We start from the raw sequence: 266,208 nt of genomic DNA, 5'->3' as shown, positions 1-266,208 counted from the left end.
CCTCACTAGGGCAACAATAGCATAGTCCATAAGTAACTAACTCTTTCTCTTAAAGAGAATCTGTACTGTCCGATTTGTACGATAAAAAACATACCATGTTTTTAATCGCCAGTTTTAGGTAGTGTTTACAAATAAAAAACATGGCCGCTAACCAGGAAGTGATGCTTGTGAGCATATATATATATAGATATATATCATGTTACAGTATACTACAAGTTTTTATTACAAAGTGAATTATCTGCACTCCAGTCATGGATTCCCACAGTTTCTCAGCATGGGCAGTTCCCTCCCCCCTCAGACAAGCTGAAATTGAGAGCAGAGACCTGTCTGTGACTAATAAACAAAGCACACAGATAGAGCCTGCAGGGGGCGTGAAGGGGGCATGCATAACTTCTCCCTATCACAGTAGAGGCAGTGCATTCCTCTCTGGGTCGACAAGGCTTGACAAAGAAAAGAAGATTAGATATATTACAGAAACAGTGCAACTAGAAAAGGCTGCAGTAATCCAGATCACATTAGAACAGGTATAGGAACTTATAGGATAGAAGAAATAAGGCTGAAAAGTTTGTTACAGAGTCTCTTTAAGTTTTCTCCTAGGAGATCATTTTTAATCTTCTTTTTAAAATAACTTTTCAGCACTAGGCAACTGATAACGTGACAAAAAGTAGATGAAAAAGTACCATAAAAATATATGAAAATATCACCTAGGAGAAAATTTAGGAGAAAAATGTAATTGCTCGGGATGGTCGGAAATGCCAATTTCCGATTCCGCTGTAAATTCGCATTCCGCCATTGCCAATTACCGATTCCGTTTTCCGGTACCAATTTCCGCATTCCAATGCGGAATTTCCGCCGGAAATCGCGGAAATTCCGCCCGACTTTAACATCGATTTTCTCAAAAACTATAAGGTCTTTTTGAAAACTTTTTTTGCATCTTGTTCACAAGATTCAGTTTAATAAACCCTGAAAATTTGGTGTTTCTAGGACTTACGGGGGCTTTGCTATTAACCTGCTGAGCGGTCTGGACGAGCTCAGCTCGTCCAACACCGCCAGAGGCTGCCGCTCAGGCCCTGCTGGGCCGATTTTAATGAAATAAAAAGCAGCACACGCAGCCGGCACTTTGCCAGCCGCGTGTGCTGCCTGATCGCCGCTGCAGCGCGGCGATCCGCCGCGTGCAGCGGCGAAAGAGGGTCCCCCCAGCCGCCCGAGCCCAGCGTAGCCGGAACAAACAGTTCCGGCCAGCGCTAAGGGCTGGATCGGAGGCGGCTGACGTCAGGACGTCGGCTGACGTCCATGACGTCACTCCGCTCGTCGCCATGGCGACGAGGTAAGCGAAACACGGAAGGCCGCTTATTGCGGCCTTCCGTGTTACTTCTGGCCGCCGGAGGCGATCGGTGGGCTCTCTAGTGGGCTTTCATGCAGCCAACTTTCAGTTGGCTGCATGAAATAGTTTTTTTTTTATTTAAAAAAAACCCTCCCGCAGCCACCCTGGCGATTTAATCAGAACGCCAGGGTGGTTAACTGCTAAAGTCATTGGTTTTTTACTGTAATATAAGTGCAGAAAATAGGCAGATGCAGATTTTCTGCATTTTACTTTACAGTAAAAATCCGCCGACTTTAGCGGTTAATAGCAAAGCCCCCTAAAGTCCTAGAAACACCACATTTTCAGGGGTTATTAAACTGAATCTTGTGAACAAGATGCAAAAAAAGTTTTCAAAAAGCCCTTATAGTTTTTGAGAAAATTGATGTTAAAGTTGGGCAGAATTTCCGCGATTTCCGGCGGAAATTTCCGCGCCTAACACGCTTGCATTACCGATTTCCGCATTCCGATGCGGAAATGCAAATTCCGATCGGAATTTCGGAAATTGCATTTCCGCGGAATCCGAATGAGCATCCCTAGTAATTGCGTATGGGCCCTTGTGTTGTAACGCTGCATTTTATCTCTTTTGTATCATTTGGTCTTCACTTGGGAAATAAATGATTATTCTTGTCAGAGTTCAAACAGTAGTGATGAGCACATATTACGCATAATTGTAATTTTGCATCGTAATTTACAATCAAGATACAAAATCATTATGCAAAATTTCAGAAAAAAACTCAGTTAATTTAGTTCATAACTGTGATCAGGATCCGTAATTTTGCAATTATGCAAAATTTGCACCGAATTTATCGGTTAATGGCAAAGTTTTCATACATACATTAGGGGGAATATTGGGAACAAGGCAAAGAACATTTTTCAAAAAGAACTTCTAGTTTTTTTTGAGAAAATCAATTTTAAAAATTCTAAGGTAAAATATTTTTTAACCAGTTCACCCCCAAGGGTTTTTATCCTAACGGACCAGAGCAATTTTCAGTTGTCAGCGCTCCTCCCTTTTATTCCCTAATAACTTTATTACTACTTATCACAAGAAAATGATCTATACCTCGTTTTTTTCGCCACCAATTAGGCTTTCTGTGGATAGTACATTTTGCTAAGAATTTTTTTATTCTAAATGCATTTTAATGAGAAAAACAGAAAAAAAATAAAAAAAAATCATTATTTCTCAGTGTTCAGCCTTTATAGTTTTAAAATTAAACATTCTCCTGTGGATAAAACAAACACGTTTTATTTTCCCAGTGGTCCCGATAATTAAACCGTTTAGATTATGTCCCTACCACAATGTATGGCGACAGTATATTATTTTGAAATATAAGTGGTTATTTTTCTGTTTGTTCTGGCCAAAATTACAAGCCCCTATGTAATAAATTAAAATTAATTTTCCCCCATAAAATATAGAATAAAAAAAGCTGAGTCCCTAAGGCAACTATTTATTTATTTTTTTTAAGCTGATTTTTTTTTTTTACAAGTGTTTTTTTTTGGGGGGGAGGGTTGGAAGTGTAATTTTATTAATGATGTGTATATACTTGAAAATGTATGTATTTTGTAGGTGTAATATACTTTTTGGCCACAAGATGGCGCTAGTGAACACTCATAGGACGTGTTCATTTTTTTTTTTTTTTTTTTTTTTTTTACACTTTATTAAACTGTTACATTTCCTGTTTATGTGAATGGACGTAGCCGCTGTTCGCGGTCACGTCCATTCACTCCAGGCACTGCGATTGGGTAGAGGACTGTTCGGTCCTCTTCCCCAATCACCCAGCACGGGATCCCGACGGTAATGGCGGCGGTAGCGGCGGACACACGGCGGTAGCAGCGGCGGGAATGCGTGACGTATTAAAACGTCATGTTGCTGTTAATAGCGGTAAGCATGACGTTTTAATACGTTAGGATGGCGGTAAATGGTTAAACTCAGTAAAATGACATTTTGCTATCTATTACAGGCCCCGATTTACATCATAGACACAGATGTCCTGGCACCCTAGACTTCGCCCTCCGTTAACCTACAAACCCCCACTCAATCGCACCGCAAGTGTGCTGTCTGTCCCAGCTGTCACTTCTCCCTTATTTCCCCTGCCCATCATAGGTAGCTAGAGGTGCCGCCAAGTATTAGGCAGCCAGAGGTACCCTCAGTATTAAGTACAGTATATTCTGGCATATAAGACTACTTTTTTACCCATGAAAATCTTGTTAATAGTCGGGGGTCGTCTTATACACCGGGTGTCGTCTTATAGGGCAGGTGCTGAAACTTCCAAGCCGACTGGACAATCTGCAGTTGCCGAATATGGTGGGGGATAACACAGAAACGTCCGTGGACGCATACCCGCAGTATGCAGTGGCAGCAAGGGTGGTGCTGTACAAGTAGTCTTGGAGACAGGGATAGCTGACCAATCCAAGCAGGCTTTGTATACAACAACCAGCCAATCACCGGTAAGGTACATCGCTTGCCGTGATTGGCTGGTTGTTGTATACTGGGTACCACATACAGTACAGCACCAGTATCTCTACCTGTTTATACAGTATAGCACAGTACATACAGTACAGTATACAAATGTCCAACAGTCAAGAGGGGTAGTCTTATATGGCGAGTATATCACAAAATGTACATTTTAACTGGAAAAGTTGGGGGTCGTCTTATACGACCAGTCCTCTTATACGCCGCAATATACGGTAGCTAGAGGTGCCCCCGACTGAAGGGAGATGTGGTCAGTGGAATGCCGAGAGCCGGGTGAGTAACCTCTCATTTAAACTCTGTTCCGGACTCTGCATAGGGAAGGAGGGAGACACTAGATGAGGGGATTGAGCCGCTTTTCCATCATCAGGCGCCTGTAGGCACATGCCTATAGTGCCTTACGGTAAATCCAACCCTGATCTATGGTACACTTTTGGTACACTTTAAATGGTATCTAAAGTGACACTATGGGCCTGAGCCCACTGACGCAGTTGTGTCCGCTTCTGTACACTTTTCAGCATCTGTAACATCGATGTGTAACTGTAAAGGGTTACTGTATGTAGGGTGTTACTGTATGTATGTAGGGTATGTTACCCTACTGTATGTAGGGTCCTGATGGTGTAATGGTTAAGGGCTCTGTCTCTGACACAGGAGACCAGGGTCTTCGAATCTCGGCTTTGCCTGTTCAGTAAGCCAGCACTAATTCAGTAGGAGACCTTTGGCAAGTCTCCCTTACACTGCTACTGCCAATAGAGCGCGCCCTAGTGGCTGCTGCTCTGCTCTGGTGCTTTAAATCCGCAAGGAGAAAAGCGCAATATAAATGTTATTTGTCTTGTCTTGTCTTAAAGCCGGCACAACTGCGTTAGTAGGCTCAGGCCCTAAGGTCTACAGTTTAATTCACCTGGAACTTTTTCCAGCCTCCTGTAGTCGTCCTGTTCCCTTTCTGTCTGATCTTTTCCCTTTAGCTGCTGTGCCCCTTCGAAATCTGGCCAATTCAGCTAGTTACACGCTACTGTGCATGCACAGCCTTGGTTGCACGACTCCTCGATTGTGCTCTCTTCACCAGGAGCATTCAGCACATGCGCCATTGCAATTTTTTTTAAACTGTGCAAGCGCAAAACGCTCCTGGCTGGCATACAGCACAACGATTAAGGCATGTACAGCCAGGGCAGCTCATGCGCGGTAGCCCGTTGTGTACCAGGCTACATGTTTAAAGGGAACCTTAACTGAGAGCGATATGGATGTTTCCTTTTAAACAATGCCAGTTGCTTGGCAGTCCTGCTGGTCTCTTTGGCTGCAGTAGTGGCTGAATCACACACCTGAAACAAGCATGCAGCTAATCCAGTCTGACTTCAGTCAGAGCACCTGATCTGAATGCTTGTTCAGGGGCTGTGGCTGAAAGTATTAGAGACACAGGATCAGCAGGAGAGTCAGGCAACTGGTATTATTTTAAAAGGAAAAATCCATATCCTTCCCAGTTTAGGATCTCTTTAATACGGAGACAATGTTTAATCCAGGACAGATTTCAGCAAAGGTGACAAATGAAAGGCTTGCAAACTAGGACCATGTAGCAGCAATGTTTTTAATAAATCCAGGCCAGGTTAGAGAAATCATTTATGATCTCTGATAGAACCTGAAAAACATTAGGTTTATTGCGTGTAAGTGGTATTTAAGAGTGTTAAAATGTGCTACAAAAGCAATAAACCATTTTATTGAAACATTTCTTCCTGCTACAACAAAGCCACTTTTCAGTCAAATGGTGTTTTGCAAATAAACCTTCTGAAAATACTAAAAGTCATAAAACTTTATTTTTAGAGTTATATAAGCAGTTATGCACCGCCGATGCCTCTTCCTCTAGCTGCATTGAGCACATTCTGAGCAGTGAAGATCACCCACAAGCTGCTGCTATGCTTCATGCAACTACTGCAATGTCCTCTACTATTCCCCATAGTGCAGAGGCATAGCAAAGGAGCTGTGGGCCCTGATGCAAGTTTTACATTGGGGCCCCCCAAGCACTCTATACGTAACAATTGATACGGTGCACCGAAGCCTGCAAATAGCAACTACAGTGTCAGAGGTGCAAGAAGGGGATGGGCAACAGTTTGTTAATGATTACCACTATTCAAAGTATCTATAGAAGTGATTATTATGAGCACAGGACCAATAGAGAGCTAATAATGCAGTTGTGGGAGGGCCCCTCCGTGTCCCGAGCCCCCCGGGCCCCGATTCGGTCGCTCTGCAACCCCTATTGCTACGCCCCTGCCCATAGTGCAGAAGAAAGCAGATAAAAAGAACTACCTTATTTTTCGGACTATAAGACAATCCTGACCATGAGATGCACTTAGGTGTAGAGGACAAAAACCAGGGGAAATAATATATACTAAACCTGGTGCATCCATGGTGAAGGGGAATCTTGTGGCTTATGCCCCCTTTGTGCCCCCCTGTGTTCTCCGTTTTTCCCCCTGTGTCCTCCTCTGCACAGGCACAGTACAGGGAGTTACCGACATTGCGGCAGGTTCGTGGTTTGTATTGGCAGGTCTTCACAAGTCAGGAACTCCCTGCATTTGGACTATAAGTCACAGTGACTTTTTTCACCACTTTTAGGGGAGAAAATGTGAGTCTTATAGTTCAAAAAATACAGTACGTTCTGTCCAGCTGTTCTCCACCGAATTCTTAAAGAGAAACTCCGAACAAGAATTGAACTTTATCCCAATCAGTAGCTGATACCCCCTTTTACATGAGAAATCTATTCCTTTTCACAAACAGACCATCAGGGGGCGCTCTATGACTGATATTGTGGTGAAACCCCTCCCACAAGTAACCCCTCCCACAAAGAAACTCTGAGTATGTACTCTTGGCAGTTTCCTGTCTGTGAACCTTGCTGCATTGTGGGAAATAGCTGTTTACAGCTGTTTCCAACTGCCAAAAAAGCAAGCAGCAGCTACATCACCTGCCAACAGTAAAAATGTCACCATGTAATAAATGTCATAATGTACATCAGGGATTTAAAAGATTTTACAATGGGCAAACACTGACTAAATCATTTATACATAATTATTGTAAAAATGAAGCACTTTTTTTATTACATTATTTTCACTGGAGTTCCTCTTCAAAGCTCACCTGAAGTGAGAGGGATATGGAGGCTGCCATATTTATTTCCTTTTAAACAATACTAATTGTCTGGCAGTCCTACCGATCCTGTGTCTCTAATACAATTACCCATAGGCCCTGCACAAGCATGCAGATCAGGTGCTCTGACTGAAGTGTGACTGGATTAGCTGCATGCTTGTTTCAGGTGTGTGATTCAGACACTACTGCAGCCAAAGAGACCAGCAGGACTGACAGGCAACTGGTATTGTTTAAAGGGAATCTGTTCTGAGTAAAATTATTTAAAATAAACTCATGAGGTAACTTCAAATGAACATTACATAGTTGCCTTGCCCTCAGTTTCTCTCAGAAGCTCACCATTTTCTTCTGACAATGATCCATTCCAGTTCTGACAACATTTTGTCAGAACTGAAATATATCAGTTGCTGTCAGTTATATATCAGTTGCTGTCAGTTACAGCTGAGAGGAGAACTGATGTGTCCATGTTTCCCTATGGCTCAAGTGGGCGATATTACCGTTTAACTGTGAGCTGACCAGGAAGCTGTTATGGGGTAATGGACATTTTCAAAATGGAGGATGGAGAATTCCATTGATCACAGTAGACAAACAGGACGCAGGAGAGAAGGAAGAGATTGAGGAGTAGACTACATGGGAGGTAAGTATGACATGTTTATGCTGACTTTTAATTTTCAGTTCAGGTTTTCTTTAAAGGACTTACGAGGCCAGGAAATTAGAAAAAAAAAAAAGTTAGCTACCTGCTTCAGCTGGTCAGGCACGGAGGACGCCGTCCGCGCCCTCCGTGCCGTTCCGCCGGGTCCCCGCCGCTCACTAGCCCCCCTAACGGTCCCCGACCGCGCGGCCCGGGTCGGGCTCTCCAGCCTGTACAAACATGGTGGCCGGAGCTGGCCGCGGCTATGCGTACTGCTACTGCTATGCATACGCTACTGTTACGTGGATCGGGGGGTTTGGCCTTAGAGCTGCGCAGCCGCACTCGCGGCTATGCGTACTGCGCAGCCGCGGCCAGCACCGGCCGCCATGTTTGTACAGGCTGGAGAGCCCGACCCGGGCCGCGCGGTCGGGGACCGTTAGGGGGGCTAGTGAGCGGCGGGGACCCGGCGGAACGGCACGGAGGGCGCGGACGGCGTCCTCCGTGCCTGACAAGCTGAAGCAGGTAGCTAACTTTTTTTTTTTTTTCCTGAATTCCTGGCCTCGTAAGTCCTTTAATTTCCTTGGCTGTAACCCCGAGTCAGACTCGGGGTGGAAAAAAAAGCCAGGAGTGGTAATCCCAAGCCTGACTTGGGGTTAGCCGCTGGGAGGTATGGGGTGACAGCACAGCGTGGCTGGCAATGCTTCTAACTCTCCTCCCCCCAGGATCCAGAGGTTGGCAGCCGCCAGAGAGATACATAGAGAGCGCACTTCTCTTGCGCATACAGGCCGTGACTGGCCAAAGTTTCTGGACTGGCGATACAGAAGGCTGAGGACAGCGGCGTGGGAGCGATCCGTGCGCATGGGGTTAGAGGAAGCCCCAGGTATGTCTAAAACTTTTATTTTATATTTTATTTATATAAAGTGGTACACTTTAACCACTTCCCCCCAAGGAGGTTTTTACCCTAACGGACAAGAGCGATTTTCACCTTTCCATGCTCAACCCTTTCATTTGCCAATAGCTTAATCACTACTAATCACAATGAAATTATCAATATCTTGTTTTTTTCACCACCAATTGGGCTTTTCGGGGTTGATATTTGTTTTTTAGTAATTACTTTATTTTCTATGCATTTTAAAGGGAAATACAAGGAAAAAATGAAAAAAATACACTATTTCTCCTATTTCATCCCCTATCGTTTTAATATAAACACGCGTGTATCAAAAAAGGGCGCCTGGAAAAAAGGGCGCGGGGTATAGCCGAAATTGTAAGCTTTAATGCAAAACCATATTTTTCGTTTAAGAGGTTGTAAATGAAAATTTAGTGCTAAATAGGTTAAATAAACGGAAATGAAATGGCAAAATACCGTCTATACCAACAAACGAATTCTGAAAAGAAACGTCAAATAGTGTCTATAACAAAAACGATATTTACACTTGTATTAAGCATAGCAATGCAATGGTAGGTTTTACAGATATTTTACTGTAATTATACCTAACTGTAGGCTCACACAGATCTCTCCCTATCCCTATCCCTAACCCCTAGACCCCCTCTTTGTTTAAATATACATAATTTAATAAATTGTATATATTACATATATTGTGCTGTAACTATACTTAACCTTACTCTCACACAGAGCCCTCCCTGTACCTATCCCTAACCCCTAGATCCCCCTGGTGGTGCCTAACCATAAGACCCCCCTGGTGGTGCCTAACCCTAAGACCCCCCTGGTGGTGCCTAACCCTAAGACCCCCTGGTGGTGCCTAACCCTAAGACCCCCCCCCTGGTGGTGCCTAACCCTAAGACCCCCTGGTGGTGCCTAACCCTAAGACTCTCCTGGGGGTGCCTAACCCTAAGACCCCCCTGATGGTGCCTGAACCTAAGCACCCCCCTAGTGGTGCCTAACCTTAACCACCCCCTGGTTGCGTATATTATACTGTAACTATATCTAACCCTCCCTGTACCTATCCCTAACCCCTAGACCCCCCTGGTAATGCCTAAACCTAACCATCCCCACCGCACAAACACATATAAACAATAATATATTTAATCCTTAAAATACTTCTCTACAAATAACATGAATAAAATAATTTATATATTTGTAATAGAATAAATAGCCTTAAAATAGCCTTAAAATCACGTATACATTAATATTATAAATAGAGAAAAGTATATATAAATATATACAATACAATAGATAGATAGCCTTACAATCATGTACGCATTAGAAATAGCGATATTTTAGTAACTATAATCAACGCATTATAAGTGTAAAAACAAAGTTAATACCAAAAGCGATGTGTTTCTAATACAATAAGGTTGAAAACGGTATTTAAGCATCATACATATGAAAACAAATTTTTAAATGATCAAAGAAGTGTAAACGAAAATTTAGTTTTTATACTTTTGTAAGCGAAATTTTAAAACTAAAAAATAAGTAAACATTGATATAAGCGAAATATAAAAACAAAAAAATAAGTATAACACAAACTCAAAACGAACTTGTAAACAATATTTGTTATAAACCTTATTTTGTAAACGAAAACTGTTGTTAACACAATCCCTGTAACCGCTATTTCTCGGGCGCCCTTTTTTCCTGTCGGGCGCCGAATAGCCGATATTTTGCATTGCAGTCTATGGCGGCGCCCTTTTTGTCCACTATCCCTGTGCGCCCTTTTTTACTAGCACCTATAAACACTGCTACTGTACATAAAACCCACACATTTTATCTGCCTGTTTGTCCTGGTTATCGCAAGATTGTATTTATGTCCCTAGTACAAAGTATGGTGACAATATAGTATTTGGAAATAAAGGTGTATTTTTTTGGTGGTTTTTTTCACTATTTTCACATGCACGTGGATGCAGGTGCACGTGTGGGAGCGCACACGTGCACACGTACAGCAGCAGCAGCACTGTCTGACTTATAAAAACATCCTGGAGTCATTAAGAGGCTCTAGCAGGACGTTTTTATAAGTCAGCTTGTCATTAAGTGGTTAAGCCATACCTGGAACAGCTGGGTTTTTCTTTCAGATTCTCTGTCTTTCTTAGCTCACCACAAGCAGGAGGAGAGCCGCAGACAGTGGCGTAGCTACAAGGGGTGCAAAGGTTGCGACCGCATCGGGGCCCTCTCTCAACTGCAGTATTTGCTCTTTACTGGTCCTGTACTGGTATAATCACTTCTATAGATGTGTTGAGTAGTAGTAATCATTAACAAACTGTCCTCCATCCCCTTCTTGCACCTCTGACAGACACTGTAGTTGACAGGTTTTGGTTAGTTATCTATAGAGTGCATGGGGGGGGGGGGGTGTCCAATGCAAAACTTGCACTGGGGCCCCTAGCTCCTTAGCTACGCCATTGTGCACAGACACTGATAGTCTGAGGTTGGCTTTTTTAAGCATTGTTCAGCCGGACAAATCCCCATTGTTGTCTTCCTTTAATTCTATTAGCATTTGGCTGTGATCTCTCTGCTTATACTTTGTTTTCAGATACTGATATTGATCTGATGAATAGGATCGGTTGGAAATGCCCATTTCTGATTCCGCAGATATTTCAATTTCAATGCCAACTTCTGGAAATGAGTAAATAAAATAAAACATTACTGCAGTAATCTCATTTTTTGCTGAAAAAATTCTGCATCCTCTGATTGGTCCAATGCTCCCGAGTTCTGCGATTGAGCTAAAATGACCGAGTCGCAGTAAATCGGATTCATGCAGAATTGTGATTTCCATTGGGAAATGCCATGGAGTCCGAAGGAGTACCTCTACCGATGCCCGCAAAACAATAGATAATCATTTTTTCCTTAAATTATCTGTCATTATTTGAGTTAAGTTCTTACCTTTTAAACTGTTTTTATTTGTTTGTATTTTCTAGGGGAGTTACCCTCTCTCCCCAATGCTGGACGGAATGACCATGAGCAAGCCATGTAAGGGTAGGAACCCACAAGAGCGTTTTGGCAGTGTTAGGGGTCGCCAACAATCGCCGGTGATTCCCAAAAATGCTTTGCCAATGTAAGTGGAGTGGTAACCCATTAGTCCAGGACATGCAGCACTTCGAGTGCGTTTGCGCTCAATGCAAAGTACAGTATATAAGGGCAGCATAAATCGATTATCAAAGTGATTTTGCAGTGCTTTGGGGGGCGAGCAACTACCTTTTAATAAAACTTTATTATACTTACCGGGTCTCTGTATTTCCTTCTTCCATCTGTAGCCCCGCCCCCTAGCAGAAGAGGTCACATGCGCTTCTGATTGCTCATAGAGAAGCACCTATGACCTCTTCCTTTAGGGGGCGGGGCTACGGATGGAAGAAGGACACATGGTAAGTATAATAAAGTTTTAATTAAAAAAAAATGTGAATCACAAATCGGTAGCGCTGTACAGCCAGTGGCGTAGCTAAAGAGCTATGGGCCCCGGTGCAAGTTTTACATTGGGGCCCTGCAACCATTCTATACATAACGATTGATGCGGTGCACTAAAACCTGCCAAGGACAACCACACTGTCAGAGGTGCAAGAAGGGGATGGGGAGCAGCTTGTTAATGATCACTACTATTCAAAGCATCTATAGAAGTGATTATTATGAGCACAGGACCAATAGAGAGCTAATACTGTAGTTGAGGGAGGGCCCCATGGAGCCCCTCTGGCACAAGGACCCCGGTGCAGTCGCAACCTCTGCACCCACTATTGCTACGCCACTGTGTACTTCGCTTCCAACCGTTGGAGAATCGCAAGCCCAATGGCTGCACACAGCGCTGCAGCAAATTTTAAAGTGCTGCAGCGATTTCTAGCGGGTTCCAGGCCTAATAAATGTTTACCATTTCAGCTATTATTTTTAGAATGTCTGTCTTCCTTTCACACTATTTCAGGGCTGGGGCACACCGAGCGGCTTCTTGAGCGTTTTTGCAGCCGCTTGCGGCTGCGGATACGCTTGGTTAATGTATCTCAATGGGGTGGTTCACACCAGAGCGGGAGGCGTTTTGCAGAAACGCATACTCCCGGGGTGAGGCATTTTTTGGATTGCGGATGCGTTTCTGCCTCAATGTTAAGTATAGGAAAAATGCAAACCGCTCTGAAAAATGCCAGTTCAGAGCGGTTTGCCAGGCGTTTTTGTTACAGAAGCTGTTCAGTAGCAGCTTTACTGTAACAATATATGAAATATGCGACACTGAAATCCGCAGCAGCAATCCGCAAAACGCTAGCAAAACGCCTCATAAAAATAAAAAAAAGCGTTTCAAAATCTGCTAGCATTTTGCGGATCTGCTAGCGGGTTTTGGTGTGCACCAGCCTCAGTGATTTTTTTTTTGGGGGGGGGGGACGTTTCCTAAAGCTGTTAATGTGTTACACATCCAATTCACCCACCTGACCATCATGGTAACATTTACACCGCACAATAACACTTCCTTCTCCATAAACATCTTTTAACCGCTCATAACTTTCTTCAACACTCTTTTTAAGTTTAACAAGGACTTTCTTTATGAGATTGCTTCTCTGCAGTAATGAAACTAAACAGTATCTGATTTACATAGCAATGGTCAGCTGACCGGCAGGTGCAGGAGACTGGTATTCATAGAGAAAGAGGAGTAGATTCCAAAGTCCAACCCGCCACCCATTCAACATTTCTTACACACAGTGAGACACAGGAAAAGCATCTCTGTTCTTTTTAGATATTAGACGTGTCTGTGTCGCCTCCTAGAGGCAGAGTCATTAAACAGGAGGAAAGTTTACCTGCACAAACCAGGCAAACCTGGAGCCAAAATAAACTTGCGAGATAATGAATTGTATTTGTAGTACAGCCAGAGCCAGGACAAGGCCCTCCAGCACCCAAGGCTGAGACACCAAAGTGCGCCCCTCCATTCCTCCCACCCCAGCTGTCATTCACTGATTGCTATTAAACTAAGAGGTGCCCCAGGGCCCCCAACGTCTTAATCTCTAGTTATCTTGCTTGCCATGTATCCCTTTTTCTTATTTCTCTTTGCTTCAAACACAATAGGGGAATGATAGCTGCACCCTGAGGCTGGAGCCTCTCTCGCCTCTGCCTCGGCCTGGCCCTGTGTGTGTGCCCCTCCTACACTGCGCCCTGAGGCTAGATCCTCTCTCGCCTCTGCCTCGGCCCCGCCCTGCCCCCTCCTACACTGCGCCCTGAGGCTGGAGTCTCTCTCGCCTCTGCCTCGGCCCCGCCCTGCCCCCTCCTACACTGTGCCCTGAAGCTGTAGCCTCTCTCACCTCTGCCTCAGCCCTGCCCTGCTCCCCCTCCTACACTGCACCCTGAGGCTGGAGCCTCTCTCGTCTCTGCCTCGGCCTGGCCCTTTTGTGCATGCACAGTAGCACCGCAACTGGCTGAATTGACCAGATTTCGGACGGGAACAGCGGCTGAAGAGAAAGGGAACAGGACGACTCTAGGTGACTGGAAAAAGTTCCAGTTGCATTAAACTGTAGACCTTAGCGTCACTTTAGGTTCCATTTAAAGTGTACCATAAATAGCATCCACAGGTACCAAAATTTCCCCTAGGGCCCCCAACCCCTCAACCACCTTAATCTCTAGTTATCTGACTTATGCTAGGTACACACCATAAAGAGTGCCAGGTACACACCACAAGCAATAAAACATTAGTAGCAAAGAAAGGAGTCTTATATTGCGTTTACCAGTACAGGAACAGTTAAAAAAAATCAGTTTTTTTTTAATGTAGGACAGCTTCTCTGTCAGACAAGCAGCACACGATAATTTTACCAGGACTGGTGCAAATTGCAAATGAGTGCTGCTCATGTTATGTAAGGAATATGAAAATTTCTACGACAACACTCATCACGTCATTTGCATAATGTGTGTTACGATGATCACTTGCATACGTACGTGGCACATCGCTCGAGCACATCCTGGTAACATTTTCTGGGGGGGAGGGAACTAAAATGTACCTGGAAGGAAAAAAAGTGCCCATGTAGATCAGAGTAGGATCATGAACAAGACAAGACAAATAACACTTATATTGCACTGTTCTCCTGGTGGACTAGGAGACAAGGAGCTTGTCAGCAGTAAGCAGGGGGAAGAGGCGCCCCTTGTAGGTAAGGATGGTCGGAAATCCTGGTTTCTGACTCCAAGGAAATGACGATTTCTGCCAATGCTTATTACTGATTCTACGGACTTTCTTTTTGCTGATTCACGAGTTCCCATTTTTCCGAGTAGTAATATTTTGTAATTTTTTACATTCTCTGATTGGCCAAATATGTCTGAGTTGACTCTTCATCCTCTGATTGGTCCATTTGCTTCTGAGGTCTGTGATTGACCTAATATGACTGAATTGTGGTAATGCAGAAATGTGGAAATTTCTATTCCGTAAATCCAAATTACCATCTTTACTTGTAGGAGAGGCGCTCTTGCAAAACGCCCACTCTGGTGTTAGAAACCCCCTTTCCCTAGCTCTGATTGAGCAGCATTGCCTCTCCCCCGCCTCATCTACTCTGCTACTCCGCCTCCCTACTCTGTGACACACAGAGCTGCAGCATCATGACCCCAGGGGTCACGGCCATGTTTTAGGGGGTTTTCATTTGGGTGGTAGGGGGGGGGGGGGGGTAATTGTCGCTACCTGGCCCAGCTAGCCCCCCTGAGTGACATGTTTTTTTTTGTTTTTTTTTTAATAAAAAGTCTGTTTTATAAAAGTCTGCCTTGGGTTAGCTTCAAGAAACTTGCAAACTGTCTGGTCATTTTTTTACAGAAAAATAAGTCACTGTGGTGTTTGTGCAATGCGCAAGTCTGTGTGATAGGTGCTGTGTGCGGCAATTGAGAGCTGCAATTCATTGACATGATTGACAAACATCTGTCAATCACTGGTCCAGTTTCATCATTATGGATGAGGGGAGATTAACAGTTGTGCAGATGTCAACTGCTGGGGAAGCACATCACAGAACTGTTAAAACCGTTCCAGTGTCCAGCTGAACAGACCAGGGGTTTCATCAAACAAAGAGTATTGAAATTATCACAGAGCTTCTGGCCATGTCTGTCTGATTTGCTGCCGCCCACCCCCAGTTCGCCAGCCACAGCCTAACTGGTGACCAGGGCTGGATTTACCATAAGGCAGTGTAGGCACATGCCTACAGGCACCTGATGATGGAAAGGCGGCTCAGTCCCCTCCCTGAGCGCCTCCCTCCTTCCCTATGCAGAGTCCTGATGAGAGTGTAAATGAGAGGTTAATCACCCTGCTCTCTGCGTTCCACTGACTAGATCTCCCTTCAGTCAGGGGCACCTCTAGCTACTTAATACTGAGGTTCCTCTAGCTACCTATTACTTGGGGGCACCTCTACCTACTTATTGAGGGTACTTCTGGCTGCCTAATACTAAGGGGCACCTCTAGCTACCTATGACAGGCAAGGGAAGTAAGGGAGAAGTGATAGCTGGGCCTGCCAGCACACTAGTGGTGCGGTTGTAGGGTCATGGAGGGTGAAGTCTAAGGCGCCCGGACATCTGTGCCTATAGGCTCCTGTGAGGTAAATCTGGGCCTGCTGGTAACCAGTGGCGGACACAGCCAGCAGTGGGCCCCTGTGCAAAATTCCAATTGTAGGTCCCCCATGACCCACGGCGCACGGCACAAAATGGGTGTGGTTACAACCTGTGGCACGCAAAACGAGCCGTGACAAAAAATGGGCGTGGCAATGACCAGGTGAGGGCGGAGCTAACTGTAATTTAAAGTGAACCCAGGGTGAGAGTGATATGGAGGCTGCCATATTTATTTCCTTTTAAACAATTCTAGTTGCCTGGCAGCCCTGCTGATCTATTTGGCTGCAGTAATGAACTGAATTATACCAGAAACAAGCATGCAGCTAATCTTCTCAGTTCTGACAATATTGTCAGAAACCCTGACCTGCTGCATGCTTGTTCAGGGTCTATGGTTGAAAGAATAAGAGGCAGAGGACCAGCATGGCAGCCAGGCAACTGGTATTGCTTGAAAGGAGATAAATATGGCAGCCTCAATATTATTCTCACCTCAGGTTCCCTTTAAAAGTGCAATGCAAAGACAGTGGACCCAAGTTTTGGTAACCCTTTCACCAGAACATTCACATAATTGTGCAGGTTTTCTCAAGAAAATACACATAATGTGAGCAGATTTGACCAGAAAATACATTCAATGATGTTAGCAGATATGACCAGAAAACACGTTCAATCATGTCGGCAGATTTGACTAGAAAATACGTGCAATCATGTGGCAGATTTGACTAGAAAATACGTGCAATCATGTCGGCGGATTTGCCCAGAAAATACATCCAATCATGTCGGCAGATTTGCCCAGAAAATACATGCAATCATGTCAGTAGATTTGCCCAGAAAATACGTGCAATCATGTCGGCAGATTTGCCCAGAAAATACTTGCAATCATGTCGGCAGACTTGCCCAGAAAATACGTGCAATCATGTCAGCAGATTTGCCCAGAAAATACGTGCAATCATGTCGGCAGATTTGCCCAGAAAATACATGCAATCATGTAGCAGATTTGCCCAGAAAATACATGCAATCATGTAGGCAGATTTGCCCAGAAAATACATGCAATCATGTGGCAGACCTGCCCAGAACATACACCTGCTAATATACATAAAAAAAAAACATTTACTCACCTGCAGCAGCAGACCTCCTGTCCCAACCCCTGCCTGTCATGCAGCTCCCATGGTTGGGTGGGTAGGTAGCCTGGTGGGTGGTTGGGTGGGTAGTAGCCTGGTAGGTGGGTAGGTAGGTAGGTAGCCTGGTGGGTGGGTAGGTAGGTAGCCGGGTGGGTAGGTAGGTAGGTAGCTGGGTGGGTGGGTAGGTAGGTAGGTAGGTAGCCGGGTGGGTATGTAGGTAGGTAGGTAGTCTGGTGGGTGGGTGGGTAGGTAGGTAGGTAGGTAGCCTGGTGGGTAGGTAGGTAGGTAGCCTGGTGGGTGGGTAGGTAGCCTGGTAGGTGGGTAGGTAGCCTGGTGGGTGGGTAGGTAGGTAGGTAGCCTGGAGGGTGGGTAGGTAGGTTGCCTGGTGGGTAGGTAGGTAGGTAGCCGGGTGGGTAGCCTGGTGGGTGGGTAGGTAGGTAGCCTGGTGGGTGGGTAGGTAGGTAGCCTGGTGGGTGGGTGGGTAGGTAGGTAGCCTGGTGGGAGGGGTGGGTAGGCAGGTAGCCTGGTGGGTAGGTAGGTAGCCTGGTGGGTGGGTAGGTAGGTAGCCAGGTGGGTGGGTACGCAGGTAGGTAGCCGGGTGGGTAGGTAGCTGGGTGGGTAGCTGGTGGACTAATAGGTAGCAAGCCGGGTGGGGGGCCCAACTTCAATCCTCCCTCCCTCACCTCGGGGGGCCCCCCTCCCGGTACACGCAGCGGGAGAACGGCAGATCTAGGAAGTCTCCGGCGTTCCAGCAGGCGCTAGAGGTTCAGCCTCCTGGTCTACACTGTCTCATCTCCTCTGTATATCGCTCGCTACTTCCTGGTTTAGTGCGAGCGACATACAGAGGAGAGGAGACAGTGTAGACCAGGCGGCTGAACCTCTAGCGCCTGCTGGAACTGCTGGAGCCTCCCCATATCTGCTGCTCTTTCGCCGCATGAGGGGGGCCCCGAGGTGAGGGGGGGGGGGATAGGAGTCAGGGCCCCCAAAGGAAAAACATTTAAAAAAAACGTGAAACTTAATGGGCCCCTGAAGGAACGGAACTTCAGGGGCCCTCGTGCGGTGGCACGGCCTGCACGGCCGTATGTCTGCCCTTTGCTGGTGACTATTGAACTGGGGAGAGGAGACGGAAACACAGGCTGAAATTTCTGAAAGCCTCCAGCAGTCTTTAAAAAAGACTGCACTGCCCTTACAGTGTAAGAATGGCTGCAGTTTACATTTTCCCAGTGAAATTTGTATTTGTCTCCACCCACTGATGACCCAGCATTGCCCGGGTATGTATTTGGCTGGTGTTGGCTATGCCCACTTTTTCTAACAGTAACAGACAATTACTTAATTACTCAATAACCAAATTTGTGAGCTTTGCAGCCTTTGGCATCAATAATTTGCATTGTAATGAAACAAATCTGATGGGCTGTTTGTGTCTCCACTCCTTTTCTGAAATTGAACCCTAGTCACCCAATATATAACTGTACCCAGTTTGGGGCTTGTGCCATTAACAGTGCAAGAATGGCAGTAATGAAATATTCCCCTTGAAAATCAATAGGTGAATTTTGATTGGCTTTTGTAGGCTCCATCCACTTTTATGAATAATAGCTGATGAATCGGCGTTGCCCGGGTATGTATTTGGCTGGTGTTAGCTCCGGCCACTTTTTCTAACCCTAACACACACAAATACTCAATGATGAAGTTTGTGAGCTTTGGGGTCTTTGTCATCAATAATTTGTATATTCCCATAGAAATTAAACAAATCAGATTGGCTGTTTGTGGCTCTGCCCCTCTCCGACATTTGAACCCCAGTCACCCAATGACCAACTGTAGCAGGCGAATTTTGATTGGCTATTATAGGCTCCACCCACTTCCCATAATATTAATCTCAGTCACCCAGTGACCATCTGGGCAAAGTTTGAGAACCCTGCCATTAACAGTGTAAGAATGGCTGCAGTTTATATTTTCCTAGTGAAATTTGTTTTTGGCTCCGCCCACTTTTTGTAACCTTGACACACAGTCACTCAATGACCAAGTTTGTGAGCTCTGGTGTCCTTGGCATCAATTTGTAATTTACCAGTGAGATGAAACAAATCGGATTGGCTGTTTGGAGCTCCACCCCTTTTCTGAATTTGAACCCCAGTGACCCAATGATCAACTGTAGCAGGTTTGAGGCTTGTGCCATTAACAGTGCAAGAATGGCAGCAATTTAAATATTCCCTTTGAAAATCAACAGGTGAATTTTGATTTTCTTTTTAGGCTCCATCCGTTTTTCTGAATATTAATTCCAGTCACCCAGTGACCAAGTTTTAAGCTTTTGGGTTTCTGCCATCAAAATTGTGTGAATGGAAGCAGTTTATCCAATAAAGTAATCTGATTGGCTGTTTGTGGCTTCACCCCTTTAGTGGATTTGAACCCCAGCCACTTCATGACCGACTGTAGCCGGTTTGAGGCTTCTGCCATTATTAGTGTAAGAGTGGCAGCAGTTTCAATATTTCCCTTGAAAATCAATAGGTGCATTTTGATTGGCTGTTGTAGTTTTCACCCACTTTCCTGAATATTAATCCCAGTCATCCATTGACCAACTGTGTCACATTTGAGAACCCTGCCAATAACAGAATGGCTGAAATCAATCTAACAAATTGGATTGGCTGTTTGTGGCTCCACCCCCTTTAGTGAATTTGGACCCCAGTCACCTATCAGGCAAGAGGCCTCTGCCATTAACAGTGTAAGAATGGTAGCAATGTAAATATTTTCCTTAAAAATCAATAGGTGAAATTTGATTGGCTGTTGTTGGCTCCAGCCACATTTCTGAATATTAATCCCAGTCACCCAGTGGCCCACTATGCCAAGTTTGGGAACCCCGCCATTAACAGTGTAAGAATGGCTGCAATTTATATTCTCCGATGGAAAAAATGTAGTTGTTGGCTCCGCCCACTTTTGCTAACCTTGACATACAGTCACTCAATGACCATGTTTATGAGCTTTGGGCTTTTGGTATCAATAATTTGTATATTCCCATTGGAATAAAAAAAAATCTGATTGGCTGTTTGTGGCTCCGCCCCCTTTCTGAATTTGAACCCCAGTCAGCCAGTGACTAACAGTACCAGGTTTGAAGCATTTGCTATTAACTGTGTAATGCTGGGTACACACGTTGCGATTTCCCGCTCGATCTGCTTGGATCGATTCGATTATTTCCAACATGTTTGATTGGGTTTCGATGGATACAGCCGTCGATTTTGCATACATCGAAACCCAATCGAACATGTTGGAAATAATCTAATCGATCCAATCGCAATGTAACACAACGTGTACCCAGCATAAGAATGGCAATGTAAATATTCCCTTTGAAAATCAACAGGTGAATTTTAATTGGCTGTTGTAGGCTCCACCCACTCTCTTCAATATCCATCCCATTCACCCAGTGACCAACTGTGCAAAGTTTGAGAACCCTGCCATTAACAGTGTAAGAATGGCTGCAGTTTATATTTTCCTACTATTTTTGGCTCCGCCCACTTTTTGTAACCTTGACACACAGTCACTCAATGACCAAGTTTGTGAGCTTTCAGGTTCCTGGCATCAAAAATGTGTGAATGGAAGCAGTTTATCCACCAAGAAAGTATGATTAGCTGTTTGTAGCTCCGCCCACATGTGCAGGGGGGCCGCAAGACCCCCAGAACATATCATCCCAGGTAGTAAGGGATCTGCATACCAAGTTTCGTTCAAATTGGTCAAGCCGTTTTCACGTGATCGCGGCACATACACACACACACACATACATCCGATTTTATATATATCTACTTTCGGACCGAGCGAGTATAAATCTACGGCGGGCAGGGGGCGCTGCGGTCTTGACCGGACGTAAGCTCGACGTCCTATTGACCGCGCGCCCCCACCCATCCCGTCGCTCGGTCCGCTCTGCCCCCGCCGCAATGTGCTGCCCTGCCGCCTCTATGACGGCAGAGCACTGTGAGCCGGGCAGGAGCCGTTCCCATTGGATTACATGGAGTGACAGGGTCAGGAGCCAATGAAAGCGGCTCCTGACTGGCGCACAGCGCTCTGCTGTCATAGCGACGGCAGAGAGAGCAGCCTGCGGCGGGGTCAGAGCGGCGTGTCCGGCGGGAGCGACGGTAACTTGCGGCGATTCGTCGGGAAGCGGCGGTTTGCTGGACCAGCACCCTCTGGTCCTTAAGGGGGCAGAGGGTGCTGGTCCAGAAAGGGATATAGATGAGATACAAGCAGTCCAAACAGATTTCCTCTAGCTATATGAGGCTCGGCAAGATACACTTCAGTGAGTCACCGCTTAAGCGACAAAACTAGTCAAGTGCACGTGGCCTATACACTAGCAGACATGGGGACAGATGTGGACGCGCAGTGGAAGGCAAGAGGGACAGCGCAGCTAAGCGGCCAACGTCTGTGGTAGAGCCCATAAAAACCCTGTGCCACCAAACCACGGACATGCTTGTGAGTGTGCAATTCTTGTTTAATTAAAGTCTTTTTACAATTTTACACTATGGGAGCTTTGGTTATGTCTTTATGAGGTGATATGATTCTGCAGTGACTTGAAAGCAGTGGGTGAGATATCCTTGTATGGCAGGGGGCGGCCAGATGACCCCATAGGCGCTGAAGACCCATCTAACAAAAGGTCATAACATAATGGTGAGTGGCCGCTGCTTGGGGTGTGGTGGTGGTGACTCCCTGAAGTGTATCTTGCCGAGCCTCATATAGCTAAAGGAAAACTGTTTGGACTGCTTGTATGTCATTTCCCTATAGAGAGGAAATTGGATGGACTGTAGAACCATTCGTGCGCAGCTGATTCTTGCATAGTTTTAAAAAGTCCATTGGTTCATTAACAGGGACCAATTGGACATTTTAATACTACTGGTGATCCTGAAGTGCTTAAACTTTATTTATAAATCACCAACATATTGCACAACACTGTACATAAGTGGAGATTTTACAACATTAACCCCTTCGGGACCGGCTGCCTACTCCCCCTAAACTAAATTAAAGGTAACCTAAACTGAGAAGGATATGGATTTTTCCTTTTAAAATAATACCAGTTGCCTGGCTGTCCTGCTCATCCTGTGTCTCTAATACTCTTAGCCACAGCCCCCGAACAAGCATGCAGATCAGGTGCTCTGACTGAAGTCAGACTGGATTAGCTGCATGTTTGTTTCAGGTGTGTGATTCTGCCACTACTGCAGCTAAAGAGATCAGCAGAACTGCCAGGCAACTAGAATTGTTTAAAAGTAAACATCCATATCCCTCTCAGTTTAGCTTCCCTTTAAGGACCAGACATTTTACATGCAGGGGGGGGGGCGCATTTGGGGGGGGGGGGTCAGGCAGCCGGATCCCTGCTAGGGCTTGCTGGGCAGTGTGTGTCCCCTGCCTCCAGATGTCCCCCCTTTTGCCAGCAGCCTTTACTCACCTCCCAGGCTTCAGCGATGAACAGCTGTAGACACCTCCGCTCTCGCTGGCTTCCCGGCTCGTACTGATGCTAAGTGCCGGGGCCCGGCTTGATGACGTCATCAAGCCGGGATCCAGCACGTAGCGTCAATACAGCAGGGATGCCGGCCAGAGCGGAGTGGATTACCGATCATCGGGGGAACAACAGGGGGGTGAGTGGATCCTCTTCTTCCCCCCCTACCGCCGCAGCTCTGTAAGTAATCGCTATGATCCGCCAGTAATCACGTGATCAGTAGAGATGGCCCAAACCTACGATTTTAGGTTCGCGAACAAACGTTCGCGAGCATGTGAACTTCCACAAACCGCAATAGACTTCAATGGGGAGGCGAACTTTGAAAACTAGAAACAATTATGCTGGACACAAAAGTGATGGAAAAGATGTTTTAAGGGGTCTAACACCTGGAGGGGGGCATGGCGGAGTGGAATACATGCCAAAAGTCCCCGGAATAAATCTGGATTTGACGCAAAGCAGCGTTTTAAGGGCAGAAATCACATTGCATGCTAAATTGGAGCCCTAAAGTGCTTTAAAACGTCTTGCATGTGTATACATCAATCAGGGAGTGTAATTAGTGTACTGCTTCACACTGACAGACCAAACTCACTGTGTAACGCACCGCAAACAGCTGTTTGTGTAGTGACGGCCGTGCTGGACTGGTGCGTACCATGGCCAGAGTGCAGGCGATGGCGGTTTTCAAGCCCATATGGTCGCCAGGCTGTGGTAGCTCAATGACAGAACAACAGTGACTGAGTGTCCAGCTGATTGAATTTGGTCTGTCCCCAATGAAGCAACAACCTTATTATCTATCTTCTTGGGTCAGGTGTGCCCTCCAACCCCAACACACTCATATAGCCGACGGTCATTGCTTCATTGTGATACGCAAGCCCCTTCACTGCGGCAAGGTAACAATTATGAAGGGGAATTGACACATGTACATGCCTTTTGTTTTGTTGTTGCAGCTGCAGTGCAGCCAGCAAAATTAGGCAGGCATGTACACACACCAGAAAAATTATTATAGCGGCCGCTGCTAGCAGCGGCCTTAAAAATTCAGGAATCCGCCTGGAGTCCTGGACCCTGGTAGTGGTGGTGGAAAAGGCAGTCCAGTGGCCTGCAGGCAGAGATGCTGTGTGGGGACCCACTTAGTCTTGGGGCTGTCACACACAGGTACCGTGAACAGGTGCAATGACTGGTGGTATATTACATTGCTTGCGCTCACGTAGGTGCACTCAACAGGTTACAGGTATGCACTGCAGTGATTGGAATTACAGATGTGCACCTGTCACACACAGGTACCGTGAACAGGTGCAATGACTGGTGGTATTAACAATGCGTGCACTCACGTAGGTATAGGTAGGTAGGTGCACTGAACAGTGAACAGGTGAGGTGCAGTGATTGGGATTACAAATGTGCAGCTGCCTGTCACACACACAGGTAGTCACTGAATGTGCTGGGCCTGGCAGTGGCACAGTAGGAATTACCAAGGCTGTCTATGCAACACAAGTGTCTGTGGGACACACACACACACACACACACACACAAAAAGATCACAAGAACAAGATTAGCTCTCAAAAGAGCTGTTGTGGGGTGCTTTTTTTTTAGCAATACGAATCAGCAAGGAGCAAGCTAACAAACCTACAAGAGCCTAACTAAGCTTTCTCTATGAGAGTCTGCAGCAGCTGTCCCTTCTCTAATTACTGCAGGCACACGAGTGAGTCCAATGCCTGACGCTGCCTGCCTTTTATAAGGGGGGAGTGGCTCCAGGAGGGAGTGTAGCCTGATTGGCTACAATGTGCCTGCTGACTGTTGTAGAGGGTCAAAGTTGACACTAATGATGCACTATGGAGAATGATGCACGCGGTGCACCGTAAACTTTTCCAGAGGATTGATTCGCCCAATCAAACTTCCAGAAAAGTTTGCGGTTCTCAGCGATCGCGAACCCCGGAAGTTCGCGGTTCCCGCTCACTAGTGATCAGAAGCCATGCGCGATGATCATATGACAGCTGACATCTTCCCTCTCTCCGATTGCGGTGGGACGCTTAGTTGGTGCGGACATTGAATCAACGTCCAGTCAGGGCGGTAGCACCACCTGCTGGACGTAGATTCAAACTACGTCGGTCCCCAAAAGGTTAAACACAGGAAAAAACATTGAACAATTGTACACAGAATAGGGATGCAATAATAAACAAATCTGCACAGATTGCAATGTAGGGATAAATATAGTAGACAAGTCACTGAGTCTATATGGTGGCAGAAAAGAGCACCAAGGGAGCAGGGACCTGCTAAATAGGCAAATAATCTAAATAATGGAGATGGATACATAATGGGGGTTGGGGTGTAAGTCCAAGGGAGGGAGGGAGCTATGAAGATGGCAGGTAAGTAATGGGGCAAGTCTGATGGGAGGAGGAAGTTCCATAGAGTAGGGGCTACTCTGGAGAAGTTATGGAGCTTCATGAGTGAGCAATTGATGCGAGGGGTGGACGATGGTAGAGTGTCATGTACTATGTGGGTTGGTATGGCTGGCATGGTGGAGTCCCACACAGGTTGACTAACTTATCATAGCTATACCAGCCTGCATGGGAGAGAAGGGGATAAATAGGGGAGGGGCCATGACATTTTTTGTTCATTTCCCAAAGCTTTAATCAAAACCTTCTCACCTATGCAGGCTGGTATAATTATAATGGCTGAGTCAACATGCATGGGGCTCTGACATACTAAGATATGCCAGCCCACATGGTACATGATATGGGGTGCTCTGTAAGGGAGGGGCAACAAAGTTTCCCCCTCTCCTACAAAGCCCTTGTCCATATCATAGACAAGGGGCTCCACCCCACCTTCATTGCACAGGAGGTGGGTGGGGTAACTACCCCAACCCCTGTGAGTATAGGGTGGGGGAGGGGTTCCTGGTGTCATCTGGGGGTCCCCTTCAAGGTGCAGTGATCAAGAAATGTATTTGCCAGATCAAGCATAAAAAGAAACCGATAAAATGAACTTGCGACATGACCGTAGGAGATGGCCACTGCCTGCAGACAAGAGGCCACAGCAGCAGCCCCTTCCACCTGCAGGGGCTGCATACATCCTTGGGGGCTTATTTTAGAATATGGGAGCCCCTATTAGTAATAAGGTGACCCCCAGATGTCCGTATCCTTCTAGGTAAATAGGTATAAAGGGTTGCTTTTCACCCTATACCTATTTATTGTTATTCTATATTCTCCTGTTTTCCATCCCCATCACTTGCCGTTCACCCGATGTCCGATGCAGCATGCACAGCAGTTCTGTGGGACCCTCTGTGACTGCTGCAGATGTCCTCTTTTCTGTCTTCACTAGAGCAGTGGTGCTCATCCGGATTCCGGATATCCGGGTAACCCGAATATCCGAACTTGTTTCAGCTATCCGATTCGGATTCCGGATTTCTGTGGAAATCCGGATAGCAATCCACGGATATTTGATGACACCATTGAGCCCATCAGAGGGCTCCCAGCATAAGCCCTAGCAACCAATCACAGAGTAGAACCCTGGCCAGCCCCACCTGACCTTATTGAGCCAATCAGAGGGCTCCCAGCCTAAACCCTGGCACCTAATCACAGAGTAGAACCCTGGCCAGCCCCACCTGACCTCATTGAGCCAATCAGAGGGCTCCCAGCCTAAACCCTGGCACCCAATCACAGAAAGGAACCCTTGCCAGCCCCCTGTATAATAATGAGGGCTGCCATGATGAGACATACCGTCCTTGCTTTGTGAATGCTCACTGAGAGACATGCTCCAGTGTTGCTGGCCTAGCAAGTGTTTTACACAGTGATAAACCTAAAGCTGTTCAGTGATTAACTCCTTCACTATCACTACACTGTTGTTGTATTGTTAATTAGCTTGATTTCATTGTGTGACAGTCAGAGTGTGTGCTGCAGTGCTGCTGCAGCTGCTATGTGTCTGTGTGTGTGCTGTGCACAGACCAGGCCAGCTGCTGCCTGCTGGCCAGCTATTAGCCTTAGCTAGCTACAGTATAGGTTAGGTTAGGGAATAGGATTACTGTGTTATTGTGTAGTTAGTACTGTAGTACTGCAGTCAGTGCTAGTAGTTGTTAGAGTAGTAGTACTACTGTGTTAGCTTACTACAGAACTGCTGTGCTGCTGAGCAGTGCCAGTGTGACAGTTAGTGTCTTCTGCTCTGCTGTCTGACTGTGGCCCTTGGCACTTGGTTCTTGGAACTTGGCACATGGCCCTTAGCACGTGGCACTTGGCACTTTGCACGTGGCACTTGGCACGTGGTCCTTGGCACTTGGCATGTGGCCCTTAGCACTTGGCACTTTGCAAGTGGTCCTTGGCACGTGGCACTTGGCACGTGACACTTGGCACGTGGCACTTGGCACGTAGCACTTTGCATGTGGCAGGTGGCACTTGGCATGTGCAAAGTGCCACATGCAAAGTGGCACGTGCGAAGTGCCACGTGCCAAATTCCACATGCCAAGTGCAAAGTGCCACGTGCCATGAGCCACTGCCAAGTGCCAGGTCCGGCATGCTCCTGGCAGACGTTACACCTGCTGCTGCTGCATTGCCCTGTTCCTGCTTCCTGTGCTGCTCACACCGCCAGGGTGCCACAGGCCACTGCTGCTGTGCTGATACCACCTATATTTAACCCAAAACACAATTGCTGCGTAATTTTTTGGAGGTGAAAACTGCCATGTCCCAGTTGTGCGGTTGGACTTTGGACACAATGTGGGCTGCACGACCGCTGTCTGGAACCTAGTCCTGATGTTAATTGACAGCCATTTTTTTTTGGGGGGGGGAGGGATTTTAAGTCCCCACATCATCAATTAGTATTTTCCTTTAAAAAATAATGATGCTACTTGCCTCATTTACCCTAAACAACATTTTTAAAGCAATTTAAAGGCCACTTCTGTTTTTTCTATCCGGATATCCGAATCCGGCCGGATACCCCGGATACCGGGGTCAGATATCCGATCTGGGTCGGATACCAAAAAGGGCAAATCCGGATATCCGATCTGGATCCGGATATCTGGGTATCCGGATCTGGATGAATCCAGATTTTGAAAAGGGGTATCCGAGCAGCACTGCACTAGAGCTCTGGCAAAAGTCACTTTTTTTGTAGGTCCAACCTGGGACAGGGAGGGTGGGTGCAGGGGGGGGGGGCGCCGCGGCGAAAAGTGGGGAGGACTGAAGAGTGCACAGCGATGAAGACGGGGGGGGGGGGGGGGGGGCTGCGCCGCGCCAAAAATGGGCGTGGCCATGACATTGTATGGGCGGAGCTAACGTAATGATGTAACACCGAGGCATAAGAAAGCAGTGTTTACGCCATGATGTGGACAAACGAGACTTTGCATCATGGGTGTGCAGAATCTGTGTGATGCTAATAGTATACCGTAACCACAAAGCAGCAAACATAGCCATCTATGACCAATAAATAATAAATGCAGTAACAGTTACCCCGGACACCAGAAACTAAATGCAATGGGCAACATGTCAGCACAAAATAAACGCAATGCGGGCAAACATTTCACCAGAAAATTACTGCAATGCGGGCAAACATTTCACCAGAAAATTACTGCAATGCGGGCAAACATTTCACCAGAAAATTAACGCAATGCGGGCAAACATTTTACCAGAAAAGAAACGCAATGCGGGCAAACATTTCACCAGAAAAGAAACGCAATGCGGGCAAACATTTCACCAGAAAAGAAACGCAATGCGGGCAAACATTTCACCAGAAAAGAAACGCAATGCGGGCAAACATTTCACCAGAAAAGAAACAATGCGGGCAAACATTTCACCAGAAAAAACAATGCGGGCAAACATTTCACCAGAAAAGAAACGCAATGCGGGCAAACATTTCACCAGAAAAGAAACGCAATGCGGGCAAACATTTCACCAGAAAAGAAACGCAATGCGGGCAAACATTTCACCAGAAAAGAAACGCAATGCGGGCAAACATTTCCCCAGAAAAGAAACGCAATGCGGGCAAACATTTCCCCAGAAAAGAAACAATGCGGGCAAACATTTCCCCAGAAAAGAAACAATGCGGGCAAACATTTCCACAGAAAAGAAACAATGCGGGCAAACATTTCCCCAGAAAAGAAACGATGCGGGCAAACATTTCCCCAGAACAGAAACAATGCGGGCAAACATTTCACCTGAAAAAGAAAGCATTTACTCACCTGGCAGAAGTCTCCGGCCTCTGCCGCGCTTCTCCCGGGACCACCTTCCTCCTGAAGTCTCCCGCGCTGACAGGACAGCCTGGCAGAGCAGGGCTATGGCAAGATGGCGCCCGAAGCCTGTACTGGAGACAAATAGTCTCCAGTACAGGGCTTCGGCAGCCATCTTGCCGTAGCTCTGCTCGCCTGCTGGTGTCGGAACAGACACCGGAAGAGGAGGCTGGAGCGGGGCTGCGGACAATGAACTGGCACGGCGTCTATAGACGCCGCTGCCAGTTCATAAGCATAGAGTGGCCAGAGTCCCGAGGCCGGGACGTCCCGCTGCTGAAAGTGGGACGTTTCCCGGGACCTCATGCAGCCTGGGACAGCGGACCCCGAATCCGGGACGCGTCCCGGGCAATCCGGGACGTCTGGTCACTCTACTTTATGGCCCGTGGCAAGGCTCCTCACTCTCACTGTTACACCTAGTGGACGAATGGGGAGCCCTGGCAGGAGCTAGATGCTATTGCTGGCGCTCAAGTAAAGACAGAGAAGAGGACAGTGTCAGCTTTTGAGATAAACTCCAACTTTTGTTGAATTTTGAACCTCATTACTACTTCCATGGCATAGTGCATACCATGTCATTTGCACCCCCTACAAAGAACCGTTTGTGTTTATGGATAGCGTTGTAAATTCACACATCGCCGCAAAGTTTAATTCCAAAGTCATTTTAATAACATTTAAATTGCAAAATTTAGACTATTTTACAGAAACTTTTATAGTTAAAATGGAATTTCAATTTAAGTAGGAAAAGTGAAACTTGTATTAGAAATGTTGTCAGATCATTAGGTTCAGAATTTTTATTAGCTGTAACATATCGCTTATGTTCCATTGGATAGAGTTCCTGAAGCGGAAAAAAAACGTAAAACAAAAATGATATAATGATTTGTATGTGCAGTACACATTATTAATAGAACATTAGTAGCAAAGAAAGGAGCCCCATATTTTTATTCTCAGTTATATAGCTTTATTTATAACATTGCATCATTCTCTCATATTTGCAGTTTACAAACCACACCCTGTATTTTAAACTTTGAAACAGAGCAGAGCTAATTACTCTTTGAACTCCTCTGCAGTAAAACCTTACCTAAATCTGTCTCTGACTGTTTCTTTGATGCATAAGTGCTTCAGAAAATAGCTGCTGTCTCTGTCCAAAGTTTGGTCTGAGAGCTCAGTGAAGCTCTTTTGCGTAGATGACAAGTGATGTTTCTTAACTCTTCCTGTACTGGAAACAATAGGAGGCTCGTTGTTTTACTACTAATGTTCTATTTCTTAAAGGACACCATACACCTAACGATTTTCCCGCCGATATACAGCCGTTTCGATCAGAGTGATCGAAACGGCTGTGAAATTGCCGCGCACACCTGACAGAACGATCGATTTCCGTCCGAAATCGATCGTTCCCGTCGACCCATCCATGCGGAAGATTTTTTTCGCCCGCCGGCAAGTCAGGAGTGCGAAGTTAGCGGCGTTTGAATGCCTGACGACCGACGCAATACAGCGGGTATACATTACCTGTTCCAGCCGGCGCGAGTCCCCTGGTCTTCTTCTCTGCTTCAGGCTTAGGGCTCCAGAGCTACACAGAACTTCCTGTCCTGGCAGGAAGTTTAAACAGTAGAGCGCCCTCTACTGTTTACACTTCCCCTGGACAGGAAGTTCAGTAGCCAGAGCGGAGCTGGAGCGGAGAAGAAAAAGACAGCGGTGACAGGAGACTCACGCCGGCCGGAGCAGGTAATGTTTGCGGGCGGGCGGCTGCAGTGGCAGCAGCTCCACAGATTGTGAACAGTTTCAGGCTGAAATCGATTCACAATCTGTTTGCAGTAAAGGTGGCCATACGATCCCTCTCTGATCAGATTCGATCAGAGAAGGATCTATCTTTTGGTCAGATCTGATGGCAAATCGGCCAGTGTATGGCCACCATTAGCTGTACTACACATACAAAGCATTATCTCATGAGTTTATTTTCACTTCAGATTCCCTTTAACTGTACCTTTTTTAATTAAAATCCTTCAAATCAATAATTTTATTACTAGAAAATAAAACAAAAGAGCTTCAGTTGCAAGTAGCTTGGATGCTCTGGACGGTGGTGAAGTCTGTTGTGGTTGTGTCTCTCTGCTAGTAACAACGGACTCTGTTAGGATACTTGAGTGATTTAAGGTTGTGGTGCTCTGAGAACTTGTGGTTACTGTATCTTTAAAGGAAACACCTGGAAAAAAGAAGAAGATCCTTTTAAAACCCAAAATGTACATTTATCTAGAATGAGGTCCCAATGTATTTTCTTAGTTGAAGCCTAGAAAGGAGGTGATATGCTCACTTTAAGGATACCACATATCACATATCAATATCAGAAACGGGGGGAGCTGGCATGTGAGGTGAGCTGTCCTGATTCTCACCATTCCCCCTGTTTTCCATTCTGCCCCTACGCTGCCTCTAAATGCCCCCCAGCACCCTCTTCCAGAACCCCCTGGTATATAGCCAGACCCCCCCCCCCCCTGGGGCTCATGGACCCCTCTTTAAGAAAGTTTGGATCCCCTGCTGTTTATGCCTCGCATAATTCACACCACACATCATTGTTAAAGGCAGCTAATGTAGTCCAGGAAGCTCCGCCATATACGGGAAGTGATCACTGTTTACTTCCTGTATAGGACGACGCTGTTACTGGACAACATGAGCTCCGTCACCACTGATCTGCGGTGTGAATTATGCAAGGCATAAACAGCTGGGGGGATCCGGACTTTCTTAAGGAGGGAGCCGGGAGCAGAGGGGGTAAAGGTGGCAAGCGAGCAGGCTGGGAGGGGAAGGGAGCAGGTCCCCAGCGCCGGCTGTGTCCCCGTCTTTTACACTGCTGCTAGGGTTTATTTTAGGGGAGGGCTTATATTTTGAGTATACTCGAAAAAATGCTAGGACTTAAGGCCCATACACACGTCGGATTTTTGCGAACGACCCGTCGTTTCAACGTTCCGTCGTTCGCACGTCAAATCCGGCGTGTGTACAGACTATCGTTCGGGTGATAAGACTGGTTTTCAGCGATCCGCCCGGATCGCTGAAAACCAGTCTTATCACCCGAACGATAGTCTGTACACACGCCGGATTTGACGTGCGAACGTCGGAACGTCGGAACGTTCAAACGACGGGTCGTTCGCAAAAATCCGACGTGTGTATTGGCCTTAAGAAGCCAAATGCTGGTTGTAAGTGGGCTGATAATGGAATGATATGCCTGCTAAGTCAATCAAGCCCTCTTTGCCTGGACAGTGATTTCTGCACCCCACTACATACCCAATCTCACCAAAAATCTATCAACAATCAACTGAACCATAAGTGTTGTACGGTACCACTTGTTGCAATGTTTTTGTGTATATCTTTGATTAAAGGAAGTTTTAGTATGTATAGCTATACTATGACATTTATGAGACGTCATTGTGAGTTTTAAAATCCATCTTGTATCTGCATTCTTGTTTAAATATTTCAAAATTAAAACCATTGAAATATTAAAAAAAATGCACTTTAGATTCTTAATTGTTCACTTAGCAAATGAATCAACCGCTATGATAACCTTTTCACTGGCCTTTTTGCTTTAGGAATACTGTGAATATGTCATTGTCAGTTCCTAGTTTAGCATTGACAGAGAGGCCATTTTTTATAATCATGTTTAAAATGTAAAAAAAACTCAAAATAGGTCAAACTTAAGCCATTCAGATGTCATACAAGTCAACTTTTAATACTTTGGTTAAAGGAAACATCTGAGGATTAAAAAAAACAAAAACAAAATCTACTTACTAGAGGCTTCCTCCAGCCCCTGGCAGCCATCCTGAGCGCTCGCTGCAATCCGCTCCCAGTCGGTGGCCCAGGGTCCCCTCCGGTGCAGATGCCGACCTCGCTAGGTCAGCATGTACTGTGCTTGTGCAAGCGCCGCTGATGATCATGCTCACATGGCCTTGAGCATTCTTCGCAGGCACAGTACTCCTGCGCCTGCACAGAACGCTCCAGACCACATGAGCAGGGTCACCAGTGTTGAGTAGGCGCAGTAGATGCCAACCTGGCAAGATCGGCATCTCCAATGGAGGGGATCCCAGGACAATGAAACTGCGGTGAGGGACATATCCAAGGGCTGGAGGAAGCCCCAGGTAAGTAGATTATTTTCTTTTTAATTTCTTCAGACATTCCCTTTAAGTTTGGCACAGACATTAACCACTTCTGAGGTTTTTACCCTGACAATTTTGGCATATCAGATTGATACAGCAATAACTTTTTATCACCTATGCCATCAAAGTAACACATACATTGTTTTTAAGGACAAATTAGGCTTCCTTTCGGTAATATTTTTTCCAAGTATTTTAGTTCACCGGCACTTTATCGAAGACAATAAGGTGTCAACACACAAATTACGCATTTTTTCATATTTCCCCTTCCTAATTTTTACATGACAAGAGCCACAGTTGTAAACCACCTCAAATTACATTACATTGCTTGTTCGGGTTAAAACGATACCATACATGCCATATTTCATCACAAGTTGTGCATGTAGCATGCCATTATCGCTAGCCTGTGCATCTGGAGCCATTGCATGCAAACATTAAGGTGCACAGTTTGGGGATCCCAGTACTATATAGATGCATTGCTAGGCAACAACATTCAAATCCATCTATATAGCGTTGGGTCCCCGAGCTGTCGTCCTAGTGATTGTATCCAATCCCTACGGGCGGCAGCCATTACAGGCGTCCATGATTCTTAAAGGACTCCCGAGGCAAACTCTTATAATTTATTTTTACTCACCTGGGGCTTCTTCCAACCCCTAGCAACTGCCTCAGGCCCTCCCCGCAGCCCCAGTCCTCCTCGGTGTCCCGGCTGGCCGCCCGTAATGATCATGACACACCGGCGGGGTCGGATCTTCTGCGCCTGTGCAGGCACTCATGCCCACGTGTCCACGCCATCTGGTGCGTACTGCGCTTGTGCAGGCCAAATATAGGTGACACAAGGGGCTTATTAGTCTGCTGGGGTAAAAACTTAAAAAAATAAAACCTTTATTATTTAATGGGCTCACTGTGACTTTAATTTATGGGAAATATAACTTTTTTTCCTCTCCTAACTTTATGTGAATCATTAATTATTCACAATTAGAAGAGTGCACGTGCACGCGCGACGGAAGCACGCATGTGCACACGCTGGAGTGCGCGAACAGCAGCATTCTGAACTGGACGTACCTCATCTGCCCAGGAACACAGAGAGGCACAGATCTGGACATATGAGGTACATCTAGAAACAGTAAGAGGTTAAAAAGATTTACTTGTGCCTGCACATTTACCTGTGCCTGCACATAAAGCCTAGGCATCACCAGTAACTGATGGAAAAGTGATGAGCACTCTAGGATAGAAAAATAAACTATTGATGCCTGTTGTTATTAGCAAATACATTTTTAAGAACTCACCAGAAGATGCTTGTTGAGAGGATGTATTTATCAAGGTCCTAGATGTGGCAGATGCATCTTGAGAAGTTACTGTCACTGAGGCTGGGGATGCCGGTCGAGAGGTTGTATTCATTGCAGTGGTAACTGTAGAAGCCATATCTTGAGACGTTACATTCACTGAGACTGGAGATAAATTTTGAGAAATGGTATTCAGTAAGATTGCAGATGTATGTTGAGATGTTAAAGGACACCCGAAGCGAAAATAAACGAATGAAATAAACGATTAATATCTATCTTCCTTCTCCTAAATTAACTTTTTAAGTTTAAGTTTTAACTGTTTTATTGTTTTTGCTCAATGACACATTCATTGAAGTATGCCAGAGCTAAAATATATGAACAATTGACCCTTTTTATCTCTTTTCTGCTCTCAGAAGCCATTTTCGGCTAGGTAAGTATTTTATGGTTGGAATTTCTTATCAGTGAGGGTCACACTGTAGTCACTTCCTGTCTGAGTCAGAACTGAGTCAGCCACTTACATACCTGATATTTAACTCTTTCAGGCAGAGAAAGAAATAAAGGAACGCAGCATAGTTATTTGTGTGCTAGGCACTGTACATACCCATGTCTATCTCATCATGTCACATGTCACCACGGGTATCCTTTAGGCCTCTTGCACACTGCAAGCGATTCCGATTCAGATTCCGCTTTTTAATCTGTTTTTACATCTGATTCAGATTCCGATTTGCAGTGTGCAGGGAGCAAACTGCAAATCGGAATCGGATGTAAAAACAGATTAAAAAGCGGAATCTGAATCTGAATCGCTTGCAGTGTGCAAGAGGCCTTAAAGATACCAGGGCTGAGGATAAATGCTAAAAGTTGTGTTCATCAAAGTAATTGTTAAAGGATACCACAACTGAAATGTGACATAATGAGATAGACATGTTTATGTACAGTGCCTAGCACACTAATAACTATGCTGTGTTCCTTTTTTTCTTTCTCTGCCTGAAAGAGTTAAATATCAGGTATGTAAGTGGCTGACTCAGTCCTGACTCAGACAGGAAGTGACTACAGTGTGACCCTCACTGATAAGAAATTCCAACTATAAAACACTTTCCTAGCAGAAAATGGCTTCTGAGAGCAAAAAAGAGGTAAAAAATGGGAATTTCTTATCAGTGAGGGTCACACTGTAGTCACTTCCTGTCTGAGTCAGGACTGAGTCAGCCACTTACATACCTGATATTTACCTCTTTCAGGCAGAGAAAGAAAAAAAGGAACACAGCATAGTTATCTGTGTGCTAGGCACTGTACATACACATGTCTATCTCATTATGTCACATTTCAGTTGGGGTATCCTTTAAGTTGACCAATAGTGATGTAGCAAACGAACATCAGATTTTTTTTCGGCGAACGTGAATTTACTGCAAATGTTTGCAAAACAGCAGTTTGCGGTGGGCTCCATAGACTTTAATAGGCAGGAGAACTTCAAAACTTTGAGGGCATCTCTGCGGCTAAAATTTATTTTACAGATGTGAATAAAGTGTATCAAAACCCTTTACAGTGGCATGGCGGAGGAGAATTAACTGCAAAATAGTCATCAAAAAGTATGTATTTTGTGCAAACACTTTTTTAATGGTTATTTTTTTTTATTTAATGACCACTGACTTTAACGGTTAATAGCAAAGCCCTCACACATGCTAGAAACACCAAATGTACAGGATATGTTAAGGAGTACAGTGGGAACAAGAGGAAAACAATTCAAAAAGACCTTGTATTTTTTGAGAAAATCGATGTTAAAGTTAAAGGAAAAATGTCTACTCTTAAATGCACTAAAATTACAGATGATGTATCAACCTGTATAGAAATTTATATATTTTTTATATGTTCAGAGTGTGGGAAATGCCCAAAAAATTTGGTGTGGTTCCACCTCTCGAGCCTCCTTAACCCCTAGCCCCCATGCAGGCTGCGATAGCGGAGACCCACAGGGTGCTGCGGATCAGGTTGAGGGTGGCAGCAGCAGCAGAAAGCGTTCCCCCCTGATCAGAGATATCTTCCCTGTGTTGGCACGCAGTAAATTTTGACAGAGCCGCAGGCGAGCAGAGTTGTTGATTATTTTTCAATATCCGGAACCCTGTACCCAGTCTGAGGAACGTGAAGCTCAAGCTAGTTGCAGCAGCACCAGTAGTGGCCAGGCTCCTCATGACCAGAACCCAACCACAGCTGCTTCTCTTGATGAGGTTGCTTCCTCCCAGTACTCTCCTCCAGAATTAAAGCACACCTATATCAATGAGAGAGATGTGGAGAAGAATTGGGAGGAGGCATTGGAGGAGACCATGGGACCAAGCTCCCAAGAAGTGGTGGGTTCTGTGGTGACAAAAATGGCCCCTGTGGTTTCTTCATCCAGTAATCCATCACAACTGGGAACTACAGAGGTGTTTAATGGCCAGTTGGAGGGTCCAGAAGAGTCACTCATTTGTGGGTTCCAGAGCTTTGGTTGAACTGGATGATGTTTTGGATGATGAGGTGGCTGCCATCTGGTGGGTTAGGCACTAGCAGGTGGGAGCAGCATGGAGAAACAGAGCAGACGGTTGGCCAGCAGCCTGCAAGTGCTTTCCCGTCTGTCAGTACCCACCAGTCCAATGCTGAGCATCGACGTGCTAGAACAGGTTGCACCACTGTTCCATGTGAGCAGAGGCAAATCAAGCAGCGGGTTCGGCACTTCAGGGCTGATAAGCCATCTGCGCGTCCACCACAGACGGGCGTTCGAATATGTAAAGAATTACAATATGATGGGTGGAGGAAAAGCAGCAGCAACAGGCCCATCCTCTTCTTTTTCTAGTCATCCTGTCCCGATCCAACCTGCTCAGTCCCATTCTACTTCAAATCCCTCTGCCTGCCAGGCTGGAAGAGGGCTCCAGACCTCGGCAAGCACCTCATCATCACCCTTGTTTGTTTCCTCTGAATCACCAGTGTTCCAGTGTCAGGCCTCTTTGCCAGAAATGTTGCAGAGGAAGCGGATGCTCCCTGCAACTGATCCGTTTGTTGTCAAAAATAATACGCTCCTGGCAAGGCTGTTGGGCCAACAGCGGCCTCTCTATCAGTTTGTGGACTGTGCCCGCTTCCACAGACTGATGAACAGTGTTGCTCCACAATGGCGGATCCCCAGCCGCCATTTTTTTGCCAGGAATGCTATCCCTGCCCTTTACCAGCACATTGTGGAGTGTGTCGGCCAGTCTATGGATCACGCTGTCAGTGGCAAGGTGCACTTCACTATGGATGGTTGGAGCAGCAGGCATGGACAGGGAAAGTATCTAACTTTTACCGCAAGATCTGGGGCATCTCAGCTGGTGGTGCCGCCACATGGGTTGAAGGGGAGGCCTGTTCTACTTCCCTCTGCTATCTGTTCTGTTCAAGGCCAGTCCGCCGTTGCTGAGCCTCCCAGCAAATGGCCCTGCTCCTACACTGGTCTGCAGCATTATCAATGCCAAGTAGTGCTAAAACTTGAATCCATGGACGAGAACAGGAAAACCGGATCTGTAATCCTTTCAGCCTTACAGGATCAGATTCAGCAGTAGCTTTTCCCCCGAAAACTGGAGACAGGTTTAGTAAGGTCTGATAATGGTGCCAACATGCTGGCCGCTATTTCTGAAGGTGGCTACACTCACTTACCTTTCTTGGCCCACGCCTTCTACCTTGTAGTCCAGAAGTTCTTACGCACTTTTGATGGGTTGAAGGACGCAGTGGCCTCAGCACGAAAAGTGTCAGCCCATATCCGTCGCTCCGCAACCGCCACCGAGGCCTTGAAACTGCTGCAGTGCCGCCGTATCCTGCGGCAGCACAGGCTTATTTCTGATTGTCCAACGCGGTAGAAATCCACCCTCCACATGCTGGAGAGGTTGTGGGAGCAGCGAATGGCGGTCAGGCTATACCTGTCTCAGACATCTTCCTCCAGAACAGGGCCACTGGACTACATTACTGGGGACCAGTGGCAGCTGATTGAACAGGTGTGTAAAGTATTGGAGCCATTTGAGCACGCAACAAAATTGGTCAGTGAGGAGCACTGCAGCATATCAGAAGTGCTCCCTTTTGTCTTCATGCTGGACAAGGCTCTTGACAAACTGCTTGGACAGGGGGAGGAAGACCTACTGAACAGTGGTCAGTCAAGTGGGGGAGTGAGTGAGCATGCTCAAGTCCTGGATGAGGAGGCAGAGCTTGTGGAAGCAGAAGAGCCCATTGTCCGGGGGTGTGAAGAAGATTCTGATGTGGAGCTGGAGCAGTTCTGACAGCCAGGAAGAGATGATTCATGGCAGACATCTCTTCCCTATGGCTGCGCATATGCTCCAGTGCCTCTGTGAGGACCCCCAGATTAAAACTTTCAAATCAAGGCTCGACATGTGGGTGGCCAACATCTTAGATCTCCGATGCAAGGGGAAAATGTGTCAGTTCATACCCCCTCCCAGGCAACCAGGATGAGCCACATCCGGGATGCCCTTCTTCATTGGGTAGAAGATACGTTTTCTGAACCTGTATCCCGGGTCCAATCTACCAAGCCTCATCATACTCAGTAAAGGTCTGGTGGTCCCACTCCCAGCAGCAGCACCAATAGCCAATCTGTGAACCTGCTGAGTATGTTGAAGGAATTTTACCAGCCAATGCCAGATTTTCCCAATACTTATTGTAGCAGCAGCACCACCAGCGGGCAAAGTAGTCACCACCAGCGGCTGGCCCGTATGGTGAATGATTACTTGGGGTCAGCCAGTGCTCTAGACTATATGTAGAGCAATGATGACCCCATGGAGTATTGGACAAAACAACTGGATACCTGGCCTGAACTTGCTCAGTATGCACTGGAGGTTCTTGCATGCCCCGCCGCCAGTGTTCTTTCTGAGCGAGTATTTAGTGCTGCAGGTGGGGTGGTCACCGACCAACAGACCCGTCTGTCCACAGACAAGGTGGACATACTAACGTTTATAATAATGAATGAGTCATGGATCAGTGATAATTACAAGGCCCCTCTCACTGATTCATGATGAAGATTAGACAGACTAAATTAAAATGTTGCTGTTTTTCAAGCCTCAAATGGTCTCCCTCTCAAACTCTGCTGCCTATCACTATCATCGCATATTTTTGCATTTTAAGATCATAAAAATGCAGCTTTTGCAGCTGTCCGACATTATATTCTATCCTAACCCTATGCTGTTGGCCAAAAAAGGGCTGCTCCAAAAAAAAAATTGTAATGACTGCCGTGGAACCACCTCTAGGTCTCATGGGCTATGCCAAATCCTGCTGCTCCCCAAAAAATTGTAATGACTGCTGTGAAACCACCTCTAGGTCCCATGGCCTACGACAACTCCTGCTGCTCCAAACAAAAATTGTAATGACTGACGTGGAACCACCTCTTGGTCCCATGGCCTACGACAACTCCTGCTGCTCCAAACAAAAATTGTAATGACTGCCGTGGAACCACCATTAGGTCCCATGGCCTACAACTTCTCCTGCTGCTCCCAAAAAAATATAATGACTGCCGTGGAACCACCTCTAGGTCCCATGGCCTATGACAACTCCCGCTGCTCCAAACAAAAATTGTAATGACTGCCGTGGAACCACCTCTAGGTCCCATAACCTACAACTTCTCCTGCTGCTCCAAAAAAAAAAATGTAATGACTGCTGTGAAACCACCTCTAGGTCCCATGGCCTACAACTTCTCCTGCTGCTCCAAAAAAATATAATGACTGCCGTGGAACCACCTCTAGGTCCCATGGCCTACGACAACTTCTGCTGATCCAAACAAAAATTGTAATGACTGCCGTGGAACCACCTCTAGGTCCCATGGCCTATGACAACTCCCGCTGCTCCAAACAAAAATTGTAATGACTGCTGTGGAACCACCTCTAAGTCCCATCGCCTATGACAACTCCTGCTGCTCCAAACAAAGATTGTAATGACTGACGTGGAACCACCTCTAGGTCCCAGGGCCTATGACAACTCCTGCTGCTCCCCAAAAAATTTGTAATGACTGCCGTGGAACAACCTCTAGGTCCCATGGCCTACGTTGTTTCAAAAACAATGTTTCAAATGAGCCTGTGAGTAATACCTCGGAAATTTACAGAAATCCTTTTAAAGGGAACCTAAACTGAGAAGGATGTGGATTTTTCCTTTTAAAATAATACCAGTTGCCTGACTCTCCTGCTGATTCTGTGTCTCTAATACTTTTTGCCACAGCCCCTCAACAAGCATGCAGATAAGGTGCTCTGACTGACGTCAGACTGGATTAGCTGCATGCTTGTTTCAGGATTGTGATTCAGCCACCACTAAAGCCAACGTTATCAGCAGGACTGCCAGGGAACTGGTATTTGTTTAAAAGGAAACGTCCATTAGGTTCCCTTTAACATTGCGGAAATTGTACCTCCGGAATGTGGAATACCGCGGGAAACCGCCGGAATGTAGAGGTAGCAGAATTTCGTTATTGTAGTAGGCGGAATTACCACGATATCGGAAATCGCCTCTTCCGATCATCCCTATACCAACCACCCTGCATAAATCTCAAAGCAGCCAATCAAATTGGCAAATGTATTCTACAGCATTTTTGCTATAAAGCAAACCAGAAGCAAAAAAAAAGTATGACATAATGAATTGTATGATTTGTATGTGTAGTACAGCTAAGAAATAGAACATTAGTAGCAGAAAAGAGTCTCGTATTGAGATTCCTGTTTTCTTAAAGCGGATCCGAGATGAAAAACTAACTATAAGGGCCCTTTTCCACTAGCAATCGCTAGCGTTCGCAGATGCAGGAAACTTCCCGGTGATTGCGTTCACGATTTTGCTATGCAATGCACTGCATAGCAAAATCGCGGCAAAAATCGCTCCGCGGTGCGATCCCGTTTGAGTCAAAAACGAATCGCGTTAGTGGAAATTACCTATCGCGATTCCTATGTTAAAAAGCAAACCGTAGCGATTTCAAAATCACTAGCGGTTTGCGATTTTGCGATTCAGCATCGCAAACACCGCAAGTGGAAAAGGGCCCTAACAAGTACCTTGTCTATATAACTTATCTAAAGTTTAGATAGTTTACACAGCAAATCTAGCTGCAAAAAGATTCAATAGTTTATGATTATTTATTCCTGTGATACAATGAGGGCAGCCATGTTCTGTTTGTCTCATTGTCACAGGCTGAGGGCTGGAGATGCTATCAGCTTGCCTGTGTGTAATGTGACAAATTAAGTTACTCACCTCTAGAGATGTTGCGAACTGTTCGCTCGGCGAACATCTCTGGGGCTTTTACTACTTTCGGGTCGCTCTGACCCGGAGTAGTACGCCTGCGCTGCCCGGCGAAGCGCGTCCTAGATCGCGCACCTGTTGCCGGGCACTCTCTGCGCATGTGCGTGACGTCATTCATGACGATCGTTCCCTGCCGCTTTTCACGGAACGGAGTTCCGTGATTAGCCTGCTACCCGCCGATCGCGGCTAGCAGACTACTTGTAAACATAAGGGGAAAGAAATCCCCTTTGTTTACAAGCGTACAAAGCTGCCGGGGGCCGCAGCGCTGTACGAGATCGGCGATTACTGGCCTTTGATTGGCCAGGGAGTGCCCTCCTCTCATAGGCTGGTGCCTATGAGAGGCGGAACAGGACGGATCGCCGTCCTGTTCCATTCCACACACTGGAGGGGAGGAGGGAATGGGAGGGAGGGAGGGAGGAAGGGGAGAGAGAACGCCTCGATGAGGCAGGAAAAAAATACAAACGGCCGCAGTGTTTGAGAGAGGTGCCTGGCTCTTCTACTGACCGCATGTGCTTTTGCTCCGTTGTTATTGCCTGATGAAGTGGGATCAAACCTGCGAAACGCGTTGCATATTTGGAGTTCATAAATAAAATATATTGACTGTCTTTACTACAGTCGTTGTGTGTCTACTTGGAGGAGGTAAGTCCACCACTACCTCCTCTATTTACCAAGAATTTGTTTTTTAATCTCATTTAGCTTCCTTTTATCCTCTGTTCTCCTGCATAATATTGAGTCCACCCTGGGTGGAGGGTTGAACCCCCTTTTTCTCATCTGCAGAGAGCAACTTCTTATTCCTGAGTGGGGTCAGGAAAATCTCCCCACCTGCCTTTACAGTGGTTGCCTAATGGTAACCCTGGTTTGTGAGTATTAATATTTACTCTATCTAGTAACCATTTACCAGTACATATTACACTATTGGGGCTCTTGGTGTTCATTGTTTCTAACTCAATGACCAAGTTTGTGAGCTTTCAGGTTCCCGGCATCAAAAATGTGTGATTGGAAGCAGTTTATCCACCAAAGAAATCTGATTGGCTGTTTGTGGCCCCGCCCCTTTAGTGAATTTGAACCTTAGTCACCCAATGACCGACTGTAGCAAGTTTGAAGCCTCTGCCATAAGCAGTGTAAGAATGGCAGCAGTTTAAATATTCCCCTTGAAAATCAATAGGTGAATTTTGATTGGCTGTTGTAGACTCCACCCACTTTCTTGAATCTTAATCACATTCACCCAGTGACCAAGTGTGCCAAGTTTGAGAACCCTGCGATTAACAGTCTAAGAATAGCTGCAGTTTACATTTTCCCATTTAAAATGAATGGCTGAAATTTGATTGGCTGTGTGGCACACTGGGGGGCTCTTAGGGTTAGGCTCCACCAGAGGGGTAAGGGTTAGGCACCACCAGGGGATGGTTCTGTGTGAGAGTAGGGAGAAGTTAGGTCATAGTAATCACTAGGGGGGTCTTAGAGTTAGGCAACACCAGGAGGGTTATAAGGTTAGGCACTACCACGGAGGGGTTAGGTTTAGGCACCACTGGGGGGTTAGGATTAGGCACAAACAGGGGGTCTTAGGGTTAGGTACCACCAGAGGAGGATTCTGTGTGAGAGTAGGCAGAAGTAAGGTCATGGTATTCACTTTTCTCGGCTATATAACTTTTCTAGGCTATATCCAGAGCCCTTTTATAGCCCAACAAATTTGCCTATAACAGCATCCTCTTTATAAAATAAAATGAGCTTTTTAGCTACACCAGGCACCCTTTGTAACCAAATTTGACATTTTGGCTACACCGGGCACCCTTTGTAGCAAAATTTGACATTTTGCCTACACCAGGTGCCCTTTGTAGCTGAATTTGGTATTTTGGCTATACCAGGCGCCTTTGTAGCCGAATCTGGCTTTTTCGTTTATACCAGGCGCCCTTTTTTCCAGTCGTACTTTTCAAATGTACACCTGGATTTTCCACCAGCCCCCTGCAGACATCCTGTGTCCGTGCCTTCACTCACCGTTCAACCAGTCCCCCATCGTGTCTCAGTTACGTTTTCAGCAGTGCGTCTGCGTGGCTCTGGCCATGTACATCCTCAATCACACTCCCATCCCTGTGGCCATCTTGCGCCTGTGCAGTATGCATACGTATGTATGTACGTATTACATGCACTGCGCAGGTGCAAGACGGCCTCAGGGAGAGGAGCATGATTAAGGATGTGCACTGCCAGAGCCACGCAGGCACACTGCTCAATGACTAATCAGTCTCCGAAAATGAAACTGAGCTACGGCTTAGGAACGGATGATCAGTGAGTGATGGCGCAGGTCACAGAACATCTGCAGGGGGTAATCTCCAGGTAAGTGAAACATTTCACTTCAGTGTAAAGTGTAAAAGTGCAGTTAAGGTTCTCTTTAATGATTAATATTACCTGAGGAGATGAGAGGGGCAGCAGTAGTTGTTGTTGTGAATAGGGTGACTGGTGGTGGAACCACCTGAGGATCTTCTGGATTATCTGAGGATTGATATGTGGAAAGAAATGTGAATGAAAGAACATGCACACTACAGTCTACTAGACCATCTTGTCATTCTGCTTTTATTAACGTCATGCTCCACACCTGGGCAACTTGATCACACTCTTAAAACACACCTATTCAGACAAGCTTACAACATTTTATAGCCCCCGTTTACTTATCTGTTCACAATGTAATCAGAGGCAAAGGCTAGTTGCCTCATCCACTCCCCCCCCCCCCACACACACACACACACTACCTAGTGTGTCCTCCACTACCCTTTAGATGGTAAGCTTGCAAGGGCAGGGTCATCCTCCTAATGTTTACTGTTTTTGTTGCAATATTTGTGCTGCTTGAGACTCTGCTGTACATTGTTTTGTTCCCCTTGTCGTCTTATTGTGCTTTGTAAAGTGCTGCAAAATATGTTGGCGCTATATAAATGAAAAATAATAACAATAATATTTAAAAAAGGAAAAAGAGAATAAAGACATGAGCCCATATGTAATTATCTTTTTCTCCTGAGTTTTCGCATAGAAGATAATTTTTCATCTTCTTTTTAAAATAACTTTGCAGTCCTTTGCAACTGAAAAAATAACAAAAAGTAGGTGCAAAAGTACTATCAACATAAATTTGAGTATTTTCCTGTTTGCTTTACAAGGCATTTTATTGACAATTTTGAAAATATCACCTTGAAGAAAACTAAAGAGAAAAAGTTAATTGAATATGGGCAAAGGGGCATCCCCTCTGAGCAACAGTGGTGGGCCGAAATTTCGCATGTGCAACATTTTGCATCGAAATTTGCAGTTACGTATCGTAATGCGAAATTTCAGGGAAAATCATAATTAATTTCGTATGTAATACAATATTTCTTCATTTCACATAAAATTTCATATAATTTTCGAGCAATTTCGCAAAATTCTGTGCTGACTTTAGCGGTTAATAGCAAAGGCCCCATACATGTTATTGCTACCAAAATTGCTACATATGTTTAGGAGAATATTTCAAAAAGACTTTGTAGTTTTTGAGAAAATCATTTTGAAATATCAAAGAAAAATGGTTTTTAAACTCGTTTTTTTAGTTTACATTTTTTTCACATTTTTAAAATCAATTTTCTCAAAAACTACAAGGTCTTTTTGGAAAATATTTTTTTTGACTCGTACCCACTATTCTCCTTAACATATGTAGTAATTTTGGTGTCACTACCAGGTATGGAGGCTTTGCCAAGTCAGCACGAAATTGTGCAAAAATTACGCAAAATTGTAGGCGAAATTACAAATCACTACGAAATCCATTTAATTTACAAATCGTAATTACGTATAAGCGTAAATGTCAAAAATGTACGTGAAATTTGGCATAATCGTAAATTAGCTGATTATGATCATTACTGCTGAGCAATAATTCCATGTATTTTAATGCTGCATTTTATTTTCTTTGCAATATTTGTTCTTCACTTGGGAAATACATTATTATTCTTGTTAGAGTTTAAACAGCAGTGTTACTGGTATCAAGTCTAGCCCAGTCTGTGTACATAGTAAACTTATTTGTTACTAACCTATACCTCCATGAGGATCTTCTGGATGTAGATTACTGGCTTTGAACACCCAGCGTCCAGTGACATTGACATTACTAGTGGATGATATGTTGGCAATGGCAGGAGAGAGGGATTTTGGGATTGTGTAGTACCCAGTATCATTGCCACTGTTCAATCCAGCCTGCACAGTTCAAGAATACACTAAATAAATACTTCATGCTAGAAAATCAATATCAAAGCTTTTAATAGGCTTAAATCACCTAACCACAGTAGAAAACCGAGGAAATAGTCGTTGTAGTAGAGATGGCCCGAATGGTTCACCTGCGACAAACCGCGGACATTTAGCGAGTTCGACCCGCCCCCAATACTACATTGTTGGGCTAAACTTTGACCCTCTACATCACAGTCAGCAGACACACGGCAGCCAATTAGGCTGCACTCCCTCCTGCAGCCCCCCCCCCCCTTATAAAAGGCAACAGCGTCGGCCATGTTCTCACTCTGTCTACTGCCTGTAGTGAGAGAGTAGGGAGAGACATTGCTGGAGAGATAGGGAAAGCTTAGTTACATTCTTGTTAGCTTGCTCCTTGCTGATATTTGTTGCTGAAAAGCACCACAAAACAGCTCTTTTGAGAGCTAGTGTTCTTGTGCCCCACTGACACTGCATATACAGCCCAGACTGTTGCAGCTGGCCCTTGCTTTTTGCTATACTGTGCCAGGCCCAGCACGTTCAGTGCATACCTTTTCACTGCACCTGTGTGACTGCACTTTGTATTATACCACCAGCAGTCACTGCATACCTTTCACTGCACCTGTGTGACTGCACATTGTATTATACCACCACCAGACACTGTGTACCTTTCACTGCACCTGTGTGACTGCACTTTGTATTATACCACCAGCAGTCACTGCCTACCTTTCACTGCACCTGTGTGACTGCACATTGTATTATACCACCACCGGTCACTGCCTACCTTTTACTGCACCTGTGTGCCTGCACTTTGTATTATACCATCAGCAGTCACTGCATACCTTTCACTGCACCTGTGTGACTGCACAATGTATTATACCACCACCAGTCACTGCATACCTTTCACTGCACCTGTGTGACTGCACATTGTATTATACCACCAACAGTCACTGCATACCTTTTCACTGCACCTGTGTGAATGTACATTGTATCATACCACCAGCAGTCACTGCATACCTTTCACTGCACCTGTGTGACTGCACACTGTTTTATATACCAGTCAGTGCATACCTTTTCACTGCACCTGTGTGACTGCACTTTGTATTACACCACCAGTCACTGCATACCTTACACTGCATCTGTGTGGCTGCACATATTATTATAGCAGCAGTCACTGCATACCTTTCACTGCATCGGTGTGACTGCACATTGTATTATACCATCAGTCAGTGTATATCTTTCACTGCATCTGTGTGCCTGCACATTGTATTATACCAACAGTCAGTACCTTTCACTGCATCTGTGTGACTGCACATTGTATTATACCAGCAGTCTGTGCATACCTTTTACTGCATCTTTGTGACTGCACATTGTATTAGTCAAGTCAGTGCATACCTTTCACTTCATCCCCCCCCCCCCCATATGGACAAAACAACAGGCAGAGGCAGAGCCAGAGGCAGGCCACCCGGCAGGTCTGTTCGAGATCATGCTGACATGATTTTGTGTGACCCTCAACCAAAGTACAGTGTTTAGAAGGCACGTGCCATCAACTCCCAAGATTGTCAGGACGTAGTTGACTATTTAACACACAACACCTCATCTTCTTCAGCTTCCGCACGGAACCGTGATATATCTTCCTCCTCCTGCTCTGATTCTGGCCACTTAACTCTCAGCTGGCAGCCATCACTGCTACTACTAGCACCACATCCACTCCATTTGACAGTTCACATGAGCTATTTGGTGGGGAATTAACTAATTCACAGCCATTAGTGTTACAAGATTAAGGTGCTAAGCATGTTAGACCACCACCTCATATGTCTGAGTCAGGCGTCAGTATGGACGTAAGGTGTGAGGATGATGAAGTACATGTTGTTGGTGCAGTTTTGGAAGTGTCCGATACAAGCGAAGCTGTTGAGGATGTCGATGATGATGATGAAGATACTGCCATGGATGTCACATGGGTTCCCAATACAAAAGATGAACAGGGGACAGTTTGGGGGGGGGCTCAGAGAGGAGTAGGATGAGATGAGTTCCTGAACGAAGCAGGGGGAGCTCGTCATCAGAAACAGCTTGTGGCAGTGTCCGGCGGCATGTATCGCCACCTATGGACAGTCAGCCAACATGCCCTTCAAGGTCAGCTGCTGGCGCCACCACAAAAATGCCATCATCCCAGAGCTCAGAGGTGTGGATTTTTTTTGTGTGTCTGCCTCAGATGAGAGCAATGCCATCTGTACCCTCTGCCACCAAAAATTGAGTCGTGGAAAGACCAAGACCTACATAGGGACAACTGCCTTTCAAGGGGCACATGATGAAAAAGCACAAACAGCAATGGGATGACCACCTGAGGAAAAGCAGCACACAAACGCAAAACCACTCTCCTCTTCCTCCAATAGGTGCAGCATCTTCAGCCGCTTCATCCCTTGCACCTTCACATCCACCCTCCTCCACTCTGCCTCTCACCTTGAGGTAGGGAACACACTTGACTGTTTTCGTGCGCGTTTTCTGCACAGAAAAACTGAGAACTCATGGTAATCAATGAGCTAGTACACACTTAATATGTTGTTCGCGCGCAGAAAAAAAACTGACATTCTGTATCCTGATTCTGCACATTTTGTCAGTTTTTTCTATCAACTACATCAGCTGCTGTGAAAAAACGTGCGTGTTTTCCTGCATAGAAACACACTTGGTGTGCAGAAAAAGTATGCAGGAAAACGCGCGCAGAAAACTGAAAGACAAGTGTGTTCCCTGCCTTAGTGGTTCCTGTTCCTCTGCCCACAGCAGCAGCCAGGTGTCCGAGAAGGAAATCTTTAAACGGAAGAAGCCAATGTCTGCCAATCACCCCCTTGCCCAGAATTTGACAGCTGGCTTGGTGGAACTGTTAGCTCACGGGTCAGAGAGGAGTAGGATGAGATGAGTTGCTGAACGAAGCAGGGGGAGCTCATCATCAGAAACAGCTTGTGGCAGTGTCCGGCGGCATGTATCGCCACCTATGGACAGTCAGCCAACATGCCCTTCAAGGTCAGCTGCTGGCGCCACCAAAAAATGCCATCATCCCAGAGCTCAGAGGTGTGGATTTTTTTGTGTGTCTTCCTCAGATGAGAGCAATGCCATCTGTACCCTCTGCCACCAAAAATTGAGTCGTGGAAAGACCAAGACCTACATAGGGACAACTGCCTTTCAAGGGGCACATGATGAAAAAGCACAAACAGCAATGGGATGACCACCTGAGGAAAAGCAGCACACAAACGCAAAACCACTCTCCTCTTCCTCCAATAGGTGCAGCATCTTCAGCCGCTTCATCCCTTGCACCTTCACATCCACCCTCCTCCACTCTGCCTCTCACCTTGAGGCAGGGAACACACTTGACTGTTTTCGGGCGCGTTTTCTGCACAGAAAAACTGAGAACTCATGGTAATCAATGAGCTAGTACACACTTAATATGTTGTTCGCGCGCAGAAAAAAAACTGACATTCTGTATCCTGATTCTGCACATTTTGTCAGTTTTCTCTATCAACTACATCAGCTGCTGTGAAAAAACGCGTGCGTTTTCCTGCATAGAAACACACTTGGTGTGCAGAATAAGTATGCAGCAAAACGCGCGCAGAAAACTGAAAGACAAGTGTGTTCCCTGCCTTAGTGGTTCCTGTTCCTCTGCCCACAGCAGCAGCCAGGTGTCCGAGAAGGAAATCTTTAAACGGAAGAAGCCAATGTCTGCCAGTCACCCCCTTGCCCAGAATTTGACAGCAGGCTTGGTGGAACTGTTAGTTCACCAGCTGTTACCATACCAGCTGGTGGACTCTGAGGCCTTCCGAAAATTTGTGGCGATTGGGACACCACAGTGGAAGATACCAGGCCGCAATTATTTTTTAAAAAAGGTTATTCACAAACTGTTCCTTGAAGTTGAAAGGCAAGTGGTGTCATCTCTGGCACACAGCGTTGGGTCAAGGGTCAATCTGACCATGGATACCTGATCTGCAAAGCATAGTCAGGGCAGATACATTACTTATATGGCACATTGGGTCAACCTGGTGACCGTTGGCAAGCAGGAAGTACATGGCTGTGCAGTGGACCTAGTTTTGACACCTCCACGGATTGCAGGCAGGCCTGCTGCCACCTCCTGTCCTTCTCCTCCTACTCCTCCTGCTCCATCCTCTTCACTGTCATCCTTCTCCTCCTCGGTTGAGTGGCAGTGCCACTCTACTGGTGCTGCGATCTCCTCTCCAACTACACACCCCCAGCTCCCCAGGGCCTATGCTGCATGCCAGGTACGACGGTGTCATGCCATCTTGGACATGTCTTGCCTCAAAGCCGAGAGTCACACTGAAGCAGCTCTCCTGGTTGCTCTGAACAAACAGGTGGATCAGTGGCTGACCCCGCACCAACTGGAGATCGGCAACGTGGTGTGTGACAACAGCAGTAATCTCTTGTCAGCTTTGAGTTTGGGGAAGTTGACACATGTACCCTGCATGGCACATGGGCTGAATCTAATTATCAAAAGATTTGTGTGTAAGTACCCAGGCTTACAGGAGGTCCTGAAGCAGTCCATGGCACGCTTGGCCGATATTCAGCAGAGAAACAACTTCCCGGTGAGGCGCTTGATTTGCGATAGCCTGACTCACTGGAATTCAATGCTCCTCATGTTTGACCACCTGCTACAACAGGAGAGCCTTCAATGAGTATCTGTACAGCTACAGTCAATGGTCATGCTCTGGGGAGCTGGGCATTTTCTTGCCAAAGTGCTGGACACTCATGCGTAATGCCTACAGGCTCATGCATCCCTTTGAGGAGGCGACAAACCTGGTGAGTCGCAGTGAAGGCGCCATCAGCGACTTGATCCCATATGCTTTCTTCCTGGAGTGTGCCATGCGTAGAGTGGTGGTGGATCAAGCTGTAGAGGAGCATGAACAGGAAGAGGAGGAAGAGTTGTTGGAAACATCACCTGCGGCATTATCAACACCTGCGGCATCACAGAGGATAGGAGAGGAGGAGTCGTCTGGGGAAGAGAAGTCAGACGAGGAAGGTGGCTTTAAGGAAGAGGCAGAAGAACAACCGAAGCAGGAGTCGCAGGAGGCTTGTGCTGCTCACCTTTCCCGTGGTATTGTTCGTGGCTGGGGGGAGGAGGAGAACTTACTTGACATCACTGAGGAAGAGCAAGAGGAGATGGCTAGTAGGTTGCATCCAACTTTATGCAGATGGGGGCTATCATGCTGTCCAGTCTGTTGAGGGACACCGGTATAAAAAAACCTCAAGGGGAATGAGCTGTACTGGGTGGCCATGCTACTAGACCCTCGGTATAGGCACAAAGTGGCGGAGATGTTTCCAAATCACCAGAAGGCAGAAAGGATGCAGCTCTTGCAGAACAAGCTGGCAAGTATGCTTTACAGTGCGTTTAAGGGTGATGTCACAGCACAACGGAATAATGGTGCCACTGCCAGTATTCCTCCTCCTCCCATGTCCACGCAGGCAAGGACAGGATGCTCTAGCGATGGTGATGTTGGACATGCAGACATTCTTTACTCCAACGCCTTGCCTTAGCCTTTCCGGATTCACCCTCCACCAACGCCTCGACCGGCAGGTAGCAGACTACCTGGTCTTAAGTGCGGATATAGACACTCTGAGCAGCGATGAACCCCTGGATTACTGGATGCGCAGGCTTGACCTGTGGCCAGAGCTATCACAATTTGCCATCCAACTTCTGGCTTGCCCTGCCTCAAGCGTCCTGTCAGAAAGGACCTTCAGCGCAGCTGGAGGCATTGTCAGTGAGAAGAGAAGTCGCCTAGGTCAAAAAAGTGTTCAGTACCTCACCTTTATCAAAATGAGTCATGGATTCCGGAGGGCTACTGTCTGCCCGAAGACTAAGTCAGTCCCCACACAGCATCTCTGCCTGCCTGCCTGCCTGCCTTCTGGCCACTGCTGCCTGCCCCAAGACTAAGTCAGTCCCCACACAGCATCTCTGCCAGCAGGCTGCTTGACTGCCTTCTCCGCCACCACCAAAAGGGTCCAGGACTCCAGGTGCATTCCTGAATTTTTATGGCCACTGCTAGCAGGGGCTGCTATAATCATTTTTCTGGTGCGTGTACATGCCTGCCTAATTTTTCTGGCTGCACTGCGGCTGCAACAACAAAACAAAGGCATGTACATGTGCCCATTCCCCGTATCAAAATGAAGCAACAATGACCTATATGAAAGTGTTGGGGGGCACACCAAAGATAATAAGGTCATTGCTTTATTGTGGACAGACCAATTTGATCAGTTGGACAGTCACTGTTCTGTCATTGAGCTACCTCAGCCCGGCGACCATATGGGGCTGGAAAGCCGCCATCACCTGCACTCTCGCCATGGTGCGCACCAGTCCAGCACGGCCACCACTACACAAACAGCTGTTTGCGGTGCGTTACACAGTGAGTTTGGTCTGTCAGTGTGAAGCAGTACACTACTTACACTACCTGATCCATGTATACACACGCAAGATGTTTTCAAGCACTTTATGCCTCCAGTTTAGGAATGCAATGTGATTTTTGCCTTTTAGGGATTATAACCCTGCTGTGCGTCAAATCCATAATTTTCCCCGGGACTTTTGGCATGTATGCCACTCCAGCATGCCCCCCTCCAGGTGTTAGACCTCTTGAAACATCCTTTCCATCACTTTTATGGCCAGAAACAGTGTTTGTAGTTTTTCAAGTTCGCCTGCCCATTGAAGTCTATTGTGGTTCGCGAAGTTCACCGATTCGCAAAGTTTTTCGTAAGTTCACGTTCGCCAACCAAAAGTCGGAGGTTCAAGCCATCTCTACTTTTTAGTCCACACATTCATTTTGGCATGTACATTTTTGTAAATGTCTTATGAAAACCAACATTTCTTTTTTGTTCATTCCCTCTACATAATTTCAGTTAACTGCCAATGCTTTTATAATATTTTAAAAATAAGTTGCCATGCCTCCATTAACAATTTACAATGATATTTTTAGCAAGTGGACCAAAGGTACATAAACAAGAAAATTATTCTTATTCCTATTGTTGTTGTTGTTGTTGTTGTTTTTGTTATTATTAATACTATTTTATTGATGTCATTTTTTATTATCTTATTAATGCACTTATTCAATTTTTTGCTTCTCGCCTAAAACTGAAACTTTGGTTTTTTTTCCTATCTTCAAACGAAAAAAAAAATCCTTCATATTTCAAAGTACACAATTTGTTGTTAAAGGTTTCAGACTTTGAGATAACTATTTTTACTAAGGCCACATATTAAACTATTTATGCTAATTTCTGTATAAAGAAAATAAGTGATATCCTCACCAGGGCCACAGGTCCATACACTATGTAGCCATTTGCATCCAAACTTGGCCACTGAATATCTTCATAATTGTACAGGAGAAATGTCTGATTACCGTCGGTGCTCAGCACAACTTGGAATGTGTTCACCTGTAAATACAAACAATGACCAATAAGATAAACCAACTAAATTTCTAGCTTAAGTTCGGACAAGTGTTCAGATCTAAAGATGATTGCATTACGCTATTTACCTTGTCTGTGTTAGAAGCAAAATACCCCACTCTATGCCAGGTGGCTACAAATACCCACTGAGCCAAGAAGTGTGGGTCCCGGAAATACAGTCTGACATCAGATGTGGCCCGGTACAGAAGATCAGGATCAGTGCTCTCACGATAATATATATCACCTTGATAACGATTATCTACATCAGCCCAGAAAATAGCCAGAAATGGGTTTCCAAAAGCAACAGGAAGTGCTTGTGGCACATATTGACCGATTGGTGATTGGAAGGATAGCAAACCATTATTATTCACCTATGAATAAGAAAAAGAAAAATAAGACCCATACCCAATGCCTATACAACAGTTTTTTTTTCTAATTATATGGAAATAGGTGGAATTCACAATCACAGGTCTCAGGCCTCTAAAATGTGTGTATGCCAGGGCACTCTTATCTGATGTCACCACCAGAGGTGCTCGTCACGACCTCGTGATCACGAGTAACTCATGATCACAAGTAACTCGTGATCACAAGTTGTTTTTGCTGATCACAAGCTCATAATTGGCAATCGTGATCAGCTCTCGATCACGAATGCCGATCACGAATGCACTCGTTAATCGACTCGTAATCACGAGTTACTCATGATCACGAGTTCGTGAGTTCGGTAGTTAGTGAAATGACATTGTATGATGTCGCTGGGCCAATCAGAGGGCCCCCAGTTGAGGCCCTAGCAACCAATCAGAGGAGGGGAGCCTGGCCCTCCTCTCCTCTATATAAGGCAGTGGCTATGTTGAGCATTTCGTCCTTGCTTGTGACTTGTGGTACTGAGAGCATCTCCAGTTCTGCTATATGTCTGAGCAATTGCTTTTCTCACTGTTTACCCAATGTTTTTGCAGCCAAACACATTCTGAACCTATTTATAGTATTGCTGTATAGATAGATAGTGATTTGATTGTGTTAGTCAGTCAGTGTAGCTGAGTGTATATACTGTATACAGTGTTAGGCTAGCTTAGTTGAGGTGTGTGCAGGCTAGGTAGCCTAGTAGCAGTGTTGCTCGGATACCTCATTATCCTTTTCGAGTTTGGTCGAATTCGGATAGTAAACTATCCGAATTCACTCGAAGTTCGATATTCGAGTTAATTGAATATCCGATTCGACCTCGGATATGCAACGTCACTATCCGAGTCTGTATTCGAGTAAAATATTCGAGCTGGCCTTAAATAGCTTTTAAAACTTGTATTGGAGGTCAATGATGCATGATACCACCTTTTTTATGAAGAAAAACATCAAGTGATTATGTGGTGATGTAGTAGTTATAAAAAAAGGTATCAAAAAAAGTAATTTAACTTCATGAAAAGTGTTTGCATGAGAAGGTGTGTCCAAAATGGTTGTTGGAAGTCTTCATTTACATCGTCTTCATCTTCTTCTATATCTTCTTCTTCTTCTTCTATATCTTCTTCTTTTTCTTCTTCTTCTATATCTTCTTCTACTCTAATCTTCTTCATCTTCTACTTCTTGTATCTTCTTCAATTATCTTTTTCTTCTTCTATATCTTCTTCTTCTTCCTCTTCTTCTTCTATATCTTCTTCTTCTATATCTTCTTCTTCTTCTATATCTTCTTCTTCTTCTACATCTTCTTCTTCTTCTTCTTCGTCTTCTTCGTCTTCTTCTTCTTCTTCTATATCTTCTTCTTCTATATCTCCTTCTATATCTTCTTCTATATCTTCTTCTTCTTCTATATCTTCTTCTTCTTCTTCTATATCTTCTTCTTCTTCTCCTTCTTCTATATCTTCTTCTTCTATATCTTCTTCTTCTTCTTCTTCTATATCTTCTTCTTCTTCTATATCTTCTTCTTATTATTATTCTTCTATATCTTCTTCTTCTTCTTCTTCTTCTTCTTCTATATCTTCTTCTTCTATATCTTCTTCATCTTCTTCTACTATATCTTCTTCTTCTATATCTTCTTCTCCTATATCTTCTTCATCTTCTTCTTCTTCTATATCTTCTTCTTCTATATCTTCTTCTTCTATATCTTCTTCTTCTTCTTCTTCCTCTTCTTCTCTATCATTATATTATGTGTCTTGGTTTTCCTTTCTTTTGTAATATTTTTTTTTACTTCATTTGTGGAAATATTTTATTTTAATAACAACACCATAGTTATATTTGTGTTGATGGCATAATAGGTAATGGCACATTGCAAGCCACAGCACCTTTTTCTGTGTACCCTGGTGGTGGTAAAACACAGACATCAGCAGGAGGAGGAAGTAGTTGCAAGTTGTAGTGTGGTAAAATTAATAGCTGGTAGGAGAGTGGGTGGAAGCAGAAAAAATAGTTCTTCTTCTGTTCTCCCTGGCAGTGGTAGCAGCACACAGACAGCAAAAGCTCAATGCAGCTACAGGAGGAGGAGTAGTGTGTGTCAGGCAGTGTGATGTGACTGACATAATAGGCCCTGGTTCCGAGCGGTGGTACCAGGGCCGTAAATAAACAGCATGAGGTTCCAGACAGCGGTCGTGAAGCCCACATTGTGTCCAATGCACAATTGGGACTGCACAGTTTTCAACCCGGACACCTCTAAATTAATTACATTTTTTTTTTCTTCAAATTGATGCAGCTATTTTTGAGTGTAATAGCTGGTGGCGCATGGGCAGCAGCACCTTGTAATGTGTTCCCTGGCAGTGGAGACACAGACAGCAGGAGGAAATACAACAGCAGGCAGCGTGAGGAGGTTGAGTGTGTGGCAGACTGGAGGCAGGCAGGAGGGCAGGCAGCGAGACATAAAAGACCCTGGGTCCTAGCGGTGGTTCCAGGGCTGTAAATAAAAAGCATGAGGATCCAGACAGCGGTCGTGAAGCCCACATTGTGTCCAATACACAATTGGGACAGCACAGTTTACAACCCGGACACCTCTAAAATAATTTTAATTTTTTTCTTCAAAATAATGCAGGCAGCTAATTTTGAACGTAATAGCTGGTGGCGCATGGGCAGCAGCACCTTGTAATGTGTTCCCTGGAAGTGGAGACACAGACAGCAGGAGGAAATACAACAGCAGGCAGCATGAGGAGGTTGAGTGTGTGGCAGACTGGCAGCAGGTAGCAGGAGGGCAGGCAGCGAGACATAATAGGCCCTGGTTCCTAGCGGTGGTACCAGGGCCGTAAATAAACAGCATGAGGTTCCAGACAGCGGTCATGAAGCCCAAATTGTGTCTAATGCACAATTGGGACAGCACAGTTTTCAACCCGGACACATCTAAATGAATTGAATGAATTTTTTTTTTTCAAATTGATGCAGCTATTTTTGAGCGTAATAGCTGGTGGCGCATGGGCAGCAGCACCTTGTAATGTGTTCCCTGGCAGTGGAGACACAGACAGCAGGAAGAAATACAGCAGCAGCAGCAGCAGGTGTAATGTGTGTGCGCCACTTCATGTCCCCCTCTCGCCGACAACAGGGGCCAGGAATTCGCCTTCCACCCAAGCCTGGTTCATTTTGAGAAATGTCAGTCTGTCCACAGACTTGTGAGACAGACGAGATCACTTCTCAGTGACGACTCCACCGGCTGCACTGAAGCAACGCTCCGACAGTACGCTGGAAGGGGGGCAGGAGAGCACTTCCAGGGCGTACTGCGCAGCAAGCTCGCTCCAGATCGGCAGGTGCTTGACCCAATACTCCATGGGATCAACAGGGGCAATGCTGTCAAGCCCGCTGAAGGACCCCATGTAGTCAGTCACCATGCGGGTCAAGCGCTGCCTGTGACTGGAGAAGGATGCTGCTGCAGGCACCTCCTCTTCTCTAGTCCTTGGAAGCTGTACACTCATGTAGAGCTCGTTGGTCAGAGACAGCAGGTCTGTGGTGCGCGTGCGCTTGCTGCTAGTGGATGCAGGCATCTGCTGCTGCCTCTGTGCTGGCTGGACAGTGGGGGTGGATGGCTGACCGAAGGCTTCCTCCAAGCGCTCAACAAGGGACAGCTACAAATCCCTCATTTGTTGCGCACGGTCTCCTCCTGCAGGTAGGAACTGGCTGAGCTTCCCCTTCAGAAGTGGGTCCAGCATCATGCAGATCCAGATGTCCTCCCTCTGCTTCATCTGGATGACCCTTGGGTCCAGGCACCTCAGCATGTGCGCTGCCATTGGGAAGAGTCTGGCCACGTCTGCTGGCACATCATCTGCAGCCCCAGAGCCGACAGTGCTGTCCTCCTCTTCCTCTGCCTCCTCCATCTCATCCTCTCTCCACCCCCACACCAGTCCAGCTGCGCTCTGCTGCTCCACCTCATCAGCAGCAAGGTCAGGGACCTCCACCAACTCCAAGCCCACCTCCTCAGAGGTGGCCTGTGAAGCTGCCTGCAGCTCCTGCTGGTCCAAGGCTGCCGCTCCCTCTTCCAGCAGTGCATACAGGGCCCTGTCTAGCACACACACCAAGGGGACCCACTCGCACACCATTGCATGGTTCCTGCTTACCATGTTGGTGGCCTGCTGGAAGGGTGCCAGGACTGAGCACACCTGCTGCATGTGCCCCCAGTCCTCCGTGGAGATGATGGACGGGAGGTTGGTGGCGGCACGCCCAGTTGTAGTGATGGAGGCAACTGTTGCTCGTGCAAGGTACTGGCTGACAGCCTGCCTCTGTTCAACCAGACGCTCCAACATCGCCAGGGTGGAGTTCCAGCGAGTTGGAACATCGATCATGAGCCAGTGCTGTGGCAGGTGCAGCTCCTTCTGCACCTCTTCCAGGCTCGCTACGGCTGCAGGCGAGTGCCGGAAATGACGCACAACCTTCCTTGCCGCCTCAAGGAGTCGGTTCATCCCCTGGTAGGTCTGCAGGAACTTTTGGACTACCAGGTTCAAGACGTGCGCCAGGCAGGGGATGTGGGTCAGGTCTCCCCTGCTGATTGCAACAACCAGGTTTGCCCCATTGTCGGACACCACCTCTCCGACTCTGAGGCCTCTTGGGGTCAGCCAATTCCTCTCCTGCTCTTGGAGTTTGGCCAGGACATGGTTCGCCATCAATTTGGTCTTCCCCAGGCTGACCAATTCCAGCAGCGCTTGGCAGTGGCGGGGAATCACGTCGCTGCTGAGGTGGGGGGTTTAAGCTGGTGTGCCGGAGGATGGAAGTGGATCAGAGGAACCTGCTGCAATTCCGCTGACCCTGCATGGTGGCACCACCCACTGCGTTGTTGCTGCTGCTGCTCTGACAGTGCCCGATGCTGCTCCCCCTTCCTCACCCCCTTCCACCAAGCTGACCCAATGCGCGGTGAAGGAAGGATAGCGGCCTGTCCCAAACCGGCTGCTCCACGAGTCCATGGTGACGTGGACCCGTTGACCCACCGTGTGCTCCAGCCCTCTCCCGACATTGGCCATCACAGAGCGGTGAAGTGCAGGGATGGCCGTGCGTGCAAAATAATGTCGGCTGGGGATTGGCCAATCGGGGGCTGCACACATCAGGAGCGCATGCATGTCGCTCCCCTCCTGCACAAGGGAATAAGGCAGGAGTTGGGAGCACATGGCCCGTGCCAGCAAGCCGTTCAGCTGACGCACGCGACGGCTGCTGGGAGGCAGAACCCTGACCACCCCCTGGAAGGTGTCGCTGAGCAGGGTCTGGTGACGCCTTTTGCTGGCACGGGAATCACTGGAGGGAGCAGAGGAGGCCACTGAGGACTGGCTGCCAGAACAGGCCTCAGTGTCGGCGGCAGGAGTTGCAGAGGGAGGAGGAGCAGTACATTTCTGACGCACTCCTGCTGGTGCTGCTGGAGGAAGTGGAGGAGGGCGGGTGGCTGCTGCCGACGGCTTAGCAGTGGTGGCGGGTCTGCCACTGCCACTGCCAGCTTCCTTCAACTTCATGAACTCCTCATGCTCATGAAAGTGTTTCCCTGCCAGATGGTTGACCAGAGAGGTGGTGCCGTACGCAGAGGGCTCCTTCCCTCTGCTGAGCTGCTGGCGGCACTGGTTGCAGGTGGCATACTTGCACTCCACATATGGCAGGGTGAAATAATTCCAAATTGGTTAGGTGAAGTTGCCCCTTCGGCTGGAAGGTGCTGCTGCCGCTGGTCTCCCTGTGGTGGTTGGAGAGGGGGGGGGGGGGGGGGGGTTCTTGGTGCGGCTGGTGGCACTGGCAGAACTCTCTGCCTCTGGTTCAGCACCCTGTGTGGCCTGCATACCACGCCCACTTCTGATCCTGCCTATGCCTGCGATGCTGATCCTTCTAGCAAGGCCCACAGACGCATCCTCCTCCTCCTCAGAGCTGATGACATCCTCAGGATCTGCCACCCAGTCTCTGTCCTTCACCATGTCCTGCTGGGATGACCCCACAAACTCCCCTTCTGCATGCATGGGCTGAGGGACAGTCACCACTGTCTGACTGTCCAAAGCATCATCCCCCAAAGTGCCCATCAGCATTTCTTCCTCCTCCATTGCCAATTCTGCCGCAACAGCACTCCATAGCCCCGCTGTGCTTGGGGATAAGAAGGTGCTCAGTGACAGGGTGCTGGTGTTGCCCGATGGGGCTGTTGCTCAGCTCTTTGGGAGGGAGCAGAGTGGCGCAGTGCCGAGGCGCATCTGTTTGCGCTGATCTTTGGCCAGGGTCACCGGGCTATTCAGGAGAGGCAGACAGAGTCTGTTGTGGAGCTGATGGCAGAGCAGCAGCCCATCGGTTCCACACAGACCTCCATTGTCACCAGCACTCCTATGAGCAGCAGCAGCAGATGCTTCCTGCTGGAGGTCACGTCAACCCCAATGGCCACATAGCCCTCACTGGATGAAAGTTCACTCCACTTTAGTCCAGCATCGGAGAGCACATTCAGGGTTGTTGTGCAGGAGATGGAGCAGATGGTGGGGACTGTCAGCCAGGAGTCTCAGGAAGTAGAGGAGCCAGAGCTGAAGAGGTGGTTGAGGAGTCAGAGAAGAGGTTTGGGCAGGAGGAGGAGGAGGTGTTGGACCGTCCCTATGGACCACCAGCACAGTTCTCCCACCAAGGCAGCTTGGAGAAGTCTGTGGCAGAGAGGCACAGCACGGCAGCCAGGGGCAGGGCCAGGGCCAGCAGAGGGTGTGGTAGACGGGAGTCACAGCCTGCTGCTTCAGCCACATTGGAGCCACCGTTTCAGGACAGACCGCTACCTGTCCTTCATTGCTCTTTGGGTTAGCTTGGTGGAAGGGGTAAGGTAGCCGCACCAGCAGCAGCATCAGGCAAAGCGCCAGCAGCATCCTAGTGGGAGGTGCCACCCCGTGAGGTCAGGGGAGATGCAGCAGGCTCCTCTGATCCCATTCCCTCCTCTGGCACACCTGCCAAATGCCCCTGTCTCAGCAGCAGCGTCAAGCCCCACCACTGCCAAGCGCTGCTGGAGTTGGTCAGCCTGGGACAAGCTGACGGCAGCCAATGTCCTGGCCACCCTGAGGGAGCAGGAGCAGAGGTAGCTGACCACCAGATTGGTGGTGTCCGACAATGGGGCCAACCTGCTGTCTGCCATCAGCAGGGAACACCTGACCATCATCCCCTCATTGGCCCATGTTCTGAACCTGGTGGTGCAGAGGTTTCTGCACACCTACCTGGGGATGGAGTATCTGCTTAAAGGGGTGTGGAAAATTGTTTGCCATTTCCGTTGCTCCGCCACTGCCTTAGCAATCCTGGCTGACCTGCAGCACCATGAGGGCCTGCCACCACACAGGCTCATCGATGTACCGACTTGCTGGAACTCCACTCAGGCGATGTTGAAACGGCTGTACCAGCAAGGGAGGGCTGTCACCCGCTACATCGTTTATGAACATGTTTTCGACACCACACACCTCCAGGTCATCTCTAACGCAGGTTGGGGGAAGATGCATCAGGTGTGCCTCGTGATGGCTCCCTTCCTGCAGGGAGCCAACATGGGGAGCCGGGAACGGGCATCTCTCTGTGAGTGGGTGCCGATGGTTTGCCTGCTGGACAGGGCAATTTTTGATCTGCTGACACAGCTGGATCAGCAGGCACAGTCCACCCCTGAGGAGGAGGACTTGCAGTTGGTGGAGGACAAGTTGGAGGTCCCTGACCTTGCTGTTGAGGGGGAACAGCAGAGCGCTGCTGCAATGGTGCAAGGGTGGAATGGGCAGGACAAGGCTCGGCGACAGCAGGCCCAACAAGAGGAGGACAGGCGTGTCATCTCAGAGGGGGGTGATGATAATGATGTGTCTGCTGTGGTGCACCTCTTCCGCATGGCTGCACACATGCTGCGATGTCTATGCAGAGACCCCAGGGTGATCCAGATGCGGGAGAGGGAGGACATCTGGATCAGCATGATCCTGGGCCCACAACTGAATGGCAAGCTGGGTCAGTTCATGCAACACGGAGACCCAGAGCATTAAACAAGGGAGTTGCAGGTGGCCTTTGTTCACAGACTGGAGGAAGCCTTCCCCCAGCCTTTCACCCCCCCCCCCCTGCCTCTGTCCAGAAGCCAACACAGCCAGTAGCAGCAGCAGGAGCCCAGGAGATCTGTTGAGTCTCTACACTATAGATCTGCCTAGAGAGGAGGTGCTTGACACCGAGGCCCCTGTGGACCTCATAGAGTACTGGGTTAAGAGGCTGGAGATCTGGAAGGAGCTCGCACACTATGCCCTGGAAGTCCTGTCCTGCCCCCTTCCAGTGTGCTGTCGGAGAGATGCTTCAGTTCAGCAGGTGGCGTGGTCACAGTGAAGTGCTCTCATCTGTTCACACAGTCTGGGGACAGAATCCCCTTCCTCATGATGAACCAGGCTTGGGTTGAAGGTTCCTGACCCCTGCAGTCAGGGAGAGGGGGATGACATGAGGTGGCTAGGAATGGTGCTGTCAGCAGCAGCACAACCTCCTGCAAATTAAATTAGGCCTGGTTCTTCTTCATTTTGCTGTGGTTTCACCATTAGGTGCCATGCTGTAATACTGCTGTAATACTGCTGCTTCCACACGCTACTCCTCCTGCTGCTGCATGTACCTCCTGCTGACTGTGATTCCACTGCCAGGGTCAACAGTCTAATGCGCTGCTGCCACACACCACCAGCTATTTCGGCAACAAAAAAAAGCTATAGAAAAAAACATTTCTTGGGGTGTCTGGGATGAAAACTGTGCTGCCCGAGTTGTAGGGAGGCCCCAACTGCGGCTGTATGACCATTTAAGTATGCTGTGGTACCAACACGTTACTCCTCCTCCTGCTGTGCTTTTACCTCCTGTTCTCTGTGCTCCAGGGTCCACAGAATAAGGCGGTGCTGCCACATAACACCAGCTATTATGCCACTACAATCTATATATATAATAGGCTAAGTACCTCAACCTTCAAGCAAGAATAAGAAGTATTGCCCTGCATTGTCCAAGCAAGAAGAAGGGGCCGGTCCAAGCAAGAAGAAGAAGTAGCACCCTGCCCCCAGGGGCGGTCCTACAATTGCCGCCGAGCTGGAGGGGGCAGCTGGCAGGAAGGGGGTATTGGGCACAGCGGCGGGGACGGGGGTCGGACCCCCCTTCCTCACCTGGGTCCCCCATCTGCTCTTCTCCTCTAGCTTAAGTTCTATGGAAAACAAAAGTTTGCTTTCTTAGAACAGAAAGAATTTGCGATAATTCAGGTTGGAGTGAGCTTGAGATGTCTCCCAGTGCATCACTGCTGAATATATGCAAATTAACCATTGTTGCCCTTAGAAGCTAAACACTGCATTCCAGCGGTTCTGGAGGTGTGTTTAGCTTCTAAGGGCAACAATGGTTAATTTGCATATATTCTTTTATAAGAAAGCAAACTTTTGTTTTCCATAGCATCTTAGTAAGGGGGCTTTTAGGACCATTGTAGACCCTCACACACTCCACTGAGTTCTGGTTCACCATGAGCCTGCTGGTTAGACTGTAGTTTAACTACTTAAAGATCGCCCCACGCCAATGGGCGTGGTCGCGGCGGCAGCCCCAGGACCGCCTAACGCCCATTGGCGTCAAGTCCTGGGGCTGCATTTTGCAGGAGATCGCGCACAGGCTGCACTTGCATCTTCTGCTCAGGGGGCGGAGCTCCACCCCCTCTTCAGTCTCCAAGCGGCTATTGCTGCTCGGGAGACTGTTAGACAGCGTGATCGGCGTCTATTTACATGTACAGCGCTGCGATCGGCAGCAGCGCTGTACTGGGGACAGCCGTGTGACACTGCTGGCCCCTGGGGGACAAGAGAGTGATCGGCTCTCATTGGGTAAAGCCTATGAGAGCTGATCGCTATGATTGGCTGGCTGTCTGGGGGGAGGGAGGGTTTTAAATAAATAAATATATTAAAAAAATAGTAAAAAATAATTAAAAAAACCACATAAATATTTATATTAAAACAAATAAACACCAGGGGGGGGGGGGGGGGCGATCAGACCCCACCAACAGAGAGCTCTGTTTGTGGGGAGAAAGGGGGGGGGGAATCACTTGTGTGCTGTGTTGTGCGGTCCTGCAGCTTACCCTTAAAGCGCAGCCTTGTCTTTAGGGGGGTTTCCCACTGTGGTCCTCAAGTGGTGAAGTTCAGCAGCAGCCCCCTGCTATTAGTAAGAGGCAGTGGGCGGGGATGACTCACCTCTTCCGCGTTCCAGCGTGTGCTCCACTGTTCTCACTTCCTGCAATGCCGTCCACTTACAATACAGTGGGCGGCATTGCAGAAAGTGACGACAGTGGAATGCATGCTGGAACGCGGAAGAGGTGAGTCATCCCCGCCCACTGCCTCTTAATAATAGTGGCATCTGCTGCTGAACTTAAGCTAGGTCCTCCCTGCCACAAATTTAGGCTGGAGGGTGAGCACACATGATGGACCCAGGTGAGGGAGGGGGGGTCCAACCCCCCACCCCACCGTGAACTTAAGCTGGAGGGGGAATGCACATGGGGACCCAGGTGAGGGAGGGAGGTCCAACCCCCCTCCCCGCCGCTGTGCCCAATACTCCCTTCCTGCCCGTTACCCCCTTATGTGACGTATGCTACGCCACGGGCCGGCTAGTGGCTATATATTGTTGTAAAAAAAATTATGAGGTGTCTGGGTTGAAAACTGTGCTGTCAAAGTTGTGTATGGGACACAATGTGGGCTTCATGACCGCTGTCTGGAACCTCCTGCTATATTCTCAGTGTTATATGTACAGAAGTGGTACCACCGCTAGGTGCCATGGCCTATTATATTTCTTGCTGCCACATATTACTCCTCCTTCTCCTGCTGCTGCTGCTTTTACTGCCTGCTCTCTGTGTTCCCACTGCCAGGGTTCACAGAATAAGGCACTGCTGCCACACACCAGCAGCTATTACGCCACTACAATAGATATATATTATTGTAAAGAAAAACATCTGAGGTGTCTGGGTTGAAAACTGTACTGTTCCAGTCAGTCGTGTATTGGACACAATGTGGGCTTTAGACCGCTTCCTGGAAACGCCTGCTGTTTTATCTGTGTTATATGTACAGCCGTGGTACCACTGCTAGGTTATATTGCCTGCTGCCGCACGTTACTCCTCCTCCTGCTGCTGCTGCTGCTTTTGCCACCTGCTCTCTGTGTTCCCACCACCAGGATTCACAGAATAAGGCGCTACCATGCGCCACCAGCTATTATGCCACTACAATAGCTATATATTGTAAAAAAAAATCTGAGGTGTCTAAGTTGAAAACTGTGCTGTCCCAGTTGTGTATTGGACAAAATGTGGGATTCATGACCACTGTCTGGAACCTCCTGCTGTTTTATTGGTGATATATGTACAGCCGTGGTACCACCGCTAGGTGCCATGGCCTATTATATTGCCTGAAGAAGGTGAAGAAAAGACAGTGAAGAAGAAGAAAGTGAAGTAGAACCAGTTGAAAAAAAAAGAAGAAGAAGAACCTGGTAGAGAAGAAAAAGAAGAAGAACAAGATGGAGAAGAAGAAGAACCAGGCGGCAAAGAAGAAGAAGAACCAGGTAGAGAAGAAGAAAAAGAAGAAGAAGACTTACATGGATTACATTACTATCATCACACTCACACACACTAATGCATATAGATGTATACAGTGGTGTGAAAAACTATTTGCCCCCTTCCTGATTTCTTATTTTTTTGCATGTTTGTCACACTTAAATGTTTCTGCTCATCAAAAACCGTTAACTATTAGTCAAAGATAACATAATTGAACACAAAATGCAGTTGTAAATGATGGTTTTTATTATTTAGGGAGAAAAATAACTCAAAACCTACATGGCCCTGTGTGAAAAAGAAATTGCCCCCTGAACCTAATAACTGGTTGGTCCACCCTTAGCAGCAATAACTGCAATCAAGCGTTTGCGATAACTTGCAACGAGTCTTTTACAGCGCTCTGGAGGAATTTTGGCCCACTCATCTTTGCAGAATTGTTGTAATTCAGCTTTATTTGAGGGTTTTCTAGCACGAACCGCCTTTTTAAGGTCATGCCACAACCTCTCAATAGGATTCAGGTCAGGACTTTGACTATGCCACTCCAAAGTCTTCATTTTGTTTTTCTTCAGCCATTCAGAGGTGGATTTGCTGGTGTGTTTTGGGTCATTGTCCTGCTGCAGCACCCAAGATCGCTTCAGCTTGAGTTGACAAACAGATGGCCGGGCATTCTTCTTCAGGATTTTTTGGTAGACAGTAGAATTCATGGTTCCATCTATCACAGCAAGCCTTCCAGGTCCTGAAGCAGCAAAACAACCCCAGACCATCACACTACCACCACCATATTTTACTGTTGGTATGATGTTCTTTTGCTGAAATGCTGTGTTACTTCTTCGCCAGATGTAACGGGACACGCACCTTCCAAAAAGTTCAACTTTTGTCTCGTCGGTCCACAAGGTATTTTCCCAAAAGTCTTGCCAATCATTGAGATGTTTTTTTAGCTAAACTGAGCCTTAATGTTCTTTTTGCTTAAAAGTGGTTTGCGCCTTGGATATCTGCCATGCAGACCGTTTTTGCCCAGTCTCCATCTTATGGTGGAGTCACGAACAATGACCTTAATTGAGGCAAGTGAGGCCTGCAGTTCTTTAGATGTTGTCCTGGGGTCTTTTGTGGCCTCTCGGATGAGTTTTCTCTGCGCTCTTGGGGTAATTTTGGTCGGCCAGCCACTCCTGGGAAGGTTCATCACTGTTCCATGTTTTTGCCATTTGTGGATAATGGCTCTCACTGTGGTTCGTTGGAGTCCCAAAGCTTTAGAAATGGCTTTATAACCTTTACCAGACTGATAGATCTCAATTACAGTACTTTGTTCTCATTTGTTCCTGAATTTCTTTGGATCTTGGCATGATGTCTAGCTTTTGAGGTGCTTTTGGTCTACTACTCTGTGTCAGATAGCTCCTATTTAAGTGATTTCTTGATTGAAACAGGTGTGGCAGTAATCAGGCCTGGGGGTGACTACAGAAATTGAACTCAGGTGTGATAAACCACAGTTAAGTTATTTTTTAACAAGGGGGGCAATCACTTTTTCACACAGGGCCATGTAGATTTGGAGTTTTTTTTTCTCACTAAATAATAAAAACCATCATTTAAAACTGCATTTTGTGTTCAATTATGTTATCTTTGACTAATAGTTAACGGTTTTTGATGAGCAGAAACATTTAAGTGTGACAAACATGCAAAAGAATAAGAAATCAGGAAGGGGGCAAATAGTTTTTCACACCACCGTATATATACAGTACAGACCAAACGTTTGGACACAGCTTCTCATTCAAAGAGTTTTCTTTATTTTCATTACTATGAACATTGTAGATTCACACTGAAGGCATCCAAACTGATTCAGGTGACTACCTCTTGAAGCTCATCAAGAGAATGCCAAGAGTGTGCAAAGCAGTAATCAAAGCAATAGGTGGCTACTTTGAAGAACCTAGAATATGACATATTTTCAGTTGTTTCACACTCTTTGGCAGGGCCGGCCCTAGACTTTTTGCCGCCTGAGGCAAATTTAAAAAAAAAATTGCCACCGCCGCCCCTCCCCCCCCCCCTCGGGGGGGGGGGCCGCTCTGGGGGGCCGCCGAGCTGGAGGGGTAGCTGGCAGGACGGGGGTATTGGGCCAGCGGCGGGGAGGGGGGTCGGACCCCCCCCCTCCCTCGCCTGGGTCCCCCGTCCTCCGCTCCCCTCCAGCCTAAATAGACGCAGCCGTATATGTAAGAGGCACGGGCGGGGAAGACACTCACCTCTTCCCAGCATGCGCTCCACTGACATCACTTCCTGCAGCGTTGCAGGAAGTGATGTCAGTGGAGCGCACGCTGGAGCGAGGAGGAGGTGAGTGTCTCCCCGCCCGTGCCTCTTACATATACTGCTGCGTCTATTTAGGCTGGAGGGGAGCGGAGGACGGGGGACCCAGGCGAGGGAGGGGGGGGTCCGACCCCCCTCCCCGCCGCTGGCCCAATACACCCGTCCTGCCAGCTACCCCTCCAGCTCGGCGGGCCGGCTCCCCGCACCCACGGACGGGCGGGTGCCGCCCCTGGAAATTTGCCGCCTGAGGCAAAAGTTTCACCCCGCCTCATGAGCGGGCCGGCCCTGCTCTTTGGTTATGTACTATACTTCCACATGTGTTAATTCATAGTTTAGATGCCTTCAGTGTGAATCTACAATGTTCATAGTCATGAAAATAAAGAAAACTCTTTGAACGAGAAGCTGTGTCCAAACTTTTGGTCTGTACTGTGTGTGTATATATATATATATATATATAAATATATATATATATATATATATATATATATATATATATATATATATATATATATATATATATATTTATAAAGGAATACCATATTTTTTTTAAACCTTCCCACGCACCTAATTGTTGTTTTTAATTAAAAAAAAAAAAAGCACCATGAATCATTTCATGTGAAACAGGGATTCGTGATTACAACTCGCGATTCGTGATTACAGACGATTATCTGACTCGTATCTGCATTCAAGTCGGATAAGCATTTTATACTCGCGATCACGATTACGAGCAATTTGTAAGTGGGCGGACTCATGATCGTGATCACTCAAATACGTGATTGGAGTTATCCGAGTACCTCTGGTCACCACACATCAATTAGATATATAACTAATTTCAGAGTTACATTTCAATCTGAAGGGTGAATTCTAAAGTAATGTGCTTACATATAAGGAAGAATATTCTGTTCCAAACAGTGGGATGACTCTAGAAAGACGTATTAGCTCTGTTCCTCCATCATCTATCTTAGGACTGAGAGAGTCAATTGATGAGCCATATGGGTAGAGCAAAGCTGAAGAAAGGGGGGAGAAAAGGTTATTGACACAAAGTCACCTCAGCATACAGGTATTACATTGTGGGGATGTTTATGTGTGACACCTTCATAATATAGTTCCAAGGACACTTAGATGTGTTAAACATTTAAAAGTATTAGTTTTCTTTTAAGCTGGATTGTCCGCCATAAAATCAAATTCCATTTACCCATTGTTCTGTGTTTATTATACATTCTACAACCTGACCCTGCATTGTACGCATTCCAATATAATCAGGAATGTTTCTGCTGTAATAAATCTTATCTCAGTCAGTCTGGCTCTGTTTGGTATATTGCTGAGGAAAGGGAAGCTTGTTATCTCTCCTCCCACATTACAGCTCCTTACTGATTGGCTAAGGACAGTTCATTATGAAGCTGCTGTAACGCAATCTATGCTGTGCTCACTTGTGTTTATAAAGCTAGCTAGATATGACAGTGCAGTTTCTACGAGAAAAAAAAAGAGAGGAAATGACATCAGGATTGGCTTCAGTCAGAGGTAATAAAAATGGGAAATGCCTAAAACTGTTTTCTCTTTCTTTACTGTATAACATTCACTGTAATCAAAATGTGGACAGTACAATACACATGTTATATAAGTAGAACAAGTATTTATCTACGTATATACAGTATGTATTTTTTTCCTGGGATGGTACGACTGTCCCTGCTGCTTTAAAAAGGTAAAGGGATTAGAATAGTGTTTTGTGCATGGTACAAAAAAAAAATCTCAAAGCAGCCAATCATATAGGAAAATGTATTCTACTACATCCTTGCTAAATTAATTAGCCCTCAATGCAGTCCATCTAAAGAAGTCTTATGATATGTAAACACTAGCTTCTTTTCTTCACAAGAAATCCAGTAAGGATTGAATATTCTAATGTTTATGTCAAAGGAATGTATCACAACAAGATATAAAAGATCAGTCAGTCTGGAACACATGAATTAGAATGCTTCTGTTTTGTTTATGAATATTAAAGTATATTAAAGGGACTCCGAGCAGTGCCTGTGGGTATGTCTTTTCAGCCCTCAGGCCTGTGACAATGTGACAAACAGAACATGGCTGCCCTCAATGTATCACAGGAATAAATAATCATAAACTTTTGAAAGTTTTGCAGCTAGATATGCTGTGTAAACTTCTAAACTTTAGATAAGCTATATAGACAAGTTACTTGTTATAGTTAGTTTTTCATCCCGGATCCGCTTTAAGGATTACTATTACCTGAGGAGATGAGAGGGGCAGCAGTAGTTGTTGTGAATAGGGTGACTGGTGGTGGAACTGTAGTGTCCTGATTATCTGAGGATTGATCTGTGGAAAGAAATGTGAATGAAAGAACGTGCACACTACAGTCTCCTAGACCATCTCGTCATTCTACTTTTATTTTTAAAAAAATGGAAAACGTGAATAAAGACATGAGCCCATATGTAATTATCTTTTTCTCCTGAGTTTTCTCATAGGAGATAATTTTTCATCTTCTATTTAAAATAACTTTGCAGCACTTTGCAACCGAAATAATACCAAAAAGTAGTTGCAAAATCACTACCAAAATAATAGTGAGTATTTTCTTGCTTGCTGGTGGTTTACAAGGCATTTTATTGACAAGTTTGAAAATGTCACCACCGGTGCTCATCACAAGCTCGTCATCACAAGTAACTCGTGATCATGAGCTGTTTCTTGTGATCTCGAGGTCGTAATCAGCATCTGTGATCTGCTCTTGATCATGAATGCCGATCATGAATGTACTCGTGATTGCACTCGTTACCCGACTCATGATCATGAATTACTCGTGATCAGATGGTATTCGTGATTAGAATCCCACTGACTTTAGCTTTTAATAGCAAAGCCCCCTCACATGCTAGAAACACCAAATTTGCTAGATGTGTTAAGAAGAACAGTGGGAACAAGAGGCAAAAAAAATTCAAAAAGACCTTATAGTTTTTGAGAAAATCGATTTTAAAGTTTCAAAGGAAAAAGTATCTATATATATATATATAATAGGCTAAGTGCCTCAACCTTCAAGCAAGAAGAAGAAGTATCACCCTGCCCCCAGGGCCGGTCCAGGCAAGAAGAAGGGGCCGGGCCAAGCAAGAAGAAAAAGTATCGCCCAGCCCCCAGGGCCGGTGCAAGCAAGAAGAAGCTAAACACTGCATTCCAGCGGTTCTGGAGGTGTGTATAGCTTCTAAGGGCAACAATGGTAATTTGCATATATTCAGCAGTGATGCACTGGGAGACATCTCAAGCTCACTCCAACCTGAATTATCGCAAATTCTTTCTGTTCTAAGAAAGCAAACTTTTGTTTTCCATAGCGTTTTAGTAAGGGGGCTTTTAGGACCATTGTAGCCCCTCACACACTCCAATGAGTTCTGGTTCACCATGAGCTCTCTGGTTAGTCTGTACCTCTCGGTGTTACAAGTACTACTCCATAGAGCCAAATTAAACAATCTGAAACAGTCTGTATGCATGCTGGATTTTTATGGCTCTGTACAAATTAACAAGCTGACACATCATTGCATTCCAGCGGTTCTGGAGGTGTGTTTAGCTTCTAAGGGTAACAATGGTTAATTTGCATATATTCAGCAGTGATGCACTGGGAGACATCTCAAGCTCACTCCAACCTGAATTATTGCAGATCTATCTCATATATATATATATATATATATATATATATATATTTATATATATATATAATAGGCTAAGTGCCTCAACCTTCAAGCAAGAAGAAGTATCGCCCTGCCCCCAGGGGCGGTCATACACTTGCCACTGAGCTGGAGGGGGTAGCGGGCAGGAAGGGGGTATTGGGCACAGCGATGGGGAAGGGGGGTTGGACCCCCCTCCCTCACCTGGGTCCCCCATCTGCGCTCCTCCTCTAGCTTTAGGCCTCCTTTCCATAAACTGTTGAGCTGTGTGCTCAACAAGCAGTTACCAGGCAGAAGTAAGCAGTTATCATGCAGCAACAGCAGTTACTAGGCAGCAGTGAGCAGTTCAGAGAGTTTGAGAGGCATTTCACTGGCTATCAGCGGTCCGTGGAAAGGAGGCCTAAGTTCTATGGAAAACAAAAGTTTGCTTTCTTGGAACAGAAAGAATTTGCGATAATTCAGGTTGGAGTGAGCTTGAGATGTCTCCCAGTGCATCACTGCTGAATATATGCAAATTAACCATTGTTGCCCTTAGAAGCTAAACACTGCATTCCAGCGGTTCTGGAGGTGTGTATAGCTTCTAAGGGCAACAATGGTCATTTGCATATATTCAGCAGTGATGCACTGGGAGACATCTCAAGCTCACTCCAACCTGAATTATCGCAAATTCTTTCTGTTCTAAGAAAGCAAACTTTTGTTTTCCATAGCATTTTAGTAAGGGGGCTTTTAGGAAGATTGTAGCCCCTCACACACTCCAATGAGTTCTGGTTCAGCCTGAGCTTGCTGGTTAGTCTGTAGCTTAAGTTCAGCAGCAGCCGCCACTATTAGTAAGAGGCAGTGGGCGGGGATGACTCATCTCTTGCGCGGTCCAGCGTGCGCTCCACTGTCGTCACTTCCGGCAATGCCTCCCCCTGTATTGTAAGTGGACGGCATTGCAGGAAGTGACGACAGTGGAATGCACGCTGGAACGCGGAAGAGGTGAGTCATCCCCACCCGCTGCCTTTTACTAATAGTGGCGTCTGCTGCTGAACTTAAGCTAAAGGGGGAGCGCAGATGGGGGACCCAGCTGAGGGAGGGGGGGTCCGACCCCCTCCCCACCACAAAATTAAGCTGGAGGGAGAGTGCACATGGGGGACCCAGGTGAGGGAGGGAGGGGGTCCGACCCCCCTCCCCACCGCTGTGCCCAATACCCCCTTCCTGCCTGCTACCCCTTTATGCGGCGCATGTTACGCCGCAGGTCGGCTAGTACATTTAAGTGTGGTAAATACATTAACAGTCATTTACCGCGTTTAAATGTATACTTTTTTCCTTTGAAACTTAAAAAATTGATTTTCTCAAAAACTATGAGGTATTTTTGATTTTTTTTTCCTCTTAACACATCTGGCATATTTGGTGTTACTAGCATGTGAGGGGGCTTTGCTATTAACTGCTAAAGTTGGCCCAGTTTTTAATTGCGAATCACGACTCGTGATTACATGCAGTTATTCAACTCAAAACCGCGCCCGAGTTGGATATCCATTTCTATTCGTGATTGTGATCACAAGTCAATTCTTAAGTGGGCAGAGTTGAATTCGTGATCACTCAAATTCGTGATTGGGGTTATCCGAGCATCACTGAATATCACATTGAAGAAAACTAAAGAGAACAAATTAACTGAATATGGGCAAAGGAGTGTCTCTTCTGAGCAATAATTCCATGTATTGTAATGCTGCAATTGATCTTATTTGCAGTATTTGTTCTTCACTTAGGAAATACATTATTATTCTTGTTAGAGTTTAAACAGCAGTGTTACTGATATCAAGTCTTGCCCAGTCTGTACATAGTAAACTTATTTGTTACTAACCTATACCTCCATGAGGATCTTCTGGATGTAGATTACTGGCTTTGAACGCCCAGCGTCCAGTGACATTGACATTACTGGTGGATGATATGTTGGCAATGGCAGGAGAGAGGGATTCTGGGATTGTGTAGTGCCCAGTAACAAGGCCACTGTTCAATCCAGCCTGCACAGTTCAAGAATACACAAAATAAATACTTCATGCTAGGAAATCAATATCAAAACTTTTAATATGCACAAACCACCTAAGCACAGTAGAAAACTAGGAAATCGTCTTTTTTGTCACAGTCATTTTGGCATGTACATTTTTTTGTTTACTATGAAAAACATTTCTTGTTTTTGTTCCATCTACACAAATACAGTTAGAACAACTATCAGTAAGCAAGTGTTACAAATCTAAAGTAAAAATTATGTAAAGTACCTAAGGTGCAAAAAAGTATTTAACCACTTCACCACTAAGGGGTTTTTCTCCTTTTGGACCAGAGCAATTTTCACCTGTCAGAGCTCCTTCCATTCATTTGCCAATAACTTTATCACTACTTATTACAACAAAATGATCTATAGTTTGGGGTTTTTTGCCACCAATTAGGCTTTCTTTGGGTGGTACACTTTAATAAGAATTATTTTATTCTAAATGTATTTTTAACGGCAAATTTAAGAAGCTTTTCTCAACTTTTGGCCGTTATTGTTTTATAATAAACATGCTACTGTGGAAAAAACCAGCGCATTTTAATTGCACATTTGTCCCAGTTATTTCAACATTAAAAATTGGTCCCTAGTACAATGTAGGGTGACACTATTTTATTTGGAAATAAAGGTGTACTTTTTCAGTTTTGCGTCCATCAAAAACAGTAATGAACAAAAATGCAAATATTATTTTTGCTTTAAACTTTGCAAAAATAATGTAAAATTTGATTTTCAAATGAAAATTCCATCAAACATAGGTTTTGTTTTTTTTGTGAATTTTCACGGTAAAATATTGTTTTCGCATAAAACCATTGTGGTAAGAATATTGTTTTTTCATGACTTTGCTGTAAAAATATAGGTTTTTTTCATGGTTTTGCCATAAAAGTACCACTTTTCAAGCACTTTTTTGCAAAAATGTTCTTGAATGTGAAGATGACGAAGATCTGCAATCAACACTATTCACAAATTACAACCTTATTTGAAAAAAATAACAGTGACATACATATTAAAAAAGTTCAGTCTTTTCTTAATATCATTCTTTTATATATGCAAATGTTTAATTTTGATAACTGTGGTAGAGTGGGGAGGTAATTTATTTATTTTTATTGTATTTAATGTATTAGGGTGCCATTTTACAATTTGGCCACTAGATGTCCACCCAGTTCTTTCCTGTGTACTGTTCATGTTCACAGTACACAGGAAGTTATATGTGTATTCTTTCACGTTCTTTAACTTTACTATTTCAGATTTACTACAATCACATATTAAACAAGTTCTGTTAATTTCTGTATAAAGAAAATAAGTGATATCCTCACCAGGGCGACAGGTCCATACACTATGTAGCCATTTGCATCCAAACTTGGCCACTGAATATCTTCATAATTGTACAGGAGAAATGTCTGATTACCGTCGGTGCTCAGCACAACTTGGAATGTGTTCACCTGTAAATACAAACAATGATGTATAAGATAAACCAACTAAAATTCTAGCTAAAGTTCGGACAAGTGTTCAGTGCTGCTGTGCAGACAAATCAACAACAGGCTTCATCTAAAGATGATTGCATTACGCTATTTACCTTGTCTGTGTAAGAAGCATAATACCCCACTCTATGCCAGGTGGCTACAAATACCCACTGAGCCAAGAAGTGTGGGTCCCGGAAATACAGTCTGACATCAGATGTGGCCCGGTACAGAAGATCAGGATCAGTGCTCTCACGATAATATATATCACCTTGATACCGATTATCTACATCAGCCCAGAAAATAGCCAGAAATGGGTTTCCATAAGCAACAGGAAGTGCTTGTGGCACATATTGACGGATTGGTGATTGGAAGGATAGCAAACCATTATTATTCACCTATTAATAAGAAAGAAGAACAAAACAAGTAGAAACATGACCAATGCCTATAGAACAGTGTTGTTTCTGCAATGAATCTGTTTTTTTTAGTTATTTGGAAATGGGTGGAATTCACATCACAATCACAGTTCTCAGGCCTGTAACACTTGTATATGCCAGAGCACTCTTATTGATTCTGATGTCACCACACATCAATTGAATATATTACTGTTTTCGGAGCTACATTTCAATCTGAAAGGTGAATTCTAAAGTAATGTGCTTACATATAAGGAAGAATATTCTGTTCCAAACAGTGGGATGACTCTAGAAAGACGTATTAGCTCTGTTCCTCCATCATCTATCTTAGGACTGAGAGAGTCAATTGATGAGCCATATGGGTAGAGCAAAGCTGAAGAAAGGGGGAAAAAAGGTTATTGACACAAAGTCACCTCAGTATACAGGTATTACATTGTGGGGATGTTTATGTGTGACACCTTCATAATATACTTCCAAGGACACTTAGATGTGTTAAACCATTAAAAGTATTAGTTTTCTTTTAAGCTGAATTGTCCACCATAAAATCAAATTCTATTTACCCACTAGAGATGGCCCGAACCTCCGATTTTTGGTTTGCGAACCGGGTTCTCGAAGTTCCGCAAAAGTGCGGTTCGCGTGAACTTTCGCGAACCGCAATAGACTTCAATGGGGAGGCGAACTTGGAAAACTAGAAAAGAATTTGCAGGCCACAAAAGTGATGGAAAAGATGTTTCAAGGGGTCTAACACCTGGAGGGGGACATGGTGGAGTGGGATAGATGCCAAAAGTCCTGGGGAAAAATCTAGATTTGATGCAAAGCAGCGTTTTAAGGGCAGAAATCACATTGAATGCTAAATAGCAGGCCTAAAGTGCTTTCACACATCTTGCATGTGTATACATAAATCAGGGAGTGTAATCCCTTCCTTTTCCTACCCTCCTCCCTTCCTCTTATCTTGTCTTGTTTTCCAGGGATTTGTAGGATGTCATAAGCCAGCTTACATACATTGACCAGGGTCAAACCCAGGTCAACTGCTTTGAAGGCAGCTATGCTCACCACTATAACACCAACACTACATGCTGAAGCCAGCCTAGCATGTACCATTGTGATATGCCCAAGAGAAAAATTAGCTTGCTTAGAGATTTGTAGGATGTCAAAAGCAACCTCGCATACATTGGCCAGGAATGGAACCCAGGTCAACTGCTTTGAAGGCAGCTATGCTCACCACTATACCACCAACGCTACATGCTGAAACTTCTTGGAGCAGACTTACTTCCTCCCTCCAAAAGACACTTATACATCCCCATAAAATAATTCAACAGCAACTGCATGCACAGTCTCTATGGCACAATCGGTTAGCGCATTCAGCTATTAAATGAATGGTTGGTGGTTCAAGCCCACCCAGGGACAGCCTTGCCTTTTGCATTCAACAGTTGTCCAAAGAGAACCCCAGATAGCCATGTAGAATCATCTCTTTCTCTCTCTGGGCTTGAACCACCAGCCTTTCGGTTAACAGCCGAATACGCTAACTGATTGCACCACAGAGACTGTGCACACAGTTGTTGCTAAACGATTTTATGTGGATGCATGTGTGTCTTGTGGAGGGAGTAAAAAAGTCTGTTCCAAGAAGTTTAATGCCACTTTAAACAAAACCTGTATATATCAAATTTCTACATATATTTCTATAATCATTTCATGATGACAAAGGCCAGAAAGAAGTAGCCAATGGAGTACCCATTTTATGTACGGCTAAGTGGTCTCACTCACGTTTTCCTACAACGAAGCATCTGCTGTACAGCAGCAGAGTGGTGCAGTGGAAGCGTGCTGAGCCCATAACCCAGAGGTCGATGGATTGAACCCATCCTCTGCTAGGTGTGCTTTGGTTTTTACACCTTGCTTTACCACATGGGCCAATCGGTGGTCATAGCCCCGTAAGAGAAAGTGTCATTAGGGCTTTGCTGTAACATAGATAGTAGTGTAACTATTTCAACTAATGTACCCTTCTTAAACTCGAAGGTTATATACAAACGTAAGCAGAGTGGTGCAGCGGAAGCGTGCTGGGCCCATAACCCAGAGGTCGATGGATTGAAACCATCCTCTGCTAGGCATGATTTCATTTTTGCACCTCGCTTTATCGCATGGGCAAAATGGTTTCCATAGCCCTGTAAGAGAAAGTGTAATAAGGGCCCTGCCATAACATAGATATTAGGGTAGCTAAGACTACTCCTGGGCCTTTCTTGTAGTTGAAGAGATGAGTGAACTGTGACACCGCACTTAAAAAAAAATAAACAGCAAACAGAGAAGCTTTCCCATATTGGAGCATTAAATTTGGTAAAGACTTAAGCCAATGTGTTGTAAGACACAAGTAAGCTTTAGGTTAGCAGGAATGGTTGCATGGCCACCTAGCTTTTCATCCTTCCCACCATTGCCCTGGAATCTTCCAGACTTCAAATTGCTGTCCTTTGCTGTGTGTGTTACACCAGCATCATCCAGGGGGGCACATGATCTTTCTGAAGTCTTGAATTGAAGCCTGTAAGCAGTATCACCATGTGTCCCACTGCTTTCATCTAGCAAATTAGGCAAATAAGCAAGCTCATTTTTCTCTTCGGCATATCACAATGGTACATGCTAGACTGGTTTCAGCATGTAGGGTTGGTGGTATAGTGGTGAGCATAGCTGCCTTCCAAGCAGTTGACCTGGGTTTGATTCCTGGCCAATGTATGTGAGTTTGCTTTTGACATCCTACAAATCCCTAAGCAAGCTCATTTTTCTGTTGGGTATATCACAATGGTACATGCTAGACTGGCTTCAGCATGTAGTGTTGGTGGTATAGTGGTGAGTATAGCTGCCTTCCAAGCAGTTGACCTGGGTTTGATTTCTGGCCAATGTATGTGAGTTTGCTTTTGACATCCTACAAATCCCTAAGCAAGCTCATTTTTCTGTTGGGTATATCACAATGGTACATGCTAGGCTGGATTCAGCATGTAGCGTTGGTGGTATAGTGGTGAGCATAGCTGCCTTCAAAGCAGTTGACCTGGGTTTGATTCCTGGCCAATGTATGTGAGCAGGGATGCTCATCCGGATACCTGGGTATCCGACCATTTTTCCGCTATCCAGTTGGATCCGGATTCCGGATACCTGGGCCAAGATCCGGATAGTTCTATGCGGATATCTGGCCGCATAATCCGGATATCCGATGGATATCCGGATCCGGGTACTGTACTAAGGAAATGATGTCATTGAGCCAATCAGAGGGCTCCCAGCAGAAGCCCTAGCATCCAATCACAGAGGGGAACTCTGGCCAGCGCCCCCCCCCCCAACCTCATTGAGCCAATCAGAGGGCTCCCAGATTAAGCCTTAGCACCCAATCACAGAAGGGAACCCTGGCCAGCCCCCCTGTACAATCAAGGAGGGCTGGCATGATGCCATGATGACAGATTCTTGCTTGTGTGGCTGGCTGCTCACTGACAGACTTGCTCCAGTGCTGTTGGCTTAGCAAGTGCTGTTTACAGTGATAAACCTAAAGCTTTGAGTGCTAAACACCTTCACTACACTATTGTTTTATTGTTTTTTTTAGCTAGCTAGCTTGTAATTGCTTGAGTTTGTTCACTCAGTTAGGTTCTGTCTGTGCAGGCCAGCAGGACAGTATAGGTTAGGGAATATGATTACTTTGTTATTGTATTGTAAATAGTTAGTACTGCAGTTAGTTGTTAGAGATAGAGAGTAGTACTGTGTTAGCTTACTACAGATTACTGCAGTGCTGCTGTGCTGAGCATTGTCAGTGTGACAGTTAGACAGATAGTGTGCACTGTCTGTTCTCTACTCTGCGGGCTGTCACTCCGTGCTGATTTGATTTAAAGTCCAACCCCGATTTTATTAAAGTAAAAGTACCTCACATCATCTGGTGACATCATCACATATAAGCTGGACTATGTCTGCTGGCACCAGCAGCCGGGGGAGGGGCAGCAAGGGCAAGAGGACAGGGAGCAACATTACGGCCACCCTCAGAAGGTTTGCCATGTCAGTGCCGACCCCAGCGGGCAGCCTACCCTCAGTCAGCGAGCTTTTTGCTCCAGGCGCCACGATTGAACTCAGGGCTGTTAGCCGCCCGCAAGGAGTTTGAGGAGGATGTTTTGGGTTTTGAGGAGGGGGGGTATGATGTTGATGATGGGATGAAGGACCGTGACTACCATCCACAGGATGGAGATTTCAGCTCTGACTCTAAGGAGGAGGATGCGTCGGTGGGTTAGGCACGGAGGATCAGCATTGCAGACAGTGGCCGTGGAATGCGGGACCCACATCCTTCTGCCGCTACCACCAGCCACACCACTCAACCCCCAACCGCCACAGGGAGAAAAGTAGCAGCATCCCATTCAGGCCGCAGGGGAATCTTCACCTCCCCACCTGGCCGCCATGGTGCCACAAGCCACTGCTGCTGATACCACCACCTATATTCAACCAAAAACACAATTGCGGTGTAATTTTTTGGAGGTGTCTGGGCTGAAAAATGTCATGTCCCAGTTGTGCGATTGGACTTTGGACACAATGTGGGCTGCACGACCTCTGTCTGGAACCTAGTCCTGATGTTAATTGACAGCTTTTTTTTTTTTTATTTTATGTCCACCAAATAATAAATTAGTGTTTCCCTTTAAAAAACATGATGCTACATGCATCATTTACCCTAAAAAAAACCCTTTTTAAAGCTATTTAAAGGGCACTTCCGGGTTTTCTATTCGGATACCCGAATAGGTCGGGTATCCGCTGGTAATGCGGCCACAAGGTCGAATTCAGATTTCCGAATCGGATCCGGATATCTGGGTACCCGGATCTGAATCCACCCGGGTATTAAAAAGTACTACCCGAGCATCCCTGTATGTGAGGTTGCTTTTGACATCCTACAAATCCCCAAGCAAGCTCATTTTTCTCTTGGGTATATCACAATGCTAGGCTGGCTTCAGCATGTAGTGTTGGTGGTATAGTGGTGAGCATAGCTGCCTTCAAAGCAGTTGACCTGGGTTAGATTCCTGGCCAATGTATGTAAGCTGGCTTTTGACATCCTACAAATCCCTGGAAGACAAGACAAGAGGAGGAGGAGGAAAGGAGACGGGAGGAGGGAAAAAAAAGCACAAGAAAAAGATTAGCTCTCAAAAGAGCTGTTGTGGGGTGCTATTTTAGGAATAACAATCAGCCAGGAGCAAGCTAAGAAGTTTACAAGAGCCTAACTAATCTTTCCCTATGAGAGTCTGCCAGCAGCTTTCCCTTCACTAATTACTACTGGGACACAAACGACTATAATGGCCGGCGCTGCCTGCCTTATATAAGAGGTGAGGTGGCTCCAGGAGATAGTGTAGCCTGATTGGCTACAATGTGCCTGCTGACTGTGATTTAGAGGGTCAAAGTTGACCCTAATGGTGCACTATGGGGGCGAACCGAACTTCCGGGAAAGTTCGCGTTCACATGCAATCGCAAACCACCCAAACTTCGCCTGGAACCGTTCGCCGGCAAACCGTTTGGGCCGTCTCTATTACCCACTGCTCTGTGTTTATCATGCATTCTACAACCTGACCCTGCATTGCACGTATTCCAATATAATCAGGAATGTTTCTGCTGTAATAAATCTTATCTCAGCCAGTCTGGCTCTGTTTGGTATATTGCCGAGGAAAGGGAGGCTTGTTATCTCCCCTCCCACATTACAGCTCCTTACTGATTGGCTGAGGACAGTTCATTATGAAGCTGCTGTAGCACGATCTATGTTGTGCTCACATGTGTTTACAAAGCTAGCTAGATATGACAGTGCAGTTTCTACGAGAAAAAGAGAGGAAATGACATCAGGATTGGCTTCAGTCAGAGGTAATAAAAATGGGAAATGCCTGAAACTGTTTTCTCTTTCTTTAGTATATAATATTCACTGTAATCAAAATGTGGACAGTACAATACATATGTTATGCAAGTAGATCAAGTATTTATCTATGCATATAAAGTATGCATTTTTTTTCCTGGGATGGTATGACTGTCCCTGCTGATTTTAAAGGTAAAGGGATTAGAATAGTTTTTTGTGCATGGATAAAAAAAAATCTCAAAACAGCCAATCATATAGGAAAATGTATTCTACTACATCCTTGCTAAATTAATTAGCCCTCAACTCAGTCCATCTAAACAAGTCTTATGATATGTAAACACTAGCTTCTTTTCTTCACAAGGAATCCAGTAAGGATTGAATACTCTAATGTACAGGATCTTCTCAGAAAATTAGCATATTGTGATAAAGTTCATTATTTTCTGTAATGTACTGATAAACATTAGACTTTCATATATTTTACACACAACTGAAGTAGTTCAAGCCTTTTATTGTTTAATATTGATGATTTTGGCATACAGCTCATGAAAACCCAAAATTCCTATCTCAAAAAATTAGCATATTTCATCCGACCAATAAAAGAAAAGTGTTATTAAAACAACAAAAAAAAAGGCAACCTTCAAATAATTATGTTCAGTTATGCACTCAATACTTGGTCGGGAATCCTTTTGCAGAAATGACTGCTTCAATGCGGCGTGGCATGGAGGCAATCAACCTATGGCACTGATCAGGTGTTATGGAGGCCCAGGATGCTTCAATAGCGGCCTTAAAGAGAACCAGAGATGAAGCACCCTCTTGTATTTTACCTTATAAATCAGTGGGAACATGACAGTAAACACCTAATCTGCCCTTTGTTTCATTGTTCTCTGTGTAATCTGACTGTTATCACGTCTGATAAGAATCCCCGACTGAGAAGTCAGGCTGCTCCGTCTAGCTTTGCTACAGAAAGATTATAGCTAAGTCTGTCTTCTGTGGTGTTATTTCAAGCCCAAGCCTGCCCCCTTGTGGCTTTGCTATAATGACTCAGCAATAATCATTCCCAGCAAAGCCAGATTTAATTGCTCAGTCTGGGATTCTTGTGACTGCTGTTAACAGACACTTTTAGCAGTGAGGACGAAACAGAGAGCATGGTAAGTGTTTTCTCTAATGTTCTTACTGATATACATGGTAAAATACACAAGGGTGCTTCCTCTCTGGTTCCCTTTAAGCTCATCCAGAGTGTTGGGTCTTGCGTCTCTCAACTTTCTCTTCACAATATCCCACAGATTCTCAATGGGGTTCAGGTTAGGAGAGTTGGCAGGCCAATTGAGCACAGTAATACCATGGTCAGTAAACCATTTACCAGTGGTTTTGGCACTGTGAGCAGGTGCCAGGTCATGCTGAAAAATGAAATCTTCATCTCCATAAAGCTTTTCATCAGATGGAAGCATGAAGTGCTCCAAAATCTCTTAATAGCTAGCTGCATTGACCCTGCCCTTGATAAAACACAGTGGACCAACACCAGCAGCTGACATGGCACCCCAGACCATCACTGACTGTGGGTACTTGACCAGGCATTTTGGCCTTTCCCTCTCCCCAGTCTTCCTCCAGACTCTGGCACCTTGATTTCCGAATGACATGTAAAAGTCGCTTTCATCCGAAAAAAGTACTTTGGACCACTGAGCAACAGTCCAGTGCTTCTTCTTTGTAGCCCAGGTCAGGCGCCTCTGCCGCTGTTTCTGGTTCAAAAGTGGGTTTATTCTTCCATCTGCTGAAAAGCTTTATGGAGATGAAGATTTCATTTTTCAGCACAACCTGGCACCTGCTCACAGTGCCAAAACCACTGGTAAATGGTTTACTGACCATGGTATAACTGTGCTCAATTGGCCTGCCAACTCTCCTGACCTGAACCTCATAGAGAATCTGTGGGATATTGTGAAGAAAAAGTTGAGAGACGCAAGACCCAACACTCTGGATGAGCTTAAGGCCACTATCGAAGCATCCTGGGCCTCCATAACACCTGAGCAGTGCCACAGGCTGATTGCCTCCATGCCACGCCGCATTGAAGCAGTCATTTCTGCAAAAGGATTCCCGACCAAGTATTGAGTGCATAACTGAACATAATTATTTGAATGTTGACTTTTTTTTGTTTTAAAAACACTTTTCTTTTATTGGTCGGATGAAATATGCTAATTTTTTGAGATAGGAAATTTGGGTTTTCATGAGCTGTATGCCAAAATCATCAATAAGAAAAACAATAAAAGGCTTGGACTACTTCAGTTGTAGTGTAATGAATCTAAAATATATGAAAGTCTAATGTTTATCAGTACATTACAGAAAATAATGAACTTCATCACAATATGCTAATTTTTTGAGAAGATCCTGTATATGTCAAAGGAATATATCACAACAAGATATAAAAGATCAGTCAGTCTGGAACACATGAATTAGAATGCTTCTGTTTTGTTTATGAATATTAAAGTATATTAAAGGGACTCCGAGCAGTGCCTGTGGGTATGCCTTTAAGCATACCCACAACTAATTAATTATATCCGCACACCTACCAGCATGATGTTTGTAATTATATCCCCCTGGGTTCCTTCTATTTCATTGCATTGCACTGAATGGAGCTGCCGACACTGGGGAAAGTGTCGTCCTGCATAATACAATGCTGAATTAGGAATCCAAGATGGCGGCTGCGATTGCAATCGTGAAAATAACAAAAATGAAAAGGCATATGGTGGTGGTTTATATATCATTGGGAAGAGGAGAAAGAGAGCTTCAAAATGGTATGCATCTTTCCATAGTTACTGCACTGCTCGGAGTCCCTTTAAGAATGTAAAACTGCATCTTAAAGTGGATCCGAGATAAACTTTTACTCATTGCATAATTGTGTTCCTTTCATATAGTTCATAGGGCATTCTTCAAGTCAAATACTTTTTTGTTTTGTTTTAATACTCTAATTCCCTATAAACTAAACAAGCCTCGTCCACAGCTTTTGAGAGTGCTTTGGCATTTTCAGCCAGTAGCAAGGGCTTATGGGAGCTTAGTCTGGGCAGGAGGAGGGGGAGGTGCTACTAGCCATAGATTTCAGAGGGGAGGAGGAGGAAGAGAGGGGGTGAATTTATACACAGGCAAGCTGATAGCATCTCTAGCCCAGTCAGGCCTGTGACAATGTGACAAACAGAACATGGCTGCCCTCAATGTATCACAGGAATAAATAATCATAAACTTTTGAAAGTTTTGCAGCTAGATATGCTGTGTAAACTATCTAAACTTTAGATAAGATATATAGACAAGTTACTTGTTATAGTTCGTTTTTCATCTCAGATCCGCTTTAAGGATTAATATTACCTGAGGAGATGAGAGGGGCAGCAGTAGTTGTTGTGAATAGCGTGATGGGTGGTGGAACTGTCGTGTTCTGAGGACCTTCTGGATTATCTGAGGATTGATCTGTGGAAAGAAATGTGATTGAAACAACATGCACACTACAATCTCCTACCTCATCTCGTCATTCTACTTTTTTTTTTTAAATGGAAAAAGAGAACAAATACATGAGTCCATATGTAAATAACTTTTTCTCTTGAGTTTCCTCATAGGAGATCATTTTTCACCTTCTATTTAAAATACATTTGCAGCACTTGCAACTGAAAAAAATGCCAAAAAGTAGGTGCAAAAGTACTATCAAAATAATTGTGAGTATTTTCTTGCTTGCTGGTGGTTTACAGGCATTTTATTAACAATTTTGAAAATATCACCTTGAAGAAAACTAAAGAGAAAAAATTAACTGAATATGGGCAAAGGAGCATCCCCTCTGAGCAATAATTCCATGTATTGTAATGCTGCATTTTATCTTTGAAATATTTGTTATTCACTTGGGAAATACATTATTATTCTTGTTAGAGTTTAAACAGCAGTGTTACTGATATCAAGTCTTGCCCAGTCTGTACATAGTAAACTTAGTTGTTACTCACCTATATCTCCATGAGGATCTTCTGGATGTAGATTACTGGCTTTGAACACCCAGCGTCCAGTGACATTGACATTACTGGTGGATGATATGTTGGCAATGGCAGGAGAGAGGGATTCTGGGATTGTGTAGTACCCAGTAACAAGGCCACTGTTCAATCCAGCCTGCACAGTTCAAGAATACATTGAATAAATAATTAATGCAAGGAAATCAGTACCAAAACTTTTAATATGCTCAAACCACCTAACCAAGGAAACAGTCTTTTTAGTCTACACACTCATTTTGGCATGTACATTTTTGTAAATGTCCTATGAAAAACAACATTTATTTTTTCATTTTTCTTTTTTTTATTCCCGCTACATAAGTGCAGTTAACTGCCAATACTTTTAAATATATTTTTAAAAAAGGTGCCATATTTCCACTAAAAAATTGCAATAATATTTTTAGCAAGTGGACCAAAGGTACATAAACAAAACAATTCTTCTTATTCCTATTGTTGTTGCCGTTATTATTATTATTATTATTGATAATACTATTATTGTTGTTGTTATTTTTATTATCTTATTAATGCACTTATTCAATTTTTGCTTATCACCTAAAACTTAAACTTTGTTTTTTTTTCCCTATCTTCAAAGTAAAAAAAATAAATTAATAAAAAATCCTTCATATTTCAAAGAACACAATTTGTCATCAAAGGTTTCAGACTTTAAGAGAACTATTTCTTATTTACTAAAGTCACATATTAAACAAGTTCTGTTAATTTCTGTATAAAGAAAATAAGTAATATCCTCACCAGGGCGACAGGTCCATACACTATGTAGCCATTTGCATCCAATGTTGGCCACTGAATATCTTCATAATTGTACAGGAGAAATGTCTGATTACCGTCGGTGCTCAGCACAACTTGGAATGTGTTCACCTGTAAATACAAACAATGACCAATAAGATAAACAAGCTACATTTCTAGCTATAGTTCGGACAAGTGTTCAGCGCTGTGCAGACAAGTCAACAACAGGCTTCATCTAAAGATGATTGCATTACTCTATTTACCTTGTCTGTGTTAGAAGCAAAATACCCCACTCTATGCCAGGTGGCTACAAATACCCACTGAGCCAAGAAGTGTGGGTCCCGGAAATACAGTCTGACATCAGATGTGGCCCGGTACAGAAGATCAGGATCAGTGCTCTCACGATAATATATATCACCTTGATACCGATTATCTACATCAGCCCAGAAAATAGCCAGAAATGGGTTTCCATAAGCAACAGGAAGTGCTTGTGGCACATATTGACTGATTGGTGATTGGAAGGATAGCAAACCATTATTATTCACCTATAAAGAAGAAAGAAGAACAAAAAAGTAGAAACATGACCAATGCCTATAGAACAGTGTTTTTTCTGCAATGAATCTGTTTTTTTTACTTATATGGAAATGGGTGGAATTCACATCACAATCACAGCTCTCAGGCCTGTAAAACTTGTATATACCAGAGCACTCTTATTGATTCTGATGTCACCACACATTAATTGAATATATTACTGTTTTCGGAGTTACATTTCAATCTGAAAGGTGAATTCTAAAGTAATGTACTTACATATAAGGAAGAATATTCTGTTCCAAACAGTGGGATGACTCTAGAAAGACGTATTAGCTCTGTTCCTCCATCATCTATCTTAGGACTGAGAGAGTCAATTGATGAGCCATATGGGTAGAGCAAAGCTGAAGAAAGGGGGAAAAAAAAGGTTATTGACACAAAGTCCCCTCAGTATACAGGTATTACATTGTGGGGATGTTTATGTGTGACACCTTCATAATATAGTTCCAAGGACACTTAGATGTGTTAAACATTTAACCACTTGAGGAACACAGTCTTTTCGCCCCTTAAAGAGACTCTGTAACAAATTTTTCAGCCTTAGTTCTTCTATCCTATAAGTTCCTATGCCTGTTCTAATGTGCTCTGGCTTATTGCAGTCTTTCCTAACTGCACTGTCTCTGTAATAAATCAATGTATCTTTCCTCTGTCCTGTTTGTCGGGCTAAGGCTTGATTGTGTGGAATGTGCAGGGCTGCTTGTGATTGGTAGAAGCGATACACACCCTCTGCAGGCCCCCTGCACACTCTGAATGACTCACACACTATGCTTAGCTGAGCCTATTAGAAGCTGGTTAGTTTGTTTGTAAACACTGCCTAAAACTGTTAATTACAAGCCAGGATTGCAGTAGAGAGTGGCAGAAACAGCACAGAGGGGCACAGGAGAAAATAATGAATAGAATGGTATGCTTTTTATTGTAAGAATATTAGAGTACAGATTTTCTTTAAGGACCAGAGCCTTTTTTTCCATTCAGACCACTGCAGCTTTCACGGTTTATTGCTCGGTCATACAACCTACCACCTAAATAAATTTTACCTCCTTTTCTTGTCACTAATACAGCTTTCTTCTGGTGCTATTTGATTGCTGCTGCAAGTTTTAGTTTTTATTATATTCCTCAAACAAAACATGATTTTGTCAAAAAAACGTTTTTTTTTACTTTCTGTGCTTACATTTTTCAAATAAAGTAAAATTTCTGTATACATTTTTGTCCAAATTTATTGTGCTACATGTCTGATAAAAAAAAATACATTCAGTGTATATTTATTGGTTTGGGTAAAAGTTATAGCGTTTACAAACTATGTTGCCAAAAGTGAATTTTCCCATTTTGAAGCATCTCTGACCTTTCTGACCACCTGTCATGTTTCATGAGGTTCTAAAATTCCAGGATAGTATAAATACCCCCCAAATGACCCCATTTTGGAAAGAAGACATCCCAAAGTATTCACTGAGAGGCATAGTGAGTTTATAGAAGATTTTATTTTTTGTCACAAGTTAGCGGAAAATGACACTTTGTGACAGAAGGAAAAAAAAAAAAAAGTTTCCATTTCTTCTAACTTGCGACAAAGAAAATGAAATCTCCCACGGACTCACTATGCTCCTCTCTGAATACCTTGAAGTGTCTACTTTCCAAAATGGGGTCATTTGTGGGGTGTATTTACTGTCCTGGCATTTTAGGGGGTGCCTAATTGTAAGCACCCCTGTAAAGCCTAAAGGTGCTCATTAGACTTTGGGCCCCTTAGCGCAGTTAGGCTGCAAAAAAGTGCCACACATGTGGTATTGCCGTACTCAGGAGAAGTAGAATGATGTGTTTTGGGGTGTATTTTTACACATACCCATGCTGGGTGGGAGAAATATCTCCGTAAATGACAAATTTTTTATTTTATTTACACACAATTGTCCATTTACAGAGATATTTCTCCCACTCAGCATTGGTATGTGTAAAAATACACCCCAAAACACATTATACTACTTCTCCTGAGTACGGCGATAACACATGTGTGGCACTTTTTTGCACCCTAACTGCGCTAAGGGGCCCAAAGTCCAATGAGTACCTTTAGGATTTCACAGGTCATTTTGCGACATTTGGTTTCAAGACTACTCCTCACGGTTTAGGGCCCCTAAAATGCCAGGGCAGTATAGGAACCCCACAAATGACCCCATTTTAGAAAGAAGACACCCCAAGGTATTCCGTTAGGAGTATGGTGAGTTCATAGAAGATTTTAGTTTTTGGCGAGGTGATCAAGGCCGGGGTCTGACGGCGTTCTGAGGGTGTGGGCGGGTGATTGGGTGCCCTAGGGGCAGATAGGGGTCTAATCTGATGGGTAGCAGTGACAGGTGGTGACAGGGGGTGATTGATGGGTGATTGATGGGTAATTAGTGGGTGTTTAGAGGAAAGAACAGATGTAAACAATGCACTTGGGAGGTGATCTGACGTCGGGTCTGCGGGCGATCTGATGGTGTGGGTGGGTGATCAGATTGCCTGCAAGGGGCAGGTTAGGGGCTGATTGATGGGTGGCAGTGACGGGGGGTGATTGATGGGTGATTGATAGGTGATTGACAGGTGATCAGTGGGTTATTACAGGGGGGATAGAGACATACAGTACACGGGGGGATCTGGGGGGGGGGGGGTCTGGGAGAATCTAAGTGGTGTGGGGTGATCAGGAGGGAGCAGTGGGGAGTTCAGGGCATAAAAAAATAGCGTTGACAGATAGTGACAGGGAGTGATTGATGGGTGATTAGGGGGGTGATTGGGTGCAAACAGTGGTCTGGGGGGTGGGCAGGGGGGGTCTGAGGGGTGCTGTGGGCGATCAGGGGGCAGAAGGGGCAGATCAGTGTGCTTGTGTGCACATTAGGGTGGCTGCAGCCTGCCCTGGTGGTCCATCGATCACTGAGACCACCAGGGCAGGAGGCAGCCTGTATAATATGCTTTGTATACGTTACAAAGCATAATATATGATTCCTATGCAGCGATAGTCGGGTTAACAACCCGCCGGCGCTTCAGATTGGCCGGCGGGTTGACGACGCGAGTGCCTACTACCGGAGCCTATTACAGGGAGGATGCGCGCGCATAACAGCGCGCGATCCCTGGCCAGCAGCCACATGAGGACCCGCCAGCCGATGGGCGTATTGCGGTCGTTTAGGCCCCGCCTTTGCCACCACCCATCGGCTGGGGGCGGTCCTCAAGTGGTTAAAAGTATTAGTTTTCATTTAAGCGGGAATGTCCGCCATAAAATCAAATTCCATTTACCCACTGCTCTGTGTTTATTATACACTCTACAACCTGGCCCTGCATTGCACACATTCCCATATAATCAGGAATGTTTCTGCTGTAATAAATCTTATCTCAGTCAGCCTGGCTCTATTTGGTATATTGCTGAGGAAAGGGAAGCTTGTTATCTCCCCTCCCACATTACAGCTCCTTACTGATTGGCTGAGGGCAGTTCATTATGAAGCTGCTGTAACGTGGTCTATGCTGTGCTCACTTGTGTTTACAAAGCTAGCTAGATATAAGTGCATTTTCTACGAGAAAAAAAGAGAGGAAATGACATCAGGATTGGCTTCAGTCAGAGGTAATAAAAATGGGAAATGCCTGAAACTGTTTTCTCTTTCTTTACTATATAACATTCACTGTAACCAAAATGTGGACAGCACAATACATATGTTATGTAAGTAGAACAAGTATTTATTTTTGTTTTGTTTTAATACTCTAATTCCCTATAAACTAAACAAGCCTCGCCCACAGCTTTTGAGAGTGCCTTTGCATTTTCAGCCAGTAGCAAGGACTTATGGGAGCTTAGTCTGGGCAGGAGGAGGGGGAGGTGTTACTAGCCATAGATTTCAGAGGGGAGGAGGAGGAGGAGGAAGAGAGGGGGTGAAATTTACACACAGGAAAGCTGATAGCATCTCTAGCCCTCAGGTCTGTGACAATGTGACAAACAGAACATGGCTGCTAGTGTTGGGCGAACAGTGTTTGCCACTGTTCGGGTTCTGCAGAACATCACCCTGTTCGGGTGATGTTCGAGTTCGGCCGAACACCTGATGGTGCTCGGCCAAACCGTTCGGCCACATGGCCGAACTAAGAGCGCATGGGCGAACGTTCCCCGAACGTTCGGCTAGCGCTGTGATTGGCCGAACGGGTCACGTGGTTCGGCCCCCGAACGCGCTCTGATTGGCCGAACGGGTCACGTGGTTCGGCCCGAACGCGCTCTGATTGGCCGAACGGTCACGTGGTTCGGGTAAATAAATACCCGAACCACGTCATATCTCCGCCATTTGTCTGTGGGTTTAGCTTTGGGTAGGCAGGCAGGGTAGTTCGCGCTCCAGCCACGCTAGCCAGGGTCCCCCCAGTCATTGTGTGTCGCTGCTGGGAACAGTAGTACACCGCTCGCTCAGCCACACTATATAGCATTGTGTGTACTGCCACTGTGTACCTCGCTCAGCCACGCTATATATAGCATTGTTTACTGCCACTGTGTGTACACGGCTCAGCCAGACTAAATAGCATTGTGTGTACTGCCACTCTGTGTACACCGCTCAGCCAGACTATATAGCATTGTTTACTGCCACTCTGTGTACACCGCTCAGCCAGACTATATAGCATTGTTTACTGCCACTCTGTGTACACCGCTCAGCCAGACTATATAGCATTGTGTGTACTGCCACTCTGTGTACACTGCTCAGCCAGACTATATAGCATTGTGTGTACTGCCACTGTGTGTACACCGCTCACCCAGACTATATAGCATTGTGTGTACTGCCACTGTGTGTACACCGCTCAGCCAGACTATATAGCATTGTTTACTGCCACTGTGTGTACACGGCTCAGCCAGACTATATAGCATTGTGTGTACTGCCACTCTGTGTACACCGCTCAGCCAGACTATATAGCATTGTTTACTGCCACTGTGTGTACACGGCTCAGCCAGACTATATAGCATTGTGTGTACTGCCACTCTGTGTACACCGCTCAGCCAGACTATTTAGCATAGTTTACTGCCACTCTGTGTACACCGCTCAGCCAGACTATATAGCATTGTGTGTACTGCCACTCTGTGTACACCGCTCAGCCAGACTATATAGCATTGTGTGTACTGCCACTGTGTGTACACCGCTCAGCCAGACTATATAGCATTGTGTGTACTGCCACTCTGGGTACACCGCTCAGCCAGACTATATAGCATTGTTTACTGCCACTCTGTGTACACCGCTCAGCCAGACTATATAGCATTGTGTGTACTGCCACTCTGTGTACACCGCTCAGCCAGACTATATAGCATTGTTTACTGCCACTCTGTGTACACCGCTCAGCCAGACTATATAGCATTGTTTACTGCCACTCTGTGTACACCGCTCAGCCAGACTATATAGCATTGTTTACTGCCACTCTGTGTACACCGCTCAGCCAGACTATATAGCATTGTGTGTACTGCCACTCTGTGTACACCGCTCAGCCAGACTATATATAGCATTGTGTTTACTGCCACTCTGTGTACACCGCTCAGCCAGACTATATCGCATTGTTTACTGCCACTCTGTGTACACCGCTCAGCCAGACTATATAGCATTGTGTGTACTGCCACTCTGTGTACACCGCTCAGCCAGACTATATAGCATTGTTTACTGCCACTCTGTGTACACCGCTCAGCCAGACTATATAGCATTGTTTACTGCCACTCTGTGTACACCGCTCAGCCAGACTATATAGCATTGTGTGTACTGCCACTCTGTGTACACCGCTCAGCCAGACTATATAGTATTGTTTACTGCCACTCTGTGTACACCGGTCAGCCAGACTATATAGCATTGTTTACTGCCACTCTGTGTACACCGCTCAGCCAGACTATATAGCATTGTGTGTACTGCCACTCTGTGTAAACCGCTCAGCCAGACTATATAGCATTGTTTACTGCCACTCTGTGTACACCGCTCAGCCAGACTATATAGCATTGTTTACTGCCACTCTGTGTACACCGCTCAGCCAGACTATATAGCATTGTTTACTGCCACTCTGTGTACAACGCTCAGCCAGACTATATAGCATTGTGTGTACTGCCACTCTGTGTACACCGCTCAGCCAGACTATATAGCATTGTGTGTACTGCCACTGTGTGTACACCGCTCAGCCAGACTATATGGCATTGTGTGTACTGCCACTCTGTGTACACCGCTCAGCCAGACTATATAGCATTGTGTGTACTGCCACTCTGTGTACACCGCTCAGCCAGACTATATAGCATTGTTTACTGCCACTCTGTGTACACCGCTCAGCCAGACTATATAGCATTGTGTGTACTGCCACTCTGTTTATACCGCTCAGCCAGACTATATAGCATTGTTTACTGCCACTCTGTGTACACCGTTCAGCCAGACTATATAGCATTGTTTACTGCCACTCTGTGTACACCGCTCAGCCAGACTATATAGCATTGTTTACTGCCACTCTGTGTACACCGCTCAGCCAGACTATATAGCATTGTTTACTGCCACTCTGTGTACACCGCTCAGCCAGACTATATAGCATTGTGTGTACTGCCACTCTGTGTACACTGCTCAGCCAGACTATATAGCATTGTTTACTGCCACTCTGTGTACACCGCTCAGCCAGTGTAACGATTGTGGAACTTTCCCCGTGATCAGCGCACAACGCGTGCGCTGACACGGCGGAAATCCTCCACAAGCGTATAATTTGCAGGAACCCAGCAAAAGGTGCTACGCACCCGTAGAGGGAAAATTCCTGTCGGCAGATGGCGCTGGGGAGTGCAGAGGAACCAATCCTCTGTACCTCCACAAATGCCAGACAGGAATTGTACGAAACGCAGAACGCAATCGCAAGAGAGGCGATTGCGAATGAGAATGAGCAAAGGGACAGGTTGTATGTGTGTGTGCCAATCCAGTCACCACCCCGCAACCGCATACACACAACAGCAGATATGAAATAGGAACGCGATCGCGAGAGGTGCGATCGCCAGACGAGACACAAGGCAGATCAGAACAGAATACGAGGTTAGCAAAGGCACAGCAAATAATACAATGAGGAGATATGGAAAATAACAAATGCTAGCTAACCGCGAACACCGCACTCATTCGCAACAGTGCACGCGGTTATGCGCGGTCTCCACGTGATAAGCACAATAGAGACAAGCACGCCTAACTAACCATTAACAGACAAACATGAAACAGAGGACGCGAGCGCTTGCTTAACGGTTACCTCACCGAGCCTCCAGCAAGCGTAGCAGACAGACACACGAAAACAGGGACAAGCGAGAGATAGGATCCACAGCACTAGCGAAAAGTGGCTAGCGCGATCCAAGTACAGAGTAGCAGAACAGAAGGATCCCCAGCGCTAGCGAAAAGTGGCTAGCGCGATCCCAGAAAACAGAAGGATCCCCAGCGCTAGCAAAAAGTAGCTAGTGCGATCCCAGGAGACAGAACAGAAGAGATAGCTGGTAGCAATCGCTGCACCAGCTATACTCCAAGAACAGAGATCAGAACCATTTCCTGTCAACCACCATAGGGACAGGACAATGGCAAACAGGCAAGACAAGACAGAACAGGCAATACAGATAATACAATCCTAACAGCACTAGGGAAATCTGCCTAGCGCAGACTTAGGAATTACTCTAAGCTGATGTTCAAACAGAGAGCAAGGCTGACACCCCACCAGGAGTGTTACATAGGACGAAATCCTTATGAACAGCGAAGCATTGTGGGAAAGACATAGTACTTAATTACACGCCTCCAATGAATGTGGCCAGGCAATTTGCATGACAACGTATGCAAATTCCTCTGCAAGCACAAGCTGCAAAACTGACAGAAGCTGTTCTTTCCAGAGTCCTGCAGCATGCAAATCAAAACAATGGTCAAAAAGCTGCCTGCCTGCACAGGCAGCTGAGCAAATCATCACAGCCAGACTATATAGCATTGTTTACTGCCACTCTGTGTACACCGCTCAGCCAGACTATATAGCATTGTTTACTGCCACTCTGTGTACACCGCTCAGCCAGACTATATAGCATTGTGTGTACTGCCACTCTGTGTACACCGCTCAGCCAGACTATATAGCATTGTGTGTACTGCCACTGTGTGTACACCGCTCAGCCAGACTATATAGCATTGTTTACTGCCACTGTGTGTACACGGCTCAGCCACACTATATAGCATTGTGTGTACTGCCACTCTGTGTACACCGCTCAGCCAGACTATATAGCATTGTGTGTACTGCCACTCTGTGTACACCGCTCAGCCAGACTATATAGCATTGTGTTTACTGCCACTCTGTGTCTGCTGGGAACAGTAGTACACCGCTCACCCGCCACTGTATAGCATTGTGCTCTGTGTCGCTGCTGGCAATAGTGGTACACCGCTCACCCACCACTGTATAGCATTTCTGTACTTTCACAAAGTTCATCAAACAGCTGCGCACTATGATACTTTTCAGGCGAGTGTCTCTCTCTTTCTTGTAAGACAATCAAACAATGCAATTGAGGTGGAGTTCTTCCTAAATGGCTTTTTTCAAAGTGCAGTGACCACCTCTCACGGGAATTCACCTCCACCACACCCCAAGCAGTGGGAACTCACCGCATACAAATGACCCTCTGTCAGATGGGTCTCCAGCGCCTATGGGGTCATCTGGCTGCCCCCTGCCATACAAGGATTCTCCTCCACTGTTGTCACTCTGCTGCAGTACCAAATCACCTCAAAAAAGCATAACCAAAGCTCCCATAGCGTAAAAATGTAAAAACACTTTAATATAAAATTGTAACGATTGGTGTCAGCAAGAGGCACAAATATCTGATTAAGTGGTGATATACAGAATCACCCCTAATGCAGATATGTTAGAGTGAAATAGTCAGTATCTTCCTGATGGTAAATCAGCGGAAGGCTCACTAACACGGTAAGTGCCTGAAATGATCTACTCAGACCAGTGTCACACCCCGAACCTTGATTATTGGGGATCCGCAGTATCGCCAATAATACAAGGATAGACCCGATTATATAGCAATCTGCGGAATTGCTAATAATGCGGGTAGATGTAAAGCAGTGGACACACGAACAACATGGAAATAAACAAAGCAGTAAATATTCACAAAGTTGTGGAAATATCCACCACACGGCAATTCCTCAGAGGTGTGGTTACCTCTGAATGGGAACCCCGTGTGTGAGATCCCCCAAAGTGGCAGTGGAGGAATCTCGGCCTCTGGCAGTAACGGTCTGCTAGGGCCGGCGTCTCAGGGAGGCAAGCCTCAGATAATAACCCAACAGTGGGAGACGTTCCACTGAAGGGAGCAAGGTCAGACAGAAAGAGGTTCGGCAACAGTACAGGCGGCAACATTACAGAGACGTGAGACGAGAGAATAGTCAGGAACCAAGCCAATAGTCGTTAACGGTACGGGCTGGCAGAGTACAGAATCAGGAAGCAGAAGAGAAGTCAAGACAGGCACAGAATCATACACAGAGAATCAATAACAATAATAATCTCCTAGTCTAGGTGTGAAGTCCTTGGTTTCAACACCTGGGATCTAGTCTAAGGTCTGAGTGCTGACACAGGGTATCGCAAACACAGACGAAGTGTGACTGAAAAGCACTTCCTTATATACTGCCTGGGAGAGAAGTCTCCACCCCAGGCAGCAACCAATCAGAGCAGGCTAAAATGTCAGCTGACCTCCAGGTCAGCTGACACGCTTTCTAAGAGTATAAAGGCGTGTCTGGCGTGCGGCCGCACCCCCTAGAGGCAAGATGGCAGAACCCTGGTGAACAGCATGTTGGTGAGTTTGGAGCAGAGTGCTCGGACGGGTGTGCGCAGCGGATGCGGACGAATTTCCGCATCCCGCGTTGGAAGGTCCGCTTGCCGGACTGGATGCGACCATATTTCCGCAATCCATCCGGCGTTGCAGATTTTTAGTTACAAAAATTAATTGCAAACTTACAAACACGTCCGTTGTTCAAGGCACAGAGTTTTAATGGGCTCTACCCCAAACGTGGGCCACCGGGTCGGCTTTAGTGCGCTGGTCCTTTTGGCCTCCCTCTGGTTCCTCACGCATCCCCTGGTCCTCTTTCCCCGTTTGCTGGCCGCGTGTGCTTGACCGGTTTCGTCGCCTATAGCGACTCCTCAGAAGCATGCGCGGCTCTCAGCAAGCTATCTCTTATACCTGTCCATCCCCTCCCTCCCCCCTAAGGTCTAACCCGGAAGTGTCCTTCCCCGCGCTGTCGCCGCCAATGGGAGCGCGTCTACCCGGAACCTATTCCGGATACGCGTCTCCCTGGCAACTCTGTACCCCTCTGCGCGGTAGTCATGACGTCATCATAAAGCGACTGCTTCGTCGCATAAACATTACTAACTGAGGCAGTAGCCATCTAGTGTCCGTTTTGCTAACTGCCTCTTCCCAAGCGTAAAAATCCCTTTCTATGCGAGTTACTTACTCGCTTTACTCTGAACAGCCTTAGCTTATGCCCCCTGGTGGCCTAAACTTTTACTGCACTCTTTCTTACGAATTTTGCAATACCATTAGGCTTATCGTCTCAGCACACCCTCTGCTTTCCCGGGGACCCCTTGGGGGTATAACCCTCACAGCGAATTAATGGATAGCGATCATTTTACAATATCAGTTTATACGGTATCATATTGTCTCAACTCTCTATCTCCCAGAAGATTTTTCCTGCTTTTGACCAAGCATGTTACATTTTTTCTCATTTTTATTTTAGCTCTCCCTAAAAAATCCTACATTGCCATATAACACACTTCAAACTTTCTAAACATTTTGTGCAAATCAACGTGCAAAAGTGAGTATCACCCTTCTTGAAAAAAACCACTCAGCTTGCGAATATTCATAAAACTAAGTGTCCCACCCCTCCTCCCCCAACCTCCCATTTACTATTCCCCAAAACATCAATAGCATCGTGGATTTTCAAAAGTGGCTTCCACTCACCCTTATTTTTTTCAATCATTACTTATAAAACATACCAAATCTATGTCAGCATTTAACCCCCTTGGTTTCAATGTGTCCAACATATAAATCCATTTTGTTTCTCTTTGTGACACCCCTTTCACCAAATTCCCCCCCCCCCCCCCCTCCATGGTTTAGCTATCTTCTCCACTCCACAAAAGGACAACAACGACGGATTACCACCGTGCTCCTTCTTAAAATGGGCTGATAGCGCATGACTCATTAGACCTTTTTTGATATTCCTCAAGTGTTCACCAATGGGGAATTACCAATGGAACAGGTGGAATTCCTGCTGAAGGTACTGAGATTTGCTCTACAGAAAAACTATTTTTGGCATGGGGGGAAATTTTATAGACAACACAGGGGATGTGCAATGGGGGCGGGATTTGCACCTAGCATGGCAAATTTGTATATGGGAAGATGGGAAGAACAAGTTTTGATGCAACCTATAACAAGGGGAGTTATGAAATGGAAAAGGTATATTGACGATTTGTTGATATTTTGGGAGGGCACTGAAGGGAGTTTGGAAACACTTTTTGAGGGATTGAATCACAATGCACTGAATATAAAACTATCATATGAAAGTAGCACAGAGAGTATCCACTTTTTGGACCTTCAAATAATGGTAGAAAACAATATGATTGAGACCAAGACTTTTTTCAAAACTACAGATAGAAATGGGTACATATCCACCAAAAGTGGTCACCATCCAAAGTGGATAAAAAATGTGCCAAGGGGACAATTCATGAGGGTGAGGAGAAACTGTAGTAAGGTGGAGGATTATGAAGATCAATCAGCAGTTTTAAAGAGGAGATTTATGGAAAAGGGATATGAGGAAAGTTTCCTAGAGGAGGAAATACAAAGGGTGAAAATGGTGGCGGGGAGAGCTAGTGAATAGGGAAAGGAATGAGGAAAGTGGGAATGGAGAACATAATTATGCTTTTATAACAGGGTTTAGTAATCAATATAAAAACTTGGAGAAAATAGTGGAAAAACATTGGGAGATTCTATTGTCAGATACGGATTTGGGTATATTACTACCTATGAGACCGAAGTTTATCTACAGAAAGGCCCCAAACCTCAAAAATCTCCTAGCACCAAGCTGTGTAGAACCAAAAAAACTGCCACCCAAGTTTTTGGGGTGGCAAAAACCCGGTTTCTTTCCATGCAGGGACTGTAAGGGATGTAGAGAGGCCAGACCACAGAGAGGAGCACAGGTTAGAAGCTACTCTAATGGAGAGGTCCTTAAGATCAGGGACTTCATTACGTGTAATGATAAATGTGTAGTATATGTGGCCTGGTGCCCTTGCGGCTACCAATATGTTGGAAGGACGACAAGACCTCTGAAAGAGAGGATTGGTGAACACTTGAGGAATATCAAAAAAGGTCTAATGAGTCATACGCTATCAGCCCATTTTAAGAAGGAGCACGGTGGTAATCCGTCGTTGTTGTCCTTTTGTGGAGTGGAGAAGATAGCTAAACCATGGAGGGGGGGGGGGGGGAATTTGGTGAAAGGGGTGTCACAAAGAGAAACAAAATGGATTTATATGTTGGACACATTGAAACCAAGGGGGTTAAATGCTAACATAGATTTGGTATGTTTTATAAGTAATGATTGAAAAAAATAAGGGTGAGTGGAAGCCACTTTTGAAAATCCACGATGCTATTGATGTTTTGGGGAATAGTAAATGGGAGGTTGGGGGAGGAGGGGTGGGACACTTAGTTTTATGAATATTCACAAGCTGAGTGGTTTTTTTCAAGAAGGGTGATACTCACTTTTGCACGTTGATTTGCACAAAATGTTTAGAAAGTTTGAAGTGTGTTATATGGCAATGTAGGATTTTTTAGGGAGAGCTAACATAAAAATGAGAAAAAATGTAACATGCTTGGTCAAAAGCAGGAAAAATCTTCTGGGAGATAGAGAGTTGAGACAATATGATACCGTATAAACTGATATTGTAAAATGATCGATATCCATTAATTCGCTGTGAGGGTTATACCCCTAAGGGGTCCCCGGGGAAGCAGAGGGTGTGCTGAGACGATAAGCCTAATGGTATTGCAAAATTCGTAAGAAAGAGTGCAGTAAAAGTTTAGGCCACCAAGGGGCATAAGCTAAGGCTGTTCAGAGTAAAGCGAGTAAGTAACTCGCATAGAAAGGGATTTTTACGCTTGGGAAGAGGCAGTTAGGAAAACGGACACTAGATGGCTACTGCCTCAGTTAGTAATGTTTATGCGACGAAGCAGTCGCTTTATGATGACGTCATGACTACCGCACAGAGGGGTACAGAGTTGCCAGGGAGACGCGTATCCGGAATAGGTTCCGGGTAGACGCGCTCCCATTGGCGGCGACAGTGCGGGGAAGGACACTTCCGGGTTAGACCTTAGGGGGGAGGGAGGGGATGGACAGGTATAAGAGATAGCTTGCTGAGAGCCGCGCATGCTTCTGAGGAGTCGCTATAGGCGACGAAACCGGTCAAGCGCACGCGGCCAGCAAACGGGGAAAGAGGACCAGGGGATGCGTGAGGAACCAGAGGGAGGCCAAAAGGACCAGCGCACTAAAGCCGACCCGGTGGCCCACGTTTGGGGTAGAGCCCATTAAAACTCTGTGCCTTGAACAACGGACGTGTTTGTAAGTTTGCAATTCGTTTTATATTAAAGTGTTTTTACATTTTTACGCTATGGGAGCTTTGGTTATGCTTTTTTGAGGTGATTTGGTACTGCAGCAGAGTGACAACAGTGGAGGAGAATCCTTGTATGGCAGGGGGCGGCCAGATGACCCCATAGGCCCTGGAGACCCATCTGACAGAGGGTCATTTGTATGCGGTGAGTTCCCACTGCTTGGGGTGTGGTGGAGGTGAATTCCCGTGAGAGGTGGTCACTGCACTTTGAAAAAAGCCATTTAGGAAGAACTCCACCTCAATTGCATTGTTTGATTGTCTTACAAGAAAGAGAGAGACACTCGCCTGAAAAGTATCATAGTGCGCAGCTGTTTGATGAACTTTGTGATCTTATGTGTGTATTGAGCAGCGCACCACCAGTGAAACCCCGTTTTTAATATATCAGCGCAGTTTTTTGGAAGTTTTAGCATTTCTGTACTGCCACTGTACTGCTGCCAGTCAGCGTGTACTTTAAGGATAAGTGAAATGAGGAAGAAATCCGGTGAAAGAGGGAGGGGCAAGGGAAGAGGTGTTTCCCCTGACGGTTCACGTACAGGCCACAGGGGAGCACCCAAGAAAACCCACTCAATACCGCCCATGTTGTCCAGGACAACAACCCTCACAGATCCAAAAGAACAGGACCAGATAATTACTTGGATGACCTCTCAAGCATCCAGCAGTGGGTTAAGCAGCACCAGCACATCACGCACGAGGTCCGAGTCCTCAGCCAGTTACAAGGAGCCAGTGGGCACAAAGCTGACACAACCGGCAGCGACACCACGCACACAACTGCCAGATAACCAGTCCGATGAATTACCTCAGGACACAATGGGGTATTCGCAGGAGCTATTCCCAGCCCAACAAACTTCCACCTTTCAAAGGTCAATGGAGGAACAGCCAGAAATGTTGTGCCCGGATTCACAACCATTAACTGTGGGAAATGCACCGGGCACTGAAATACAACAAGGCGAGTCCGAGGACTTTGAAACCCAAATCCCAGAGCAAGTTGGGCAGGAGGGGTTGCAATTGCAGGAGGTCGGCCGAGAAGCTCTGGAAGACGACGTTGGAGTGAGCTGCGCAGAGGTTGTTCTGGGGAGCTCTACTCCACGGCAGCGGCCCCCCACAATGACATATGACGAGTTTGAGGAGATGGAAAAGGAGGGTATGGACAATGTGGACAGAGACCCAGATTTTATTTGTGAACGAGAACATCGCCGTCGTAGCAGCAGCACAGATGAGTCTGTTGAAGAACCCACTGCTGCACGAGTTCGCCTTGTGCCACAAGGTAGGCGGCGCGAAATTTCAGGCACCACAAGCGTGGAAGTTCAAGTGAGAGGCAAAAGAGGCGCAAACAGAAATCGCCAGCAAGGCAGGTGCTCCAAAGTCTGGGCTTTCTTTGAAGACTGCACTGAGGATGTTACCATGGCGATTTGCAAGGTGTGCAAGACCCGCCTGAGCAGGGGGAAAAGTATTAACAACCTCTCCACCACCAGCATGAGCCGCCACATGCTATCCAAACATCCCACTCTGTGGGCAAACTCAACAGGACAGGGTACCAGCAACACTGCCTCCCTTGGGTTCACCAGACTCACCACCAGACCCGCCTCAGCAGCAGCAGTAGCCCAGCCATTGCGTGGTTCACAACATTCACAAGCATCAGACGACGCTGACACTGTCACTTTCCGGAGTAGTGCTCTTGAGGTCTCCCAGTCTTCATCAAACACAACAACCAACAGCCCTTCAGTGTGCAGCCCTACGGTTCAGTTGTCTGTCTCGGAGATGTTTGAGCGCAAGAGGAAATTGCCAGCAAATGACCCCCGGGCCGTGGCAGTAACAGCCAGCATAGCCAAGCTTCTGGCCTGCGAAATGCTGCCATATCGAGTGGTGTAGACAAACAGCTTCAAGGGCATGATGTCAGTGGCCATCCCACGTTACGTGGTTCCCAGCCGCTACCACTTTGCGCGCTCTGCAGTGCCTGAGTTGCATGAGCACGTGGTCAGCAAAATAACCCGAAGCTTGAAGAATGCCGTTGCCTGCAGGGTTCACCTCACCACTGACACCTGGACGAGTGCGTTCGGCCAGGGTCGATACATCTCCCTTACCGCGCACTGGGTGGACCTTGTGGAGCCTGGCAGCGATTCCTCACCTGCTACGGCGCGGGTGTTGCCCACGCGGCAAACAGCTGCACCGCCGTCCCTCCCACTGGATAACAACAGCAGCAGCTACCTCTCTGACTCCTTCTCCTCCAACGCATCTCAAAGCTGTACCTCATCCGGAAACGCGAACCCAGCACCAGCAGCAGTAGGATCGTGGAAGCAGTGCAGCACAGCTGTTGGCATGCGTCAGCAAGCGTTGCTGAAGCTGATCTGCCTTGGGGATAAGCAGCACACAGGGGAGGAAATTTGGAGGGAAATAAAGGAACAGACGGGTTTGTGGCTGGCACCGCTGGACCTGAAACCGGGCATGGTTGTGTGTGATAATGGGAGTAATCTCATTCGCGCTTTAAGGTTGGCTAAGCTGACACACATCCGTTGCCTGGCGCACGTGATGAACCTAGTAGTTCAGCGGTTCCTGAAGACATACCCAGGCGTGGCCGATCTTCTGTTGAAGGTGTGACGAGTGGCCAAACATTGTAGAAATTCAAGTACTGCTTCGGGGGCACTCGCCAACATGCAGGAGCGCTTCAATCTCCCCCACCATCGCTTGCTGTGTGATGTCCCTACGCGCTGGAATTCTATGCTGCACATGCTAGCCCGCTTTTGTGAGCAGAAGAGTGCAGTGGTCCAGTACATGACGGCGCAGTACCGAGGCGCATCCGGCCAGCTGCCAAGCTTCTGTGGATCCGATTGGGCCAACATGTTGGACCTCTGCCAAGTCCTCCAAAATTTTGAGCAATCCACGTTGCTTGTGAGCAGTGACAACTCTTCAGTCAGCATTACCATACCACTGCTGTGTTTACTGAAGAGGTCAATGTTGAAAATCAAGGAAACAGCTGTCATGATGCAACTGGGGGAATCTGAAGGAGAAAACGATCAGCGTGATGGTACCAACATCAGGCCATCCGCCTCAGGAAACGCTGGCCCCAGCAGCTATGACGAAGAAGAGGAGGAGGAACAGCTGGAGTTGGAGCAGGAATTTCCTGCCACCACTGACGAGGGCCAGAGCGGTGCACGTTGGACTTCCACAATTCAGTGCGAATGGTGAGCAGAAGCAGACCAGGAAGAAGGTGACGACTATGATGCATCACAACAACTATCACAACGCTCACAAGAGGATGATGAGGATTCTGGCAGGACTCTGGCACACATGGCTCAATTCATTCTAGACTGCATTAAACGCGACCCACGCATTGTGCGCATTCTGGACAACACCAATTACTGGGTTTATACCCTTCTGGAACCACGGTACAAACACAATGTTCCAAAACTGCTTGAAGAAAGAGTCAGACAGGTCAAAATAGAAGAATACCAGCAGGCCCTTGTGGAGACTTTAGAGAGGAGATTGACATCCTCCCCCTCCTCTAGCCAGTTGTACGCCGACAGACTGACTTCCGCAAACCCAGGACGACCAGGAGGGCAGCAAACAACACAAGCCGCAGCTAGTGCCCAAAAGGGAATGGTATCGGCAGTGTCCTTGGAGTGGGAAAATTTTCTGACACCCATGCAGCAGCAGCCCACTGAACAGCAAGCGTGCAGATCCTCCTCCAACACCGATCGCCTGGAGAAGATGGTCAAGGACTACATGTCAGATGGCGTAGCTGTGTCTAACAATCCATCTGCACCCTTCAACTATTGGGTATCAAAGCTAGACACCTGGCACGAACTGGCAATGTACGCAATAGAGGTGCTGGCTTGCCCGGCAGCCAGCGTTATGTCGGAACGTTGTTTCAGTGCTGCCGGAGGCATCGTCACAGATCGGCGTATCCGCCTCTCCACAGAAAATGCAGACCGTCTGACTCAAATTAAAATGAATCAATCCTGGATTGGAAACGACTACGCAACACTCCAGGACCCCAACCAAGTAACATGACCAATGAACATCTGGGATGGTTTAGCGTTTCCGGTCCCTGTTTATTGAACCTCTCATCTGTATTACATTTATGACTGCATGGCGGCAAAAAGCATTGCTGCTATATCCGCACGCTTTTTGTCCTCATGCAAGGCCTGGGTTGTTGTGTCTCAAAAAGCGTGGCCTTCTCCTCCTGCGCCTGCTCCTGTTCCATCACGTGTGCCCCTGCTGCTGAGTTAGCGTTGCCGGTCCCTGTTTATGGAACCTCTTCTCTTTATTTCATTTATGACTGCATGGCGGTAAAAAGCATGCTATCCGCACGCTTCTTGTCCTCATGCAAGGCCTGGGTTGTTGTGTCTCAAAGCGTGGCCTTCTCCTCCTGCGCCTCCTCCTGTTCCATCACGTGTGCTGCTGCTGCTGCTGGGTTAGCGTTACCGGTCCCTGTTTATGGAACCTCTTCTCTTTATTACATTTATGACGGCATGGCTGTAAAAAGCATGCTATCCGCACGCTTCTTGTCTTAATGCAAGGCCTGGGTTGTTGTGTCTCAAAGCGTGGCCTTCTCCTCCTGCGCCTCCTCCTGTTCCATCACGTGTGCTTCTGCTGCTGCTGGGTTAGCGTTACTGGTCCCTGTTTATGGAACCTCTCATCTTTATTACATTTATGACTGCATGGCGGTAAAAAGCATGCTATCCGCACGCTTCTTGTCCTCATGCAAGGCCTGGGTTGTTGTGTCTCAAAACGTGGCCTTCTCCTCCTGCGCCTCCTCCTGTTCCATCACGTGTGCTGCTGCTGCTGGGTTAGCGTTACCGGTCCCTGTTTATGGAACCTCTCATCTTTATTACATTTATGACTGCATGGCGGTAAAAAGCATGCTATCCGCACGCTTCTTGTCCTCATGCAAGGCCTGGGTTGTTGTGTCTCAAAGCGTGGCCTTCTCCTCCTGCGCCTCCTCCTGTTCCATCACGTGTGCTTCTGCTGCTGCTGGGTTAGCGTTACCGGTCCCTGTTTATGGAACCTCTCATCTTTATTACATTTATGACTGCATGGCGGTAAAAAGCATGCTATCCGCACGCTTCTTGTCCTCATGCAAGGCCTGGGTTGTTGTGTGTCAAAGCGTGGCCTTCTCGTTCTGCGCCTCCTCCTGTTCCATCACGTGTGCTGCTGCTGCTGCTGGGTTAGCGTTACCGGTCCCTGTTTATGGAACCTCTCATCTTTATTACATTTATGACTGCATGGCGGTAAAAAGCATGTTACCTGTGCAAAGAAACATGACATTTTCCGCATTTAAAAGACAGTTTTTCCTTTGAAACTTTACAATCAGTTTTCTCAAAAACTATAAGCTCTTTTTCAAATAATTTTTTTCCTCTTGTACCCACTCCCAAGGTGCACATACCCTGCTAATTTGGGGTATGTAGCATGTAAGGAAGCTTTACAAAGCACGAAAGTTCGGGTCCCCATTGACTTCCATTATGTTCGGAGTTCGGCGCGAACACCCGAACATCGCGGCGATGTTCGGCGAACGTTCTCGAACCCGAACATCTAGGTGTTCGCCCAACACTAATGGCTGCCCTCAATGTATCACAGGAATAAATAATCATAAACTTTTGAAAGTTTTGCAGCTAGATATGCTGTGCAAACTATCTAAACTTTAGATAAGCTATATAGACAAGTTACTTGTTATAGTTAGTTTTTCATCTCGGATCCGCTTTAAGGATTACTATTACCTGAGGAGATGAGAGGGGCAGCAGAAGTTGTTGTGAATAGGGTGACTGGTGGTGGAACTGTAGTGTCCTGATTATCTGAAGATTGATCTGTGGAAAGAAATGTGAATGAAATAAAATGCACACTACAGTCTCCTAGACCATTTCAGCATTCTACATTTATTTAAAAAAAAAAAATGGAAAAAGTAAATAAAGACATGAGCCCAAATGTAATTATCTTTTTTTCCTGAGTTTTCTCATAGGAGATAATTTTTCATCTTCTATTTAAAATAACTTTGCAGCCCTTTGCAGCTGAAATAATACCAAAAAGTAGTTGCACAAGTACTATCAAAATAATTGTGAGTATTTTCTTGCTTGCTGGTGGTTTACAAGGCATTTTATTGACAATTTGGAAAATATCACCTTGACGAAAACTAAAGAGAAAAAGTTATTGAAAGGGGCATCCCCTGTGAGCAATAATTCCATGTATTGTAATGCTGCATTTTATCTTCGTTATACTATTTGTTATTCACTTGGGAAATACACTATTATTCTTGTTAGAGTTTAGCCTGTACATATTAAACTTAGTTGTTACTCACCTATATCTCCATGAACATCTTCTGGATGTAGATTACTGGCTTTGAACACCCAGCGTCCAGTGACATTGACATTACTGGTGGATGATATGTTGGCAATGGCAGGAGAGAGGGATTCTGGGATTGCGTAGTACCCAGTATCATTGCCACTGTTTAATCCAGCCTGCACAGATTAAGAATACACTAAATAAATACTTCATGCTAGGAAATCAATATCAAAACTTTTAATATGTTCAAACCACCTAACCACAGTAGAAAACCCAGGAAATAGTCTTTTTAGTCCACACACTCATTTTGGCATGTACATTTTTGTAAATGTCCTACAAAAAACAACATTTCTTTTTTATTTATTATTCCCTCTAAATAATTGCAGTTAACTGCCAATGCTTTTATAATTTTTTTTTTAAAAGGGGCCATACTTTCACTAAAAATTTACAATAATATTTTAGCAAGTGGACCAAAGGTAAACAAACAATAACATTCTTCTTATTCCTATTGTTGTCGTTATAGTTGTTAATACTATTATTGTTGTTGTTATTTGTATTATCTTATTAATGCACTTATTCGATTTTTGCTTATTACCTAAAACTTAAACTTTGTTTTTTTTTCATACCTTCAAAGTTCAAAAAACAAAAAACCTTCATATTTCAAACAACACAATTTGTAGTCGAAGGTTTCAGACTTTCAGGTAACTATTTCTTATTTACTAAAGCCGCATATTCAACTATTTATGTTAATTTCTGTATAAAGAAAATAAGTGATATCCTCACCAGGGCGACAGGTCCATACACTATGTAGCCATTTGCATCCAAACTTGGCCACTGAATATCTTCATAATTGTACAGGAGAAATGTCTGATTACCGTCGGTGCTCAGCACAACTTGGAATGTGTTCAGCTGTAAATACAAACAATGATGTATAAGATAAACCAACTAAAATTCTAGCTTAAGTTCAGACAAGTGTTCAGCGCTGTGCAGACAAATCAACAACAGGCTTCATCTAAAGATGATTGCATTACTCTATTTACCTTGTCTGTGTTAGAAGCATAATACCCCACTCTATGCCAGGTGGCTACAAATACCCACTGAGCCAAGAAGTGTGGGTCCCGGAAATACAGTCTGACATCAGATGTGGCCCGGTACAGAAGATCAGGATCAGTGCTCTCACGATAATATATATCACCTTGATACCGATTATCTACATCAGCCCAGAAAATAGCCAGAAATGGGTTTCCAAAAGCAACAGGAAGTGCTTGTGGCACATATTGACCGATTGGTGATTGGAAGGATAGCAAACCATTATTATTCACCTATAAATAAGAAAAAGAAAAAAAAAAGTAGACACATGCCCAATGCCGATAGAACAGTGTTGTTTCTTTTTTTTTTATTATATGGAAATGGGTGGAATTCCCAATCACAGTTCTCAGGTCTGTAAAACTTGTATATGCCAGGGCACTCTTATTGATGCTGATGTCACCACACCTGACTAGAATATATAACTATTTTCGGAGTTACATTTCAATCTGAAAGGTGAATTGTAAAGTAATGTGCTTACATATAAGGAGGAATATGCTGTTCCAAACAGTGGGATGACTCTAGAAAGACGTATTAGCTCTGTTCCTCCATCATCTATCTTAGGACTGAGAGAGTCAATTGATGAGCCATATGGGTAGAGCAAAGCTGAAGAAAGGGGGAAAAAAGGTTATTGACACAAAGTCACCTCAGTATACAGGTATTACATTGTGGGGATGTTTATGTGTGACACCTTCATAATATAGTCCCAAGGAGACATAGATGTGTTAAACATTTAAAAGTATTAGTTTTCTTTTAAGCTGGATTGTCTGCCATAAAATCAATTCCATTTACCCACTGCTCTGTGTTTATCATACATTCTACAACCTGATCCTGCATTGTACGCATCCTAATATAATCAGGAATGTTTCTGCTGTAATAAATCTTATCTCAGTCAGTCTGGCTCTGTTTGGTATATTGCTGAGGAAAGGGAAGCTTGTTATCTCCCCTCCCACATTACAGCTCCTTACTGATTGGCTGAGGACAGTTCATTATGAAGCTGCTGTAGCACGATCTATGCTGTGCTCACATGTGTTTACAAAGCTAGCTAGACATGACAGGGCAGTTTCTATGAGGAAAAAAAGAGAGGAAATGACATCAGGATTGGCTTCAGTCAGAGGTAATAAAAATGGGAAATGCCTGAAACAGTTTTCTCTTTCTTTACCATATAACATTCACTGAAAGCAAAACATACAATACAATTAGTGTTGCTATCACGGGTGGTCGTGATCACGGGTCCGCGTGATTCATGCCCATTTTTACGCATCATGGGCCATGATCCGGATGCCATGATCCGCATGGATCATGGCTATGCGTAAAATTCGGATCACGGGTTGTGTAAAAATATCCGGATCACGACCCGTAATCACGGCCGTGATGTGGCCGTGATCGGGAAAATGTAGTGATGACATCACTGGGCCAATCAAAGGCCCCTAGCGTAGGCTATAGCAACAAATCACAGGAGGGGAGGCTATGCCCTCCCCTCCTGTATAAAACCCAGCGGCCATCATGAGAAACTCTGTCCTTGCTGACACTGAGTGACTGAGAGCATCTCCAGCCATTGTGTGTCACAAAGCAAGGGCAATTAGTGTTAAAAACACAGCGTTTTAGCTCATTCCTGTGCTGTTATTACTTGTATTTAGCTAGCCAGTGATAATAGTCATTTAGTTAGTCAGCGTAGTTCAGAGTGTACTGTGCTGCCTGCTAGTGTCTGCTGCTGTTGGGTGCTTAGTAGTGTAGGCCAGGCAGGCACTGTGCACAAACTGCACACTGATTTCTATCCTGTACTGTATTTAGCTAGCCAGTAGCCACTGGGCAGTGGTTATGTGTCAGTTTAGTTTAGTTTAGAGTGACCTGTGCTGCTAGTGTCTGCTGTTGGGTGCTTATTACTAGTACTACTAGTGCAGGCCAGGCAGGCACTGCACACAGATTTCTATACTGTACTTGTTTAGCTAGCTAGTGATTATTATGAGCACAGGATCAATAGAGAGCTAACACTGTAGTTGAGGGAGGGCCTTTTGGGGCTCCTCTGGCCCAAGGGCCCTGATGCGGTCGCAACCTCTGCACCCCCTATCGCTATGCCCCTGCCACTCCCAAAGTTAACAGTACCATTACAATATAACTACACCATATATCACTTTCAATAACACTCTGCAATATGCATTTTGTTAATATCGATTACTTACCACAATCATCATTCTTTTTAGCTCAGGGGGGATCTTGGGAGCCATCCTTCTGTCTGTCTGGGGTCTCTGTAAGTCCTGGGGCACCTACTTGCTTCCCTGCTCAAACTTCCAGACAGTTTTACGCATGCCCAGCACGCATACGTACATGTACGTTTTTACGTGTACGAGTCGCAAGTTATGCATGCGCATTCAGTGAGCGATGGTACTGACCTGCCATTACGCATTGAATACTACGACACGTACGTACATGCATAATTTAATATACGTGTGGATTACGGGTACGCTTGCGCAGGCGCAATATGATCTATCAATATGTACATTTTTACGCATGCGAGCATGGTGTTACGCATGGAAAATACGGGTCACGGCCCGTCATTGTGGATTTTTTCATTACTAAACATGGGAAAAATATGGGTTTCGCGTCAAAATATACGGGGCGCGATCACGGGTTGATCCGGATATGGCTCCAATAAAAACTGCCGCATTCGGATCCATGATTGAAGGGAACCAAAGATGAACGTTTCACACAAAATAAACATATCAGTCGATAGCCTGTAAAGAATAAATGCTCTACCTGATAATTTCGCTGCTGTGGTGTGCCTTTTTTAGTGTTTTTATCCATTATTGCTCCAGGAAAAATCAAATATGGCCACCGGCTCATATCCCTTCTGCTTCCGGGTTATGAGTTGTTCTGGATGTGCTGTCTAGGCTATATGAGAAAGGCTGCTGCAGCCTTTCATCTGTGTGCTTTCATTTTGGTATCATAGGTCATAGGAATGAAACTGCAGTCATCATCAGTATGCAGAGTGCACACAGAGCACACAGATCATATTGCAGGCCACACTTGTCTGTTTCAGAGCTTCTCTCTCAGCAGCAGCAGCCCCTCCCATGTCATCACAGCTCTCAGTATGCAAAGCAGGAAATCTGAGCCAGGAGGTGGCAGGCTTGGGCTTGAAAAGACTCCACAGAAGAGTGACTCAGCTATAATGATTCCAGGTCAAACCTAGACTGAGCCAGTCGGGGATTCTTATCACAGCTGCTAATAGACTAATTAAGCAGATAAGAATGAAACTAAAAGCAGGGTAGGTGTTTACTGTAATGTTCCCACTGATAAATGTAATAAAATACATGAGGGTGCTTCGTCTCTGGTTCTCTTTAAGGGGTATCCGAGCAACACTGAATACAATACACATGTTATGTAAGTAGAACAAGTATTTATCTATGTAACAGTATGGATTTTTTTTCACTGAGATTTTATGACTGTCCCTGCTGCTTTAAAAGTCAAAGGGATTAGAATAGTGTTTTGTGCATGGTACAAAAAAAAATCTCAAGCAGCCAATTGTAAGGAATCCTAGGAAAATGTATTCTACTACATTTTTTGCTAAACTAATTAGCCCTCATATCAGTTCATCTAAACAAGTCTTATGATTTGCTAACACTAGCTTCTTTTCTTAACAAGGAATCCAGTAAGGATTGATTATTCTAATGTATATGTCAAAGAAATGTATCACAACAAGATATAAAAGATCAGTCAGTCTGGAAGACATGATTAGAATTCTTCTGTTTTGTTTAGGGATATTAAAGTATATTAGGAATGTAAAATTGCATCTTAAGGATTAATATTACCTGAGGAGATGAGAGGGGCAGCAGTAGTTGTTGTGAATAGGGTGACTGGTGGTGGAACTGTAGTTTCCGGAGGATCTTCTGGATTATCTGAGGATTGATCTGTGGAAAGAAATGTGAATGAAAGAACGTGCACACTACAATCTCCTAGACCATCTCGTCATTCTGCTTTTATTTTAAAAAAAATGGAAAAAGAGCATAAGGACATAAACCCGTATGTAATTAACTTTTTCTCCCAAGTTTTCTCATAGGAGATATTTGTAGGTAGAAAAAAACAAAGTCTTGTAAAAGTAATACCTTTTAATGGCTAACTGATGAAGTTAAATGATGCAAGCTTTCTGGGATCTAGTCCCCTTCTTCAGGCATATTCCCAGATGTTAGCTGTAATTAAACACGGATGCAGGTAAATAGCAAAGACAAAGATGGCAGTTGTGCTGGTTGCTGTTTAGCAGTTAGATGTCAGGTGATCAGCAGGCTGGAGCCAGTGAGCTAATTCAAGCAAACATGAAATCTAGCAGGTTTCTGAAGATCATGAAGCCAAGTCAATCATGTTACATAAGGAGTCATGAATCCTGTTCCACAATTTAACCCTTCTGTTAATGTCTTGAACATTTTCATAAATTTGTACTCAGAAATCTTCCTTGCTTGTTCATTTTTGAAGTTACCCTTAAGAATAAGTACTTTTAGATCTTGCATGCTGTGTCCTGGTTCACAGAAGTGTTGGCTCACTGGTATGTCCATTTTACCCTCATTAATTTTAAAGCGGTGTTGGTTCATTCTTGTGCACAGTTTTTGTCCTGTTTCTCCTATATAGATTCCTCTTGAGGGGCATTTCATGCAGCGTATCATGTAATCAACATTGGATGACTCGCAGGAAAATTGGTCTGATATTTGATGATATTTCTGTGAGTTTGGTATTTGTATTTGGCTTGTGCACAAGATATAAGGGCAGGTCTCACACTTTGCATTATTGCAGGGCAATGTGTCTGGAGTTTCTGGTGTAGATAATGCACTTCTGATAATCATTTGTCTCAAATTGGGAGGTTGTCTGAAAGCAAGCAGTGGTAAATTATCTCATAGGAGATAATTTTTCATGTTCTATTTAAAATACATTTGCAGCACTTGCAACTGAAAAAATACCAAAATGTTGGTGCAAAAGTATTATCAATTTTTTTTTTTTTGTATTTTCTTGCTTGTTGGAGGTTTACAAGGCATTTTATTGACAATTTAGAAAATTTCACCTTGAAGAAAACTAAAGAGAAAAGAATTAATTGAATATGGACAAAGGAGCGTCCCCTCTGAGCAAAAATTCCATGTATTGTAATGCTGCATTTTATCTTCTTTGCAATATTTGTTATTCACTTGGGAAATACATTATTTATTCTTGTTAGAGTTTAAACAGCAGTGTTACTGATATCAAGTCTTGCCCAGTCTGTACATATTAAACTTAACCACTTCACCACTGAGGGGTTTTACCCCCTGACCACCAGAGCAATTTTCACCTTTCAGCGCTCCTTCCATTCATTCGTCTATAACTTTATCATTACTTATCGCAATGAAATGAACTATATCTTGTTTTTTCCGCCACCAATTAGGCTTTCTTTAGGTGGGACATTATGCCAAGAATTATTTTTTTCTAAATGTGTTTTAATGGGAAAATAGGAAAAATGTGGGGAAAAAAAAATATATTTTTCAGTTTTCGGCCATTATAGTTTTTAAATAATGCATGCTACTGTAATTAAAACCAATGAAATTTATGTGCCCTTTTGTCCCGGTTATAAAACCGTTTAAATTATGTCCCTATCACAATGTTTGGCGCCAATATTTCATTTGGAAATAAAGGTGCATTTTTTTCAGTTTTGCGTCCATCCCTAATTACAAGCCCATAGTTTATAAAGTAACAGTGTTATACCCTCTTGACTTAAATATTTAAAAAGTTCAGTCCCTAAGGTAACTAATTATGTATTTTTTTTAATTGTAAATTTTTGAATTTTTTTTTAATTACAAAAAAAAAAAAAATGGGGAGTGTGGGAGGTAATGAGTTAATTTTTTGTGTAAAAGTCATTTATTTGTATGTGAAAAATGTGTAGGGTGTAGTTTACTATTTGGCCACAAGATGGCCACAGTAACTTTTTGCTTTATTGCGACCTCCAAGCCTCCTTCCGGAAGCTTGGAGGAAGAATAAGGAGGCTGGACACGTGAGTTTCTTCTCACAATGATCGCGCTGCCCATAGGAGAGCAGCGGGTCATTGTGGGGCTTAGATCAACGAACGGGAATGGATTTTCCCGTTCATTGATCTCCGGGCGAGCGGGCGGCGGCGTGTTTACTAGCGGCGGGCGGCGTGTTTACGAGCGGGAACAGCGTCGGGAACGCGGAAAGTACGTGTTTCTCCGTCCCTGGTTTTTAAAGGATGGAAAAAGGGGCGGAGAAATACGTACGCGCGGGGGTAAAGTGGTTAAAGGAATACTATCGATTCACATATTTTTTTCAATTGACACAGGAATTGTTTGGGAAGTGCTGCTAAGTACTGGTGTATACATTTTAGTAGCAACTTCTTTGTTTACTGTTATCAAAGTACTTTCAAAGTTTACTGACGCCAAAACTGACGGCTGACTGAGCCATGAGGAGAGGGGAAATTCCCCTCACACTTGATCAGGTAACTCCATGTGTAGCTCTGTGTGTGACAGAGAAGAGAGCTCCCAACTAGTGTTGGGCGAACAGTGTTCGCCACTGTTCGGGTTCTGCAGAACATCACCCTGTTCGGGTGATGTTCGCGTTCGGCCGAACACCTGATGGTGTTCGGCCTTTTAAGTTCGGGTTCGCCCCGAACTTCTAATGGCCGCCGAACAGGGCCGAACAGGGCCCCTGTTCGGCCGAACAGGGCCCTGTTCGGCCGAATACGGCCCCCCTATGGGGTCGCAGGCATAAGGGGGGAGCATGCCCCGATCGCGGGGGGGGTCGGAAATTCCCCCCACCCCCTCCGCTAGCGCTCCCCCCTCTGCCCGCTTCCCCATAACAAAGTTTCAAGAAGTACCTGCTGTGTCCGGTGGTAGTGTGGGTGGCTGGCAGTGGGCGGCACTATGCAGTGACTGAATGAGGAGGAGGAGTCCGGAGAGTGACGCGTTGAGGGAGGCCGGGCAGCGGGCGGAACCGCTGCCCGGCCTCCCTCAACGCGTCACTCTCCGGACTCCTCCTCCTCATTCAGTCACTGCATAGTGCCGCCCACTGCCAGCCACCCACACTACCACCAGACACAGCAGGTACTTCTTGAAACTTTGTTATGGGGAAGCGGGCAGAGGGGGGAGCGCTAGCGGAGGGGGTGGGGGGAATTTCCGACCCCCCCCCGCGATCGGGGCATGCTCCCCCCTTATGCCTGCGACCCCATAGGGCCCCCAAAAGCTGTATGTTCGGAAAGTTCGGGGTTCGGCCCGAACATGCCGAACATCTCGGCCATGTTCGGCGAACTTTCCCGAACCCGAACATCCAGGTGTTCGCCCATCACTACTCCCAACAGCTGCAGCTTCTGTGTCCTGTGTTTCTGACTGAAGTGTCTGAAGAGAGCAGAGGAAATGTAACTAATTGTCACAGCTTTTTCATATTGTTTTTGCTTTCAGAGTTTGATATGTTTGATATTTGCTTTCTGTAGTCTGATATGCAACTCTGGCTGTGCATTGAAGCAGACACCCCTTCTGCAATTGATTTGTCCTAATATAGCTAAATCCTGCCCTCAATAAATTACAGCTTTTGCCTTGGATATTTAACATGAAAAGTAGGAAAATGTTTACACAGCTACTTAGACATTATTTGTACATTGTCATTTTAGAACACTTGGGTATCGATAGTATTCCTTGAATTGTTACTCACCTATATCTCCATGAGGATCTTCTGGATGTAGATTACTGGCTTTGAACACCCAGCGTCCAGTGACATTGACATTACTGGTGGATGATATGTTGGCAATGGCAGGAGAGAGGGATTCTGGGATTGTGTAGTACCCTGTAACAAGGCCACTGTTCAATCCAGCCTGCACAGTTCAAGAATACACTAAATAAATACTTCATGCTAGGAAATCAATATCAAAACTTGTAATATGTTCAAACCACCTAACTACAGTAGAAAACTCAGGAAATAGTCTTTTTAGTGCCCACACTCATTTTGGCATTTACATTTTTGTAAATGTCCTATGAAAAACAACATTTCTTTTTTTTTTTATTATTCCCTCTAAATAATTGCAGTTAACTGCCAATGCTTTTATATATATTTTTTTTAAAAGGGGCCATACTTTCACTAAAAAATTACAATAATATTTTTAGCAAGTGGACCAAAGGTACATAAACAATACAATTCTTCTTATTCTTATTGTTGTCACTATTATTATTAACTAGCTGGATGCCCGGCGTTGCCCGGGTATGTATTTGGCTAGTGTTGGCTCTGCACACTTTTCCTAACCCAATGGCCAACTGTACCAGGTACAGGTGATTAACAGTGCAAGAATAGCAGCAATTAAATATTCCCCTTAAAAATCAATAGGCGGATTTTGACTGGCTTTTATAGGCTCCACCCACTTTTCTGAATATTAATTGCAGTCACCCAGTGACCAACTGTGCAAAGTTTGAGAACCCTACCATTAACAGTGTAAGAATGGCTGCTGTTTACATTTTCCAGTGAAATGTGTATTTGTCTCCACCCACTTATGACCCGGCGTTGCCCGCTTATGTATTTGGCTGGTGTTGGCTGTGCCCACTTTCCTAACCCTAACACACAATTAATCAATTACCAAGTTTGTGAGCTTTGCGGTGTTTGGCATCAATAATTTGCATTGGAATATAACAAATCGAAATGGCTATTTGTGGCTCCACCCCCCTTTCTGAAATTGAACCCCAGTCACCAAATGATCAACTGTACCAGGTTTGAGGCTTGTGCCATTAACAGTGCAAGAATGGCAGCAAATAAATATTCCCCTTGAAAATCAATAGGTTAATTTTGATTGGCTTTTATAGACTCCACCCACCTTTATGTATATTAATCCCAGTCACCCAACGACCAACTGTGCAAAGTATGAGAACCCTGCCATTAACAGTGTAAGAATGGCTGCAGTTTACATTTTCCAGTGAAATGTGTATTTGTCTCCGCCCCCTTTTTGGTTATGGGAATAAAAAGTATCCTATACTTTATTCCAGGTAATGTACTATGTGTGTGCCAAATTTCATTCAAATCCGTTCAGCCATTTTTGCGTGATCGAGTAACAAACATCCAAACATCCGAACTTTCCCATTTATTATATTAGTAGGATTCTATTATTGTTGTTATTTTAATTATCTTACTAGCTGGACGACCGGCGTTGCCCGGGTATGTATTTGGCTTGTGTTGGCTCCGCCCACTTTTCCTAACCCTAACACACAATTACTTAATGACCAAGTATGTGAGCTTTGCGGTCTTTGGCATCAATAATTTGCAATGAAATAAAATTAATCTGATTGGATGTGGCTCCACCCCTTTTCTGAATTTGAACCCCAATCACCCAATGGCCAACTGTACCAGGTACAGGTGATTAACAGTGCAAGAATGGCAGTAATTAAATATTCCCCTTAAAAATCAATAGGTGGATTTTGATTGGCTTTTATAGGCTCCACCCACTTTTCTAAATATTAATCCCAGTCACCCAGTGACCAACTGTGCTAAATTTGAGAACCTTACCATTAACAGTGTAAGAATGGCTGCAGTTTACATTTGCGCAATGAAATTTGTATTTTTCTCCACCCACTTATTTCCTAATATTGTTCAGGTATGTATTTGGCTGGTGCTGGCTCCGCCTACTATTTCTAACCCTAACACACAATTACTCAATAACTAAGTTTGTGAGCTTTGCGGTCTTTGGCATCAATAATTTGCATTAAGATTAAACAAATCTGATTGGCTGTTTGTGGCTCCACCCCTTTGTCTGAATTTGAACCCCAGTCACCCAATGACCAACTGTACCAGGTTTAAGGCTTGTGCCATTAACAGTGCAAGAATGGTAGCAATTAAATATTCCCCTTGAAAATCAATAGGTGAATTTTGATTGCCTTTTGTAGGCTCCACCCACTTTTCTGAATATTAAACCCAGTCACCCAGTAACCAACTGTGCAAGGTTTGAGAACCCTACCATTAACAGTGTAAGAATGGCTGCTAATTACATTTTCCCAGTAAAATTTGTATTTGTCTCCGCCCACTTATGACCCGGCATTGCCCGCTTATGTATTTGGCTGGTGTTGGCTGTGCCTGCTTATCTAACCCTAACACACAATTATTCAATGACTAAGTTTGTGAGCTTTGCTGTGTTTGGCATTAATAATTTCCATTGAAATAAAACAAATCTATTTGGCTTTTTGTGGCTCCATCCCCTTTCAGAATTTGGACCCCAGTCACCCAATGATCAACTGTACCAGGTTTGAGGCTTGTGCCATTAACAGTGCAAGAATGGCAGCAATGTAAATATTCCCCTTGATAATCAATAGGTTAATTTTGATTGGCTTTTATAGACTCCACCCACTTTTCTGAATATTAATGCCAGTCACCCAGTAACCAACTGTGCAAAGTTTGAGAACCCGACCATTAACAGTGTAAGAATGGCTGCTGTTTACATTTTCCCAGTAAAATTTGTATTTGTCTCCACCCACTTATGACCCGGCGTTGCCCGCTTATGTATTTGGCTGGTGTAGGCTGTGCCTACTTTTCTAACCCTAACACACAATGAATCAATTACCAAGTTTGTGATCTTTGCGGTGTTTGGCATCAATAATTTGCATTGAAATGAAACAAATCGAATTGGCTGTTTGTGGCTCCACCCCCTTTCTGAAATTGTACCCTAGTCCCCCAATGATCCCCTGTACCAGGTTTGAGGCTTGTGCCATTAACAATGCAAGAATGGCAGCAATGTAAATATTCCCCTTGAAAATCAATAGGTTAATTTTGATTGGCTTTTATAGACTCCACCCACCTTTATGAATATTAATCCCAGTCACCCAATGACCAACTGTGCAAAGTTGGAGAACCCTGCCATTAACAGTGTAAGAATGGCTGCAGTTTACATTTTCCAGTGAAATTTGTATTTGTCTCCGCCCCTTTTTGGTTATGGGAATAAAAAGTATCCTATACTTTATTCCAGGTAATGTACTATGTGTGTGCCAAATTTCATTCAAATCCGTTCAGCCATTTTTGCGTGATCGAGTAACAAACATCCAAACATCCAAACATCTAAACATCCAAACATCCAAACATCCGAACTTTCCCATTTATTATATTAGTAGGATTAATGCACTTATTCGATTTTTGCTTATTACCTAAAACTTAAACTTCGTTTTTTTTCATATCTTCAAAGTTCAAAAAACAAAAAACCTTCATATTTCAAAGAACACAATTTGTAGTCGAAGGTTTCAGACTTTGAGGTAACTATTTCTCATTTACTAAAGTCGCATATTCAACTATTTATGTTAATTTCTGTATAAAGAAAATAAGTGATATCCTCACCAGGGCGACAGGTCCATACACTATGTAGCCATTCGCATCCAAACTTGGCCACTGAATATCTTCATAATTGTACAGGAGAAATGTCTGATTACCGTCAGTGCTCAGCACAACTTGGAATGTGTTCACCTGTAAATACAAACAATGACCAATAAGATAAATCAACTAAAATTCTAGCTTAAGTTCAGACAAGTGTTCAGTGCTGCTGTGCAGACAAATCAACAACAGGCTTCATCTAAAGATGATTGCATTACTCTATTTACCTTGTCTGTGTTAGAAGCAAAATACCCCACTCTATGCCAGGTGGCTACAAATACCCACTGAGCCAAGAAGTGTGGGTCCCGGAAATACAGTCTGACATCAGATGTGGCCCGGTACAGAAGATCAGGATCAGTGCTCTCACGATAATATATATCACCTTGATACCGATTATCTACATCAGCCCAGAAAATAGCCAGAAATGGGTTTCCATAAGCAACAGGAAGTGCTTGTGGCACATATTGACTGATTGGTGATTGGAAGGATAGCAAACCATTATTATTCACCTATAAATAAGAAAGAAGAACAAACAAAGTAGAAACATGTCCAATGCCTATAGAACAGTGTTTTTTCTGCAATGAATTTTTTTTTTTTTTACTTATATGGAACGGGGTGGAATTCACATCACAATCACAGCTCTCAGGCCTGTAAAACTTGTATATGCCAGAGCACTCTTATTGATTCTGATGTCACCACACATTAATTGAATATATTACTGTTTTCGGAGTTACATTTCAATCTGAAAGGTGAATTGTAAAGTAATGTGCTTACATATAAGGAAGAATATTCTGTTCCAAACAGTGGGATGACTCTAGAAAGACGTATTAACTCTGTTCCTCCATCATCTATCTTAGGACTAAGAGAGTCAATTGATGAGCCATATGGGTAGATCAAAGCTGAAGAAAGGGGGAAAAAAGGTTATTGACACAAAGTCACCTCAGTATACAGGTATTACATTGTGGGGATGTTTATATGTGACACCTTCATAATATAGTCCCAAGGACACTTAGATGTGTTAAACATTTAAAAGTATTAGTTTTCTTTTAAGCTGGATTGTCTGCCATAAAATCAAATTCCATTTACCCACTGCTCTGTGTTTATTATGAATTCTACAACCTGACCCTGCATTGCACGCATTCCAATATAATCAGGAATGTTTCTGCTGTAATAAATCTTATCTCAGTCAGTCTGGCCCTATTTGGTATATTGCCGAGTAAACTTGTTTTGTCCCCTCCCAAATTACAGCTCCTTACTGATTGGCATAAGGGCAGTTCATGATGAAGCTGCTTTAACACAATCTATGCTGTGCTCACATGTGTTTACAAAGCTTGCTAGATATGACAGTGCAGTTTCTACGAGAAAAAAAAAGAGAGGAAATGACATCAGGATTGGCTTCAGTCAGAGGTAATAAAAATGGGAAATGCCTGAAACTGTTTTCTCTTTCTTTACCATATAACATTCACTGAAAGCAAACCATACAATACAATACATATGTTATGTAAGTAGAACAAGTATTTATCTACATATATACAGTATGGATTTTTTCCCCTGAGATGTTATGACTGTCCCTGCTGCTTTAAAAGTCAAAGGGATTAGAATAGTGTTTTGTGTATGGTACAAAACAAAATCTCAACGCAGCCAATTGTAAGGAATCCTAGGAAAATGTATTCTACTACATTTTTTGCTAAACTAATTAGCCCTCATATCAATTCATCTAAACAAGTCTTATGATTTGCAAACACTAGCTTCTTTTCTTCACAAGGAATCCAGTAAGGATTGATTATTCTAATGTATATGTCAAAGAAATGTATCACAACAAGATAGAAAAGATCAGTCAGTCTGGAAGACATGATTAGAGTGCTTCTGTTTTGTTTAGGGATATTAAAGTATTTTAAGAATGTAAAACTGTATCTTAAAGAGACACTGGAGCGAAGAAAATATATGATATAATGAATTGGTTGTGTACTATGAATAATTACTAGAAGATTAGCAGCAAAGAAAATATTCTCATATTTTTATTTTCAGGTATATAGTGTTTTTTTTCTAACATTGCATCATTCTATAATATGTGCAGATAACACAACACTCAGCATTCAAATGATTCTTTCAGAGCAGTCTGTGAACTAATGACCTCTCCTCTGGCAAAGAAAAAGAAAATTATTCACTAACAGTTAAGATAATAAAAGTCAGAAGACAGCCCTCTCCACGACTTTGAAAGTGGTAGAGCTTAAAGGACTTACGAGGCCAACGGAGGAAAAAAAGTTAATTACCTGCATCGTCTTTTTAGGCACGGAGGACGCCGTCCGCGTCCACGTTACGTAGCGTGGATCGGGGGGTTGACCCTAGAGCTGCGCAGCCACACTCGCGGTCAGGCGGACTGCGCAGCCGCGGCCAGAGGAAGCGGCCATCTTTGGAGAGGAAGGGGAGCCCGAACCGGGCCGTGGGGTCGGGAGCTGGCCCGGGGGGATAATGAGCGGGGGGGACCCGGCGGAGCGGCACGGAGGGCGCAGACGGCGTCCTTCGTGCCTGAAACGACGATGCAGGTAATTAACTTTTTTTCCTCCGTTGGCCTCGTAAGTCCTTTAATGGCTTTTTTGCATAGAGATAACAACTGGAGTTTCTTAACTCTTTCTGTACTGGAAACAATTAGACTGATGTATCTGATCTTAATGTTTTATTTCTTAGCTGTACTACACATACAAATCATAATATCATCATTTTTTTTCGCTTCAGTGCCTCTTTAAGGATTAATATTACCTGAGGAGATGAGAGGGGCAGCAGTAGTTGTGAATAGGGTGACTGGTGGTGGAACTGTAGTTTCCTGAGGACCTTCTGGATTATCTGAGGATTGATCTGTGGAAAGAAATGTGAATGAAAGAACGTGCATACTACAGTCTCCTAGACCATCTCGTCATTCTACTTTTATTTAAAAAAAAATATGGAAAAAGAGCATAAGGACATAAACCCATATGTAATTAACTTGTTCTCCTGAGTTTTCTCATACGAGATAATTTATCATCTTCTATTTAAAATACATTTGCAGCACTTGCAACTGAAAAAATACCAAAATGTTGGTGCAAAAGTATTATCAAATGTATCAATATTTTTTTGAGTATTTTCTTGCTTGCTGGTGCTTTACAAGGCATTTTATTGACAATTTAGAAAATATCACCTTGAAGAAAACTAAAGAGAAAAAAATAATTGAATATGGGCAAAAGAGCGTCCCCTCTGAGCAATAATTCCATGTATTGTAATGCTGCATTTTATCTTCATTGCAATATTTGTTATTCACTTGGGAAATACATTATTATTCTTGTTAGAGTTTAATCAGCAGTGTTACTGATATCAAGTCTTGCCCAGTCTGTACATATTAAACTTAGTTGTTACTCACCTATATCTCCATGAGGATCTTCTGGATGTAGATTACTGGCTTTGAACACCCAGCGTCCAGTGACATTGACATTACTGGTGGATGATATGTTGGCAATGGCAGGAGAGAGGGATTTGGGGATTGTGTAGTACCCAGTATCATAGCCACTGTTCAATCCAGCCTGCACAGTTCAAGAATACATTAAATAAATAATTCACGCTAGGAAATCAATATCAAACTTTTAATATGCTCACACCACCTAAACACAGTAGAAAACCCAGGAAATAGTCTTTTTAGTCGACACACTCATTTTGGCATGTACATTTTTGTAAATGTCCTATGAAAAACAACATTTTTTTTTTTATTCCCTCTACAAAATTGCAGTTAACTGCCAATGCTATTATAATTTTTTTTAAAAAGGGGCCATACTTTCACTAAAAATTGACAATAATATTTTTAGCAAGTGGACCAAAGGTACAGAAACAATACAAGTCTTCTTATTCCTATTGTTGTTGTCATTATTATTATTATTAATACTTTTATTGTTGTTGTTATTTTTTATTATCTTATTAATGCACTTATTCAATTTTTGCTTATTACCTAAAACTCAAACTTTGTTGTTTTTTCATATCTTTAAAGTTCAAACAACAAAAACCCTTCATATTTTAACCACTTTACACCCAGCGGTACGAATTTCTCCGCCCCTTTTTTCCCTCCTAAAAAACCAGGGACGGAGAAATCCGTACCTTCCGCGCTACCGCCGCTGTCCGCGCTCCCGCCGCTCGTGCGCGCGCACCCGCCGCTCGTGCACGTCGCCGCCCGCTCGCCCGGAGATCAATGAACGGGAAAATCCATTCCCGTTCGTTGATCTAGCCCCCGCAATGATCTGCTGCTTCTTTCAGAAACAGCGAGATCATTGTGCGTCTCCCAGCCTCCTACTGCTTCCTGTAAGCGTCCTTCCGGACGCTTACAGGTCGCATGTAAACAAACACTCTGTGGCCATCTTGTGGCCAAATAGTAAACTACACCCTAAAAGCATTTTACATATACAAACATTACATTTACACAATAAATTAACTCATTACCTCCCACACTCCCCAATTTTTATTTTTTTTTGTAATTAAAAAAAAAAAAATACAATAAAAAAAAACATAAATAGTTACCTTAGGGACTGAACTTTTTAAATATTTATGTCAAGAGGGTATAACACTGTTACTTTATAAACTGCGGGCTTGTAATTAGGGATGGATGCAAAACTGAAAAAAATGCACCTTTATTTCCAAATAAAATATTGTCGCCAAACATTGTGATAGGGACATAATTTAAATGGTTTTATAACCGGGACATATGGGTTAATACATTTCATGGGTTTTAATTACAGTAGCATGCTTTATTTAAAAACTATAATGGCCGAAAACTGAAAAATAATATTTTTTTCCCACATTTTTTCCTATTTCCCCATTAAAACACATTTAGAATAAAATAATTCTTGGCATAATGTCCCACCTAAAGAAAGCCTAATTGGTGGCAAAAAAAAACAAGATATAGTTCATTTCATTGGGATAAGTAATAATAAAGTTATAGACGAATGAATGGAAGGAGCGCTGAAAGGTGAAAATTGCTCTGGTGTTCAAGGGGTAAAACCCCTCAGTGGTGAAGTGGTTAAAGTACACAATTTGTAGTCGAAGGTTTCAGACTTTGAGGTAACTATTTCTTATTTACTAAAGTCACATATTCAACTATTTATGTTCATTTCTGTATAAAGAAAATAAGTGATATCCTCACCAGGGCGACAGGTCCATACACTATGTAGCCATTCTCATCCAAACTTGGCCACTGAATATCTTCATAATTGTACAGGAGAAATGTCTGATTACCGTCAGTGCTCAGCACAACTTGGAATGTGTTCACCTGTAAATACAAACAATGACCAATAAGATAAACCAACTAAAATTCAAGCTAAAGTTCACACAAGTGTTCAGCGCTGTGCAGACAAATCAGCAACAGGCTTCATCTAAAGATGATTGCATTACTCTATTTACCTTGTCTGTGTTAGAAGCAAAATACCCCACTCTATGCCAGGTGGCTACAAATACCCACTGAGCCAAGAAGTGTGGGTCCCGGAAATACAGTCTGACATCAGATGTGGCCCGGTACAGAAGATCAGGATCAGTGCTCTCACGATAATATATATCACCTTGATACCGATTATCTACATCAGCCCAGAAAATAGCCAGAAATGGGTTTCCATAAGCAACAGGAAGTGCTTGTGGCACATATTGACTGATTGGTGATTGGAAGGATAGCAAACCATTATTATTCACCTATAAATAAGAAAGAAGAACAAAAAAGTAGAAACATGACCAATGCCTATAGAACAGTGTTTTTTTCTGCAATGAATCTGTTTTCTGTACTTATATGGAAATGGGTGGAATTCACATCACAATCACAGCTCTCAGGCCTGTAAAACTTGTATATACCAGAGCACTCTTATTGATGCTGATGTCACCACACATTAATTGAATATATTACTGTTTTCGGAGTTACATTTCAATCTGAAGGGTGAATTCTAAAGTAATGTACTTACATATAAGGAAGAATATTCTGTTCCAAACAGTGGGATGACTCTAGAAAGACGTATTAGCTCTGTTCCTCCATCATCTATCTTAGGACTGAGAGAGTCAATTGATGAGCCATATGGGTAGAGCAAAGCTGAAGAAAGGGGGAAAAAAAAGGTTATTGACACAAAGTCACCTCAGCATACAGGTATTACATTGTGGGGATGTTTATGTGTGACACCTTCATAATATAGTTCCAAGGATACTTAGATGTGTTAAACATTTAAAAGTATTAGTTTTTCGGGGGGCGTGGCTGGCGCGCTAAGGAGATGGCTGCTTCTTAGCTTCGCTCAGCGTGACCGACTGCTCTTGCTAATCTTTTCAGCTACCCTAGCGACTTCTTGGGCTCCCCTTCCTCACCCAAAGCTTCAAGAGACTCTTGTGCCCCGATGAGTCGAACCTCAAAGCCCGGCAGGAAAGGCTCCCCTATCCCTCCGACGTCCTCATCTAGACACCACCGCGGCCAGTCAAGCATGACGTCCTCGGCTTCATCCCACTCAGATGCAACAGTGGCATCCCGCCGTTCCATGCGCTCTAGAAACTCGGAGCGCCGCTCCTCGGATGCAGCCCTCGACTGGACCCCAAAGGGCACACTGATGCTGGACCGCTTCAAAGCCCTTTTACACAAAGAACTGGACGCGGCCGTCGCCAAACTTGCCGGTCAGCTTAAGCGGGAGATCAGAGACCTCACCTCCCGCACCTGTGATATCGAGGACAAACTCGACAAAAACGCCACAATTGTGAATGCCCACGAAAAAGAACTCACAGACATGAGATCTGAACTAGCGGAAGCCAAGTTGCGCTTAGAGGACTCTGAGAACCGCTCACGGAGGGGCAATCTAAGGCTCCGTGGCCTACCGGAATCCATCGACGACCTCACCTCTACTGCCACTGCTCTGTTCCAGGAGCTGACCCCACAGATCCCAGTAGACCGCCTAGAATTTGACAGGATCCACCGAGCTCTGGGCCCAAAGCGAGCAGATGGAGCCCCACGAGATATAGTGATCAAATTCACCTACTACCGTACTAAAGAGATTATACTGCAGGCGGCCAGAGAGAAAGAACCCCTCACCTTCCAGGATCACTCATACCAGGTGTTCGCCGATCTTGCCCCCGTAACCATTCAGAAGCGCAGAGACATGAAATCATTCACAGCAGTCCTGCGAGCCAAGGACATTAAATATAAATGGGGATTCACCTTTAAACTTATTTTCACCCTGTCGGGGAAAACTTTTGCAGTCAAGACCCCGGAAGAGGCCCAGCTTCTCTTCGAGCAACTCCATCTGCTCCAGCCCTCCAACAACATAGAGTCCACCTCTAAAGCGGCTTCACACAGGTCCTCATCTCGACAACACCCCGGGAGTCAAGCATCATCTGCCCGGAAACCTCAGAGCTCCAGTTCCCAGCTTCGTACCGATGCCCCACCGTGAGGATTTCGCTTCCTTCTTTGCTCCTGCACTACAGCCGTGCTCCTGCTTTCAAGCTTGGCCCCGTTTTTCCTCCTATGCTTAGGCCTAGCACGATCTAGCCTGCCGGCTTTATTTTTTTTTTTGTGCAGCTTCCCTGCCTTCATCTGACCCAACCGGTTACCTACCAAACGGGATTGCGTGTTCTGCACTACAGTTGGGTAAGACCATGTTTATCATTTTCGTTACCACCTTTTTATTGTTTATGATGTTTGGAAGATATTGATCAGACACTTTTGCTGCTTCCTACAACTTAAAAAGTTTACTTGTGCCTTTTGTGCGCCTTTTTTATGGCGCGCTCCTCCTCCACTCTAGCGTACTGGTCTGTTTAAATTACAGGTTCCTCCCCATGTTCCCCCTCTAATGCTACCCATTTATCGTTAATGACGTTTGGAAATTGTTAATTGGACACTTTGGCCGCCTCCAACAACTCGCAAAGCATGCATGTGCCTTTTTTTGTGTGCGCCCTTTCTATGGCGTGCTCCATCCTCATCTCAGAGCACTGGACTGTCTAAACTACAGGTTCCTCCCTACGCTCCAGAACTCTGGCAAACCACCTTTTTGGAACCCTTCTCTCGAGGCCGCTTCTGGGAGATCATACAAACTTTATGTTTCTCCACACAGCTTCTCCTTATGATATGATGATATGACGATACCTGTTTATTTAATACTCTTCACTGTGTTTTATGTATAGTGGTCACTGTGTTACCCGGTTATGATTACATTGCTCCTTTAAGACAGACCTTAGCACGAATGTTGTACACAATTAGGCTACTACACTCTAAGGTCAGCCTTTCCCCTCCCCTCCCTCCCCCTCCCCTCCCTCCCCCTATAACCCCCGGCCCACCGTTCACACTACAAGATCGCCTTAAGCAATCGTTCATTACTGGGCACCCCGTCCCTATCTCTTCCCCTCCTTCCTCCTTCCCTCCCACCCCCTCCACTAGCAATGTAATATACATCATTTATTAGGCTGGGCCATTTATATATTTTCCAAAGTTCTTGACCCTGTAACAGGTGAGCGGCCTGTCCTCCAAGGGCACACATGACCCTTTTGGTTTTTCTATTTCTACTTGCCTTACACCGCAGCACTGCTCTTTCACCAATCATTATAGGCTTGTCTATTGTCTATAGTCAGATGGTTACTCGTTGCCTCCACTAGGTGGTAGTAACGGACCATCTTCTTACAGCTGCAGAAATGGAGCTTCTTTATTTTTCCAGCAGAATTAGCTCTTGCAGCACATTTTATTACACCCCTATACAAAAATTGAACCATGCACGGGTCTGGTCCATGACTAGCGCTGCTCCTCGATTTAAAGGCTCTCAAACCCGTTTCCACTGTGCTTGGAGGACAGACTTGCTTTAGCTCCCTTTTTTTTTTTTTTTTTTTCTTTATATATAAGCCTAGGAGATGCTGGATCACTTTGTAAGTTGTATCATACTTACCTTTAAAATCGCTTGTCGGCTCCGGTGGTGCCCACGCACGACACAGTAACAATACACGACTTTTCCCGCTCATTTGATCTAAATGACCAAATTGAATGACAGCTGAAAATATTTCTATCTTTCAACCAAGAAAATTGAATAGCTATCCCGCCTTTTCGGGAGGAATGATCGGAAAATCTCTATATTCGACCCAACGGAACAGTCGAACCACAATATCTAATTGGAAAACGGTGTCATGTGTGGCCACCATGACTGCTGGCGATTGTTGCTTACTCCATGAGCTCACTTCCCTCCCCCTCATTTTTGACGGTTACAACATACTGCGAATAACTAATTGATTTCAGTTACAGTGTTTAATCCCCCTGAATGTATCTCTAGGCACACAGATATATATGTTTATATATATGGATATATGTGTAGCTACACAAAGACACATACACACTATGGCTTAGCTGTATCCACTCCCCTGCCGGCTATTGACTCTCAGATCAGCCCACTCCCAATTTGATACTTGTAACCGTTTAAGAATTACCGCCTACAATAGGACCCTCCACCCCCCAATCCTCTTCCTCTGATTATAATTGCTAGGTATATAGCTACCACTTATGTCACTATTATTTAGCCAGCAGGGCAGTCGGTTAACCCACGTTCCCCTAATGGAATTACAGGAGTTCCCCGCCATTTGGGACTCCATTCCCACTGAGTTCACTCAGTCTCTGACCTACCCTTGGTCGGTCGCCTACACCTTTAGGACCCTCCAACTCCTTACTACATATTTTCTCTTTATCCTCTTGGGTCCTCTCCCTTCTTGGGTTCAGACCTACTCTCTTTACTCTTTTCTTGCTCCCCCTCTCCCCCCTTCTTCTCCTCAATGGGTTTCTCGCCTTGTGGCCTTACATTGGTGCTGTTCATTCTATAACAAACCTCCATGACTCCTCAAACGGTTAAAATTTTTTCACACAATGTCCAGGGATTTGGGTCCCCACATAAACGCTCCAAAGCCTTTTCCTATTACAGAGCCAGCCAAGCGGATGTTGTATGCCTACAGGAAACTAGACTGGATCATTCCTCATGCCCAAGGTATTTGAGTAGGCACTTCCCTTCTGCTTATTTTGCTTGTGCCCGCACTAAAGTCAGAGGGGTCATTATTGCCTTTAGGAAACATTTTCCCTTCATTTGCGCAAAACAGATTCCTGACCCCACGGGCAGGTACCTTATCTTGATTGGCTCAATTTACGACAGGGAAGTTACCTTCGCCTCATACTACGCTCCTAATGCCCACCAATCAAATTTTTATTCCCATTTCCTCCAGGTCCTCACACGACACGGCTTTGGGCAAATCATCATAGCAGGAGACACTAATGTCACCCTCAATCCTAAATTAGACAGACAAAGACATTCCGCTACTAGTTCCACCTCTGAAGTGACAGACCTACACGGCTCTAGAATCAAAACTCTACTGGACAAACATGGGTACATAGACGTTTGGAGGGAACTTCATCCTACCACTAAAGATTTCACTTTCTACTCCAACGCCCACGATAGTTTTAGCCGCATAGATCACATTTTCGTCCAACAGCAATTCTTACATTTAGCTCCAGCGGCTAAGATACACACCACCCCATGGTCAGACCATTCACCGATTTCAATTTGCTTCTCATTATCCTTCCCCAGCTCCAAAGCATTCCATTGGCGTCTCAATGATTCCATGCTCTCCAAAGAAGAGCTAGTCAACCAATTAAAAGATAGAGTTTCTGACTATTTTACCGACAACACTGGATCGGTCTCCTCTTCACTGATCTTATGGGAAGCCCATAAGGCTACTATTAGAGGCTCCCTGATTGGCATGGCCAGTACTCTGAAACGCCAGCGCAATCAGAAAGTCACTGAATTGACAGCAAAATTTGAGGCTGCTGAACAAACCTGGAAGCAATCCCCTACTCGTATCAATAGGATCATTAACCACCCTGGCGTTCTATTAAGATCACCAGGGCGGCTGCGGGAGGGTTTTTTTTAAATAAAAAAAAAACTATTTCATGCAGCCAACTGAAAGTTGGCTGCATGAAAGCCCACTAGATGGCGCTCCGGAGGCGTTCTTCCGATCGCCTCCGGCAGCCAGAAGTAACACGGAAGGCCGCAATGAGCAGCCTTCCGTGTTTGGCTTCTCCTGTCGCCATGGCGACGAGCGGAGTGACGTCATGGACGTCAGCCGACGTCCTGATGTCAGCCGCCTCCGATCCAGCCCTTAGCGCTGGCCGGAACTATTTGTTCCGGCTGCGCAGGGCTCAGGCGGCTGGGGGGACCCTCTTTCGCCGCTGCTCGCGGCGGATCGCCGCAGAGCGGCGGCGATCGGGCAGCACACGCGGCTGGCAAAGTGCCGGCTGCGTGTGCTGCACTTTATTTGAGCAAAATCGGCCCAGCAGGGCCTGAGCGGCAGCCATCGGCGGTGATGGACGAGCTGAGCTCGTCCATACCGCTAAGATGGTTAAGGAAAAACTTAGCATTGAGTTGGACTTGCTTCTCACTGACAAAGTGGAGCAGCAATTACGCTGGAGGAATCACTTTTACTACTATAACGCAAATAAACCTTTGGCTCCCTTAGCTAGACGCCTAAAAAACAAACCCCTCCACTCTACTATCTTGAAAATACGGGATAGCTCTGGCCAGGCCACAGCGAACCCCAATAAAATAGTAAACCTAATTGCCGCCTTTCTTTCTGATTTATATACCAATACTCCCACCGCCTCTGACAGGCAAATCAACGATTTCCTAGACCAGGTACCCCTTCCAAAACTAGACCACACCACAGCAACTGCCCTTAGCATGCCTATCTCTACCCAAGAGGTCTCATCTGCAATAAAAACCCTAAAAATCAACAAAACACCGGGTCCAGACGGTTTCACCGCCCAATATTATAAAAAATTAGCGCCCCTCCTGGCCCCTACTTTAGCTAACTGTTACAACGAATTGCGAGAAGGGAAACTCCCTCCCAACTCTATGCTGTCGGCCCATATCTCCATGATACCCAAGGAACAGGACGATTGTCTTGCGGCACACCAGTTCCGGCCTATCTCACTTATCAACGTCTATCTTAAATTGTTGGGAAAAATATTAGCTTTACGTTTAAACAAAGTCCTCCCTGGCCCAATTTACAGAGACCAGGTGGGCTTTGTCCCAGGCAGACAAGCTGAAGATGGTACTAGGCGTGCAGTCCTTCGGACCCATTATTTACACTCCAGGAACATCCCCAGCGCGGCCCTCTCCCTAGACATTTTTAAGGCTTTTGACACTCTTTCGTGGAGCTACCTGAAGCATGCCTTGGATAGGTGGGGCCTAGACTCCTTTTTCCTGAACTGGATCGGGGGACTGTACTTCTCCCCTACAGCCTCAGTACGGTTCTGGGGCCACAGCTCAGCACCTTTCCCGATACAAAGAGGGACACGCCAAGGCTGCCCACTTTCCCCCTGTTATTTATTCTGGCCCTAGAACCCTTTGCATGCTTCCTTCGAGATAATATCAATATTAGAGGGGTCGAAAGGGCGGGCATTTCACACAAACTCCTAATGTTTGCGGATGACACCTTGCTTTTCCTGACGCAACCTCACATTTCGATCCCTAATGCTCTCCAAGCGTTTAACCTATTCTCCCGTATCTCCGGCCTGACCATTAATGTAACAAAGTCCAAAGCACTAGGCATCTCCCTTTCCCCTCAACTTGCCACGCAACTTCAGGAATTTTGCCCTTTCAAATGGGTCCAATCCCTGCCATACCTGGGTATCACCCTAACCCCTAATTATGCTTCCCTCTTTGCGGCCAATTACCCCCCCCCTTATTAAAATCCCTCTCATCGCTCACCGACACCTGGTCCTCGCTTCCCCTTTCTTGGCTAGGCAGAATCAACTCTATCAAGATGACCTTTCTCCCCAAACTTCTTTACTACTTCCGCACCCTTCCCATCAAAGTACCTAATCATTACCTGCGCATCTTCCAGAGCAGAATACAATCTTTTATTTGGGGCCGCAAACACCCCAGAGTTAACAAAACTACCCTCTTCGCACATAAACTGGATGGTGGCCTTGGGGTCCCACAGATCAGCTCTTACTACCGAGCAGCAACCATCACCCAACTTACTAGAGTATTCCAAACCCGGGACACCCCGCTGTGGGTCTTTCTTGAAATACCCGACAGCGCACCCCAACTCCCAGGCACCCTTCTCTGGCTACCGCACAAATTGAGACCTTCTTCCCTCAGCCCCCCTATGCAGCATAGCCTTCAGGTCTGGGACTCGGTCCGATACTCGGCCAACCTTATGTCCTCCCACCTCCCACTACTGCCGCTCACTAATAATCCCCTGTTCATCCCGGGTTATGAAAATCCAGCAGCCTTTAAGTGGTGGGACGAGAAGGGCCTCAAAACAGTCGCACATTTTCTCACCCCTAGGGGGGTTTATTCCTGGCCCGCCTTGCAGGAGAATTTTCAGGCACCTGCCAGGGAATTCTTCCGCTACATGCAAATTAAACATTGGATACAATCCTTAATCCAACACATAGATTCCCCATACAACGCCACCCCATACGAAAACATTTGCCTCCATCGGCCCGACTCCAAGGGGCTCATCTCTACAATCTATACCTTTCTCACCCGCCCTACCCGCACTATCACTCACGCCTACACCACTAAATGGGAAGCAGATCTCCCAGGTACAAAGGAAAGGGAAAATTGGCTGAACATTTTGAGTAGGGTATCCAGATGTTCTTCCAATTTGCACGCAGTCGAAGCGGCTTACAAAGTGATGACACGGTGGTACTTGGTCCCCGCCAGAGTAGCTAAAGTGTTCCCCTCAGCCAATCCCTTTTGCTTCCGTGGTTGCAGGACCGTGGGAGACATGCTACACACATGGTGGACCTGCCCATGGCTCACTAGATTCTGGTGCCAAGTCTACCGGTTACTTTCGTTTATGTTTCATAAAACCATCCCTAAGGACCCTTGGCAGGCTCTTCTACAGGAGAAAGTGGAATCACTGACCACGCTCCAAAACAAGTTAACCTCTTTTGTCTTTTTGGCAGCCATTATGTCTATTGCTGCTAATTGGAAGAAACCATCGGTTACTATTAGCGAAGTAAGATCTAGACTCAATTTTTTCATGATAAATGAAAAATTAACTAGCATCCTAAAAGATACCCTTAAAAAATTTGAGCGCATCTGGGACCCCTGGATCCAACTGGAACACTCAGCCATGGATAGTTCTATACTGAGGAGGCTATAAGGCGAGATTACCCTCTCTCTACTTCTTGTTCTCTTTTCTTTCTTTCTTCTTCTTTCATCCTCTCTCCTTCCCCTCCCATCCTTCTCCCTGACCTATCTGCAGTGCCATCATCAGCGACCTCTTTTCCCCTAGGTGGCTCGTCTATCGCCGGACGACGAGCCCCAAGAGGTCTCATTGTGTCCCGGCCTACACCGGGTCTCCTTATTTCTACAATATATGACATATCCCAGATAGCTGGGCATTGCCCTCTGGGATACACACTACGCCATCTTAAGCATTCCCTGTTTTATTGGTTTTCATTGTGCTATCGTTTGCCATCACACAATATCACCATGTCCTGTTTATTGCAGCTTATGTGATGTACCATTGTCTTTTCTCCCCTTGTTAAAATGAAAAATTTCAATAAAAACTTTGAAACCAAAAGTATTAGTTTTCTTTTAAGTTGGATTGTCCGCCATAAAATCAAACTCCATTTACCCACTGCTCTGTGTTTATTATACAGTCTACAACCTGACCCTGCATTGTACGCATTCCAATATAATCAGGAATGTTTCTGCTGTAATAAATCTTATCTCAGTCAGTCTGGCTCTGTTATATGGTACAGTATATTGGTGAGGAAAGGGAAGCTTGTTATCTCTTGTCCCACATTACAGCTCATTACTGATTGGCTGAGGACAGTTCATTATGAAGCTACTGTAACACGATCTATGCTGTGCTCACATGTACAAACTTCTGGGGAGCGATCAGACCCCACCAACAGAGAGCTCTGTTGGTGGAGAGAAAAGTGTGTGTGTGTAGGGGGGGGGGGGGGGGATAACTTGTGTGCTGACTGAGTTGTATGGCTCTGCAGTGAGGCCTTAAAGCTGCAGTGGCCTATTTTGTTAAAAAAGGCCTGGTCTTTAGGAGGGGGGGGGGGGGGGAGTGTTAAGCCTATGGTCCTGAAGTGGTTAATGGCTGTAGGCAATTTGTGTCCTATGGTGAGGACCGCCTGGTCACTCTCCTTTTTGAAGCCTTATATGTGCCCTACAGAGCACACAGTCCTCTTGTGATGACCCCTCTCCATGTGGGCTTATAGGCCTATCTGTCTCAGCCTTGGGTGCTGAAGGACCTTGTCCCAGCTCTGGCAGCCACTGAGGGTGTATCAGGAAAATTGCTGACGCTAGATCATGTTTGCAAATGTAATGCGTCATCGTGTCAGCAGAACACAATGAGGACACTGCAAATGACGGTATGGCAGGAATATAGGCTCCATAGCGGCACCTGGATTCCAGAGTATTACTGTTTCTTCTTGTTGTATTTCTTCTCTCTTTTATACACTAAATTGCAGCAGAAACTATGTTAGTGTGTACGGTGGTGGGGATCTTATAATGGAGAGCTATTAATCAAAGGAGACTGGTTCTCTCCCTATTTCAGTGGCCTCACAAACTTCTTTACAACTAATAACAGAGTCTCATTTTCAATGCACTTGTGCAAATGGCCTGACACAGGTCTTGTATGAGCTGCAAATTATGACACTGCATTACGTTACCAATATAGCACTGTTGGGAACTACCAGATGGAAATTTGCAGTTTGTTTAACACTGTAATGTACAGGTATACATATGCCTCCTCAACACATTGGCTATCAAGCAATATTGGTACTGTAATGATCAGTGATGTATCTGATGATCAGTACTAGCTCTATCAGCACAATAGTCAGTATTTTATTCAAAGTGTGATCACACGTGATTGGGTGCACAGTAATATTCAGGAACACCAGAGAGTGATAGCCCTAAAAGACGGGGGCTATCACTAATAAGAGAGTGGTCGTACAGGCAATGTCGGTAACAAATCGGTAAGGCAGAAATACAGAATTGTTAGACAAAATCGGAGTGAGTATTCAGGCAGAAGTCGGCAACAGATCAGAATGGCAAAGGTACAGAATCGTTAGACAGAATCGGAGTGAGTATTCAGGCAGCAGTCGGCAACAGATCAGATTGGCAGAGGTACAGAATCGTAAGGCAGAATCAGAGTCAAGAACAGGCAAGGGGTCAACAACAAGTAATCAACAAAGTATATATATATTTCCTAGTCTAGTGTGAAATCCCCGGGGTCCTGCCGGATCAAAGCACACAAGGAACTGACTAAGGTCTGAGCGCTAGCACCATGAAGTATTCGCAACAACAGACAATGAGCTACTGACATCCCCAAGCTTAAATACAGACAGGCAATTCCAAACAACCGGCCCAGAACAGCCTGACCAATCAGCAGCGAGACCCAGCAGCCTGATGTCAGCTGACCTGCAGATCAGCTGACCCGTCTCCTAAGCCCATAAAGGTCCTGCCGCTCCGTGCGTGAGCGTGCCAACCTAAGCTGATGTGCTACTGAGAGACCTGTCCTGCCAGGGGCTGCGCGAGATGTCTGGGAGGACGCGGCAGCCGGCGTGGTGATGTCAGATGTGGAAGCGGCGGTCGCACTGCTTTCTGCCGCTGAGGTAATACTGCTATACCTGACAGGTACATACCACATCAGATTGGGCTCCCAGTGTCACTGTGTTTTTTTCAGAATCAGAAATATTTATTTCGCCAAGTATAACAGGGGTTGTACCCAGAATTATTTTTGGCTCATACAGGGTTGGTGATGGTACAGCAAATGACATACAGTAAAAATATACATATAGTAGGCAAACAGACAAGCATAACAGAGAAGGACCAGAGGAGATAACCGAATGCTATGTTGAGAGGTGCTCAACTGCTCTGCAGCAATTCGGATGCCCCGCTCTAGCCTTGGAAAGTGCAGAAAGGAGAGTCAGGGTGTAGGACAGAGAGTAGAAGAAAGCAAGAGAGCAAAGAAAGGAAAGAATAGAGGAGAAATAAGAGAGAGGGACAGAAAGTCCTAGAGTCCCCTGGTTTTGCAGTGGAGACTGGCTGTCTGATAGCTTGGATACTGTCCTGGTTGGAAAGACTATCCCCCAGGATCTTGTGCGGCTGTATTCGTAGGCTTAAAACAGTCCAAAAACAGTGGACAGCGGCTGCAGGTGGAGGAGAGCCCTCCTGGTGAAGGGGAGCAGACATTTCTGAATCACTATGGCACCAATAAAATTGGATCGTTCTGTTCCACCTCTAAACACTACAGCACACAGTTTGCAACAAACAAGAAAATATGGGTTTTTATCTGAACAGTTTCTCTATTTATTCTTCAATCACATATAGCTTCAGAGTTGTGGGCAAGACGTATGGGTACAATCTCAGGGTTCCAATTCACATAAAAGCTGCCTGACACGTGTTTCACAGCCTAAAAGCCGCTTCCTCAGAGGCACCCCGTATCCAAAACATCAAATGTGGACCAAACGAGATATATGGCCGCAATCTGTGTTCTATAGAGATTGAGTGTTTAACAACGATTCCTTGAAAGGAGCGCTCCTTTCAATCCATGGATGCATGTATTGCTCATGGAATCGTCGTTGAACACTCACTCTCTATAGAACACAGATTGCGGCTATATATGTCGTTTGGTCCACATTTGATATTTGTATATGGTGTGCTTCTGAGGAAGAATATATACAAATGACTCGCACACCAGCACAGGAATCTATGAAAAGATTATTTATAAGAAGTATAACAGCCCGTACAAAAAATGGTAAAAAATACACAGTGTTCACATAATCTGAATACACCACAGTAAGTGAAATTAGCAGCAAATACATACAGGGGATATCAACTGTAGATACAGGCAATCATATAAGTTAGCATATAAGTTAGCAGCAAGGAGATACACAGAAGAGTGGCCACTGCAATCAATCATAGTGATACCCCCATAATGTCAGATATATACCCTCCACCTCCTCATTCATCCCATTAGGTATCTTGCTATCCAATCTATAGATCCAGTAAAGTTCTCGCTGTAACAGCTTTTGTTCCAAATCCCCTCCCCTATACGACGGGGCCACCTCCTCTATCACCCTGAATCTCAACTGAGTTACGTTGTGGCCCGCCTCCCAAAAGTGGCGTGCAACAGGCGAATCCATCTCACCACAGCGGATGTTGCTGCGGTGCTCACTTATCCTGGTCCTAATCTCCCTAGTGGTCTGCCCGACATATAGTCGGCCACATGGGCACAGCAGGCAATACACCACAAATTTAGAAGAGCAATTAGCAAACCCTCTAAGTACAATACGCTCCCCTGTGTGTGGATGGGGAAAAGAGGGGCCCCTTTGCACATAGCTGCATTGTGCGCAATGTCCGCATGAGAACATACCCTTAGGTTTTGGTAAGCCGCCAAGCCAATTATCTCGACTTGATGTAGGTGTGTTGGTGCTCCTGGCATGGACTAAAGAGTCCCTCAGATTCCTGGAGCGTCGGTAAGCGCATATAGGCTGATCATGGAATGTCTCAGCTAACGCCGGATCACTGCTCAATACATGCCAATGCTTTCTAACTATTTGTTGAGCCTGCAATGAAAAAGGTGAATACGTTAGGACCATAGGAATACGCTTTGATTTTACTTTGGGTTTATTTTTTAAAAGGGAAGTGCGATCCTGCCTAGTAGCTCTCTCCAAAGCCTGATTCAACAAATCCAGGCTGTACCCCCTCTGTCTGAAGTTGTCCAGCATCACCCCTGCCTCCCTAAAGAAGGCCTCATCTGTAGAGGAAATTCTACGGAGTCTCAAAAATTGGCTATAGGGCAGTCCCTTCTTGAGCCTCTGTGGGTGGTAGCTTTTCGCCAACAAGTAAGTGTTTTTATCAGTCGGCTTCCTGTATGGGGCTGTATGCAATGTGTTACCCTCAACAGAGACCAGAACGTCCAGGAAGTGGACCTTTGATGGACTATAGTCCAAACTAAATGTGATCGTGGAAAATGAACGATCCAAGTCCTGTTTGAAATTAAGGAGTGATTCCTCAGTAAAATCAAAGCGTATTCCTATGGTCCTAACGTATTCACCTTTTTCATTGCAGGCTCAACAAATAGTTAGAAAGCATTGGCATGTATTGAGCAGTGATCCGGCGTTAGCTGAGACATTCCATGATCAGCCTATATGCGCTTACCGACGCTCCAGGAATCTGAGGGACTCTTTAGTCCATGCCAGGAGCACCAACACACCTACATCAAGTCGAGATAATTGGCTTGGCGGCTTACCAAAACCTAAGGGTATGTTCTCATGCGGACATTGCGCACAATGCAGCTATGTGCAAAGGGGCCCCTCTTTTCCCCATCCACGCACAGGGGAGCGTATTGTACTTAGAGGGTTTGCTAATTGCTCTTCTAAATTTGTGGTGTATTGCCTGCTGTGCCCATGTGGCCGACTATATGTCGGGCAGACCACTAGGGAGATTAGGACCAGGATAAGTGAGCACCGCAGCAACATCCGCTGTGGTGAGATGGATTCGCCTGTTGCACGCCACTTTTGGGAGGCGGGCCACAACGTAACTCAGTTGAGATTCAGGGTGATAGAGGAGGTGGCCCCGTCGTATAGGGGAGGGGATTTGGAACAAAAGCTGTTACAGCGAGAACTTTACTGGATCTATAGATTGGATAGCAAGATACCTAATGGGATGAATGAGGAGGTGGAGGGTATATATCTGACATTATGGGGGTATCACTATGATTGATTGCAGTGGCCACTCTTCTGTGTATCTCCTTGCTGCTAACTTATATGCTAACTTATATGATTGCCTGTATCTACAGTTGATATCCCCTGTATGTATTTGCTGCTAATTTCACTTACTGTGGTGTATTCAGATTATGTGAACACTGTGTATTTTTTACCATTTTTTGTACGGGCTGTTATACTTCTTATAAATAATCTTTTCATAGATTCCTGTGCTGGTGTGCGAGTCATTTGTATATATTGTGCCAGTGTATGGCCTATTGCAGGCCTGTTTACTGACTCAGCACCCTTTGCTTTATATCTTTAGTGCTATTTTAACAAGGTGTGCATACCTTATTTGTAAATATGTGCTTCTGAGGAAGGCCATGAAACAAGTGTCAGGCAGTTTTTATGAGAATTGGAACACAGGCATTGCTGAATGCCATGCTGGGCTGCAGGGCTCCTGGACAGAGATGAGCTGTGAGGAGATGACCCAGGCCAGGGATGCAGGGTGCACCTTAGGCTGATTGGACTGAGAGAGCTCTAGTGGATTGGCATTGCTGCTTGTATCTAAGGCCAGGGAACTGTGGTGCTGGCTGGTGGCCTGCCTGATGTTATCCATGGGCAGGCTGGGGGGGGGCAGTAGTAACTGGCCTACTATGGCCGCAGCAGCAGTTCGACCTGCATGCAGTGTCCCAGTGTGTGGCAGTGGTATCATCAGCCCCGTGCAGGTGGATCTGACAGCCCGGATGGCACAGGATGCTTGGAGCACCTGCAGGTCCCAGTGGTAAAGTAGCAGCTAATGCAGCAGCAGCAGTCGGATGTTCCCTAGCCGCTTTGATGGATGGCCTGTGTGGCAGTAGCAGTGCAAAGAGGCTTGGCTTGCAGCCAGCATGCGGCTCTCTTGTGTTGCGGCCGGCATGCGGAGCGATGGTGCCCGACCCCCCCACGCGGCGGTGCTAGCTGGTCTGTCCCAAGATAGTGTCCTGTGGCTGGGGAGAGGAGAGACGTGCACAACAAGGGCACTCCTGGCTGGTCTGATGTAATAAAAATCCGGAGGGAGCTCCCGCCCTAGAGGCTCCATACAGCTGTGGGAGCGACGGTGCACAGGCCTAATCGGCCTTCTGCTCATTCTGGCAGCAGCCTGGTCTTCCTGGGCAGCAGTGGTGCAGTAGTCCACGTGATGTGGATAACGTGGGCGCTGAGTTCGGGTCAGCGGCTCTCTCTGCAGCGGCTTGTTTTGTACCCAGTATCCGACACAAGTTGCACATATAGTTGAGGCAAGCCTTTTATACTTACCTTTTATTTATTTTTTTAATATTTTATCTTTTTAGGGGGTGCATCTTTCCTCAGTTAATGCTAATTTGGCTACCTAAACATTCTTAACAAGGCATTTTAACGTGTGGAAGGTAATGTTTTCCGCATTTCAAGTTTTCTGCATTTCAAGTGTCTGAAGTAACCTTGCCTCATTGCATGTGTCAACGGAAACATCTGGGGGAAATAGGGAATGCTGCATTTCATTATTCAGAGGTAATGTTTTGTTCATTGCATGTGTGGGAGGTAAAGTTTGCTGCATTTCATGTGTTGGAGGAGACAGCTGTTGCATTTCCTGTGTTGGAGGTAACAGTTGTTGCATTTCATGCGTCAGAGGTAACAGTTGCTGCATTTTTTGTTGGTCATAGTGGCTGCATTTGCTACTTTGGGGTTATTTTTGCAGCATTTGGCATTGGGGGAGTCCTGGTTACTAAATGGTATGCTAATAAATAGCATCACACAGTTTCTGCACATCCATGAAGTGAATCCACACATCATGGAGGAAACACTGCTTTCTTATATGTTTTGGGGAACATTGTCTAATTAACATTAGGGCGACTTTGTCTAACTGTGTTTTGGGCCCACTGCGTCAGAGTTACACCGCTACATAATATTGATGAAAGAAAAAGCAGACTCCGGCACTCCACAGTTGATCTTTTATTAGAACCACAAAGCACAGCTACAGAAGAAAGACCCTTTGTCTACAGCTGTTTCACATGTATATCACGCCTCTTCAGGACATGTGGGGCCTGACACATTTTCCTCCTACCCCACCTATATACAGGTAACTCCTCCCAACACCTAACCTCTCTCTCACAGGGATGGGGCGGGGAGGGGTGAACATTACTTCACGGGCGGGAATAGGTGACAATGTAGTACATAGTAAATTCCGACCTAAAACTTTTATATAAAAAATGCATTCACCTCATCTCATTAAAACCTAGATTCCCCAGAGCCTCAGTACAAGAAATCATCCAGGCCTCCCTTTTAGAGAGTCTATCGTCTCTCAAATCTCCCCTGACATCCCCTTGAACAATTTCCAAGCCAGCAAAGAAGAGACACTCCACATTACCCGAATGGGTCTCAAAAATATGTTCTATCAAGCGGGTACCACCTACACCACCCCGGATTGATCTTTTGTGTTGGAGGAAACGCTCCTTTAATGGCTGGACCGTTTTGCCACTATAATAGCGACCGCAGGGGCACCACACACAATACACTACTAACTTAGTATGACAATTGATGAATTCTCTGATTCTCCAAGTACTAGGACCAATCTGGTCCACTTTACCCTTTCTGATAAAGCGCCAAGCACTACAATGTCCGCACTCATGATTTCCTTCCCATTTTTTCTTTGCTAACCAATTGGCCTACCTTTCCTCTCTAATCCTAACATCACTGTTGACCAACATCTTCCTAATTGCCTTACCCCTCCTAAAACTGACCCTAGGTGGTAGGGTGGTTATATCCTTCAGGGTGCTATCCAACTTCAAAATCTGCAACTGATTCCTAACGGTCTGTCTAATCTTTTCAGAAAGGGGTGAGTAATCAAACACAAAATTACATTGATTCACCTTAGAGCGTGACCGATTTTTTTCTAGTGAGTAATTGCTCTCTTGGAACCTCACTGGCTCTATCCAGGGTCCTGCTCACCAATTCTGCCTCATAACCTCTATTCCTGAGGCGTTCACATTGCTCCCCCGCCTGAATCTCAAAATCAGCGTCATTTTTATTATTCCTCCTGAGGCGCAAAAAATGGCCATAAGGGATGGCGTCCTTGACATGTCATGGTGACTAGATGTGGATGGTAACTAGCAGAATGGAGCAAGCTATTAGTGGTGGTTTCTTTCCTATAACCTTTGGTAATAATTACCTGATTCTTGATCACCACCTTGAGGTCCAGGTACTCCACTTCCCTATCCCCAAAGTGTGATGTAAAACTCATTTTTATTTGGTTGGAATTAATCCACTCCATAGATTGAACAAACTCCCTGCTGTCACCATCCCAGACCACAAGGACGTCACCATCCCAGACCACAAGGATGTCACCATCCCAGACCACAAGGACGTATCGTCGCCACAATTTAAACTTTTCACAAAAGGAATTAATGGGGGACCAAATGGTCTCCTCCTCACATACTGACAGGAAAAGGTTTGAATAAGTAGGAGCTACCGGGGTCCCCATGGCAGTCCCTGTCACTTGCTTGTACCACCTCCCATTGAACATGAAGGAATTCTGTTTGAGAATGAATTTCATACATTCACATAAATAACCAGATAATTCATCACTTTTACCATATCTGTCCAAAATGTTGTGCAGTGCTAGTAGGCCTGCCATATGTGGAATAAGTATACGTAGAAGTATCACCCAATTGGCGATATGCCCCTCTTAAGTATATCTCCCTGGATAAGATAACAAGGTTGCGTTCCTTCCACTCAAAATGTGCCAGGACATTTAAAATATCAACCGTGTCCTGTACCAGGGACTTGACCATTATGAGGCAGGGTCCCAGTCTATAGTCTAAATATCTCGATAGTACCTCTGTTAGAGAGCCCACCCTGGAGACAATCGGTCTCCCGGGTGGGTTCTCTAACGTTTTGTGCACCTTTAGTAAATAATACCAGAGGGGGAATCTAGGTTTTTCCACAAACAACTCTTCCCTCACCTTTTGACTTAGGAATCCCAGCTCCACCACCTTCTTCAAGAGTGTCCTTAGCCAGGGGCGTCTCTAGCCATTTTGTCACTCCAGGCGAGAAATCCTGTGGCACCCCCCCCCCCCCCCCCCCCGTGATTGCCCCCAGTCCCATACCCCGCACCCCTCATGGTGAACACCACCCCCAAGACCCCCAAAAATCATAATGCAGCAGCGTTTCACCAGAAAATATACTTATTGCGGCATGGGTTCACCAGAAAATAGTTGTTATGCAGCAGAGCGTTTCACCATAAAATATACTTATTGCGGCATGCACTCACACACACCACACACAGTACACACACACACACTATACACACACACACAGTGTACACACACACACACACAGTACACACACTGCACACAACATACACACTATACACAGTACACACACACACTTTAGACACACACACACACACACACACACACACCACACTATACACAGCACACAGTAGACATACACTATACACATACAGAGATAGGAGGAGTGGAGTGAGACTGAGAATAGCCTGAGATGGAGCAGTTTATCTGTATTGCAGTCCCACATTACACAGAGACTAGTTGCTGGTAATAGGACTGCTGTCCCTGCCAGTCTCTTACACAAGTCAGCAAGCAGCCCTCCTGGAGTCTAGGGACTGTCAAAACTTTTCAACCTGTTTAAGACCTTATCTGCACTTAAAGTCATTATAACAATGGGGAGAGACCAGACAGATTTTTTCCCACTGACCCTCCAGACGAGTTCTACATCATGCTGTGTATATTTACCAGCTTGCCTGCCCTCTAATTGCACTTTTATCAGCTAGCCTAGTGTTTTACATTGCCTTACATCAACAAACCTGAATACAGCAGACACAGGACCAACCCTAAATCATTGAATGAAAGGTGGCCTGGGGGGAAGTCAATGCCTGGCTGCTACACAGTCTCTACATCCACGCAGTTACCAGTAGCAGAGAGAGAGGGACTGAATTCTCAGGAGTCGGACTCAGGAGCTGATGATGCTGTACTCCTCGGATCCCTGACTAGGATGAGTGCCTTCTCTCACTGACTCATTCATTACTGTGGTTCTTTGAATCATTGAGCTGAAGTCCAGTCAGCCCTGCTGCTGCTGCTGCTGTGTAAACTGACACCTGAGTCAGCTGAGAGGCATTTCTTCTCTCACTACTCAGTGCAGAAGCGCCCTTGCCTCTTCCTGTCGCCTTCGGCGAAAATTTATAGCTGCCTAATGGCTCAGACGCCTCTGTCCTTAGCTTACCCTTATCCTTCTCGACTGGATTAGATTTTAGTTCCACATAAGTAGAAGTATCACCCAATTGGCGATATGCCTCTCTTAAAGAGACTCCGTAACAAAAATTGCATCCTGTTTTTTATCATCCTACAAGTTCCAAAAGCTATTCTAATGTGTTCTGGCTTACTGCAGCACGTTCTACTATCACCATCTCTGTAATAAATCAACTTATCTCTCTCTTGTCAGACTTGTCAGCCTGTGTCTGGAAGGCTGCCAAGTTCTTCAGTGTTGTGGTTCTGTGATGCATCTCTCCCCCCCAGGCCCCTCTCTGCACACTGCCTGTGTATTATTTAGATTAGGGCAGCTTCTCTCTTATCGTTTACAAGCTGGATAAATCGTCCTCTGAGCTGGCTGGGCTTTCACATACTAAGGGCAAAGCTGTTTGCAGGAAGAAAAGAGCAGCCTGAAACTTCAGTGCATGAGAGATGCAGGGGGAAAGAAACACACAAATGATCTCTTGAGATTCAAAAGGAAGGGTGTATACAGCCTGCTTGTGTATGGATGTATTTTCTATGTGTGGACATACTGTACATCAACCTACTTCCTGTTTTGGTGGCCATTTTGTTTGTTTATAAACAAACTTTTTAAAACTGTTTTTAACCACTTTTAATGCGGCGGGGAGCGGCGAAATTGTGACAGAGGGTAATAGGAGATGTCCCCTAACGCACTGGTATGTTTACTTTTGTGCGATTTTAACAATACAGATTCTCTTTAAGTACATCTCCTGTATAAGATAACAAGGTTGCCTCCCTTATCAGCGGGTTTACAAAAAATGTCAGTCCTAGATCTCAGCCAACCAACTACTCTCTTCTCCCCCTCAGTAATATTCATGGTATCTTTAGAATAAATGCAGGCCTTAACCACTTGCCGACCAGGGGATGTTACACTGATCGGTGCTGCGTGGGCTCTACAGCCCGCAGCACCGATCAGCAGTGCAGCAGGGCGATCAGACTACCCCCCTTTTTTTCCCACTAGGGGGATGTCCTGCTGGGGGGGTCTGATCGCCGCCGGCTGCAGTTGCTTAGCGGGGGGGGCTCTTCAAAGCCCCCCTCCGCAGCGCTTTCAGCCCTCTCGCCAGCTCCCTCCCTCTCCCTTCCCCTGTGTGCTGCGCAGGACGGATTTCCGTCCTGCGCATTGAAGGATAGGCTTCAGCCTATCATATGCCGGCAATCCCCGGCCAATCAGAGGCCGGGGATCGCCGATCTGCCTTACGGCGCTGCTGCGCAGCAGCGCCGTATGATGTAAACAGCGGGGATTTCTTCCCCGCCTGTTTACATTTTGCCGGCGAGCCACCATCGGCGGCTCTCCGGCTGTTCACGGAGACACCCTCCGTGAACTGACTTGGAAAGGCCGCTCGATCGAGCGGCCGTTTCCATGGTAACCCGCAGACGACCAGTTTACGCCAATCGGCGTTAGCTGGTCGTCAAGAGGTTAATTTCATCAAGAATCCCCCTATGAAAAACATCTATAGGGCTTCCCGGGGTAATGGGTGGACTAAAGGTGGACTCACGAAAGGACTTTTGTCCCCTATCTGTAGTTCCCTCATCTTCTTCGCGTTCCCAGCAACAATAGCTCCCTCTATATTGCTATAGCAACATAGAGGGCGCTATTGTGGCTGGGAACACGAAGAATCACTTGCGTTCCCAGCCTGTTGGGTCCTGGCGGCGAAACCGGAAGTGGTCGCCGGCGGGACCAGGAGGATCGGAGAGACACGTCGAGGGCACTGATCAGCTGCAGGGGGCTGAGGAAAGCCCCAGGTGAGTAGAATTCGTTTTTTTTTTCACTTAAGGTTCACTTTAAGCTCTGTACACACGCTAGATAAAACTTGGCCAAGACAGCCAATAACAACCGCCTCATTCTGTCAAGAATCCAACACGTACACAGCAGGCCCAGAAGCCTCTCGACTGCTCGGCCAGTGATCCGACCTGTGGCAGATTCTTTTGGCCAAGCTACAGCTGAAAGCATAGTAAGGCTGTAGACATACTATGATCGCTTTCTGGGTGCTTTTCTGGCCATCAGAGCTTTCTGAGCGCTCCCATTGACTTGCATAAAATCAAAGGAAAATCACTGGAAAATCGCCAAGACTGTGATTTTTTCAAAAGACTGCGATTGCTGCAATTTTACAGCGATTTTACTGTGATTTTAATCCAAGTTGATTGGAGCATTTTTTAAAAAAATCCTCAGAAAGCTATGATGGACAGAAAAGCACTCAGAAAGTGCTCATAGTGTGTCTACAGCCTAAAAGACAGAATACTAGGAGCTTATAGTGCAATATATTGAAACACCGGGATTAATCATGGAAACAGAATCATTCACAAATTTCAGGTTGCAATAGAATTGCAACCACCAGTAAGGCTTACGGAGGAATTCTTGCCCCCATTTAGGCTTGTGAGCAGTGCTATAGTGTGCTCAGACGCTAAGTGATCTGCTGCTACTAGCCACAGTTGTTTCAAACCAAAGGCACTACAGGCGGTCACCTCGAGCGCAGAGCTGTCTAAAAGGGTGCTCTAAATGTTTTTGCAACCCAGGAAAAAAAGTTAATTTTCCCTGTCCTGAGAGACTGACAACCTTCCATACCCATAGTCTGTCATACCAAAATATTATTAGGTATTGATATCGCAATGACACCTTCTGCAGCACTTTACAGAGTACATAGTCATGTCACTGACTGTCCTCAGAGGAGCTCACAATCTAATCCTACCATAGTCATAGCCTAATGTCCCTACCATATTATTATTATGTATTTATATAGCACTGACATCTTCTGCAGCACATTACAGAGTACATAGTCATGTGACTGACTGTCCTCAGAGGAGCTCACAATCTAATTCCCACCATAGTCATAGTCTAATGTCCTAACATATTGTTATTATGTATTTATATAGCCCTGACATCTTCTGCAGCACATTACAGAGTACATAGTCATGTCCCTGGCTGTTCTCAGAGGAGCTCACACTCTAATCTTACCATAATCATAGTCTAATGTCCTAACATATTGTTATTATGTATTTATATAGCACTGACATCTTCTGCAGCACTTTACAGAGTACATAGTCATGTCACTGATTGTCCTCAGAGGAGCTCACACTCTAATCCTACCATAGTCATAGTCTAATGTCCTACCATATTATTATTATGTATTTATATAGTACTGACATCTTCTGCAGCACATTACAGAGTACATAGTCATGTCACTGACTGTCCTCAGAGGAGCTCACACTCTAATCCTACCATAGTCATAGTCTAATGTCCTACCATATTATTATTATTATGTATTTATATAGCACTGACATCTTCTGCAGCACATTACAGAGTACATAGTCATGTCACTGACTGTCCTCAGAGGAGCTCACAATCTAATCCTACCATAGTCATAGCCTAATGTCCCTACCATATTATTATTATGTATTTATATAGCACTGACATCTTCTGCAGCACATTACAGAGTACATAGTCATGTCCCTGACTGTCCTCAGAGGAGCTCACAATCTAATTCCCACCATAGTCATAGTCTAATGTCCTAACATATTGTTATTATGTATTTATATAGCACTGACATCTTCTGCAGCACATTACAGAGTACATAGTCATGTCCCTGGCTGTTCTCAGAGGAGCTCACACTCTAATCTTACCATAATCATAGTCTAATGTCCTAACATATTGTTATTATGTATTTATATAGCACTGACATCTTCTGCAGCACTTTACAGAGTACATAGTCATGTCACTGATTGTCCTCAGAGGAGCTCACACTCTAATCCTACCATAGTCATAGTCTAATGTCCTACCATATTATTATTATGTATTTATATAGTACTGACATCTTCTGCAGCACATTACAGAGTACATAGTCATGTCACTGACTGTCCTCAGAGGAGCTCACACTCTAATCCTACCATAGTCATAGTCTAATGTCCTACCATATTATTATTATTATGTATTTATATAGCACTGACATCTTCTGCAGCACATTACAGAGTACATAGTCATGTCACTGACTGTCCTCAGAGGAGCTCACACTCTAATCCCTACCATAGTCATAGTCTAATGTCCTATCATATTATTATTATGTATTTATATAGCACTGTCATCTTCTGCAGCACATTACAGAGTACATAGTCATGTTACTGACTGTCCTCAGAGGAGCTCACACTGTAATCCTACCATAGTCATAGCCTAATGTCCCACCATATTATTATTATGTATTTATATAGCAGTGACATCTTCTGCAGCACATTACAGAGTACATAGTCATGTCCTTGACTGTCCTCAGAGGAGCTCTCAATCTAATCCTACCATAGTCATAGTGTAATGTCCTACCATATTATTATTATTATGTATTTACATAGCACTGCCACTGACATCTTCTGCAGCACTTTACAAATCACATAGTCATGTCACTGACTGTCCTCAGAGGAGCTCACAATCTAATCCCTACCATAGTTATAGTCTAATATTTTCACTATTGTTTTGTCGGAAACCAGCTGACTTATTGGTATGTTTTTGGGATGTAGAAGAAATATGAAGTGGGGAAGATAGAAACTCCATGCAGATTTCGCTGTGGCCAATTTTCAAACTGAGGACTCAGCACTACAATACAATAGTGCTATCCACTATGCCTCTATTCCTCTCATATCTGCTTATCAATGTCATCATTTCGGACCCTCTACCACCCTTCCTAGCTCCATTCTACTCCTCTTATCTTGTCTCACTTACACTATCAACACACTGTGCTTATCTCTGGAATGGGTTATAAATTGCTAAACATTTGTACCATATGACTATGTCAGCCTGTCAATGTCATGATATACCATCTCCAGTACTATCGTAACAGGCGGTAACATACAGTATTTTCATATCCTAAAATGTTTGTGAAAAAGTATTCTTAAATTAAGACTTGCTTGTAAATCTGATCCTGCAAATGTGACGGTCATAATACCTTAAAGTGGATCCTAGGTGAACTTTTACTCATTGCATAATTGTGTTCCTTTCCTATTGTTTATAGGGCATTCCTCAAGCCAAATACTTTTTTTTTTTGTTTTAATTCTCTAATTCCCTATAAACTAAATAAACCACACCCACAGGTTTTCAGAGAGCCAAGGCACTTTCAGACAGTAGCAAGGGCTCATGGGAGCTCAGTCTGGGCAGGAGGAGGGGGAGGTGTTACTAGGCATTGATTTCAGAGGCAGAGGGGAGGAGGAAAGAGGGGGGATTAGGCTGATGGCTCAAGATACAGATAAGCCTGCCTCTGTGTAATGTTTACAAACAACATGGCTGCTGTCATTGTATCACAGGAAGAAATAATCATATTCTATTAAAACTGTTTGCAGCTAGATTTGCTATGTAAACCATCTAAACTTTAGATAAGATATATAGACAAGTTACTTGTTATAGTTAGTTTTTCATCTCGGATCCGCTTTAAATTGTTCTGTAGGAACATAATGTTGAGATTTGTAAAGTGGGTGCCGTTTTTATTTGAGGTTCATAGTGGCAGCATTTGCTGTATAGTGCATGGTATATATCATATAAGATGTGTTCTATAGCATGTGCAATTTTTATTTTTTTGTCTGTGTGTGTGTTTGTGTTTGTTAGGGGGTTATTCTGCCACCTAGTGGTAGACCATATATTATTGCAGGAAATGCTTAAAGCGGAATATAACCCTGCATTTCAACTTTTCTCTAAAACATTATTTACAGCATATTATATGCAACCAGCATTTTTTTTTTACTAGACCAGCATTGGAAGGGTTACACACAGAGCTTTAAAGTTCCTGGAGAGAACTGCTGCCGCATCCGAAGCTTACATAGATACATTTCAGCAAAACAAAATGTAACAAGTGAGGAATGTGACTCACTCTCTCTGACTGTGCAGGAGCTGGAAGAGTGTGTAACATTCCTCACTTGCTACATTTTGTTTACTGAAATGTATCTATTTAAACTTCAGCTGCTGGGAGCAGTTCTCTCCAGGAACTTTAAAAGCTCTGTGTGTAACCCTTCCAATGCTGGTCTAGTAAAAAAAAATGCTGGTTGCATATAATATGCTGTAAATAATGTTTTAGAGCAAAGTTGAAATGCAGGGTTATATTCCACTTTAATAGATATCAGCACAGGAAGTTATTGTGTTGTTGATAAGGCTAGAAATGGCCCTGCTACAGGCTGCTGGGATAAATGTATTGTTTTGTTAGTGGATGAGTGGATGTAAGAAGAATTATCTGCTCACTAGTATTGTGAGAATGGAAAAGGAATTAAAGACAGCCATACATCTAACAATTCTGATTCAAACAACAAAGCAATTGACTTTATTTAGCAATCGACGTAAGTATGGTTGATGGAAAGTCGCCTAGACTAGTGGCCCACACACTACAGATGATATCCTATGCAATTCGCCTTCACTAATTGATCTGAGTGATGTTGTGCCTCCATGCTCTGAATACAAAAATCGATTCAGAGTCGATCGAAGGGCATGGGAACTGTAGCTGATTTCTGTGCAATTCCCCCATATCTTGCATCCTGCTCGATCGACTAAGCTGCTCAATTCGACAGGATATCAGCCACTTTTCATCGATTGGGCATACTGGAATACACTCAATTCTCTCTCATTCTATTCTATAAAATGAACGAATCGGTCAGTCGTACAGCCAAATCCTTAGATATAAGGCCACCTTCATTTTTCTGAATATCCACTTGTGTTTTATCAGCATTGCTATGAGTAGCTTCCTTATAGCGTCTCCTGGAAGCGTATTTACATAATGTCATTTAAAACCATAAGGTGACCTTGAAAAGTCAATAAAAACTATAATAAAACAAGTGTTATTTAAGTGACATTCTTTAAAACATATAAAGTTTCTCCTTCAGGCTGATCTCCCACTGGGATGTTAGGTTAGTGAGGAACTCCAGTGAAAAGAATGTAATAAAAAAAGTGCATCGTTTTTACAATAATTATGTATAAATGATTTAGTCAGTGTTTGCTCATTGTAAAAGCGTTCCTTTCCCTGATATACATTCTGACATTTATCATGGTGACATTTTTACTGCAGGCAAGTGATGTCAGTGGAAGGAGATGCTGCTTGCTTTTTTGGCAGTTGGAAACAGCTGTAAACTTATTTCCCACAATGCAGCGAGTTTCACAGACAGGAAACTGTCAGGACCATGGTCCTGACATCACACTGTGGGAGGGGTTTCACCACAATATCAGCCATACAGAGCCCCCTGATGATCCGTTTGAGAAAAGGATTATATTTCTTGTGGAAAAGGGGATATCAGCTACTGACTGTGATAAAGTTCAATTCCTGGTTACGGTTTCTCTTTAAAAGGTATGTGTACACAACCGAAAGCAACATTTGCGGTGGTGAGTGATGTGACGTAGGCAAAACAGAAAGGGCCCTTAGAATGAACCTAGGTAAGGGTAGTGCCTGCAATTGCCATTGGAAGCCTTTGTACGCTCCCAAAATAACCAGACCCAGCTGTGCTGCAGGTTAGTGGGAATTATTTGGAGTTTGTCTTTGGCTCTGGATGGTTTGGTGGCATTGCTTTCACTTTTGTCTTCTCTTGCTTAGGCCATGCTCACAGAGGTATGTTGCGTACCGACCGGTTTGTAACTTGTCTCGCCATACTGCAATGTACCACCTTGTGTGACATTCATAGTGTGGCGAGTGTGTATTAATTTAACGGCGTGCGGCAACGTAATGCACTACTGTAAAACTCACACATTAACAGTTACAGTGCCGCATACCTTTCATTGACTGTATGCTTAAGGCTGGTTTCACAGTGGGACGTTACAGGCGCACGTTAGAGCAGCCTGTAACGCACCCCAACGCATAGCAATGAAAAAGCAATGGGCTGTTCACAGTGCCCACGTTGCGTTACATTGTAACGCAGTACGTCTACATAACGTACTGCATGCAGTTGTTAGACTGTTTGCACATGCTCAGTAGGGTTTTTTTTTTTCATTTTATGGGTGGAGAGGAGGCGGGGAGAGGCCGCTACGTAGCCAGGCACATGGCTACTTATTATTCACTGCACTTGCAGTGTTTACATCCTGGAGCGGCCGCTGATTGGCTGGCGGGACCACGTGATGCTGAGAGTTCCGCTCACGTGGTGTCCACAGTGCCTCCGACAGGCGCACTAAGAGCTGCTTGTAACACGGCTCTTGGTAGCGTCCTCCTACAACACCACCAGGCGTTGCGTTAGGGGCACATTTTGCGACCATAACGTCTCCTAAAACGCAACGTCCTGGTGGGAAACCAGCCTTACTCTATATGACATAAGAACGGACAACATGTGGCACTACCAGGCCCTGATTTACCTCACAGGAGCCTATAAACACAGATGTCCTGGCACCCTAGACTCCGCCCTCCATGACTCTGCAAACCCCCCTGAACTGCACCGCAAGTGTGCTGCCTGTGCCAGCTGTCACTTCTCTCTTACTTCCCTTGCCCGTCATAGGTAACTACAGGAGTCCCTCAGGTAGCCAGAAGTATTATCAATATTAAGTAGCTAGAAGTTAGTATTAGGTGGCTAGAGGTACCTTCAGTGTTAAGTGGTGCCCCCAAGTGAAGGGAGATCTCATCAGTAGAATGCCAAGATCTAGCTGAGTAGCCTCTCATTTATGTTTTGCTTGGGACTCTGCATAGGGAAGGAGGGAGATACTTGTACCCTGTATAGTGTACTTGAAACCCTGTACGTGCCAAGCCAAGTTCGGGGCACGAGTCTAGGGATGGTCGGAAATGCCAATTTCCGATTCCGCGGTAATTCCGCATTCCGTCTTTTCCCTGTCTTTAGAGACTGACAACTAAGGGTATGGAGAGAAAAAATCTGCTCGCTACACATTTTTTCTAATGACTGCATCTGCTCAGCAACTGATAAGGAATCATACACAGTTTTGCAGACACAGATTTGCAGACAGTCCCTATTCAGTGTTCAGTAGGGTCAAGGGGGACCCCCATCCAAAGTTTTGCAGGGGGGCCCAATGAGTTCTAGTTACGCCACTGATTAGTAGGCTGCTGTATGGGGAACTGTCCGTATGATGTCAGGAGTAAACAAAGTGAATGTTTGCATCGTTTTGATGTCTGCCTACCAGGACAGCTAAGCCTGACACCTACACAACTACCCATTCAGTTACCCTATTGCTTCAATACACAACTGGACTGTCTAGAGTCTGCTGTGGGGAGGCTCAAAGCAGTACAGGGAACTGATATTTGCATGTAACAGCAAGCTGGAATTTACCAGAGATCTTGACAAACTTATAGAATAGTAGGAAATTAGATTAATTTTAAGTGAGGAGTTTGGATAGCCCCCAGGGCATACTTTGCACTATAAGAAACCGCTTCCAGGATTAAGAGCTCGTAGTCCCCCAGGAGGTAGCAAGAGCTAGGTCTACTCTAATATTTGATCAGCTGCACTTGAAACAAAAAGAAAAACCGAGAGCCCAATATAGTGCAGTAAGTCTAACAATTGTTGGCGAAATAATTAACAGATGTGGATATACTCACAAACACGGGTTACCACATAGGCAACCACTTGAAATGCAGGTGGGGAGCATTAGAACCTGACCCCACTCAGGTTTAAGAAGTCGCTCTCTGTAGATAGAAAGAAGGGGACAGTCCCCTCCACCCAAGGTGGACTATATACTGTGCAAATTTGGACAGAGGCGCCAGGCAGGTTAAAATGATCTAAAAACAACTAAAAAGGAGGAGTACAGGTGGACTTACCTCCTGAAATGATGGACAATCGAGATTGTTCAAATCGCAAATAACAATTTATTTTGGCACTCCGTAACGCGTTTCGCAGGTATAACCCGCTTCATCAGGCAAGGAGTGCAAGCTCAAAAAGGTCCAATAGTGGCAATGATCAGCTGCATCCTTCTCACAAAACCAAGTTCGGACCTTTACGCTGGTAACGTTTATTTTCTGTTTTATCGCCTTTTTTATTTTAATAAGAAAATTGTCTGGCCATCTTCCTTTGTACTTTTTACTTGTTTTTTGTAAATATCTTTGTATAGATTTCTTTCTGCACTGCTCCACTTTTTTTGGAACATTAAATCTTTATTTAATAAGCTAGTCTTCTTAGTACTAAGCATAGCTTTACATCTCCTAGAGAGAGACTGCAGTGTAATTGTATTAAAAGTTCAGTGCCTGATCGTATGCTTGGATTGTTCATTGCAACCGTGTGAGATTGCATGGCGTGTGTGGCATTCTCGTACTCTGGCCTAAAGCCCGTGACTGACCCAAAGTACCCAAGCACCAGCTTGAGTGTGAGCAGCTCGACAGCAGTGTATAAAATACTTGGAGTGTCTAGCAGGATCGTCCCAGACAACTGCTAGTGGTGGCAGAGTGTTGTTGAGAGGCAACAGCTTTGTGTTAGCTTGAAAGGCGGCTCTCCCTCTCGATCTGGTCAAAAACCCCAGTCAGGAACTGTCTCTGCAGGCTTCCCGTGGGGCCGGTTGTTGACAGGAGGAAACCGGAGTGCCCAGTGGAAACTCATGCAGAGATGGGGAGAACATATAAACTTCATGCAGATAGTGCCCTGGATGGGATTTGAACCAGGAATCCAGTGCTGCAAGGCAAGACTGCTAACCACTACACCACTGTGTTGCATAACCTTATGAACAAAATTATAAATTATGTTCCTAGTACAATGTAAGGTGACAATACATTATTTGGAAATATAGGTGTAATTTTTCCTTTTGTGTCTGGTCAATCATTTTTAATATGGCGGCTTGGGATGTGAAAGTTTGGGCAACGTTGTTAATTGTCATGATCTTCCTGTATAAATCGTTGGTTGTTACCATAAAAAATGTCAGTTAAATATATCATATAGGAGACAAACACAGTGATATTTAAGAAGTAAAATGAAGTTTATTGCATTTACAGAAAGTGCGCAATCATTGTTTAAATAAGATTAGGCAGGTGCATAAATGTGGGCACTGTTGTCATTTTATTGATTCCAAAACCTTTAGAACTAATTAATGGCACTCAAATTGGCTTGGAAAGATTTGAAGTTTGAGCTATTTGGGCATAACAAGGGGTGTTATGCATGGAGGAAAAACAACACAGCATTCCAAGAAAAACACCTGCTACCTACAGTAAAATATGGTGGTGGTTCCATCATGCTGTGGGGCTGTGTGGCCAGTGCAGGTACTGGGAATCTTGTCAAAGTTGAGGGATGCATGGATTCCACTCAGTATCAGCAGATTCTGGAGACCAATGTCCAGGAATCAGTGACAAAGCTGAAGCTGCGCCGGGACTGGATCTTTCAACAAGACAAAGACCCTAAACACAGTTCAAAATCCACTAAGGCATTCATGCAGAGAAGCAAGTACAATGTTCTGGAATGGCCATCTCGGTCCCCAGACCTGAATATAATTAAGAATCTGTGGTGTGAGTTAAAGAGAGCTGTCCATGCTCGGAAGCCATCAAACCTGAATGAACTAGAGATGTTTTGTAAAGAAGAATGGTCCAAAATATCTTCAACCAGAATCCAGACTCTTATTGGAACCTACAGGAAGTGTTTAGAGGCTGTAATTTCTGCAAAAGGAGGATCTACTAAATATTGATTTCATTTCTTTTTTGTGGTGCCCAAATGTATGCACCTGCCTAATTTTGTTTAAACAATTATTGCACACTTTCTGTAAATCCAATAAACTTAATTTCACTTCTCAAATATCGCTGTGTGTGTCTCCTATATGATATATTTAACTGATATTTTTTATAGCAACAAATAAAGATTTATACAGGAAAATCATGACGATTAACAACGTTGCCAAAACTTTTGCATCCCACTGTAGTTACACATTCCTTTTTTAGCTGATAGGCAGAAAATAACTGTGGGATTCAAAAAAATTAGGCAGAGGATAGATACATTGTTACATACCATACACACATGCATAAAATAATATTATTTTTTTTTCTCTTGGCACATAATAAAGATGTATATAACACAATTACCTGATGATAACAATACAGGACTGTTTTCGCCATAGTTTGGTCGATCAGTAGTTTGCAGAGGAATTTCTGTACAAATGTCAAAGGGGAAAATATAAGACTAAGGATATGTGCACCACATGGCATTTCAAAGCATTTTCCAGCTAAATAGTACTGCAAATGGACATCCGTATACTTAGTATGATACCTGTAATCAACATTTGTTTGCTTCTCTCCAAATGCATGTTGGCAGAAACCATCATTAAGGTGCCCATCAAAGGCACAATTTAAAGAGGAACTCCAGTGAAAATAATGTAATAAAAAAAGTGCTTCATTTTTACAATAATCATGTATAAATGATTTAGTCAGTGTTTGCTCATTGTAAAATCTTTCCTCTCCCTGATTTACATTCTGACATGTATTACACGGTGACATTGTTACTGTGGGCAGTTATGTAGCTGCTCCTAGCTGTTTTGGCTGTTACAGACAGCTGTAAACAGCTAATTCCTGTCTGTGAACATTGTTACATTGTGGCAGTTTGCCCAGAGTACCGAGGTACTCAGAGCTTCTTGTGGGAGGGGTTTCAGCACAAAATCAGTCATACAGCGCCCCCTGATGGTCTGTTTGTGAAAATCAATATATTTCTCATGTAAAAGGGGGTATCAGCTACTGATTGGGATAAAGTTCAATTCTTGGTTGGAGCTTCTCTTTAATTAAACAAAGTTATTTTCAGTAAGATCACTCAGATCGAAAGAAAAAAATCATATTTAATTGGTTCACAACATATTTAATTGCAATCCAATTTGCGATCATATTTATTAAAAAAATCCACCACACAGGTCGACCATTAGTTTTAGGAAACGATAATTAATTTAACAGGATAATTAATTTAATTTAACCGGATTGATTGGGCCCACCAGCCCCTCTGCTTTCATGCCATATGATCTGAATAATATGATCGAAAATAAGATTGCTAGCTAAAAATTGTGGGCACTTTTAGTATATGAGGGGGCCAGACATTACAGCAGACCTGTGGAGGGTACTTTACTAATAGAAAAATTAGAACTACATAAGACCTGATTTGCTAAGACCTCTCCAGCGATCTGACAAACTTAAGCTGGCCACTAACGGTCCAATTTCTAGCGAAAAATCGTTAGAGCAATCAGAAATTCTGATCGGACAAAAAATCGTTCACTACACCATCAACTAACCAATCATTGCTGCCTATCTATCACGACCACCAAGAAAATCCAAATTTTCGTTCGACGAAAATTCATTCGGGCGACATTTTTTTCACTCGTTCATAATCGATTGTGTCCACCAATGGAGATTATTTACAGCCAATCCGATCAGAATTCCTGATCGCTCGAACGATTTTTCGCTAGAAATTGGACCGTTAGTGGCCAGCTTTAGACTAAAGTAATTTAAAAATACTGGATACCATATTGACTGCTCGTGTTCTCGTAAACCCCCATCACACCCGACAACCGCTTTCACCCTAGTGAAATTATTTGACAGGTAGGTTGAATATGTCTTTGGTCCTTCTCAATCTTAAGCAGGCTTCAGAAGTTCTCATGTCTCAGAGTACTTCTAAAGCCAATCAGATCCATACTGCGCCCATGCGAGTCCGCATTCACACATGCGCACCAGGCAGAGGTGAGAGAGGCTCCACCCTCAGGGCGCAGTGTAGGAGGGGGCGGGCCGAGGCAGAGGTGAGAGAGTCTCCAGCCTCAGGGCGCAGTGTAGGAGGGGGAGCAGGGCGGGGCCGAGGCAGAGGCGAGAGAGGCTCCAGCCTCAGGGCGCAGTGTAGGAGGGGGCACACAACTCACTCAGCTATCATTCCACTATTGTGTTTAAAGCAGAGAGAAATAAGAAAAGGGGATACAAGGCAGTGACTGCAAGCCAGATAACTAGAGATTAAAGTGTTGGGGGCCCTGGGGCACTTCTTAGTCTAATAGCAATCAGTGTGTGACGGCTGGGGTGGGAGGGATAGAGGGGCGCACTTTGTTGTCTCAGCCTTAGGGGCTGGAGGACCTTTTTCCGGCTCTGCATGGATACGCCCATCTTCAGAAGCACTCAGGGACTCCAGTGCTTCTGAAGCTCTCTGTTGAGTCCCAATGGTGCCAATTTTGAACATGGGGCAGCAGTGGAACGAGGTAACAGAGAGAGGAGCAGAAAGGCCTTAAAGTGTACCCAATACACTCAGGTACAAAATTAGATACTTACCTAAAGAAAGGGAAGCCTCAAGATCCTATTGAGGCTTCCCTCCCTGGTCTGATGTCCCTTGTCGCTGAACATGCAACCCCCTCCCCCCCAGATTAGTGCTAATCATATTTGGTTTGCTCAGCTCATATTCCTGTATTGTGGCCATGCAGTAGTTGCTCGAGCCCGCCCTGCCCATGCATGTGCAGTAGGCCAAAGCTGTGGACTCCGTGTTACTGTGCATGCGCAGGCAGGCTTGTGGGGCTACTGTGCGGTCATGATTCAGGAAGACAAGCTGCGTAGCCCCAATGTGAAGGGGGGCGGGCTCAGCAATGGGGAGATTCAGACCACCGAGGGAAGCCTCAATAGGATTCAGAAGCTTCCCTCTATTCAGGGTAAGGTCTGATTTTGAACCCGAGCTTTTGCTCTGGGTTAACTTTAAGTGATTAAGATCTGACACCTTCAACTGGGCCATCAAATCACAATGAGTAGCTGAAAAGCCTGTGTATTTGTGGTCGTGTAACGCATCTGCTTGCAGCATCCCCATCAAAAGTGATTTTACTTTTAAAGGATACCCGAGGTGACACGTGACATGGTGAGATAGACAAGTGTATGTACAGTGCCAAGCGCACTAATAACTATGCTGTGTTCCTTTTTTTCTTCCTCTGCCTGAAAGAGTTAAATATCAGGTATGTAAGTGGCTGACTCAGTCCTGACTCAGACAGGAAGTGACTACAGTGGGACCCTCACTGATAAGAAATTCCAGCTATAAAACACTTTCCTAGCATAAAATGGCTTCTGAGAGAAGGAAAGAGATAAAAAGGGTCAACAGTTCCTAGATTTTAGCTCTGGCATACTTCAATGAATGTGTCATTGAGCAAACACAATAAAACGGTAAAAACTTAAAAAGTAGATTTAAATATAACATAAAATGGTGGAATATCTTAAAAAGTAATTTTTAGGAGAAGGAGGATAGATACAATTGTTTATTTAATTAATTTATTTTCACCTCGGGTGTCCTTTAATAAAACCAGGAAAATCTAAGTTAATAAAAATGGTCCTACTGTGGCCACCTGCATGAAACTTTATTCTGATTATTTACTTTCAACAGGCAACACTACGACTCAACTGAAAACTGCAATCACCTAATAAAGCCCCCCCCCCCCCCCATTCTAAATAATGTGTTACATTCTACCGTTCTACTGTACGTCATTTTGGTGCCTTTTTCATGTCATGCAATATGCTTTACCAAATGTTGCAACAAGGAATCCATCCGCTCCCTTAGAGCCTGGAGCCAACTCCAACAATTAAGGAAAACTTGGTTGAAGAGAGGAATCACCTCGTCCCTGACTTCCAAAATCTCATCTAATTATTTTACCTATAAAAACACTGATGGTTTTCCCTAGAGGAATAAGACAAAATAACCCGTCCTGAAAAATACAAGTAGGATCTCTAGACGCTTCGGCCCATGTGCAATTCACTTTTCCACCTTAGTTTTCTCCAATTTATACTCCTTGTCAATAAAGGGCTTGATTCACAAAGCAGTGCTAACCTACTTAGCACGTCTAAAGTCTTTAGACGTGCTAACCAGGGTGCTAAGTAGGTTAGCACCGGATTTCTCAATCAGATCACGCGCTAAGTTTACGCGCGCAAAGTCCTATGCGCGCGCTAAGTCCCATAGGCTTTAATGGGCACTTTGCGCGGAGCAAAGTTTTACGAGCATAAAGTTTTGCGTGCGAAAAGCTTGTTTAGACGTGCTAAGGGGGTTTTTACAGGCGTGCTAACAGTTAGCACCGCTTTGTCAATCAAGCCCAAAATGTCTTTTAAACCCCCAAAAAGAAAATACACAAAATCAGCTTGATAGTACTTTTATTACTACTTTTGGTATTTTTTTTTTATTGTGTAATGCTGAAAAACAAATTTCAAAGAGAAGATGAAAAATTATCACCTAGGAAAAAAACTTAAGCGAAAAAGTGAATCGCATATGGGCCCTTATTCAATTCCCTTTTTTCTCCTAAGTTTTCTCCTAGGAGATATAAAATAACTTCTCAGCACTGTGCAACTGAAAACGCTAAAGTAGGCGAAAGGGTACTGGAAACAATATTCGGAGTATTTTCTTGCTTGCTGGTGGCTTAAAAAGCATTTTATTGACAAAGCAAGATGGGAGGAGGTGTCCCAATTGTGATATGTAGTAAGTGGAGGTAAGTAATAGCAACAAGCTTAACTCATGATAAGAGGCTAAGATTTTTTTTATTGTTATGCTGGGAATACACGGTTCGTTTTTGCCTTCGTTTAAACCTTCGTTTCGATTGTGCCTTTTGTCCTTTTCGATCCCGAAATAATCGGTCATACGGTTAATATCACCACCCACGGTTTCGTTTTTTTTTTTCGATTCTGATGGTTTCGTTTTTCCAATGATCGAAGGCTGCAAAGAAACGAAACGAAAATCCCTTTTTACAGGGACGGACTAGCATAAACGAATATATAATCGATCTGAACAGCCATCAAGCCTACCAATGGCTCGATTAGATGGATAAAGAGAGATAATATCAAACATGTTCGATCACTAGTCGTTCGTTTTTGGGGTCTATTAATCGAAACTATAATGAGATTATGACTATTTTCACATACGTTTTCAACACTCGATTCGTTTACCGAACGAATCGAAGGTTTAAACGAAGGCAAAAACGAACCGTGTATTCCCAGCATTAGACACAATAAATAGATGTGTTTCATGAGACCTTCCTTCCTCAGATCAAAACGAGACACTGCCCTGGACCTGGGCTTCTAAGCCTGAAGTCCATCTACCAGACATCTCAGAATTTAATTGGCAAGATTTTAAAATATCACATAGAAGAAAACTTAGTAAGAAAAAGTTAATTGAATGGGGAGTGGGAGTCTCGGAACTTCCTGCCATTCACTCTGTTTGTACAGATGTGGAAGACAAGCAACAATTGTTCCTGACCTGTGCAGTTAATTGCTACTGCAGGAAGACTTATTTAAATTGGACTGTCCATTACTGAACACAGAGAGTTCAGATTTCAGTTTAGAAAAGTGAAATTTGAAGTTTCACACTGTAACTGGCCATACACCAAAATAGAATGTTTTTTTTTTTGTTTTTTTTTTTTCTTTGTATAACATTAAATTATACAGGCACACATTTATAGCAAGTGTTTAGCAAGACTGGAATCTCTTCTTAAAGAGATCCTGAGGTTTTTAAAGCACAGAAAAAGCATGCCATCTGATTGGGGGGAGTAGCCTGATCAGGCAGCATTTATTGCGGCTACTCCCCCTCCCCTCCTCACTCCCAGGGATGAGCAGAAACTACGCCAGTGCGAATTTACGAATCATAGTTCGCATCTACGCATCGTAGTTTGTAGGTGAAGTTTCAAAACTAGGCTTACGAATTGTATGTCTGCCACTTCGAGCCTTAACTTGAACTGAGCCTGTGTTCTTCCATTTCCTCAATATGTTCCTAACTGTGGAAACAGATGGCTGAAATCTCTGAGACAGCTTTCTGTATCCTTCCCCTAAACCATGATGGTGAACAATCTTTGTCTTCAGGTCATTTGAGAGTTGTTTTGAGACCACCATGTTGCTACTCTTCAGAGAAAATGAAAAGAGGAGGAAAACTTACAATTGACCCCCTTAAATACTCTTTCTCATAATTGGATTCACCTGTGTATGTAGGTCAGGGGTCACTGAGCTTACCAAATCAATTTGAGTTCCAATAATTAGACAACAGTGCCCAAATTGATGCACCTGCCTTATTTTATTTAAACAATTTTTGCACACTTTCTGTAAGTCCAATTAACGTCATTTCACTTCTCGAATATCACTGTGTATGTTTCCCATATTATATATTTAACTGACATTTTTTATCGTAACAACTAACGATTCATACGGGAAAATCATGATGATTAAAAAGGTTGCCCAAGCTTTCGCATCCCACTGTATATCATGTTACAGTATACTACAAGTTTTTATTACATAGTGAATTATCTGCACTCCAGTCTGGGATTCTCACAGTTTCTCAGCATGTGACAGGCAGCTCCCCTCCCCCACTTAGCCTCACAAACTGAACAAGCTGAAACTGAGTGCAGAGAGTGAGGAGTAAACAAAGCCTGGAGGAGGCGTGCATGGGGCGTGCACAACTTGTATTCATTACAACAGAGGCAGTGCATTCCTCTCTGGGTTGACAAAGCTTGACAAAGAAAATAAGATTAGATATATTACAGAGACAGGGTAACTAGAAAAGGCTGCAGTAATCCAGACCACATTAGAACAGGTATAAGAACTTATAGGATAACAGAAATAAGACTGAAATGTTGTTACAGAGTCTCTTTAAGGAACATTAGCCCTAATTTAAAAAAAAAAAAAAGTTTCCCTTAATCAAGGTGTTCAAAATAATTTATCCCAGATTAACATTGTATTCTTACCTATTTTCCAATATTCATTCACTACTTGCTCTGTCCTGAAAAGGTATTTTGTAAGTAAGATGAGAACCACTCATTGAATTGGGGTCATTATAATGAATTTCCCTTCTGAAAAAAGAAGCTATTTCCAGTTATTCAGCTTTGCAGGAGCAAGAGACATCTCCCATGATGCATCACTGCTGAATATGCAAATTATCCCTTTCGGCCCCTAAAAGCTAGACACACATTCAGAACCATCAGTGAACAGTGTTCCCATAGCCTATTCATTTTAATGACTGTAGAGTAGGGCCACTTCCCCACACTCACGTTTTTTGCAGTGATTTGCGGCAGCACGATGCGACGAGATCTGTGTTCACTCATCTCTTCAACTACAAGAAAGGCCCAGGAGTAGTCTTAGCTACCGTAATATCTATGTTAAGGCAGGGCCCTTATTACACTTTCTCTTACAGGCAGGGATGAGCAGAAACTACGCCAGTGCGAATTTACGCATCGTAGTTCGCATCTACGCATCGTAGTTCATAGGCGAAGTTTCAAACCTACGCTTACGAATTTACGCGTAGCGAAGTACCGCTATGCGTAGCTTACGCCCACTATGCGTAGTTAACATGTGTATTGCGTAATGAACTACGAATGCGTTACTCGCGTCTAATTTTCCGCATGCGATTGTATGCATACAAATTTACGCATTGGAAAGGGGAATGTACGCATAGAAGGGTTCCCAGGATATGCATTTCTAAAGAAATTAATGCGTACAATTTTCTGCATACAGGCATAAGTATCCGCATACACTACGCTTCACACTACGCGTAATTGCGTATTTTAACGCGTATTCTACGAAATGCATACGAAGCGAATATTTGTTTTCGAAGTCGTAGTTTGGCGAAGCATAATTGCGTAAAACTACGGGTATTTCCAGCGTAGCGAAGTTGGCTGACTACGACCATCCCTGCTTACAGGGCTATGGAAACCGTTTTGCCCATGCGATAAAGCGAGGTGCAAAAATGAAATTATACCTAGCAGAGGTTGACCCATCAACCTCTGGGTTACGGGCCTAGCACACTTCTGCTGCGCCACTCTGCAGTCTGCTTACATTTGTATACAATCTTCAAGTTTAAGAAGGGTACATTAGTTGAAATAGTTACACTACAATCTATGCAAGACCCTAATGAAACTTTCTCTTAAGGGGCTATGGCCGCAGATTGGCCCATGTGGTAAAGCAAGGTGTAAAAAAATATAGTACACCTAGCAGAGGATGGTTTCGATCCATCTACTTCTGGGTTATGGGCCCAGCACACTTCTGCTGCACCACTCTGCAGTCTGCTTACATTTGTATACAATCTTTAAGTTTAAGAAGGGTACATTAGGTGAAATAGTTACACTACAATCTATGTTACAGCAAGGCCCTAATGACACTTTCTCTTAAGGGGCTATGGCCGCCATAGCCCCTTAAGAGAAAGTGTCATTAGGGCTTTGCTGTAACATAGATTGTAGTGTAACTATTTCAACTAATGTACCCTTCTTAAACTTGAAGATTGTATACACATGTAAGCAGACTGCAGAGTGGTGCAGCGGAAGTGTGCTGGGCCCCTAACCCAAAGGTTGATGGATCAAAACCAACCTCTGCTAGGCATGATTTCATTTTTGCACCTCGCTTTATCGCATGGGCAAAACAGTTTCCATAGCCCTATAAGAGAAAGTGTAATAAGGGCCATGCCGTAACATAGATATTACGGTAGCTAAGACTACTTCTGGTCCTTTCTTGTAGTTGAAGAGATGAGTGTACTGTGACACCACACAAAAAAACAACAACAGAAAACAGAGAAGCTTCCCCATATTGGAGCATTGGATTTGGTAAAGTCTTAAGCCAATGTGTTATAAGACACAAGTAAGCTTTAGGTTAGCAGGAATGGTTGCATGGCCACCTAGCTTTTCATCCTTCCCAGGCCAGCTAGGCTGGCTTCAGCCTGTAGTGTTGGTGGTATAGTGGTGAGCATAGCTGCCCTCCAAGCAGTTGACCTGGGTTTGATTCCTGGCCAATGTATGTGAGTTGGCTTTTGACATCCTACAAATCCCTAAGCAAGCTCATTTTTCTCTTGGATATATCACAATGGTACATGCTAGGCTGTCTTCAGCATGTAGTGTTGGTGGTGGTATAGTGGTGAGGAGAGCTGACTACCAAGCACTAGACCTGGGTTTGATTCCAAGCCAATGTATGTGAGCTTTGAAATCCTACAATTCCCTGGAAGACAAAACCCTCCGGAGGAGGAGGAGGAAGGAGAAGTTGTTGTGGGGTGCTATATAAGGAATAACTATCAGCCCGGAGCAAGCTAACATGCCTAACTAAGCTCTCCCTAGCAGAGTCTGTCAGCAGCTGTCCCTTAACGAATTACTGTAGGCAGACGAGTGAGTAAAACGTCCGGGGAACCTTGCCTTTTATAGGGGGGGGGGGGGGGGAGTGGCTCCAGGAGTGAGTGTAGTCTGATTGGCTACAATGTGCCTGCTGACTGTGATGTAGAGGGTCAAAGTTGACCTTAATGGAGCATTATGGGGGCGAACCGAACTTCTGCAATAGTTCGCCTTCGCTGGCGAACGCGAACCACCCAAAGTTTGCCTGGAACCGTTCGCGGGCGAACCGTTTGGCCCATCTCTAGTGAACGCGTGCAAACATTTGTTATAGCGCGCGTAAAGTTTTATATAGCACAGCCGTGCCATGAATTAGCACGGCTTTTGTGAATCAACCTCATTATGATTTCCATTCATTGTAATGAATGGAATCGCAATTGCATTGCTGAAAGATAACAAAAGAACAAAAGTGCAGCTACTACCCATACCTTTTAATGGCAAAAACCAATTATCCTATGATGTTTATATGTCATTTTTATTAGTTCACACAAGTACTTCATCTGTTTGTTTTTTGTCTGGCCCCTCTGTCAAATTTCAGGACCCATTGAGACCCACAAGTCAAAAAGTTTTTCAACCCCTGATTTAGACGCGCATTTTTCAAATATGGTCCATCAAAAGATGCAGTAATCCAAGTAAGACAGTGCAGGACAGATTATAGGTACAGTGGTTTGCAAACAACAAATGTAAATTGTTTCAAATAAGGATAGTCTATTAGATTTCATATTAGTCAAACCAAACTAAAATAATGATGTCCAATTTCTGTGATTAAAATACACTTTACACTTTTAAAAACTTACCTTGTGTTGATCTTGGTTGGTTTTCAGTAGGTGATAGACCAACTGAGATATCTAGGGCTTAAAACAGAGAAACAATTATTTCTGTATCAGTGTGCTTCTCAAATGAAAAATAACATTGCCTTTTGTTAAAGCGGTATCGTCACCATAAAAATCAAATTTCAACAGCAACTGGTCTGAGTGTATTAAGTGATAAAGATGCTAATCCTGCATTCAAAACTTTCAAAACTTTTTCTGCTGTTATAATTTGGAGTTATCACATACTTAAGGAACACTGGCCCTTTAGTAGTCGTGCCAAAGAATTGCATGCTGGGGGTTCTTTTTATCTATAATCTATTCCTCCTCTTCCCTTTATTTCCCTGCCAGCTTCTTATCTGAAACCTAATCCCCTACTCACTTGTGTTTACAAGCAAGGCTGAGGCGACTCAGCGATTGGAGGAGACAAGAAAAAAAGTAAAGGGCAGAAATGACATCACGAGTTGGCCTTAAATGTGGGCAAAAGACATGGCCCCCACCACTAACAGAATTCTCGTAATTTACTATATAACATTCACTGAAATCAAAATGTGGACAGTATAATACATGTGTTATGTAAGTAGGTCAAGTATTTATCTACTTATATGTGTGTTTTTTTTCCCTGGCATAGTATGGCTGATCCTACTGTTTTAAACATGTTATAAATGTAGTAAATCATTAGATTTTGAGAATAAATAAAGGGGACAAAAAAGAAAATGTAAATGACTCCGCTTGAATGGGAGACTGAAAACTTTTATCCAACTTCAGTTGCTCCGGGACTTTTGCATACAGGACATTGAATCTGAGGCCGAGGAAACCAATGATGTACCAGACAGTCAAGTAGAGATGAGTTTCAGAAACTAGGCCAGTGGTCAATACCAAAGGTTAAATAACTGTCAGTCCAGGGGTCAGACAAACTCAAGCTCATGGACGAGCCAGGGATCATACATGATAGATCCACTAGACAGATGGATAATCCAGAGATCAGACAGGGACATAGTTGTAATAGGAGAGGTCATTGTAGGTGGCAATCCAAAATGTAGGTCAAGAAAAGGGTCTGAAAAAGCAGCAGTCCAATACACGCCCAGCAGTATTCAGGGGCATTGGGCAGTGGTGTACTTAAAGAGACACTGAAGCGAACAAAAATGATGATATAATGATTTGTATGTGTAGTACAGCTAAGAAATAAAACATTAGGAGCAGAGACATAAGTCTAATATTGTTTCCAGTACAGGAAGAGTTAAGAAACTCCAGTTGTTATCTATGCAAAAGAGCTATTGAGCTCCACAACGTTCAAAGTCACAGAGAGCTTCTGAAGCTTGTTATCTCAACTGTCAGTCATTGTATTTTATTTTTCCCTGCACGGTACAGGTCAATAGTTCACTGGCCTGCTCTGTAAAATCATTTAAGGTGGCCATACATGGTACAATTTGTCATTTTTTTTCGATTAGATAATTTAGTTCGATTATTCCATTTGAGATCGAATATAAAAAATTTTCCAGCATGTCCGATCTGATTTTTCTCGAAAAAACGGGATAATCGTTCAAATTTCTTGATTGAAAAAAAAACATTTTCAACTTTCATTCGATTCGATCATTTAGATCGAATAAACGGGATAATCAAATGTTTTTATTGTACTATGTATGGCCACCATTAGAATGCTGAGTAGTGTGTAAACTGCAAATATTAGAGAATGATGCAATGTTATAAAAAAACACTATAGAACTGAAAATAAAACTATGAGAATATTTTCTTTGCTACTAATGTTCTAGTCATTATCCGTACTACACAACCAATTCATTTTATCATACATTTTTTTTCACTTCAGTGTCTCTTTAGGGGGGGCAGACTTTTATTGGGGCAGGGACCAGTCAAGCAGAACCACAAGTCCCAGCAGCTACAGATGAGTGCATGACAGGTATATTTCCAATAACTTTGTGTGTCCTTTCATTCGTAAAAAAAGATTGAGGTGATTTCTATTCTACAGAAGAAACATTTCTAGGTGTTACAATAATATATCTATTAATCTTTAGTAGTGATTGGCCTCTTGGTTGACATTGTGTCACAAGAAAATGGGGAGAACACAGCAATATGACCAAGGACAAAATGTACTTATAGGAGAAACAAGCCCTGCAGCTGCAGGAACTGCCAGAGCTGCAAGGGGGGCTTACGTCCTTCCCTCTCTCCTCCAAATACAAGGAACATACCTCCAGGTTGTTTGTTGTTGAGAACAAACTTTTTGGGATGAGGGGGGCATGGAGAACACACTTATAATATTTCAAAAATACACACTGCACGCTGGCTATTAGGGCCAACTAACTCCCCATTGGTTCGCCTCCTCTGTATGTAATTCAATAGTTTATACTCAGAGGTTGGCGCTCACAGTGCTATATGACACAAATAAAACACAATCTATTTGCAGCAAAAATGACACCTTCCTAATTCACACCAAGGTTAAAGTCCACCACTATTTCTCATGTGGAATAAAAAACACAAAGTTCAAGCAGTTCCCAGACCGAATTCCATACAGTGCTCTTGTATATTTCACAGGGGTTCCTATATCAGAGTTCCCTCTAAGATGCCACAGGAGTTCTCATACACCAGGCATGGGCAAACTTGGCCCTCCAGCTGTTACGGAACTACAAGTCCCACAATGCATTTGCTTTTATGAGTCATGACTGTGGCTGTCAGACTCCTGCAATGCATTGTGGGATTTGTAGTTCCTTAACAGCTGGAGGGCCAAGTTTGCCCATGCCTGTCATACACCATCCTATGATTAAGCCGCTGGACAGGACAACCTCCACCACACCCTAGTGAGAGACACTCACCGTGTGGTAAGACCCTCTGTTGGGTCTATTGGCACCTTGGGACCGTTATCGGGTCGTCCCCCACCACTTTCGCTATATCCCAGATCCTCTCCTCCTTGCAGATATCTTCCTTGCAAACCAACCTCAATAAAAAGGCTTATATAGTGTAATACTGTAACTTTAATAAAATTTATAAAAAAATATTGCACTTACAATGTCCAGATTAAAACCAAGCGTAGAGTTTACCACGGGCTCTCCCCCGTTTGGTGGCCGGCTGGCATAGGTGTCACCAGAAGGTGATGGAGTGCTGACCGCAGCGCGCTCGGTCGTCCGTGTACTCCCTCTGCCCTGGATCACGCCGTCACCCTCGTGCGTCCAGTAGTCTCTTCCGCGTCCTGGCCCTGCCTTACATGTTTCGTCATACGTGTCTCATCAGAAGCGTAGACCAGGACACCTTAAGAGACCAATCTCAATACTACGACCCTTCTCTCCCTCTCCACGTGAGAGGCAGTGTATCCGCCCTCTAGCTGCGCTTACCGTCTCTCTCGTCGCCGCATTACATCTAATGGAGGCGCATATCTCAGGCATATATGTTACCAGCAGCTCCTGTTGAATGCCATTCGGTTCCCAAAAAACACTTTTTCATCGTTACACCCTTACATTCTCTTACATATATAATACTATACTTCCATACTTCCACCCAATTTCCTCCCAACTACCACCCACATTTTCTCCCTCCCCCCCCCCTCCAGCAATGCGGTGATACACTCTGCGGCCCCCTGCATCCCATACCATGCTAGTCCATTAAATTTGTGCCCCCACCTAATCCACTTCACCCCCCCCCTACTAATTACTTTCTTTTATGCAAATTACCCACGTATTATACTATGCTGGGTGCCCGCAAAATGCATCACCGCCACAAATGCACTACGGTGAGTGTCTCTCACTAGGGTGTGGTGAAGGTTGTCCTGTCCAGTGGCTTAATCATAGGATGGTGTATGAGAACTCCTGTGGCATCTTAGAGGGAACTCTGACATAGGAACCCCTGTGAAATATACAAGAGCACTGTATGGAATTCAGTCTGGGAACTGCTTGAACTTTGTGTTTTTTTTATTCCACATGAGAAATAGTGGTGGACTTTAACCTTGGTGTGAATTAGGAAGGTGTCATTTTTGCTGCAAATAGATTGTGTTTTATTTGTGTCATATAGCACTGTGAGCGCCAACCTCTGAGTATAAACACTTATAATATGTCCCCTGGAAGATGGGCTTCCTGTTCATGGGGGGACCATTGGGGAAGAGGTTGTTGATGTGGATGTTGGGGGTTCTCAACAATGTTTTGTTGGGGGCCCTATGATTTGAAGTTCATAAACTAAAATATGACACTGGGCCATATCCAATTCAAGGTGATAAGTAGCTTGCAGATGTGAGCTATGTATCACCTTGCCATCGCACAAGGGTTACCAGCAAATCCTATTGCCGGTTTCCTTTGCATGATGGTCGATCAATAGGTGAAAGCATTAATGAGGTTCCCTTTTTCCGGGTGATGGGGAGTGAGGCCTTACCGTGTACTGTGGTGCTGTTCTTCGCTCCCCACACACGCGTGCACACCCGCCAAACATCTGCTGCCATCTTCCACCGCTGCATAAGGAGACCTCCAGAGCTCCCCCTCGGGCCGCTGCACATCTCTGAAGCCCTCCCGCAGCTGTGATTAGCTGTAATTACTGTGTACTGGTAGCCCAGCAAAGCATCTTTGAAGCTCCTGCCGGGGCTACCATTTGGTCCAATGTCTGTACCAATGAAAATGGTCCAGACAGTGAACCAATGGGGAGCCCTGGTGGGAGCTTCAAAGATGCTTTGCCAGGGCTGCCGTACACAGTAATTAAATTCACACATACAGTACATTGTGATTACAGCGTCAGGAGACTTGCGACGAGAGGCGGCGAGTGATTAGCGGCAGTATGTTACTTACTGGCGGGTGACCGGCACAGCTGGGGGCTTCGGAAATCTGCAGAGACCCCCAGATGCAGCGGTGACGACGTGCGTTATCTGGTTTAGACCAGCTTTTTTCATATCTAAGCTAACGGTCATGTCTGACGGGAAGCATCATGTCCCGCCAGCATGAAAAATGTAATTGGATCGAGTGTTGACAACTTTCTGGGTGGTAATATCACCCAAGTGAATTATTTTCAGCCCAGGGGGTTTAAACCTAAATTGGATTAGGTGATGGGAGCATCGCCTAATATAACAACTCACCAGCATTTAGTGCTGGTGAGTTCAGCAATATAATATGGCCTTGTGACAGAGTAACACATTTAAAAAATAAAAATATACTCTAGTATAAGTCTAGAAATTTAGGTCTGATTCACTTCATAAAAGTATAGGGGTGGACTTATACACGAGTCACAGGCGACACTGAGCACACTGAGTAATGTGTGTACTAATAGTGACATTCCCATTTGCAGCAATTTCCCCAGTGGTAAGTGATAATTTGAGGAAAGGAAATACCAAGAAAACACCGGTCTGAAAGTCCCGGCCACAACAAATAACAAGGAAAGGGGCAGGGGGGGAAATATTGGGCTGCATAAAAGGGAGTGAGTAATTGCAGCACTTGGGGCCTGGAGGCTGTACTTGGCTGTACTTAAAGCGGAATATAACCCAGAATTTCTTCTTTGCTCTAATAGAATATTCACAGCATATTATATACAACCAGCTTTATATACAACCAGTTTTTTTTACTAGAACATCATTCAAAGGGTTAATCACAGGCTTTAGAAGCTCCCCTGCCAGTAGCGCAGCCACATCCAAATGTTAAACAATGTAATCTTATGTTTACTTAAATGTATCAAGTGTGGAATGTGACACATTCTCTGACTGTGCAGAGGCTAGTGGACACAGAGAGAGAGTCAAAGCTTGTCTGCCTGACTGAATGAATGAATAAAAACAGTTATTAACCTCCTTGGCGGTTAATTTTTTCTGCAAAAATTGCAGAAATCCAATTTTAAAAAATTTTTTTTTTATGTTTCATGTAAAGCTACCAGAGTGGTAGCTACATGAAACTCCACTAGAGGGCGCATGTGTCCCTCTAGTTCGATCGTCGCCGGCAACAATAGCAAACAGGGGAACGCGTATATAATGCGCTCCCCTGTTTGGCTTCTCCTGTCGCCATGGCGACGATCGGAATGACGTCATGGACATCAGCCGACGTCCTGACGTCAGACGTCTCCGATCCAGCCCATAGCGCTGCCCGGAACTCATTGGTCCAGGCAGCGCAGGGCTCTGGCGGGGGGCCCTCTTGCAAGACCGGCGGCGATCAAGCTGTACGCGCGGCTAGCAAAGTGCTAGCTGCGCGTACAGCACTTTACAGGATAAAAATCGCCCCACCAGGGGCTGAGATCTCCCCCTGCGTGGCATAGCCCGAGCGCAGCTCGGGCTTACCGCCAGGGAGGTTAATAAAATGCTAAGTCAGCTCACAAAGCAAAAAACTGTACTTTTGGGAACCTATAACTTATAAATGAATAATAATACTTATGCACAAATGCAAATATGAATCATAACCGTATGGCATATAGCAAGTAGGAAAACATGTTTTTATTGAATTTTATGTCAGGGTTTTAAACCGCTTTAAGGGACAGGAGGGGTTAATGGCTGCAATACTGTATGCAGTGCAGTCATTAACCCCTCCTGGGTCCCAAGTGCTGCCATTAACTTAGCTGGGTAAACTTATACTGGAGTCAATAAAAAATTCTATCTTAAGAGGTTGAATATTGGAGTTGACTAATACACAAGGTCGACTTGTATTCAGATATGTATACAGTAAAATGTTAAAATACTCAGTAGTGCTTTAAACAATTTACTATCTGATGGTAACTCACCCAGGAGGAAAGCAAAAAGTACAGGATGTGTATGCAGGTCCATCTGTGACCAGCTCAGGTTCAACTACCACAGCTTCACACCTTTTAAAATAAAATTAATCTCAGTTAGTCACTAGAATGGTAGTAATGAGCAGGCAAAATTCGGGAAATTAATTTCTCAGTGGATCTCACTGTTTTTCACCCAGTGAAAATTTAGCAAAATTGCAGCCAAAATCCACCATTCTTTTCACATTTTCAGTAACGTTTTTTTGTTTTCGGCCTAATTGCAAAGCCCCCGTACACGACAACAACTCCAAATTTGGCATGTATATAGATCAGCATGCCTTCTCCTATAAAGCAAAAAAAACCGAGAGCCCAATATAGTGTAGTATGTATTAGAAGTGGGAAGATTAAATGACACATAAGTAATATACTTACAAACCAGGGTTACCGCGTAGGCAACCACTGAAGATGCAAGCGTGGAGATTAGACCTGTCCTCATTCAGGATTAAGATGTCGCTCTCTGTGGATAGAAGAAAGGGAGGGTGTATCACCCTTCCACCAAGGGTGGATAACTTACTATGTAGAGGTGTACAAAGGTGCCAAAAGAGTAAAATACGCTAAAATCATCTAAAAACGTTCAGGAGGCGGTGGTGGACCTGCCACTCCAAACAGACACGATGCTGTCGATATGGTTAAGACAATTTATTCACATACTCCTAGTAATAACTGGCAACTCGTTTCACGGGCACAATCCCGCTTCATCAGGCAACAAAACAACAGGAGTAACATACTGTAATTGACAGAGACGAAAAAGCATAATCAGAAGGCTGTGTATGGTATTTTGATGTACAAATTATAAAGAAAAAATAATATCGTGTGAACATAGTGTTAACCATTAGTTGTCTGTTTGGAGTGGCTGGTCCACCACCGCCTCCTGAATGTTTTTAGATGATTTTAGCGTATTTTACTCTTTTGGCGCCTCTGTACACCTTTACAAAATGCCTTCTCCTACTTCTGCCATGTTTCCGTCTGCCCCATGCAAACCTCCACATACCCCTGCCATGACTGTTCCCTTTTCCTAGTGATATTATCACCAGGGTTTTGCATTATTAGCAAAGCCAAGAAGTTCTCCGGTGGTGAGAGGGGGATAGAAAGTTTGTAATTGAGACCACAGCTGGATCTCAGCCAACTTTGGAGACTCACTATCATAGCAAACATTAGAACCTCAGTTGAAACAGGCACCCGCGATGGTGAAGCAATAAGCATTCTAATGTGCAGCCTAAAACAATAACTAGTGATGATGGCAATGCGCTAATTTCGCTAGTGCAAAATGTTGTGTACAATTTCACAGTTATGACTACGCATAATTACAATTTCAAAATGTAATTCATTCATTTGTGAGTCTTGCATGCTACATGAAATTAGGCACACGGCAGTCACATAAATTGCAAAAAAAAAAGTTTGTGCACACCAGAATGGTTAGGGAGAATACTAGAAACAAGTAAAAAAAATCAAAAATATCTTTAGTTTTTGAGAAAATTAATTTAAAAACATTTTTCCAATAAAAAAAATGCTTTTTTTAACTCAGTTAAATGACATTTTGCTGCTGTACATGGTAATATATTCTGAGTCACAAGGTTTGTATACTAATTTTATATGGGGCACCAGAGGTGGGGAAGAGGTGTACATGTAAGAAGGGCATTTGGGCATCTAAAATAGCCACTTGAATAATATCTTTGTACTTATAATAGTAAAATTTATCATTTTTATTAATATTTTACCATTTCCTATCCTATTATTTATTACGTTTTACTAGATTTATATAGCGTCAACATATCACGCAGCGCTGTTCAATAAATAAGGTTACAGACAATGATATTAGGGATAGGCTGTTGTAGTTTGATAAAGGGCATAGCCCGAAACAGCGTCTGTCATTGCTGAGCCATTTTTATTCAATAAAAGAGCTTTGATACGACTTTCTACAGTGGTGCTGGTCCTACTTGATGTCTGGATTGCTGTGGGTCTCTGTGGGCACTGAGACCTTGACCTTAGCACACTGATACTTTGCCACTGTGGTGCTCCTTCTGGATGTTGTTGTTCAATGATAATAGGGATGACAGACAACACATTGCAGGTAATATTCTGAAAGACACACAATGCCAGACCCTACACTGTAGTAGTAGTCCTAATAATACAAATTTACATTATTCTGTGAGCAGGATGCATGATCAGGTAGGATGTACAAGGAGGGAGGACCCTGCCAAAGGCTTACCAATCTAACCTGATCCTGTTCTAACTTGACCACCCCCTCTATCAGTGAATAGCCCTAGCCCCCCCCCCCCCCCCAAAAAAACAATCCCTAAATCTAACCAAACCCCCAACTGATGCCTAACCCTATCTAGATATCACTATAGGTGGGCAGAGGTGTGGCTCAGTGCCAGTGTGCTCTGTCTGTGCACTTCTCAGACAAACACTGAGAATATGCTGCAACAGTTCAAACACAATTTAGTGATAATGACAGAGGCCCTGGAGCATGCCCCTATCCAGATGTTAAACCCTTTGAAACAACTTTTTCATCACTTTTGTGGCCAGAAACAGTCTTTTTAGGATTCTAAATTTGCCTGCCCATTGAAGTCTATGGAGATTCGCCAGATTCACATGTTCGTGAACATTTGCTGAAGCTCGTGTTCGCCAGTTGCGAACGGAAAATTTTATGTTAGCGACATCTCTACTTGCTAGCTGATTGTGCAGTGTGGTGGATTGCAACAGACCTGCAAGATTTAGGGCTCTTTTTATAAAATCACATTGCTCTAGTGCAGGGGTCTCAAACTCGCGGCCCATGGGCCATTTGCGGCCGTCGATACAATATTTTGTGGCCCTCGCCGGCAAAAGCTTCCTTATAGTTCGCTTCAGTGCTCCCAAGTAATCCGCCGCATCCCCGCCGCTAAACGAGGGCTGCAGATCCCCCGGGGGCAATGCGCCGGCATTTCCTGGAAGAGGCAGAGCTTTCAGCTTTGGCCGCGCGGATCGGCGCCTCTCCCTGCCCCTCTCTGTGAAGGAAGAGTGAGAGGGGCGGGCAGAGGCGGCGATGCGCGGCGATTGTGAAATTTCTTATGCGGCCCAGCCTCATCCTGACTTTGCCTCCTGCGGCCCCCCAGGTAAATTGAGTTTGAGACCCCTGCTCTAGTGGGATTACACCCATAGCATTACATTAGTAAGAACTTTTTAGTCATAACTGCTTAGTAACTGCTTTGTAACAGTCTGCTAGTAGGTTCCAGGCCTAAGAGACCATTGAGAGGTACATTTTACAATCTGCTGTATGTGCAGTAATGCTAGTGGCATCCATTACACAACATTGCACGTGTACTTTTTTTTTTTTACATAGTTATGCTACTGAAATAGTAACACATCTTGTACTTTTGCAGAGTTCTCGAAGAACTCCAAAATCTAAATGACCTATTTAATATTCATTAAAGCAATACTCATCTTCACATGTAAGAACTTACAAGGCTTCCAATCCTAAACCAGATCATGGACTACGATCAATATAAAAATATATATATATATGAAAAGGATCAACTACTGGGATAAAGTTAAAAAGATAATGTACCCCTTACAGATGTTCTATAGGTAACATGTGAAATATGGATATCAACAAAGGTTTAAAAATCCCTTTAGTGAGCAACATTGATTTGTTTTCTTGCCACTATTTAGTAGTACACAGTCAATTGGCTAAAGGTAAAATCTCCGAAAATTTTTTAATTTCAACATTTTATTAAAAAAAACCTCTTACTGGAAAAACTGCTAGGGGAGCAGTTCAGTGAAGTGAGATAATGGACCATATCCAATTCACTTTTTGTCATAGGTGATATTATTACAACTTGTCAATAAAATGCCTTTTAACCTTCCTGGCGGTAAGCCCGAGCTGAGCTCGGGCTATGCCGCGCAGGAGGATATCTCAGCCCCTAGTGGGGCGATTCGGACCAATGAGTTCCAGGCAGTGCTATAGGCTGGATCGGAGGCATCTGACGTCAGGACGTCGGCTGACATCCATGACGTCATTCCGATCGTCGCCATGGCGACAGGAAAAGCCAAACAGGGGAACGCGTTATATACGCGTTCCCCTGTTTGCTATTGATGCCGGCTACGATCGCACTAGAGGGACACATGCGCCCTCTAGTGGTGTTTCATGTAGCTACCACTCTGGTAGCTTTACATGAAACAATCAACCGCCAGGAGGGTTAAACCACCAGCAAGCAAGAAAATGCTAAGAATAATTTCGATAATACTTTTTCACCTACTTTTTGTTTGCTAAATACCAAAAAAATGTTTAACATACAAGATTAAAAAAATATCTTCTAGGAGAAAACTCAGGAGAAAAAGTTAATTGCATTTTGGCCCCTCCCTGTTACTAGTGAAGGTCATTTTGGGTAGAGAAGACCAAGTGAATACTAAAATCCGTATCGCAGCATCCCTAGTGACACATAAGCCAATATTCAATACACTTTTTCTCTTAAGTTTTCCCCTAGGACAGTGGTGGCGAAACTATGGCACATAGGTAGAGGTAGCACTCAGTGGCCTCTCTGTGGGCACATGTGCTTTCTCCCTAGCTGGTGGTGTAGGGATCAGATGACAAGGGGGTCAGCAGCAGACTCATCTTGCTACCTGTACTTTGGGCACATCTGGCTACTTATACTGGGTGCTTCTCTTGCTACATATACTGTAGAGCTTCTTCTGGCTACCTGTGCTGGGGCCCCTTGTAACGTTTGCGGAATCGTTTCCGTGGTCAACGCACCAGACGTGCGCTGACGTGGCGGATATCCTCCACAAACGTGTAATTGGGAGAACCCAGGTTAGGTGCAATGCACCAGTAGAGGGTAATTCCCACCAGCAGATGGAGCTGTGGAGTGCAGACGAGCACAGCCTCTGCACGGCCACAGATGCCAAATGGGAATTGTACGAGCAGGATCAAGTAGGGCTGAATGGCCCTCAAGAGAAATAGCACAGGGACAGACAGAATGTGTGTTCACCAATCTAGTCGCTCCCCAGCGACAATGAACACACATCAACGGAAAGAAAGCGCGAATGCAATCGCAAGAATGGCGATTGCCAACAGACACCAGACTGAGAAGGACAGAGCATGAGAGTAGCAAAGGCACAGCAAACAACAATCAGAAGATAAGGAAAATAACAAACGCTAGCTAAACGAGAACACCGCACTCATTCGCAACAGCGAACGCGTTTCAGCACGATCACCGCGCGTTAATCACCCAGTGATAAGCGTGCTACCCTAACTAACCACAAGTAATACAAATGCACACAAATAGACTGAGACAGACAGAATGAACGCTTGTGAAAGCAAGCGATCAAGACAGACAAACAGGTTGCGTAGACGCTTGCTAATCGGTTGCCTCACACCAGACAACAGCAGGCGTACACACAGGACAAGACAGACAGACAGACAGGTGGGGCTGCCAGTAGCAACTGCTGCTCTGGCTAGCACCCCTAAGGCAGAGATACAGAAGGAGGCACTACCACTACCACTAGGGCAAGTGCGATCCAGACAAATAAACAGAAGGACTACCAGTAGCAAACGCTGCTCTAGTTAACACCCCAAAGGCTGAGATACAGAAGGAGACACTGCCACTACCACTAGGGCAAGTGCGATCCAGACAGATGGAGCAGCCAGCAGCAACCGCAGCTCTGGCCTACACTCCCAGACAGACAGAATGATTTCCTGTCGACCGCCGCTGGCGGCAGGACAATCGCAGCAGAAGGAAGCACTGCCACTACCATTAGAGCTAATGCAATTCAGACAGAAGAACAGAAGGGGCTACCAGTAACAACCGCTGCTCTGGTTAGCAACCCCAGACCGACAGAACGTTTTCCTGTCGACCGCCGCTGGCGACAGGACAATCGCAACACAAAGACTGTACAGGCAAAACAGATAACACAATCTGACTGCACTAGAGGGAATGCCTAGTACAGTCCCAAGAATTACTCTAAGATAATCTTTGACAAACAGGCAAGGCTGACACTCTAGCAGAGTTCATCAGTAGCAAACCATGAAGATGACCAGCAAAGGTAACGAATGTATGCAAATTCCTCAGCAGCAAAGCAGGTATGAAACTTGCAAAGCAAAGACAGGTCACTTTTCCAGAGACCTGCAGCCCTCAGACTTAAGGAATGGTCAAACAGCTGTCCGTCTGTGCAGACAGCTGAGCGGATCATTACACCCCTTCTTTCTACCTTTTATTGGGTAGGCTACCCATACTTGGGGGCTACCTAGGGCTTCCTCATACTGGTAGTAGCTCTGGTTACGTATACTGGGGCACTGCCTAATATTTGGGGTTACCTGTAGCTACCTATACGTTAGTATTTAGGTTAAAGTGAACCTCCGGACTAAAAATCGACTCAGCAGCACTGAAAAAGCTTTGCGTTTCTTTAACAGTTTCACAGCATCAGAACTTTGTTTCTCTTATACAAGCCTCATTTTTAGCTGCACAGAAGAAAACTGCCCGGGCTGTTTTCCCCTGATGCTGTGCAAAGCATGATGGGATTTCTGATTTTGCTGTTCTCGTTCTGGTGTTTTGGTGCAATTTTTTTTTTTTTTACATTTTGAATTTGACATTTGAAGCCTAGCGTGTGCAGCTGGGAGGGGTAATCAGGACACAGGATAGTTGGAATGGTGTCTCCTGCTCCCTGTCACCTCCTTTCAACCAAAAAGATGGCTGCCCCCATGACAAAGATGGCAGCCCCCATGAATCACAAACATTTGCCTGTTCTTTTAAAACAGGGTGGGTAAGAGATTATATTACCTATCTATTCTGATTAACACAACTAATGTAACTTGATGACAGTATGTTTGTTTAGGCTGAAGTTCCCCTTTAAATTGCTATGTTGGCACTTTGTGAAATTTGGATACTCGGTTTCTAAAAGGTTAAGCATCACTGTCCTAGAAGATAATTTTCATGTTCTGTTTCAGCACTCTACAATTGAAGGGAACCTGAGATGGGCACTAGTGTTGGGCGAACATCTAGATGTTCGGGTTCGGGCCGAACAGGCCGAACATGGCCGCGATGTTCGGGTGTTCGACCCGAACTCCGAACATAATGGAAGTCAATGGGGACCCGAACTTTTGTGCTTTGTAAAGCCTCCTTATATGCTACATACCCCAAATTTACAGGGTATGTGCACCTTGGGAGTGGGTACAAGAGGAAAAAAAAATTTAGCAAAAAGAGCTTATAGTTTTTGAGAAAATCGATTTTAAAGTTTCAAAGGGAAAACTGTCTTTTAAATGCGGGAAATGTCTGTTTTCTTTGCACAGGTAACATGCTTTTTGTCGGCATGCAGTCATAAATGTAATACATATAAGAGGTTCCAGGAAAAGGGACCGGTAATGCTAACCCAGCAGCAGCACACGTGATGGAACAGGAGGAGGGTGGCGCAGGAGGAGAAGGCCACGCTTTGAGACACAACAACCCAGGCCTTGCATGAGGACAAGAAGCGTGCGGATAGCATGCTTTGTACCACCATGCAGTCATAAATGTAATAAAGATAAGTGGTTCAATAAACAGGGACCACGCGGCAACGCTAACCCAGCAGCAGCACACGTGATGGAACAGGAGGAGGCGCAGGAGGAGAAGGCCACGCTTTGTGAGACACAACAACCCAGGCCTTGCATGAGGACAAAAAGCGTGCGGATAGCATGCTTTGTACCGCCATGTAGTCATAAATGTAATAAAGATAAGAGGTTCAATAAACAGGGACCACGCGGCAACGCTAACCCAGCAGCAGCAGCAGCAGCAGCACACGTGATGGAACAGGAGGAGGCGCAGGAGGAGAAGGCCACGCTTTGTGAGACACAACAACCCAGGCCTTGCATGAGGACAAAAAGCGTGCGGATAGCATGCTTTGTACCGCCATGTAGTCATAAATGTAATAAAGATAAGAGGTTCAATAAACAGTGACCACGCGGCAACGGTAACCCAGCAGCAGCAGCAGCACACGTGATGGAACAGGAGGAGGCGCAGGAGGAGAAGGCCACGCTTTGTGAGACACAACAACCCAGGCCTTGCATGAGGACAAAAAGCGTGCGGATAGCATGCTTTGTACCGCCATGTAGTCATAAATGTAATAAAGATAAGAGGTTCAATAAACAGGGACCACGCGGCAACGCTAACCCAGCAGCAGCAGCAGCAGCAGCACACGTGATGGAACAGGAGGAGGCGCAGGAGGAGAAGGCCACGCTTTGTGAGACACAACAACCCAGGCCTTGCATGAGGACAAAAAGCGTGCGGATAGCATGCTTTGTACCGCCATGTAGTCATAAATGTAATAAAGATAAGAGGTTCAATAAACAGTGACCACGCGGCAACGGTAACCCAGCAGCAGCAGCAGCACACGTGATGGAACAGGAGGAGGCGCAGGAGGAGAAGGCCACGCTTTGTGAGACACAACAACCCAGGCCTTGCATGAGGACAAAAAGCGTGCGGATAGCATGCTTTGTACCGCCATGTAGTCATAAATGTAATAAAGATAAGAGGTTCAATAAACAGGGACCACGCGGCAACGGTAACCCAGCAGCAGCAGCAGCAGCAGCAGCACACGTGATGGAACAGGAGGAGGCGCAGGAGGAGAAGGCCACGCTTTGTGAGACACAACAACCCAGGCCTTGCATGAGGACAAAAAGCGTGCGGATAGCATGCTTTGTACCGCCATGTAGTCATAAATGTAATAAAGATAAGAGGTTCAATAAACAGGGACCACGCGGCAACGCTAACCCAGCAGCAGCAGCAGCAGCAGCACACGTGATGGAACAGGAGGAGGCGCAGGAGGAGAAGGCCACGCTTTGTGAGACACAACAACCCAGGCCTTGCATGAGGACAAAAAGCGTGCGGATAGCATGCTTTGTACCGCCATGTAGTCATAAATGTAATAAAGATAAGAGGTTCAATAAACAGGGACCACGCGGCAACGGTAACCCAGCAGCAGCAGCAGCACACGTGATGGAACAGGAGGAGGCGCAGGAGGAGAAGGCCACGCTTTGTGAGACACAACAACCCAGGCCTTGCATGAGGACAAAAAGCGTGCGGATATAGCAGCAATGCTTTTTGCCGCCATGCAGTCATAAATGTAATACAGATGAGAGGTTCAATAAACAGGGACCGGAAACGCTAAACCATCCCAGATGTTCATCGGTCATGTTACTTGGTTGGGGTCCAGGAGTGTTGCGTAGTCGTTTCCAATCCAGGATTGATTCATTTTAATTTGAGTCAGACGGTCTGCATTTTCTGTGGAGAGGCGGATACGCCGATCTGTGATGATGCCTCCGGCAGCACTGAAACAGCGTTCCGACATAACGCTGGCTGCCGGGCAAGCCAGCACCTCTATTGCGTACATTGCCAGTTCGTGCCAGGTGTCTAGCTTCATGCCCGGTTTCAGGTCCAGCGGTGCCAGCCACAAATCCGTCTGTTCCTTTATTCCCCTCCAAATTTCCTCCCCTGTGTGCTGCTTATCCCCAAGGCAGATCAGCTTCAGCAACGCTTGCTGACGCATGCCAACAGCTGTGCTGCACTGCTTCCACGATCCTACTGCTGCTGGTGCTGGGTTAGCATTTCCGGATGAGGTACAGCTTTGAGATGCGTTGGAGGAGAAGGAGTCAGAGAGGTAGGTGCTGCTGTTGTTATCCAGCTGTTTGCGGCGTGGGCAACACCCGCGCCGTAGCAGGTGAGGAATCGCTGCCAGGCTCCACAAGGTTCACCCAGTGCGCGGTAAGGGAGATGTATCGACCCTGGCCGAACGCACTCGTCCAGGTGTCAGTGGTGAGGTGAACCTTGCAGGCAACGGCATTCTTCAAGCTTCGGGTTATTTAGCTGACCACGTGCTCATGCAACTCAGGCACTGCAGAGCGCGCAAAGTGGTAGCGGCTGGGAACCACGTAACGTGGGATGGCCACTGACATCATGCCCTTGAAGCTGTTTGTCTCCACCACTCGATATGGCAGCATTTCGCAGGCCAGAAGCTTGGCTATGCTGGCTGGCTGTTACTGCCACGGCCCGGGGGTCATTTGCTGGCAATTTCCTCTTGTGCTCAAACATCTCAGAAACAGACAACTCAACCGTAGCGCTGCACACCGAAGGGCTGTTGGTTGTTGTGTTTGATGAACACTGGGAGACCTCAAGAGCACTAGTCCGGAAAGTGACAGTGTCAGCATCGTCTGATGTTTGTGAATGTTGTGAACCACGCAATGGCTGGGCTACTGCTGCTGCTGAGGCGGGTCTGGTGGTGAGTCTGGTGAACCCAAGGGAGGCAGTGTTGCTGGTGGTACCCTGTCCTGCCGCGTTTGCCCACAGAGTGGGATGTTTGGATAGAATGTGGCGGCTCATGCTGGTGGTGGAGAGGTTGTTAATACTTTTCCCCCTGCTCAGGCGGGTCTTGCACACCTTGCAAATCGCCATGGTAACATCCTCAGTGCAGTCTTCAAAGAAAGCCCAGACTTTAACTGGCTGAGGACTCGGACCTCGTGCGTGATGTGCTGGTGCTGCTTAACCCACTGCTGGACGCTTGAGAGGTCATCCAAGTAATTATCTGGTCCTGTTCTTTTGGATCTGTGAGGGTTGTTGTCCTGGACAACATGGGCAGTATTGAGTGGGTTTTCTTGGGTGCTCCCCTGTGGCCTGTACGTGAACCGTCAGGGGAAACACCTCTTCCCTTGCCCCTCCCTCTTTCACCGGATTTCTTCCTCATTTCACTTATCCTTAAAGTACACGCTGACTGGCAGCAGTACAGTGGCAGTACAGAAATGCTATACAGTGGTGGGTGAGCGGTGTACCACTATTGTCAGCAGTGACACAGAGCACAATGCTATACAGTGGCGGGTGAGCGGTGTACTACTGTTCCCAGCAGACACAGAGTGGAAGTAAACACAATGCTATATAGTGTGGCTGAGCCGTGTACACAGAGTGGCATTAAACACAATGCTATATAGTCTGCTATATAGTCACCCCGAACAGGGTGATGTTCTGCAGAACCCGAACAGTGGCAAACACTGTTCGCCCAACACTACTGGGAGGGAACGCAGATTTTAGTACCTAAACACACGATACAACATGTTTTCCGGGGTCGGACTCTGAGGCACATACAGATGGTCCCGATCATCATCCTCATCATACAACTCTTCTCCTGAGTCTGACCCACCCACCACCTCTGCCACCCCAACATCCCCAGACACAGACCCCTCATCGTCCTCAACATTAACTTGGGATGCTGGCCTGAGCCAGACCTCCTCCTCCACATCAGGCCCCATCATCTCCTCAATGGCAGCCCTCATTAATCGCTCTGGCGACGGACTGATGGACACAACGTTCTCCTCCGGGGAGGGCTGCTGCTGACCACTGGCTGCTGGGGTGGATGTTATAGCTTGCGTGGGGCGTTGGCTGTTGCTGTTGTTGGGAGTGCTGCTCACAGCGGAGGTCTCTGGGGAACTCATGTTGAGCTCATATAGTGGTTGACGGTGAGTGGAGTATTACTGATCCCAGCAATATACACACTGACTGGCAGAGTACGCAATGCTATATAGTGTGGCTGAGCGGTGTACACAGAGTGGCAGTAAACACAATGCTATATAGTCTGGCTGAGCGAGCGGTGTACTACTGTTCCCAGCAGAATCAGAGTGGCAGTAAACAATGGTATATAGTCTGGCTGAGCGGTGTACATAGAGTGTCAGTAAACAATGGTATATAGTCTGGCTGAGCGAGCGGTGTACTACTGTTCCCAGCAGAATCAGAGTGGCAGTAAACAATGGTATATAGTCTGGCTGAGCGGTGTACATAGAGTGTCAGTAAACAATGGTATATAGTCTGGCTGAGCGAGCGGTGTACTACTGTTCCCAGCAGAATCAGAGTGGCAGTAAACAATGGTATATAGTCTGGCTGAGCGGTGTACACAGAGTGTCAGTAAACAATGGTATATAGTCTGGCTGAGCGGTGTACACACAATGCTATATAGTCTGCTATATAGTGTCAGTAAACAATGGTATATAGTCTGGCTGAGCGGTGTACACAGAGTGTCAGTAAACAATGGTATATAGTCTGGCTGAGCGAGCGGTGTACTACTGTTCCCAGCAGAATCAGAGTGGCAGTAAACAATGGTATATAGTCTGGCTGAGCGGTGTACACAGAGTGTCAGTAAACAATGGTATATAGTCTGGCTGAGCGGTGTACACACAATGCTATATAGTCTGCTATATAGTGTCAGTAAACAATGGTATATAGTCTGGCTGAGCGAGCGGTGTACTACTGTTCCCAGCAGAATCAGAGTGGCAGTAAACAATGGTATATAGTCTGGCTGAGCGGTGTACACAGAGTGTCAGTAAACAATGGTATATAGTGTGGCTGAGTGGTGTACACAGAGTGTCAGTAAACAATGGTATATAGTCTGGCTGAGCGGTGTACACAGAGTGTCAGTAAACAATGGTATATAGTCTGGCTGAGCGAGCGGTGTACTACTGTTCCCAGCAGAATCAGAGTGGCAGTAAACAATGGTATATAGTCTGGCTGAGCGGTGTACACAGAGTGTCAGTAAACAATGGTATATAGTGTGGCTGAGTGGTGTACACAGAGTGTCAGTAAACAATGGTATATAGTCTGGCTGAGCGGTGTACACAGAGTGGCAGTAAACACAATGCTATATACTCTGGCTGAGCGAGCGGTGTACTACTGTTCCCAGCAGACACAGAACAGTAAACAGAATGCTATATAGTGTGGCTGAGCGAGCGGTGTACCACTATTCCCAGCAGACACAGAACAGTGAACAGAATGCTATATAGTGTGGCTGAGCGAGCGGTGTACCACTATTCCCAGCAGACACAGAACAGTAAACAGAATGCTATATAGTGTGGCTGAGCGAGCGGTGTACCACTATTCCAAGCAGACACAGAACAGTGAACAGAATGCTATATAGTGTGGCTGAGCGAGCGGTGTACCACTATTCCCAGCAGACACAGAGTGGCAGTAAACAGAATGCTATATAGTGTGGCTGAGCGAGGTACACAGAGTGGCAGTAAACAGAATGCTATATAGTGTGGCTGAGCGAGCGGTGTACCACTATTCCCAGCAGACACAGAACAGTGAACAGAATGCTATATAGTGTGGCTGAGCGAGCGGTGTACCACTATTCCCAGCAGACACAGAACAGTGAACAGAATGCTATATAGTGTGGATGAGCGAGCGGTGTACCACTATTCCCAGCAGACACAGAACAGTAAACAGAATGCTATATAGTGTGGCTGAGCGAGCGGTGTACCACTATTCCCAGCAGACACAGAACAGTGAACAGAATGCTATATAGTGTGGCTGAGCGAGCGGTGTACCACTATTCCCAGCAGACACAGAACAGTGAACAGAATGCTATATAGTGTGGCTGAGCGAGCGGTGTACTACTGTTCCCAGCAGACACAGAACAGTACACAGAATGCTATATAGTGTGGCTGAACGAGCGGTGTACTACTGTTCCCAGCAGACACAGAACAGTACACAGAATGCTATATAGTGTGGCTGAACGAGCGGTGTACCACTATTCCAAGCAGACACAGAACAGTGAACAGAATGCTATATAGTGTGGCTGAGCGAGCGGTGTACCACTATTCCCAGCAGACACAGAGTGGCAGTAAACAGAATGCTATATAGTGTGGCTGAGCGAGGTACACAGAGTGGCAGTAAACAGAATGCTATATAGTGTGGCTGTGCAAGCGGTGTACTACTATTCCCAGCAGACACAGAGTGGCAGTAAACAGAATGCTATATAGTGTGGCTGAGCGAGGTACACAGAGTGGCAGTAAACAGAATGCTGAGCGAGCGGTGTACTACTATTCCCAGCAGCGACACACAATGACTGGGGGGGACCCTGGCTAGCGTGGCTGGAGCGCGAACTACCCTGCCTGCCTACCCAAAGCTAAACCCACAGACAAATGGCGGAGATATGACGTGGTTCGGGTATTTATTTACCCGAACCACGTGACAGTTCGGCCAATCAGAGCGCGTTCGGGTCCGAACCACGTGACCCGTTCGGCCAATCACAGCGCTAGCCGAACGTTCGGGGAACGTTCGGCCATGCGCTCTTAGTTCGGCCATATGGCCGAACGGTTTGGCCGAGCACCGTCAGGTGTTCGGCCGAACTCGAACATCACCCGAACAGGGTGATGTTCTGCAGAACCCGAACAGTGGCGAACACTGTTCGCCCAACACTAATGGGCACTAAAGAAAAAAAATATACACAACTGGGGCTACCCCCAGCCCTCTCCAGGTGTATTGCTCCCTCGCCGTCCTCCTCCGCCTCCGGGTTCTTCTGCAATTGACCCCAGAAAGTCCTCCAGTCCAAAGCCGACTGCGCATGCACAGCCTGGCAGCACAGACTGTGGCTGGGAGCATACTGCAGACGCAGAGCGCTCCTGCCAATGGTAGTGCGACAGGCAAACACGCGGACTGCGTCTGCGCCGACTGGCCCTGACGGGAGCATTTAATTTTAGGATGCTGAAAAGTTATTTTAAAGAAAAGATAAAAAAATAATTCTCCTAAGAGATCATTTTGGAAAAAAATGGTAATTGATTAAGTGCCATAAAACCATATGCAATTCACTTTTTCACCTGAGTTCTCTCCTAGAGGATATATTCACAACTTAAAGAGAGTCTGAAGCGAGAATAGATCTCGCTTCAGACCTCATATATAGCAGGGGCACGTGTGCCCCTGCTAAAACGCTGCTATAGCGCGGCTTAACGGGGGTCCCTGTCCCCCCAAACCCCCTCCGTGCAGCGGGGGAGCGCTTCCTGGTTGGGGCAGGGCTAACCGCCGCAGCCCTGCCTCATGCGCGTCTGTCAGACGCGTATCTCCGCCTCTCCCCCGCCCCTCTCAGTCTTCCTTCACTGAGAGGGGCGGGGGAGAGGCGGAGATACGCGTCTGACAGACGCACTGGGAGGCAGGGCTGCAGCCGTTAGCCCTGCCTCCAGGAAGAGAGACAGCCAGCGACCATTTTCCGACCATCTTTTGCGGGGGGTGGGTTGGGGGTGAAGGGACCCCCGTTAAGCCGCGGGATGGCGGCGTTTTAGCAGGGGCACATGTGCCCCTGCTATACATAAGACCTGAAGCGAGATTTAGTCTCGCTTCAGTGTCTTTTTAAATAAAATTAAATAAAATGTCTTTTAAACTACCAGCACAAAAAAAAATACTGAAAATAATTTTAATAGTACCTTTACACCTTCTTTTTGGTACTTTTTCTTTTGAAGTCGAAGATGAAAAATTATCTCTTAGGAGAAAAAAAATTGCATATGGCCCATAATGTCTTATGCACCATCACTCAGTTCTAGTGACCCTTTGATTGCTTAGTAAATCAGTTCTGTAGGCTGGTTACACACAAAAAAAAGCTGAATTGTATAAGTACCTTCCTTTAAAGTGGAACTGAAGTAAGAGGTAAACAGAGGCTGCCATATTTATGTCCTTTTAATCAATACCAGTTGCCTGGCAGCCCTGCTGGTCTATTTCTCTGCAGTAGTAGCTGAATACAACCAGAAACAAGGCAACTGGTATTACTTAAAAGGAAATAAACATGGCAGCCTCCATATACCTCTCTCTTCAGTTCCCCTTTAAGGACTATGTAGAGCACTAAGGCCCATATGCAATTAACTTTTTCTCCTAGGATAAAAATGTTCATTCTCTCTTTAAAATACCCTTTCAGCATGTGTCAACTTAAGAAGTATCAAAAAGTAAGTGGAAAAGTAATAAAAGTATTTTGAGTATTTACTTGCTTGCTGGTGGCTTAAAGGGAAGCCACAGGGCCCATATGCAATTTACTTTTTCTCCTGAGTTTTCTCCTAGGTGATATTTTTTCATTTTCAATTTAAAATAACCTTTTAGCACATTCCAATGGAAAAAGTACCAAAACTAGATGAAAAAATACTTTCAAAATTATTTTGAGTATTTGTTTGCTTGCTGGTGGTTTAAAGGGCATTGGCCTCGATTCATAAAGCATTCCCGCATTCGGAAATGCAGAAAACCGCTCACTTTACCGACCACACAGCAAAATATGTATTCATAAAGGCTATTTCCGCATGAAAAGCCGACATTCGCGAGCAGAGTGATAAATCACCGCCTTGCGCGGTGATTATCTTAACAAAAGTAACAAATGGTAATTCATAAAGATTAGAGGTAGTGGTATGCGGACGGGTATTACCGCTACCTCTGATGTGGCGAGAAGCGTGCGGAATACATTGCAGTAAATGGGACAGACCTCCCAAGCAGCTGCAGAGAGAACACCGCACGGAGGGATTCCGCCTGCTTCTCCTGTTTCCGCATGTCTCCTGACAGCCTAACGCCAGCCTACAGCGGAATATCTCCGCACTCCTATCACAACTAGAAACATTTTTATGAATTACCACCCAGAAGGCTGAAATACTGACAGCGGTGTTTCCCCGCTCGACGTTACCTTCCCGACAGCACTTTTATGAATCGAGGCCATTGTATTTAAACGTTGTGAAAATATCACCTAGCAGACAAAGTAAATTACATCTGGGCCTAAGGGTTCAAACTAATTTACTTTTTCTCTTTTATGTTTTCTCCTAAGTGATATTTTTACATTATAAATAAAATACCTTTCAAGCCAACAGCAAGCAAGAAAATACAATATACTTGTTACCTCCTTTTTGGTACTTTTTCCATTCCAGAATGCAATAGAATTCTTTTTTTCTTGAAGAACATTAAAAAATGATCTCCTAGAAGTAATGTCTTGTGGAACTCACCATCACTAGTGTTGGGCGAACAGTGTTCGCCACTGTTCGGGTTCTGCAGAACATCACCCTGTTCGGGTGATGTTCGAGTTCGGCCGAACACCTGATGGTGTTCGGCCAAACCGTTCGGCCGCATGGCTGAACTAAGAGCGCATGGCCGAACGTTCCTCGAACGTTCGGCTAGCGCTGTGATTGGCCGAACGGGTCACGTGGTTCGGACCCGAACGCGCTCTGATTGGCCGAACTGTCACGTGGTTCGGGTAAATAAATACCCGAACCACGTCATATCTCCGCCATTTGTCTGTGGGTTTAGCTTTGGGTAGGCAGGCAGGGTAGTTCGCGCTCCAGCCACGCTAGCCAGGGTCCCCCCAGTCATTGTGTCGCTGCTGGGAATAGTAGTACACCGCTCGCTCAGCCACACTATATAGCATTGTGTTTACTGCCACTCTGTGTACCTCGGTCAGCCACACTATATAGCATTCTGTTTACTGCCACTCTGTGTCTGCTGGGAATAGTAGTACACCGCTCGCTCAGCCACACTATATAGCATTGTGTTTACTGCCACTCAGTGTACCTCGCTCAGCCACACTATATAGCATTCTGTTTACTGCCACTCTGTGTCTGCTGGGAATAGTAGTACACCGCTCGCTCAGCCACACTATATAGCATTCTGTTTACTGCCACTCTGTGTACCTCGCTCAGCCACACTATATAGCATTCTGTTTACTGCCACTCTGTGTCTGCTGGGAACAGTACTACACCGCTCGCTCAGTCACACTATATAGCATTGTGTTTACTGCCACTTTGTGTCTGCTGGGAATAGTAGTACACCGCTCGCTCAGCCACACTATATAGCATTCTGTTTACTGCCACTCTGTGTACCTCGCTCAGCCACACTATATAGCATTCTGTTTACTGCCACTCTGTGTCTGCTGGGAACAGTACTACACCGCTCGCTCAGCCACACTATATAGCATTGTGTTTACTGCCACTCAGTGTACCTCGCTCAGCCACACTATATAGCATTCTGTTTACTGCCACTCTGTGTCTGCTGGGAATAGTAGTACACCGCTCGCTCAGCCACACTATATAGCATTCTGTTTACTGCCACTCTGTGTACCTCGCTCAGCCACACTATATAGCATTCTGTTTACTGCCACTCTGTGTCTGCTGGGAACAGTACTACACCGCTCGCTCAGTCACACTATATAGCATTGTGTTTACTGCCACTTTGTGTCTGCTGGGAATAGTAGTACACCGCTCGCTCAGCCACACTATATAGCATTGTGTTTACTGCCACTCTGTGTACTGAAACTTTACATTGAAACTTTACAATCAATTTTCTCAAAAACTATAAGCTGTTTTTCAAATATTTTTTTCCCTCTTGTACCCACTCCCAAGGTGCACATACCCTGCAAATTTGGGGTATGTAGCATGTAAGGAAGCTTTACAAAGCACGAAAGTTCGGGTCCCCATTGACTTCCATTATGTTCGGAGTACGGCGCGAACACCCGAAAATCGCGGCGATGTTCGGCGAACGTTCGCGAACCCGAACATCTAGGTGTTCGCCCAACACTAACCATCACCCCCTACTCCACCCCAGATGCCCATTCACATTTTCAATTTGCTTGCATGTTACTTACCCCTTTTTGAAAAGGACTCTTGTGCTAACGTCTTGACAATCAATTCCTTTAAAACAATTCAAAAAGTCTACCATCTCAATTGAGGTGTAATAGACTCCTGTCACAAATAGGGAGCCTTTTTATAAACTGTTAGCACTCCCCTAGTCCAAAAATAGAGGCAGTTAGCTAACCCACAGCTGTATCACTCATCTCAGGAGCATTTTCTGTTTTTACAATTTCCTCTTAGCTTTGCTAACAACCCTTTATGAATTGGAGGTGTAAATGTGCACTTTGATCCTGCATTTAAATTTATATGTATGTCTGCCTTCTTTCAAGTTAGACAAACTATGTAACTACTGTTTATATGCTTATGTGGAAAGTAAATACAAATGAATGACAACATTCTGTTTTATTGCATACCAAGGTAAAATGCAAATATGCTATACTACTAAGGATGGTCTGAATGGCCAGATTTTCAATCTAATTAAATTCTGAACCTACTCACAAAATTCTGGAGGAATTTTGAATTTCATCGATTCCGGCACGTGCCAAGTTTCACGTGACACGTGCCAAGTGCCGAGTGACAGTCAGACAGCAGAGGAGAAGACACTAGTGCACACTAACTGTCACACTGGCACTGCTCACAGCACAGCAGTTCTGTAGAAACGACTACTAGCACTGACTGCAGTACTACAGTGGGTTGCAAAAGTATTCGGCCCCCTTGAAGTTTTCCACATTTTGTCACATTACTGCCACAAACATGCATCAATTTTATTGGAATTCCACGTGAAAGACCAATACAAAGCGGTGTACATGTGAGAAGTGGAACGAAAATCATACATGATTCCAAACATTTTTTAACAAAATAAAAAACTGCAAAGTGGGGTGTGCGTAATTATTCATCCCCCTGAGTCAATACTTTGTAGAACCACCTTTTGCTGCAATTACAGCTGCCAGTCTTTTAGGGCAGGGGTCCCCAACCTTTCTGAGCCCGGGGCCCCCTATACCGACCAAAGTTTTCTCTGGGGCCCGGGGGAGGGGGGCGGGGATTTGGGGGTCGTGGTTAGTGGTGGCGGCAGTCCCCCTCCTGCCTTTTTTCCTCCGATTGTGAGTGTAGTATATACACTCGGCCCCTCAGAAAACTGCCCAGGGACCACCAAGGGGGCCACGGCCCCCAGGTTGGGGACCCCTGTTTTAGGGTATGTCTCTACCAGCTTTGCACATCTAGAGACTGAAACCCTTGCCCATTCTTCTTTGCAAAACAGCTCCAGCTCAGTCAGATTAGATGGACAGCGTTTGTGAACAGCAGTTTTCAGACCTTGCCACAGATTTTCGATTGGATTTAAATCTGGACTTTGACTGGGCCATTCTAACACATAGATATGTTTTGTTTTAAACCATTCCATTGTTGCCCTGGCTTTATGTTTAGTGTTGTTGTCCTGCTGGAAGGTGAACCTCCGCCCCAGTCTCAAGTCTTTTGCAGTCTCCAAGAGGTTTTCTTCCAAGTTTGCCCTGTATTTGGCTCCATCCATCTTCCCATCAACTCTTTTTTTTATTTATTTTTTTATTTTAAAGTTTCTTTTTATTTTTTTAAGAAAAAGAGAACAAACAAATAAATTCAACAGTCCCCAGAAACATACAATTGGGGATTATAACATACAACCATCAAGAAGACGTCAGTAAAGGAAGCTGCGCATTAGACAGCAACGGTACAAACAATGGCAATTTAAATACAGATTTTGTTATCTGAATGCATACAGTGTACTAATGTGTCATATCACAACTGAACACATTACTTTTTTAGCATGTGCGTACCTTTATTATTATAAACACCCCTTCCTCTCCACTCCCATCCCGTGAGAAAGAAACAGTGAACCCTCATACAATCTCAAACACTAATTAACTGACAAAACCCCAGTATTCATCAAACATAACGATTTAAGTTAGGATGATATTTCAATCTGACGAAACTGTTTCTCGGTTCTTTATCCATACACCCCATACTCTCTGGAATTTGGTTGGGCAACCTCTGGCAATGTACGCTGCCTTATACAGGTGTAGTGATGAATTTATAAGACTTTTCCAATAGGAGAGTGATGGAGGATCTGGTTGCTTCCACTGTAATAAATGCTTTTTCTGTAGTAGAATAGTAATAATCCCAATAGAGACCTTTGAGCTCTAGTAGGAGCTAGGGTCGTCACTTCACCCAGCAGGCAATGTAATGGTTCAGGAGAAACTCGAATTTTGGTTATTCTAGAGATGTACTTACAGATTTCTTCCCAATTTGGAGCTATCTTAGGCCCCGTTCACACTTGCGGTTTTGCAAAAACCGCACCGGATGTCCGGACCGCACCGGAGCCGGATCGGACCTGAACCGTACGGTTCCTGTCCGGATCCGGTCCGGATCCGGTCCGGTTGCATACGGTTTCCGTGCGGTATGAACACGGTTGCGGTCCGGATCCGGATTCTTAAAGAGATAACAACCTGTATAAATACCTGGGGTTCTGGGAGGTCAGCAGAAGCTCTGGGGTCATTGTTGGAGACAGCTGGACGTGTGGAGACCATCCTTGGATACAGAGACAGCAGTTGGGACCATGGATCCAGTCATTTTTTACGCTTATTACCTGGGAATTCTCTCCTTCCTGTTGTTTACCTACTACTATGTGGGGAGAAGGCGTGCTCCTCGCAGGAGATGGTGGGTGCACCCTCTACTAGCCAGGAGGCAGAGGAAGGGAGAGTTCCAGGCCCTCTACCGGGACCTCAGACGACACCCACAGAAGTTCTACAGCTACACTCGGATGTCTATTCCCCTGTAAGTATATAGGCCTAAATACACCAACCCCCACCATTCCTAAACACCCCACCCTCACCCCCACAACACCTCATCCCTGTATACCTAGCTAAACACACCACCCTGACCCCCACACCCCTGTATACCTAGCTATACACTACACCCCCACCCTCCACAACACTCCCAAACCTCTGTAAACACACCTCCCCCATCCTCCACCCAACACCTTGTCCCACAACATACTTTACAGCTTCTTCCTTTACATCTCCTGACAGGTTTGATACCCTTTTGGAGATGGTGAAGGATGACCTTAGGAAGAAGGATACCACGTTCAGGAGAGCAGTCACACCACAAGAACAACTACTCATCACACTGAGGTATGTAAAAACAATTTTTTTTATTGCAAAAACAACCACTTTCCAACATGGAAACATTCTTCCAACATGGAAGACAAAAAAATAACATATCTATGGTATAGCCCGGTCAGTTTTAAGGAACACCAACCACCAACTTTGTGCTGGAAGAGTTGCAGGGCATAGCTGCCCAAGTGTCTTTCGGGGACACCAGGCCCTAATAAATTGAAGTGCTTCAAAAACCTAACCACTGGCACAGGACCCTCTGAGCCATGGATGAAGGACACAGGTCAGTGAAAAGGCTAGGCCTCTCACCGACCAGTCAAGGTGTCCTTCATCCATGGCTCCAAGGGTCTTGTGCAAGTGATTAGGAACAAGAACAAAGTGAGGAGCAAGAGGAACCGATGGCAGAGGAGCAGGACTACAGGTGCAGTGCAAAAGGCACAAGGTTGTGACCCAGGTAGTGTCTTTCGGGGACACCAGGCCCTAAAATTGAAGTGCTTTAAAAACCTAACCACTGGCACAGGACCCTCTGAGCCATGGGTGAAGGACACAGGTCAGTGAAAAGGCTAGGCCTCTCACCGACCAGTCAAGGTGTCCTTCATCCATGGTTCAAAGGGTCTTGTGCAAGTGGTTAGGAACAAGAACAAAGTGAGGAGCAAGAGGAACCGATGGCAGAGGTGCATGACTACAGGTGCAGTGCAACAGGCACAAGGTTGTGACCCAGGCAGTGTCTTTCGGGGACACCAGGCCCTAAAATTGAAGTGCTTTAAAAACCTAACCACTGGCACAGGACCCTCTAAGCCATGGGTGAAGGACACAGGTCAGTGAAAAGGCTAGGCCTCTCACCGACCAGTCAAGGTGTCCTTCATCCATGGTTCAAAGGGTCTTGTGCAAGTGGTTAGGAACAAGAACAAAGTGAGGAGCAAGAGGAACCGATGGCAGAGGTGCATGACTACAGGTGCAGTGCAACAGGCACAAGGTTGTGACCCAGGCAGTGTCTTTCGGGGACACCAGGCCCTAAAATTGAAGTGCTTTAAAAACCTAACCACTGGCACAGGACCCTCTAAGCCATGGGTGAAGGACACAGGTCAGTGAAAAGGCTAGGCCTCTCACCGACCAGTCAAGGTGTCCTTCATCCATGGTTCAAAGGGTCTTGTGCAAGTGGTTAGGAACAAGAACAAAGTGAGGAGCAAGAGGAACCGATGGCAGAGGTGCATGACTACAGGTGCAGTGCAACAGGCACAAGGTTGTGACCCAGGCAGTGTCTTTCGGGGACACCAGGCCCTAAAATTGAAGTGCTTTAAAAACCTAACCACTGGCACAGGACCCTCTGAGCCATGGGTGAAGGACACAGGTCAGTGAAAAGGCTAGGCCTCTCACCGACCAGTCAAGGTGTCCTTCATCCATGGTTCAAAGGGTCTTGTGCAAGTGGTTAGGAACAAGAACAAAGTGAGGAGCAAGAGGAACCGATGGCAGAGGTGCATGACTACAGGTGCAGTGCAACAGGCACAAGGTTGTGACCCAGGCAGTGTCTTTCGGGGACACCAGGCCCTAAAATTGAAGTGCTTTAAAAACCTAACCACTGGCACAGGACCCTCTGAGCCATGGGTGAAGGACACAGGTCAGTGAAAAGGCTAGGCCTCTCACCGACCAGTCAAGGTGTCCTTCATCCATGGTTCAAAGGGTCTTGTGCAAGTGGTTAGGAACAACAAAGTAAGGAACAAGAGGAATCAAAGGCACAGGTGCAGGACTACAGGTGCAGTGCAACAGGCACAAGGTTGTGACCCAGGTAGTGTCTTTCGGGGACACCAGGCCCTAAATTATTAGTGCTTCTAAAACCTAACCACTGGCACAGGACCCTCTGAGCCATGGATGAAGGACACAGGTCAGTGAAAAGGCTAGGCCTCTCACCGACCAGTCAAGGTGTCCTTCATCCATGGTTCAAAGGGTCTTGTGCAAGTGGTTAGGAACAAGAACAAAGTGAGGAGCAAGAGGAACCGATGGCAGAGGTGCATGACTACAGGTGCAGTGCAACAGGCACAAGGTTGTGACCCAGGCAGTGTCTTTCGGGGACACCAGGCCCTAAAATTGAAGTGCTTTAAAAACCTAACCACTGGCACAGGACCCTCTAAGCCATGGGTGAAGGACACAGGTCAGTGAAAAGGCTAGGCCTCTCACCGACCAGTCAAGGTGTCCTTCATCCATGGTTCAAAGGGTCTTGTGCAAGTGGTTAGGAACAAGAACAAAGTGAGGAGCAAGAGGAACCGATGGCAGAGGTGCATGACTACAGGTGCAGTGCAACAGGCACAAGGTTGTGACCCAGGCAGTGTCTTTCGGGGACACCAGGCCCTAAAATTGAAGTGCTTTAAAAACCTAACCACTGGCACAGGACCCTCTGAGCCATGGGTGAAGGACACAGGTCAGTGAAAAGGCTAGGCCTCTCACCGACCAGTCAAGGTGTCCTTCATCCATGGTTCAAAGGGTCTTGTGCAAGTGGTTAGGAACAAGAACAAAGTGAGGAGCAAGAGGAACCGATGGCAGAGGTGCATGACTACAGGTGCAGTGCAACAGGCACAAGGTTGTGACCCAGGCAGTGTCTTTCGGGGACACCAGGCCCTAAAATTGAAGTGCTTTAAAAACCTAACCACTGGCACAGGACCCTCTGAGCCATGGGTGAAGGACACAGGTCAGTGAAAAGGCTAGGCCTCTCACCGACCAGTCAAGGTGTCCTTCATCCATGGTTCAAAGGGTCTTGTGCAAGTGGTTAGGAACAAGAACAAAGTGAGGAGCAAGAGGAACCGATGGCAGAGGTGCATGACTACAGGTGCAGTGCAACAGGCACAAGGTTGTGACCCAGGCAGTGTCTTTCGGGGACACCAGGCCCTAAAATTGAAGTGCTTTAAAAACCTAACCACTGGCACAGGACCCTCTGAGCCATGGGTGAAGGACACAGGTCAGTGAAAAGGCTAGGCCTCTCACCGACCAGTCAAGGTGTCCTTCATCCATGGTTCAAAGGGTCTTGTGCAAGTGGTTAGGAACAAGAACAAAGTGAGGAGCAAGAGGAACCGATGGCAGAGGTGCATGACTACAGGTGCAGTGCAACAGGCACAAGGTTGTGACCCAGGCAGTGTCTTTCGGGGACACCAGGCCCTAAAATTGAAGTGCTTTAAAAACCTAACCACTGGCACAGGACCCTCTGAGCCATGGGTGAAGGACACAGGTCAGTGAAAAGGCTAGGCCTCTCACCGACCAGTCAAGGTGTCCTTCATCCATGGTTCAAAGGGTCTTGTGCAAGTGGTTAGGAACAACAAAGTAAGGAACAAGAGGAATCAAAGGCACAGGTGCAGGACTACAGGTGCAGTGCAACAGGCACAAGGTTGTGACCCAGGTAGTGTCTTTCGGGGACACCAGTCCCTAAATTATTAGTGCTTCTAAAACCTAACCACTGGCACAGGACCCTCTGAGCCATGGATGAAGGACACAGGTCAGTGAAAAGGCTAGGCCTCTCACCGACCAGTGAAGGTGTCCTTCACCCATGGCTCCAAGGGTCTTGTGCAAGTGATTAGGAACAACAAAGTAAGGAACAAGAGGAATCAAAGGCACAGGTGCAGGACTACAGGTGCAGTGCAACAGGCACAAGGTTGTGACCCAGGTAGTGTCTTTCGGGGACACCAGGCCCTAAAGTTCAAGTCCAGCAAAACCAAAAGTTCCCTGACATGGTCATCTGAACACCTCTGAACCTTGGTTGAAGGAGATGGGGCAGGGAAAAGGTTGGGCTAAAAAGCCCTGTGATGGTATCCTTCCTCCGAGGATCGGAGGTATTCAGAGGAGCATGTCCAGGAACAATTTGACTTTTTTTTTCAAATTGTATCGGCACCACTACTAGAAAAGGTGGGAGTTGCTGCCTGGAAATCTGGACTCTCTTGGGTGCTGGTCGTGGATGAGCTGGACCCTGACAGCGGTGGCCTATATTGACTGCCTCTGTAGCCGGTGTACATCTGTGATGATTGCCAGGTGGGCACCGCTGTTGGTTGTGGGGGTCTAAAAATTGGTGGTTGCAATAATGGCGTGTCCATGTGCTGTTTAATCACCTCCAGCAAATTGGAATGGCACGCCATCAGGTTTTGGGAAGGCACCTTTTCCAAATATGGTATTAGAGACATCACAGTGTGAAAACACGGGTGTGCCTGCAATTTCAGTAGTTCCTTGCTTTGTTGATGCATTTGCTGCATCATGTTCTGCAGCTGGCCCACCGACTGATGATGCTGCGCACGCAGTTGGTCGATTTCTCCTCTGTGCATCTCATGAATCATTTTAAGCTCGTCCCTGTAGTGCCCATGTACAGCGTCGAGCTCACATTGCAGTGAAGTGATGTGGGACTTGTACTGCTCCAAGATATGGCCCCTGTCCTCATCTTGCAACTGCCGGGTTATGAGAGTTTGGTGGCTCTGAAGAATCCCGAGAAGTCCGGAGACAGCCCCGGACATCTCGGACTCTGTCTCTCTCCTTGTTGGGGGGAGGGTACCTCGACGCCTCACTGGTGTGGTGGTCCTCACTGGTGGTGTGGCAGCATCTTCCCGTCCTCTGGCCTGTGTCGGGGTTGCCCTGCGCGCTGGTTGTGCTGCAGTCTCTCGGTGCTCCTCACTTTGTTCTTGTTCCCCTGGAGCTTCCATAGCGGTCGATTGTGGAGGTGCAGCTTCTTCCACACTCGGTCCTGCAACCTCAACATCCAAGCTCTCTTCTGCCAAGTCATCATCAAAGGAGAGAGTTGGGATTAAGGACTCCCTCCTCCTACTCCTCTCCTCGGGGCAATAGGTTACATCGGCGACGTCATCATCCACCAAGCTCTCCTCACTGCTGAACCGTGCCTCCTGGGTCGGTTCCTCTTGCTCCAAATTGTCTTCAGTCCTGTAGATAAAAACAATATTTATTGGTGTGCCAAACAGCATGTGGCGTCAATTCACAGAGCTAGCAAACACTAGCAAACACTTTATCAACCGTTTCTACCCAACATTTGATAAAGCTTGTGAGAAAAGTTCGCTAGCCATGGGAATTGAGGCCAGTTTATAGCAATACATGGCCGAAGTCATGGTAGTAAATGAGCTCTCAGTTCCTGCCCACAGTAGTGGTACTTACAGTCTAGGTTCCAGGCTTGCATTGATGAAAGACAATTGCTTGGCAAATTGGTAGTCTTTTTGTCGCCTTCCCCCGCCACTGCCACTTCGTTCGGCAAGTTTTTTCTTCCGTAGCCATTTCACGTATGCATCCCGTATATTGCGCCACCTTGTCTTGAACCTTTCTCCTGTAACGACATGAAAAATTGATTTCGATTATTTCTCTTGTAGGTACATCGCAACTGGACAAACATATACATCGCTACATGTCACATTTCGTATTGGGAAGAGCACGGTGGCAGGCATCGTCGTGAGGACTTCGAGGATCCTTTGGACGCGACTGAGGGCCAGATACATGCCTGTGCCGGACACAACGAAATGGGAGGAGATCGCCCAGGGCTTCTGGACCGAGTGCAAGTTTCCTAATTGTGTTGGCGCACTGGATGGGAAACACATCCGGATTCAGAAACCCGTGGGGAGTGGCAGCCATTATTTCAACTATAAAAAATACTTCAGCATTGTTCTAATGGCAGTGGCAGATGCGGACTACAAGTTTGTGTACGTGGACGTGGGGTCGTACGGTAGTTCCAATGACTCTGGAATTTTCCAGCGTACGACCCTTTGCCGGCTGATGGAGGAAGGCAGACTGCGTCTCCCCCGTGACAGACCCTGGCCTGGGACAAGGGCACCGGCCTACCCCTATGTGTTTGTGGGGGACGAGGCCTTCGCCCTGTCCGACCATGTAATGCGTCCGTACCCAGACAGGGGACTTGATGCCAGCCAGCTACACTTCAATGCTCGGTTGAGCCGTGCAAGGGGAATGGTGGAGTGCACATTTGGGATCCTGGTGTCAAAGTGGAGGGTGTTCCACACGCCCATGCTGCTGAAACCGGGCAACGCAGTTGTCGTGGTGAAGGCAGCATGCATCCTCCACAACTTTGTGCGGCAGGAGGAAAGAGAGACTCCGGAACCCCCGAATGTGCTTCCACTAATGCCCCTGCGGAGGTATGCAACCAGGCCAAGGGTAGTGTCACTGCGGAACAGGGACCAACTGAGACTTTATTTTACCACACCACCAGGACGAGGGTGAATGTTTGGTTTTTAATATGTTTTGTTGAAATGTGTTTATTTTGGAGTTTCAAGTTTTTAAGTGATTTTAAATGTCTTAATTTTTTACAATAAATTGATGTTTAATAATTGGTCATTGTGTATGTTTTATGTGCACAGGTGGGGTACATCGCAGGTGGGTGGGATACATCACAGGTGGGTGGGATACAGCACAGGTGGGGTACATCACAGGTGGGGTACAGGTGGGTGGGATACATCACAGGTGGGGTACAGGTGGGTGGGATACATCACAGGTGGGATACATCACAGGTGGGGTACAGGTGGGTGGGATACATCACAGGTGGGGTACAGGTGGGTGGGATACATCACAGGTGGGGTACAGGTGAGTGGGATACATCACAGGTGGGGTACAGGTGGGTGGGATACATCACAGGTGGGGTACAGGTGGGTGGGATACATCACAGGTGGGATACATCACAGGTGGGGTACAGGTGGGTGGGATACATCACAGGTGGGGTACAGGTGGGTGGGATACATCACAGGTGGGGTACAGGTGGGTGGGATACATCACAGGTGGGATACATCACAGGTGGGGTACAGGTGGGTGGGATACATCACAGGTGGGGTACAGGTGGGTGGGATACATCACAGGTGGGGTACAGGTGGGTGGGATACATCACAGGTGGGGTACAGGTGGGTGGGATACATCACAGGTGGGGTACAGGTGGGTGGGATACATCACAGGTGGGGTACAGGTGGGTGGGATACATCACAGGTGGGATACATCACAGGTGGGGTACAGGTGGGTGGGATACATCACAGGTGGGGTACAGGTGGGTGGGATACATCACAGGTAGGGTACAGGTGGGTGGGATACATCACAGGTGGGGTACAGGTGGGTGGGATACATCACAGGTGGGGTACAGGTGGGTGGGATACATCACAGGTGGGGTACAGGTGGGTGGGATACATCACAGGTGGGATACATCACAGGTGGGGTACAGGTGGGTGGGATACATCACAGGTGGGGTACAGGTGGGTGGGATACATCACAGGTGGGGTACAGGTGGGTGGGATACATCACAGGTGGGGTACAGGTGGGTGGGATACATCACAGGTGGGGTACAGGTGGGTGGGATACATCACAGGTGGGGTACAGGTGGGTGGGGAACAGGTGGGTGGGCCACGGGTGGGTGGGCAACACGTGGGTGACACAAATCCATAGCAAAAGTGGAATACATCACAAGCTTAAACCACAAGCCCCCCCAAAAAACTTCTAGTCAACATACCCTCTGTGCCTTGCTGTCTCTTGCTCAAGTGCTCAAAGTCCTCCACATACAGCTTGGCAATTTTTTTCCACAGGCCTCTGCATTTTTTGATGTTGCTGTGGTCCGCATCCCCCTTGTCCCACAGGGCTGGTACCTGCTGCACCTGTAGGATGAGGTCTTCTGATGTGTAGGGCCTCACCCCCTCGCTATCAGACAGATCCTGCTCCATATTGCTGCCAAAGAGCTCCAGCATGAAGTCACTGCTGCTCCACTCTGTGAACGCTGGTGCCATGTGGTCCCCATCCAAAATGGCCACCATACCATAGAGTCAGCATAGGAAGTGTGGTACAACATCCGGTTTTTATAGCCAGTGTGTTGTGCGCTCTCCGGTTCTCATTGGTTTCCATTGGCCGGATGCAACATTCCGGCTCCGGTCCGGATACGTCAGCCGGACCAAAAAATAGCGCATGTTGGAACGGACGCCGGAGTCCGGATCCGGTCCGGCTCCGGTCCGGACGAAACGGACGCATGTGAACGGTCGCATAGACTTTCATTGCTATGCCGTGCGTCCGTTTCGTCCGGTCCGCATGCGGTCCGGCTCCGGCACGGCTCCGGCACGGCGATTCCGGATAGCAGCCGCTAATGTGAACCGGGCCTTAGGGCATGACCAGAAGACATGATCAAAGTTTGCAGATTCTTCACCGCACCTCCAGCAAGAGGCAGGGTTTGAAGGATTGAATCTAGTAAGTCTGTTAGGGGTCATGTAAGCTCTGTGTAGTATTTTAAATTGGATTAACTTGTCTCTGGAGGCAATGAAATATTCGAATGGTTTAATGAGGGCATTCTCCCAGTCCTCGTCATCAATGGTAGGGATTAACGATGACCATGGTTGTTTATAAACAGTGGAGTGAGGTTCAGTGAGAAGAATTATATGTTGATAGAGCATAGAGAGAGTTTTTGTAAGATTCTCATTTCTGAGAATATCCTCTAATTCCGACGTTTGTACACTCACTGAACCCCTAGTAAATTGTGCATGCAAAGCATACCTCAATTGTATCTATCGAAAAAAATAGTTGTTAGGGAGAGAAAAACTATCCTTTTCCCATCAACTCTGACCATCTTCCCTGTCCCTGCTGAAGAAATGCAACCCCCGAGCATGATGCTGCCACCACCATATTTGACAGTGGGGATGGTGTGTTCAGAGTGATGTGCAGTGTTAGTTTTCTGCCACAAATAGCGTTTTGCATTTTGGCCAAAAAGTTCCATTTTGGTCTTATCTGACAAGAGCACCTTCTTCCACATGTTTGCTGTGTCCCCCACATGGCTTGTGGCAAACTGCAAATGGGACTTCTTATGCTTTAGTTAACAATGCCTTTCTTCTTGCCACTCTTCCATAGAGGCCAACTTTGTACAGTGCATGACTAATAGTTGTCCTATGGACAGAGTCTCCCACCTGAGCTGTAGATCTCTGCAGCTCGTCCAGAGTCACCATGGGCCTCTTGACTGCATTTCTGATCAGCGCTCTCCTTGTACGGCCTGTGAGTTTAGGTGGATGGCCTTGTCTTGGTAGGTTTACAGTTGTGCCATACTCCTTCCATTTCTGAATGATCGCTTGAACAGTGCTCCGTGGGATGTTCAAGGCTTTGGAAATCTTTTTGTAGCCTAATCCTGCTTTAATTTTCCCAATAACTTGATCCCTTACCTGTCTTGTGTGTTAGTTGGACTTCATGGTGTTGTTGCTCCAAATATTCTCTTAGACAACCTCTGAGGCCCTCACAGAGCAGCTGTATTTGTACTGATATTAGATTACACACAGGTGCACTCTATTTAGTCATTAGCACTCATCAGGCAATGTCTATAGGCAACTGACTGCACTCAGACCAAAGGGTGCCGAATAATTATGCACACACCGCTTTGCAGTTATTTGTTTGTAAAAAATGTTTGGAATCATGTATTATTTTCGTTCCACTTCTCATGTGTACACCACTTTGTGTTGGTCTTTTATGTGGAATTCCAATAAAATTGATGCATGTTTGTGGCAGTAATATGACAAAATGTGGAAAACTTCAAGGGGGCGAATACTTTTCCAAGCCACTGTAACTACACAATAACACAGTAATCCTATCCCCTAATCCCTAACCTATACCTAAGGCTAATAGCTGGCCAGCAGGCAGCAGCTGGCCTGGTCTGTGCACAGCACACACACAGACACATAGCAGCTGCCTGCAGTACACACTCTGACTGTCATACAATTACATCAATCAAGCTAATTAACAATTTAACAAAAGTCTAGTGATAGTAGTGATGGTGTTAATCAATGAACAGCTTATCACTGTGTACAGCCCGTGGGGCCTAGCAAGGAGCACACACCCTGACTGTCACACTATGACATCAATCAAGCTAATTAACAATTTAACAATAGTGTAGTGATAGTAGTGAAGGGGTTAATCACTGAACAGCTTTAGGTTTATCACTGTGTACAGCCCCCTTGCTAGGTCACCAGCACTGGAGCATGTCTCTCAGTGACTCGCATTCAGCAAGCTAAGACAATATGTGTCATCATGGCAGCCCTCCTTATTATACAGGGGGGCTGGCCAGTGTTCCTTTCTGTGATTAAGTGCCAGGGTTTAGGCTGGGAGCCCTCTGATTGGCTCAATGAGGTCAGGTGGGGCTGGCCAGGGTTCCCCTCTGTGATTGGTTGCTAGGGCTTCTGCTGGGAGCCCTCTGATTAGCTCCAAGTCGTCATCTCCTTAGCTACAGTATTTTGGATCCGGATATTCGCAATATCCGCGGATATCCGCATTATGCGGCCAAATATCCGTAGATAGCTATTCGGACTTTTTTAAAAAATCCGGAATCCGAATCGGATAGCGTAAAAAAGTTCGGATATCCGGGTTACACAGATATCCGGAATCCGGATGAGCATCCCTGGTAGCCATATTTAACGTTATTCTGAAAATATAACTGGATTAAAAGATACGGTAAATCAGTGGAAACTGTATTGTAAATCGATGAAAACCGTATGGTAAATCAGCGCCACAGTCATAAGTATGAATAGTAATAAGCCACAGCTGAAAAATAGACAAGTCCCCATATCCTCATAAATGTATCCTACTAATATAATAAATGGAAAAGTTCGGATGTTCGGATGTTTGGATGTTTGGATGTTTGTTACTCGATCACGCAAAAACGGCTGAACGTATTTGAATGAAATTTGGCACACACATAGTACATTACCTGGAATAAAATATAGGATACTTTTTATTCCCATAACCAAAAAGTGGGCGGAGACAAATACAAATTTCACTGGAAAATGTAAACTGCAGCCATTCTTACACTGTTAATGGCAGGGTTCTCAAACTTTGCACAGTTGGTCGGTGGATGACTGGGATTAATATTCAGAAAGGTGGGTGGAGTCTATAAAAGCCAATTAAAATTAACCTATTGATTTTCAAGGGGAATATTTACATTGCTGCCATTCTTGCACTGTTAATGGCACAAGCCTCAAACCTGGTACAGTTGATCATTGGGTGACTAGGGTTCAATTTCAGAAAGGGGGTGGAGCCACAATTAGCCAATTAGATTTGTTTCATTTCAATGCAAATTATTGATGCCAAACACCGCAAAGATCACAAACTTGGTAATTGATTAATTGTGTGTTAGGGTTAGAAAAGTACGCACAGCCAACACCAGCCAAATACATAAAAGGGCAACGCCGGGTCATAAGTGGGCAGAGACAAATACAAATTTTACTGGGAAAATGTAAACTGCAGACATTCTTACACTGTTAATGGTAGGGTTCTCAAACTTTGCACATTTGGTTACTGGGTGACTGGGGTTAATATTCAGAAAAGTGGGTGGAGTCTATAAAAGCCAATCAAAATTAACCTATTGATTTTCAAGGGGAATATTTACATTGCTGCCATTCTTGCACTGTTAATGGCACAAGCTTCAAACCTGGTACAGTTGATCATTGGGTGACTAGGGTTCAATTTCAGAAAGGGGGTGGAGCCACAAACAGCCAATTAGATTTGTTTCATTCCAATGCAAATGATTGATGCCAAACACCGCAAAGCTCACAAACTTGGTAATTGAGTAATTGATTAATTGTGCGTTAGGGTTAGAAAATTGGGCACAGGCAACACCAGCCAAATACATAAGCGGGAAACGCCGGGTCATAAGTGGGCGGAGACAAATACAAATTTTACTGGGAAAATGTAAACAGCAGACATTCTTACACTGTTAATGCCAGGGTTCTCAAACTTTGCACAGTTGGTTACTGGGTGACTAGGGTTAATATTCAGAAAAGTGGATGTAGCCTACAAAAGGTAGTCAAAAATTACCTATTGATTTTTCAGGGGAATATTTCATTGCAGCCATTCTTGCACTGTTAATGGCACAAGCCTCAAACCTAGTACAGTTGATCATTGGGTGACTGGGGTTTACATTTATAAAAGGGGGTGGAGCCTTAAACAGCCAATATGATTTGTTTCATTTTAATGCAGGTTATTGATGACAAAGACCGCAAAGCTCACAAACTTGGTCATTGAGTAATTGATTAATTGTGTGTTAGGGTTAGGAAAAGTGGGCGCAGCCAGCACCTGCAAAATACATAATCGGGCAATGCCGGATCCTCAGTAGGCGGAGACAAATGCAAATTTCACTGAGAAAATGTAAACTGCAGCAATTCTTACACTTTTAACGGCAAGGTTCTCAAACTTTGCACAGTTGGTCACTGGGTGACTGGGATTAATATTCAGAAAGGTGGGTGGAGCGTACAAAAGCCAATCAAAATTCACCTATTGATTTTTAAGGGGAATATTTAATTGCTGCCGTTCTTGCACTGTTAATGGCACAAGCCTCTTGCACTGTTAATCACCTGTACCTGGTACACTTGGCCATTTGGGTTCAAATTCAGAAAAGGAGTGGAGCCAAAGCCAATCAGATTAATTTTATTTCAATGCAAATTATTGATGCCAAAGGCCGCAAAGCTCACAAACTTGGTCATTAAGTAATTAAGTAATTGTGTGTTAGGGTTAGGAAAAGTGGGCGGGGCCAACACCAGCCTAATACGTACCCGGGCAACGCCGGGCAATCAGCTAGTATAATAAATGGGAAAGTTCGGATGTTTGGATGTTTGTTACTCGATCACGCAAAAATGGCTGAACGGATTTGAATGAAATTTGGCACACACATAGTACATTACCTGGAATAAAGTATAGGATACGTTTTATTCCCATAACCAAAAAGGGGGCGGAGACAAATACAAATTTCACTGGAAAATGTAAACTGCAGCCATTCTTACACTGTTAACCTCCTGAGCGGTCTGGACGAGCTCAGCTCGTCCATCACCGCCGGAGGCTGCCGCTCAGGCCCTGCTGGGCCGATTTTTATCAAATAAAGTGCAGCACACGCAGCCGGCACTTTGCCAGCCGCGTGTGCTGCCTGATCGCCGCCGCTCTGCGGCAGCGGCGAAAGAGGGCCCCCCTAGCCGCCTGAGCCCTGCGCAGCCGGAACAAAAAGTTCCGGCCAGCGCTAAGGGCTGGATCGGAGGCGGCTGACGTCAGGACGTCGGCTGACGTCGATGACGTCACTCCGCTCGTCGCTATGGCGACGATATAAGCAAAACAAGGAAGGCCGCTCATTGCGGCCTTCCTTGTTTATTCTGGGCGCCGGAGGCGATCGGAAGATCGCCTCCGGAGCGCCCTCTAGTGGGCTTTCATGCAGCCAACTTTCAGTTGGCTGCATGAAATAGTTTTTTTTTTATTTAAAAAAAACCCTCCCGCAGCCACCCTGGCGATTTAATCAGAATGCCAGGGTGGTTAATGGTAGGGTTCTCAAACTTTGCACAGTTTGTCACTAGGTGACTGGGATTAATATTCAGAAAGGTGGGTGGAGACTATAAAAGCCAATCAAAATTAACCTATTGATTTTCAAGGGGAATATTTACATTGCTGCCATTCTTGCACTGTTAATGGCACACACCTCAAACCTGGTACAGTTGATCTTTGGGTGACTAGGGTTCAATTTCAGAAAGGGGGTGGAGCCACAATTAGCCAATTAAATTTGTTTCATTTCAATGCAAATTATTGATGCCAAACACCGCAAAGATCACAAACTTGGTAATTGATTAATTGTGTGTTAGGGTTAGAAAAGTAGGCACAGCCAACACCAGCCAAATACATAAATGGGCAACGCCGGGTCATAAGTGGGGGGAGACAAATACAAATTTTACTGAGAAAATGTAAACAGCAGCCATTCTTACACTGTTAATGGTAGGGTTCTCAAACTTTGCTCAGTTGGTTACTGGGTGACTGGGATTAATATTCAGAAAAGTGGGTGGAGTCTATAAAAGCCAATCAAAATTAACCTATTGATTTTCAAGGGGAATATTTACATTGCTGCCATTCTTGGACTGTTAATGGCACAAGCCTCAAACCTGGTACAGTTGATCATTGGGTGACTAGGGTTTAATTTCAGAAAGAGGGTGGAGCCACAAACAGCCAATTAGATTTGTTATATTCCAATGCAAATTATTGATGCCAAACACCGCAAAGCTCACAAACTTGGTAATTGAGTAATTGATTAATTGTGCGTTAGGGTTAGAAAAACGGGCACAGCCAACACCAGCCAAATACATAAGCGGGCAACGCCGGGTCATAAGTGGGCGGAGACGAATACAAATTTTACTGGGAAAATGTAAACAGCAGCCATTCTTACACTGTTAATGGTAGGGTTCTCAAGCTTTGCACAGTTGGTTACTGGGTGACTGGGGTTAATATTCAGAAAAGTGGGTGGAGCCTACAAAAGACAATCAAAAATTACCTATTGATTTTTCAGGGGAATATTTCATTGCTGCCATTCTTGCACTGTTAATGGCACAAGCCTCAAACCTGGTACAGCTGATCATTGGGTGACTGTGGTTTACATTTATAAAAGGGGGTGGAGCCACAAACAGCCAATATGAGTTGTTTCATTTTAATGCAGGTTATTGATGCCAAAGACAGCAAAGCTCACAAACTTAGTCATTGAGTAATTGATTAATTGTGTGTTAGGGTTAGGAAAAGTGGGCGCAGCCAGCACCTGCAAAATACATGATCCTCAGTAGGCGGAGACAAATGCAAATTTCACTGAGAAAATGTAAACTGCAGCAATTCTTACACTTTTAATGGAAGGGTTCTCAAACTTTGCACAATTGGTCACTGGGTGACTGGGATTAATATTCAGAGAAGTGGGTGGAGCCTACAAAAGCCAATCAAAATTCACCTATTGATTTTCAAGAGGGAATGTGTAATTGCTACCATTCTTGCACTGTTAATGGCACAAGCCTTAAACCTGGTACAGTTGGTCATTGGGTGACTGGGGTTAAATTCAGACAAAGGGGTGGAGCCACAAACAGCCAATCAGATTTGTTTAATCTCAATGCAAATTATTGATGCCAAAAACCGCAAAGCTCACAAACTTGGTTATTGAGTAATTGTGTGTTAGGGTTAGAAATAGTAGGCGGAGCCAATACCAGCCAAATACATACCCGAACAATGTCAGGAAATCAGTGGGTGGAGAAAAATACAAATTTCATTCCGCAAATGTAAACTGTAGCCATTCTTACACTGTTAATGGTAGGGTTCTCAAACTTTGCACAGTTGGTCACTGGGTGACTGGGATTAATATTCAGAAAAGTGGGTGGAGCCTATAAAAGCCAATCAAAATCCAGCTATTGATTTTTAAGAGGAATATTTAATTGCTGCCATTCTTGCACTGTTAATCACCTGTACCTGGTACAGTTGGCCATTGGGTGATTGGGGTTCACATTCAGAAAAGGGGTGGAGCCGCATCCAATCAGATTAATTGCATTTCATTGCAAATTATTGATGCCAAAGACCGCAAAGCTCACATACTTGGTCAGTGAGTAATTGTGTGTTAGGGTTAGGAAAAGTGGGCAGAGCCAACACCAGCCAAATACATACCCGGGCAACGCCGGGCGTCCAGCTAGTATACACTATATATCCAAATTTCCGCGCTGGCTCTTTTCACAAAATCCTTTCCGCAGTGCATCATGGCAAACAGACAGAAACACATTAAACTTACCAGCTGGTGACAACCCACATTACAGGTAAAACTCGAAACATTTGAATATCATACATAAGTTCATTTATGTCAGTAATTCTGAACCAGACTGAGAGACCATGTAAAGTGGATCTGAACTCTTGCACAGGTAAGAAGGAAAACATAGAAAAATGCACCATGTAGAGACTTTATCCTGTCTATCCCCCCTCATCTGTGTCTTATCACAAGTGTAATTTGATCCCTTCCCTGTGTCACCTGACTGCCACGGCAGATAAGACAGATAAGCTCATTTGAAAGCACAGGATGTAAACAATATGTCTGCTTCCATAAAAGCAGGAAGTAGAAACACTGCATAATTTTATAATTTGTATTAGCTGCAACAAAGATGTTTTTCTTTAACGGTTATTATGCTGTTGCATATCTTTTAGAGCAGAGAGGAAGTTCGGCGGGGGCATCATGCTGCTGGCACAGTCACGGACACCTATTGTTGTCCATTGCCGTGGGGTCCAGCTCTTGCTTGTACGCAAGATCCCCGACTGCAGCGCTGAGGACACACGCACTTTAGCCGTTGAAGGGGACTTCGGCGGGCAGCATTATTTACAGAGCCATACGGCGCTGTCCTGCGCTGTGCGACAGCTCTTCTGTTAGGGAGAAGAGCTGCACAAGAGTTCAGTTCCAAGATCCTTTTACCGACGAACAGGGGTGAAACATACCAGCCACAGGCACAGCTGGTACAGTTGCCTCCTGCAGGCTGATGGTTTAATCGAAATCAGCGTAAGGTAGATTTATCTTCTGACGTGAGTCCATTCGTGGAAATTAGTAATGTAAGTGTACAAATAAGTTATAATCAGCCTCTATACATATGTCAGACATTACTATCATTGCTCATATTTTACATTAAATCCATTAAAATTCTGAATTTAGCATTTAGCAATAGTGCCCCAAACCGTAGCTAGAGCCTGCTATTTCCACTTACGCAACATCTCCAAGATCCGGCCTTTCCTGACCCCAGACACTACCAAACTCCTTGTCCATGCCCTCATCATCTCCCGCCTGGACTACTGCAACTCCCTCTTGTCAGGCCTTCCTCAAAACCGCATCGCCCCCCTAAAATCCATCATGAACGCAGCAGCCAGACTCATCTACTCCTCCCACCGCTCTGTCTCCACAACTCCCCTATGCAAATCCCTTCATTGGCTTCCAATTCACTTCAGAATCAACTTCAAGATCCTATGTTTGGCATACAAATCCTTACACAAGTCCTGCCCAACCTACATCTCTGACCTGGTCAGCAGATATACACCTGGCCGCCCACTTCGCTCCTCCAACGACCTCCTCTTAACCACCCCACGCATCTCGCACTCCCATGCCAGACTGCAGGACTTCACTAGAGCTGCCCCTATCCTGTGGAACTCTCTCCCGCTGCCCATCAGGCTCGCTCCCACCTTCAACACCTTCAAAAAAGCACTCAAAACTCACTTCTTCAAGGAGGCCTACATCAACTCGACACTACCCTAATCCTTTCTGCCAATAACTTCTTGATGCACCCCCTCCTTTTGTGTCACCAGCCCCTCCCTCTAGATTGTAAGCCTTTGGCAGGGCCCTCTTCCCTTGTGTATCATACTTGACTGTGTGCACTTTACCCAGAATTTGGAACTGGTAATTTTTTACCACTACCATTCCAGTTTATGATCTGGCATTGTACTATTATCTGCATTGTGTTGTGTATCTTATTGCTATTACCTGTATTGTTGTATCTATGGTCCGTTACCTGTATTGTTCTGTCAACCCGGTTATCATTGTCTGTAAGCCTATTTATTGTACAGCGCTGCGTAATATGTTGGCGCTATATAAATCTAATAAATAATAATAATAATAATAATGAACAAATAACAAACGTAAAGAGGAACTTTTTTTTTTTTAATACAGTGTAAGGCCTCTTTTCCACGGACTGTTGATAGGCAGTAAAATGCCTCTCAAACTCTTGCAGCTGCTCACTGCTGCCTGGTAACTGCTCAGTGCTGCCTGGTAACTGCTCACTGCTGCCTGGTAACTGCTTGCTGAGCTCACAGTTCAGCTGCCCATGGAAAAGAGGCCTTAATCCAGGACAGATCAAAGCAACCATCACTCCCAGGGTGACCGACATAAGGGCCCTTTCACACGAGCAGTTGATAGGCAATTAAAAGACTGTCAAACTCTCACAACTGCTTGCTGCTGCCTGGCAACTGTTTGCTGCTGCCTGGTAACTGATCACTACTGCCTGGTAACTGCTCATTGTTGACTGGCAACTGCTTGCTGCTGCTTGGCAACTGCTCACTGAGCTTGCAGTTCAACTGCCCATGTGAAAGGGCCGGGCCGTAAGGGTTGCAAATTAGGGCCATGTAATAGCATTTTTTTTAGTTTAAAAAAAAACCAGACCAGGTTTGCTTAATTACTTATGATCTCTGATGAAAGGGAACTTCATCCCGGAAGAACCTTAAAAAAATCAGGTTCATTGTGTATAAGAGACCATTGTGTATAGTAAACCATTTTATTGATTTTTTTTTCCTGCATCCTTAAAGCTTCCGTTCAGTTAAATGCTGATTTGCAAACAAAATTTCTAAAGCCATATAACTTTATGTTTAGAGTTATATAGGCAGTCCTGCATCGTCGATGCCTCTTCCTCTAGCTGCATTGAGCACCTTCTGAGCAGTGAAGGCCGCCAACAAGCTGCTGCTATGCTTCATGCAACTACTGCAATGTCCTCTACTATTCCTCATAGTGCAGAAGAAAGCAGATAAAAAGAAGTATGTTCTATCCAGCTGTTCTCCACTGCATTCTTAGAGCCCACCTGAAGTGAGAAGAGTATGGAGGCTGCCATATTTATTTCCTTTTTAACAATGCAAATTGCCTGGCATTCCTGCTGATCCTCTGCCTCTAACATATTTAGCCATAGACCCTGAACAAACATGCAGCAGATCAGATGTTTCTGACTAAAGTGTGACTGTATTAGCTGCTTGTTAGGCTTGACAGATTATGTCCACAATCAGTCTCTATGCCCCAATCTAGTGCTGTAATTCTGAGCCCGGCCCACGGTCTGCACCTATAGACAAGTCCCCGCGTGAACAGGAAACTTTATTTGTCTTCTGACTATGGTTACTCCCAGGTCTTGGCGTGCAAGGCATACAGACTGAAGTAGAGAGGACAATAACCCCCCAGAGCCCCACTGAGGCAAGTAACAACAGAGTTCAAGAGTTCACAAGTGTCAAAGTGTAGTAGTACTTTGATGATGATGAGGATGAGGCCCACATTGGTGACAAGCAGTCAGCAGATCCAGTGATAGGCAATGGTTGGTCCAGGCAAGAGTGTCCAAGTAACAAGCAAGGTCAGTCCAGGCAGGAAGAAAGAGTATCAATGTAACAAGCAACGGTTGGTCCAGGCAGCAGCCAAGAGTATCCAGGTAACAAGCAAAGGTCAGTTCAGGCAGCAGACAAGAGTATCCAGGTAACAAGCAAAGGTCGGTTCAGGCAGCAGACAAGAGTATCCAGGTAACAAGCAAAGGTCAGTTCAGGCAGCAGACAAGAATGGTCAAAAACAAGCTAAGGGTCAAATTCCAGATAAACAATATTAGTAATATTATCCTAGCAACTAGCCACAGCTATGCTGTAAATATCAGTTCGGTGGTGTTTGACCTAATGGGAACCTTAACATCCAGGGATCCCACATTTTATCAAAGATGTGTACGGTAGACTTAACCACCCTGGTGTTCTATTAAGATCGCCAGGGCGGCTGCGGGAGGGTTTTTTTTTCTAAAAAAAATCTATTACATGCAGCCAACTGAAAGTTGGCTGCATGAAAGCCCACTAGAGGGCGCTCCTGACACGTACTTCTGATCGCCTCCGGCGATCAGAAGCAACAAGTAGGGCCGCAATGAGCGGCCCTCCTTGTTTTGCTTTCCTCGTCGCCATGGCGACGAGCGGAAAGACGTCATGGACGTCAGCCGGCGTCCTGACGTCAGCCGCCTCCGATCCAGCCCTTAGCGCTGGCCGGAACTGATTGGTCCGGCTGCGCAGGGCTCGGGCAGCTGAGGGGACCCTCTTTCGCCGCTGCTCGCGGCGGCGATCAAGCAGCACACGCGGCTGGCAAAGTGCCGGCTGCGTGTGCTGCTTTTTATTTGAAGAAAATCGGCCCAGCAGGGCCTGAGCGGCACCCTCCGGCGGTAATGGACGAGCTGAGCTCATCCATACCGCTAAGGAGGTTAAGCGTATGGGTGATCTGCTCCATACGGTATATCCACCAAATTTTATGGAGCAGCCAAGATGAGGGAGGGATAGGGCCTTTCCAATATTTAGCAATAAGACATCTGTTAGCTACACAGATTAGAGATACTAGTTTTTTTCTGATGTGAGTTGAGATCTGGGCAATCTTTGCTAAATAGTGCAGTGCCAATATTTTTAGGCACAGGGAAGCCCAGTGTCAAAGTAATTTGATGAAAACATTCATCCCAAGTTTTAGAGACAGTAGGACAGCTCCACCAACAATGGATCATATCCGCATTGCTCTCAGCACAATGGAAGCATTGAGGGTTTGGTATAGCTTTATTTTTAGCCAATTTCTGGGGGGTAAAGTACCAATGGTATAATATTTTATAGGCTTTTTCCTTTAATACTATGTTAGTCGATGTTTTGGTCATATTGTCAAATATCGATGTCCAATCTTCAGGGTTTTGCAGAGCTAAGGCGTTGCTCCATTTTTCCATGGGGGGGGGGGGGGGGTGAGAGCTGGCAGGGTATCGTACCATAGTATGGTGTATAATTGGGAAATCATATTTGGTCTATCTGCCCCTTGTATGAATTCCCGTTCAATTCGTGAAGGTTCGTGTGCCATTCCCAGTTTTAGTAAAGATGTGAATTAGCTTCTAAGCTGTAGATGGCAAAAAAAATCAGAGTTTGGTCAATTAAAGCTGGTTTTCAAGTCATTCCAAGAGAGCAAGCTGCCATCGCGGAAAGCAGAGTTAATGTTCCTAATCCCCGCCCTCTTCCATCTATTCCAATTGGCTGCTTGTGCTGGGAAGGGAATGCAAGGATTATGATATAGGGGTTCCAAGACAGCATGTGGATGACAAATGTTGGCCTTTTTCCTCCAAGAGAGCCAAGAGCTAACTGCAAAATGGATAAAAGGAGAGATGCGCAGTGTGTCTGGAAGGGGAGATCCACAAGGAAGCCAAAGAATATCTGAGATAGCAAGAGGTTGAATAATCTGAGCCTCAAGGGCGACTCATCTAGGTGGGGAGGATTTAATGCCCCAAGCCATATTTTGAGCTAGACGTGCAGCTTTATAATAAGATAAGAAATGTGCCAGATGCAAAATAATTTTTATAGTACTATTTCACCAACTTTTGGTAACTTTTTCAATTGTAAAATGCTTAAAGGAATACTATCGATACCCAAGTGTTCTAAAATGACAGTGTGCAAATAATGTCTAAGTAGCTGTGTAAACATTTTCCTACTTTTCATGGTAAATATCAGTGGCAAAAACTGTAATTTATTGAGGGTAGGATTTAGCTATATTGGGACAAATCAATTGCAGAAGGGGTGTCTGCTTCAATGCACAGCCAGAGTTGCATATCAGACTACAGAAAGCAAATATCAAACCTATCAAACTCTGAAAGCAAAAACAGTATGAAAAGCTGTGAAAATTAGTTACATTTCCTCTGCTCTCTTCAGACACGTCAGTCAGAAACACAGGACACAGGAGCTGCAGCTGTTGGGAGCTCTCTTCTCTATCACACACAGAGCTACACATAGAGTTACCTGCTCAAGTGTGAGGGGAATTTCCCCTTCCTCATGGCTCAGTCAGCCTCAGTTTTGGCATCAGTAAAGTTTGAATGTATTTTGCTAACAGTAAACAAAGAAGTTGCTACTAAAAGGTATACACCAGTACTTAGCAGCACTTCCCAAACAATTCCTGTGTCAATTGAAAAAAAATATGTGAATCGATAGTATTCCTTTAAAAGTTATTTTTAAAGAGAATATGAAAGTTATCCCCTAGGAGAAAACTCAGGAGAAACAGTGAATTGCATATTGGCCCAGGAGCGCTTTTCGGAACGCTTTGCATTGCATTAGCAAGAGCTTTTTCAAATCACTAGTGCTTAGAAAAGGCTGCTGGTGGGTTTCAGCCCTCACACAGTGTGGAGGATTCCTTAGATGTTTCCTAAAGCTGTTAATGTGTTTACTCATCCATTACACCCTCCTGATCATCATGGAAACATTTGCCCCGCCCTACAACCTGTTTGCAGCTCATTTGTCTAAACAAACATCTTTTAACTGGTTAGAACTTTCCCCAGCCATCTTCTTAAGTTTTACAAGGAACGTCAAGTCGCTAAGTGGTTCTCTCTTTATGAGATTGCGCCTTAGCAATGATGAAACTGAACAGTATCTGATATACATGGTAATTATCAGCTGACCGGGACGTGCATAAAATGGCATTCATAAAAAAAGCTGAGTAGATTCCAAAGTCGAATCCTCCACCCTTTAAAGGACACCAAAAGCGAAAATAAACGAAAGAAATAAATGATTGTATCTATCTTCCTTCATTTAAAAATGACTTTTAAAGATATTCCACAGTTTTATTTTATGTTTAAAGGACAACTGAAGTGAGAAGTATATGGAGGCAGCCATATTTCTTTCCTTTTAAACAATACCAGTTTCCTGGCAGCCCTGCTGATCTATTTAGCTGCAGTAGTGCCTGGATAACACCAGAAACCAGCAGGCAGCTAATCTTGTCAAATCTGACAATAATGTCAGAAACACCTGATCTGCTGCATGCTTGTTCAGGGGCTATGGCTAAAAGTATGAGAGGTAAAGGATTAGCAGAATAGCCAGGCAACAGGTATTGCTTAAAAGGTAATAAATATGGCATCCTCCATATCCCTCTCGCTTCAGTTGTCCTTTAAATCTGCTTTTTAAGTTGTAACTGTTTTATTGTTTTTGCTCAATGACACATTCATTGAAATATGCCAGAGCTAAAATCTATGAACTGTTGAACCTTTTTATCTCTTTCCTGCTCACATAAGCCATTTTCTGCTAGGAAAGTGTTTTATAGTTGGAATTTCGTATAACAGTGAGGGTCACACTGTAGTCACTTCCTGTCTCAGGACTGAGTCAGCCACTTACATACCTGATATTTAACTCTTTCAGACAGAGAAAGAAAAAAGGAACACAGCATAGTTATTTGTGTGCTAGGCACTGTATATACACACGTCTATCTCATCATGTCACATGTCACCACGGGTATTCTTTAAACATTTGCCATTTATTATAGACAGTGAGTTACATAAAAATAGTTTCTGCCATTTTAAGATCATATCTTATATGTGTACTTGTCTGTGTTGGCTCTTTTGGACAGATTCATAAAACTGCATTCAAATTTGCATGCACATACATTTTACTGTCATTTATGTAAATAGGAATTGTGCAAATAGCACTACTCTTGTTATGCACTTAATATGAGCATTGATTGTAAAACACTCTTCACATAAGTAGCACAACAGACATTCTGCAAATAAAGCGCACAATGAACTTGAATCAGTAAACTGCGCTGCTAGCGAAGCTTAATGTGCAGATTGCAGAAGTGCGCTCTATGCACACCTTACTAAGCAGCGCTCGTTGCTATGTTAGTAGCGTGCCTTCTCTTAGTTACATGAGCTAATTCCGTAGCAATGTGTGTAACTTTAACGCTACTATGACAATTTTATTTTTTCCTCAAAATTTTTTATTGTTTTATAGTAACATTAAATAGCATACAGTAAGCATAGGCAAACTTATGTAAATGCAGTCCAGCTTACATCACAAAGGGTACATTGAAGTCATAGAAAAGATACATATTCCAAGTTATACTGTGTGGTAGATCATGTTACTATAGTAAAACAGATGACCACAAATCTAGGTGTAACAATATATGTCAGCAAGTAACAGAGTTGTGATTATTAGGTGATCTGCAGTATCACCTATAATACAGATATATACCTGATTATATGGTGATCTGCAGAATCACCAATAATGCAAGTATACCAGACAGCTAATGTGATAGCTGCTAGCAAAGTATAGTGATTGGTGCAACAGTAGTACTTATAGGTTAGCAATACCTCACCAGAGGTGCTGGTGGGTCCTAACAGTATAGAGCCCCACACCAGAGTCAGAGCCCTCTGGTGAGAGTAGAGCGGTCAGACTAATCAGGTTGGCAACAAACAGACAGATACAGTACGAAATCGGAAGGCTAAGACAAGAAGGTTTTAACAGGCAGAGTCGGCAGCAAGATGAGATGGGCAGAAGTACAGAATCACTGAGCGGAAGAACAGTCAGAACGGGCCAGAGTCATACACAGATAATATACAGTCTATCAATTATAATTATAGCTATCAAACAATTCCTATCACTGTGTGAAATCCCCGGTTTCCTCCCGCATCAAAGCAACCTGGATCTATCTATCTGGTGGGCTGAACTTAATTCAAGCTTTAGTGGCATTAACTTGAGCTGACACCTCCTGGCACAGTGGGGACGGATCAGAAGGGTAAGATTCATAGCTTAAGTAGTACTGTGTGCACTAGGTTGAATCTTGAACTTACCAATTGAGCAGATGTCTTGTATATTTGATGAGATGCGCATTGTTTACTGTTGTCAATCATTGCATGATGTTGTGAGGTCACTCATTTGTGGGCGGGGGATGATGTTGTTTGTATGGTATTTAAAGCTGGTGGGGTGAACATGCCATGTAACCACATACCTTGATAAAGGGGGACCCTGTGTGGCCCCCGAAACAATTGTTGGTGTAACGTGTGGAAACTGGCACAATAAATTGTTATGTGCGTTGAAGATTGGTGTGCTGACGATTCTTGCTACTTGGATCTATCTAAGGTCTGAGCGCTAACATGAAGTATTCGCAACAGCAGACAAATTGCGAGTGATTCGGCAAGGCTTAAGAAGCAGAGGAGACCCCTCCGGCTCGCCCACTCCCATCAACCAATGAGGAGCGGTGAGCGTCTCCTCTGACGTCAGCCGACCGGCCGGTCAGCTGACGCGCCTCCTCCCCGCAAAAAGGTCCTGTCTGTGCGCGCGTGCATGCGACAATGCGACCCTATGTACTGCTGACAAACCCGTCCTCGGCGTGCTAGACGCCTGAGGCACGGATAGATCGCTAGGCAGGGAGATGGAGGCAGCTGCGGTGGTATCGCTGTTCACCGCAGCTGTCTCTTCCATGTTTGTTACAGTACCCCCCCCTTGAGGCGTGGACACCGAACACGTCCTGCATGGCTTCTCAGGATGCAACTCATGAAACTTTTTCCTAAGTTCCTCAGCATGCATGCGATGACTCGGCACCCAAGACCTCTCCTCAGGCCCATACCCCTTCCAATGCACATGGTACTGTACCGAGTTACGCATCCGACAGGAATCCAAAATTTGCTCAATCTCATACTCAGGTTCACCATCAATCACCACAGGGGGGGGGGGGGGGGGAGAAGAATCCACATGCACAGCCGGTTTCAACAGAGACACATGGAATGATTTTACACCTTTCATACTGGATGGCAGTGAAACAACATAAGTGACCTTATTGATCTTTTTAGAAACAGGGTATGGGCCTATAAATCTGGGGCCCAGCTTTGCTGATGGCTGTTTCAGGGCCAGATGCCGGGTTGAAACCCACACCATGTCTCCTGGTACAAATTCCCATTCCACTGACCGCTTTTTATCTGCCTGCTTTTTCTGGGTCTGAAAGGCCTTTTCCAAATTCCTTTTAACCATAATCCAAATCTCTTTTAATGCTCCCTGCCAATTCTCCAGAGCAGGAAAAGGAGAAGACACCACTGACAACGGGGAAATTTGGAAGATCACCCCGTTACCACCTGAAAGGGAGAAAAGCCTGAGGAAGTACTTTTCAGGTTGTTATGCGCAAATTCTGCGAATGGCAAGAATTTTGCCCATTCCAATTGCTCATCAGCCACATAGCATCTAAGGAACTGCTCTAATGACTGGTTAACCCTTTCAGTTTGCCCATTGGTTTGTGGGTGGTAGCCGGAGGAAAATGACAGGTCCATCCCGAGATGATGACAAAAGGCTCTCCAGAATCTGGACACGAACTGAACTCCCCTATCTGACACTACATTCTCCGGGATGCCATGTAACCGGAAAATGTGCTGAATGAAGAGACCTGCCAGTTCTTGGGCAGAGGGGAGTCCATCCAGAGGAATGAAATGAGCCATCTTGCTGAACCTGTCGACTACCACCCAGATGACTGTTTTACCCTCGGACCTGGAGAGTTCCCCACAAAGTCCATGGAAAAATGGGTCCAAGGTTCCTTAGGCACTGGCAATGATTGCAGAGTGCCCACAGGAGCCTGACGGGATGGTTTGTTCCTGGCACAAATGGAACAATCCTTCACAAATTCCCTCCAATCTAGAGCCACGGAGGGCCACCAGACACATCTGGAAAGCAGATCCTGTGTTCGAGCAGCCCCGGGGTGCCTTGCATTCTTATGTGCATGAAATAACTGCAAGATCTGCAGGTGAAAGGGAAGTGGTACAAATAGAATCCCAACAGGTTTTCCCTCGGGAACATCTTGTTGATAGGGGCCTAGAGTGGTGGACCAATCTTCCCATGTCACAGTGGCTGCCAAGACCACTTTCTCTGGAAGAATGCTCTCAGGGGTTGGTGACTGAACTGTCTCAGGCTCAAAACATCTAGACAGGGCATCTTCTTTGACATTTTTACTACCTGGCTTGTAGGTAATGATGAACCTGAATTGCTTGGTGCAACAGTAGTACTGATAGGTTAGCAATACCTCGGCGGAGGAGCTGGTGGGTCCTAACAGTATAGAGCCCCACACCAGAGTCAGGGACCTCTGGTGGGAGTAGAGCAGCCAGACTAATCGGGTTGGCAACAGCCAGACAGACACAGTACAAAATCGGAAGGCTAAGACAAGAAGGTTTTAACAGGCAGAGTCGGCACAAAGATCAGATGGGCAGAAGTACAGAATCACTGAGCGGAAGAATAGTCAGAACGAGCCAAAGTCATACACAGATAATATACAGTCTATCAATTATAATTATAGCTATCAAACAATTCCTATCTCTGTGTGAAATCCCCGGTTTCCTCCCTGATCAAAGCACACCGGATCTATCTAAGGTCTGAGCGCTAACACGAAGTATTCGCAACAGCAGACAAATTGAGAGTGATTCGGCAAGGCTTAAGAAGCAGAGGAGACACCTTTGGCACGCCCACTCCCATCAACCAATGAGGAGCGGCGAGTGTCTCCTCTGACGTCAGCCGACCGGCCGGTCAGCAAACGCGCCTCCTCCCCACCTTATTAAGGTCCTGTCTGTGCGCGCGCACACGCGACAATGCGACCCTATGTGCTGCTGACAAACCTGTTCTCGGCGTGCTAGACGCCTGAGGCACGGATAGATCGCTAGGCAGGGTGATGGAGGCAGCTGCGGTGGTATCACTGTTCATCGCATCTGTCTCTTCCATGTTTGTTACACTAGGCTAGACTTATCTACAGAAACTGATCTATAAACAGTTAAAGAGAAACTCCGACCAAGAATTGAACTTTATCCCAATCAGTAGCTGATACCCCCTTTAGGTGGCGATAGTTTGGACGTAACGAGTGAGGAGGGGGATGATGAAGCACCTGATGTTGGAGCAGTTGTGGAGGTGTCTGAGGAAAGCGAAGCTGGGCAGGAGGATTATGATGATGATTATATGGATGCCACCTATGTTCCTAATAGAGGAGATGACCAGGGGGACAGTTCAGAGGGGGAGCCAGAGAGAAGTAGGAGGAGAAGAGTCCATGAAAGAAGCAGAGGGAGCTCGTCCTCAGAAACAGCGGGGGGCAGTGTCCGGCACCATGTATCGGACAGGCAGCCAACATGACCTTCAAGGTCAGCTGCTGATGCCACCGTAGTGCCGTCTCCCCAGGGGGGCTCAGCGGTTTGGAAATTTGAGCGGAAGAAGCCCATTTCTGCCAGTCACCCTCTTGCCCGGCGTCTGACAGCTGGCGCGGTGGAACTATTAGCTCGCCAGCTATTACCATAGAAGCTGGTGGAGTCAGAGGCTTTCCGTAAATTTGTGGCCATTGAGACACCGCAGTGGAAGATACCAAGCCGCAATTATTTTTCACAAAAGGCCATACCCAAACTGTACCGTGCAGTTGAGAAGCAAGTGGTGTCATCTCTTGCGAAGAGCATTGGGATAAGGGTCCACCTGACCACGGATGCCTGGTCTGCCAAGCACGGGCAGGGCCGCTACATTATGTACACAGCCCATTGGGTCAACCTGGTGACCGACGGCAAGCAGGGAGTACGTGGCTGCGCAGCGGACCAACTTGTGACACCTCCACATCTTGCAGGCAGGCCTCCTGCCACCTCCTCTCCTTCTCCTCCTGCTACATCCTCTTCGCTGTCATCCTCCTCCTCCTCCTTGGCTGAGTGGCAGTTCAACTCTAGCGGTGCTGACATCTCCTCCTCTCCAGCTACACAGCCCCATCTCCCCAGAGCCTACACTGCATGCGAGGTACGACGGTGTCACGCCATTTTAGACATGTCTTGCCTCAAAGCGGAGAGTCACACTGGACCAGCTCTCCTGGCTGCTCTTAACAAAGAGGTGGAGAATTTGCTGACCCCGCACCAGCTGGAGATCGGCAACGTGGTGTGTGACAACGGCAGCAATCTCATTTCCGCGTTGAATTTGGGAAAGCTGACACATGTACCCTGCATGGCACATGTGCTAAATCTGGTCGTGCAAAGATTTGTCTCAAAGTACTCAGGCTTAGAAGACGTCCTGAAGCAGGCCAGGAAGTTGTGTGGGCATTTCAGGCGGTCTCACACGGCCATGGCACGCTTTGCGGACATTCAGCGGAGAAACAACTTGCCGGTGAGACGCCTGATTTGCGATAGCCTGCCTCGCTGGAATTCCACCCTGTTCATGTTCTCCTGCTAGACCAGGAGAAATCCGTCACCCAGTACTTGTATAATTACAGTAGAAGGACACAATCTGGGAAGATGGGGATGTTGTGGTCCAACAACTGGACACTGATGCGAAATGCATGCAGGACCATGAAGCCGTTTGAGGAGGTGACCAACCTGGTGAGTCGCGCTGAAGGCACCATCAGCGACTTGATCCCCTGCGCTTACTTCCTGGAGCGTGCCATGCGTCGAGTGGTGGATGAAGCTGTGGAGGAGCGTGAACAGGAACAGTTATGGCAGGAGGAGTCGTGGGAGCGATTTTCATCCGAACCAGATGTATCCTCGACACCTGCGACAGCATAGAGGGGGAGGAGGAGGAAGAGGAGGAGTCGTGTGGGGAAGGAGAGGAGTCAGACTCGGATGAGGAAGGTGTTTCTGTGGAGGAGGAAGAGGCGGCGGCAGAAGAACAACCACAGCAGCTGTCACAGGGGGCTTCTGCTGCTCCACGTTCCCGTGGTATTGTTCGTGGCTGGGGGAGGAAGAGGAGTTGCGTGAAGTCACTGAGGAAGAGCAAGAGGAGATGGAGAGTACGTCTGGATCCAACTTTGTGCAGATGGCCTCTTTCATGTTGTCCAGCCTGTTGAGGGACCCCCGTATCAAAAAACTCAAGGGGAATGACCTGTACTGGGTGGCCACGCTAATAGCCCCTAGGTACAGGCACAAAGTGGCGGACCTGTTACCAACTCAACACAAGGCGGAAAGGATGCAGCACTTGCAGAATAAGCTGTTAATGATGCTGTACAATGCTTTAATGGGTGATGTGACAGTACAACGCAATAAAGGTACCACTGGCAGTAATCCTCCCTCTCCTAAGTCCATGCAGGCAAGGACAGGACACTCCAGCGATCCCGGGGTGATGTTGGACATGCGGACATTCTTTAGTCCAATGCCTCGCCGTAGCCCTTCCAGATCCACCCTCCACCAACCTCTGGACCGGCAGGTAGCTGACTACCTGACCTTGAGTGTGGATGTAGACACTGCGAGTAGCGACTATGAACCCTTGGTCTACTGGGTGCGCAGGCTTGACCTGTGGCCAGAGCTGTCCCAATTTGCCATCCAACTTCTCTCTTGCCCTGCCGCAATCGCCCTGTCAGAAAGGACCTTCAGTGCAGCTGGAGGCATTGTCACTGAGAAGAGAAGTCGCTTAACCCTCCTGGCGGTCTATTAAAAACCGCCAGGGGCAGCGCAGCCGTTTTTTTAATTTATTTTTTTTAAATCATGTAGCGAGCCTAGGGCTCGCTACATGATAGCCACTGAGCAGCGGCATCCCCCTACCCTCTTCGATCGCCTCCGGCGATCGGCGATCAGGAAATCCCGTTCAAAGAACGGGATTTCCTGGAGGGCTTCCTCCGTCGCCATGGCGACGGGGCGGGATGACGTCACCGACATCATGGATGTCGTGACGTCTAAGGGAGTCCCGATCCACCCCTCAAGGCTGCCTGGTGCTAATAGGCCAGGCAGCGCAGGGGTCTAGGGGGGGGGGCTTTGCAGCGAAGTGGATAGCGGCGAATCGGCGCGGGGCGGCGGCGATCGGTGTGTTCACACAGCTAGCAAAGTGCTAGCTGCGTGCAGCAAAAAAAAATTACGCAAATCGGCCCAGCAGGTCCTGGGAAAACCTCCTGCGTGGCTTACCCCGAACTACGTTCAGGGTTACCGCCAGGAAGGTTAAGTCACAACAGTGTTCAGTACCTCACCTTTATCAAAATGAATGAGGCATGGATCCCGGAGGGCTACTGCATGACCGAAGACTAAGTCAGTCCCCACACACAGCATCTCTGCCTGCAGGCCGCTTGACTGCCTTCTCCGCCACCACCAACAGGGTCCAGGACTAGGCGGATTCCAGAATTTTTAAGGCAGCTGCTAGCAGCGGCCGCTATACTAATTTTTCTGGTGCGTGTACATGCCTGCCTAATTTTTCTTGCTGCACTGCGGGCGGCTGCAACAAAAAAAAAGGCATGTGCATGTGCCCATCCCCCTTCATGATCATTACTTTGCCGTGGTGAATGGGCTTGCGTATTACAATGAAGCAATGACTGCCGGCTATATGAGTGTCTCGGGTGGGGGTGGCACACCAAAGATAATAAGGTCGTCATTTCATTGTGGTCAGACCAAATTTGATCAGCTGGACAGTCACTGCTCTGTCATTTAGCTACATCAGCCGGGCGACCATATAGGCTGTAAAGCCACCATCACCTGCACTCTCGTCATGGTGCGCACCAGTCCAGCACGGCCGTCAGTACACAAACGGCGGTTTGCAGTCACTGCATATCTTTCACTGCATCTGTGACTGCACAGTGTATTATACCTGGCAGTCAGTGCAGAACTTGCACTTGAATGGATGGCAGACTTGCCCTCCATAACGGATTCCCGTTAAAGGATTTAAAGTTGACTCATTACAATTAGGGCCTCAAAAGTCCTCCTGAGTCCTGTATTGTTATTTTTGGTCACTACCTCGGGGCGGGCATGCCTGCCTGCTGCCCTCCTTGCCTGGATGTGTGGTGGTAGCCGTTTCTTAGGCTCCAACTCCGGAACGCAATAGAAACCGGATTCCACGGCCATTACCCGTGGTCAGTCACCATGGTACTGAGACTATAGTACCATGTACAGTTTCACACAACTGAAAAAAAAAAGGCAAACTTGCCCGCCATAACACATTCTTGGCAAATGCTTTCGACTTGGTTTGTCTTCCGCTGGGTCAAGGGTCCATCTGACCACAGATGCCTGGTCTGCAAAGCACGGTCAGGGCAGGTACAGCATGGGTCTCAGCAGGCTCCCACTTCGGGCCGGAATCCAACCTTCATTCCCCGCCTATTACCCGTGGTTACAATGGCAGACTTGCCCTCCATAACTGACTCCCGTTAAAGGATTTAAAGTCAATTCATTTTAAAAACAGCAGGGCCTCCCGAGTCCTGTATTGTTATTTTTGGTCACTACCTCGGTGCGGGCATGCCTGCTGCCCTCCTTGCAATGGATGTGTGGTGGTAGCCGACCATTTGTTCCAACTCAGGACCGGAATCACACCAGGAAGGGTTCCCCCGCCATTACCCTCGGTCACAATGGCAGACTTGCCCTCCATAATAGATTCTCGTTGCAGGTACTGAACAGCAAGTAGAAAATGTAATGTAAAAAAAATAGATGTAAGCTTTAACAATGGTAGAGAACAGTGGCGTAGCTAAGGAGCTGTGGGCCCCGATGCAAGTTTTACAATGGGGCCCCCCCAAGCACTCTATACATAACAATTGATACAGCGCACCAAAACCTGCCAATGGCAACTACAGTGTCAGAGGTGCAAAAAGGGGATGGGAAACAGTTTGTTAATGATTACCACTATTCAAAGTATCTATAGAAGTGATTATTATGAGCACAGGACTAATAGAGAGCTAATACTGTAGTTGAGGGAGAGCCCTTCGGGGCCCCTCTGGCCCAAGGGCCCCGATGCGGTCTCAACCTCTGCAACCCCTATTGCTACGCCCCTGGTAGAGAAAGAACCATCGAAAGTTGATAAGGCAGACAGACATTACCCAACCAGACATCCCTTAGTGAGGAAGAGCAATCCTCGCCATGGTGCGTAGTAGTCCAGCATGGCCGTCACCACACAGACAGCTGTTTGCGGTGCGTTACACAGTGAGTTTGGTGTGTCAGTGTGAAGCAGTACTCTAATTACACTCCCTGATTGATGTATACACATGCAAGATGTTTTAAAGCACTTTAGGCCTGCAATTTAGCATGCAATGTGATTACTGCCTTTATAACGCTGCTTTGCGTCACATCCAGATTTTTCTCCGGGACTTTTGGCATGTATCCCACTCCGCCATGCCCCCCTCCAGGTGTTAGACCCCTTGAAACATATTTTCCATCACTTTTGTGGCCAGCATAAGTGTTTCTAGTTTTCCAAGTTCGCCTCCCCATTGAAGTCTATTGCGGTTCGCAAACTTTTTCGCGAACCGAACCTTCCGCGGAGGGTTCGCGAACCGAAAATCGGAGGTTTGCGACATCTCTATTGGCCACTATTAGACTGGCCACCCATGCACAAGTCCAGGAAGCCTAGCTACTTCAGGATCCTGGTTTCACCACTGTCAAATACCAGATTTATCTCCTTCACTTGCAGACCCTAGGAAAAAACCTCACATAGCGTGATACTGTTTCCACTAAAAATACTTTTATTATTAAAAAAAAAAAAAGGTAAAATTGGGCGGCCGTCGCCATGAGCCCGAGTTTTCATTCATTGCTGCTAAATGTGGCTTTTGTAATTAGCGCCAATGGCGGTGCCATTTTTTCTGTAAGGGCTTCTGTGTCCTTTTTTCCTGCTTCGCCTGAATATGTCATAATGTTAGATAGACCTATAGCAGTGCTGTCAGCACTCCAACGATATCCGCATCATAAACAATGCCATCAGTACTCCAAAGATACTGTATTTGCACCACAAACAGAGGCTGGTGCCTTTAAAGAGACTCTGAAGTATTTAAAAAAAGTTTTTTGATCTCAGTAATCTGTTGAATAGCTTAGCCCAAACTCCCCGGAGCACACTACGGGGAGCGCTTCCGTGTGAGGCAGGGCTATGAGCTGCAGCCCTGCCTCACACGCGGCCGTCAGCGGTGGATCTCCGCCTCTCCCCGCCCCTCTCAGTAAAGGAAGACTGAGAGGGGCAGGGGAGAGGCAGTGATGCGCCGCTGACAGACGCGTGTGAGGCAGGGCTATGAGCTGCAGCCCTGCCTCACATGCGTCTGTCAGCCCGGATCTCCGCCTCTCCCCGCCCCTCTCTGTGAAGGAAGACTGAGAGGGGCGGGGGAGAGGCGGCGATGCACCGCTGACAGACGCGTGTGAGGCAGGGCTATGAGCTGCAGCCCTGCCTCACACGCGTCTGTCAGCGGTGGATCTCCGCCTCTCCCCCGCCCCTCTCTGTGAAGGAAGACTGAGAGGGGCGGGGGAGAGGCGGCGATGCGCCGCTGACAGATGCGTGTGAGGCAGGGCTGCAGCTCATAGCCCCGCCTCACACGGAAGAGCTTAGGGCAGCAAAATCCATGACCAAGAAAGCCGTGGATTTTGCAGGGGAGAGGGAGGGCGCGTTAGGGGGGATTTAGATAGTTTATAGCCACGGGGATGCGGCGGTTTAGTTAGGGCTAAGCTATTAAACAGATTATTGAAATAAAGAAATGTTTTTTTAGAGACTTCAGAGTCTCTTTAAGAACCTTTTATCAGTGAGTTAGCTATTTGAAGCTGCTCCAGCATTAGAAATCATTTACCTGAAAGTATCTTAGCCAGAGGAAGTGCCTCCATGTGGCGCGCTGACAGCAAGTAAAGTAATATAGATGTAGCTTATTGTGCGGTGGCCAATCCGATCGTGCCACCGCTGTAGTGAAGTACCACGCATGCGCACTACCGCTGTGTTGGACCAGGGCTGATGTATAAGTGCCCATTAACTGTACAGTTTTTTCATCAGATGCCATCTTTCGATGATTTGAATGATGGTAACTAATCGGAAGGCAATTATTTGTTGTTTCCATTAACGGAACAATTTAAGAAGGTTTTACATTCCAATTCGATCATAAAATCCAACTTTCTTATCGATAATATTTCCTTTTATGATTGACCAACGAATCGTATCACATCAATTTGCGACACAAAAGGCCCAGTTTTCTTTACAATTCAATGATAAAAAGTGAGTCGAAAGATGGAAACCAAAGGGAGAATTGTACCGTTAATGGGCATCTTTAGACGTCACTGCCTATGAAGTCATCTGTGGGTGGTCATAAGGGGGAGGCCCATATGCTGCCTCTGTGCGTGCTTTCTTTGAGAATGAGGCTGTATTAGCCATTACTGAAAAGGGCATAAACAGGAAGTGCCAATCTTTAGTGCCCACATAAGCACACTAAAATACAGTGTGTATAAAAATAATAATAAAGGGCCAGGCCAGAGCATCTGGAAAAGAGTGGATTATTTAACATTAGAGCAGGGATAGGAACCTATGGCTCGAGAGCCAGACGTGGCTCTTTTGATGGCTACATCTGACTCACAGATAAATCAGTCGTGGTTTATTCACTAAGCTACACTGCTCAAGCAGCGCAGCTTACTGTGGCAGCGCAAGTAACATTTTCAGAGTGGGCACGCTAACTAAAGGACGCTCTACGGCCAGTGATAAACACAAACTGCAGAGAGTCATAGCTGATGCAGAGAGAATCATCGGGTCTCCTCTTCCACCTCTCGATCTTCTCCACTCCGCTAGGATGATGAAGAGGGCCACTGTGATCTCCCGCGACCCCTCCCACCCAGGCAGTCACTACTTCAAGCTTCTCCCACTGGGCCGACGCTACAGGACTATACCATGCAAAACCACCAGACGGAAGAACACCTTCTTCCCTCAAGCGGTTCGGCTGCTGAACTCCAACCTCCCCCTGCCATGCCCGCCTACTGGCATGCCCTAGCGGGGGAGCCACCACCACCACCATCATCACTACTGTTAATATTTTAATTGGACTGCTCCTGCACGGCAGGAAGTAACACTATGCCATGTGTTGACCCAGGACTGTCATGTATACTATTACTGCCGTTCTAAATTGTCTGTGTTGTGCGTCTTGTTTTCCTATTCTATGTCTATGCCATGTGTACCACAAATAATTCAGAATACAGCTCTTGTTGCATTTGGCGAAATAAATATGATTCTGATTCTAATTGTCCCACTCTGGATCCTGCCAGGACAAGATCTCCGCACTTTGATTAGCCCGATAGGCTGTCTGTTACTTGACAGGCAGCCTATTGGGCCAAAGTGCTAGTATCTCATCCTACAAAGTGAACTGAACCCCCATGTCGGCTATTAGCTATTTGAACAAGCTGTTAGTCGGTATTTCTCCTGTCTGACTCTCAGGGAAATTGCTGATGTTGCTGAAACCCAAGAGAAGCTGAAGACTTGTCTGACACTGTCACTGGCAGATCAACTGTATACACATCACCATGGCAACAGGGCCATGAACCCTCTGCTGCACACTGTGCCAGTTTGAAACATATTGTATGGCTTTCACGGAATTACATTTCAAAATATGTGGAGTTTATGGCTCTCTCAGCCAAAAAGGTTCCTGATCCCTGCATTAGACCATAATTAGTCACAATAATAAAACAATATATACATATATGGATGCAGATGCAGTATGTAGAGCACAAGGAAACAGAAAGATATTGCCATCTAGTGGTCTGATCAGAATATTACTATAGGCCATTTCATTTGTTATCAGGCCAGTGTAAATCAATAGCATGGTATGGATTAATGTGAATTAAAAATTATAAGAACAGACGTAGAATTTTAAGGAATGACATAACGCAGAAAACAATTCAATATATAACCATAATAAAAAGATAGCAGAATAAAAACGAGGTACCAATCATAACGTAGTTATAATTTAGTAAAAATACATTTGAAATTTGTCCAGAGGATATTTATATTGAAAAATGGATTACAGACGTAAGACTTCACTGAGTCCTTCCGGATAAAGTGTTTTTATTGTCTGTTTCCAGAACATCTCTCTTTTTTTTTTTCAATAGTTCAAAAGCATTCTCTGATGTGTGATAGACAATCTAAATGGTAGTGATATTCAGGCCAGTGGGAGCTTGGTTGTGATGCTTCTGAATGCTTTGGGATACAATGTGAAGCGGGTACCCTTTCTGAACGTTGCATTTGTGTTGGCCCACACTGTTACGTAGGAGTTGAGTGGTGCGATCAACATAATGGATGCTACAGGGGCAAGAAATGACGTAGATAGTGTGGATCGTATTGCAACTAGTATGGTTGGGGATCCGAAATCATGTTTTACCAATAACAATATCTGAAATCGTGTTTAACCAATAACAATAACATATAGCGCTTTTCTTAGATAGGACTCTAAGCGCTTAGGCTCACTCAGATTCAGTAGTTGGTAGTAGGATGAAGTATTAACAACACAACAAAATTATATTTCTGCAAATGCCAAACTGAACAGGTGGGTTTTCAGTCTGGATTTAAACACGTCCAGGGATGGAGCTGTCCTGATCTGTTGAGGTAAGGAGTTCCAAAACGTAGGGGCAGCATGACAGAAGGCTCTGGGACCAAAAGTTTCCAAATGGACTCTGGGTATGACTAGATTATTAGAACCTGTGGATCTGAGATTGCATGGATTACTGCGCAGCTGCAACATATCTTTCATGTATCCAGGGCCCAGATTATGTAGGGATGTAAATGTCAGTAGGCCGATCTTGAATAGGACCCTCCATTCTATAGGTAGCCAGTGAAGGGAGTGCAGGACTGGCGTTGTGTGGCAGTGACAGGGTTGGTTGATTAACAGTCTGGCAGCAGTATTCTGTATCAGCTCTAGGTGGTACAAGTCATTTTGGGAGGCCAGTGTAGAGAGCATTGCTGTAGTCCAGTCGGGTTGTAATGAAGGCATGAACTTAGGTTGGTAGATCTTCTGGGGGGATGAGGTGCTTGATTTTTGCGATGTTCTTCAGGTGAAAATAGGATGATTTCACCACAGTAGAGAAGTGAGTTCTGAAATTTAAATCCCCATCAATTAGAACTCCCAGGCTACGCACATGATCAGAGCTGTGTAGATCGATGCCTCCTATTCCCAGTGGTGAAGACTGCAGGTTAAGTTGTTTTATTGTCATGCGCTGCCCTCCAATCAGAAGGACTTCAGTTTTATCTGCATTTAGTCTCAGCCAGTTGTTACTCATCCATTGCTGTAGTTCGGCTAAGCAGGTGTTTATTGTTGGAGTTGGCTCTGTCATGCCAGACTTGAAGCAAAGATATAGTTGGGTGTCGTCCGCATAGCAGTGGTGTGTCAGGCCGTGTTTTTGGATTAGTTTTCCAAGAGGTAACATGTAAATTGTGAAAAGCAGGGGAGAAAGCATTAAGCTCTGGGGCACCCCGTACTTAATGTGGAATATAACCCTGCATTTCATCTTTGCTCTAAAACATTATTTACAGCATAGTATATGCAACCAGCAATTTTTTTTTCTAGACCAGCATTCGAAGGGTTACACACAGAGCTTGAAAGTTCAGTGCAGTGAAATGCAGCCGCATCCGAACTTTAGATAATGTTATCTTGTGCTTACTTAAATGTATCAAGTGAGGAATGCGACACATTCTCTGACTGCGGAGAAGCTGCTGGAGACAGAGAGACACTGAAAGCTTGTCTGGCTGCAAAACAGCAACAAATAAAACCAGTTATTAATAACATGCAAAGTCAGCTCACAAAGCAAAAAACTATACTTTTGGAAACCTATAACTTCTAAATGAATAATAATACTTACGCACAAATGCAAATATGATAACCGTATGGCATATAAAACGTAGGTAAACATGTTTTTATTGAAAATTATGTCAGGGTTTTAAACCACTTTAAGTGGTACAGAGGTGGACAGGAAGGGCCTCATTGACTTGGCGTTTAAGTGAGGGTTGAGTTGTACAGTAGAATTTCCCATCTATTTTATGCCCCTAATTTTCACTAAACAAATGTTCACTTTAAACACCGGAGTGCATACTGTTTGGTGAATAAACATGGTCATATTTTTGATATTACCCTCTGAATATAATGATCTAGTGTGCTATCTCAGTCGTAAGTTTAATCATGATTTATTGTTGATTATTTATGAGAAAACTTGAGAACAGGAATTTATCCATGTCATTTTTGCAAAGATGAAAAAAAAAATGTCATACTTACATTTTATTTACTTTTTTATATATATTTATATCCATATGCAGTGGTTTGTTTGGAATGCACTGACAATTATGGAATATGATTGCTACATCTGATCCTAATCTATATATATAAAATCGTGTGTGTGTGTGTGTGCGTGCGTGCGTGCGTGCGTGCGTGCGTGCGTGTGTGTGTGTGTGTGTGTGTGTGATCACGGGAAAACAGCTTGACCGATTTGAACAGAACTTGGTATGCAGATCCCTCACTTCCTGGGATGATATGTTCTGGGGGTCTCGCTGCCCCCCTGCACATGTGGGCGGAGTTACAAACATCCAATCAAAATGTAAAAGGCTGCCATTCTCACAGTAATCAAGCCAGAGTCCCCACACTTGACACAGTTGGTCACTTGGTGACCGAGTTTACAAATCTAGGAAAAGTGGGTGGAGCATAAAACAGCCAATCAAATTTCAGCCATTCATTTTAAATGGGAAAATGTAAACTGCAGCCATTCTTTGACTGTTAATCGCAGGGTTCTCAAACTTGGCACACTTGGTCACTGGGTGAATGTGATTAAGATTCAAGAAAGTGGGTGGAGCCTACAACACCCAATCAAAATTCACCTATTGATTTTTAAGGGAAATATTTAAACTGCTGCCATTCTTACACTGTTAATGGCAGAGGCTTCAAAATTGCTACAGTCGGTCTTTGGGTGACTGGGGTCCAAATTCACAAAAGGGGTGGGGCCACAAACAGCCAATCAGATTTTCTTGGTCAGGGGAGGAATGGGACCTTTTGGCCTGGGGGGAAACACAAGCCAGAGCCCCCCCTCCCCCCCCCCCACACACACACACTTATGTCCTCTCCTTCGCCACCATCCCTACTAATCCCTCAAATATGCCCCTCTTCCACCTCGGATATCCCCTCCCCCTTTACCAGACACATCCTTACTGACCTCCCTCCTGGCACCATGATCCCTGCCTTGTTAATGCTAATTTCCAAAGTTTCGGTATCCCTCCTTTCATCACTGTTTTCACCCCCCCCCCCCCCCCCCCAAAGTCCATGCCTTGCTTACCTGCTTTTTATTGGTGGTCAGTGGCAGTGAATCACTGCCTGCCCACAACCTGCTTCACTATAGTATGAAAGGGGGCGGTGAAAAATGGCGCCAGGCACTGGCGTTAAAAAAAAGGCGCCTCATAGAGAACCGCTATCACTCGCTATTTATCGTTTTTGTGTGTTAAAAAATGGCGCCGACTTCAAAAACGATATTTATCGTTTATGTTTATATGTTCAGTGCTCCCGAGCGATATTTTTCGTTTAGGTTTTTAATATTTTGAACCCAACTATGTTTTTGGTTTTTATGTTTTTGTTTTTTTTTGTCTTTTCGGTTGTATTACCTCTTCATCCCAACTATATATATCGTTTTTAAAGAGACTCTGAAGCGAGAATAAATCTCGCTTCAGAGCTCATAGTTAGCAGGGGCACGTGTGCCCCTGCTAAAACGCCGCTATCCCGCGGCTAAACGGGGTCCCTTACCCCCCAAATCCCCTCTGTACAGCACCGGCTGCGCTTCCTGATTGAGGCAGGGCTAACCGCCGCAGCCCTGCCTCATGCGCATCTATCAGCGCGTATCTCCGCCTCTCCCCCGCCCCTCTCAGACTTACATCGCTGAGAGCGGCGGGGGAGAGGCGGTGATGCGCCGCTGATAGACGGCGCTGAGAGGCAGGGCTGCAGCCATTAACCCTGCCTCACCAGCAGCAAAATCTACGACCAAGTTTGACGTAGATTTTACAAGGGGGGTTTTGGGGGGTAAGGGACCCCCGTTTAGCCGCGGGATAGCGGCGTTTTAGCAGGGCCACACATGCTCCAGCTAACTATGAGCTCTGAAGCGAGATTTATTCTCGCTTCAGTGTCTCTGTAAATGTTTTTCTTTACTTTTATCCAATTATTATATTTTTCTAAATCAATTATGTTTTCCCCAAAAATGACAAATGAACTCTAAAACGAAAAGAATTAGTTTTTAAAAACAAAAAATATCGTTTTAAGAGAAGAAAAAACAAACTCTAAAACGAAAATAATTATTAATTTTTTAAAACGAAAAATATCATTTTTAAAAGCATTATCATCTGTGATCTGGCGCCATTATTTCGCCGGCGCCATTTTTCACTGGACGCGTATGAAACCCTATAGGCCACATCCATACTCAGTACTGACAGGTGGAAAAGCCATTATGAGTCGATCATAGTGAAAGAATCTGTCCGTAACAATTGATGCATGTATGGCTAGCTTTAGATTATGGTTTCTAATAACAGGAAACCCAGCAAGAACGCCCCTGGCAAGCGTCTTGAACAGGGAATTCCTCACCCCTGTGTTTACCTCCGAGTTAGCTAAAGCGTGGTGTGGGGGGGCAGAGAGCGGCAGTTGGGGAACACAGAGCCATGTCATGAGGCAGAGGACATGCCTCTGTGTCCCATCTGCCCCTCCCCGAAGATGCACCTTGGGTTCAGGGACCGTGATGTAGTACTACGAGCAGTGAGGGAAAAGAGTACCAATTCAGTATGGAAGTCCAGCAACTTCGTGCCAAATTCACTTCAGCTTAAAGTGAACCTCCGGACTAAAAATCAACTCAGCAGCACTGAAAAGGCTTGGTGTTTCTTTAACAGTTTCACAGCATCAGAACTTTGTTTCTCTTATACAAGCCTCATTTTTAGCTGCACAGAAGAAAACTGCCCGGGCTTTTTTCCCCTGATGCTGTGCAAAGCATGATGGGATTTCTGATTTTGTTGTTCTCGTTCTGCTGTTTTGGTGCAATTTTTTTTTTTTTTTTTTTTTTACATTTTGAATTTGACATTTGAAGCCTGGCGTGTGCAGCTGGGAGGGGTTATCAGGGCACAGGACAGTTGGAACTGTGTCTCCTGCTCCTTGTCACCTCCTTTCAACCAAAAAGATGGCTGCCCCCATGACAAAGATGGCAGCCCCCATGAATCACAAACATTTGCCTGTTCTTTTAAAACAGGGTGGGTAAGAGATTATATTACCTATCTATTCTAATTAACATAACTAATGTAACTTGATGACAGTATGTTTGTTTAGGCTGAAGTTCCCCTTTAAATGAATCTCCGTGAGAATCAGCTCAAATACGCTATGCCGTATCCTGCGAAATTACGGGTGATGATTGACAATGGTAAGGCATTGTTCTTCTTTGATCCTGAAGAATTGCACTGTTGGTTTGAGAATTGGCCCTGGAACCCCAATCCCCCTTAATCTCTCAATACTCTTCTTCTCAGTTGTGTTTTTGCTCTGCAGCAATCCCTGTAATTCCTGCTGGCCTGCTGCTGTCCTGAACACTACCCCTGACTTGCACTGAACTTACAGGGAACCTATACTCTTAAACTTAATTACATGACTATCTATTACACTCCAACATCTGTGGTACTCTATACGTTGTTGTTCTACACCTTATGGGTAACTTTTGCCCAGGCCTGTTTCTTAGGGCGCGGGATTGTCGACTGCCCAGAGCGCAGTGAGGGTGGCAATAAAGGAGGGGGAGTAGCGGCACACTGGGGCACCTATGGCTTACTAACCTATACTGAGGCACCTATGGCTTACTAACCTATACTGGGGGCACCTATGGCTGACTAACCTATATTGGAGGCACCTATGGCTGAATAACCTATACTGGGGCGCCTATGGCTGAATAACCTATACTGGGGCACCTATGGCTTACTAACCTATACTGGGGGCACCTATGGCTGACTAACCTATACTGGGGGCACCTATGGCTGACTAACCTATACTGGGGGCACCTATGGCTGACTAACCTATACTGGGGGCACCTATGGCTGACTAACCTATATTGGAGGCACCTATGGCTGAATAACCTATACTGGGGCGCCTATGGCTGAATAACCTATACTGGGGCACCTATGGCTGACTAACCTATACTGGGGGCACCTATGGCTGATTAACCTATACTGGGGGCACCTATGGCTGACTAACCTATACTGGGGCACCAATGACTGACTAACCTATACTGGGGCACCTATGGCTTACTAACCTATACTGGGGGCACCTATGGCTGACTAACCTATATTGGAGTCACCTATGGCTGAATAACCTATACTGGGGCACCTATGGCTGAATAACCTATGCTGGGGGCACCTATGGCTGACTAACCTATACTGGGGGCACCTATGGCTGACTAACCTATACTGGGGGCACCTATGGCTGACTAACCTATACTGGGGCACCTATGGCTGACTAACCTATACTGGGGCACCTATGACTTACTAACCTATTCTGGAGCCACCTATGGCTGACTGACCTATACTGGGGCACTATATTGCCACAGCCTGTGCGGGGGGGACTATGGCTGACTAACCTATAATGTAAGTGCCAATGGCTGACTAACCTATGCCGAGGGCACCTATGGCTGGATAACCTATACTGGAGCACCTATGGCTGGCTAATCTATACTGGGGCACCTATAGCTGGCTAGCCTATACTGGGGAGCCTATGGCTGGCTAACCTATACTGGGCCACCTCTGACTGACTAAGCTACACTAACTATACTTCTTCTTGTCAGCCTTAACTTTTACATTTTTATACCTTGACTGCTTGTCTCTCTAAGCTCTCAACACATTTATAAGTAAATCTGGACAGGACTCTGCCTAAGATCCAGGCTCATCCCTGACCTACTACGCTATCCAATTGGTCCTAGAGCCTGAGCTGACTCTTTATTTGGTATAGTTTGTGATTGTAAATTGGACAGGTTACAATAGCTTATGGCTTCGACCTGTTCATAGATTTTCTGTTTCTCATTGGGCATGAGGTCCTATTATTCTAGGACGGGGTGGGTTGTTTGGTTTTCTGTGTTTGCTTTTGTGTACAATGTTAGCTATTGTTAATTTAACTGATATTGACCTCAATTCACTAAGCTTAGCTCCTGTCTTTAATAACTCTTCTAGAGTTGTTACCATGGTGATAAGGCATGTAGTATTCAGGAAACATTTTACCTCAGGCAAACCTAAAGTTACCTCTTCTGTCTTTAAGTTAACTCTTTAATCCTTAAAATAACTCCAGAGTTAAAGACAGGCTGTTCATTAACTGTGTGTGAAAATAACTACAGAGGAGGTAACTTAACTACAGAGGAGGTAACAACTACAGAAGAGGTAACGTAAGGAATGAAGAGATAAGATAACTCTCTTACTGTGTGGAGGTAAGTTTTCTCTTGCCTTATTATCTCCAGCATGATCTTAGTGAATTGAGGCCATAGTATGTTCTCCCTGTGTCTGCGTGGGTTTCCTCCAGGTACTCCGATTTCCTCCCACACACCAAAAGCATACAGATAAGTTAATTGGCTTCCCCCTAAATTAGCCCTAGACTATGATGCATACACTACACGATACATACATAGCCATAGGACTATGGTAGGGACTAGATTGTGAGCCCCTCTGAGGGACAGTTAGTGACAAGACAGTATACTGCACAGCGCTGTGTAATACGCTAGCGCTGTATACAGTAAATACTTAAATAAATATTTACTATCCTACTAGTATGTAATTTCAAAGGTTTTTTTTTCTATACATCATGTTCCATACTGCAGTATATTTCATGTCCATAGATGGTGCCAAAGGCCCTATCGATAATGTGTTGTTATGTCAGAGGTCTAAATGATCCATTTAAAAGGTATATAGCTTGCAACTTTACTAAAACTTTACTACAAGCCCAACATCTTAGTATTGGTGGAAACCTAGGTCACTGGCAGTAAAGTAGATATCATACTACCCAGGTTATCACCAGAGCAGAGGGAGCTATTAGATTGCCCAATTTTCTTAGAAGATGTTGGAGTGGCTATCCACTCCTCTCCCAATAAAAAAAAGCCCCCGATCTTGAAGACCTCTCAATTGTGTTTGAAACTTTCCATGATTCCTTTAATAAAGGCCTATTGCCCTCCTTGATGAGTACTGCTCTGATTGTAATAATTCCAAAACCTGGAAAGGATCCATTGTATTGTAACTTGTACTGCCACCTTTTTCTCCTTCCCACTGATACTGGCGTACGTTAAAAAAGGGCGCCGGGAAAAAAGGGCGCAGGGTTTTAAAAGATAAGCATGAATAACGTTTAAAAAAAATTGTGCTATATTTCGTTTAAAAATAATGTTTTATAAAGTTATAAATCATTAAATAATGTGTATGAAATCGGCAATTGTAAAAACAAAATCTTCCCTGTTTAAAAAGTGAAATTTATAATAACGTTTTATAAAACATTAATAAGAATGTTACAAAAGCTATACCTAACCCTACTCTTACACAGAACCCTCCCTGTACCTACCCCTCACCCCTAGATCCCCCTGGTGGTGCCTAAACCTAAGACCCCCCTGGTGGTGCCTAAACCTAAGACCCTCCTGGTGGTGCCTAAACCTTGACCCCCCTGGTGGTGCCTAAACCTAAGACCCCCCTGGTGGTGCCTAAACCTAAGACCCCCCAGGTGGTGCCTAAACCTAAGACCCTCCTGGTGGTGCCTAAACCTAAGACCCCCCTGGTGGTGCCTAAACCTAAGACCCCCCTGGTGATGCCTAAACCTAAGACCCCCCTGGTGATGCCTAAACCTAAGACCCCCCTGGTGGTGCCTAAACCTAAGACCCCCCTGTGATAAGCATTAATAATGTTTTAAAAAAATATTGTGTGGTTTTTCGTTTAAAAATAATGTTTTTAAAAATAAAAATTGTATGGTTTTTCGTTTAAAAATAATGTTTAAAAAATTATAAATCATGAAATAATGTGTAATCATGAGAAGCAGTTATAAAACATTAAAAGTCTCCGGGCGCCGCTTTCAAAACATTATTTTTCTCCGGCGCCCTTTTTTCCTGTTGGGCGCCCATTAAACGATATTTATTATGGGAGTGAATGGCGGCGCCCTTTTTGTCCACCTGCCTCATGCGCCCAAATTTCCTGCTTCCCTGATACTGAGATATTGGCCAAAATACTAACTCTTGGACTAAATACAGTTATCTTGTCCCTTCTCCGTAATGACCAAACCGGCTTTATGTCCAGCAAAAAAAAAAAAAAAAAGATACTTAAAGAGAACCTGAGGCGGTTCCTTGGGGGGCAGATGGGACAAAGAGGCATATCCTCTGCCTCATGACATGCCTCTGTGTCCACCCATCGCTTCTCTCTACCCCCCCCCCCCACCACCACTGCGCTATAGCCCCCTGAAATTAGCAACAATATTTGTCTCAGAGGGTAATGGGAGAAGCCTGCTCATAAAACCCACTGGGGGCATTCCTGCAGGGTTTCCAGCGTCGTGAACCCCAGAGGTCACGAAAACAAAAGTGGGCCACTGCGGCCCACAGGAGCGGCAGAGAGCGGCAGTTTTGGCAGCTACCTGATCCATCCAGCCCCCCAGATCAGCATTTTTTTTTTTATGAGCCCACCTCGGGATCTCTAGGCCAACTTACAGACATGTCATTCCAACGTAGGAGAAAGAGTTGTCTCTTTAGACTCAGCCAAAGCATTTGATGCATTAGAGTGGCCTTACTTACTCGCCACTTTAGCAAAAAATGGGTTTGGCGACAATTTTATGAAGTGGATGCGCATCCTATACACCAGCCCCCAAGCCCAGGTGTGTACCAATACCATCAGATCATTTTACGATTGACAGAGGTATGCATCATGGTTGCCCTCTCCCCCCTCTCCTCTATGCTCACTCTGTGGAACCGCTTGCTTCTAAAATCCAGTCTAACCCCCTCATATAAGGTCTTCTGATTGGTGGAATCCAAGAAAAGAGATCAGTCAGTATGTGGATGACACCATCCTGTGCCTGGCAGATCTGCATTAGAGTTGGGCCGAACCTCCGATTTTAGGTTCGCGAACCGGGTTCGCGAACTTTCGCGGAACGTTCGGTTCGCGTTAAAGTTCGCGAACCGCAATAGACTTCAATGGGGATGCGAACTTTGAAAAAAAAAAAATTATGCTGGCCACAAAAGTGATGGAAAAGATGTTTCAAGGAGTCTAACACCTGGAGGGGGGCATGGCGGAGTGGGATAGATGCCAAAAGTCCCCGGGAAAAATCTGGATTTGACGCAAAGCAGCGTTTTAAGGGCAGAAATCACATTGAATGCTAAATGACAGGCCTAAAGTGCTTTAAAACATCTTGCATGTGTATACATCAATCAGGTAGTGTAATTAAGGTACTGCTTCACACTGACACACCAAACTCACCGTGTAACGCACCGCAAACAGCTGTTTGTGTAGTGACGGCCGTGCTGGACTGGTGCGCACCATGGCGAGAGTGCAGGTTTTCGTGGCTTTACAGCCCATATGGTCGGCCTGGCTGATGTAGCTGAATGACAGAACAGTGACTGTCCAGCTGATCAAATTTGGTCTGACCACAATGAAGCCACGACCTTATTATCTTTTGTGTGCCCCCCAAGACACTCATCTAGGCGCCGGTCATTGCTTCATTGTGATACGCAAGCCCCTTCACCACGGCAAGGTAATGATCACGAAGAGGAATGGGCGCATGTACATGCCTTTTCTTTTGTTGTTGCAGCTGCCCGCAGTGCAGCCAGAAAAATTAGGCAGTCATGTACACGCACCCGAAAAATTATTACAGCGGCCGCTGCTAGCAGCGGCCTAAAAAATTCAGCAATCCGCCTGGAGTCCCGGACCCTGTTGGTGGTGGCGGAGAAGGTAGTGAAGCGGCCTGCAGGCAGACATGCTGTGTGGAGGGACTGGGAGCGACTTAGTCTTCTTGGGGCAGGCCAGACAGCCAGTCACACGGCGTGCAGGCAGAGATGCTGTGTGTGCGGGGACTGACTTAGTCTTGGGGCGGGCAGCAGTCCTCCGGGATCCATGCCTCATTCATTTTGATAAAGGTGAGGTACTTAACACTTTTGTGACTTAGGCGACTTCTCTTTTCAGTGACAATGCCTCCAGCTGCGCTGAAGGTCCTTTCTGACAGGACGCTTGCGGCAGGGCAGGAGAGAAGTTGGATGGCAAATTGGGACAGCTCTGGCCACAGGTCAAGCCTGCGCATAGAGATGAGCGTAATGACCTAATTACGATTTCGCGAAATTTCGCGTAATTAGTGTAATTACGATTATGGCCGTAAGTACATAATCGTAATGAAGAAGGATTTCGCGAAATTTCGCGTAAGCGTAATTTTCGCGTAATTTTCGCATTACAGTGGGTTCATGCCGTAATTTCGCATTAAACGCTACCGTAATTTCGCGTTAAACCGTAACGCTCCGTATAATATAAAAAAGCCGCCGACTTTAAGGGTTAATAGCAAAGTCCCCTTAAATGCTAAGAGCCTCAAATTTGGAGAATATATTAAGGAGATCAGGAGGAATAAGAGGAAAATTTTTTTTTTCAAAAAGACCTTATAGTTTTTGAGAAAATCGATGTTAAAGTTTCAAAGTAAAAATGTATACATTTAAAAACCCGCCGACTTTAACGGTTAATAGCAAAGCCTGCTTAAAGTTTAGGAACACCAAATTCCTAGGGTATATTAAGGGGATCAGTGGGAATAAGAGGAAAAATTTTTTTTCAAAAAGACCTTATAGTTTTTGAGAAAATCGATTTTTAAGTTTCAAGGGCGAAAATGTCTTTTAAATTCGGAAAATGTCAGTTTTTTTTGCACAGGTAACAATAGTGTATTATTTTCATAGATTCCCCCAAGTGGGAAGAGTTTTACTTACTTCGTTCTGAGTGTGGGAAATATAAAAAAAAAACGACGTGGGGTCCCCCCTCCCAGACCTCTTTAACCCCTTGTCCCCCATGCAGGCTGGGATAGCCAGAATGCGGAGCACCGGCCGCGTGGGGCGCCGCACCCTGACTATACCAGCCCGCATGGTCCATGGATTGGGGGGTCTCGGAAGGGGAGGGGCAGCCAAGCTTTCCCCTCCCCCTCCGAGCCCTTGTCCAATCCAAGGACAAGGGGCTCTTCTCCACCTCCGATGGGCGGTGGAGGTGGAGGCCGCGATTTCCTGGGGGGGAGGTTCATGGTGGAATCTGGGAGTCCCCTTTAAAAAGGGGTCCCCCAGATGCCCACCCCCCCTCCCAGGAGAAATGAGTATAGAGGTACTTGTACCCCTTACCCATTTCCTTTAAGAGTTAAAAGTAAATAAACACACAGACACTTAGAAAAAGTATTTTAATTGAACAAAAAACATAACCACGAAAAAAGTCCTTTAATATTCTTAATTAACCATTAATACTTACCTGTCCCTTTAAAAGCCAGTTCCCACGCAATATCCTCGGAAATATACTAAACAGTTACAATATAACAAAGTTATTACAATGTAACAACTTTGTTACATTGTAACTACGCCGCACCCGACGCCACTCGCCGCTCAGCCGCCGCACCCGCACGCACCCGACAGAGCTCTGAGCTATATAGCTCAGAGCTCCCTAAGCATCTTTGTATTTGGGCTCCAAGGAGCCCCATTGGTCCTTAGCAGACCAATGGGGTTCCTTTAAATCAGAAGGAACCCCATTGGTCTGCTAAGGACCAATGGGGCTCCTTGGAGCCCAAATACAAAGATGCTTACAGAGCTCTGAGCTATATAGCTCAGAGCTCTGTCGGGTGCGTGCGGGACGCTAAGTCCCCGCCGGCTCCCGCTGTCCACCCCGCCCACATCTGTCACCCGTGGGTGACATGTGGGTGACATGTGGGAGAGGCGGGGAAGGCAGCGGGAGCCGGCGGGGACTTAGCGTCCCGTACGCACCCGACAGAGCTCTGAGCTATATAGCTCAGAGCTCTGTAAGCATCTTTGTATTTGGGCTCCAAGGAGCCCCATTGGTCCTTAGCAGACCAATGGGGTTCCTTCTGATTTAAAGGAACCCCATTGGTCTGCTAAGGACCAATGGGGCTCCTTGGAGCCCAAATACAAAGATGCTTAGGGAGCTCTGAGCTATATAGCTCAGAGCTCTGTCGGGTGCGTGCGGGTGCGGCGGCTGAGCGGCGAGTGGCGTCGGGTGCGGCGTAGTTACAATGTAACAAAGTTGTTACATTGTAATAACTTTGTTATATTGTAACTGTTTAGTATATTTCCGAGGATATTGCGTGGGAACTGGCTTTTAAAGGGACAGGTAAGTATTAATGGTTAATTAAGAATATTAAAGGACTTTTTTCGTGGTTATGTTTTTTGTTCAATTAAAATACTTTTTCTAAGTGTCTGTGTGTTTATTTACTTTTAACTCTTAAAGGAAATGGGTAAGGGGTACAAGTACCTCTATACTCATTTCTCCTGGGAGGGGGGGTGGGCATCTGGGGGACCCCTTTTTAAAGGGGACTCCCAGATTCCACCATGAACCTCCCCCCCAGGAAATCGCGGCCTCCACCTCCACCGCCCATCGGAGGTGGAGAAGAGCCCCTTGTCCTTGGATTGGACAAGGGCTCGGAGGGGGAGGGGAAAGCTTGGCTGCCCCTCCCCTTCCGAGACCCCCCCAATCCATGGACCATGCGGGCTGGTATAGTCAGGGTGCGGAGCCCCACGCGGCCGGTGCTCCGCATTCTGGCTATCCCAGCCTGCATGGGGGACAAGGGGTTAAAGAGGTCTGGGAGGGGGGACCCCACGTCGTTTTTTTTTAATATTTCCCACACTCAGAACGAAGTAAGTAAAACTCTTCCCACTTGGGGGAATCTATGAAAATAATACACTATTGTTACCTGTGCAAAAAAAACTGACATTTTCCGAATTTAAAAGACATTTTCGCCCTTGAAACTTAAAAATCGATTTTCTCAAAAACTATAAGGTCTTTTTGAAAAAAAAATTTTTCCTCTTATTCCCACTTGTTCCTCTTAATATACCCTGGGAATTTGGTGTTCCTAAACTTTAAGCAGGCTTTGCTATTAACCGTTAAAGTCGGCGGGTTTTTAAATGTTTACATTTTTCCTTTGAAACTTTAACATCGATTTTCTCAAAAACTATAAGGTCTTTTTGAAAAAAAAATTTTTCCTCTTATTCCTCCTGATCTCCTTAATATATTCTCCAAATTTGAGGCTCTTAGCATTTAAGGGGGCTTTGCTATTAACCCTTAAAGTCGGCGGCTTTTTTAGATTACACGGAGCGTTACGGTTTAACGCGAAATTACGGTAGCGTTTAATGCGAAATTACGGCATGAACGAAACGCGAAATTTCGCATTGAAAATTACGCTTACGGTATTTTCAATTACGATTTTAATGGCAATTACGCTACCGCAATTTCGCATCGTAATCGCGAATTTCGCATGCGTAATTATAGTAATGCGAAATTTCGAAAATTTCAGCTCAACTCTACCTGCGCACCCAGTAGTTCAAGGGTTCCTCATCGCTGTTCACAGCAGTGTCTACATCCACACTTAAGGCCAGGTAGTCGGCTACCTGCCGGTCGAGGCGTTGGTGGAGGGTGGATCCGGAAGGGATACGGCGAGGCGTTGGACTAATGAACGTCCGCATGTCCGACATCACCATGAGATCGCTGGAGCGTCCTGTCTTTGACTGCGTGGACACGGGAGGAGGATTAGTGGCAGTGGTACCTTGCTGGCGTTGTGCTGTCACATCACCCTTAAAGGCATTGTAAAGCATAGTTGACAGCTGGTTCTGCATGTGCTGCATCCTTTCCACCTTCCGGTGAGTTGGTAACAGGTCCGCCACTTTGTGCCTGTACCGAGGGTCTAGTAGTGTGGCCACCCAGTACAGCTCATTCCCCTTGAGGTTTTTTATACGGGGGTCCCTCAACAGGCAGGACAGCATAAAAGACGACATCTGCACAAAGTCGGATCCAGTACCCTCCATCTCCTCTTGCTCTTCCTCAGTGACGTCACGTAAGTCAACCTCCTCCCCCCAGCCGCGAACAATACCACGGGAAGGTTGAGCAGCACAAGCCCCCTGCGACGCCTGCTGCGGTTGTTCTCCTGCCGCCGTCCCCTCCTCCTCCTCCTCCTCCTCCCCCAAAGAAACACCTTGCTCATCATCCTCTGAGTCTGACTCGTCTTCTGCACACAACCTCTCTTCTTCCTCCTCCTCCCCCCTCTGTGCTGCCGCAGGTGTTGAGGAAACAGCTGGGTCTGATGAAAATTGGTCCCATGCCTGTTCCTGCCGTAACGGTTCCTGGTCACGCTCATTCGCAGCTTCATCCGCCACTCTACGTACAGCACGCTCCAAGAAGTAAGCGTAGGGAATAAAGTCGCTGATGGTGCCCTCACTGCGGCTCACCAGGTTGGTCACCTCCTCAAACGGCCGCATGAGCCTGCATGCATTTTTCATCAGTGTCCAGTTGTCGGGCCAGAACATCCCCATCTTCCCAGACTGTTTCGTTCTACTCCAGTTGTAGAGGTACTGGGTGACGGCTTTCTTCTGTTCTAGCAGGCGGGAGAACATGAGCAGGGTCGAATTCCAGCGAGTGGGGCTATCGCAAATGAGGCGTCTCACCGGCATGTTGTTTTTACGCTGAATTTCTGCAAATCGTGCCATGGCTGTGTAAGACCGCCTCAAATGCCCACAGAACTTCCTGGCCTGCTTCAGGACATCTGCTAAGCCAGGGTACTTTGCCACAAATCTTTGAACAACTAGATTCATGACATGTGCCATGCAGGGTATGTGTGTCAGCTTCCCCATATGCAAAGCGGCAAGCAGATTGCTGCCGTTGTCGCACACCACGTTGCCTATCTCCAGGTGGTGCAGGGTCAGCCACTCATCCACCTGTTTCTTAAGAGCAGCCAGGAGAGCTGCTCCAGTGTGACTCTCCGCTTTGAGACAAGCCATGTCTAAGATGGCGTGACACCGTCGTACCTGGCATGCAGCATAGGCCCTGCGGAGCTGGGGCTGTGTAGCTGGAGAGGAGAACTGCCACTCAGCCAAGGAGGAGGAGGACAGCGAAGAGCATGTAGCAGGAGGAGAGGAGGTGGCAGGAGGCCTGCCTGCAAGCCGTGGAGGTGTCACAATTTGGTCCGCTGCGCCCTGCTTGCCATCGTTCACCACCAGGTTCACCCAATGGGCTGTGTAGGTAATGTAGCGGCCCTGCCCGTGCTTGGCAGACCAGGCATCCGTGGTCAGGTGTACCCTTGACCCAACGCTCTTCGCAAGAGATGACACCACTTGCCTCTCAACTTCACGGTGCAGTTGGGGTATGGCCTTTCTCGAAAAATAAGTGCGGCCTGGCATCTTCCACTGCGGTGTTCCGATGGCCACAAATTTACGGAAGGCCTCAGAGTCCACCAGCCGGTATGGTAACAGCTGGCGAGCTAACAGTTCCGCCACGCCAGCTGTCAGACGCCGGGCAAGGGGGTGACTGGCCAAAAGTGGCTTCTTCCGCTCAAACATTTCCTTCACGGACACCTGACTGCTGCTGCGGGCAGAGGAGCAGGAACCGCTCAAGGGCAGAGGCGGAGTGGAGGAGGGTGCCTGTGAAGGTGCAAGGGAGAAAGCGGCATAAGCAGATGATGCACCTGAAGGAGGAAGAGGAGAAGGAGGGTGACTTTTCCTTTGTGTGCTGCTGCTGCTTTTGCTCAGGTGGCCATCCCATTGCTGTTTGTGCCTTTTCTGCAGGTGCCTTCGTAAGGCACTTGTCCCTACGTGAGTGTTGGCCTTTCCACGGCTCAATTTTTGTTGGCAGAGCGAACAGATGGCTTTGGTCCGATCTGAGGCACACACATAAAAAAATTTCCACACCGCTGAGCCACCCTGGGATGTGGGCACTATGGGGACCTCAGCAGCTGATGCTGAAGGGCAAGTTGGCTGGCTGTACATAGGTGGCGATACATGGTGCCGGACACTGCCACCAGCTGTTTCTGATGAAGAGCTGCCCCAGCTTCTTTCAGCAACTTCTCTCCTCCTACTACTCTCTGACTCCCCCTCTGAACTGTCCCCCTCTTCATCTCCTCTATTGGGAACATACAGAGGATCCCTATCATCGTCATCATCGTAATCATCCTGCCCAGCTTCGCTTACCTCAGAAAAATCCTAACGTGTAGGTCCTTCATCCTCCTTACACGTTACATCCATAGTGTTGCCGCGTAACGCAGACATATGAGCTGGCGAAAATTCATCTGGCTGTAACAACAATGGCTGTGCATCAGTGATTTCACCACCACTAAATAATTCTTGCGAAGTGTCAAATGCAGCGGAAGTGGTGCTAGTAGTAGCGCTGGTGGCTGAGCAAGATGAGGTGTTCTGTGTCGCTAAATACTCAACCACGTCCTGACAATCTTAGGACGTGATGGGACGTGCCTTCTTCCGAGCACTGTACTGTGGGCCAGGTCCACACGAAATTACATTTACACGACCTCGCGCAGACCTTCCGGGTGGCCTTCCTCTGCCTCTGGCACTACCTCTTCCTCTACCTGTTTTGTCCATATCGGGTATGCACGGAGTGGTATATCACACTGCGGGCACTCACGTAGGTAGGTGGGTTCACTTAACTGCACAGGTATGCGCACTGATGCGGTGGGTTCACTGAACAGTACAGGTATACAGTGGCGGGTTCACTGAACAGAACAGGTATACAGTGGCGGGTTAACAGAACAGGTATGCAGTGGCGGGTTCACTGAACAGAACAGGTATACAGTGGCGGGTTGACAGAACAGGTATGCAGTGGCAGGTTCACTGAACACAACAGGTATGCAGTGGCGTGTTCACTAAACAGGTATACAGTGGCGGGTCCACTGAACAGAACAGGTATACAGTGGCGGGTTCACAGAACAGGTATACAGTGGCGGGTCCACTGAACAGAACAGGTATACAGTGGCGGGTTCACAGAACAGGTATACAGTGGCGGGTCCACTGAACAGAACAGGTATACAGTGGCAGGTTCACAGAACAGGTATGCAGTGGCAGGTTCACTGAACACAACAGGTATGCAGTGGCGTGTTCACTAAACAGGTATACAGTGGCGGGTCCACTGAACAGAACAGGTATACAGTGGCGGGTTCACAGAACAGGTATACAGTGGCGGGTTCACTGAACAGAACAGGTATACAGTGGCGGGTTGACAGAACAGGTATGCAGTGGCAGGTTCACTGAACACAACAGGTATGCAGTGGCGTGTTCACTAAACAGGTATACAGTGGCGGGTCCACTGAACAGAACAGGTATACAGTGGCGGGTTCACAGAACAGGTATACAGTGGCAGGATCACTGAACAGGTATACAGTGGCGGGTCCACTGAACAGAACAGGTATACAGTGGCAGGTTCACAGAACAGGTATACAGTGGCGGGTCCACTGAACAGAACAGGTATACAGTGGCGGGTTCACAGAACAGGTATACAGTGGCGGGTCCACTGAACAGAACAGGTATACAGTGGCGGGTTGACAGAACAGGTATGCAGTGGCAGGTTCACTGAACATAACAGGTATGCAGTGGCGTGTTCACTAAACAGGTATACAGTGGCGGGTCCACTGAACAGAACAGGTATACAGTGGCGGGTTCACAGAACACGTATACAGTGGCGGGTCCACTGAACAGAACAGGTATACAGTGGCGGGTTCACAGAACAGGTATACAGTGGCGGGTCCACTGAACAGAACAGGTATACAGTGGCGGGTTGACAGAACAGGTATGCAGTGGCAGGTTCACTGAACACAACAGGTATGCAGTGGCATGTTCACTAAACAGGTATACAGTGGCGGGTCCACTGAACAGAACAGGTATACAGTGGCGGGTTCACTAAACAGGTATACAGTGGCGGGTCCACTGAACAGAACAGGTATACAGTGGCGGGTTCACAGAACAGGTATACAGTGGCGGGTCCACTGAACAGAACAGGTATACAGTGGCGGGTTGACAGAACAGGTATGCAGTGGCAGGTTCACTGAACACAACAGGTATGCAGTGGCGTGTTCACTAAACAGGTATACAGTGGCGGGTCCACTGAACAGAACAGGTATACAGTGGCGGGTTCACAGAACAGGTATACAGTGGCAGGATCACTGAACAGGTATACAGTGGCGGGTCCACTGAACAGAACAGGTATACAGTGGCGGGTTCACAGAACAGGTATACAGTGGCGGGTCCACTGAACTGAACAGGTATACAGTGGCGGGTTCACAGAACAGGTATACAGTGGCGGGTCCACTGAACAGAACAGGTATACAGTGGCGGGTTCACAGAACAGGTATGCAGTGGCAGGTTCACTGAACACAACAGGTATGCAGTGGCGTGTTCACTAAACAGGTATACAGTGGCGGGTCCACTGAACAGAACAGGTATACAGTGGCGGGTTCACAGAACAGGTATACAGTGGCAGGATCACTGAACAGGTATGCAGTGGCAGGATCACTGAACAGGTATGCAGTGGCAGGATCACTGAACAGGTATGCAGTGGCAGGATCACTGAACAGGTATGCACTGGCAGGATCACTGAACAGGTATGCAGTGGCAGGATCACTGAACAGGTATGCAGTGGCAGGATCACTGAACAGGTATGCAGTGGCAGGATCACTGAACAGGTATGCACTGGCAGGATCACTGAACAGGTATGCAGTGGCAGAATCACAGTACAGGTATGCAGTGGGCTGAGGGCTCACTGAACAGAACAGGTATGCAGCCAGGAAAAGCTAAGCCTAACTAATCTTTCCCTAGAGACAGACAGCAGCTCGCCCTACTCTCTCTAATGCAGGCACACGAGTGGCCGTAATGGCCGCCGCTGCCTGCCTTATATAAGGGGGGGTGGGGCTCCAGGGGCTAGTGTAGCCTAATTGGCTACACTGGGCCTGCTGGCTGTGATGTAGAGGGTCAAAGTTGACCCTCAGGTGCATTATGGGGCGAACCGAACTTCCGCAAAACGTTCGCGTGCGGCACCCGCACGCGAACCACCTAAGTTCGTGCGAACCACGTTCGCCGGCGAACCGTTCGGCCCAACTCTAATCTGCATAACACATTACGAATCGCAAATGATCCAATTTTGGAAAAGGGCCACTACTCGAGGCCTATACTGTACTAACTGGGAGAAATTGGCAATTATGGACGACGCCATGGTGTCATCCCACCCCCTCCCCTGTTCTCTCCATGTTGTCACCTCATTTAAAGTGGAATATAACCCAGTATTTCTTCTTTGCTCTAAAAGATTATTTACAACATAGAATATACTAACACAATGTTTTTTTTGGGGGGTAAAACAGCATTTAAAGGGTTACATCACAGGACTGACTTTTTCTCCTGCAGGGGCTGCCGCATCCCAACTGGTGATTAGCTTATCTTCTGTATACATTCTTTACGTGATACAATTAAGTAAACATTCTCTGACTGTGCAGAAACTTGTGCTAATGAGTCCGGAAGTGAAACCCAGGTCAGAAATCACTGATGGCTGCATTTTAAACAGAATTACAACAGTTATGAATAAAATGCACCAGAAGCTTTCAAAGTAAATAAACTGAACTTTGGGAAGTTAAATTTTATAAATGAATAATAATACTTGTGCACAAAAGCAAATATGATAATTGTACGGGTTATAAAAAGTAGGAAAACACATTTTTGTTGAATATTTTGTCAGAGTTTTAAACTGCTTTAAACACCTGGGAGTAATAATACAAGCTGATCCCAAGTTATACTTCACTGACAATGTCAAACCGCTTATATCCCTCGCATGATATAAAGTGACAGTGCAGACCAAATAACCTGTGGCAGGTAGACTAAATCTCATTAAAATGATCCTTCGTAAAATGTAAAGTACTTTATATTTTACAAAATTCCACTATCTATGTTTCAATGTCCTTTTTCTCAAATCTCCTTTCCAAGTAATAGTTTGGGACTGAGGTTCAAATTCAAACATACCATCCTACAGTTTCCATCCAATTTAGGTGGCCTTAACTTACCGGTTCCTCAGCTAATTGGAACAAATGTTAAATTGGTTCATCTCCAATTTGGAGCAGGCTGAGTTTTTGGGTTTATCCGATCTAGATAGAGTCAACAACCTCCCTTTCGCTCTGCTTAAAGGGGTTCTTTCGCGAAAAAAGTAGGCAGTTAAAAAATGTGACAGATGACAGGTTTTGGGCCAGTCCATCTTTTTAAGGGGGATTCTCAGGGCTTTCTTTGTTTTCAACAGCATTTCCTGAACAACAGTTGCAAAATCTAACTGACATAATAGTGTGCAAGTGATTAGGGAGGCCGGCTGGTATCTTGCTAGTTTGGCAGTTAAACTGCTGTTCAGGAAATGCTGTTGAAAACAAAGAAAGCCCTGAGAATCCCCCTTAAAAAGATGGACTGGCCCAAAACCTGTCATCTGTCACGTTTTTTAACTGCCTACTTTTTTCGCGAAAGAACCCCTTTAAGGGTAGATTAACCCAATCAGATCATGGCAACACCATTTTGCGTTAATCTGCCAAGATCTGGCAGAGAGTATCTAGGTTTTTGTTTTTTTTCATACTGAGACATGGAAACATTTTACTCATCAATGGCAAAATCCTAAACTTCAAATTAGAAAATACCTCCATATAGCTGATACGAGTGTGACATATTTAGGTCAAATTGCATGTAAGTCTACTATTCTAACATTTGAGGCCCTTCACACTCAATATGATCTTTTCCCTAAACACCAATTTCTGTAACTGAAACTACACCATGCTATGAGAACATACATCCTGAATTGTATCCCTCCCACAGGCACCTCACCTGTCCTTGAGAGCATTAAGGACGGACCGGCTAAGAACCACACAGGCAAACTCTACTCTCTTTTTATAGCACTAATTCAGTAGGAGACCTTTGGCAAGTCTCCCTTACACTGCTACTGCCAATAGAGCGCGCCCTAGTGGCTGCTGCTCTGCTCTGGCGCTTTGAGTCCGCAAGGAGAAAAGCGCAATATAAATGTTATTTGTCTTGTCTTGTCTTGTCTTATTGAACATTTTGACTCCCCTGTTGTAACACATGCCCAAACCCAATGGACAAATGTAAAGGATAGCTTAAGGAGGTGACTATGGAGGCTGCCATATTTATTTCCTTTTAAACAATGCCAGTTGCCTGGCAGACCTGCTGATATATTTGGCTCCAGTAGTGTCTAAATCCCCCCAAAAACAAGCATGTAGCCAATCTTGTCAGATCTGACAATAATGCCAGAAACACCTGATCTGCTGCATGCTTGTTCTGGGTCTATGGCCATAAGTATTAGAGGCAGAGGATCAGCAGGACAGCCAGGCAACTGGTATTGTTTAAAAGGAAATAAATATGGCCTGATCAGTGAATAATGGCGCACAGCGCCTATGCATAAAAATGGCGCCACATTAAAAAGATACGCTTATCGCTATTTATCGTAAGTACTGCATAATAATGGCGCACAGGGAAAAAAGAAGAAAAACGGCACACAGTAACGTTGTTTATCAATAGCGCCGTTCATACACCAAACAGCAGACGTTATTGCGCACAGTAACGTTATTTATCAATAGCCCCCTACATAAGCCAAACTGCAGAAGTTATTTAACTGCAAAATGGTGAATGGATTTAATGTAACACTGTCAAGGTTAGGGTTAGGCACCACCAGGGGAGATTTAGGGTTAGGCACCACCAGAGAGGTCTTAGGGTTAGGCACCACCAGGGGAGATTTAGGGTTAGGCACCACCAGGGGGTCTTAGGGTTAGGCACCACCAGGGGAGATTTAGGGTTAGGCACCACCAGAGAGGTCTTAGGGTTAGGAACCACCAGGGAAGATTTAGGGTTAGGCACCACCAGGGGGTCTTAGGGTTAGGCACCACCAGGGGGTCTTAGGGTTAGGCACCACCAGGGGGGCCTTAGGGTTAGGCACCACCAGGGGGTCTTAGGGTTAGGCACCACCAGGGGGTCTTAGGGTTAGGCACCACCAGGGGAGATTTAGGGTTAGGCACCACCAGAGAGGTCTTAGGGTTAGGCACCACCAGGGGGGTCTAGGGGTTAGGCACCACCAGGGGGGTCTAGGGGTTAGGCACCACCAGGGGGGTGGTTAGGGTTAGGCACCTCCAGGGGGGTGGTTAGGGTTAGGCACCACCAGGGGGTGGATAGGGTTAGGCACCACCAGGGCGTTGGTTAGGGTTAGGCACCACCAGGGGGGTGCTTAGGGTTAGGCACCACCAGGGGGTCTTAGGGTTAGGCACCACCAGGGGGGTGGTTATGGTTAGGCACCACCAGGGGGGTCTTAGGGTTAGGCACCACCAGGGGGGTCTTAGGGTTAGGCACCACCAGGGGGGGTCTAGGGGTTAGGGATAGGTACAGAGAGGGTTCTGTGTGTTAACGCTAATTTTCAATACAATAAACAGAGCTAAATAACGATAAGGTTTTAACGTTAAATAGCGATAAGCGTCAAACGGATAAGCGGCAACACTAAGCGCCACTATTCACAGGCGCCAATTTCAGATGGATCCAAATATGGCAGCCTCCATATCCCTCTTGCTTCAGTTGCCCTTTAAATGTTGAATGAGATAAAGAGGACTGGCAGGAATGTCTACTGTCTTCTCATTTGGTTTCCCCACACCTTCGAGAAAAACTTACTAAGCTTTATATTATACACAAGAGTTATCTTACTCTAGTCCAAAACATAAAATATTCCTCAAACTCCTCTAATGTGTGTCCAAAATGCTCCCTAAACAACCCCACTTTCTTGCACTTACTATGGAGTTGACCACCCTTAGAAGACTTCTGGGGGCAAGTGGTAAGATTCCTCCATGATACAATGGGCTCCCAGTCTCAGGAATCGGCTACTTTTCCCATGATTTCAATCAACTCAGAATCGATTTATGTTTTCAGAGCATAGAGGCACAACATCGTTCAGCTCAGTCATTGAAGGAGAATCTCATAGGCTCTCACTTGCAGTGTAGGCCACAGATTGATTGATTATCGATCGACTACACTGTTTTGATTACTTAATTGAGTTGATTGCTTAATCGCTCACTATGTATGAGCACCTTACAGACCCGATTTCACAAAGATATTAAACTTTGCATGTATTCTCCATATGCAAATTTTTATGTTATTGTATGCCAATGTGTATGCAAATTTTTACATGCATATAGCATAATGTAGAAGGGGTTCGGTGGTTCTTATAGGGACCAAGAGCACCTAAATGGGAAGTAGAGAGAGACCTGGAACCCAATGGTGCAGTATCGTTAGGTATAGGGGGACGAAAGTATGTATGATTTTATACTCATAAAGGTGGGTTGTAATTCCTGCAACCCCCGTATAAGCCTGTGGGGAATTCACCATCCCCGCTCGGTGCTCCAGGTCCTGCCAGATACTGGATGGTCGCTCTCCTGTAGTTCAATACATTTTCCAGAAAACTGTAAAGCTATTAACTCGAAAGGGGCCCATACACTTACCGATTTTCCCGCCCATATACAGCCGGTTTGATCACGTTGATCGAATCGGCTGTGAAATCGTTGCGGAAACGCTGACCGAACGATCGATTTCCGTCCAAAATCGATCGTTCCCGTCGATTCCCGTCGTTCCTGTCCGTGCGGAAGATTTCGCTCAATCGCCGGCGGGTCGGGAGTGCATCGATAGCAGCGTTCGAATGCCCGATGACCGACGCAATACAGCGGCAATACATTACCTGCTCCGCCGGTGCGTGTCCCCACTGTCACCGCTGCTTCTTCTCCGTGCTGGGCTCCGAGTCCGGCAGGCTTCACTTCTTCCTATCCGGACAGAAAGTTTAAACAGTAGAGCGCCCTCTACTGATTAAACTTCCCCCGGCAGGAAGTACAGTGAAGCTGGAGCCGAGCGCGGAGAAGAAGACAGCGGAGACCAGGGGACTCGCGCCGGCCAGGTAATGTATGCAGGGGGGTGGCAGCGGCAGCTCCACAGATTGTGATCGGTTTCATGCTGAAATCGATTCACAATCTGTTTGCAGTAAAGGCAGCCATACGATCCCTCTCTGATCAGATTCGATCAGAGAGGGATCTATCTGTTGGTCGATCTGATGGCAAATCGACCAGTGTATGGCCACCTTAAAGGAGATCTGACTGATAGATGGGTGGGGTGGAGGCGTCCAAAATATATGAGCCTTAATACTTTAAAACATAACGTGTAAACAAGAGGTAATCGCTTACCTCTCCAGAAGATACAGACACTAGTTCAACTGGAAAAAAATGTATCAAAAAAAAATTTGACAACACGTTTTGCAGGTCATGGCCCGCTTCCTCAGGTCAATACATAAAATGCCTTAGCAGCATGAGGAACGGACTGTAGGCACCTACACTCTACTCCTTATACTGCTAAGGCATATTTTTCTAGTTATGTTTTAACATCCATATATTTGTGGCACATTCACTCCACCCTTCTATCTAGCTTAATGACAATCATCATATTGGAAATTGATCCGTGGTGCTTTTTTTATGGGACTGTTACTGCTTTCTCCTATGTCCTAGCCAGGTTTGCCCTTTAGTTTTCCCAGTGTGCTAGTGCTGATTACCTTTGTCTCAGAGCCAGACTTCTATTATAGAATAGCTGAGACTTTTAGATGAATGAAACCAGTTTCAAAAGTATTTGGCTATGTTAGAATTTGCATATCTCACAGAAGGAAAGGAAGCAAACACTGCTGTGTTTATGAGAAATCAAGCCTCTGCTCTGATATCTTTCATTTTCCTCCCTCTTGTCACAACATATGGCACTCTTTCCTGTCAAGGTGACAATATTTAGGTTTCAAAAGTGACGTAAGTTTCAAACGTAGACTTCATACAGATGTAGCTTTCCAACTTTCACATGAAGCGAGTCTTTCAGATAGCAAGGGTGTGAATAAGGAAAGGGGATGGTAGGGGGATAAAGATACCGTATTTGAAAGAGTAACTCAAAATACACAATTAGTTCTACATTGCAAGCTGATATATTAGTAAAAAGGATGTTAATCAGGCATTTGAAAAGTTTAAAATCATTCTTACTTTTTTATGTGCAGTTTCTCTCCCCATGCCTCCAGGCTCTAAGAGTTTATGCACGGCCGCTAGAGATGAGCGTAATGACTTAATTACGATTTTGCGAAATTTCGGGTAATTAGTGTAATTACGATTATGGCCGTAAGTACATAATCGTAATGAAGAAGGATTTCGCGAAATTCCACGTAAGCATAATTTTCGCGTAATTTTCGCATTACAGTGGGTATCGCGAAATTACGTTTGCCTTGCATGCAACCGTGTGTAAGAGTAGTTACATAACGTAATTTCGCGATAGTTCATATTACTGTAAGCGTTAATTTTCACGCCGTTTTTCGCGTTACGCATATAAAATTCACCATGTAGTGATATTTCGCATCAAAATTCGCCATGCAGACGAAAACGCGAAAAAAAAATAAGCTAAATTTCGCGAAAATTAGGCGAACCCGAAATTACGTTATGGTTTAACGCGAAATTACGTTATGAACGAAACGCGAAATTACGCGTTGAAAATTACGTTTACGGTATTTTCAATTACGATTTTAATGGCAATTATGCTACCATAATTTCGCATCGTAATAGCAAATTTCGCATGCATAATTATAGTAACGCGAAATTTCGAAAATTTCGGCTCAACACTAACGGCCGCAGAAGAGAAGGGACAGGCATGCTGAATCAGCCTGATTGGCTGATGCCTCTGTCACTCACTTCTCTGCTCTTTGATTGGCCGCCTTGGTCTCCCCTTCTCTCCGGTGGTCCAGCCACTGTAAGAGTGCAGAGAGGGGGGCCAGAGGCTATCTACTGTCACTGTCCTCTGCCCCCCTCCTCCAGTAGCATGTCCGCGCCCCCCCCCCCCCCTCAGCCCTTCTGCCCCCCACCGCAGACGGATTCTCTTTCTTCCCCGCACTGAACATCCGGGAAGGATAAAGGCGGCGCACACAGAGTCCCTGAATAATGGTTCCAGGCACTGCAGTATCCTTTTATACTCTCTGCACTGCCTCCGGTGGTAGTGCAGAGAATAGCTGGGAACGGCAGTGCTTGGATCCATTAGCAGGTGAGTCTATGGCTGCTGCATTTATTCCTCCCTGCTGTGCACAGAAACAGTGTGGGGAGGAGGGGGATGCGGGGGAGGGGGGAGGATCCAGCTGGAGGACACAAGATGGCCCCTGCCAGGAACAGGAGTCATCTGATTTTACAATTCAAAAAACACAGGAGTCAAAATGTGGACACTACAATACATCTGTTATGTAAGTAGAGCAAGTATTTATCCACTTACATATGTGTTTTGGGCAGGGTGGCGTTTTTTAGCTAATAGTTCCTCTTTAAAGGACCACTATCGCGAAAAAAGTAGGCAGTTAAAAAATGTGACAGATGACAGGTTTTGGGCCAGTCCATCTTTTTAAAGGATACCCGAACTGACATGTGACATGATGAGATAGACATGTGTATGTACAGTGTCTAGCACACAAATAACTAGGCTGTGTTCCTTTTTTACTTTCTCTGCCTGAAAGAGTTAAATATCAGGTATGTAAGTGGCTGACTCAGTCCTGACTCAGACAGGAAGTGAATACAGTGTGACCCTCACTGATAAGAAATTCCCCTTTTTACCTCTTTCTTGCTCTCAGAAGCCATTTTCTGCTAGGAAAGTGTTTTATAGTTGGAATTTCTTATCAGTAAGGGTCACACTGTTGTCACTTCCTGTCTGAGTCAGGACTGAGTCAGCCACTTACATACCTGATATTTAACTCTTTCAGGCAGAGAAAGAAAAGTATAGTTATTTGTGTGCTAGGCACTGTACATACACATGTCTATCTCATCATGTCACATGTCAGTTCGGGTATCCTTTAAACAACACAATGTAACAAATGTAACTCCAAGTCAATCACTCTTGAAATCAAGCCGTCCACTTAGGTTGCAACACTGATTGGCAATCAATTTTACATGCTGTTAGGCAAATGGAATAGCTAACAGGTGAAAATTATAGGCAATTAGCAAGACATCACTAGATATATTAGAAGGAGGCACTTCACAGGCAGGAACCTGATGAAGGGCGGAGCCTGTAACATGTAGTGTACTGACATTGCCATTAAAACGTGAGCGCAAGTTCCTGCCTGTGGAGTGCCTCCTTCTAATATATCTAGTGATCACTGTGTGGAGCAGGGGTGGTGAACCTGCTTGGTGGGGTGCACCGGCATCATCTAGCTCTCCTCCTGACTGAGGAGTCAACCTGTCTGCTATTGAATTAGCAAGACATTCCCAATAAAGGCGTGGTTCTGGTGGTGACCACAGACCACTTCTCAGTTCCTAAGCTTCCTGGCTGATGTTTTGGTCAGTTCTGAATGCTGGTGGTGCTTTCACTCTAGTGGTAGCATGAGACGGAGTCTGCAACCCACACTAGTGGCTCAGGTAGTGGAGGAGGCCGTAGGAGGGAGACACCCCAGCAGCAGGACCGCTACCTCTTTGTGCAAGGAGGAACAGGAGAAGCACTTCCAGTGCCCTGCAAAATGACCTCCAACAGGCCACAAATGTCCATGTGTCCAGCCCCGGGCCGCCCATGAGGCGGGGTGAGGCGGGTTCCTAAGGCAGCAGTCCGTGGGGAGGGGGCAAACTGGAGGGGATAGCAAGCAAGAGGAGGGGCAGCGGGCACAGCGATCTGGAGAGGAGTCAGACCCCCCTCACCTGGGACCCCACATCTGCTCTCCCCTTCCAGCTAGCACCACAGTATATAAGTAGGCAGCCGGCGGGGAAGCAGTGACTCACCTTCCGCGTTCCTGTACTGTACAGTGGACAGCATTGCAGGAAGTGAGGAGAGGTGGAACGCACGCTGAATCGCTTCCCCACCAGCTGCCTACTTATATACTGCGATGACAGCTGGAGGGGGAGAGCGGACGGGAGACCCAGGTGAGGGATGTGGGGGTTCGACCTCCTTCCCCAACGCTGTGCCCGCTGCCCCCCTTCTTCCCTGCTACCCCTTCCAGGCTACCTAAACTGGGGGGCAATTAAACTACCTATGGGGGGGCAGCATCTTCACAAGTTTGCCTCAGGCGGCAAAGAGTCTAGAACCGGCCCTGCATGTGTCTGCTCAAATAGGCAGAAATAGACTCCATGAGGGTGGTATGAGGGACCGATGTCCACAGGTGGGGGTTGTGCTTACAGCCCAACACCGTGCAGGATGTGTGGAATTAGCCAGAAAACACAAAGATTGGCAAATTTGTCACAGACGCCCTGTAAACGTTCTGCTGCCTGCAACACAGGCCTGGATTTACCTCACAGGAGGCTACAGGCACAGATGTCCTGGCACCTTAGACTTCACCCTCCATGAACCTACAAACCCCCACCAAACCTCACTACAAGTGTGCTGGCTGGCCCAGCTGTCACTTCTCCCTTACTTCCCTTGCCTGTCATAGCTACAGGTGCCCCTTAGTATTAGGTAGCCAGAGGTACCCCCAGTATTAAGTAGCTAGAGGTGTCCCTGAATGAAGTGAGATCTTGCCAATGGAATGCCAAGAGCAGGGAATGTAACCTCTCATTCACACTCACATCAGGACTCTGCATAGAGAAGGAGGGAGGGTTGTGCTCGGGAGGGGAGTAAGACACCTTTTTACCATCAGGTGTCTGTAGATACATGACCACAGTGCTTTATGGTAAATCTGGCCCTGCTGCAACATCCTCCAGAAAGCTGGGTTTGGCGGTGGGTCAGTAATGTTGTGGGTTGGCATTTCTTTTGTGGGCTACGCAGCCCTCCATGTGCTTGCCAGAGGTTGTCTGACTGCCATTAGGTACCGAGATTAGATCCTTAGGCCCCTTGTTGACTATATGCTGGTGCAGCTGCCCCTGGATTCCCTCTAATGCAAGACAATGCTAGACCTCATATGGCTGGAGTGAGTTAGCAGTTCCTGAAAGATGAAGGCACTGATGCTATGGACTGGCCTGCCCGTTCCCCAGACCTGAGTCCAATTGAGCACATCTGGGACAACATGTCTTGCTCCATCCACCAATGCCTCCTTGCACCACAGACTATCTAGGAGTGGATGCTTTAGTCCAGATCTGGGAGGCGATCCGTCAGGAGACCATCCGCCACGTCATCAGGAGTATGCCCAGGCATTGTAGCGAGGTCATACACAGGGCCGTGCAGAGGGTCCTTAAAGGGAAGGTTCAGGGAGGGGAGTGAAAAAATAAAAATCAATTTCCACTTACCTGGGGCTTCCTCCAGCCCGTGGCAGGCAGGAGGTGCCCTCGCCGCCGCTCCGCAGGCTCCCGGTGGTCTCCGGTGGCCGACCCGACCTGGCCAGGCCGGCTGCCAGGTCGGGCTCTTCTGCGCTCCAAGGCCCGGCACTTCTGCGTCCCACGCGGGCGCGCTGACGTCATCGGACGTTCTCCGGGCTGTACTGCGCAGACGCAGAACTACTGCGCCTGCGCAGTACAGCCCGGAGGACGTCCGATGACGTCAGCGCGCCTGCGTGGGACGCAGAAGTGCCGGGCCTTGGAGCGCAGAAGAGCCCGACCTGGCAGCCGGCCTGGCCAGGTCGGGTCGGCCACCGGAGACCACTGGGAGCCTGCGGAGCGGCGGCGAGGGCACCTCCTGCCTGCCACGGGCTGGTGGAAGCCCCAGGTAAGTGGAAATTGATTTTTATTTTTTCACTCCCCTCCCTGAACCTTCCCTTTAAGTGAGGGGTGCTCAAATTTAAAAAAGTGGCCTCAGAATCAGAATCAGAATCCTTTTTATTTCGCCAAGCATGAGGGGGTCATGCCCGGAATAGTTTTTGGCACAAAACAATTAGCTCAGAAAGAATACATAGAGACACACAACAGGCATCAGATTAACATTACATTGTAATACACATCACATTCCCAGTGTGTCACTGAGATGTCTAATAGTTAGTCATGTGGGCTGGTCGGCTGTTCAGCCGTAGCGCCTCCGGCCTCGCCGTTCGTTAGAGCTTGCTTGATGGCAGAATGTGGAGGGAGTTTAGGAGGCTGACTGCCAAGGGGAAGAACGAGTTCCTGTGTCTCGTGGTCTTAGTGGAGATGGCTCGTAGCCTCCGGCCCAAGGGCAGAATGCTGAAGTAGCGGTGGCCTGGGTGTGAGGGATCATTTGCAATCCTCAATGCCCTGGATTTAAGTCTTTTGTTGTATAGTAGGGCAAGTGAGGGGAGGGGGCACCCAATGATCCTCTCTGCTGACCTGATAACTCTCTGTAGTTTGTCCCTATCAGTGGCGCCAGCATACCACACCAAGATGGAAGAGCAGAGGATCGACTCAATGGTGGTGGAGTAAAAGCCCCCCCTCCCAAAAAAAATGCACAGTAGTACCTACAAGTGGTGGGGGACCTTTCCTCCAGCCCCCTTGCCCTGCTGTGACCTTCACCCCCCAGCTCTCAAACTGTCCCAAACCATCCCACTGACCCCCTCCGCTTGACAAATACATTCAGTCACAGAAGTGCTGGCTGCATTCAATGGTGTGGAGTCAGTTGGACCTGTCACCTCTGGCTGCACGATCCCCCCTCCTTGTTTCTCACTAGGGGGTACTGGTTGTCATGTGGGTGGTGAATGCACATGCTGAGTTCCATGTGAGCTTTGGGTGCGTGTACAGGGTGTAATGTGGGTGCTGGGTGCAGGTACTGGGTGTGACATGGGTGTGAATACTTGGTGCCATGCCTGTACTAGGTGCTGGCTATGGGTGGGCATTGGGTGTCACATGGGATTTAAATGCAGGTTCTTTAGATATGGGTACTGGTTAAGTGGGTGCTTGGTGCAGATAGTGGGTGCCATGTGGAGACTGTATGCAGGTGTGAGTACTGGGTGCAATGTCAGGCCTGGGTGCAGGTACTTGGTGTCATGTGAGTACTGGGTGCCAGCTATGTTGGGAAGGGGTGTGGGTGGATCAGAAGATGTCAGTGTGGGTGCTGCAGGAAGGTGAAGTAATTAGGGGAGGGAGAGGTCAATGAGGGTGCTGGGGGGAGGGAGAGGTCACAGGTCAGTTTATGTGCTGGGATAGGTCACTATAGGTGATGCTGGGGAGAAGAAGGGGGAGGGAGAGGTCAGTGTGGGTGCTTGGGGAGGCAGGATCACTGCAGGGCTAATACTGGGGGAGGGAAAGGTCAGTACGGGTCCTAGGTGAAGGGAGAGGTCATTGTGGATGCTGGGGGAGGGAGAGGTCACTGCTGTCAGGGAGACGCCATCTTACCTGCCCCCACACAACTGCAGGGATGGTTACACTAGGAATCCTTTATGGGACCTCTTTACTCCAAAGTGTTCCAGATGGGGAGGAGCTTAACGTGGGTGGTGGGCAGGGCTTACTGCATATAATGGGTGGAGCTTATCACGACAGGGGGCATGGCTTATTTTTCACAGCCAAAGAGGCCTTTTAATGGATATTTTAAAAGGGGGGTGCTTGGGCGGAGCTGGGAAAAAAGGGCGCAGGCAGCTAGTGGACAAAAAGGGCGCCGCCATTCACTCCCATAATAAATAACGTTTAATGGGCGCCGAGCAGGAAAAAAGGGCGCCGGAGCTAAATAAAGTTTACAAACGGCGCCCGGAGCTAAATAAAGTTTACAAACGGCGCCCGGAGCTGTTTAATGATTTATAACTGAGCTTGTGTTGATTTACGTTTATAAAATGCACCCGTGCCGAATAACGTTTATGAAAATACTAAATATATTTATCTTATTTAAATAATTAAAACATTATTTAAAGTTTTATCCCTTACTGTTTTTAAAACATTATTCACAAAATAAAGCGATCAGTACGTAATGTAAATTGCAATATATTTTTTTATTTAAAGTTTTATCCCTTACTGTTTTTAAAACATTATTCACAAAATAAAGCGATCAGTACGTAATGTAAATTGGAATATATTTTTTGGAGTCACAATTTGTAAAACATTATTATCCACATAATAAAAAACATTATTATTCACAAAATAAAGCGATCAGTACGTTACGTAAATTGCAAAATATTTTTTGCATCCATAATTAGTAAAACATTATTATCCACATAATAAAGGGGGGTCTTAGGTTTAGGCACCAACAGGGGGGTCTTAGGTTTAGGCACTAACAGGGGGGTCTTAGGTTTAGGCACCACCAGGGGGGGTCTTAGGTTTAGGCACCAACAGGGGGGTCTTAGGTTTAGGCACCAACAGGGGGGTCTTAGGTTTAGGCACCAACAGGGGGGTCTTAGGTTTAGGCACCAACAGGGGGGTCTTAGGTTTAGGCACCAACGGGGGGGTCTTAGGTTTAGGCACCACCAGGGGGGTCTTAGGTTTAGGCACCAACAGGGGGGTCTTAGGTTTAGGCACCAACAGGGAGGTCTAGGGGTTAGGGGTAGGTACAGGGAGGGTTACTTAGGCACCAACAGGGGGGGTCTTAGGTTTAGGCACCAACAGGGGGGTCTTAGGTTTAGGCACCAACAGGGGGGTCTTAGGTTTAGGCACCAACAGGGGGGTCTAGGGGTTAGGGGTAGGTACAGGGAGGGTTACTTAGGCACCAACAGGGGGGGGCTTAGGTTTAGGCACCACCAGGGGGGGTCTTAGGTTTAGGCACCAACAGGGGGGTCTTAGGTTTAGGCACCAACAGGGGGGTCTTAGGTTTAGGCACCAACAGGGGGTTTTAGGGGTTAGGGATAGGTACAGGGATGGTTCTGTGTGAGAGTAGGCTTAGGTATAGTTTTAGTAAAATTTTAGTAATAATTACTAATGTTTTACAACACTTATTACGAACGTACTTATATTTATATCATCGTTATAAAGAATATTTTCAGATTTTATTATAAGAACAAACCATAAATGAAGGTTATTCACAATAATATACAATTATAACAATTAAACATATATTATTGTTTTTTTAATAAACGTAATTATAAGTTTAACTTTACAAATAGGGAAGATTAACGTTTTCACAATTTCCGATTTTATAAACATTATTTAATGATTTATAATTTTGTTAAACTTTATTTGTAAACGAAATATAGCACACTATTTTTATAAACCCTATTAATGATTAATTATTATTTAGAGTTTACACCCCGCGCCCTTTTTGTCCAGGCGCCCTTTTTGTACGTACGCTGCTTGGGCACCCAGAACCCCCTCCTCTGCACGTGCCTGGTCCTACGGGCACATGGAGGCCACACACACTACCGAGCCTCGTTTTGTCTTGTTTTACGGACATTACATCAAAGTTGGATCAGCCTGTAGTGTTATTTTTTTTTTTCACTTTAATTTTCAGTGTGATTCCAAATCCAGACCTCCATGACAGATTTGATTTCCATTGATAATTTTTGTGTGATTTTGTTGTCAGCACATTCAACTATGTAAAGAACTAAGTATTTAATAAGAATATTTCATTCAGTCAGATCTAGGATCATTGTTTGTATTATATTGTACCCCGTTTTTGTTTCTTAGCTTGTGCTGTGCCACGGAATATGTCGGCGTTTTCTAAATCAATAATACTAAAAATAATAATTAATAATAACAATAATATATAATGATATTATCCGTTGTAATGCAATGTGTGTGAAAGCAGGCTTACTGTTCCAGAAAGAATGGAGGCATTTTACACTTGAATTGTGTTTATTTGAAAGGGAAAGACCTATTGCTGTGTCTTCTTCTGCCTTTTATGCCACAACTGTTTTCAGCAAGGTGATATTATTGCAGATGACTTGTAAAACTACCCAGACAAATACTACTCATGTAACCAGAGAAGCATCACTCAGCAAACAGTCAGTGACATGGAATGTGTCATCTGCCTCTAACAATAAGGCTTTACAGATAATATGCAGTAATATATTTCCAGGGAAATGACCTAAAGTAAACCTGACATGAAATTTAAAGGTCATCATGAGATGGTTTTACAGAGCTGAGAATTATTGCACAGAACATTCATATGGACCATTACAAGGGAAAAACAGCAAATTAAAAAAAATGATTTTCTTGTTCTTCTCCTTTGTTTTTCTCCAAGTTGATATTTTTACACCTCGACAATAAAATGCCTATTAACCTCCCTGGCGGTGCATTTCTGTCTGGATTTATGGGTCTAAAAGCGGTACATTTTTTTTCAAGAATTTTAGGCCTCCAAGAATTTTAGGCCAATTTTAGGCCTTGTTGAAATAATTACATTTACGAATAAACTTAAAAAATAGTAAAACTGTGCAAATAAGTCACCAGACTATACAGTATGTACATATATACCTAATACACCTCCCGCACGTGGTATATTTTGAAACAGGGAATGGCACAGAGGGCGACATCACAATCGGGCAGTAGAAGCGTGATTCCTTTTGGACTTTTTTCCCTTTGCTATCAGTCTTAGGCGGCAGGCAGAGAGTAGTCAAAATCCAGACAGAGGTCGGTGCAGGCGGCAGGCAGAGTAGTCAAAATCCAGGCAGAAGTCGGTGCAGGCGGCAGGCGGAGAGTAGTAAAAATGCAGGCAGAAGTCGGTGCAGGCGGCAGGCAGAGAGTAGTAAAAATCCAGGCAGTGGTTGGTACAGGCGGCAGGCAGAGAGTAGTCAAAATCCAGGCAGAAAATGAAAAGATAGAAGACCGAGAGCCCATTATAGTGTAGTATGTATTAGTAAGGGATAAAAAGTATTATGAAACGTAAGTAATATACTCACAAACCAGGGTTGCCTCTGAAGCAACCACTGTTAAGGCAGGTGGGGAGAACAAGCCTGTCCCCACTCAGGAATAAAGCCTCGCTCTCTGTAGATAGAGGAGCTGGTAGGGTAGATCACCCTTCCACCAAGGGTGGACTTCTGGATGCGTAAAGGTGTACAGAGGCGCCGGAAGTATAAAAGTAGCTAAAACGTTAAAATGTTTTGGTTGCGGTGGTGGACCAGCCAACCATAAATTTATGGTTGGCTGGTCCACCACCGCAACCAAAACATTTTAACGTTTTAGCTACTTTTATACTTCCGGCGCCTCTTAAAAATCCAGGCAGAAGTCGGTGCAGGCGGCAGGCAGAGAGTAGTCAAAATCCAGGCAGAGGTCGGTGCAGGCGGCAGGCAGAGAGTAGTTAAAATCCAGGCAGAAGTCGGTGCAGGCGGCAGGCAGAGAGTAGTCAAAATCCAGGCAGAGGTCGGTGCAGGCGGCAGGCAGAGAGTAGTCAAAATCCAGGCAGAGGTCGGTGCAGGCGGCAGGCAGAGAGTAGTCAAAATCCAGGCAGAGGATGGTGCAGGCAGCAGGCAGAGAGTAGTCAAAATCCAGACAGAGGTCAGTGCAGGCAGCAGGCAGAGAGTAGTAAAAATCCAGGCAGAGGTCGGTGCAGGCGGCAGGCAGAGAGTAGTCAAAATCCAGGCAAAAAATTGGTAACAGTAAGGCAGAACAGCAGAAGCACTTAGCTCAGAAGCAGTTGCAAACCAAATGGCTATATTGTTAACATCCTGTGCTTTCAAATTAGCTTATCTGCTATGGCAGTCAGGTGACACAGGGAAGAGATCAAATTACAACTTGTAATTAGAGACAACTGAGGAGTAATTAGGCAGGCTAAACTCTGTAGATACATACAGGCAGCATTTTTCTCTGTTTACCTTCTGACCTGTGCCAGAGATCGAGGTCCAGATCGGGAATTAGACAGGCCAAACTCTCGCATGCATACAGGGCGCAATTCTCAGTTTTCCACTGCCATGTGCAGAGGCATAGCTAAGGAGCTATGAGCCCCGCTACAAGTTTACATGGGTCCCCCACCGCACTCCATATATAACAATTGACACGGCGCACCAAAACCTGCCAAGGATTTCCACAGTGTCAGAGGTGCAAGAAGGGGAACTGTTTGTTAATGATTCCTACTATTTAAAGCATCTATAGAAGTGATTATTACCAGCACAGGGCCAA

General features: G+C 45.5%; 1 protein-coding gene across 6 annotated transcripts; it reads right to left on the bottom strand.

The window, feature by feature from the left end:
• Positions 1–30,463: 30,463 nt before the first annotated feature.
• LOC137521964 (uncharacterized) lies at positions 30,464–190,346 on the bottom strand. 6 transcript variants are annotated; one of them, XM_068241931.1, is made up of 36 exons: positions 190,275–190,346; positions 171,873–171,953; positions 165,180–165,236; positions 155,366–155,431; positions 124,355–124,479; positions 123,810–124,091; positions 123,553–123,678; positions 121,789–121,948; positions 121,155–121,250; positions 119,169–119,293; positions 118,622–118,903; positions 118,362–118,487; positions 114,717–114,876; positions 110,855–110,953; positions 107,527–107,651; positions 107,000–107,281; positions 106,743–106,868; positions 105,976–106,135; positions 105,401–105,487; positions 86,289–86,413; positions 85,745–86,026; positions 85,488–85,613; positions 84,699–84,858; positions 84,079–84,177; positions 75,140–75,264; positions 74,595–74,876; positions 74,335–74,460; positions 72,839–72,998; positions 69,581–69,667; positions 68,222–68,346; positions 53,235–53,516; positions 53,008–53,133; positions 45,549–45,708; positions 43,915–43,998; positions 34,261–34,422; positions 30,464–31,041 (listed from the first exon to the last, which is right to left on the bottom strand). In XM_068241931.1, exons 2-36 carry the CDS (start codon positions 171,913–171,915, stop codon positions 30,845–30,847), a joined length of 5,235 nt encoding a protein of 1,744 aa, XP_068098032.1. In that variant the 5' UTR covers positions 171,916–171,953; positions 190,275–190,346; the 3' UTR covers positions 30,464–30,844. The 6 variants fall into 6 exon arrangements, with proteins under 6 accessions (XP_068098032.1, XP_068098033.1, XP_068098034.1 ...); XM_068241932.1 differs by having other exon boundaries at positions 72,845–72,998; XM_068241933.1 differs by lacking the exon at positions 34,261–34,422.
• Positions 190,347–266,208: the final 75,862 nt, after the last annotated feature.

This window comes from Hyperolius riggenbachi, chromosome 6, assembly GCF_040937935.1.
Source record: "Hyperolius riggenbachi isolate aHypRig1 chromosome 6, aHypRig1.pri, whole genome shotgun sequence".
Taxonomy (NCBI): Eukaryota; Metazoa; Chordata; class Amphibia; order Anura; family Hyperoliidae; genus Hyperolius; species Hyperolius riggenbachi.
This window is presented reverse-complemented; position numbering and strand designations above follow the sequence as displayed.

Excerpts from the sequence above, each read along its gene's own strand:
- LOC137521964 (XM_068241931.1), bottom strand. The coding sequence starts at position 171,915 with ATGGACCTGCATACACATCCTGTACTTTTTGCTTTCCTCCTGG. Across the intron at positions 118,488-118,621 it reads TTGCTTCTAACACAGACAAG|GTGAACACATTCCAAGTTGT; the intron begins GTAAATAGAGTA and ends TTGTATTTACAG. Across the intron at positions 86,027-86,288 it reads CAGAATATTCTTCCTTATAT|GTGAATAATAATGGTTTGCT; the intron begins GTAAGTACATTA and ends TCTTCTTTATAG.